The sequence below is a fragment of the Culex quinquefasciatus genome, chromosome 2, assembly GCF_015732765.1.
Source record: "Culex quinquefasciatus strain JHB chromosome 2, VPISU_Cqui_1.0_pri_paternal, whole genome shotgun sequence".
Classification (NCBI taxonomy): domain Eukaryota; kingdom Metazoa; phylum Arthropoda; class Insecta; order Diptera; family Culicidae; genus Culex; species Culex quinquefasciatus.
Genome location: NC_051862.1, coordinates 106,577,823 through 106,866,180, shown reverse-complemented (window position 1 = coordinate 106,866,180; position 288,358 = coordinate 106,577,823). Strand labels below are relative to the sequence as shown.

Sequence of the window (288,358 nt, the reverse complement as noted above, 5' to 3'; positions counted from 1 at the left end):
AAGCGTATCGAGGGCGACCAGCTGGCGGACCAACTTCAGGGGCGGCTGAAGCGTATATGAGAGGCGCATCAAGGGCGAGCCAAGGTGGTTGGGGCATATTGGGCGGATGATCTTTATATAGTGGGCGGATCGGGGGCGACTCGCTGGCGGACCAACCTACAGGGGCGGCCGAACCGTATATGAGAGGCGCATCAAGGGCGAGCCAAGGCGGTTGGGGCTTTTTGGGCGGATGAATTTTATATGGGGGGCGTATCAAGGGCGACCCGCTGGCGGACCAACTTACAGGGGTGGACGAACCGTATATGAGAAGCGCATCAAGGGCGAGCCAAGGCGAACAAGGCACCTAACCCCTTTTCAGCACATAAAAAATATTAAATAAGCCTTTACTCGCGACGACGGTGATCGGGGGTAAAACTAAACTTGCGACTTGCTTGCTGCATATATGATCGACTTATGGATATTAAAGGGTTGAGGTGCTAAGGTGGGTGGATAAAGGGATAGAACGGCGGAAATCACGTCAGCGTCACCGAACTGATGAAATATTATCTCACCCAAATCATCATCGTCTCATCTTTGGGACCATAGCGACCCGCCCAGAGCCAGCAAATTCGAGCAGTTGGGAACTTACGTGTTCTTCGTCTTCGCTAGGGTCTGCATCCAGCGCGTTTGGATCTGTCAAACATTGGCCAATCTGTTTCCCTTGACAATCTGTAGTACGTACCCAGTCAACTCAATCGGAATTCTGAAACGGAATTCAATTCGAATCATTAAAGCATTCCGTTTCAAACGCAACAACCGGTACGTACACGGAATCGGTTGTTGCGTATGAAACGGAATACGTAAACGATTCGAATTGAATTCCGTTTCAGAATTCCGATTGAGTTAACTGGGATACCTTTACCCCGTGCGTACTTTTGCCCCGTCCCAGTCACGAAATATTCTAGTAGAGCTGATTCTGTCTGCTAGAACGGTGGAACATTTCTGTTAGAATGCTGTAAGAATATCCAGATCTGTAAGAACTCTGCTAGAATCCTGCTAGAACGCCGTGACTGGGGTACTACTATAAGGGAGCGTTCTTTTATTATGTAACGCATCTGAGGGAGGGGGGGGGGGGGGGGTTCGAAGACCGTGTTACGCTCCATGCATTAAAAAAAATGTATCGAAATTTTGTTACGAGGGGGGGAGGGGAGGGTTCCAAAAATCCAAGGGATTTAGAGATTTGATTTAGTGTCTATGGTTACTTGGGTAATGTTTAACGTTAGTGAAAAGGTTCGCTTTTTATGAAAAAAAAAAATATATATATATATATATATATATATATATATATATATATATATATATATATATATATATAGCAATTCCATTTGAAAAGAGCCTAAACCGAAAAAAAGGTTCTCCGATCGGGCTCAAAATTTTTCTGGGGGTTCCTTGGCCAAAATAATTAGACCCGTATTTTTTTGTTTGGCCATTAGGGTGACCTACATCGTGCTAGGGTGGTTCGAAAAATTGCAATTTTCGTCATTTTTCGCAAAAACCACTTTTTTCGAAAAATCATATCTCCGCGCCATTTCATCCGATTTTAGCTGTCTTAGACGCAAAAGAAAGGTGATGAGTTTGGCTATTTGAGAAAAACAGTAAGAAGTTCCAAAAATCTAGCTTAACTATTGAAAAAGTCGTATGAAAACTTAAAATGGCGTTTTGACCGTGTCTGGACCAAAGAGCCTATGTCTGAAAATATTTTTATCGGATTCCTCGGAAAATTTCACATAACATAACAAAAAATTGGCGATGTCGAACCGTACGTTTCCAAGATATGATTTTTTGAAAATAAAAACTACGTTTTTTGACGCACCGCGCGCAAAAACAGGAAAATGACGAAATCGGCAAAAAAACAACTTTTTTCACTAAAACTGTGATAACTTAAAAAAATTAGCGATGACCTATACATGTCTGGGTATCAAAATTTTCGTTATTGAAAGACGCAACTTTTGGTACCCAGACATGTATAGGTCATCGCTGAAATTTTTAAGTTATCGCAGTTTTAGTGAAAAAAGTTGATTTTTTGCCAATTTCGTCATTTTCCTGTTTTTGCGCGCGGTGCGTCAAAAAACGTAGTTTTTATTTTCAAAAAATCATATCTCCGAAACGTACGGTTCACCATCGCCAATTTTTTGATATGTTATGTGAAATTTTCCGAGGAATCTGATAAAAATATTTTCAGACATAGGCTCTTTGGTCCAGACACGGTCAAAACGCCATTTTAAGTTTTCATACGACTTTTTAAATGTTAAGCTAGATTTTGGAACTTCTTACTATTTTTCTCAAATAGCCAAACTAATCACCTTTCTTTTGCGTCTAAGACAGCTAAAATCGGATGAAATGGCGCGGAGATATGATTTTTCGAAAAAAGTGATTTTTGCGAAAAATGACGAAAATTGCAATTTTTCGAACCACCCTAGCACGATGTAGGTCACCCTAATGGCCAAACAAAAAAATACGGGTCTAATTATTTTGGCCCGATTTTGAGCCCGATCGGAGAACCTTTTTTTCGGTTTAGGCTCTTTTCAAATGGAATTGTATATATATATATATATATATATATATATATATATATATATATATATATATATATATATATATATATATATATATATATATATATATATATATATATATAAAAGGTTCGCTGTAGCTTAAGGTTTTGCAAAATATGTTTTGTTTAAAAATATTTGCGCATCTGTCGAACCTGTTTGACAAATCGCTATTGCCGTTCAAGAGCCAAACGACATGCGACACCTAATATTGAGTAGCAGAACAGAGCGAAGAATGTCGATTGAAATTTCCGCCCTTTGAGGTTATGTATGCGAATTCTGATTTGTTAAATTCCAGCGTTCAAAACAACTTTTGAGCAAAAATTCGAGCTGATACTTTGTTACCTTTTGATGCTCTATCATTTTAAACAATATTATTTTTTCAAAATTATTTTTTTTCAAAATTATTTTTATTGCGTTAATTGATAGAGGGCAAAAAGTTTACACTCGTACTGCTTGAATTTTTTCTCAAAAGTTGTTCTAAGAGCTGTAAAATCAATTTTAAGTTTGCATTCCTATGTAACCGAACAGCGAAAATTTGAATCGTCATTCTTCGATTCTTTGCGCCATTTGTCGGAATTTTTGAGCTTTTAATCGCGAATGGGAGAGGGTGAAGGAAGTTAGGAGGAAGTGCGTTCAAAGTTGAATTTGGGTACATATTTGCTTTACGTTGTTTTTTTTTTGTATGTAAAGAAAGCAAAGATTAAAAAAAACCTTTTTTCTTTCAGGTATGGCATTCAGTTGGCTCAATCCTTGACAAAACTAGTCATTCATAGAGGATATCTCCCATTTGTTGTGATTAGACCAGAAAATAATGCTTCACGAAGCCTTTACACTAAATTAGGGTTTCGAAAAGCATTCGAGACTGTAAGGGGAGTTTTTAAACCAAATACTAGCAGCGTTGAAGATGATAAGGAGAATGAAGAGAAATTCAATCAATGTGACCGAGACAGAAACAAAAACTGAATTTGTTTTATACAAAAAGTCGTCTACAGCACACGTAATTTCAATAGCTAGTGTTTTTAAATGCAATCAATAAACAATTCGCTTTGTAAATGAGTTTGATTTTTTATTCAATCAGATGAACAACTGTGCATGGTCTTGTGTATATGTGTATATATATTAGGGTGTTTTGTCCAAAACCAAAAGTTCTCAGAATCATGCAAACCGAAGTTCCCCTAGTAGAGGATATCCATAGAGACTCTCATGCCAAATATCAGCCAATTTGGTTGAGAATTTGCCTGCCCTAGCGGTTCAAAGTTTACATGTAAATTACTATGGGATTTTTGTGTTTTTCGTTTAATCGTTCCTACAGGTCTGGGAACAACATGGATTCACTTGGAATAAAGGTAGGGGATGGTCCAATGAACACATTCCAGAAGGAATTAGGGTTGTCCGTTCTGTCCCCAAGGTGCGCATTGGATCGACGTCCGGTGTCTCCAAAATCAACGATTCACCCTTCAAATGTACGCATTGTCCTTAGTATGCTATGACGGCTAGGTGAAAATTACGACGCCCCATGTCAGACGATGAAAACGTGGCAGAGCATACACTCAAGTTTTGGCTCAGAAACATTCTTTAAAGTAATACAATTATAATTATTGATGTTTCTGTAACAATTTGAAATATTCTAATTAACGTAACATGATGATTTTGTAATAATAATGCAATCGATGCCGGAAGATTTTCCGACCACGTAATTCCGGGTTGGTACGAAAATCCAACGAAAAATCTATTCTATCGATACAAAGACCCACAAAACGGTGTTATACCCACTCAAAAATGTTTACTTAGCAATTCTATGGTAATATATTGACATTTAGTTGAATTAAAAGTTTGCAAAATAAAGTTTAGATAAGTTTTATATAGAATTCCAGAGTTATATAAACTTTTATGCTAAGTAGTTAGTAAACTTTATTTTCAATCCAAATTATTTTTTTAATCAGTCAAGGATGCCTATTTGGAGTTCGTAAGCTGGATTTATGGTGATTTGTCAACAAATAACTTCATTTATGTTAATTTTTTGAAAAGTGTACTTACTTTTTTTGCACCTTTTTTGATTTTTGTAATAGTATTTGTTATATAACTTTTTTTTCTTTATTAGGAGGTGGACAAAAGCCCCCTTGAGATGTGTCTAGCATATTCCAAGACACTCTCTCAAAAAGTCACAAAACCACCTCGTCTTTTCGCATCAACAAGTACACAAAACTCAAATGATACAAGACGGGTTCACTCTTAAAACTAACTCAATAAATTAACAAAAATATCACAGTGTTCTAAAATCTACGTGTGTATTGTCAGGGAAGGGACTTGAGGAAATGAAGGAAACGGATTTTGATTTTGTCGCGGGATAGGTCAAAGTCGAAATGGTCAGAGCACAAGTTAAAAATACGACACATACTAGAAACTGGTTCGTTATGTCCGCAATTAGTCAGAGCTCAGCGAACCGTCAAAAAGGAGTGGTTGCGAAGTATGAAAACAGCGGGACAATCAATGGACGACTGCAGGAGGTCAGCTACAAACACTGCCTTTGCAACATCACGTCTTAACGAGAGAAGATCAAGGTTTAGCATTTTGCAACGCTCAGCATAGCTTACTTACTTACTTTATCAGCAACAGGTCTATCGACCCAACGCTGAACTAATCGAAGATTTCCAGGATGCTCGATCTTGGGCCGCTCGTCTCCAGTCGCCCACAATGTTGGCCGCTCTTGCATCTTCGTCGACTGCACACAGCCAACGCGTACGAGGCCTTCCACGAAGCCGACGACCCCGTCCTGGTTCGCTGCTGAATATCGTTTTAGCCGCCCGCTCGTCCGACATTCTGGCTACATGTCCAGCCCACTTTAGCCTGTCGTGCTTGATGACTTTTACGATATCAGCATGTTTGTAGTCTTGGTACAGCTCGAAGTTCATGCGCCTGCTCCACCGGTCTCCTACTTGCTTGCCGCCGAAGATAGAACGCAGGATTCTCCGCTCGAAGACCCCAAGTGCTCTCTGGTCAGCCTCCTTTAGCGTCCACGACTCGTGACCGTAAAGAGCTACAGGGAGTATCAAGGTCCTGTACAGCGTGATTTTCGTAGGCGTCCTTAGGCTGCGGGACCTTAGCTGGCTACGAAGACCGTAGAAGGCCCTGTTTGCAGCACTAATCCGCCGTTTCACTTCGCAGCTCACATCGTTGTCGCACGTCACAAGTGTACCAAGATATACAAACTCATCCACCACCTCATATCTTTCTCCATCTATTTCCACCTCCGAAACACCATCACCTGCACTGCCACGCGCTCTGCCAGCAACCAGATACTTGGTCTTGGCAGTGTTGATGGTCAGTCCGATCTTCGCAGCTTCCCGCTTGAAAGGCACGAACGCCTCCTCCACTGAACGACGGTCGATACCAATGATGTCGATGTCGTCAGCGTATCCAAGCAGCATGTGCGATTTAGTGGTGAGTGTTCCGTTTCTTTGCACGCCTGCCCTTCGAGCAGCACCTTCCAACGCTATGATGAACAGTAGGTTCGAGAGAGCATCGCCCTGCTTCAATCCATCCAACGTAACGAAAGCTTCTGATGTCTCATTAGCTATTCGTACGCTTGATTTTGCTCCGTCGAGCGTTGCACGAATCAGTCTTATTAGCTTCGCCGGAAAGCCGTGTTCTAGCATAATTTTCCAACGTTCGTTTCTTTTGACTGAATCGTACGCCGCCTTGAAGTCGATGAACAAATGGTGTGTTTGCAGGTTGTACTCCCGGAACTTGTCGAGGATTTGTCGCAGAGTGAACATCTGGTCCGTCGTTGACCGACCCGCTCGAAAACCGCACTGGTATTCGCCGACAAAGGTCTCGGTCAACGGTCTCAGCTTGCTCCACAGGATTCGGGATAGTACTTTGTACGCTGAGTTGAGGATTGTGATGCCTCGATAGTTGGAACAATCGAGTCTTTGCCCTTTCTTGTAGATTGGGGTGATGAGCCCGTCTAACCAGTCGGTCGGAAGCTGTTCTTCGCACCAAATTCGCTGGACGATTTGGTGCAGAATCTCGATCATCCGCGCGCTCCCGTGCTTGAAAAGTTCGGCCGGAAGTCCGTCCTTTCCCGCAGATTTCGCGTTCTTGAGCTCCTTTACGGCTTTTTCCACGTCCTCCAACGTAGGCGGGTCCACAGCTATTCCATCATTCTCAACGTTCATCCTGTCCTCGACGACTCCCTCTCGCATCTCACCGTTCAACAGCTGTTGAAAGTGCTCTTTCCACATGGCCGCTACCGCTGTCTTATCTGTCAACAGGTTACCTTCCCTGTCGTTGCACATAACAGGGGAAGGCGTCGCTTTCTTTCTTACACCGTTGACAGTTGCATAAAACCTCTGCTTATCGTTCGCGTTGTACTGTGCTTGAGCTTCGGCAAGTACTTTCTCGTCGTACTCCCGTTCTTTTCGGCGGTGGGTTCGTTTCTCAGCTCTTCGCAGCTCGCTGTATCGCTCACAGTTTCGGCGCGTACCCTTAACCAGCATACGTTTCCTGGCCTCGTTCTTCTCGTCCGTCACTCGCTGGCACTCCGCATCGAACCACCCTTTGGGTTTGCGTCCTCTGGTCGTGCCGATCACTTCGGTAGCCGTTGTGTTACCCGTAGGCGCGTCCTCGTTGATCCGCTCGTCGAGCTTCCGACTGTACTCTGCAGCAACGTCGCTGCTCGCGAGGCGCTGGACGTTCAACCGCGCTATCCTCGCAGTCCGCGGGGTCAACACGTTCGACAGCCTAGCTCGGATCTTGCACGCTACCAGGAAGTGATCAGAGTCGATGTTCGGTCCTCTGTACGATCGGACGTCCATCACGTCCGAGAAGTGTCGACCATCCACCAAAACGTGATCGATTTGTGTGCACGATTCGCCATTCGGGTGGCGCCAGGTGTGCTTCCGAATGTTCATGCGCGCAAAGAGGTGCTACAGATAGCCATTCCTCTGGCTGCGGCGAAATTGACCAAACGGAGGCCGTTGTCATTCGTGCGAGGATGAAGGCTCTCCTTGCCGATGACAGGATGGAAGAAGGCTTCCCTTCCGACCTGCGCGTTTGCGTCTCCGATGACTATCTTCACGTCGTGTCTTGGGCACTCTCCATAGGTCTTGTCGAGACGCTCGTAGAAAGCGTCTTTATCGTCATCGGGCTTGTCGTTCGTCGGCGCGTAGATGTTGATCAGGCTGTAGTTGAAGAATTTGCCCTTTATTCTCAACACGCAGATCCGGTCATTCACCACCTTCCACTTGATGACTCGGTTCTTCTGATCCCCAATCACTACGAAACCGACTCCGTGCATCGCCTTTTCGCCGCCACTATAGTAGATGTGGTACTTGAAAGAGGTGTTGGCGATGGGGTCCACCGCCGTGAATTCTCGCTCTCCATGACCGGGCCATCGAACTTCCTGGATGGCGGCCACATGCACGTTCAGCTTGTGCAGCTCCCGGGCAAGAAGGCCAGCACGTTCAGGATCTTGGAGAGTTCGAACGTTCCAAGTACCGAGTTTCCAATCGTTGTCCTTTTTACATCGCCTGGTCTGATGCCGATTTATCCGTCCTGAATTTCTTCTTTTGTTTTTCTGAGTTGGTGTTTCGCTTCGGTATGCCGCCTAACCAGGGCTGCGAATACCTAGTCTCGGGGTGGGGCTGCCACCTTGCAGCTTCCGGGACCCAGCTGCGGTTTTCTCTCGACACCGTAACGGAGGCTTTTGTCTCGAAGCTTAACGGTACAGCCGAAGAGGGTGGAGCCCCCCTTACCCTGTCAGCATACTACCATAGTTCCCACCGGGGTTGGTTACCCGATCTCTCCAATGGTTACAGGGTATCGGAGTTACTGAACAAGAGGCTAGAGGACCACTTGGTGGGTCTATTTTATACCTACGGTACTTGTAGTACCTATGGTACGCGTTGTCCAGTCGTTCGCTGACCATAGCTCGGAGGATTTAAAGGATCAGGCCAGGTGATGTGACGTTGGGCATATTTGACCAACTTTCGCTGCACCGACTCCACGCGTTGAATGGCTCTGGTAGAAAGGAGCCCAAACCGTGGAACAGTACTCGATCGTAGAACGAACCAGCGAGCATAAAGAGCTTTGAGACAGACTAAATCTCGAAAATGCTTAGCTATCCTAAAGACGAATCCTGATGTTTTGGAAGCTTTGGAAACCATATACGTAATATGGTCAGTAAACGTCATGTTGCTATCCAGCATCACGCCTAAATCTTTCACACAGGAAGTCCGAGGTATGGTGGTGTTTGAAAGAGTATAGTCAAAGGAAATTGAAATTTGCCGAGCTTCCGTGGCCGTGAGGTTACGGGTTTCGCCTAGTAAGCGGAAGGTGATGGGTTCGATTCCTGTCTGGCTCGGCAAAGTCAGATCCCTTAAAAGAGTTAATATGCTCACTGGGAATACTGACCGGTAGGGGATGGGTTTCGACTAACGGCGTGCTGGGTTTCCAATCCAGAGGTCGTGAGTTCGATTCTCGTACCGGGATGATGAAGTTTCAAAAAAAAAAAAATTGTTGCGTTTGCGGGTGAAAGTGATTACTGAACACTTAGTTGCATTAAGAACCATGTTATCGGAGCACCAGTTTGCAAACCGGTTGAGCTGCTCTTGAAGAACCTGGCAGTCCCTAGTCTCCTCGATAAAAGTGAAAAGCTTTATGTCGTCCGCGTAAGACAGCTTGTGACATTTAAGCAGAGGATGCACGTCGGAGAAAAATCAGGGGACCCAGGTGTCTGCCTTGTGGGACGCCTGAAAAAACAGCAAATATGGCAGAAATTACGTCGCCCACTTTCACGCTCATTTCTCGTCCGGTGAGGTAGGAGCGAAGCCATTCGAGCAGAGAACCGCTGAAGCCCAGTCGCTCGAGTTTAGCAACAGCAATACGGTGGTTTAGCTTGTCGAATGCTGCCGATAGATCCGTGTAGATGGCGTCAATTTGTTTCCTTTTCTGCTTGGTTCGTAGGATGAAGGACGAATAGGTGACCAGATTGAAACTGGTAGAACGTTTCGCCATAAAGCCATGCTGTTCCTGGGCGATATAATCACAACAGTTGAACTTGATGAAGTCTAGCACAATGACTTCGAAGAGCTTGCTTACAGCACAGAGGGCAGCGATTCTGCAGTAGTTCCGGACGTCACGTTTAGGCCCCTTTTTGTGAACAGGGAACACAAACGACTTCTTCCAGAAACCCGAGCATGGGTAAATAACAAGGGAAATGCGTAATAATACCTTTCTCTGGTATCAATACCAAATTTTGGTATTCCTGGACCCTTTAAAATTTGTCTTAAGGATTATGCAAGAGCAAAATGTGCTATCATACCAATTAAAGGTATTGTTTTGATATTGCGAAATTGCAGAATTTGTCAATGGTCGAACACCACATATTGGTATTCTTTTGGTATTACAGTGTTTTACCAAATTCCTCTGAAACTATGGGAAAATTTTGACCAATTTTGACAAAATAATTAATTTTGCGCTAAAATGATCCCAAGTAACCAATCAGCATTAAATAAAGTCACTGTTTAGCATTAAAAGCGCTTTTACAGCTACAAGCAAATGCTTTGACATCACCTGGCTGAAGTTATCCTGGACGGTTATTCTAAGGCCGCCAACGGCGGCCATCTATATGGCATAACTTCTGGTTATCCTTCGGCAGATTATGAAAAATAAAAATGATTCAAGAAAGTAAACATTATTCAAACAATTGTAAGGTTCAGTGTTAAAAAAGCATAAAAATGAAAAACAAATCAAGATTAATGATGCAAAAATCAAATTTACAACAATAAAAAATCTAAAAAACCTAAACGCTCCAAAGAAGGAAAATGAATGAATGAAAGTAAAAATTTAAAACCTCCTTGGGGCAGCTATGAGGAGTTGATAAAATTATTCTAAAAATGCAGAGCATCATTTCCAAGTCCAACAAGCATGTTTTTAAATTCGGTATTCTTGCCAAGTAATTTTACAAATGTTTTCTGAACATATTTTAATAAAATTTGGAATAAATTCAAAAAAGCAAAAGCAAAGTAATCCACTTTAACGACCCCCGGGTCTTTTGTGGTCTCTGTTGCAAGTTTCTGCTCATTTCTAGGCGTCCGAAGGTTATGTGTGGTGAGTCACTCAAAACCTCTTTTACGCTAATGGACCGACGTTTTACTTCCCCATCCGATAGAAGGCGTGGTCAGGCAAATCTCGTCTCGAAAAATGCCACCGGGTCCGTCTGGGATTGAACCCAGGCCATACTGGGATTCAGAGGCTACCACGCTAACCACTAAACCACCGGACCCGCTAACCACTAAATTCAAAGAAATTCCCAAAGAACCTCGTAGGGCCAGCTATGGGGAGTTGATAAAATTATTCTAAAAATGCAGAACATCATTTCCAAGTCCAACAAGCATGTTTTTCAATTCGGCATGCTTGCCAAGTTATAATAAAATTTTGAATGGATTCAAAGAAATTCTCGAAAAACCTCGTAGGGCCGCTATGAGGAGTTGATAAAATTATTCCAAATATGCAAAACATTAATTCTAAGTCCTACAAGCATGCTTTTAAATTCGGTAATTTTAAAAATGTTTTCTGAACATATTTTAATAAAATTTGGAATAAATTCAAAGAAATTCTCAAAGAACCTCGTAGGGCCAGCTATGAGGAGATGATAAAATTATTCTAAAAATGCAGAACATCATTTCCAAGTCCAACAAGCATGTTTTTCAATTCGGCATGCTTGCCAAGTAACTTCAAATATGTTTTCAAAACAAAATATAATAAAATTTTGAATGGATTCAAAGAAATTCTCGAAAAATCTCGTAGGGCCAGCTATGAGGAGTTGATAAAATTATTCTAAATATGCAAAACATTAATTCTAAGTCCTACAAGCATGTTTTTCAATTCGGCATGCTTGACAAGATGTTTTCAGAACAAATTATAATAAAATTCTGAATGGATTCAAAGAAATTCTCAGAAAATCTCGTAGGACCAGCTATGAGGAGTTGATGAAATTATTCTGAAAATGCAGAACATTATTTCCAAGTCCTACAAGCATGTTTTTCAATTCGGCATGCTTGCCAAGTTATAATAAAATTTTGAATGGATTCAAAGAAATTCTCGAAAAACCTCGTAGGGCCGCTATGAGGAGATGATAAATTTATTTTAAATATGCAAAACATTAATTCTAAGTCCTACAAGCATGTTTTTCAATTCGGCATGCTTGCTAAGTAACTTCAAATATGTTTTCAAAACAAAATATAATAAAATTTTGAATGGATTCAAAGAAATTCTCGAAAAACCTCGTAGGGCCAGCTATGAGGAGTTGATAAAATTATTCTAAACATGCAAAACAATAATTCTAAGTCCTTCAAGCATATTTTTCAATTCGGCATGCTTGCCAAGTAATTTTAAAAATGTTTTCTGAAAATATTTTAATAAAATTTGGAATAAATTCAAAGAAATTCTCAAAGAACCTCGTAGGGCCAGCTATGGGGAGTTGATAAAATTATTCTAAAAATGCAGAACATCATTTCCAAGTCCAACAAGCACGTTTTTCAATTCGGCATGCTTGCCAAGTAACTTCAAATATGTTTTCAAAACAAAATATAATAAAATTTTGAATGGATTCAAAGAAATTCTCGAAAAATCTCGTAGGGCCAGCCATTCAAAGAAATTCTCGAAAAATCTCGTAGGGCCAGCTATGAGGAGTTGATAAAATTATTCTAAATATGCAAAACATTAATTCTAAGTCCTACAAGCATGTTTTTTAATCCGGCATGCTTGCCAAGTAATTTTAAAAATGTTTTCAAAACAAATTATAATAAAATTCTGAATGAATTCGAAGAAATTCTCAGAAAATCTCGTAGGACCAGTTATGAGGAGTTGATAAAATTATTCTGAAAATGCAGAACATTATTTCCAAGTCCTACAAAATATAATAAAATTTTGAATGGATTCGAAGAAACTCTCGAAAAATCTCGTTGGGCCAGCTATGAGGAGTTGATAAAATTATTCTAAATATGCAAAACATTAATTCTAAGTCCTACAAGCATGTTTTTTAATTCGGCATGCTTGCCAAGTAATTTTAAAAATGTTTTCAGAACAAATTATAATCAAATTCTGAATGAATTCAAAGAAATTCTCGAAAAATCTCGTAGGGCCAGCTATGAGGAGTTGATAAAATTATTCTAAATATGCAAAACATTATTTCTAAGTCCTACAAGCTTGTTTTTTTCAATTCGGCATGCTTGCCAAGTAACTTCAAATATGTTTTCAAAACAAAATATAATAAAATTTTGAATGGATTCAAAGAAATTCTCGAAAAACCTCGTAGGGCCAGCTATCTGGATGTGATAAAATTATTATTATTATTATTATTATTATTATTATTATTATTATTATTATTATTATTATTATTATTATTATTATTATTATTATTATTATTATTATTATTATTATTATTATTATTATTATTATTATTATTATTATTATTATTATTATTATTATTATTATTATTATTATTATTATTATTATTATTATTATTATTATTATTATTATTATTATTATTATTATTATTATTATTATTATTATTATTATTATTATTATTATTATTATTATTATTATTATTATTATTATTATTATTATTATTATTATTATTATTATTATTATTATTATTATTATTATTATTATTATTATTATTATTATTATTATTATTATTATTATTATTATTATTATTATTATTATTATTATTATTATTATTATTATTATTATTATTATTATTATTATTATTATTATTATTATTATTATTATTATTATTATTATTATTATTATTATTATTATTATTATTATTATTATTATTATTATTATTATTATTATTATTATTATTATTATTATTATTATTATTATTATTATTATTATTATTATTATTATTATTATTATTATTATTATTATTATTATTATTATTATTATTATTATTATTATTATTATTATTATTATTATTATTATTATTATTATTATTATTATTATTATTATTATTATTATTATTATTATTATTATTATTATTATTATTATTATTATTATTATTATTATTATTATTATTATTATTATTATTATTATTATTATTATTATTATTATTATTATTATTATTATTATTATTATTATTATTATTATTATTATTATTATTATTATTATTATTATTATTATTATTATTATTATTATTATTATTATTATTATTATTATTATTATTATTATTATTATTATTATTATTATTATTATTATTATTATTATTATTATTATTATTATTATTATTATTATTATTATTATTATTATTATTATTATTATTATTATTATTATTATTATTATTATTATTATTATTATTATTATTATTATTATTATTATTATTATTATTATTATTATTATTATTATTATTATTATTATTATTATTATTATTATTATTATTATTATTATTATTATTATTATTATTATTATTATTATTATTATTATTATTATTATTATTATTATTATTATTATTATTATTATTATTATTATTATTATTATTATTATTATTATTATTATTATTATTATTATTATTATTATTATTATTATTATTATTATTATTATTATTATTATTATTATTATTATTATTATTATTATTATTATTATTATTATTATTATTATTATTATTATTATTATTATTATTATTATTATTATTATTATTATTATTATTATTATTATTATTATTATTATTATTATTATTATTATTATTATTATTATTATTATTATTATTATTATTATTATTATTATTATTATTATTATTATTATTATTATTATTATTATTATTATTATTATTATTATTATTATTATTATTATTATTATTATTATTATTATTATTATTATTATTATTATTATTATTATTATTATTATTATTATTATTATTATTATTATTATTATTATTATTATTATTATTATTATTATTATTATTATTATTATTATTATTATTATTATTATTATTATTATTATTATTATTATTATTATTATTATTATTATTATTATTATTATTATTATTATTATTATTATTATTATTATTATTATTATTATTATTATTATTATTATTATTATTATTATTATTATTATTATTATTATTATTATTATTATTATTATTATTATTATTATTATTATTATTATTATTATTATTATTATTATTATTATTATTATTATTATTATTATTATTATTATTATTATTATTATTATTATTATTATTATTATTATTATTATTATTATTATTATTATTATTATTATTATTATTATTATTATTATTATTATTATTATTATTATTATTATTATTATTATTATTATTATTATTATTATTATTATTATTATTATTATTATTATTATTATTATTATTATTATTATTATTATTATTATTATTATTATTATTATTATTATTATTATTATTATTATTATTATTATTATTATTATTATTATTATTATTATTATTATTATTATTATTATTATTATTATTATTATTATTATTATTATTATTATTATTATTATTATTATTATTATTATTATTATTATTATTATTATTATTATTATTATTATTATTATTATTATTATTATTATTATTATTATTATTATTATTATTATTATTATTATTATTATTATTATTATTATTATTATTATTATTATTATTATTATTATTATTATTATTATTATTATTATTATTATTATTATTATTATTATTATTATTATTATTATTATTATTATTATTATTATTATTATTATTATTATTATTATTATTATTATTATTATTATTATTATTATTATTATTATTATTATTATTATTATTATTATTATTATTATTATTATTATTATTATTATTATTATTATTATTATTATTATTATTATTATTATTATTATTATTATTATTATTATTATTATTATTATTATTATTATTATTATTATTATTATTATTATTATTATTATTATTATTATTATTATTATTATTATTATTATTATTATTATTATTATTATTATTATTATTATTATTATTATTATTATTATTATTATTATTATTATTATTATTATTATTATTATTATTATTATTATTATTATTATTATTATTATTATTATTATTATTATTATTATTATTATTATTATTATTATTATTATTATTATTATTATTATTATTATTATTATTATTATTATTATTATTATTATTATTATTATTATTATTATTATTATTATTATTATTATTATTATTATTATTATTATTATTATTATTATTATTATTATTATTATTATTATTATTATTATTATTATTATTATTATTATTATTATTATTATTATTATTATTATTATTATTATTATTATTATTATTATTATTATTATTATTATTATTATTATTATTATTATTATTATTATTATTATTATTATTATTATTATTATTATTATTATTATTATTATTATTATTATTATTATTATTATTATTATTATTATTATTATTATTATTATTATTATTATTATTATTATTATTATTATTATTATTATTATTATTATTATTATTATTATTATTATTATTATTATTTATTATTATTATTATTATTATTATTATTATTATTATTATTATTATTATTATTATTATTATTATTATTATTATTATTATTATTATTATTATTATTATTATTATTATTATTATTATTATTATTATTATTATTATTATTATTATTATTATTATTATTATTATTATTATTATTATTATTATTATTATTATTATTATTATTATTATTATTATTATTATTATTATTATTATTATTATTATTATTATTATTATTATTATTATTATTATTATTATTATTATTATTATTATTATTATTATTATTATTATTATTATTATTATTATTATTATTATTATTATTATTATTATTATTATTATTATTATTATTATTATTATTATTATTATTATTATTATTATTATTATTATTATTATTATTATTATTATTATTATTATTATTATTATTATTATTATTATTATTATTATTATTATTATTATTATTATTATTATTATTATTATTATTATTATTATTATTATTATTATTATTATTATTATTATTATTATTATTATTATTATTATTATTATTATTATTATTATTATTATTATTATTATTATTATTATTATTATTATTATTATTATTATTATTATTATTATTATTATTATTATTATTATTATTATTATTATTATTATTATTATTATTATTATTATTATTATTATTATTATTATTATTATTATTATTATTATTATTATTATTATTATTATTATTATTATTATTATTATTATTATTATTATTATTATTATTATTATTATTATTATTATTATTATTATTATTATTATTATTATTATTATTATTATTATTATTATTATTATTATTATTATTATTATTATTATTATTATTATTATTATTATTATTATTATTATTATTATTATTATTATTATTATTATTATTATTATTATTATTATTATTATTATTATTATTATTATTATTATTATTATTATTATTATTATTATTATTATTATTATTATTATTATTATTATTATTATTATTATTATTATTATTATTATTATTATATATTATTATTATTATTATTATTATTATTATTATTATTATTATTATTATTATTATTATTATTATTATTATTATTATTATTATTATTATTATTATTATTATTATTATTATTATTATTATTTATTATTATTATTATTATTATTATTATTATTATTATTATTATTATTATTATTATTATTATTATTATTATTATTATTATTATTATTATTATTATTATTATTATTATTATTATTATTATTATTATTATTATTATTATTATTATTATTATTATTATTATTATTTATTATTATTATTATTATTATTATTATTATTATTATTATTATTATTATTATTATTATTATTATTATTATTATTATTATTATTATTATTATTATTATTATTATTATTATTATTATTATTATTATTATTATTATTATTATTATTATTATTATTATTATTATTATTATTATTATTATTATTATTATTATTATTATTATTATTATTATTATTATTATTATTATTATTATTATTATTATTATTATTATTATTATTATTATTATTATTATTATTATTATTATTATTATTATTATTATTATTATTATTATTATTATTATTATTATTATTATTATTATTATTATTATTATTATTATTATTATTATTATTATTATTATTATTATTATTATTATTATTATTATTATTATTATTATTATTATTATTATTATTATTATTATTATTATTATTATTATTATTATTATTATTATTATTATTATTATTATTATTATTATTATTATTATTATTATTATTATTATTATTATTATTATTATTATTATTATTATTATTATTATTATTATTATTATTATTATTATTATTATTATTATTATTATTATTATTATTATTATTATTATTATTATTATTATTATTATTATTATTATTATTATTATTATTATTATTATTATTATTATTATTATTATTATTATTATTATTATTATTATTATTATTATTATTATTATTATTATTATTATTATTATTATTATTATTATTATTATTATTATTATTATTATTATTATTATTATTATTATTATTATTATTATTATTATTATTATTATTATTATTATTATTATTATTATTATTATTATTATTATTATTATTATTATTATTATTATTATTATTATTATTATTATTATTATTATTATTATTATTATTATTATTATTATTATTATTATTATTATTATTATTATTATTATTATTATTATTATTATTATTATTATTATTATTATTATTATTATTATTATTATTATTATTATTATTATTATTATTATTATTATTATTATTATTATTATTATTATTATTATTATTATTATTATTATTATTATTATTATTATTATTATTATTATTATTATTATTATTATTATTATTATTATTATTATTATTATTATTATTATTATTATTATTATTATTATTATTATTATTATTATTATTATTATTATTATTATTATTATTATTATTATTATTATTATTATTATTATTATTATTATTATTATTATTATTATTATTATTATTATTATTATTATTATTATTATTATTATTATTATTATTATTATTATTATTATTATTATTATTATTATTATTATTATTATTATTATTATTATTATTATTATTATTATTATTATTATTATTATTATTATTATTATTATTATTATTATTATTATTATTATTATTATTATTATTATTATTATTATTATTATTATTATTATTATTATTATTATTATTATTATTATTATTATTATTATTATTATTATTATTATTATTATTATTATTATTATTATTATTATTATTATTATTATTATTATTATTATTATTATTATTATTATTATTATTATTATTATTATTATTATTATTATTATTATTATTATTATTATTATTATTATTATTATTATTATTATTATTATTATTATTATTATTATTATTATTATTATTATTATTATTATTATTATTATTATTATTATTATTATTATTATTATTATTATTATTATTATTATTATTATTATTATTATTATTATTATTATTATTATTATTATTATTATTATTATTATTATTATTATTATTATTATTATTATTATTATTATTATTATTATTATTATTATTATTATTATTATTATTATTATTATTATTATTATTATTATTATTATTATTATTATTATTATTATTATTATTATTATTATTATTATTATTATTATTATTATTATTATTATTATTATTATTATTATTATTATTATTATTATTATTATTATTATTATTATTATTATTATTATTATTATTATTATTATTATTATTATTATTATTATTATTATTATTATTATTATTATTATTATTATTATTATTATTATTATTATTATTATTATTATTATTATTATTATTATTATTATTATTATTATTATTATTATTATTATTATTATTATTATTATTATTATTATTATTATTATTATTATTATTATTATTATTATTATTATTATTATTATTATTATTATTATTATTATTATTATTATTATTATTATTATTATTATTATTATTATTATTATTATTATTATTATTATTATTATTATTATTATTATTATTATTATTATTATTATTATTATTATTATTATTATTATTATTATTATTATTATTATTATTATTATTATTATTATTATTATTATTATTATTATTATTATTATTATTATTATTATTATTATTATTATTATTATTATTATTATTATTATTATTATTATTATTATTATTATTATTATTATTATTATTATTATTATTATTATTATTATTATTATTATTATTATTATTATTATTATTATTATTATTATTATTATTATTATTATTATTATTATTATTATTATTATTATTATTATTATTATTATTATTATTATTATTATTATTATTATTATTATTATTATTATTATTATTATTATTATTATTATTATTATTATTATTATTATTATTATTATTATTATTATTATTATTATTATTATTATTATTATTATTATTATTATTATTATTATTATTATTATTATTATTATTATTATTATTATTATTATTATTATTATTATTATTATTATTATTATTATTATTATTATTATTATTATTATTATTATTATTATTATTATTATTATTATTATTATTATTATTATTATTATTATTATTATTATTATTATTATTATTATTATTATTATTATTATTATTATTATTATTATTATTATTATTATTATTATTATTATTATTATTATTATTATTATTATTATTATTATTATTATTATTATTATTATTATTATTATTATTATTATTATTATTATTATTATTATTATTATTATTATTATTATTATTATTATTATTATTATTATTATTATTATTATTATTATTATTATTATTATTATTATTATTATTATTATTATTATTATTATTATTATTATTATTATTATTATTATTATTATTATTATTATTATTATTATTATTATTATTATTATTATTATTATTATTATTATTATTATTATTATTATTATTATTATTATTATTATTATTATTATTATTATTATTATTATTATTATTATTATTATTATTATTATTATTATTATTATTATTATTATTATTATTATTATTATTATTATTATTATTATTATTATTATTATTATTATTATTATTATTATTATTATTATTATTATTATTATTATTATTATTATTATTATTATTATTATTATTATTATTATTATTATTATTATTATTATTATTATTATTATTATTATTATTATTATTATTATTATTATTATTATTATTATTATTATTATTATTATTATTATTATTATTATTATTATTATTATTATTATTATTATTATTATTATTATTATTATTATTATTATTATTATTATTATTATTATTATTATTATTATTATTATTATTATTATTATTATTATTATTATTATTATTATTATTATTATTATTATTATTATTATTATTATTATTATTATTATTATTATTATTATTATTATTATTATTATTATTATTTATTATTATTATTATTATTATTATTATTATTATTATTATTATTATTATTATTATTATTATTATTATTATTATTATTATTATTATTATTATTATTATTATTATTATTATTATTATTATTATTATTATTATTATTATTATTATTATTATTATTATTATTATTATTATTATTATTATTATTATTATTATTATTATTATTATTATTATTATTATTATTATTATTATTATTATTATTATTATTATTATTATTATTATTATTATTATTATTATTATTATTATTATTATTATTATTATTATTATTATTATTATTATTATTATTATTATTATTATTATTATTATTATTATTATTATTATTATTATTATTATTATTATTATTATTATTATTATTATTATTATTATTATTATTATTATTATTATTATTATTATTATTATTATTATTATTATTATTATTATTATTATTATTATTATTATTATTATTATTATTATTATTATTATTATTATTATTATTATTATTATTATTATTATTATTATTATTATTATTATTATTATTATTATTATTATTATTATTATTATTATTATTATTATTATTATTATTATTATTATTATTATTATTATTATTATTATTATTATTATTATTATTATTATTATTATTATTATTATTATTATTATTATTATTATTATTATTATTATTATTATTATTATTATTATTATTATTATTATTATTATTATTATTATTATTATTATTATTATTATTATTATTATTATTATTATTATTATTATTATTATTATTATTATTATTATTATTATTATTATTATTATTATTATTATTATTATTATTATTATTATTATTATTATTATTATTATTATTATTATTATTATTATTATTATTATTATTATTATTATTATTATTATTATTATTATTATTATTATTATTATTATTATTATTATTATTATTATTATTATTATTATTATTATTATTATTATTATTATTATTATTATTATTATTATTATTATTATTATTATTATTATTATTATTATTATTATTATTATTATTATTATTATTATTATTATTATTATTATTATTATTATTATTATTATTATTATTATTATTATTATTATTATTATTATTATTATTATTATTATTATTATTATTATTATTATTATTATTATTATTATTATTATTATTATTATTATTATTATTATTATTATTATTATTATTATTATTATTATTATTATTATTATTATTATTATTATTATTATTATTATTATTATTATTATTATTATTATTATTATTATTATTATTATTATTATTATTATTATTATTATTATTATTATTATTATTATTATTATTATTATTATTATTATTATTATTATTATTATTATTATTATTATTATTATTATTATTATTATTATTATTATTATTATTATTATTATTATTATTATTATTATTATTATTATTATTATTATTATTATTATTATTATTATTATTATTATTATTATTATTATTATTATTATTATTATTATTATTATTATTATTATTATTATTATTATTATTATTATTATTATTATTATTATTATTATTATTATTATTATTATTATTATTATTATTATTATTATTATTATTATTATTATTATTATTATTATTATTATTATTATTATTATTATTATTATTATTATTATTATTATTATTATTATTATTATTATTATTATTATTATTATTATTATTATTATTATTATTATTATTATTATTATTATTATTATTATTATTATTATTATTATTATTATTATTATTATTATTATTATTATTATTATTATTATTATTATTATTATTATTATTATTATTATTATTATTATTATTATTATTATTATTATTATTATTATTATTATTATTATTATTATTATTATTATTATTATTATTATTATTATTATTATTATTATTATTATTATTATTATTATTATTATTATTATTATTATTATTATTATTATTATTATTATTATTATTATTATTATTATTATTATTATTATTATTATTATTATTATTATTATTATTATTATTATTATTATTATTATTATTATTATTATTATTATTATTATTATTATTATTATTATTATTATTATTATTATTATTATTATTATTATTATTATTATTATTATTATTATTATTATTATTATTATTATTATTATTATTATTATTATTATTATTATTATTATTATTATTATTATTATTATTATTATTATTATTATTATTATTATTATTATTATTATTATTATTATTATTATTATTATTATTATTATTATTATTATTATTATTATTATTATTATTATTATTATTATTATTATTATTATTATTATTATTATTATTATTATTATTATTATTATTATTATTATTATTATTATTATTATTATTATTATTATTATTATTATTATTATTATTATTATTATTATTATTATTATTATTATTATTATTATTATTATTATTATTATTATTATTATTATTATTATTATTATTATTATTATTATTATTATTATTATTATTATTATTATTATTATTATTATTATTATTATTATTATTATTATTATTATTATTATTATTATTATTATTATTATTATTATTATTATTATTATTATTATTATTATTATTATTATTATTATTATTATTATTATTATTATTATTATTATTATTATTATTATTATTATTATTATTATTATTATTATTATTATTATTATTATTATTATTATTATTATTATTATTATTATTATTATTATTATTATTATTATTATTATTATTATTATTATTATTATTATTATTATTATTATTATTATTATTATTATTATTATTATTATTATTATTATTATTATTATTATTATTATTATTATTATTATTATTATTATTATTATTATTATTATTATTATTATTATTATTATTATTATTATTATTATTATTATTATTATTATTATTATTATTATTATTATTATTATTATTATTATTATTATTATTATTATTATTATTATTATTATTATTATTATTATTATTATTATTATTATTATTATTATTATTATTATTATTATTATTATTATTATTATTATTATTATTATTATTATTATTATTATTATTATTATTATTATTATTATTATTATTATTATTATTATTATTATTATTATTATTATTATTATTATTATTATTATTATTATTATTATTATTATTATTATTATTATTATTATTATTATTATTATTATTATTATTATTATTATTATTATTATTATTATTATTATTATTATTATTATTATTATTATTATTATTATTATTATTATTATTATTATTATTATTATTATTATTATTATTATTATTATTATTATTATTATTATTATTATTATTATTATTATTATTATTATTATTATTATTATTATTATTATTATTATTATTATTATTATTATTATTATTATTATTATTATTATTATTATTATTATTATTATTATTATTATTATTATTATTATTATTATTATTATTATTATTATTATTATTATTATTATTATTATTATTATTATTATTATTATTATTATTATTATTATTATTATTATTATTATTATTATTATTATTATTATTATTATTATTATTATTATTATTATTATTATTATTATTATTATTATTATTATTATTATTATTATTATTATTATTATTATTATTATTATTATTATTATTATTATTATTATTATTATTATTATTATTATTATTATTATTATTATTATTATTATTATTATCATTATTTTATCAACTTCCCATAGCTGGTCTTACGGGTTCTTTGAGAATTTATTCCAAATTTTATTAAAATATGTTCAGAAATCATTTTTAAAATTACTTGGCAAGCATGCCGAATTGAAAAATATGCTTGAAGGACTTAGAATTAATGTTTTATTTAGATATATATAAATATTTATTTAGTTGTGGGTCTCGTGGCGCAGGGGTAGCGGCTTCGGCTGCCGATCCCGATGATGCTATGAGACGCGGGTTCGATTCCCGCCTTATCCACTGAGCTTCTATCGGATGGTGAAGTAAAACGTCGGTCCCGGTTTCTCCTGTCTCGTCAGAGGCGCTGGAGCAGAAATCCCACGTTAGAGGAAGGCCATGCCCCGGGGGGCGTAGTGCCAATCGTTTCGTTTTTTTTTTATAAATATTTAGAATAATTTTATCAACTCCTCATAGCTGGCCCTACGAGGTTTTTCGAGAATTTCTTTGAATCCATTCAAAATTTTATTATATTTTGTTTTGAAAACATATTTGAAGTTACTTGGCAAGCATGCCGAATTGAAAAACATGCTTGTAGGACTTAGAATTAATGTTTTGCATATTTAGAATAAATTTATCAACTCCTCATAGCGGCCCTACGAGGTTTTTCGAGAATTTCTTTGAATCCATTCAAAATTTTATTATAACTTGGCAAGCATGCCGAATTGAAAAACATGCTTGTAGGACTTGGAAATAATGTTCTGCATTTTCAGAATAATTTTATCAACTCCTCATAACTGGTCCTACGACATTTTCTGAGAATTTCTTTGAATTCATTCAGAATTTTATTAGGGGAACTATACCCTTTTTCAGCCTATTTCTATTATCAGCCTATCAGCACTTTGATCACGAATTACAGCTTTCATAAAGTGTTTTTGACAGTTCCAAAGTAATAAATAGCTCAAATAAAAGTGAGCAAGCAACTATTCATTGTTGATACATCTGAACATGTTGATTTAATAGCGGAAAACGGCAAAAGTGATGAGAATTGGTCGAACGGCTTAGTGTGATTAAAATGGGTATATTTCCCCTATAATTTGTTCTAAAAACATTTTTAAAATTACTTGGCAAGCATTCCGAATTGAAAAACATGCTTGTAGGACTTAGAATTAATGTTTTGCATATTTAGAATAATTTTATCAACTCCTCATAGCTGGCCCTTCGAGATTTTTCGAGAATTTCTTTGAATTCATTCAAAATTTTATTATATTTTGTTTTGAAAACATATTTGAAGTTACTTGGCAAGCATGCCGAATTGAAAAACATGCTTGTTGGACTTGGAAATGATGTTCTGCATTTTCAGAATAATTTTATCAACTCCTCATGGCTGGCCCTACGAGATTTTTCGAGAATTTCTTTGAATCCATTCAAAATTTTATTATATTTTGTTTTGAAAACATTTTTAAAATTACTTGGCAAGCATGCCGAACTGAAAAACATGCTTGTTGGACTTGGAAATGATGTTCTGCATGTTTAGAATAATTTTATCAATTCCTCATAGCTGCCCCAAGGAGGTTTTAAATTTTTACTTTCATTCATTCATTTTCCTTCTTTGGAGCGTTTAGGTTTTTCAGATTTTTTATTGTTGTAAATTTGATTTTTGCATCATTAATCTTGATTTGTTTTTCATTTTTATGCTTTTTTAACACTGAACCTTGCAATTGTTTGAATAATGTTTACTTTCTTGAATCATTTTTATTTTTCATAATCTGCCGAAGGATAACCAGAAGTTATCCTGGATGCCACCTTAGGATAACTGGATTGGCGGCCTTAGGATAACCGTCCAGGATAACTTCACCCAGGTCACAAAAACAGCATGGAAAAAACTAAAGTGCTCGGATTTTTCTGGGGGTTCCCTGGTTGAAATAATTAGACCCGTATTTTTTTGTTTGGCCATTTGGGTGACCTACGCCGTGTGAGGGTGGTCTGAAAAATGGCCATTTTCGTAGATTTTCGCAAAAACCACTTTTTTCGAAAAATCATGCCTCCTCGCCATTTCAACCGATTTCAATTGTCTTATACGCAAATGAAAGGTGATGAGTTGACCTTTCATTGAAAAATAATAAGAAGTTTCAAAAATCTCGCCTAACATATGAGCAATTCTCGCTGAAACCGTCCCACTAGATGCACATGTTCTCAAATCGCTACGGCAATGTTTTCATTCGATTCGGCGCACCAAAAAACCATAAAAACAACCTCCGAACCAATGAAAATGTCAGCCATTAGCTGCCTGTAAATAAAAACTTGTTTAGAACAATGGATTTTTTCGAAAAAATGCCCTCATTTGAAGAAATGATATCTCCCAAAATACATTACCAAACATCAAAAAGTTATATATCGTTGGAAAGGTAATCGTGAGGGCTTTCTATAGGACTTTGATAAACATTCCAAAAATCATCTTTTTAAGGGTAATTTTAAGGATTTTTGGGAAACTTACTCTTAATTTTGAATTTTGACTGTGTTCTCAACCACTTTTCGTTACAAAACCATTTTCATTCGAAAGATTGGACGATTTTGCATAAAATTAACTTGAGAAAAGTAGCGTAACGAAATAGTTTTCGTATAGTTATTAACGGATGAAAGAAATTGGTCAAATTTCAGCTAAAATCAAAGCTCAGGCTTCAGCAACGAGCCTTAACTACAGGCAAAACAAAGCAGGATTGTATTTGAGCCGAATGTACAGTCATCTGTTACTAAGGGCTTTCCCCATGCTTGGGTCTGAAGGACCCTGACAACGCCCCAGCCGGTTGGTCTTAGAGCCACGGCCGGACTGGGGTGGGCTCAGGGCCTCTTTTCGCGCTGGCGGGGCTAGTCAAGCAAGAGCTCTTTCTTTCAAGGGTCGGCTCGAAGCTCAAGGAATCAAGGCACTATTTTAGTTAAATTAAGCACTGTATTTCTTGGACTCACGCTGTGTATGTGTGTGTGTTAGTGCGGGGCAGGTTGGCTGCTGCATCTGCTACTGCTGGTCACCTCCGATGACACTCTCGTGGCTGGCTTGCTCCGGAGGTCCGCGATCGCCTCGACCGCTTCCGGAACTTGTTTCTGGAGCATCTGACATGCTCTTTGCAGGTACGCCCACGCCACGCACGAGGGGGGGGGGGGCGCTGGTATCTCCGGCCTTGCAGGCCGACATCTTGGGTGTGGGTTAGACCGGGGACACGTGGTCACGTGCCTGGTCTTCTGGTGGTTCTTGGATGGACATTCGCCGGATAGCCTTCGGCGTCGAGTCCGTCACTTCGGCGTGCTGGTGGCGATCGTTCGCGGTCGCCGTGATCTGGTTCTTGAGCGGAAACCTTGGGTCCTTCGGGTGAGAACACAGGGGGAAGGAGGGGGGGGGGGGTTAGAGTACTACTGCGGCAGGTTTGAGGAATTCACTTTCGATTTCACTCTCGTTATACCTGATTCGCCGATATTTGCTTGCGTGTTATAATTTTCCACTAATGAATTCTGTACAAGTTCAAGGGCACTGATACTTGCTGGCTCTTTGATTTGAAGGTCTTGCTAGCGGGCTGGTCAATGTGGAAAAGATCTTCCAAGTCAATGCTGACCCTCAGTAGAGTACTCTCTCGCTTCTTTTTAGCCCCTTTATTCCCTTTTTCCTTTACAGTACTACTTCGTACTTTTCTGGTAGCAATCCCGCAATGTAGGTTTGTACAGTGTGTTAACAAACTTTGTTCCTGCGGTTTGCAATAACAGTGTGTTTTATGGTTATGATCCCTAGCTGTGCTCTGATTTTATATTGTTTGTGATATTTATTTTACTTTTATTTACTTGACAATATTTAATTTTAAGACTACACAAACTCTCTAATCTGTGATACCCTAATTTTAATGTAAAGCTTGCAAAATCCTCCTAGTTGCCCATGACTGATTAAGGGGCAAAGTAGAGCATGTAGCCGCAACGGTAACACATCTGAGGCAAATCTGGACATATAGGATGAATAGGGACAGTTATTTTAACTATGCTTTCACTCATTTGATCATATTTTTAATTTGTTTATGTAAAAGCATACATAAACAAACAAGTTTCTAAATTTTAAGCTTTTAAGTACTCTGAAAACTAATGTCTTTACTCAGACTGTAGTCTCGATTCACCACATTTCACAGCAGTAATATTTTATGTACAGAGTTAGTTTTTGTCGTGCACATAAAAGTGCAAAGTTGAAATCAATATTTTTTGATCAGGTCAAAATTTGGTGGGGCTGTTGATACCATCAAAACAAGAAAGAAACTCGATATTCCTCCAAATCGGACTACACCCTTTTATTTGACATCACCCCAAAGTTTCGCTTTTTTTGCAAACAATGTTAAAAACCTTCATTTTCAAACTGCTATGTTTCTAAAACCGCAAGCCGTACAAAGTTGAGTCAGAATTCACTAGAAAGATAATTTTATGTAGAATCAATAGGTCGTCGCCGTCGTGCTAACTTGTCGTACGTGCATATTGGGCCAAATTGAGTGCCTCATCAATTTGCCACATCAAATGCCTCATCTTTTGACCTTTACAGATACCCAAAATTCGATTTCAATCCTGAGATATTCAATGAAAACCAAAAAAGCTTCGAAATTTTTTGTCACTTTTCATATGAAAGTAGTTTTAATCTTGTCGTGCTATCTTGTCACTCCCTGTTGGCCCCAATTGGCCAAAGGGATTTCAGGTCAGAACGCGTTTGAAACAAGTATGAGCTCGTCTACCGTAAACATTTGTAATTGTAACTCGGAACTACAGCAACCAACTTCAACCAAACTTCGGGACAATGCACCAGGGGTGTGTTTGATGGGCTTGAGCTAGGTAGATGCGCATTTGGCTGAGGGCGCCTACAGTGCATACATGATTTTTAGGGCGCTGACAGTCACTAACTGATATGTGAGGCGCTTATAGTGGAAACGTATTTTTAAACTTAAAAATAAAATAAAATCATAAAGTACCTAAACATGGTTCTTGATGGTTAAACAAAGCGTAGATTAAATTAAAAATTAAAAAAAATTATTAGAAATTAAAAAAAAGTCTTGTCGCAAAAAGAACGATACACGCCTGGTAATCCGTTGCCGAAACCGCAAGGTTTAAGAGGGCTAGATTATAAGGTGTTACGTCGATTCCGCATTATCAGAAATAAAAGTTATTTTATGTTTTTGATTTTTTTTTTTCATTCAAAAATGTACGCACCTTCCCGCAAATTTATTTTAGGAAAACAAAATAAAAAGAATTTCAAAAATTCTTTAACGGTTAGTAAGGTAATTCGCTTGGCTAAACACTTGCTAGAAAGTGTCAAAGATTTCAAGAACCTATAGGTTTGAAAACATTATTTAGTAAACTTCAAATATAAGATCAAAACAGACAAACAGTGACGTTTGCCCTTAACTTACACAAACTTCACATTATTTTTGAAAATTCATAAAATTGACTCTAAACCTAGTCGTAAACCCTTTCTTTGTCCCGTCCTACTCGATAATGAAAATGCCCATCCCCCAACGTGAACAAATAAAAATGTTTTGTCTGCAGCGTGGAAAAACGCAACCCATTGCAATGAAACAATAGAATCTTTTAGTTATTTAAAAATTTTAAGGTCGCACCTATCATAAAAAGCTGGGTGCTGAAAAGACAGAATGCGTAACGTGATTTTCGAAAGCTCCCCACTAATACAACAGCACTACAGCTGTAAACATGAACAAAGTAGAAGGCTATGTTCAAGCTCAAGCGTGACATATTTTTTGCTGCCGAAGTGAATCGTTTTGAAACATTTTGGAACTGTTGATGTTGATGTTTCCGATGAAAAATTAAGTGCATCCCACTTTTTTCTTCGTATACCAAACAATGGGCGGCTAAAAGAGGCCTTTTCTGTTTTCCACGTGATGAAAAAGTGTGTCAAAAGTGGGTGGAATTTCGTGAATCAGAAGAGAACCGAATGGAAGTTCCAAGATTATGTATATTTGATGTGCAGTGATAATATTTGGCAGGTACCATTCATAGTTATTGATAATTCGTCGCCAACATTTCAAAAAGCGCCATTAACATAGGTTTTGCGTGAGACATAGCGTTTTTTTTTTAATTTTAGCAACGAATCATGCCAATCTCGATTTCAACCATCTTCTTAAGATGTTTTAACTTCGAATATCTTAATAGCTCGACGACATCGACTTTTTTTTATTCCATACAAAATAAATTATAGACCGATCACAATACTTGCCACTTCTTGGTATTATTTTGCGAACAGTAAATTGGTTCCGCATTGACAGTTCTAAATTGAGGCCGCTTTGCGGACAACTATTCTGCACCCAGATAAAAAGATAACTCTATCTAAACATAATTAAATTTGATCCATTTTGGAATTGATAATTGTCGCAGATAAGGCGTGTACATTATATTGTTTCGTAGAAATTGCTTCGAATATGAGAATTAGTGCGAAATATTCTGGAGAAGTCATTTATGACCATTTGCATTATTAGTGTTGAATTTCGAACGAGCGACGACGCACACAAAGTAAGCAACATCGGTGTGCTTTTTAAATCGACAAGCAGCGCGTGTGCGACTGTATTAGTGCGTCGCAAGCGTCGAGTGTAGACGGCGCAACGCGAAGCGTTGGTGTTGAAAAGAGGCCGATTTTTGCGTGACATACTTTATGGATGACGCCTTAGTCTGGTGTTTAGTGTAGAAGCGAGCAGTCTTGTTTCAAGTGGTGGGTGGTGGGATCTTGAAATAAAGAGAAGACTTTCGCTCGGGTCTACGACAATGGCACAGTTGGTAGAATTGTTTAGTTAAAAATAGAATACCTTCGAAATAATCTGTGCTTTATGAAAAGTGTAAATGGTGATAATCGAGACGAGAGGAATGACGAGAAGCCGGTAAGTTTTGTTTGTTGGGCAGTTGGAAGAGACGACAACACTGGATATTATATTTGAAACCCACCGTGGTATGTTTGTGCTGAATCGAGTGAGTGTAGAGCCGACGTGTCAACCGGTGTGTGCATGCCTTTGCTCAATGTCGGGCCGATGTTAGTTCGACATCGTGCCGAAATATGATTTTTGTCTGGGTTGTCTTAAGTTGGTCGAGAACTGTGGATACATTTTCAAGACTTTTTTTCCTGCTTTGTTTTCGAGAGGCAGTGGATCGATATCGTTCGGACAATAAGTACACGATACATTACTGAGTAAAAAATATGAACAAAAATTAATAAAATTTGTTGATACGTTGTACTCTAGTGAAGGACGATCACAAGGAGTAGGAAAAGGATTTCTGGAAAGTATAAAACTGAAAAATGTAAGAAAATCACAAAGTTTGATCTGCTGCAAAGCGGCTAATTCCCCAAATTTAGTTGCGATGATTTCGACACCGTCCGAACAACAGTATTTTTTTCCTTACATCATTCTTGGATTCTTTTAATCAAATGGAGCTGGCTCACAATATTAAAATTGATTTAATATGATCAATCTTTTAAACCATAAATAGGATTTGCCAAATTATGGTAAAGTGTCAATAATGAACTATAATAATAATAATAATAAAGCAGGTTTTGGGGTTTTTGCTGAATGGCACTATTTTGCTACCGCTCATGATGAAGGCCCTAGTCATGGCCTCGGAGGTACTCTAAAACGGTTAGCAACACGTAAAATAACCCAATAAATATTCCTTTCACAAAAATAGATTGATCAAGGTAGGGGAACAGCATCTAATTCCAGCGTTCCTCTTATGTTGCCATATCATATCGCTTTGGCATTCAATTACAGCTGATTAAAAGCGTTTTCAACTGAAATCGAGTGATAAATAGCTCAATAAGAAGTGAACAAGCAAGTTTCTATCAAAAGTTTTGCAAAATTTGTTGTTTAAATAGTGAAAATGAGCAAATTGGACGAAACTAGGAGCGAGGACTTAACCTGCCAAACATACCAGAATTTCCCCTTGTTGAAATGGGTAAACTCTTTGCAGCAACGGTTAGTGTTACGCAGCTCAAAGCTGAAATAATTCATTTTTATTTAGTTCACTGTTTTCATTGTTTTTAAACTAGACTTACATTTAGTTTCCCTTAGCCCGTTTGCTCGATATGCACGGCAATTTTTGATGGTGACCAAATTGACCCAGCCTACGGTGATCGTGTGAACAAAGATTGTTGATTGTCTGTTTTGACCGAATTCAAATTAAATGTACCTTGATGTTTACGCCTTATACAGTTCTTTTTGCCCTCGTTCGTACGCAACCTGTCGATTTGTACCGCTTGGACGTTCTATATATAATTTAGAAGTAGGATTAGCAAATATTTCAGGTCTAACCTAGCCGAGCGTGGAAAGGAATTTTACCCGGGAATCAGAGTGGTTCTTACTATCACGGCCTGGAACCACAAGTTCCGCTCGTACAACTCGTAATAATTAAATTTAAACTATAGGGGAAAGCTAACTAGTCGCTATGACTAAGCTTTCGTTTAACAAATGTTCGCGGTGTAAATGGACCTGCGTTTGTGCTTCAACTCCTTTCAATTCTGCTCGTCACTCTTCTTTGCGTTGACAGAAGCCAGGCGGCTCGACCGACGGAGACTTCGCTCGGCTACCCCGGTGGTGTAGATGAGACTGCTATTAGACGAGGGACTCTCGGGAGAGGTTGTACCGTCAGTGCTGTTGTTACCGTCCACATCCCCCGACCCGTAACGCCTTTCCGGTTCCGCTTGAAGATCTGCGTTACAGTTTTCCTGGACCTTCAGCACTGCCAGTTTCGATACCGGTCGTCTCAGAACGCCTGCCGCAGTTTGTACTGTTGCCTGCCGTACTCGGCCGTCGTGACCGGGTATTACGGTCAAGATCCTTCCCTTGTCCAACCGTTCCTTTGTCCTTCATTAACGACCAGCACCAGGTCGTCTACTTTGAGAGCTTCCGTCTCGCTGAACCATCGTGTCCTCTTCGAGATTGTTGGGAGGTATTCGCTAATCCACCGTCTCCAAAACTGGTCAATGAGCTGCTTGGCCATGTTCCAGTTGGTACGAGTTACCTTCTGCGGCGGTGTTAGTACCGTGGGTGGTTGTGTGACCCCACTCGAACTTAGCAGCAAAAATGATTCGGAGTCAGCGCTTCCTGGTTCGCGCTTTCCAGTGGGATTTTTGTTAGTGGTCTGGAGTTCACTACTGACTCTGCTTCGGCGAGGACGGTCAGCAATGTTTCGTCGTCTGGGTTGCGATCACTGCACAAGGAACGAAGTGCTACCTTGACAGATCTCACGAGTCTTTCCCACGAACCTCCGAAATGTGGCGCGGACGGTGGGATGAACAGCCACTTTGTGTTAGAATTGGTGAAGGTTGCGGCCAAGTTTTGTCCAATACTCTCGATTTCGTCCTTCAGCTCCCGGCTTGCTCCTTGAAAATTAGTCCCGTTGTCCGAGTGTATCTCCACAGGAGACCCGCGGCGAGCCACGAACCGTCGTACAGCCATTTTACATGATTCGGTCGAGAGCGAATGAACGACTTCGAGATGAACTGCTCGCACTGTCAGGCAGGTAAAGAGGGCGACCCACCGCTTCACAGAACTTCGTCCGACACGTGCATGGATGGGTCCAAAGTAGTCGAGCCCGACATAAGAAAATGGACGCATCCCGGCCGCAAGCCTCGAATATGGTAAAGGAGCCATTCGAGGAGTCGCCGGAACCGCTTTGTTATTCTTACAGGTCTGACAATCCTTTGCCACTTGGAGAACAACTGTGTATAGACTGGAGACGTGGAATCTTTGGCGAACCTCGTTGTGGACTGTCCTGTGATTTGCGTGTAGATACCTGCGGTGATACCAGTCGACGATCAGCTTGGTAAGGTAGTGACGCCGCGGCAGGATGATAGGGTACTTGAAGTCGAAGTGGACGTACGGAACGGCTCCAATACGGCTGTCGACTCGCATCACACCATTCTCGTCCAAGTATGGCGTCAGCTTATAGATGGGACTTGTCTTCTCGATGGTCTTCTTGGGTCGGGCTTCTCCTTGTTTTAAAGCGATAATTTCGTCCGGGTATGCTGACAGTTGAACCGTGCGCCACAAGCTGTTCTCTGCTGTCCTCAACTCTTCCCCTTTCAAGCACCCCGTTGCGCAAGGCTGGTTTTGCATTTTGCGCCTACAGTTCCCGATGAAGCGTTGAACGTATGCTGCGGTCCTTTGAAGGAGCTCCCAACGGGAGAAGCGGGTGATCTCATAGACATCTTCCGTTTGATGTTCTCGGTGAACCATACAGGGCCGAAGCTCTTCGTCCGTTTCCAGTTCTGTCGGCGCTTGCCCCGGCCATTCCGTTTCTGGTAGGTAGAGGAATTCCGGTCCGCAAAACCAGCTTGAGTTGACGTCAGTGCTGGGTCCCTTTCCCCATTTGGTTGCTTCGTCAGCCGGGTTGAGCAGTGTAGGGACGTATCTCCATTCGATGACATCGGTCTTGCTCAAAATCTCTCCTACTCTGAAAGCCACGAATTGTCGATACCGGCGATGTTCCGACTGGATCCAAGCGAGCGTTGTTTTTGAATCTGTCCAAAAGACCCGCCGACAGATAGGAAAGGAGTGGTATTCCATTACAGCTTTCGCCAGCCTTGTTCCCAGCAGAGCCCCCATCAACTCCAGACGTGGTACTGACAACGCTTTCAACGGAGCAACCTTTGCTTTAGCCATCGCCAGCGTGACGTACACTTTCCCGTTGATTACGACCCGGAAGTAGGCAGTACAGGCGTACGCTTCCTCGCTCGCATCAGTGAAGACGTGTAGCTCAACCGCGCCAATCTCTGCTGCGGAGAATCCTGGGAAGTACGCCCGGTTCAGCCTGATTTCTCCGACCTTTTGAACAGCTGTGTCCACCTAATCCACCGCGCACGTATCGTCGCGATGACTTCGTCGTCCCATTTTGCTTTGCTGCGCCAGGTGTCCTGAATGATCATCCTCCCTTGAATGGTAATGTGGGAAAGCAGACCTTGGGAGTCGAACAAGCTCATAACGCAACGTAGGATGTTCCGTTTCGTTGGAGGAATTCCGTCTAGCTGTAGCTCTGTGGCAAATGCGAGCAGGTCTTCTTCCGGCAACCACAGCAGCCCCAGAACTCGTTCTGCTTCGCTCTCCGAGTCGATGCTGATGGCCTTCGTGGAGACATGTTTCGGCTCCCCGACCCGTGTCAGAAGGGCTTCTGAATTTGAGTGCCAATTTCTTATTTCAAATCCCCCGCGGGAGTGCAGCTCCTTAACATCCAGCGCGACTCTGATGGCTTCAGCTTCAGTGTCAAAACTATCTAGATAGTCGTCAACATAGTGCTTGTTTATGACCGCTTTGGCCGCTTCGGGGAATTCCTTTTCGTGCTCTCTGGCATTCCGATTTTTTATGTACTGGGCTTGGCAGGGTGAGCAGGTGGCACCGAAGCTTCCTACGTCCATTGCGAATACCTTGACTGGTTCAGTGAAGTGTTCCCGGTAAAGGAATCGCTGGCTGTGTACATCCTCGCTCCGAATTCTGAACTGGTGAAACATTTGTCGCAAGTCACCGCAAACGGCTACTGGCCGTTCTCGAAAGCCGCACAACACTGAGGCTAGAGGCGTGAGCAGGTCAGGTCCTTTGAGGAGCATTGCATTCAGAGAGACGTTCCCGACCTTTGCTGAGGCATCCCAAATTAGTCGGATTTTTCCTGGCTTCTTTGGGTTCCGCACGGCGCCCAGGGGGAGGTGCCAGACTTTGTGAGGGTTTGCGCTTTCAATCTCCTCCGGCGTCACCTCGTGAATGTAACTACTCTCCAAGTACTCCTTAATTTGCCGCTGAACGCTTGCCTGCAGCTCGGGGTCCCTTTTCATCCTTCGTTCGAAACACTCCAGGCGGCGCATCGCCATCGGGAAGCTGTCCGGAAACCTAGTCTCGTCGTGGCGCCAGAGAAGGCCGGTCTCAAACCTATCCCCAACACGTTTTGTTGTCTCCTCCAAGATGCGGCGAGCACGCTTGTCTTCTTCGGATTCAGGGCCCTTGTCTGCTGAAACGCCGATGCTCTCGACTGTGAAGTGGCGTTTCACGAGGTCGTGCAATTCCTGGTCAGCATGCTGGTCCTCCCGACAGTTGCAGACGTGTAGCGTAAAGTTGGCCGTTCTCTGCCCGTCTGAAGATGACCCATAGATTGTCCAGCCCAGTCGTGTTTTACTGGCTAGTGGATCGCCTAGTTCGCCTTCACGCAGGTTCAGCGTGGCAATGAGTCCCGCGTTGTTGGAGCCGATCAGGATGCCGGGGGTGGCTGCCTCGTAGCTTCTGACTGGCAGACCTCGCAGATAGGTGAATTTTCGCGCGAGATCAGAGAACTGCATTGTCTGCTTTGGCAGGTCCAAGCTGGCTACCGTCCTCGTATCGTTCAGAGTAAACCGTTCTTTCTTGCCTTCTCCGGAGATCTCCAGACGAATGCGTTGGGACTTCGGTTCTTGTCTTGTCACGTTGCTGGTCCAGGATAGACAAAGAGGAGTAGGTACACCGTCGTCGATTCCCAGATGTTCCGCGATAGATTGCTCGACTAGGGTCAAGTCGGAACCGTCGTCAAGAAATGCGTATGTGTTCACAGATCTCCCGTTCCAGGTTAGAGTCACCGGAAGAATTCGGAACAATGTAGACTTCTTGGTAGCGTGGTGAGCATTGAACCCATCTCCTGCGGTCTTCGTTTCTCCGGCTTGATTTTGTCCCTCCTGTGATGACGTTTGATCCTTGGGGGCCTCACGGTGTAGCAGTTCATGATGCCGTTCCTGGCATCCGTCCACACCGCATCGCGTTCTCAGATTACACGGGCGACGCCCGTGTTTACCCAGACATGTCCTACAGAGGTGATTATCTTGAACTAGCTTCCAGCGCAAATTGAGTTCCCACTTTTGAAACTTTCCGCAGTTCTTCACCTTGTGGTTCGTTGAGTCACACGCCAAGCATCGAATCTCCCCAACCTCTTTCTTCGATGTTTCTTCCTTTTGGGGTTCGTCTCTTGTCGGCGAGTCGGTGGTTGAGTGTACGTTCATGTAGCTCCTTTCTCCGCCGCGTTCAGCCCGCCGTGTCTGCTTCGAATCAGTGATGACCGTGACCTCGGAAGCCGCCTCCGCGAGTCTCATCATGTAGGTGGCGAATGTGCTAAGGTCAATCACTGGGAACTGTTGTTTAAATAGTGCCCAGTTCAGGCGTTGTTGCGCTGGGAGCTTGTCTACCAACTCCCGTAGGAGGACAGGGTTGCAAAGATGTGCCACCTGGCCTGCAGCTATTATATGGTCGCACAAGTTCTGTACAGCCATGGCAAAGGTAATTAACGTTTCTAGTTTTTCTGCCTTCGGGGGCGGACATTCCCGCACCTTGTCCAGCAACGTCTGGATAATTAACTCTGGTCTTCCGTAGAGCATATACAGAGTCGACATCACCTGGGGTACGAGTGTGGGGTAGAGCAACCGTCCCTTCACCTGTTCCAACGCCCTTCCCTGTATCGCGTGTTGAAGACGAGCCATGTTCTCCACATTGGTATATCCACAGGCGTCGGTACTGTTAGTGAATGCTGCAAGGAAGAGTGGCCAATCCTCGGGGTTTCCGTAAAATTTGGGAAGTTCCTTCGGCATAATCTGTCTAGCGAGTAGCTGTTGTGGCGTGGGACCTGTTGGAGGGTTTGGTGCGGGGTTTCCTTGTTGAGGCCCACTCTGTGGTACCTGTCCTTGCTGTGGCGAGCGATTCTCCGACCAACCCTGTTGTGGCCAACCTTGTTGCGGTTGCGGCTGTGGCCAGCCCTGTTGTGGCTGCGGCTGCGGCCAGATCTGTGGTGGTTGCGTCTGTGGCCAACCCAGTGGTGGTTGTGGCTGCGGCCAGCCATGTAGTGGTTGTGGCTGTGGCCAACCCTGCGGTGGTTGTGGTTCCGGCCAACCCTGTGGCGGTTGTGGCTGCGGCCAACCCTGTGGCGGTTGTGGCTGCGGCCAACCCTGTGGTGGTTGCTGCTGTGGCCAACCCTGCGGTGCTTGCGATTGTGGCAATCCCTGTGGTAGTTGCGGCTGGCCTTGTTGTGATTGCAATCCACCTCGTGGAAGTTGTGGCCCACCCTGCGGAGGTTGTTGCCCGCCTTGTGGAACCTGCGATCCACCCTGCGATGTCTTAGGTCCACCTTGCTGTGGCCCACCTTGGTGCGACTGTGACCCACTTTGTGGTGGCTGCGGTGCCCTCTGGTCCTGTTGCGACCAGTCCTGGGGTGACCAGTTTTGTTGTGACCAATCTTGCAGAGGTTGATGCGACTGTCCTTGTGATGGTGCGGATGTTCTATGGATGTTACTTGCGGTGTCCGAGTAGTCTGTGTAGCCCGTTGAAAGGACGGGCGGACGGTTCAGCACTGTAAACGTACCAGCGGAGGGTTGGGAAGTCTGAGGGTTAACTAAGTTACTCAGTTTCGGTGTAGAGCTTTGTCCCAAAGATCGTTCTTCCTGGGATGTTTGATCCGATGATCCGAGCTTGATGTGTTTGATTTCATTCAGCATTTTTTGAATCCAGTCCTCCGACGTAATAGCGCCTTGTCCCGCTAATCGCTGCCCTGATCCCGTCGCCATTGCCTGACGACTCCCGCTGAGTATCCCCTCTGCTACCTCGCGGCTTAACTTGTCCAGTTCCTCTTTCTTGCGACCCAGTTCGGATTGCTGCCTGTCTACTTCGCGTAAGATAGATTCTCGTTGAGCCGCGATCCATTGCAAGTCTGCTTTTGCTTGTTCTGTAAGCAGCGACTCCGTAGATCCTGCAGTAGCTGTCGTTGTCATAGTCGGCGTCGAAGTGGGGGCGATTGTTGTGGACTCACTTGCGGGTAGTTCTGCAGTACCCATACAAGCAGCACATCTCCATTTCTCATCGAAGATTTTCTCGTCGATTCCCAGACACGAGACGTGGAAGGAACAACTGCAGCCAAGGCAATGCATCATATTTTCCATCGGACCGAATTGGTGGCAGTGCTTGCACTCTCGGAATACCCTTTGTCCAGGTATAGTTGCCATCCCGTGCTTCTTTCAACTCTCACGTAAATCTTTGAGAATGTTGAAATGGGTAAACTCTTTGCAGCAACGGTTAGTGTTACGCAGCTCAAAGCTGAAATAATTCATTTTTATTTAGTTCACTGTTTTCATTGTTTTTAAACTAGACTTACATTTAGTTTCCCTTAGCCCGTTTGCTCGATATGCACGGCAATTTTTGATGGTGACCAAATTGACCCAGCCTACGGTGATCGTGTGAACAAAGATTGTTGATTGTCTGTTTTGACCGAATTCAAATTAAATGTACCTTGATGTTTACGCCTTATACAGTTCTTTTTGCCCTCGTTCGTACGCAACCTGTCGATTTGTACCGCTTGGACGTTCTATATATAATTTAGAAGTAGGATTAGCAAATATTTCAGGTCTAACCTAGCCGAGCGTGGAAAGGAATTTTACCCGGGAATCAGAGTGGTTCTTACTATCACGGCCTGGAACCACAAGTTCCGCTCGTACAACTCGTAATAATTAAATTTAAACTATAGGGGAAAGCTAACTAGTCGCTATGACTAAGCTTTCGTTTAACAAATGTTCGCGGTGTAAATGGACCTGCGTTTGTGCTTCAACTCCTTTCAATTCTGCTCGTCACTCTTCTTTGCGTTGACAGAAGCCAGGCGGCTCGACCGACGGAGACTTCGCTCGGCTACCCCGGTGGTGTAGATGAGACTGCTATTAGACGAGGGACTCTCGGGAGAGGTTGTACCGTCAGTGCTGTTGTTACCGTCCACACCCCTATTAGCCATTTGAATAAATATTTGCGTAAAATTATGAAAATATAAATTAAATTAATCATCTCCTAGAACACCAGGTAGCAGTTATTTATCAGCCCGCCTGTGTGCTTCTAGCAGATGCGGCGAATGAAGCTGATGTAGGTAATCTCGAAAACACAAAACTTTAAAATTCGATATCTCTGGAACGAAACATATTCCTTTTTGTCGATAAGTGATTCTTATGTAAAATTGGCCGGGGAACACGATGGTGAGGTCAAATTGAAAAAATAAGCTGGGGTGTTTTGAGATACGGCCGTTTAAAGTTTTCAATTGCGCATTACAGGTAGAAAAAATAAATTAATCAAAGATTTGACCACAGAAATGGATTCTACGTCCAATTTCCTTCAAAATTGAGTCCAAGACCGACCCTCTAAGATTTGTGGTTCCTGAGTTATCGTCGTTTGAAACTTGAAGGTTTGGTCAAAAATCGCCAAAAAGTCGATTTTTTGGGGAGGTACAAAAATTGAGGGGGTGGTCCGATTTTGATGAAATTCGGGATTCTTGCATGTTTTGATAGTATTAACAGCTCTGCCAAATTTGAGCAGGATCGGAGAGGGTAATTTTCAAATTTGCACTTTTTCGTGCACAGTTGAGATGGAATGACCCATATACGTATTTTGAGACTTCAGATGACGAAGTTTGTATCGTGTTGGCTGAAGTATGAAGGTTGATAAGACGAGCGTTTCTAATTTGCATCGGAAATCGAGGTTCATGGGAGGATCGTGGCTGTTGACTGCACATTTGGAATTAGTTGTAGTAGTCCAACCTTGGCGATGGAGCTTTTCTGTGAGTTTCTAGAGATAATTAGAGGTGGAATAATAAAATAGCCGAGTTTGATGAAATCGATCACTTATGATGGACTGTAGATTGATAACATACATGCTTCAGGCCTTGAGTGAGTTGCTGGAGTGAGTTTAGATATAATAGTTGAGTTCGGTGGATGAGGCTGGTTGCAAACGGAAGGAACCGTGGATTTAAAGATTTCCAGTCGACTTGAGGCGAAAAACTTTTAGAGGCGGTGGCCTAAGAGCCTTCACGCGTTGGAACCTATGATTGTGTTTCTAAGGAGATGTTTATTGGTGATCATTACGAACGAAAATATCGCGACATTTTGAGAGTGACAGCCAGTAATGAGAGGCGCGTGCCAGCCAACATAACTTTTATTGAATTTCTGGAGAAAATTTTAGAAAAACTGGTTTTGAACGAAAATAATCAATGTGTTTATGAATTTGGGTCAGTTTGTGTTGTAAATTTTAGAAAAGGTAGCTTGAAGCAAGCTTGAAGGCTGATATGAGTCGTGTTAGAGCCTTCGATTAAGTTCTGCGGAGAAATCAGAAAGGGTGATTTTTAATCGAGGGTGATTTGATTGACATTCTAGGAAATTTAAAAATGATTTGATTTCTGATGAGAATTTTTAAAATGATCGTAGCGCACCGAATGATTGATTTGTTTTAGAGTTTCGATCAGTTTGATGTGAAGATTTGAGGAGCGGTATTTTGATAGTCTTTATTAGTTTTCAAGAAGTAACGATGTGTTTTCTATGAACATTTTTTTTTGAGAAACAATGATTATGAGCGGGAAACAGTTATGTGTTGAATCAATGTTGATAACTTAAAAGAGGAAGTTTTCGAGCATCGATGTGCTTGAGAGATTCAATCAGTTTTAAGCAAAACCTTGAGAAAGAGTGACCTGATCACTTACACGCCTTGCGTTGGAGCCTTTGATTGATTTTCTAGGGAGAATTAAAGATGATTGTGAGTAAAAGAATCCCTGAGAAGCCTTTCTGTTGAAGCCGATGATTTAATTTCTAGAGAGAATGAAAAGATGATTGGGAAAAGAATAGTTTTGTTTGAGAGTTTCAATTGGTTTGATGCATAGATTTAGGAAATTGTAGTCTGATGGCCTACACGCTTTTCGATGGAACCTTTTGATTGAGTTTCTTGGGAGAATTTAAAGATGATAATTGCGAGCATAAATGATTGATGTGTTTGAGAATTTCGCTTAGTTTGAAGCAAGGATGTGAGAAACGGTGGCCTAAGAGCCTTCACCTTTGACAGTAATCATTAAAAACGAGAATTGTCGTTAGTTTGAGAGTATCAGTCAGGGGATCAGCTTAGGGAGGATTTTAGAAAAGTTGATTTTGAGCAAAAATAATCGATGTGTTTATGAATTCGGGTCAGCATTGGAGAAAGGGGTTTACATGTGTTGAGTTGAAGCCGTTGATTGAGTTTTGAGGAGAATTCAAAGAGAGTTCGTTTTGATCGACATTCTAGAGAGAGATTGAATAAGATGATTGTGAGCAAATATTACTGTGCTTAAGAATTTGATTTCTAGTGGGAAGCCTTTGATTGATTTTCTAGGGAGAATTAAAGATGATTGTGAGTAAAAGAATCACTGAGAAGCCTTTCTGTTGAAGCCGATGATTTAATTTCTAGAGAGAATGAAAAGATGATTGGGAGCTGAAAAGAATAGTTTTGTTTGAGAGTTTCAATTGGTTTGATGCATAGATTTTGGAAATGGTAGTCTGATGGCCTACACGCTTTTCGTTGGAACCTTTGATTGAGTTTCTTGGGAGAATTTAAAGATGATAACTGCGAGCATAAATGATTGATGCGTTTGAGAATTTCGCTTAGTTTGTAGCAAGAATGTGATAAACGGTGGCCTAAGAGCCTTCACCTTTGACAGTAATCATTAAAAACGAGAATTGTCGTTAGTTTGAGAGTATCAGTCTGTGGAGCAAAAATAATCGATGTGTTTATGAATTCGGGTCAGCATTGGAGAAAGGGGTTTACATGTGTTGAGTTGAAGCTTTTGATTGAGTTTTGAGGAGAATTCAAAGAGAGTTGGTTTTGATCGACATTCTAGAGAGAGATTGAATAAGATGATTGTGAGCAAATATTACTTTGCTTAAGAATTTTATTTCTAGTGGGAATTTAAAGAATGATGATAGTAATCAATGTGTTTGAGATTTTTTATCAGTTTGATGCAAAGATTTGAGGAGTGGCATTTTGATAGTCTTGCGAATGCGAAAATTTGGGGAGTGATAGTCTTGATTTGTTTTCTATGAGGATTTTCATAGATTTCGCTGTGTTTCAAAATTTAACATCTGTGGATTGCGAGCATCGTTGATTAGTTTGATGCGAAGATTTGAAAAAGGACCTGATGACCTATACGCCTTGCGTTGAAGCTTTTGATTGATGGTATAGAGAGATTTTACAGATGATTGAGACTAAAGAAATCACTGTGTTTAAGAATTTAATTCCTTGTGAGTATTAGAAGATGAATATTGCGAGCCTTTGATTGGATTTCTGGAGAGAATGTTAGAAAATTTGGGTTTCAGCGATAACAATAGAAGTATTTATGAATTTAGGTCAGTTACATGAGTTGTATTACAGTCATTGATTGTGTCCTGAGGAGAATTCAAAAAATGAGTTGGTTTTGATCGATGTTGTCTTGATTGACATTCTAGGAAGTGTTTAAATATGATGATTGTGAGCAAAATTGCTGTGCTTATGAATTTGATTTCCCGTGTGAATTTAAAGAATGCTGATAGCGAGGCAAACAATCGATGTGTTCGAGATCTTGATTTGTTTTCTAGGAGGATTTTTTTTAGGATAATCACAGAATAATGATTGTCAGTGGGAAATCGCTGTGCTTTGGAATTTCATCTCTGTGGACAATTTCAAGATGATGATGTGTTTGATAGTTTTAATTAGTTTAATGCAAAGGTTTGAAATAGTGACATATACGCCTTGCGTTTGAGCCTTTGATTGATAGTCTAGGGAGAATGTTAAGATGATTGTAAGTAGAGAAATCACTGTGTTTGAGAATTTATTTCCTAGTATTAGAAGATGAGGATTGCGGGCAGGAATAATAGAAAGATCCAAGAAACGGAGGCTTTATGTGGTAGCCTTTGATTTGATTTCTAGGAAGAATTAAAATATGATGATGTGAAAATTTGTGAAGTTTGAGAAAATCAGTCAGTTTTAATGAAGGTTGTATCTGTTCTTTTTTTTCTCTCTATTTAACAGAGTACAGGAAAAGGAAAATGTCGCAGATAAGGCGTGTACATTATATTGTTTCGTAGAAATAGCTTCGAATATGAGAATTAGTGCGAAATATTTTGGAGAAGTCATTTATGACCATTTGCATTTTTAGTGTTGAATTTCGAACGAGCGACGACGCACACGAAGTAAGCAACATCGGTGTGCTTTTTAAATCGACAAGCAGCGCGTGTGCGACTGTATTAGTGCGTCGCAAGCGTCGAGTGTAGACGGCGCAACGCGAAGCGTTGGTGTTGAAAAGAGGCCGATTTTTGCGTGACATACTTTATGGATGACGCCTTAGTCTGGTGTTTAGTGTAGAAGCGAGCAGTCTTGTTTCAAGTGGTGGGTGGTGGGATCTTGAAATAAAGAGAAGACTTTCGCTCGGGTCTACGACAATAATAAAAACTGACTCTCGCGTATTCAATCCAGAAGTCAGAATTATATATTAACAGGGTATCCAGATCCACGGTAAGTTTCGGAGAACAAATCTAAGATAAAAGTGAATATTTTTTATCGATTTTAATGTATATTTCTATGGAAAAATCACATGAAATTGATAGAAACACGTACATTCATATTTATCAAATTTGTCATGAACATGCCTTGAATGACTTGAACGGGACCATCCATAAACCACGTGGTCACTTTAGTTTTTTTTTGTATGGACAATTGTCCACAAGGGGGAGGGGGGTTGTGGAGGTAACAGATTCCCAAAAAAGTGTCCACGTGGTTTATGGATGGTCCCAACTTGAAAATAACATATAAAAAAAATCCTTATTCAGTTATCCGAAAAACACAATTACTTAATAAGGAAAGGAGGCAGAATTCCTAAAATAAAGGAATTTCGAACTTTTTTTTTATTTCAGTGTATTGCTTTTGAACTTTATCTTTGCAATCAAATTGGAGAAAACAGATTGACTAGCTCTCAATAGAATAATCTGATGCGATTTAATATTACCTAAAGCGTCCAATTTCCCAGGGATACAAAATTCCCGGGAAACGGTAAATTTTAAATTTATCCAAAATTGTTCTTATATTGGTTCTGGTTAATATTCTTCAACAAAATTGTATAAAATGATCAAATTAAGTGCGAGGGTCAATTAATACCTTAACTGCTTGCAGAAACATTTTCAAGAAAATATATTGATATTCTAAATTTATAGACTATTTCTAAATTTACTAGTATTTTTTTTTTGCAGTGATATTTTTCCAATCACAGTCTTTTGACGGCGAGTAAAATGAATCCATGCTTCAAAACCATAACATTGCTATTGAATATGGCTCTATGAACAGTTTGAGAGAATATGATAAAGAATAATATTTAGACGACGTTGAAATGAAAATAAAAAATAATGAGGAAAATATGGATTTGTTGGCAAATCTTTTTTCTTGAACAAATCTTACTTCTTTGAGCTCATGAATAAATAGATAAGCATTGAATTCACCTTAAAAATCAGCTTTTTCACTTGAAATATCATTTTCATAAAATCACCTTCTAATACGAAGTAGTTTTTTTAATGATTCAGCTTAATAAATGATTTCGTCTAAAAGAATTTTCATAGCAATAAAAGTAGTTCAGTTCATATTAAACCTCTTACGCCCATGTTAGCTCAAGTTTTTTTCTTGATATTAAACTGTTAACACTTTTTAACAAATTTGCCAATTTTTTTTTTTTTTGAATAACCCTCTCTGAGACATCAATTGATATTTTTTTCAATTTTCATCCAATTTGGCCATGGTAAACAAAACCGTAAAAAAACATAATTTGATCTTGGCAGAACAGGATATCTAAGTTTCAAATGATATAACAACAATTTTTGTTTAAAAAACTAACCAGAATTATAATAGTTAATTTTCATTTCATAATATCGTAATTTTTGTTGCTCAACGAATAAATAAGATCCCAGTTGTGAAAGCTTCAGAAACTAATATTTTTTGAAATATTTATACTTTGATATGAAATTTTCAGGCGAACTGAATGGTTATAAGAACAATAAATTGAAATGAATAAAATAAAATTGAGTTTTTCATCACTATTTTTTTGAAAATTTTTAAAAATGTGCCAAAAAGTTAAGAAAATTATGCGCAATTATCGTTACTATTAACGGCATTGCTTTATTGAGACAAGAAATTGATATCAAAATTTTATTTAATTTCTTCAAAAAAAAAAATATGAGCATTCAAAATGTCTCAGTTAACGCTTCCTATTGTGTAACTAAGCGAAATTCGCATATCTCAGCTAGTTACGAACAAATACTGATATTTTATTATGAGAACTTGTTCCGAAAATTGTTCTTGAAGATCTAATTGATAAAGTCTAGATTATACAAAGTGGAATCAAATTAGATAATTTAGAAGAATATGTGCAATTTGCATAGATTATGTATATGTATTAGGATGTAACAAAAATTACATTTTGGCGGGCATTCAGAGGTTTGTTCCGGTGGTCATACTGAGCTCAAATCACAAATATGAGCTTGATTGGATGTAACAGGAGCTGGCGCTTTGCATTCAAATTTTAAATGGGATTTAACCCGTAAAATGTAATTTCAAAAATGTAATTTTTTAAGGCACTTTGGCCACTGAAGCGCTTATTTTCAACATCACATCACTGGCGTGTAGGCCCGATTCTTGCACATCTTTTGGTATATATAAAATTGATATTTGGAGCACCCCGGAGCTCGGTACAGACCTTCAAAGTTTGGCATTTTTTCGAAAAATCGATCCCAGCATAATCAAGTGGTGTCTGTGACGCCGCGAGATGCGACGTACAGTATGTAAAAAAAGTATTTACACCCCTTGGGCACTATGCACATTTTGTGATGAAACATGTAAAAAATTTAAAGTTTGACAGGAACCTAGTACTACGTTTTGTTCAGAAACTCATGCCAAACATTTTGCTACAAAAAGCTCATGAAAAGATGATTTCTATAAAAAGTTATATAACAAATACTATTACGAAAATAAAAAAGGTGCAAAAAAAGTTTGTACTCCTTTCGAAAAATTAACATAAATAATGTTATTTGTTGACAAATCACCATAAATCCAGTCTCCCAACTCCAAATAGGCATCCTTGACTGATTAAAAAAATAATTTGGATTGAATATAAAGTTTACTAACTACTTAGTATAAAAGTTTATATAACTCTGGAAATTCTATATAAAACTTATCTAAAGTTAATTTTGCAAACTTTTATTTCAACTAAATGTCAATATATTACCATAGAATTGCTAAATAAACATTTTGGAGTGGGTATAACACCGTTTTGGGGGTATTTGTATCGATAGAATAGATTTTTCGTTGGAATTTCGTACCAACCCGGAATTACGTCGTAGGAAAATCCGCCGGCATCCGAACCGGTCCACGATTCACAAGTCAACCTATGTGGAATCGGAAAGGGCATAAAATTTCCGATCTTTTGATACCCATACATCTAGGTTTTCTTTAAAACCTACGTTTTTAAATACCTGGGCAAAAGTAAGTTTGATCCACGAGAACAAAAATTACGAAATTCCATACATTTTTGGCAGGTTGCTCAAACGAAACCATAACAACGTTTTTGCTTAGGTATTTAAAAACGTGGGTTTTATAGAAAACCTGGATGTATGGGTATCAAAGATCGGAAATTTTATGCCCTTTCTGATGCCACATAGGTTGACTTGTGAATTGAGGACCGGTTCAGATGCCGGCGGATTTTCCGACGACGTAATTCCGGGTTGGTACGAAATTCCAACGAAAAATCTATTCTATCGATACAAATACCCCAAAACGGTGTTATACCCACTCCAAAATGTTTATTTAGCAATTCTATGGTAATTAATTGACATTTATTTGAATTAAAAGTTTGCAAAATTAAGTTTAGATAAGTTTTATATAGAATTTCAGAGTTATATAAACTTTTATACTAAGTAGTTAGTAAACTTTATATTCAATCCAAATTATTTTTTAATCAGTCAAGGATGCCTATTTGGAGTTGGGAGACTGGATTTATGGTGATTTGTCAACAAATAACATTATTTATGTTAATTTTCGAAAGGTGTACAAACTTTTTGCACCTTTTTTTTTCGTAATAGTATTTGTTATATAACTTTTATAGAAATCATCTTTTCATGAGCTTTTTAGCAAAATGTTTGGCATGAGTTTCTGAACAAAACGTAGTACTAGGTTCCTGTCAAACTTTAAATTTTTTACATGTTTCATCACAAAATGTGCATAGTGCCCAAGGGGTGTAAATACTTTTTTTACATACTGTATATCTTTTTTACGATTCAGTAGCCAAAGTGCTTAAAAAATATAATAAGCATATTGTTTCAATCAATTTTCAGTGACTTTCCAAAGAAAAATTTGATAAGATCGTTATAAAATTCTTAGATTCTTAGAAGAAGTTGCACTTGGGACTAAATATTATATTTCAATTTACCCCTCAAAATTTCGGGAAATAGACTTTCTTACAAGGTGCAAAATATCAGACCTACCTTATTTATCTAGAAGAACTCTAAATAATCACACCGTGTACATTGTACACTGTATGACTTAATTAAAATCAAAATATGTTTCATTTCCCATATCAGTTCTCGATCTATGAAGTAAACGAAATCACTTAGTAAAGTCCTCTACTAGAATATAGCGATTTGTTTTGAGTCCCTATCACTTCGAAAAAGCCTTAACCAGCAGCACATCCGTGGAACTTGAGGTTCAAAAACGGGGATATGCACGGTGCTGCCTCTAGCGGTGGAGAGCTCCAACTTTTCGACAAGTTTTTATGACAGTTTTGCATCGGTGGGTCGTCCATAGTGCATGTAATTAAAATATTTTGAATTTCATAAAGTCATAAAAAGTGGAAAATTATTTTTAATTATGATAACAGCATTTATTTCCATCGAGAACATAATGTTGACATATGTTTTACGTTTAAACGTTTTAAACTGGTCTTGAATAATAATCTTGATAACCTCCTTAACGGGTCCACTTTGCACTTAACGCAGGTTTAACTCTTATTTAATGCGGCTTTCAGGAGTTAAATGTTTTATTTCCAATTTTGTTTGAATGCTCTTGAATACCTCTTCAATAGTGTTAGAAAACTTAATTTGTTACTTGGGATAGCAGTAATTTGGCGTGCAATTAAACTTAAACAGCATTTTCAACAGAACTCTTTTTACAAAACTTGCCTCATTTGAAACAATGTTTCCGGCCAGCCAAATAATTTCATAGTCGATTACGATGATTGATTTCAATGTGCTCAATGCCTTGGACAATTTCTCACACACATACACTGCCGTTCTACGCATAATTGAGAAAAACGCGATTGAATTTTGTCTACAGAGTTCTGTGTTTCTACGCATAATTGTCCCGTGGGTTCCTATTCGCCCTATGTGTCCCTAATCACCCCAGTTAGCAAGTTTCTTTTGCTATACAACAGGTAAACAAGACATAATGCTTAGTAAAACTAATGATTCCGTGTAAGAAAATACTTGGTGGGACTATTATGCTTAGAAGTGTAACGATGGGACCAACAGACTTGGTGTTGTTTTTAATGAGTTTCCGAACAAAGTTCCAGATTTTATGTGTTTTTCTTAAAATACACATCAAACGACGTTGCAATGCCGGAATATGCAATTGTATCACTCACAACCAAATGTTAATTTTCTAGCAAGTTTTCTTATATTCCAAATTTTATCCTTTTTCGATCTTTTTTTTTTAAATAATTCTTCTAATGTTTTAAGTTAAATCTTAGTTGATAATTTTATTTAATCATACACCGGCTACATGAAATATGCATTGACCCCTCGTCCAATCAAAACTGGTATACTGAAAAATTGCCTCAAGTAAACAAAATCGCAGCACTCCATGATTTGAGTTTTCGTTTCACCTCTCGCGTTGGCCATTTGTTTTTGCGATTCTTTTACGTTTCCTGCTGCAAAATGCCGGAAAAACTGTGCATTAAAAACTGCATTTTCAGATATCATGGTTCTTCGTTTTATTCGATTGCAAACAGGTATTTAGGTAGTGCATGGCTTGAATTCTTTGACATCGAACAAAAATATGGGAAGAGGAGGAGATTTGTAGCTCTAAAATCTGTTCCTCTCAATTTTCAAATCAACGACGTCATTAACCAATCGTCCATCAGTGAATCACGAGGGAGAGCTTTAATTGTTGAGGAAGAGCATACAAATTGAATCATTAGCAAAGAAATCGCGTCACCAAAGCAACATAAACTCCTTCATTTAATGAATGAATGCTTGAATTACGCATGGTACTTTTGTGCGAGTTTTACTGAAAACTCTCATGTTTTTCCAACTTTATATTTCCGTACGATTGATCGCTGTAATCCAAGCTTCTGTCAACATACAAGTGGTATACGTGTTTTGATCTGTCAATTTGCAAGAGGTATAATAGATTCAAATTTTACAGTTGTTGATGCTGAGTAGGCTGTGACAAGCGTGGACAAATTTCCACTATACCAGTGACAGAACTGAACAATAGTCCCACTTTTTGAGTTAACAAGTTGTATGGAGTTCCACCTATGTGCCAGCAGCGAAGATCTTTTTCATCAAAAAATAAAACAGCAATTAAAAATTAATATTAATGGTACTGATTTCAAAAGTATTCTTTTTTTTTCAAAGCTTCGGGGTAAATGTTCCGAAAAACTCTACCCGTCAAAAATCATCCTCTGTTAGAGGATAAAAAGAGTAAGTCAGCCTACACAAGTCATCTGTTGGAAACATGTTAACAAAGCGATGCATAAGGTTTGCATGCCCTGTGAGGCTGTTGTTGCGAAGTGGTTGTTCAAGAATGCTACACCGTTAAATACTGTAAGCACAGAGTTAAAGGATGAATAGCACGTATTTACAATATGAAAGATGATAATGTTCTCATAAACATTGATGATCGTGCAAAAAAAATAATAAAACGCATTACGCAAATGAATGACGAATTAGATTTTGCGCACTTCCAAACAAATGAAAAATAAATCAATGCGATTGTGCTTTTAAAACGAGCTCCAACATTTTTACCAATTAGGAGTATCGATTCACCTGAAGGGTAGGCTTACTCCTTCAATCTGAGAAAGTCATTTGAAATCATTGGTCCAAATTTCATACATTTCGGTGAGCGAGTCGGCTTCTCTCGCTCTTGGGGAAACATATAGTTGCGTGCGCACAACAACCAAAAATCATTTAGTCAAATAAAAAAAACTTATGCATCGCAAGAGTGACAAAGCTAAATTTAAATAAAACAAACAACAAACCATCGCGCAGCGATCGTGCATTGACTTAGCGACTTTGCGACTGACTGCGACAGCACTACCTTGGAACACTGAAATGTTTGGTTGACTTTCCAGAAAGAGTGCATATGACTTGAAAAAAAGAAAAGGGCGCTTCTAAATTGAGCCAAGAAATTGGTGAAAATTGGTGCAAGCCCTTTTATGGTAAAAAATATCGTTTAACTTGAATATTTTTCCTTAAAAAATAAATAAATTTAAGCAAACAGCTAAGTAGATGTCATCTACTCAAATCTACCCATAAGCATACCCCTGCAATGCACATAATGGTCAACCAAACAAAACGTGTTGGTTATTGTTTACATTGCGTGCTCTAGTTTTTGTTTACTCAAGGTCAAACATTTAAACGCGTTTTTCTCGGAACGTCGAAATGGCGGGTGCGACAAGATAGCACGAGGACGTCGAGGTGTAGTCTGTTTTTCAATTAAAACTATTTTCAGTGTATTTATGTTGCGCAAATGAAAACTGTATAATTGGTTTTCATATTTAGAACAATTAAAATTATAGTTGAATGAACCCTGTGGTAATCACCACCACTACATTCCCAAGTTACATGCTAAACAGAACGACCGTTTGTGTCTCTGTTTCGTATCGTCCTTCGCTACACGCACTTAATGCGTGTTGACGATGCGCATGAGCATGTGGCTTGGAAATGCAGGATGCGACCGTAATAAAGTTTTATTACGGTTCGTCTAGCGTCGGCGTGGGATTAGGACTCCCGCTGACATTTAGGATAAGAAGTCGGTTCTCAGAAATGTTGTAGGTAGAGAACCGACTGTAGACCTGAAAAATAAAGTTAGTCTAAAACGAACCTTCAGAGAGGAAACATATCCTCGTATTTATTTAATAATATCACTGCCGGGGCCAAACCTCTACATTGGTGGCAGCGCTTAAAGAACCACGCCGGTCTTTAAGATTTTTTTTAACGTGTGCGAGACGGTACAAAATCGCAAGTTAATTTTGTGGTTCTGCGTATTATCGGAGGTTAAATTTTGTCCGGCCAGCAAAATCAAATGGTGCACTAGTGTGCGTACGCGAATCGTTATAAAGTGAATTTACTGGACACGGAAAAAATGAATCACATGTAAACTCAGTTGATGTAAACTTGAGATTCGACGTAAACGGTTGAATCACACACGACGCCATTTGGATCAGCAGTGAAATTCATCAAGCGACCGTAGGAGTCTGGATAATTTGAAGCAGAGCACCAATGGTCGGCATCATCGTAGTCAACAACCCGAGTAAACGGAAATAACTTGGGAAGGACGTAATCAACGCATCGGATACGAGCGTTGCAAGGCTGGAATCTGCTACGACAATATTAGCGGTGCAAGCGCCTGCAAGTGCAGTGCAAGATCATCGCAGCAGGACTTCCAAGGAACATCATTCATCGATCATCGCAGCAGGACGTCCAAGGAACGACGAATTAAACAGGCAGGAACCACAGCAGCAGCGACGCAGAATTCATCAATTATCAGGTTAGGATTAAAATTATTGTTTCTTCATTTTTTCAAGATGTTTTTTGATCGCAGTTATGCTTTCAATATTATTCCTGAGCTTACAGGCCAGGATAATTTGGAAATTTTTCTTTGTCAGTGCGACTCTATTTATGAAGAGTTCGGTAAAACTGATTGTGAAAAGAGTCTTTTGGCCATAATCAGGCGAAAAGTTCCAGCTTCTATCTGGAGTTCCCTGAGAAAGTGCAGTGATTACACTTCAATTAAAGAAGTTTTATTATCAAAATTTGGAGATGACACTCCTTTGAGTATACTTCTACATTCAGTCACGACGATATCTCAATATTCGTCAGAATGTTTAGATGAATATTTTTATAGAGCTCAAGAGTTATTTGATAGAATACTCTTGCGCACTGAAGTTATATTAGAGGGATCGTTTAAGGACTCCAGGGAATTAGACCCTGTAAAAAAAATTTACAATACTTTAATGGTTGAATCATTTATAAAAGGAATAAATGATCAACATTTTAAGATTTTGCTTTTGACAAATGGTGTAGAAAATTTGGAATCAATTTTCGATTTTATTAAAAAATCTAAATTAATTATTGATTTTACTGCAACAGCTCTTCCTATTGATAATTTTCAAAATAATGATAATAATTTCACATCATTTCACAGGTTAAATAATGACAATTCAAAAATTAAAATTGGACAGATTACTGTAAAACCACGTGCAATAAAATGTTATTTTTGTCGAAAATTTGGTCATCGTGAACGCAGTTGTAGGTTCAAGAAAAACATTATAAACTACAATGAAGCGTGTAAAATTGAATTTGATGAAACTCAAACAAATAAAATTGGTTTCATTCACACAAAACAAAATTGTTTTGAAACCCCTCCAGATATTTCTGTTAGAGTTTTAATAAGAAAATTGGACATGAAAAAGTCTAAATTTAAAACGAATTGTTCAAGTAGTAATTCAAAAATGGCAATATTAACCAAAGGCAATAAAAACTTAGTTAATATTGATGCATTTTCAACGTTTAGTTGATGCTCAATATATGTTCAAAACTATCTACCTTTTGGTATATAACCCTGCTTATTCAAACTGACTCGATTAGATATATTTTTTTTTTCACAGCGTGCAATTCTTAACAAGATAATTATTCGAACAAGCCTGACGAGCTTGGCGTATGCAGTCATACCTTTAAAATGAGGTCCCTGTACTTTCATATAATTGTGTCTTGATTTAAGAACGAGTTCGAGCAGCATAAGTAGAGATATTTTGTTGAGGCAAAACATTCTCTTCGTGTTTTTGCTCATGAAGAATTCCATAACAATGGATGGAGTTACTAAAATTCCAATAAGACTATGGAAACCATAGCAATTGTCCGTGTTATGAAGTGGCATTAATTGTCAATTTGAACTAGAAACAGCCATGTATGATTGTTAAGAAGTTCAATTATGTTCCCAAGTAGAAGGAACAGGGTTCCAGAAGATTGACACTAACAACTATTGTTGTGAAAGTTCAACTTTTGAAGTTATGCGTTATGAAGTGAGTTCAGTAAAAAAAATCGAATACGTAAAAACATTCAATCAATGACTTCTTGTGTTAGTGCTTTGTTTCTTCATAATAGTTTTTGTCCCGAATATAAAGAATCCCTACTGAAAATATAAAAAAGAGTAAACAGTCTCTGTAATTTTGATTTGGTTTAAGTACTTGATTGTACTCCAAACCAACATTTATGGGGGAAGGGATACCGGTGTATCACCCTGTTGTGTTTTAATTAAATTATTATGAAAGTATAAAACTGGTAATAAAAAAAAATGAAGAAATAATAATTAAATAATCAAAAACTAAGTTTCAGGACAATCATAAATAAATAAGATAAGTTTCAACAATATAAGTCCTTAAATTTAAACTCGATTCTTTGAAGTATGAAAGTAAACAGTAATTGTTCAGTTAAAGTTAACACAAAGTTTGAAAAATACATTGCTTCACAAATAATTAAATATCATTTCAAACAAAAACTTTTGCAAAAACAGAAAGGTTTTCTAGTTGAAAACAAATTTAAACTACTATACGAATGGTTGAAACAAAATAAGAAAAAAAGATTAACTAGCAAATGTTAGTAAAAAAATGTTATCACATTTTTGTTTATAGGGTGAGTGATGTGGTAATCACCACCACTACATTCCCAAGTTACATGCTAAACAGAACGACCGTTTGTGTCTCTGTTTCGTATCGTCCTTCGCTACACGCACTTAATGCGTGTTGACGATGCGCATGAGCATGTGGCTTGGAAATGCGAGATGCGACCGTAATAAAGTTTTATTACGGTTCGTCTAGCGTCGGCGTGGGATTAGGACTCCCGCCGACATTTAGGATAAGAAGTCGGTTCTCAGAAATGTTGTAGGTAGAGAACCGACTGTAGACCTGAAAAATAAAGTTAGTCTAAAACGAACCTTCAGAGAGGAAACATATCCTCGCATTTATTTAATAATATCACTGCCGGGGCCAAACCTCTACAACCCCAACGTAGTCCGATTTGGACGAAAATCGAGTTTCTTGCTTGCTTTGATGGTATCAACAGCCCCACCAAATTTTAACTTGATCAAAAATATTGATTTCAACTTTGTACTTTTATTTGCACGATTACAAATAAAGCAGACTTTCCTAAAACAAATTCTGTACATAAAATATTACTTCAGTGAAATGTGACGAATCGAGACTACAGTCTGAGTAAAGACATTAGTTTTCAGAGTACTTGAAAGCTTAAAATTTAGAAACTTGTTTGTTTATGTATGCTTTTAAAATATGATCTGAACCAGGTAGTAAGCCGGGCGTGCGGGCAAACGTGTTTTTTTCTGCTGTCGTTTTTTTCTCTAAAATCAGTTTTTAGAAAAAAGTTTTCAAAAGTATTTGAATAACTCGGATTTTTGGATTAAGCTAGTGGTTCCGGCAGTTGCGACGGTGGCTCCTATGGATTTTTAAGAAGCTCGATTTTGGAACCTGGGCAGGGCAGTGGCGTGGAAGAAGCACTGGCACGTTGAACGCCATGAAGGCCACGATGGATTACGTACCGGATTTGTCCGCACTACAAACCGGTGCTCGAGATTGCTTCAAGGGTTCGCGTTGCAAGCTGCTGCTCGTAGCCAAAGATCCGGACGGACGAATCCGCGACCAGACGCTGAACAAGGAACAAGCCCAAGGTTGGTTCCGTGGCGCACATAATTCCGACGACCATCATCATCGTGGAAGAGTTTTTCGCCCATCTGGATGTGACGGAGAATACAAAAATACGGAAACGGTTGCCATATGTCTGGACTACTTCCACGTCTTCGGACACGTCTCCAGGACCAAACTTTTCGGATTATCACGGTCAGCACCCCTCCAGATATTTCTGTTAGAGTTTTAATAAGAAAATTGGACATGAAAAAGTCTAAATTTAAAACGAATTGTTCAAGTAGTAATTCAAAAATGGCAATATTAACCAAAGGCAATAAAAACTTAGTTAATATTGATGCATTTTCAACGTTTAGTTGATGCTCAATATATGTTCAAAACTATCTACCTTTTGGTATATAACCCTGCTTATTCAAACTGACTCGATTAGATATATTTTTTTCACAGCGTGCAATTCTTAACAAGATAATTATTCGAACAAGCCTGACGAGCTTGGCGTATGCAGTCATACCTTTAAAATGAGGTCCCTGTACTTTCATATAATTGTGTCTTGATTTAAGAACGAGTTCGAGCAGCATAAGTAGAGATATTTTGTTGAGGCAAAACATTCTCTTCGTGTTTTTGCTCATGAAGAATTCCATAACAATGGATGGAGTTACTAAAATTCCAATAAGACTATGAAAACCATAGCAATTGTCCGTGTTATGAAGTGGCATTAATTGTCAATTTGAACTAGAAACAGCCATGTATGATTGTTAAGAAGTTCAATTATGTTCCCAAGTAGAAGGAACAGGGTTCCAGAAGATTGACACTAACAACTATTGTTGTGAAAGTTCAACTTTTGAAGTTATGCGTTATGAAGTGAGTTCAGTAAAAAAAATCGAATACGTAAAAACATTCAATCAATGACTTCTTGTGTTAGTGCTTTGTTTCTTCATAATAGTTTTTGTCCCGAATATAAAGAATCCCTACTGAAAATATAAAAAAGAGTAAACAGTCTCTGTAATTTTGATTTGGTTTAAGTACTTGATTGTACTCCAAACCAACATTTATGGGGGAAGGGATACCGGTGTATCACCCTGTTGTGTTTTAATTAAATTATTATGAAAGTATAAAACTGGTAATAAAAAAAAATGAAGAAATAATAATTAAATAATCAAAAACTAAGTTTCAGGACAATCATAAATAAATAAGATAAGTTTCAACAATATAAGTCCTTAAATTTAAACTCGATTCTTTGAAGTATGAAAGTAAACAGTAATTGTTCAGTTAAAGTTAACACAAAGTTTGAAAAATACATTGCTTCACAAATAATTAAATATCATTTCAAACAAAAACTTTTGCAAAAACAGAAAGGTTTTCTAGTTGAAAACAAATTTAAACTACTATACGAATGGTTGAAACAAAATAAGAAAAAAAGATTAACTAGCAAATGTTAGTAAAAAAATGTTATCACATTTTTGTTTATAGGGGTGAGTGATGTGGTAATCACCACCACTACATTCCCAAGTTACATGCTAAACAGAACGACCGTTTGTGTCTCTGTTTCGTATCGTCCTTCGCTACACGCACTTAATGCGTGTTGACGATGCGCATGAGCATGTGGCTTGGAAATGCAGGATGCGACCGTAATAAAGTTTTATTACGGTTCGTCTAGCGTCGGCGTGGGATTAGGACTCCCGCCGACATTTAGGATAAGAAGTCGGTTCTCAGAAATGTTGTAGGTAGAGAACCGACTGTAGACCTGAAAAATAAAGTTAGTCTAAAACGAACCTTCAGAGAGGAAACATATCCTCGTATTTATTTAATAATATCACTGCCGGGGCCAAACCTCTACAACCCCAACGTAGTCCGATTTGGACGAAAATCGAGTTTCTTGCTTGCTTTGATGGTATCAACAGCCCCACCAAATTTTAACTTGATCAAAAAATATTGATTTCAACTTTGTACTTTTATTTGCACGATTACAAATAAAGCAGACTTTCCTAAAACAAATTCTGTACATAAAATATTACTTCAGTGAAATGTGACGAATCGAGACTACAGTCTGAGTAAAGACATTAGTTTTCAGAGTACTTGAAAGCTTAAAATTTAGAAACTTGTTTGTTTATGTATGCTTTTAAAATATGATCTGAACCAGGTAGTAAGCCGGGCGTGCGGGCAAACGTGTTTTTTTTCTGCTGTCGTTTTTTTCTCTAAAATCAGTTTTTAGAAAAAAAGTTTTCAAAAGTATTTGAATAACTCGGATTTTTGGATTAAGCTAGTGGTTCCGGCAGTTGCGACGGTGGCTCCTATGGATTTTTAAGAAGCTCGATTTTGGAACCTGGGCAGGGCAGTGGCGTGGAAGAAGCACTGGCACGTTGAACGCCATGAAGGCCACGATGGATTACGTACCGGATTTGTCCGCACTACAAACCGGTGCTCGAGATTGCTTCAAGGGTTCGCGTTGCAAGCTGCTGCTCGTAGCCAAAGATCCGGACGGACGAATCCGCGACCAGACGCTGAACAAGGAACAAGCCCAAGGTTGGTTCCGTGGCGCACATAATTCCGACGACCATCATCATCGTGGAAGAGTTTTTCGCCCATCTGGATGTGACGGAGAATACAAAAATACGGAAACGGTTGCCATATGTCTGGACTACTTCCACGTCTTCGGACACGTCTCCAGGACCAAACTTTTCGGATTATCACGGTCAGCACTTGCAGCTGCAGGTCGTCATTTGCATTCAAGTTCTCCAACGTCGATTGAAGTGATCTCTCAAGAACACGGGCGGACGATCGTGGATTCATTCGGTTGTGGGGCTGCTGGAAGTTGGACTTGCTGCTCGGATTCAAGCACGAAGGTTGAAAGAAGATGATTTCGAAGCCGGTGAGCACGTTCCTTTTTATTTTATATCAAAAACTCAATCACAGATTCTTGCTCTCCCTTCCACCTGTCACTTTTATGTCCTTGTGAGGGGATCATCGATCCATCCGCATTGACATACTATCATTCCATTTTTCTACTTGTCTTTCTCTATATTTTTCACTGTCTTGTTTCACACTTACTACCAGTCTTTGTGAGGGGATACTGAGCTCAATTTGCTCTCCATCCGCATTGACCTTTTCTCATCTATGAATTTCCTTTTTATCAGTAGTTAGAATCAAAGCCGGGGATTGGGGAGGGAGCATCAGGGCAGTGGACGGTATGCTGTAATGGCGGAGACTGGATGTGGATAGTGGAAGACCAGAACTACATCACAAGGGGAAAATAGTGTAGTAATTGTACAATTCTCAAGGATTGTCTAATTGTATGGGCGTAGCCTTGGAGCACAGTGTGGAAATTTACGTTCTTAGATATTCTTGGTTGTACCGGGCAGCAATCAAATTGTCTAAGAATATTGAATTGACCCTTGTGGCACCCCCTACAGCGTGGTGCAGACCCGTTATGCTATGCTATGCTATGCTATGCTAATTCTCAAGGATTGTCTAATTACTACATCTTTTGACCTATGTCAGTTTCCAGCTGTCTGCCGCGCCCTTTTAGGCCCCCAACAGGGTGCGAGCCCTGTTTTTCAGCTTTGTCAGACTTTTTTCGGAGTTATTGGAGGTTACTGTCGGAAGGAGATTCTCATCCCCTGAGGCCACCGTGAGTGATTTTGCTCGTTCGCGTCCAGCCACCCCCTTTTGGCCCTTGATACGGCAGTAATTTGAAGATGCTCCCTTTGAGTCTGAGCCACTGTAATTCTAGGCAACCCTACATAGGTCATCCTTGTGGCCCTGTTGGTTATCACATCAAATCAAATCAAATCAAACAAATTAAAAATATGATCTAATGAGTGAAAGCATAGTTAAAATAACTGTCCCTATTCATCCTATATGGCCAGATTTTCCTCAGATGACTGTACATACGGCTCAAATACAATCCTGCTTTGTTTTGCCTGTAGTTAAGGCTCGTTGCTGAAGTCTGAGCTTTGATTATTTTTAGCTGAAATTTGACCAATTTCTTTCATCCGTTAATAACTATACGAAAACTATTTCATTACACTACTTTTCTCAAGTTAATTTTATGCAAAATCGTCCAATCTTTCGAATGAAAATGTAACGAAAAGTGGTTGCGAACACAGTCAAAATTCAAAATTAAGAGTAAGTTTCCCAAAAATCCTTAAAATTACCCTTGAAAAGATAATTTTTGAAATGTTTATCAAAGTCCAATAGAAAGCCCTCACGATTACCTTTCCAACGATATATAACTTTTTGATGTTTGGTAATGTATTTTGGGAGATATCATTTCTTCAAATGAGGGCATTTTTTCGAAAAAATCCATTGTTCAAAACAAGTTTTTATTTACAGGCAGCTAATGGCTGACATTTTCATTGGTTCGGAGGTTGTTTTTATGGTTTTTTGGTGCGCCGAATCGAATGAGAACATTGCCGTAACGATTTGAGAACATGTGCATCTAGTGCAGGGGTGCCCAAAGTATGGCCCGCGGGCCAAACGTGGCCCGCGAGATCATTTTTTGTGGCCCGCGCACCCATTTTGAATGATCATGAAAAATGGCCCTTTGTCCATTTGCAAAGTGATTTTATATATTTTTTTTTAATTTTGATTTATTTTTAACTATGTTATTTATGTTAATCTTTTTTATTTTTTCTTTTGTTTATATAAAACCATTGATTCATCCATATTTTAATCCCCATTATATGACACAAATATATCGTTCAAAAATCTTTCAAATTTCGCCAAAATTTTCTTCAAACATTTTTGGAAATGTTATATGAAACATACAAATTGACTGACTTAGGTAGAAAACTGTAATAAAAGTAAAAACGTTACTTAATCCACCCTTAGGTGGTTGGTGCCTTCCTCTCATTCAAAGGGTAATGCTATCCAAAATAGACACGCTCATGGGAAGGTCTTTTTAGGTCGCATGATATATTTGGAATACGTTTTCATCAAAATATCTGAGATCTGGCCTCCAAAAAGTGTTTAAATAACACTTAAGTGCTTATAACTTTTGATAGGGTTGTCAGATCTTCAATGTTTTGGACGCGTTGGAAAGGTCTTTTGATTACCTGTTCAACGACGTTTTGCATGATAGATCCGGACAACGTTTTCATCTTGATATCTGAGATCCGGCTTCCAAAAAGTGCATAAATAACGCTTAAGTGCTAATAACTTTTGATAGGGTTGTCAGATCTTCAATGTATTGGTCGCGTTGGAAAGGTCTTTTAAATACATTTCTAAAAATTTATAACATGTCGGGGTTTCTTACAAAAACCACCCTTTTTACAATTTTCCGGATTTTTGTCAAAATCGTTTTTTTAGCATAACTTTGGAAGTACTTAACTAAACTGCATAATTTTTAATAGCGACTTATGGGACCCCAAAACGGATCGAATGACGCCAAAACGGACAAAATCGGTTCACCCAATGTCGAGATAATCGAATGACAATTTTTTGATCAACATCCCACCACACACACAGACATTTGCTCAGAATTCGATTCTGAGTCGATAGGTATACATGAAGCCACCTTCAGCTTTACGGACAGCAGAACAAAGGAGAGGGAGTGTTTTCTTGGGGCTTTTCTTCACCCTCTCTGGCTTGCTTTCACTGCCCCGCTGCACTATGGGGTATTTCCATAGAAGCGAGCGGCCAAAAATATTTTTTTTGTGTTGTTTGTACTTTTTATACAGCAATTCTCCACGAAAACAGCATGATTCGAAAAAAAAGTTCTCCGATCGGGCTCAAAATTTTTCTGGGGGGTCCTTGGCCAAAATAATTAGACCCGTATTTTTTTGTTTGGCCATTAGGGTGACCAACGCCGTATTAGGGTGGTCCGAAAAATCGCAATTTTCATCGATTTTCGCAAAAACCACTTTTTTCAAAAAATCATATCTCCGCGCCATTTCATCCGATTTTAGCTGTCCTAGACGCAAAAGAAAGGTGATTAGTTTGGCTATTTGGGAAAAATAGTAAGATGTTTCGAAAATCTAGCTTAACATTTGAAAAGGTCATATGAAAACTTAAAATGCTGTTTTGAAGGTCTCGGGACCAAAGAGCCTATGTCTGAAAATATTTTTATCGGATTCCTCGGAAAATTTCACATAACATATCAAAAAATGGTGAAGTTATGTTTTCGATACTCTGAGATACGATTTTTTGAAAATAAAAACTGGGTTTTTCGACGCGCCACGCGCAAAAATTGGAAAATGACGAAAACGGGAAAAAATCGACATTTTTCACTAAAACTGCGATAACTTTAAAATTTCAGCGATGACCTATACATGTTAGGGTACTAAAATTTTCGTAATTGAAAGACGCAACTTTTGGTACCATAACATTTATAGGTCATCGCTGAAATTTTAAAGTTATCGCAATTTTAGTGAAAAATGTCGATTTTTTCCCGTTTTCGTCGTTTTCTGATTTTTGCGCGTGGCGCGTCGAAAACCCCAGTTTTTATTTTCAAAAAATCGTATCTCAGAGTATCGAAAACATAACTTCACCATTTTGATATGTTATGTGAAATTTTCCGAGGAATCCGATAAAATATTTTCAGACATAGGCTCTTTCCCGAGACCTTCAAAACAGCATTTTAAGTTTTCATATGACCTTTTAAAAGGTTAAGCTAGATTTTCGAAACTTCTTACTATTTTTCCCAAATAGCCAAACTAATCACCTTTCTTTTGCGTCTAAGACAGCTAAAATCGGATGAAATGGCGCGGAAATATGATTTTTTGAAAAAAGTGGTTTTTGCGAAAATCGACGAAAATTGCCATTTTTTGGACCACCCTAACACGGCGTAGGTCACCCTAATGGCCAAACAAAAAAATACGGGTCTAATTATTTCGGCCAAGGATCCCCCAGAAAAATTTTGAGCCCGATCGGAGAACTTTTTTTTCGAATCATGCTGTTTTCGTGGGGAATTGCTGTATAATAAAAACAAATAAAAATTTATATTTTTTCTAAAAAAAAGTTAAATTTTAGATTTTTTCATATATTTGAGCCCACATGCATTCAAGTGGTGAATTTTAATATTCTTACTTTGTCTAGGAGGTCTAATTGAGAAGTTCAGTTTTCGAGTGATTTTATAGCCTTTCCTCAGTAAGGTGAGGAAGGCAATAATATGTCTATTCCATATCAATTTAACAGTCACAATGACTCTTTTATGAACTGAGCCTCAAACTTAATTTACACCACTTCCACTTCGGGATTCGAACTCATGAAGGTTGACAGTTGAATCTGACTGATTATCATCTAATTCAGGCAGACAAAATTTGACAAAAATCAGAAGAATAAGGCTGTTGCAAATATTTTACAAAGTTTTTATCCCTTTTCCTTTTTTTTATTTTAGTGTATTTCCGATTCACAGTAAATTAATGATTACAAAACTGTACGGGTGTTTAATGCATTTTCCAACACTTTTTTCATTGAAACGTTTAAGAATTTCAATTCTGGCTTGTAATTACAATTTTTATATATTTAAAAAAAATCCCTCCCTCAACCATGTCTAGAACAAGGTCTAGAATCGAAGGACAAAAACTTTTAATTTATTACACTAGATAAAATTACGCCGTTACATATTTTTTCAGCTTTCATGTCACCATTTTCAAAACATAAAAAAATATCAGTGAGTAGTCATAAGTATATTCAACAAAATACCATTTTATCAAATACCTTAAACAGTAAAATCAACAGAACTAATGAAAACTGTAATTTTCTGTTCTGAAAATGTTCAAAAAAAAAATATCAGAAATTTTGCAGACATAAAAAAACTTATTCCTTTTCTTAATAAACTCTTTTGAACATTTGGCCCGCAAGTTCATTTGAGCTTCAAATTTGGCCCGGCATCCATAAACTTTGAGCACCCCTGATCTAGTGGGACGGTTTCAGCGAGAATTGCTCATATGAAAAGGGCGTACAGTGAGTCAAATATTTGTCCGTACCCCCCCGTACGGGAAATGTTTGTGATATAAGTACATAAAATTCGACTAAAGTGCCACACAGTGGATCCTCTCCGAACAAAGTTGTGACAAAATAAAAAAATGCCATGTATTCTACCAAATATGTCATATAAGGGTAATTTTGGGCAGCTGAATTCAAAAAACACATTTATTTTTTCATAAAATAAAATCTAAGTACATTAGGGTGGTTCATAAATATTTATTTTTCAAATATTTTTTTTTAATTGCTGAAATTGTATTTTTTTATATCAATAGTAGCTTGGAATTTTCATTTTGTGTGTGTGTGTGTGTGTGTGTGTGTGTGTGTGTGTGTGTGTGTGTGTGTGTGTAAATCTTAACAAATAGAATGTTAGGTTGGTACCATATCACAATGATCCATAACCGAAATTTTGTTAAACCAAATTTGTAGATACCACACTTTTAAATAACAGCTTTGTCATCTTCCGAAAAGTTGATCAGGGTCAGTACAGTAGTAACGTTAGAGTGGTCCAGTTAATAGGGTGTTCCAAAATTTGTGTATTTGAGGAAAAGTGTTATTTGACTTCTATGAGATTATCATCACATTTTACTTGTGCACATTTTAGTAGTATCTGTAGTTTAGGTAGAAAAAGATCAGAAGACATTTCTAGATTTTTTAAAGGTCCTATAAACATGTGAAACACAATAAATTAAAGGACCTTTAAAAAAACTCTAGATTTTTGTTTAGGCCAACGAAAATTTCATTTCAAGGTTTTATCTCGTTCCCCTTTCGAATATTCTCCAAATACCAGGGTGCAAAACAAAGATAAACCTTCAAAATTAATCAATCATTAACATTTTTTGTATTAGAGTTATTAATTAGAGTAATTTGTGATACATTTTAATTTATAAAGTTGAGAATAAAGTTTTGAATCTTAGTTTTTTAATTTCCCATCTTCCCTCTTCTCTTCATCCACGACTAAAGCCAAGGTTATGGACAAATTTTTTTGACCATGTTTCTCTATGGCTAAAAAGTTGCGGATTTTTGTCCCCTAAAACATATAAAAAAAACTCGAAAATCAAAAAATACGTATTTTGGGAAATTGAGTTTTAGTAAAAAAAAAGTTGATTAAAAAATCAGCAAGTTTTTTTTCTGTGTACCTATTTTTTTCTAAAAAGTCCTCAACAATACCTACAACTTTGCCGAAGACACCAAATTGATCAGAAAATTCACTCAAAAGTTACAGCAGTTTGAATATTTACATACCATTTTTGTATGGACAGCTGCCAAAATTGTATGGAGACTTGTATGGGTGAACCAATGACGCAAAATAGCTTATTTGGTCATAGGGAAGGCCCCCACAAAGTTTGAGCCAAATAAAAAAATACAAATAAAATCCATTTCCGGTTTTGGTGGAGAATTGCTCACATGGATGTTTGATTAAAAAAAACCATTCAAATGTACAACTCGTGCTGAAAAAATCATCTTTTTGCAACTTGTTGCATAAACTGCTATTATATTAATATTTTAGGTTGAAAACTGTTTTTTTTTTTTATAACTGTCTTTATTTATTTAGGCTCATCTACCAAAGTTTTACGGAGCCGGATATCATTTTTACATAATTACTTAAAGCTTGGGTTAGTAAAGGGGGAAAGCCGAATACTCGCGGCTGTTTTGAGGTTAATAATACATTATGTTTAAGGACGGACTTTTGCTTCTGTGCGGGCTAAGGTTCTAGTTTTCATCAGATGTTACTATTGCTAGGTTGCAGGGTGGCGATGCTTGCGAGATTGATGCAGCTACAGGCGCACTTTAATTGACTTTAGGAAACGGTACAAGTAGAGAAGATGTGGCACATCTTGACTTGCCAAAATGTCACGAACAGGTAAGTCTGATAGTTTTCCTTGGGCCCTAATGAAAACAGGTTTGATTTATACAAAAAATAATTTACTGGAATATAAAATGTAATTTAACGAATAAAAAATAAATAAATAAAACGATGAAAAACATAGGTAAATAAGGCTGGTACAAATTTTATTTTAAGTTTTTGTCCCCCTTCAAAGTTGGCTCGAAAAATCAGGGGACAAAAAAATATTTTTTCAAAAAACTCTGATATTTCAATGAAAATTTAAGTGCAATCAGTTGAAATTTATTTTGAATGCATTCCCCTGCGCTTAGAATCATTTTTAGCATGTTTCGGTTGATTTAAAAATCATTTGAACTTTTGAAAATTTTCGATGTTTATTATCGCAAAAAGATTTTTTTCGCTAAAATTTTGGTTTTCGTCAAATTTTACATTTTTTGAAAACTAATGATTGCAAAACAACCGAACTAGTGTAAAATTCATTTTAAAACACTTTTACCGTGCAAATGTTGAAAATATGGCTTGTTATTTCAATATTTGTATTTTTTTATTTTTGCCCCCTCACGAACCCGGCCCGAGCCGAGGGACAAAAACTTTGAAAAATATTTGCATCGGCCTAATTAAAAAAATAAAATTATGAAAAATATTCTCAAGCATCGTATGGGCAAATCACTAAAAATGAATAAAAAAATTTGAAAAAATTCCTTAGCTTCATTTTTTTTACCAAATATAATGCTCATGATATTATCATTAAAATAAGTTTCATCATCCATCCAAAGCCAAATCAGCTAATTATTTTACAAATCTGAGAAAGTTCTTTGTTTATACAATTAAATTAATACTAGATTAGATCAAATTAAGCAGGCTTGAAAAATATCAAATTTGTTAAAAAGTTATAGAAAAATTTATAATGATTGAGAATTCTGAGCATCTATCTGAAAAATACATTATTCAATTCAATTCAATTAGTGTTTATTAGTAAATAATCAATTTACAATTTTGTGTTTCTTATAACCTAATAGAGTTTTGGAGTTCCTTTCAACTATGGTTTACACTATAATTCATTTAGATGTAATTGGATATTCTAACAATGGATTTGGCAAGAGAAGGAAAAATTAAAAAAAAAACCTTCGAGATTTGCTAAGGAAAAGGATAGAAATAGAAAAGCTTAAAACTAGATCACAGTTTGTGTTGTCTTTTGACGTCGAAAAACTTCGCTGCACAAGACAGCTTATCCGTTGTAGATGTACTTCATCATCAGCTCACTGAGAGCTTGGAATTGTTCTGCCTTGTTTCGGCAGGCACGAAAGCGCGTGAGCATCTCACCAGCAAGGGCGAAAAACTCAGGAAGCGTGAAGAGATCATCTCCGGTAACGTCTGCTTGTCCCGGGGGAGTACCGACGCCAGAAGCGGCTACTCTAGCGTACGAACCTCCCCAACCGGGAGGGAACGCTGGTTTGGTTGATGGAACCGCTCCGCCGCCAGCTGCTGCAGCGTTCGAGCTCGAAGTCTTCGGAGGCTGGCGGGACGCTGGCGCTTTCTTCTTCTTGTCCTGCTCCTCGAGGTACTTTTTCCGCGCGGCACAGCCACGGAAATTCGCCGTGTGGTTTCCACCACAGTTCGCGCACTTGACGCGCGCTTTGTGCTGCTGGGCGTTTTCCCCCAGCTGGTCTTTCCGCGGAAGATTGCACCTTTCGGTGAAGTGGGTCTCACCGCACTTTACGCACCGGGGCGGAAGGTTACAGTTTCTTGAACCGTGTCCGAATTTTTGACAGCGGTGGCATTGCGCTGCGTCGGTCGGATTCTTCGTGTAGAATCGCCACGTCACGAAGAAGCCGTCCAGTGCTTTGATCCGCCGAAGGTCCTGTATTTTGACGGACCCACGATCGAAGTACAGGAGGTACAATGTGTACGTACCTGTGACCGTTGTCGATTTCGAGAGCACCTTAACCTCTCGAGGCTTAACCTTGATGCCCGACAGGTGTTCTTCCAGGTCGGAGATCGGGCGGTCCGGATATCCCTGAAGGACGATCTTCACTGGGACCTTCTCTGCAGGATCAAATGTGAAGAATTTGAAGTTTCGCAACTTCAACTTCTTCACCACCAGGTCGAAATTCTGTTTATTGTGCGTAATAACTTGCACTGAAGTTTTACTAATTTTCAGACAATATTGGAGTCCCTCAAGCAACTCGTCAATATCGTCTGCCAACGTTTCCAAAACGAAAATTGGAGGTGGTCGTCGTTCCTTCGGAGAGTTACACTTTTTCTGCTTTCCTTGCTTGCGCGCAAGTTCATCATCGTCATCGTCGTCGCCAGTACTGCTGCTGTCACTGGCGGTGTTGTTTTCTTCTCCACTCAGCATCTCAAATTCGTTGCTGGTGGGAACGTTGGAAGTGGTTGTTGTCGTAGTGCTGGTGGACTGCTGCTGCTGCTGCTGCTGGCCGGAAGTGCTTCCGGATGCCCGGGTCGATTGTCTCGTCCGTACTGGGGACTCACGTGGACGGTATGACACGTGTAAAAACGATGGATCGGTGACGTCACTGGGCACGCTCCCGTGCGCGATGGCGGTCGATGCGGCGTTGGTGTGTTTACCTTTCTGCACTCTGCCGGTAGATGAGCTTCGTGGGTTTTTCGAGGCCGCACTCGAACTGCCACGGCCACGGCCGGCCCTTGGCATGCTGGAGCAGCAAACTCGCGGATAATCACGGTAAATTACGGCGAAAAAATCGAAAAGTTTGAAGAGCTCCGAACACTTGACTGTTGCTGGCTGGTGTTGCCAGTCCCGATGTTTTGAAAAATACATTAAAAAAAAAACACTGATAAAATAATCGATTTTATGAAATCTGAGAAAATATACTGCCAACTTAATTCCTACAATAATTTTCTCAACCTATCTCATATTAAATTATTAAAAAATGCTTATAAATTTGAGAGGGGCGCCACATTGTTGCTTAATAATAATAATTATAATGTTTATTAAATCCATTACATGTTAACAGTAATGTCTGACTTCCCTAATGAATATAATTCTTTTGAAGGGATGTGTTTCGCCAAGGGACCCAAGGTACGGCTCTGTTCATATCAGTTAGTTGTTTTTTTGAAAATATAGATAATAATACCGTAGTGTCCTTGTACGATGTAACGAAGCACCACAGACAAACAGACGGGACACTCGAGTTCGGAACCATCGTCCTTCAATAACCGAGCCAAAACGGTTATTTCAAATGCAATTTAGCTTCGGCATCCACTAACCCGGCGCTGATGGCGCTGCTGTCGTGACAGCTCGCCCGTCTTTCCTTAGTGTGTGTAATGTGTTTCTGTTGTTGTAAAGTTGAGCGTGAGCACGTGGCAGCAAATGAAAACAACAAAATATGATAGAATTCAGGAATTCTAACGGTGATCCACAATCCAGGCTTTGCGGGACAATATTGGGGCAGTTTCGACCAGGGTCAGATGAGCGGCTGACTAGCGAGGACATACCCGTTGCCCCACTATTAACCCGGTAGGCCTGCCGCTGCCGAGGCTGCTGATGAGGCGTCCGCTACTGCGGAGGAAGCCAGATTCTGTGGTGAAGTCGGAGAAACCTTGGAGCAACCTGCTTATCCTTTATGGATTGCTGCTGCTAGTCGTCCTTTTGGCGATGTTGCGTCGATCGTGAGGGCCACTCAATCTTCATCCACAGTTGTTCTGTTTCGATGTACCTAAGAGTTTGCGGCAGCGTTTTTTGGAATCCTTGCGACTTTTTTCATCTCATTCGCCACTTTTTGCTGTTTAACGCAACTTAACTGTGCCGTGGACACGTTTCCTGCGGATGTTTCGAAACGAAACGCGAATGTTTTTGGGAGCAACGGGGAGGACCATTGGTTTGGTCTCTGTCGTTGCGGTTGTGGTGCGTCGTTGCTGATGCTGCCGCATGGTTTGGCCGTCATCTTCGGCAGTCGGTGTTAATTTTTATTTTTATTTCATCGGATACTGACGATAAGCAACAACAACATTATTTAAATCAGCTGTTGATGCTTACAATCGTTAAGGCTTGATTGTCTCACGCATACACTGACATGACACATGACAGTAATGGGTTTGTATTGGTATGTTTGGGCTGCGCTTCGGCATAAGCTCACCAGGCAGCGCTGGCGTCGCCGTGATTTGGTGGTTTGACGAAGGACGATGAATCTCAAAAATTATTTGTATGGAGAGTCACGTCTGTTTGTCTGTGGAAGCACTATTCTGAAAACGTGAGAACTGCTTTCGAGTATATTTCTAGGATTAGTTTTCAAAAAGCCGTAAGAGCCATTGGTAAACAAAGTCCTTTTTACATCGGTATTCGACCTACTTATGACAAATTAATATCAAAAACGCTCTAGTTTGTTCATCTACACGTCCTTCAAGTGCCCCAAACTAAAAATAAATAAAATTTTGTATCATTTTCAAGAAAAACGAAAATTAGTGTAAGAGGTCACGGTGGCTCTTACGGCTTTTTGAAATCGCACCCGAGATTTGTAAGAATTACAACATTGCAGAACCATCTTATGATCAACTCAGGGAAAAACTACGCATGTTGTTCTGTAGCTTTAAAACGAGTTATACAAAAGCCCATAGAAGAAGTTTATATTTTGAGTCATCTAACAACAATTGGTTACATAGCGAGTTTGATTTAGCAGCATTTATCGAGGAAACGTGAATTTAGCAAGTGGATCGTAGACGAGTACCCATACAATGCTCCATAAACCGTCTAAAATTCTAAAACACCGCAGACACCGTTTTTAATTTGGAGGGGGAGGGGGGATTTCAACTCAAGAGGAAGGGGAGGAAGGTTGAAAGTAAACCAGAAACTATAAGCCCCCATTCAGTGCACCAAGTAGACAGAGGAAGAATTTATTTAAATTCACCACTTTAATGCATGTGGGCTTAAATATATGAGGGTAATTCTCCGCCAAGTCACACAGCAGTTGCCCCGACCCCTCTTCGATTTGCGTGAAACTTTGTCCTAAGGGGTAACTTTTGTCCCTGATCACGAACCCGAGGTCCGTTTTTTTTATATCTCGTGACGGAGGGGCGGTACGACCCCTTCCATTTTTGAACATGCAAAAAAGAGATGTTTTTCAATAATTTGCAGCCTGAAACGGTGATGAGATAGATATTTGGTGTCAAAGGGACTTTTATGTAAAATTAGACGCCCGATTTGATGGCGTACTCAGAATTCCGAAAAAACGTATTTTTCATCAAAAAAAAACACTAAAAAAGTTTTAAAAATTCTCCCATTTTTCGTTACTCGACTGTAAAAATTTTTGGAACATGTCATTTTATGGGAAATTTAATGTACTTTTCGAATCTACATTGACCCAGAAGGGTCATTTTTTCATATAGAACAAAATTTTTCATTTTAAAATTTCGTGTTTTTTCAAACTTTGCAGGGTTATTTTTTAGAGTGTAACATTGTTCTACAAAGTTGTAGAGCAGACAATTACAAAAATTTTGATATATAGACATAAGGGATTTGCTTATACACATCACGAGTTATCGCGATTTTACGAAAAAAAGTTTTGAAAAAGGTACTTTTTGCGTTTCTCTTTGTTTCGTCGACCGTGTCTGTTGCGGGTGACGATGAACGGCCATGATCGACGACGACCAACTCTTTCAAAACTTTTTTTTCGTAAAATCGCGATAACTCGTGATGTGTATAAGCAAACCCCTTATGTCTATATATCAAAATTTTTGTAATTGTCTGCTCTACAACTTTGTAGAACAATGCTACGCTCTAAAAAATAACCCTGCAAAGTTTGAAAAAACACGAAATTTTAAAATGAAAATTTTTGTTCTAAATGAAAAAATGACCCCTCTGGGTCAATGTAGATTCGAAAAGTACATTAAATTTCCCATTAAAAGACATGTTCAAAAATTTTATACAGTCGAGTATCGGAAAATGGGAGAATTTTTAAAACTTTTTTAGTGTTTTTTTCGATGAAAAATACATTTTTTCGGAATTCTGAGTACGCCATCAAATCGGGCGTCTAATTTTACATAAAAGTCCCTTTGACACCAAATTTCTATCTCATCACCAGATTGGAATGACCACAACGGAACATCTGGCAACGGATCCGCGGGGGCTTCTTAGCGGACATACAAAATTTGTGAGGGTGAGGGGCGGACAATTGGATCTGATAGTTCTAATACGGCATGGGACCAATCAAACTTCATGATTTTTTAAATGCAGTTCAAGAGGATTATAATGGGAGTGGAATGGCCCCACCGGAACATCCGGCACCGGTTCCGCGAGGGCTTCTGGGTGGACAATTGGATCTGACGAAATTTTCTTCTTTTTTTCTTCTTCTTCCCTCTCTCACATATGTCTTCCAAAAATTTCGGGGGGAGGGGGGCTTCAGCCCGAAGCCCACCCCCCTGGCTACGGGCCTGTCAAGAGGATTATAATGGGAGTGGAATGACCACAATGGAAATTTAGGAATTGGGTGACTTCTCTGGCAGAATTGGATTACTTCTTTTTATTTTCAGTGTAGTTGGCGCCACCAGTCAATTTAAGCTGGCAAAGCATGCTGTCAAATTTAGGAATTTGGCTACTTCTTGCGAAGAAGGTAGCAAAATTACTAAATAAGGAAAGGGGCAAAATTCCTAGAATAAAGGAATTTCTTCTTATTTTTTTATATTTCAGTGTAGTATTTTGATGCCTCTGTGCTCTTTTGTACTATCTTCTCAGCATTAAGAGCACAGATAGCACGATGCGATGCGAAGTTTAGTTTTTTTTTGACGTCAACGATAATTTTTTTTTTCAATTAATTTTTATAAGGGCGTATATAGTGAAAGTGGATTTTTTTTCAGCGTCAACGAACAATGTTTTTTCTTAATTTTTATTTGGGCGTATTTAGTAAGAGTTGAGTTATCTGGGCGTCAACGATCAAAGTTTTTTAATGTTTTTATTAGGGCGTACTTAGTGAGTGTTGAGTTTTTCACTTGGCGTCAATGATCAAAAGTTTTTGCTAATATTTTTATGATGATATCTAGTGAGAGTGAAGTTTTTCCTTGGGTGTCTAAAAATTTTTGATAATCATATAAAATGGTGGCCCTTCGGGGCGTTAGGGATGTAAGCCATTTTTTCCATGGGGGGTGTTGAACACCCGCAACTCCCCCCTTAGATACGGCCCTGCCCTCGTCTACAACATAATTTGTTGAATCAAACCTTGTAAAGGCTGATTCTACAAAACAATTTACTGTGTGATATTATACCAATGTTCTCAATGCTTGCTTAGAGCGAACCACAGAGTAACACTGAGTTACCACTGAGTGCTTGATTTTTTGTTCAACTTTGTGGTACATCACCGGTACATCCCACGCTACCAGCAAACCTTATGGAGCCAAAAATAAAATAACTTTTCTTCGCACTGCTCACTCTGGGTTACTTTCTGCAAAAACCGTCCAACTAAAAGCGAAACTTATTTAGAGACACCGTAGAGATTTTCCCTTGACCCCTTAAACACGAGAGCATCAACGCTTCCTTTCTGTCCTGGTGCGTTATGGCAAAATTCAGTCTCCTAACGAAGCGATTTGGAGGAAAAAAAAGCAATAGGTCCACATTTACCACTTTATTTTAAATTACATCTCCATGACTTGAAATTTTATTTCTATAGCCCTTTATTAAAATAGATTTTCTGCGGAATATTTTCATATTTCCTAAGATCTTCATAAAATTGAGGTTCAAATATCTTCATTGTTTTCGTATCCAAAGAAGCCGTTTGCGGAAAGAGGGCACAGGCAGTAGGTACCATGACTGTGAGGCTGAAAAGAATATGTTATGTAAGATAAACACTCTACTGCACACGAATAAACAAAAAGATAAAGAGTATTTGTACAAAAGTTGGGTCCTAACGGAACGGAATCGACGTAACACCTTATAATGTGGCCCTCTTTAACCTTGCGGTTTCGTAAATTCACAGTAGGGTGCCCAGAAAAAATTAGAAAATTTATCCTCGAAACCCGTGAAAACCGCGCGGCGAAGACTACGTCGTTTGAAGAACTGATAGCCCTCACCCATTTAATTCATCGAGCCAGTCAAAAACGCAATCTCCTCTGCCACTACCGAGCGAAAAGCGTACTGGAAGAAGTTAAGAAAACCAGAAATTCCAACACTACCGCTATCCCTGCGGTTGCGGTTTTCCCGTAGAAACCGGGAACCTCAAAAGTTAAGATAAAGATGGTCACTTTTTGGTCACTTTCGCAACGGCAAATCCGCTAGCACCAGAACCGGAAATTGCGAAAACGGTAACAGAGGAATCTATCTGTTGTAACTGCGGTTGGGAGGAGGGACAGGCGGGACGCAGAGAGAAAGAACACGGCACCAGTAACTAACTAACCTTTTAATATACAAAACGGATTCGCTGATTAAAATGGAACTGAATTCGTATAAGTGAATCCAATTTCGCTAATTGGAACGACTGAAAGCTGTCAAAAGCGTGTTCGGAAATCAACGAACAATGGGGTTGAGATAGCCGGGTCCGGTGGTTAGTGGTTAGCGTGGTAGCCTCTCACCCCAGTATGGCCTGGGTTCAATCCCAGACGGACCCGGTGGCATTTTTCGAGACGAGATTTGCCTGACCACGCCTTCTATCGGATGGGGAAGTAAAACGTCGGTCCATTAGCGTAAAAGAGGTTTTGAGTGATTCACCACACATAACCTTCGGACGCCTATAAATGAGCAGAAACTTGCAACAGAGCCCACAAAAGACCGGGGGGTCGTTAAAGTGGATTGCTTTGCTTTTTTTTCCCTTGGAAAATCAAATTTTGGTATTTTGGTATTCCTGTGGCCATCTATTACTGGGCAACCAAGAGCACATTTTGGTCGCTGGTATTTGCACAAGTAATACCAAAATTTGGTATTTTCATACCATTTTCAGTGCAGCAGTTGAAGTTAGTGAAAAAAACGGAAATGATCCATATGCAACTGTTCTTAGTGATATTCTTCACCACATCGAATGCATTTGTCATTGATAAACGGCCTGTGCTTGAAGTTCTTGAAGCTTCTGAAAAATAACAAGATTAAAAATAAGTGTTATCAAAATGAAACTGGATTGGAATTCACCAAATTTCAATAATTGTTTATTGTTTATTCGTCAAGCTTATGTAAACTACTTACAATTTTCTTACATACTAGATATTATTTCTATTGTACAGATTTTTTCGTAGTTCCGGGTTAGACATGTCGAAATGTATGTACTGTGAATTTTCATTATAAAAGCGCATCATTTGATTTAATGGCGAATTTTTTAAATAATTTGTCGTGTATGCAGTTATTCTAAAAAGTTGTGAATGTCTAAGAGTACGGCTTGGTTCATGAATACTATTGCGTATTACTGAAAATAATGCTGCTGACTGTATGCGTTGAGAAATAATGTCGTTGATGAAAGAGAGCATGGCAAATTTACGACGTTCTTGTAATGATTGTATGTTTATGAGCATGCAGCGTGCTTCATACGATGGGAGAGGAAATGCAGTCCAGTTAAGTTTACGTAGTGCGTACAGTAAGAATTGTTTTTGGACAGATTCAATACGTGCTTGGTGTACGGCATAGTATGGATTCCAGACGATACTACAGTATTCCAACATACGTTATATAGAGTAATTTAATAGTATACGGGTCCTGGAAGTTGAATGCAAAGCGCTTTATAAAGCCTAATGTACTTTTTGCCTTGTTTATTATTGTGTTATAGTGTTCTACAAAAGTTAGTTGTGAGTCTAGGATGACACCTAGATCACGTACTACTTTGCATTTTTCTACTGGTTGGTTTCCTAATAATACTGTTATGTTTGGTGTTTCATGTTTTCTGCTGAAGGCAATGGAATTACATTTCTTTACATTCAATTGGAGTAGGCTTTTACTACACCATGTGTAGAAAAGATTAATTTCGTTTTGGAATACATGACTGTCATTGGCATTTCCTATTTCCATATACAATTTCATGTCGTCTGCATATACAAGTACGTTAATTTTTTTAAGAATGAAGGAAATGTCGTTTACATACAAGATGAAAAGAAGAGGTCCTAGATGGGATCCTTGCGGAACCCCAGAGGTGACGTGAATTGATTCCGATAGTACATTTTGGAAGCGAACAATTTGTTCGCGCTTAGTCAAATATGACTTAAGCCATTCCAAAAGATTCGGTTGAATTCCAATTTTCTGCAGCTTGAAGATTAATAATGGTATGTCGATTCTGTCAAATGCCTTACTAAAGTCTGTGTAAATTGCTTCTACGAAATTGCGATTATGCATTGCATTCAGTGTAAAATTTACAAATTCTAAAAGGTTGGTGCTAGTAGAGCGGCCTTTAAAAAAGCCGTTCTGTTTACATGTAATGCGGTTTTTTACTTGCTGAAAGATTTTTTCATTTATAATAGATTCGAAAAGTTTTGGAATGCAAGACAAAAGGGCAATTCCGCGATAATTACGTATGTCTGATTTTGAGCCTGACTTGAAAATAAGCACCAAAAAAGACTTTTTCTATGTTTGTGGGAATTTTCCAGTATTTATTGACATGTTGAAAAGATGATGCAGTGGATATGTCAATTCTTCTGCAAGGTTCTTTAGGAATGCAGGTGCTATTCCGTCGGGTCCTGGTCCTTTTGATGAGTCTAAGTCCTTCAATGCCTGGCGTACTTCCGTTTCTGACAAAGAATTGACTGTGACGTCATTTGGAAATTCCGGTATATATGAAAAGTAGTCGCGGTCGCGGTCTTCTTCGGAAAATGAGGTGAGAATTTTGAAAAAAAATTGCAAATTTCTTTTGAGTTACTGCCTACATTTTCGTCCAGTTGCATTTGTGATGGGAAGTTACTACTTTTGGATTTGGATTTTACGTAATTAAAGAAATTTTTCGGGCATGATTTGACTTCCGATTCGACTTTACTATTATATTCTTCGTTGGCAGAATTGAGTGCCGAAAAAAAATGGTCGGAAATATTCAGATAATTCAGAAGATTTGTGTCATTTGTATTGTTTCTGTATAGTTTGTAGGCTTTTTGTTTTCTATTTTTAAATTTCTTAGTTGTGGAGTGAACCACACTGGGTATTTATTGCCTGTGTTATTACGTCGTCTTCTTCTAGTAGGTACGGTTTCAGATGTTATAGTGTTAATTTCCGTATAGAATTTTCCTACTAATTCGTCGACATTTCCTTCATTATTAAATAAATTTTGCCAGTCAATTGCAAGTAGTTTACGTTTGGCTTCTACAAAGTTTGTTTTATTGTATTCCAGGACTTCTTCATATTCCCAGTCAATGGGCAAAGTGTTTTTATGGACATAAATAGAATATTCAATTGCTGTATGGAAGACTTCATTCTTCCAAAGGGGGGTTACAGATTCTTGTACATGAAAGTCTTCAATACAGTTAGTGAATAAAAGGTCTAAAAATGAATTTCTTTGGTTTTTTACATGATTGATTTGGAAAAGTCCATAAATTGCAATATTGTCAAAGAGAAAATGCAAAGTTTCATTTTCCCCAATGACTGGGAGAAGAATTGCTTCATTTTCTTGGTCAGATATAAATTCGACTTTGCTTTGATTAAAGTCGCCATAAATGTGAAGTTTTACTTCCGGTTCCATTTTGATGTTATGATTTCTACTGTTTTAAAGAATAGTTCATACGACTGTTTATTTGCATGGTCCGGCGGAAAGTATACTGATGCAAAAATGTGTACTTGGCCTGCAATAGTGGCTTTGGCCCAGACTTGTTCAAATTGAAAATGTTTTTCAGTTACAATTTCTTTTGGATTAAGTCTGGCATTTATGGCTAAGAGGACGCCGCCTCCTGACTTTTTCTGACTGAGATTTAAATTTCTATTGCCTAGGAATACAAAATAATTGTTTCCAAAAATTTCTTCAGGGTGGACGCTTTCAGTTAGTTTCAGTTCCAAGAATAATGTCGAAAGAATGTGAGAGAATGTTTAAAGAAATTTCCTTCATTTTGCCTGGGCTTTTCATGCGATTGAAATTCTGACAATAAATTAGAATTTCATTCGCCTTCTGTTGTTCCGTTGAAGAAATTTTTGGAGACATACTTAAATTATTAATAGTACTTACTGCCTCTTGCGAGGGTGTCATTTCTTCTTCCGTGTTAGAAGGCGTCAATGCTTGTAAAAATTCGACGATGTCGGCAGGTGTTGGCAATGCTGCAGGTATTGAAGTCTTCTAGTTGTTAGTAGGTTTCCGTCTATGCAGACGTCCAGGTTTTTGGTCCTTCAGATATGCGCCAAGTATAGTCTGAGATTGTCATAGACTTTAATTCCGCGGAGTCTGGCCAGCAGGAAACGGCCATCGCCGACTGCAGACTGTTCAGTTAGGCGTACTATGGGCGGCTTCATTGGGTCCAGACAGAACATACTGTCTGTTACTTCAGGAGTTTGTGATGACGTTTTTGCTGGCTGCGGCGTGGTGGCGTTTAGAGGTGGGACGATTGGCGTTTTTTCCTTCCGGTAGGGGTTGATGGTTTCCCCTTTTCGGAAGTTGATGAAGTTTGAATTCGATGTAGTAGGAGGTTGGCCAGAAAATTCGACCCTTGCCTGGTCTAGAAGTTCCTTGTCGGACAATTTGGTTGACGAATGAGTGAAAAAGTTGCTGCTACTTGCGTTGTCCTGGTCGAATTGATTGTCCTTTAAGTTAAAATGTGACGTACTTGGGTTTCGGCCTGCGTCAGAGTTGCAGTTGGTCTGGTGCTGTTGCCGACGAAGATGTTGATGTGATTGTTGTTGCTGCAGGTGTTGCTGTTGCCGGGGTTGCTGATGGTGTTGTTGTGATTGTTGTTGTTGCTGGTGCTGAATTTGTTGACGATGTTTTCGGTTGCGGCGACGTGCTTTTTCGGCTTCCTTTTCCTGAAGACGGCGAGTCCGCTGCCTGGCGTCGAAGTCGGTCCAGTCTGGCTTCCAAAATTTTTTGCTGCCGATAAGTCGCCAGCCAGATTCGATTTCCAGTACGGTTTGTTCGTTTAATTCTTCTGCCAGTGATTTTTGCCGGACTTCAATTTCATTGTCTTGCAGTTTTTTTGATGGATGAAGTGAGGGCCCTCACTTCATCGTGGACTGCTAAAATTATGTCCGAGGGGCATTTTTCTGCTGAGGCAATTGTTTTAATTATGTCATCCCGGTGGGATGACGTAATTTCCTGGATACGGCAGAATGATTCAGCGAGTTTTTTATTCTGGTCCGAGGTGGTGTCTTCAAATGCTTTTCTGACTTCGTTTAAGGGGAAGTCCATTGCCGGTGCCTGTGTTAATACTGCCGAAAGTATTCGACTTGCGATTTCTGCAGATTTCTTAATTTCTTCCTGCAGGCCTATGATTTTATTATGCAGTTCATTAAGGGCTTCTTGGTTTGTCTTGTCATTGGTCTTGATGTGAGTCAAGATCATATGACTGCCTTCTAAATGATGCTGCATTATTTTTCTAATGTCGATTTCCATATGTAGGTTATTTCGACAAAGGCTGCATACAGTATGTAAAAAAAGTATTTACACCCCTTGGGCACTATGCACATTTTGTGATGAAACATGTAAAAAATTTAAAGTTTGACAGGAACCTAGTACTACGTTTTGTTCAGAAACTCATGCCAAACATTTTGCTAAAAAAAGCTCATGAAAAGATGATTTCTATAAAAGTTATATAACAAATACTATTACGAAAATAAAAAGGTGCAAAAAGTTTGTACACCTTTCGAAAAATTAACATAAATAATGTTATTTGTTGACAAATCACCATAAATCCAGTCTCCCAACTCCAAATAGGCATCCTTGACTGATTAAAAAATAATTTGGATTGAATATAAAGTTTACTAACTACTTAGTATAAAAGTTTATATAACTCTGGAAATTCTATATAAAACTTATCTAAACTTAATTTTGCAAACTTTTAATTCAACTAAATGTCAATATATTACCATAGAATTGCTAAATAAACATTTTGGAGTGGGTATAACACCGTTTTGGGGTATTTGTATCGATAGAATAGATTTTTCGTTGGAATTTCGTACCAACCCGGAATTACGTCGTCGGAAAATCCGCCGGCATCTGAACCGGTCCTCAATTCACAAGTCAACCTATGTGGCATCAGAAAGGGCATAAAATTTCCGATCTTTTGATACCCATACATCCAGGTTTTCTATAAAACCCACGTTTTTAAATACCTAAGCAAAAACGTTGTTATGGTTTCGTTTGAGCAACCTGCCAAAAATGTATGGAATTTCGTAATTTTTGTTCTCGTGGATCAAACTTACTTTTGCCCAGGTATTTAAAAACGTAGGTTTTATAGAAAACCTAGATGTATGGGTATCAAAAGATCGGAAATTTTATGCCCTTTCCGATTCCACATAGGTTGACTTGTGAATCGTGGACCGGTTCGGATGCCGGCGGATTTTCCTACGACGTAATTCCGGGTTGGTACGAAATTCCAACGAAAAATCTATTCTATCGATACAAATACCCCAAAACGGTGTTATACCCACTCCAAAATGTTTATTTAGCAATTCTATGGTAATATATTGACATTTAGTTGAATTAAAAGTTTGCAAAATTAAGTTTAGATAAGTTTTATATAGAATTTCCAGAGTTATATAAACTTTTATACTAAGTAGTTAGTAAACTTTATATTCAATCCAAATTATTTTTTAATCAGTCAAGGATGCCTATTTGGAGTTGGGAGACTGGATTTATGGTGATTTGTCAACAAATAACATTATTTATGTTAATTTTTCGAAAGGTGTACAAACTTTTTTGCACCTTTTTTATTTTCGTAATAGTATTTGTTATATAACTTTTTATAGAAATCATCTTTTCATGAGCTTTTTTTAGCAAAATGTTTGGCATGAGTTTCTGAACAAAACGTAGTACTAGGTTCCTGTCAAACTTTAAATTTTTTACATGTTTCATCACAAAATGTGCATAGTGCCCAAGGGGTGTAAATACTTTTTTTACATACTGTATAGGAAGTACATGTAGTTGCAAGTCGTCTTCGGAGCCACGCTTGACCCCAATACAGGCTGCGTGAAATTTTCAATTACAAATGCCCGAACAGTTCCAGAGGTATTGTTGGTCGAAGGGTGAAGAGCACGTCGGCACATAGCACTGCATTTTGCTTACGTTTGTTAATAAGTGCACACGCGACGCGCGACAAAAAATAAATATGTTTACGTTTACGTTTGTGGACTGGGTCAGTGAAGGTAAATAAAAATAAGGTGTAGAGCGAATTAAAAAACGCGTCCGTCCGGTAAAAAGACTCAACTGCAACAAATCAAGTTTGAAATTACCAGTTTGCACAGTTTGGCATTGCACAGTTGGAAAAAGGGCCTAAAAAATTACCGCAACATGATTTCGCGCAAACCATTGATTGCTATACACCAAAAGCTTCGTTTTTGTACTAGGAACAATAATCCGATGAAAAAACGCACTGCACGGACCGGTAGCCGGAGTACAGGCCACCGGAAGATCCGGATTTTTGGAAAAAAAAAGTGTCAGATTTATCCAATTGTGAACTGATACGCTTTTTTCTACCATGAATAGTCATGCAAAACTTTCTTAGAATAATATTAAAGACCATAGGATCCATCGGAACCGGTTCCACCGATCTGCGGTGGCCACATCCGGAACCGCAGTAGGAAACAGCATAAACTAGTTGTGCGACGTATCAAACTTCTTGATTTTGGATGGAGAGTATTTTTAAGATGTATTTTTGCCTCCTTGACCGGTTTCCAGGTTCTCCGGTCGCCACATCCGAAGATCATATTTGGCAAATTCCTAAAACCATTCTTGCGACATATCAAACTTCATATTTTTGAAAGAGGAGTGTATAATGTCCCCATCCAAAATCAAGATGTTTGATACGTCGCATGACTGGTTAACACTGTTTTCTGATGCGGTTCCGGATGTGGCAACCGGAGATCGGTGGGACCGGTTCTGATGGGTCCTATGGTATTTAATCTTATTCTAAGATTGTTTTGCATGCCTATTTATGGCCACTTGCTTTGCTACCTACTTCGTGGGCATCGTCGCTTCAAAAAATCAATACCTGGTTCCATGAAGTTCGAAATGACTTTATTGGAATTTTCTGTTGCCTACATTCAAAATTGAGTACCATAGTAAAAATAAAGTATTCGTACCGAAGTTTCTCAAGCAAAACTGGAGAATGGATAATCTCAGTATGAATATGTTTTGTATTTTATCGTTTTAGGCCGATGCAAATATTTTTCAAAGTTTATGACGCCCCCCCCCCACCCCCCCCCCTTCAAAATTGGTCTGAAAAATCAGGGGGCAAAAAAAAATAGTCAAGAACAGAACATTGATGAAGTCTGCAAGTAGTAGACGAAATACGTATCTGTCAAGATATTAAAAATATATAGCGGAATTAAAAGGAACAACTCGTCTCTTTGTATTCATAGTAATGCATTCTGCTAAAACGCTCAACCAAACCACAAAAAATATGTTTTCAAAAAACTCCAAAATTTCCATGGAAATGGAAGTCTAATCAACTGAAAACAATCTAAAATGCATTTTTCTGCTCTGATAATCATATTTAGCATGTTTGGGCTTGTTTAAACATGTTTTGAATTTTTATGAAATTCCAATGTACAACAACGCAAAAAAAAATTCGCAAAAAATAAAATTTTCGTCAATTTATGGATATTTTGGAAACTAATGATGGCAAAACAACTGGACAGGTGTATAATGCAATTTAAAACACTTTTTTCATTATGATTTCAACATTTCTCGGATTAGTTTTCAAAAAGACTTAAGAGCCAATGGTAAAAAAGCCTTTTTGCATCGATATTCGACATTTTTACGAAAAATCGATATCAAAAATGCTTTAGATTGTTCATCTACACGTCTTTCAAGTGCCCCCAACAAAAAATAAATGAAATTTAGTTACAATTTGGAGAAAATGGAATTAAGTGTCGGAGGTCACGGTGGCTCTTACGGCTGTTTGAAAACTCAACATTTAATGTTAAAATCATGGCTCGTAATTTCAATTTTTATACTTTTTTTTATTTTTTTGCCACACTTCGACTTTGGTCAGAGTCGAGGGACATAAACTTCAAAAAATATTTGCAACGGCCTTATTTCAGAATAAATATTCTGAAAAAAAAATCTGTTATTTGATTTAACAGTTAAAAATTTCGCAATTTATGCCCGTAAGGGTGGGGGGTCTCAAATTATATGGCATGGACTCACAAAAAGAAACACACAGCAGTATATAATAAATATTTGACTTAAAATGAATTTATTACGCTTAACAAAATTTTGTTGGCTACCCTTCAGGGGGGGAGGGGAGGGGGAAAAAGAGGGGGCGGGTTGTGTTCTTAAAGTGGGGATGTATTAGCTTATCCATAATTTAATAATATAAACTCGCAATACTATATATACGCAATTCTGTTGTACTTGCAAATGTATGAAAAGACTATTTATTATAAACATTCAACTATTGAAAAACATGAAAAGTCATATAAATCGACGTATACCATTTCAATACCATACAATTACCTAAATTTGTATGAAAACACATTTAAAAAGCAAAAATATAATTTGGCCGCCTGTTTGTATGGGGATGGCCCATAGTGAGATGTTGACAACTCGCCGTCAAAGTTCATCCGGCCGAAGCTGCGCCGTCGCGAGATGAGCGTTTGAGGGCGGGAGTTGCTAGAAGAGTTTAAAAGTAAATAAAATTTGCTAGACACTGAACCCATTCTCAATACTCACCGGTGACTTCTTCGGTATTCCAGGTAGATAGTTTTGATCAGGTTCGTCGGATCTCGCTCCAACCTCTGGAAGTACACCGAGTACGACGCTCCTTTTCGTACAGACGGTCCTTCCAGAACTGGTGCAAACTGTCCTTCCGGATGTATAGGTAATGCTCATCAAACATGTCCCTGTGTAGTATGCATATGTTGGATGCAACTTTTCTGGCCAGTCTGTCTATTTAGGGTCTCTAGGTTACACGCTGTTATAGCGTGCTTGTCGGCATAATGTTATACCGAAAATCCTCCTCGGCAGAATGACAGCTACGTAGAGCGCGTCATTCAGCTTCTGTCAGTGTTCCGAGCAAGAAGCTCGATTCTAAAGAGTCGCCGTTCTGGGTGATTCTCTCGCTGGGAAGTGGATTTCCACATTGGCGATCCTGCTGGATAATATTCCCACGTAGAATTCCCCGTAACCTGGAACATACAATCCAGCGAGAGAATCGCTCAGACGGCGCTAAGAAAATTTAAGCAAAAGGGAAAGAAACAGGTAAATAAACTTTTTTTCACTATCGTGCTTGATGAGGGTGATAAACACGGAGTGTTTTAAAGAACAAACTAATGATATAAAATTCGGTATGTCTGATATTTGGCACCGTGAAAGAAGGGGTCTTTCTCGACATTTTGCGGGGTAGGTATACCGAAATATTTCGTCGGGGGGTCTAGAGCAACTTTTTTTTTGAAGATTATTTTTCAATTTTATGGGGTATTTGTTCAATAAAGTCACAGAAATTCTGTGCATTCATGTTGATATCACTCAAACTTCTTATGAATATGCTTTGGGGACTCTAACTAATCATATTTTACCCATATTTGACCTCCACAAAAAAAATCGAACCAAATTTAACAGATTTCTAGCATTCATTGAAATTACTCCAAAATCCAATCTGGAAACCCCAATACGATCGAAAATAAATCTTTTCTTTGTACAATTTGCACGAGGTGGTCACTCCAAATATATTGCATATATTTCATAAGTTGATCCGTATGTGCATCCATATTCACGTGTATACACGATTCCTCTATGAATTTTATTTCAGTGTTTTTACAGCTGTCATCGCAAACGCACGCACTGCTGATTGTATACAAACAAAAAAAAAATCCCTTGATTTTGCTGTTCTCCGGCCACATTTTTTGGATTGCAAGGCACGCCCGAGGAGTTATCGGGACGGGATACCAAGATCAGTAGAAACCGATCGAGCCGCTGAACGTGGACCCGCAGGAGACGGAAGACGACCGTGCGGTGGTGGTGTTGGACTACCAACGGAAGGGCAAGCGCCCCGTGATCAAGACTACGACACGACGGACGACACGACAGACGTACTTTTTGCTCGTTGCCTGGTTGTTCCGGAGAAGCTCAAGCCGGACGATGAGAGTGAACAAGGACTCGTACGTCGTACCTCATCCTGGAAACACTTTCGGCCGAGTACGACGCGCGCGTCAAGGCGATGGAGGTGGACGAACGGCCCACCGAGCACTACTCGGACTTTGGCGGGTTGGACAAGCAAATCCAGAAACTAATTGAGGCCGTTGTGCTGCCGATGACGCACAAGGACATATCCAAGATCCTGAACAACTGGTGCAGATGTTCATCGGATACATTGCCAAGCTCGTCCGGGACGCGTTTGCACAAGCCATGGAAAAGTCGCCGGCGATTACTTCCTGCACGCGTCTACGCTGCAGACGCATCAAGCTGTTGCATATGCATGTTTGGCCTAATTTGGTCACCTGGAGTTCAATGAGAGACGAACATTGAAGTTTCTTGGATTTTCTTTTTATTTGTGGTTTCAGCTTTATTTTTTTTGTATTGCTAAATATGATAAAAAAAACAATAATTATGAGACAACGCGTTGCGTTGCATACGGTTTTTATTTGCCGAATTTGTCATTTGTCTGACCATGTGCCGAAGCACCTTAAAGATGCGCGCGGGATCCTTCTGCTGGAGGATTTTGTAAATATCCACATTATTGGCCCTCACCTTCGCTTAAACTCCATCCTCCGCTCCGTCCTAACATTTAGACTTGGACGTTTGAGTCCCGTTACTCACGTAACCTTCTTGATCGGCCCTCTTTTCAATCGCAACTCGCGACGTCGTCCGCTGATTCGTACGAATTGCCCCAGCGAACCATCCCGAATGCCGAGTAGCCTCAACGCGTGGTCAATTTCTTACCGTCAAACTGAACCACCCCTTTCCCCTCCGGACACTCCATCAGCTTGTCCAGCTCGTTCATGTGGTTGTGCTTGTCGATTGATCCCCCGAAGGTGGCCAACATTCCCTTCGCATCAATCTTCAGCTTCACGCGACAATCTCGCAGCTTGCACTGAACACAGCCACAGCGAACTCCCGTCCGACAAGACCAACCGAAGATCGAACGGATATTCCTCAAAAACCACCTCAACCGCCTCGTCCGTTTCATCCAGCACGTCAAAGTTACGATCCTCGTGGTCACTTCCAATCCACGGTAGCGACCGTGCCGCGACCTTCCGCTTTTCCCACGCTTCTCCCCGTTATCCGCCGTCGAACTGTCCGACTCAAAACCTTCACCCCCTTCCCCATTCTCGCTGCCAATGCTGTACGAATCCGTCAAATCCTCCAGCTTCACCGGCACGGCCGTCGGCGAAAATTCCTCCCGTAATCCAGCCAACACCGCCCACACAATCCCTGCAAATCTTCGTCACCGTGTCCCAGCTGTTGATCTCAACCCCTAAACAATCCCGCACCGTTTGCAGCTCATCCGCCACGCTCCCGCCGCCGCCCGGAATCATCTCGACCAACGCCGCCCCGCCATCCGCCTTCAAGCAGAACCGGCACATTTCCTCGTCTTCATTGTCCTCCAGCCCGTTCTCGACGTAACTGTTGCAGTGCAGGTCTCGCGTCCGGAAGGCGTGCTGCGCGTCGACGCGTTCGGCACAGCCGGCGCAAATCCGCACCTTCGGATCGACTTCCGGTGAAATCTGCAAAGGCGGAACGATTAGAAATGAAGCAAAAGATCGGAGGATTACTCACCCCAAGTCCGAGGCAGTCGATGGTCTTGTCAACAATTTCTGGGTCGGAGCGCAGATCCGCACTGGGCTTCATGCACAGATTACTGGAGGATTGCGGGGAAGGTTGTTGCGAGGATCGGTTCCGCAAATGAAAAAAAATACCTCATGCTCGAAAAATATTGGAGCGGTGACAGTTTGTAAACGAAGGAAACAAACAAGTGACAGTTCTTAACTGTCATTATCCACACTGAACAAAATGTTGTGCCGAATATCGTGCAGGTGAATAATATTTATATATATTTACGATATTTACGGAATATTTACGGAAGTAAATCCAATGCGCTACGGATCAACCTTGTGCCCAACCCCGTGACAATTTGTCATGAAAATACAGCAACACTTTGCCCGGATACCAATTTGAGCATTAAACAATGGATTATTTAATAAATTTTGTTTAATAATTTTATTTAATAAACGTGATTTTTTAATGATCCCACTTTGTTTACATCTACAAAGTAGGAGGATGTTCAAGCACAGCATGACTTTTTTCTTACTGGTAAATGAACTGTTTTATAATCACTCAACAATACACTCAAAACTAAAGTTACCGGTTCAAAGGGTTGAAAGTATCCTTTTAAACGGTATTCGAGGATTACCCTTTGCAAAAGGGTACACTTTATCCTTTTAAAAGGGTGAAAACCACCCTTTGACTTCACCTCACTGGCTTTACCCTTTCAAAAGGGTAACTCCCTTTGCAGCGAGTACCACTAGCGCCACCCTGGTTTTTATACAGGTAATTAATTAAATCTGTTGTGAGTTTTTGGATTGTGCTGATCGTGCTCGTGCGTGTGGCGTGTTTTTTTTAGGTTTTTTTAGTTTACCGGAGTTGTTCCAGATTTTGGCCAATTTAGTCCATCTACCACCATTCCGTCGTAGAAGACTGTGACATCCGCACAAAGGGGGGCATCGAAAATCTCTTGCAATCAAGTTTGTTTTGGTCGGTTTTGTTTTTGTCAGGTTGGTTACAGGCGTTCTTATTGCAGAAATATTTCGGTTTCCCGGATGGCTGAATGTGCAACATCCGGCCGGATAGCAGGTGCGTCATCTAACCATTATGATTGACCACATGTCCCAGCGCGAAGGTGCGGCTGGACGCGGCCCGTTGCCGGGTGTTCGAGATCCAGCAGCTGGTGCAAAACTAATCGGAAATCTCAGCGGAAAAGGGCCGTGTAGCTAACCATGTCGTTAACATGATAATCTGAAGATTCTGGCCACTCCGGTGACCATGCGCTGCACGATCAAGTGGTCAACTAGCTTTCCGGGGCCGTTGCTCGCTAGGAACTCCGATCGAACAGCTGATCTTATCCATTGGTTCTTTTGTATTAGATTTCTGGAAGTTCCAGAATAACTGTTTGGGTGTTTGTTTTTTTTTGTAGATCAATTGCGTTGCTCAGCTCTAATGATTGAGTCCATCGACTTCAACGCAAATCCGGGAGCTGAGGGCGCTAAAATCGCCGCCTTGGAGAGACACTTACGGCAAGTTTGACATGTCCAGAACATCACGGGGTAGTTATGGTGCACGCCGACGGCCGATGGCCGGAATTAATGTTTACATTGATGCGTGTTCCAGCGTAGGCAATTGCAGCAACGCCTTCATCAACGTGATTGTGCATCTTAGCCCTCACTCCGACCAATGAGTTAAAGCACAAACTCCTGGATGAGTATTCTACCTTTGCTAACTGAACGACATAATAGATGTATCACAATTTTGAAATTTTCGATTTTTTGAAACATTGAATTTTATTGTTATTTCTAAATTTCTGATTGTTTAAATTTCTGCTTTTGATTACTTAACATTTTGAGTTTTTTTAACCCTTGGATTGTTTATACACCTCTTTTTATGCGATGCGTTACGTTTTTCTAATTTGTAAATTTCTCTGGAACGACGCAACATCTTTGCAATCTTTCAAAAGCAATTTGTAGGTTGTAAGTTCAGATCTACAAAACGCTTTTTGAAGCTTTCAAAAATATTGTTATATTGGTTTAAGAGAAATCTACGAAACAAAAAGCGTATCGCCACCGTGTAAAAAGAGGTTTCCCTGTATTATTTTTATTTCTAACCTATCGATTTCGGAAAACAACCGTGCCCCCCCAACATTTTGGACTAGTCGGCGCCCCTGGCTGCAACGTTGACTCGCTGTTGTATCGTGGACCGGAACCTGAACATCCTGAGGGAGGTCGAGAAGGACATTCCCGGACTAACGGATACGACCATGCCGCGCCGTCTCGGACCGAAGCGTGCGAATAACATCCGCAAGGAGGAAGCCGTGCGTCAGTTTGTAGGAGTGCACCCGCACCCGGAGAAGATCGGCAAGAAGAAGTCCAAAAGCACAAGATCCATCGTCTTATCACGCCGGTGATGCTGGAGCGCAAGGGATCTCGTCTGGCCATCAAGAAGCGTTGCGTTGAGTCGCGTCCGAGTATATGAAGGTGCTGGTCCTGCCCCGTCGGAGCGTATCTGCCGCCGGACCGGACCGTTGATAACTGAATAGCGCAGCTCAGTCGGTTCCAAGAAGGAGAAAAACAAGGCCATTGTCAAGGCTGCCGACAAGGTGACCGAAGCCACCAAGAAGCGCGACGAGACCAAGAAAGAAGTCCGAGACCGGTAAGAAGGCTGTTACCGGGGACAAGAAGGAAAAGAAGATCGCGAAGAAGGACGGAGTGGTCGGAGCCAAGAAGAGGAGAAACAGAAGTGGTAAAGAAGTGAGATTTGGCCTTGTGGTGTTTGTAATTTGATCACACAATAATACACAATAATTTAGAGTTAGAAAACCTACCAACTAGAATCAATGCAACAACGTTATATTTCCTGTTAAAGTATGTAATAAAACAAAAAAACTGCTTGCTTTTTAATCCCATATTCTTCTTAGGAGGAATATTAATCAAAACATATTTTTTATTGCTTCAACATGATAAATAAAACTAAGTAAAGCGTAATTTCAATATCCAATGTATAGCTTAGTTTTATTTATCGTGTTGAAGCAATAAAAATAATTCGTTTTAATTCATATTTTTCGTTCATATTTGGTTTGCGCCTGGAGGAATAAATCCATCTAGTGGCGAAAAGCGGTACTAGCCTAGTAGCGGCAATGTATGGTGGCGCCGCCAGTGGCGAATAGTGAAAACAGCCAAAAGCTGCGCGCGGCGACACGCACACAATCAAATGAACTGTCAAATTTCTAAAAAAGGAAGATGAACATCGAATGGGCATCGCGCTTTGAACATCGGATGTGCATGATCGATGTTGACCATTCGATGTTCAAAATTCGGGTACCAATGCTCATAAAATTCGCATTGGCGGTTTTGCGTGTAGTAATACTTACAAACATCCAACAGCTACAACTTGAAATGGGCCATGAAGATATGAGATTCGTCGAAATGCCTTAAATTTTTCCAGAGATTCCATTATCATGGGTAAAACTAGCATTCCTGGAGCACACATAACAATTCGAGACAAAACGACCTAGAACAAAAAAATAGTTTATTATTAATAAACGGCCCTGTAAAAGTTTGACAATTCTCAATCTGAGCAATCAGCCAACGAAATCGGGTGTCTTCTAAAACGACCGACCAGTAAACCTACTAAGTTGGCATGCGTCGATGACAACATTTCAGTTGAGCTATTAATCGACATATTAAATTGGCCTTAGTCGAGCATGCACGGAAACTGTTGAGGTGCAGTTTCAGTAACGGGTAGTTTTTAGGCTTTTGCGCACCCCTGGGTTGCATTTCCGCTAGGTTGACAGATTTGACAGATCGCTCATTCCAAAAAGTATCGCTCGCTCAATAAACATCGTTTTTCTTTTCGCTCTGTAAAACTGCGTGTTTTCCGTTTTATTTACCTCTGGCCGAAATCCCATTCCCATTACGTTATGGGCCCAGAGTGCGCGAGTGCTGGATTGTAAATTGGGAAAATCGGTTCGTCGTGATGGACTCGGAAAAGTTCGAGACGCGAGTGCCATTGTTGAACGGATTTAACTACCTTTCGTGGAAGATCCGGATGCTCACGCTGCTTGATGAGCATGAGTTGATGGAGTGTATCGAACGGGAGTTGGAGCAGGACCCCGCCCTGACTCCGGTCCGGGGGGATGACGAGGCCCGGCGCGAGGCCAAGTTGAAGGGACTGGAGAAACGCCGGCGTCCGTGCGCTTAAGGGGACCGGATCCAAGATGGACGACCTCGACGTCGTGTGCCATTTGTTACTGACGATGAGGTCGACGGCTTACGCGACGGTTGTGACGACCTTGGAAACAATGGCGGAAGAGCACCCGCATAAACGAGAACCTTAAAAATACTTTTTGTTAAATGGTTTACTCACCATTTCAGAGATCGTAACCACTATTTGAAAAATCGTAGGAAAACCTTAAAAATACCATATCGGAAATGGTACCCTACCATTTATCATAAAGTTCGACCATCTGAATTGAGGGTGGTTAGCAACGGTAACCTTAAAAATCCCCGAACAACGTTTCGTCAAATTACCATTTGTGTAATGGTAAAAATAAAGTTAATTTTCGCGAAAAAGCGACGTTTTTCTTCCGGTTTTTACTATTTCAGAAAAGGTTTTTAAATGGTATTTTAAGGTTGTTCGCACAATTTTTAACCTTGCTGCTACTATTTTAGAAATGGTTCGTAAATGGTTTTTAAGGGATTTTCTTGCTAATTTTACCGAGCGCTACTATTTTGGAAATAGTTTTCATATGGTTATTTAAGGTTTATCCTACATTTTTCCCAGTTTCACTATTTGAGAAATAGTTTTCAAAAGGTAAATTAAAGTTTACTACTTTTTGATAAATAGTTTTGAAATAGTTTTTAAAAGTTTTTCTTATATTTTTTACCTACCTATTTTTTACAGAATTGTTCACTTTTTGACGGATGGTTCACAACAATAATATTGGAACTTTTTCGGCTTTAATTCTAGTTGATTGCCGATCATACTGCCGAAGTCGTCCAAACCTGAAAAAATAAGAAAAAAAATCACAAAGTATCGAGTAGAATGTAACATTCAAATATGTGTACTTATCTGATGATTCAAATGATTTCCTTGATTAATGCCAATCGTGCGTTCGCTTCGATTTTGTTTTGTCGGTCGGCTGCCGCCAAGATCTCTTTCGATTGCCGATCGAATCCTCCAGCACCAGCTGTTCCGTTGTTTCAAGTACTCCACGGCGCTGAAATGATCAACAAGAAAAATATAAACAAAGTATCTGGTAAATCAAATGATTTGTTTGAAAATCATACCTGCGCACAAAACGTAAACAACGACCAGCCGCACGAACGTTTCACTTCAGACTGTTTTTGCCTGCGCCAGCCTGCAACGAGTGCAGGTAACGAGCATAGCGAGAGAAGAGAAACGAGAGAGCGTGCAAAGCAGAGTAATAATAATCTGCCTGGCGCGCTCTTTCGTTTTCTTCTCTCGCTACGCTCGTTACCCGCGCTCGCAAATAAGCCGTAAATCCAAAATTATCAACTGTTGAAAATTGATTCGCTCAAACAATTGAAATAATGTAACAATTATCAAAAACATGATATACTTATAATTTAATCGTCAACGAAACTCAAAGGAATTGCTGCGCATCAAAAGGAACCGATATTTTTTTTAGCCTTTTTGTTCTTGAGCCGTTTGTTTGTTTTCTCTTTTTGTTAATATAGATTCTGTCAATTAAAATTGGTAAACTCCAGATTGGCTTTCTTTGGCAGCTCAAATGTGGGTGAAATCCAGGGCCAAGTAAGCCAAATGATGTCCACCCAAGAGTGTGCCACTCAAGGTTTTGTGCGCGGTGCTGGCTCGGTGCCAGAACTTTTGAGCCCCGAACCAATTTTATTAAAAATCTGGGTAATCTCTTTTAAGTGTGCAAAATTTTTGACGTTTAGAACGTCATCCGAGTCGCCAAAGAAAAGTTGTTGTTATTGATTTTTATCGAACAGGCTTTTAATTTGCTTCGTGGCCAAGAAATGCCGGCTGGTCCAAACAGGTCCATTCACGCGCCGGACTCGAACAACCCGCAGCGGCCGGAGTCGAAGGAACAGCTAAAATTGAACGGGCCTGCGGCGTAATATTTGTAGGGTCTTTGCTAAGGTGGCACGCAACCTGTTCGACGAAAACCGCAATCTGGAATCTGCGATACGATTCTTCTCGTTGATACCGGGTATCTTTGGAAACCAGCAGGATCAGCATCTGTATCTGATTAAACCAATGTTGGTCAAATATCCGGACCCATCGTCCGATCCGGATTTGCGCTTCCAGGTCCTTTGTGATGAAGAGGAGAGCTGTCCCGGTGAGTCGTCGTTCGTCAGCACGAGGAGAAGAGCGCTGAAGTGCTTCGGATGTGGTGGGTTTGACCATAAACGAGAGGATTGTCCCGACGGACGGTCGGACGAGATGGAATCTGGTTTTCGCTGGTTACGTTAGCTTTGCCAGACTTACCAGACATCCAGCTTCTTTCCGATTTCATCTCGTCCGATCGTCCGTCGGGACAATCCGCTCGTTTATGGCCAAACCCACCACATCCGAAGCACTTCAGCGCTCTTCTCCTCGTGCTGACGAACGACGACTCACCGGGACAGCTCTCCTCTTCACTTGGAACATCTTGACCGTTCCGCTTGGCCTGTTCGTCCAGCAAGCGCTTTTTATGTACTCAAGAGTCACGTCCTTCGGCTCGATCGTTTCTACCGCCGTCACCAGCGCGTCGAACGACCTGGGAAGCTCCAGTAGCAGCTGGCAAACCACGTCCTTCTTTTCCATTTTCACGCCGGCCGCTTTAAGCTCCCGCAGCAACTTGTCAAACTGGACAAGGAACGCCGGGACATCCCCGCCTTCAGCCAAGCGGAGTTCCTGGAACCGCTTCTTCAGGAACAGCTCGAACGTGTTGCGCAGCGCGTCCCGTGTCTCCTTAGCCGTCCGCGCGCCCTTCACGTGGTCCAGCTGATCCTCGGCGATGCGGTTGACCAAGAGATTCTTGCAGCTCCGGTCCTTCGCAACCCGTTCCGCCCGCTTCTGATCCTGCAGCTCCGCAAAAGCCGCCAGGTTCAGCGGTTCGGCCACACAATCCAGCAAACCTTTTGCCTCCAGGAGGACTTCCATCCGGAACTTCCAGTTGCCGAAATTCGCTCCGTCCGAACGTACTCTGGGCCCATAACCAACCTGATGAAGTCAGAGGAGCTTTAGAAAACTGTCTTTATTGAAGAATCGTCAGACTAGGAATGAAAAGTTACGGTTGATCGCACACAGTAGCACACTGCGATTTGTTGATCGACACCACGATCATCTCCATGGAGCTGTTTGGGTGGTTGCCTCCCAACACTTTGTACCGTCGGAGTGTTCATTCTGTTGCACAAGGACGTCCAGCGTCAGTTTGGTGATTTGTCGCGACGGGTGATTATGATTACGGCAAAGGATATACGAGATGATGGTTTCACTATCGGAGAGTGCCTAGAGATGGTGCGAAAGCGGACGAAAAAGTACGTGGCCTCGTTGGTTCCGCTGGTGCCATAGATGATGACCGACCGTGTCGAATGAGACCGCCGATGATAACACCGGCGACAAAAACGTGATTGTCGAGTCGGCGTATTCCTCACATTACGTGAACCCTCAAATTCTGATCCAACCCATCTCCCTTCTCGGCGTGGTTCCGATCTTACATCAGGCTACCGGAGTAGCTCCACTGATTGCGGCTGCAACTGCCACAGCGTTTTAAATTTATTTCGATTACATTTACATAATTTCTTGTTCTTATGTAATTCATTACACAACTTAGTAACAAAGGTTTGTTTCGTCGTGGTCAATCTGACCATGGTGTATGTCCTCCTGCGCGACCAGACCCCAGCCCTTGGAGGGTATCCGTTTGGCCGCCAGCGCCGGGTTCTACTTTCGTTCGAAGCACTGGTTCTGACAACTTTCGCCAACTGGACAAATCTTCGGATTGCACTCCACGAGCAGCGCCCGGTTGATGCAGTTCGAGTTCAGTCCGCACGTGTCCGTGTTTGACAATTTGTACTCACAGATCAAGTCCTCCTGTCGAAATAAAATAGATTTAACGGAATACAGATTTAACGGATACGGAAAACCATCTTCTCGACAAACTCACCTCCTCGTCTCTGGTCGCGTTGCACCCTCTCAGCGGAGCAACGTACTTGTTGGACTTGATCTTCACGTACATCGGCGGTTTAACGCTCAAATCGTCCGGGGTCGATTCTTCATTGAACCGCTCCATCATGCCCGACCGCTTCCGGCCATCACGATGTCTGAGTCAAGGCGAGAGGTAGATTCGCCTCCGGTTGATCCAGCGTAAGTCGTGCGTGCCCAAGAAGCGCACGCACATTCCTTTTGCTCGTTTTGACGATCTCGTTGTTCACCGGCATTCGGTCGGATTCGCACTCTTCGCAGATGCAGCGACCTTCCGGCGGGAGGCACTCGAGGTGGAAGGTCGTCGAGCAGGTTTCGCAGCAGATGAGACTTCCGCCCTTGCAGCACAGGAAGCACCAGTTGACGTTGATTGAGCACTGTTCGAGTGAGTGTTTGGGGCAGATCATGATCGACGTGGTCAGTAGCTGGAATCCGGCGGGGATGCACTTGCCATCGGTGGTATGAAAGACATCGAATGCACCGGACGAGGGAGCCCCGTGTGTCGGTTGAGTTGGTACGAGGATCATCGGATCATCTGTGACGCAGGTGTAACCCGTGTGGTACGGCAAAGGAACAACCACTTTTATTTTTGCTGTTAAAAACCGCGTGCAACTTTTGCAGGAAGAAAAAAACAGGTTGGCTTTGTTTTCATTCTTTGGTTGACAGTGACAGCTACTGCGCGATGCACGCTAAATTAATTTCCAAAAAATGGGCTACTTTTCAACCAAAGTTCCAGACACGGTTCCAGCACGGTGCTGGCTCCGACCAGCTCAGTGCTGGCACCGAGCTCGAGGTTCCAGCTCCGGCAGAACCTAAGTGTCACCCCCCTAGTGTCCACCTAACTTGGTACTACTGGTGCAGCTGCACGACGAACACTTCACCGTACACAGAAAAATGTTAATTTCAACGTCACTGAAATCATGTTTTGAATGTAAACCTGCTCAATGTAAATTTGAAATTCAACTGTACCGTAAACTGGGGTCAATCGGGACACATGGGGCGAATTGGGACAGCAGTTTTAATCATGTTGGAGCACAATATTTTGATTTTTCTGGTTTGTTTCGGTTAGAACAGACTCAGGCCAACAAAATGTGTACATCCATTTCCAAATTTAAAAGCTTTAAGTGCTCTTAAAACTGCTGTCCCTATTCAGACTGTAGTCCCGATTCACCCCAGATAACGGTATTGCATCTAAACGACCATAATGTAAAATGAGATTCAACGTTGTGCATGAACCTCATTTAATTTATTTTTTGTTTTTGCAAATGACAAATTTGAAATTTCAAAAAGCATGTAAAAGATGATTCTGTTGTAAATATTACCAAATGTAAATTTCAAATGCTGTTTTTTTTGCGAATGACAAAAAAGTTTCGCTGCGTGTTCGATCAAGTATGGTTCAGTTGGACCGATCGCTCGTGAATAAAAGTGTTTTAAAATTATTGAATGGTAATCCAGATCAAATTGAGATAGGGCAAAGTTGGTGCAGTTGGCATGTCCACAAATTAGACGACTGAGGTAATCTCAGTTCTGCTCATTGATGTACCTATAAAGGTTTGTTTATGTTTTCAATTGTACATTTTAGGATCGATTGCTTGAAAACATTAATCTTGACCGGATATAATAATGGCTACTTTGCAGGAGGTTTGTCGTCGGCAATTCAAACACAACCAGCTGAGCGAGTGGCCACCAATTAACGACGTTAGTTTGCTGCGTTTCCAAATTTCTGATCACAAACTGATACTCCTCCAAATTGACCAGCGCGCAGTAACATTTTCGGAGGGTTTGTTCAAGAATTGTTGGTATGTAAACAAACCAATGTACGGAGAAGGGGTCGATCCTGGATTCCTAGTCGGTGGTTTAGTGGCCACGGGCTTAAATGTTAGCAGCATCTTCCTTGTTGAAGGTCAGCTTCTTTGGTTGGAACAGCTGGTGGTACGTTGTGGAGGACTTCATCCACCACGGTCAGTTCCAGATCGAATTCGTGATTGCCGTTGCCGATGATCTTATCCAAGGGTCATCTGACTGGCCAGCTGGACACGCTAGAGACAGTAAACCAATTGACCCCAGCAGACGTCTCCGGTCTAGACACAGGCCTGGTCTTCGACGTCTTCGTTTACGTCATTTCACGAAATTAGTCAAATTAAAGTTGCTTTTACCACGCACTACACAGTTAGCAACCAGATACTAAGGAAAAACGGACTTTGGGTAAAGAAAACCTTCGCCATATGCCTATGCCTATCTATGCCTTCGCGAATAAAACCGACTGTAAAATTCAAAACAGATTCCAAGTTCGATAAAGATAAAACTGTAGGAATGTTTACAAAAAGTGCTTTGCTTGAACTAACAAAATGTCAAAATGAGACGATGATTTACACGCTGATAAAATTATAGTGATTGAATATAAGTTTAGTCAAGTGTTGTTTTAAATAAGTGTGTTTACTTTAACGTGTATTCTAGTACCTCTCGAAAACGCCGTACACGGAAAGCAAATGCATTGTTTTAGTTTTGCATGTCGTTTCGAATGATTTTTTTTGTCTAATTTTATAATGTTTCAGTTAGGCAAAGACCTGCTGACAACTTTAATAATTTTTGCTCTAAATAATAACAAATCACTAGTGCAGGAAAAAGAGGCAAAAGTTTTTGCCTGGACATGAAAATGTGAGGAGCGTAATTTTTTAATCGTGTTAGAGCTTTGGTTTGAGAGCCGGTTTTAAATTTAAGTTCGCTTTTAGGTCCTTACGTCAACCTTACGTAAAATTTTCTAAAGTCTGTTTTTTTGCCAGCTCAAATGATTGTGGATTTCGTTCATATTTTCTGACATATTTTCACGGTTGTCAAAAATTGGACGGAAATAGGCCGAGGGATTTCCAAATGATGTGAAAATTCAAACTTCCTCATCATCAGAAATAAATTCAGATTTTTTTTAAAGGACCCAAGACAATAGCTTTCTTTTGTTTCCAAGGCCATTTAAAACAAAACTCTGGAATTGTTTGATGAAAAATAATTTTCAGTCAGATAAATATTTATTTAAATATAAAAAGTTTCATTTCGATGATCTGACCCCACTTTCTGTCACACACTTTCAAAAATCATTCTCGGAAGAGTTTTCAAAAAGCCGTAAGAGCCATCGTGACCTTCGACACTAAAATTCGGTTTTCTCCAAGTTATAACGAAAATTAATTTAGTTTGGGGCACTTGAAGGACGTGTAGATGAACAATCTTAAGCATTTTTGAAATTGGCTTTTCGTAAGTAGGTTGAATACCGATGCATTAAAGGCTTTATTTACCATTGGCTCTTACGTCTTTTTGAATACTAATCCTAGCATTCATTATTATTACCCCAAAACCTGCGAAAATTCAAAAAAGAAATAACTGTTTAATCGTGTACAGATTATCGTAGTATCGTCGCAGCGTGTACTGTTTGTTTGTTTTGTTTTGTCCGCCTACTGCGATCGTTGCGCGCGGTTTTGGAGGATTGATTTTTTTGTTTTTCGTCACGGCCTGGGTCACGGCCTGGTCCAAGAACACCGAATCATAATCGGTTTTTGGTTCTACTCAGGGTTTCGATAGCCAGGAAAAATCATCTAAGTGTATTTTGCTGCAGTTCTAGTGTAAGCTGTGTGCGATTTTCCGGTTGTTTTGTGTTTTGGCTCAACGACGAAGGCTGGGGGACGACGGCAGGTGACCAACTTTAACCAGGGCAATGTTACAGGAAAAATCTGGAACAGAAAAGGACGGAGGACAGCAGCAGCAATAGTGAAATAGTAAGTTTAATGCTTTATAGAGTGTTGTTGTTCAATTGCTATTTTTTTACTTTATTTATCTTTTTCTCTCCATCGATATGCGTTTGATCAATGTAAAGGCCAACCGCAACTACAGATGCCCGTCGGAATGTTTAGTTTTGTACGACGGCGGCAAAAGGTCGCAAAACCATACGCCGGAGGAATGTCGCTGGAATTGAAAGGCCTCGAGAATAAGTACAGCCAGAAAATCAAGCTTAGCACACACGAACAGGACCGGCTGATCGATACTAAGAAGTAAACCAGGAAGGTTATTCCAAGGTGGGATTGTCGACGATGAAGGCTGCATGTACATGTAGATTCAACTGCAGCAGCAGAAAGCCGAAAGTTACGAACAGCATTGTAGGGAATGAGTGCGGGTTCAGTTAAATTAAATTGTTTGTTTGTGTTAGTAGGCATGCAAAAGACAGTAGAAATTGAGAGGAGCAAAAAAATTGGTAGCAAATTACAGTAGAGCCCATGTTTCCGATGGTGTTGGCAAGCGAGAGCGTTTTGAGAGAGGCAAAAAGAGAGAATGAGAGAGATGCGAAAATAAGAGCGTGAGAATCGAGGTTGGAAAATAAAGCAGTCTTGTTGTACGTTTTGGCACGGAAACATGTGTTTTTATATCGGTCTGAAAACTAGTCGAAAATATTGGTCCGAAATTCTGTGTCGCGAGCCCGGATCACGACAATGGCGCGGATCGGTTTCCCGAGCCTACGCGATGTCATTTCGAGGTGTTTTGTTTGCGGCGCGATCAAAAGGGGAATTAAATGTTTGTGTTGACTGCGTTTTATTTTCGTTTTCGCGAGTGTTAAAAAAAGTGTGATGGGAAGTAAAAGAAGACCCTTGAGAAGACCTTAAATTTCACGAGTGAGGGTTTAGTGCGGTGTTGCGGCAAAGCGGCGGTGTTTGGTAAAGGTGTTGGTGTTGGTGTTGTGGCGTTTCGAACGAGCCCTGCGGCACAACAGCGGTATTTTTTTACAAGGCTGCACACCAACACAAACGCATTCGTTTCCGTTCGGTGTGTCACCGGAGATTACACGAGGTATGTTGCCAAAACAATGGATTTTCATTGAGGATTGTTTGAAGCAGAAACATCCGAAGCGATCGAACAACGAAGCACAGACAAACAGACGTGCAACTCTTTTTCAAACCATCGCCAACTAAAACCGTCATTTCAAATTCAAATCAGTCAAAAAATGGATGCCGTAGTACCGCAACAAGACACGAACGTCGTCGGTGGCGCCACCGTATCCCTTGGCCCTTTGACGTTTCAGTGCATCACCGTGTGTGTGTGCAATGTTTTCTTTATAGCCAACACGTGGGGAGAAAATCCAATGTTGCATTGTTAATTTGATTTGGTTAACTGCGGTAGATTTTCTTGAAATAATTCGATATGGTAAAAGTGTGACTTTCGGTCGATGACATCGTGACCAACAATCTGTTGTATGGTAAAGAGACTTGGAGGAGGAGACAAAGACACGACACTGGAGTTCAAGCCAGTCCAGAGTAGATTAACTGAACATTTTGAAAACAGGATATGTAAAAGAATAAATCAGTTTAACACAATTTAATTGATGGACTTCCACTCCCCTTCACCTCTAGCAGCTGCATTGGTTTTTTCGTCCGACCGACATCAGTTAAACATGCTCATAAATGCTATAAATGCTATTTCCTAGGTTGTTCCCTTGAAGACCTTGAATCTGAAGCAACCCATTCGCCTTGGCACCGTGGCTATTTTTTTTCACTGTAACATGAACTAATGATATTGCCACTCCGCTAAAACTAAATCGGAACCTCCAACCCTTTTACATGCCCACACCCGGCACAGCCAGTTGGATTAGCTTGGAAGATAACAATCACGCAACCTGCGATCAGTTTTATTCAATCTTACGCGACTTGCCCATCACACCGGTTCTCATCTTATTTCCTAAACAAAACTGCAGGTCACGGGACAGAACATGCTGCGGAATACAAGGTGGAATGTTATTATGATGGGAGTTTAGCAGGATTATTCAACTTTCCAGCCCATCTTTTGCGAATTTTCTGGGCATAGAATGAGAAAACAAAATCGACAGCAAACATAAACAAACACCTGTCAGTTTTCATTCGTACACGCTTAGAGGGAAAAATGGGTACACGCTTAATTTGGTTTATCGAAATGATGATGTTTTCGCAACAGGACTGCAGATAGCGCTAGTGTGCAGCCCAATTTCGAACTTTCTTTGGTAAACGATGGATTTTTTGATAAAATCAATGATGATTCACGTCTGTTTGTCTGTGAACGAAGTGTCTGTTTATCCCGGTCAGGTTTGGCGATCGTTGTTCTGGTTGTTGTAGGGCTGACTCTGTACAGTCCTTCTCATGTCAAATGCTCTACAGTTAGCCCGACATTGGACAGATGTTGGAACAAAATTTTGTTTTTTGTTGGATATTATTGAATTGATTGTCTTTTGTTTGCATGTCCTAGCCGTTTTTCTAGAGACAAAAGAAAAAAACGACAGTTTATGCGATGTTTTGACATTGATTAAAATTGTAAATTCGTATGTTTGGAATTTCGATACCATGAAAAGTAGAGTAGAGAGCTTGAGTACCCAGTGAGAAAAGAGTTGAGGAAGTAGAGTTTTTTTTTTTAACTCGAGTCTCCGGTGAAGGTAGAGCGTGAATGTTACAGTTTCTGAGTAGGAGTTCCCTGTGAGGGTAAAGCGGGTACAATTTTAAGGCTTGATACCGCTGTGGTTGTAGAGCGTGGATGATGGGGCATTAAGGTTTACTCCCCTGAGAGGGTAGTGGATATTTAGAGCTTGAGTCCCCTGAGTGGGTAGAGCATAAGATATGAGATGTTGACAAAAAAAGGAAAGAACTTCCCCGAGAGGAATGCTGGCAGATGTAAACGGCCACTCTGACTATGTGATCGCGTATCAGTGGGTCCCGTTGAGTGCACCAGTGTTGTTCACTAGAACAGTGAACTAGCACGTACTCGTCACTCGGGAGTTCACACGTGTAAACAGTAGAAAGAGATGATTTCAGCGTGACTGAAAGAACCTTCCTCGAGAGGAATGCTGGCAGATGTAAACGGCCACTCTGACTATGTGATCGCGTATCAGTGAGTCCCGTTGAGTGCACCAGTGTTTTTCACTAGAACAGTGAACTAGCACGTACTCGTCACTCGGGAGTTCACACGTGTATACAGTAGTAAGAGATGATTTCAGCGTGACTGAAAGAACCTTCCTCGAGAGGAATGCTGGCAGATGTAAACGGCCACTCTGACTATGTGATCGCGTATCAGTGGGTCCCGTTGAGTGCACCAGTGTTGTTCACTAGAACAGTGAACTAGCACGTACTCGTCACTCGGGAGTTCACACGTGTAAACAGTAGAAAGAGATGATTTCAGCGTGACTGAAAGAACCTTCTTCGAGAGGAATGCTGGCAGATGTAAACGGCCACTCTGACTATGTGATCGCGTATCAGTGAGTCCTGTTGAGTGCACCAGTGTTTTTCACTAGAACAGTGAACTAGCACGTACTCGTCACTCGGGAGTTCACACGTGTATACAGTAGTAAGAGATGATTTCAGCGTGACTGAAAGAACCTTCCTCGAGAGGAATGCTGGCAGATGTAAACGGCCACTCTGACTATGTGATCGCGTATCAGTGAGTCCCGTTGAGTGCACCAGTGTTTTTCACTAGAACAGTGAACTAGCACGTACTCGTCACTCGGGAGTTCACACGTGTATACAGTAGTAAGAGATGATTTCAGCGTGACTGAAAGAACCTTCCTCGAGAGGAATGCTGGCAGATGTAAACGGCCACTCTGACTATGTGATCGCGTATCAGTGAGTCCCGTTGAGTGCACCAGTGTTGTTCACTAGAACAGTGAACTAGCACGTACTCGTCACTCGGGAGTTCACACGTGTAAACAGTAGAAAGAGATGATTTCAGCAAGACTGAAAGAACCTTCCTCGAGAGGAATGCTGGCAGATGTAAACAGCCACTCTGACTATGTGATCGCGTATCAGTGAGTCCCGTTGAGTGCACCAGTGTTGTTCACTAGAACAGTGAACTAGCACGTACTCGTCACTCGGGAGTTCACACGTGTAAACAGTAGAAAGAGATGATTTCAGCGTGACTGAAAGAACCTTCCTCGAGAGGAATGCTGGCAGATGTAAACGGCCACTCTGACTATGTGATAGCGTATCAGTGAGTCCCGTTGAGTGCACCAGTGTTGTTCACTAGAACAGTGAACTAGCACGTACTCGTCACTCGGGAGTTCACACGTGTATACAGTAGTAAGAGATGATTTCAGCGTGACTGAAAGAACCTTCCTCGAGAGGAATGCTGGCAGATGTAAACGGCCACTCTGACTATGTGATCGCGTATCAGTGAGTCCCGTTGAGTGCACCAGTGTTGTTCACTAGAACTGTGAACTAGCACGTACTCGTCACTCGGGAGTTCACACGTGTGAACAATAGAAAGAGATAATTTCAGTCTGGCTAAAAATAGCTTTCAGTAGAAATAAGCTTGCAATTTTTCTTGAGAGTATAACGATTACTCTGAAAGGATGATGCTTTCCCCGAGAGGATGATACTTCCCTGAGAGGATGATATTTTCCCCAAGAGGATAATGATTTCCTGAGAAGATGATATTTTCCCGAGAGGATGTTGGTTTTCCCCGAGAGGATAATGATTTCTCTTAGAGGATGATGCTTTCCCCGAGAGGATGATACTTCCCTGAGAGGATGATATTTTCCCGAGAGGATAATGATTTCCTGAGAAGATGATATTTTCCCGAGAGAATGATATTTTCCCTGAGAAGATGATATTTTTCCCGAGAGGATGATGTTTTCCCGAGAGGATGATGCTACTCTGAGAGGATGATATTTTCCCCGAGAGGATGTTGGTTTTCCCGAGAGGATAATGATTTCTCTGAGAGGATGATGCTTTCCCGAGAGGATGATACTACCCTACGAGGATGATGTTTTCCCCGAGAGGATAATGATTTCTCTGAGAGGATGATGTTTTCCCGAGAGGATGATATTTCCCTGAGAAGATGATATTTTCCGCGAGGGGACAATGATTTCCCAGAAAAGATGATATTTTCCCCGAGATGATTATAGTTTGATTATATCAAAACTTGCGATATTATTTCTCCACCGCGGATTAGTTCAAACTTTGATGGCATAAACCTCTTGGTTGCCAACGGTTTAGCGTCTCAGTCCAACAGTTCAAAGGTGTTAGTTTGATCACCACCGATTCCAGCATTTTTATCGGAGTATATTCCAAGTTCGAATACTAACGAATTATTTAAAGGGTAAAACGTATGCTTGTTACAAGCATTTGCCAAATTAAAATCTAACTTGAACTTTTGATTTAAATGCTGAAGACAGGTATAGTGTAAATAATGTAGGAAGCTTAAATAAAGTTAAAAATATTAATTGATGTGTTAGTTGATTTTTTTATAAGCTTGAGTTGTAAAATATAATTTAAAATGTTGATTGAATAGAGTAATGTGAGGAAGTTACATAAATTCTACAACATAACTGATGACTTGATTGATTGAGCTAATGAGTTCATGTCTGGAAACATAGATAATAAGGATAAAGTAGGAAGCTTGATGTTGGAAAAGAATTTTAGAATATTGGCCTGTTATGGAGCAATTATTTGAGAAACGAAGCGCAACCTAATCCATACAAATTTGAGCTTATGATAGAATCTCTGGGAAATTCGTGCAAAGTAAATATTGTTGTGGTTTGTTGTGCTAGTGGGGGATTTTTTTAAAATGTGATGCTGTTATAAAAAAAATTGAAAATTTTTAATTCAATTTCTGAAATCATGAATCAAGTGGGAAACTTTGAAATAAACTTGGGCATATTGAATGCTTGCGAACAAGGATTATGTGGGTAAAGTAAGAAGATTAGATAAGAAGAGAAAATTGTTAGTAGTTGTTCTAGTTTTGAACTTTGACATTAAGGTAATTTCTGAAGACATAAATAATTTGAAAACGAAAAATGAAGTAGAATCTGAATATTGAATGTATTTGTTTCTAAATTAGAGTAGAATTTTTGCAATTAATCACAATCAAATGTGATTTTAAAAATATGGGCAGTGTGAACAGAGGTAAAAAAATGATAGGGTAAACAATTTTTGTTGGGATTATGACTTTTCTAATTTTATCAGTTGAAAAATTTTAGAAGTAAGATTCTAAAATATGATTTGAGATTTTGTTTGATTTGTTAAAAACAAAACTAATGTGAAAAACTTTGATCGAGTAGGGTTATTTTTGATTGGATTTTTTTAGATTTAGTTTGTAAAATATAATTTGAACATAAGATGGCAGGTCTGCAAACAAGAACAATGTAAATGTAGTGAAAATTTAAGATTAAAAGGAGAAGGTTGTTAATTTTGATCTTGTTGTAAAAGAATGTTAAAACGATATGGGAGTGTGAACAGAGGTAAGAAAAAAAAAACATTGATAGGGTAAACATTTTTTTGTTGGGATTATGACTTTTCTAATTTTATCAGTTGAAAAATTTTAGAAGTAAGATGTTAGTAAAAAAAAAGTTTTGTGATTCAATTAATAAAATATAGTTTGAGTTTTGATAAATTTTCGAAAACATGGATAATATGATAAAAGTGAGAATCTAAGATAATACGAAAAATAAGAAACAAATCAAAAATATTTATTTGGAATATAATTTAAAAAAACAGCTAAATAAATTTTTGAGCTCTTGATTAAATTTGATTTGAGCTCTTGATTAAATGGGAACGAATTTATTTTTAATCGCTTACAGCTAGCTATTATAACCGGAAACAGAAGTAATAGGGGACATTTCAATTATTATTGTGATTGAAAAACTGGGCTGTTGAATTGAGGAATTTTAAAATTGATTTTTTTTTGTAAATTTAAGTTGATACTGAATATATTCTAATCGTCTTAAACTTTGATTAATTATATCATTATTGAATTTTGTGGTAAAATTGAATAACTCAATAAAACTGGTTTATTTTTTCGTCAAAAGCCTGATGCCTAATAAACATTTTCGTTGATTTCAAAAATATAAATATTTTTTCCTTCAAAAATGGAGTTCTAAAAATATAATTAAGTAGATAATAATTATCAAGCCATGCGGGTTTGAGGTTTTCTTTTTATTTTTTCCACAGTTTGTTTCAAGGTGAATCCAGGATGGAACTAAGGTGGACTTGGAAATCTTTGACAAAATTTAACTGGAGGCAACAAATTTGAGTATCGAATTGATTAGTGAATCCAAAATATTCTACAGACTTTTTTTTATCGTTTCAGGTAACACCATGAGAAAAAGGTTGACGGATGGTGCACTGGAATCTACCATCGACAGGACAATTTTGTACAAGCGAATCATGGGGAAGAATGAATTGTAAATATTATAACGTTTTTGAAAAGATGTAGGTTTTTATGCGGACGGGCTTTTCCTACCAACAAAAAAAAAATGAATCTATTTAGTTTTTTTTTCCATGCCACATAGAATAGATGTATTAGTTGAAATTATTCACATAGAGTAGAGGAGAGGGAGAATGTAGGGAATGAGTGCGGGTTCAGTTAAATTAAATTGTTTGTTTGTGTTAGTAGGCATGCAAAAGACAGTAGAAATTGAGAGGAGCAAAAAAATTGGTAGCAAATTACAGTAGAGCCCATGTTTCCGATGGTGTTGGCAAGCGAGAGCGTTTTGAGAGAGGCAAAAAGAGAGAATGAGAGAGATGCGAAAATAAGAGCGTGAGAATCGAGGTTGGAAAATAAAGCAGTCTTGTTGTACGTTTTGGCACGGAAACATGTGTTTTTATATCGGTCTGAAAACTAGTCGAAAATATTGGTCCGAAATTCTGTGTCGCGAGCCCGGATCACGACAAGCATCTGTACCTCGGGAGGGTCGATGACCAGCAACTTTGATTTGGCTGATGACAGCATTAAAGGATTTCACTATTAAGAATTAAGTTTAGCTTTTTTTAAACCTTAGTATTAGTCACCTTTTGCTTGAAGAGGGCATCGAGCCGCTGAAACCACCGGTCGAAGTTCGCCCCGTGGTCAGGGTCGTACGAGTACTCTGAATTGTTCGTCGCCAGGTGTGCCAGATATCGGCGAAGCATCGGATTGAGCAGGAACTGGTGAGACAAGATCTGGACTTTTTCTTAATAAAGTCCAATAAGCAAATCTAGTCATTGAGTGTATCCCGCTTACTCCGATGGACATTGGAATAAGGTTGAGGGGGATGCAAGCCTGATTAAAGAAAGTCAAGAGATGCTCAACATTACTTTTGTAAAATTTTTGTAACTTTTGCAAAGAACAGAGATTAAGACAAAATTGCTGTTGAGAGTCGATTTAAATCTATTTTAAATTTTGATGTACTTTTTAAGTACTATTGTGTATTTTGAATGTTATTCTTTTTGATTTTTGAGATCAGTTTGAATTTTTCAACGATGTTGATATTAAATATTCAAATTTGATCAAAAAGAAAACCAAAAGTAATTCATCCAAAAAAACTAAAGCAATTGAAATTTACATTGGATTCTGGATTCAACGGGGTAAAACAAAATTTTCACTTGGGTGAACTTATTAAAATTTGGTAAATGCTTTTTTTTTATTTCAAATGGTTATTCAATGTTTCTATATGGTACTCGTGAATCAATATGAACCATTTGAACTTGAAAATTACCTTATGATTTAGGGTAACTATTTGAGTAAACATCCTCAAATAGTTTTTCAAAGTCATTCAGAAAAAAATCACCATTACAAACTTTTTAAAAACCCTAATTATAACGGTGACTATTTGACAAATAATCATCCAAGTCCGCCAGTTGAACCATTTGAACATTAAAATTACCTTATGATTTAGGGTAACCATTTGAAAAAACATCAGCAAATAGTTTTTTAAAGTTATCAAGAAAATTGTTGACCATTACAAACATTATGGTGACCATTTGACAAATAGTCATCAAGGTCCGCCAAATAACATTATTACAAATGGTGACCTTATCTCATAAGGTTTTTTTAAGTTCCTCACCAGAATCGATATAGTTTTCGTTTATCCGGGCAGCTGTCGATGGAGTTCGTCAAGTGTCGTCTCCTTGACGAAGAGATCAAGCGCGGAGGAAAAGGTGTGGAGTTGGTTACCCCTAAGCGGGAGCCGGCTGCCTTCGTCTGAAAGCCGTCAGTGAAAAAGTGGAAGTGCTTCACGTGTGGGCAAGTGGGCCACAAGGCGGCCGAATGCCCAGAGAAGGAGGATAATTGTGGTTTGGTTGATTGTGGTTTGGCTGAGCATTTAAGCAGAATGCATTACTATGAATACAAAGAGACGAGTTGTTCCTTTTAATTCCGCTATATATTTTAATATCTTGACAGATACGTATTTCGTCTACGATCATCAGTTCGCAGGTGTTCACAAAGGAGCTCCTAGAGTCGGGACCGATAGCTGAGGATGAAATAATGGTTTCTTTCGACGTTAAGGCACTGTTCCCAAGCATACCAGTAAACAACGCAATAGGAACTTTACCGGATTGGCTGCTATCACAATACGAGGGAGAATCATGGAGACAAAAACCCGATTTAATCCCACCTGGGGTGAGACAGAGCCTTTCTTACTAAAGAATATAACAGAAAGTCTTATGATGAAAGCAAAGTATTATAAATGATATGATTTCCAAAAGAAATAAAAACCGCAATTTTCACCAAAAGAAAATATTCAATCGTACAATATGCTTGTACGTTTGTAATCAAACAAGCGATTATGCCAAACGCGATCATAGCAAGCTTCCCATGCGCCAGTGACAATGCACACCGCGGTTTTGGTTTTTTAGCTTCGGTGAAACGCGTGTGCCGCACGGTGCAGGGAAGCTAGCCTAAGAAGCTTCTAAGAAAGTGACAGAGTCAGAGATAGCTATTTTCAACAACCGCACCACTACACACTCAATCGCGAGAACCTTAGGTAGAAAGCCATTGGCGTCGCCAGCATTGAAAACTTTGAAAACGATATAAACGATGAAAGCTTGGAAAGCTCCTATTGGAATCCAATGAACCCTGTTAGATAAACTTACGACAAATGAAGTCTACATTTAGGCGTTTTTAGGAGCGCACGGGAAACAAATTGATTGTAGCCGGATGAATGTCCTATGTCACAAAAGTTTTTGAATAAACATTGGACAGAAATGCAAAAACGGACAGGGCAAAAGAAACCGAAAAGCAACGATATCTTACATGTTGTAGAAAACATCGGTAGACAAGCTACTACAAACGAGTATAAGTCGAGCCAGCAAATATATGCGCCAGCATTCTCGCGCCAGTATTCGAAGCTCAACTTGACAACTTGTCGACTTGGCGACGAAGCGTCGAAAATCGATGCAGTGTGATTTTTTGACGATTTTTCCGATTAAAATTCACGCTGAATCGACATATTTACGAAGATGGAAATGACGTCCTGGCTTAAAGTAAAACCTATACCTTTCTTTAGTAAGAAAGGCAAAAAGTAAATCGTTCTAAAAATTGATCGGGATTGCCGATCGATGTCGAATTTGTTTCAGATGCTCACTCATGGTCTGTACTATGAATGTAGCAAGAAATTTTGAATAAAATCAGAAATGAAAAATGTTGGCGAAGGTCACCAGGTGGGCTTTTACCTTTTTTTAGGGATTTTTTTTCTTTTGGTAGGTTAATCAAACGGCTCTAACTCCAGAACCAGATTATGGATCTGGATGAAAATTTGGGAGCTTGTAGAACTCGAAAAATGCAATTTTTGAGATAAATAAAAATATGAAAATGAAAAAAATTACCATATTTTCATTTGAAAACTGTGTATTTTGTTGAAAAGTCTGGCCGCATCCGAAAACAGATGGATATTTCGAAATTTGCGTGGCAACTCGCCCAGGTTCAGCACACTAGCTTTCATCTGCACTCAGAAGAATCGAAATCGGATTTATGGGAGCTGAGAACGGCGCGACACAAAATTTGGCAAAATTTTACCACATACGAACATCACTCGACCTCCACGGAATTTATTTTCTCAAAATTCGAGGATTCGAGATAGACGAGTTCTGTCAAGGTGAATCGATAGAGCGTCGAAAATCGATGCAGTGTGATTTTTGACGATTTTTCCGATTAAAATTCACGCTGAATCGACATATTTACGAAGATGGAAATGACGTCCTGGCTTAAAGTAAAACCTATACCTTTCTTTAGTAAGAAAGGCAAAAAGTAAATCGTTCTAAAAATTGATCGGGATTGCCGATCGATGTCGAATTTGTTTCAGATGCTCACTCATGGTCTGTACTATGAATGTAGCAAGAAATTTTGAATAAAATCAGAAATGAAAAATGTTGGCGAAGGTCACCAGGTGGGCTTTTACCTTTTTTTAGGGATTTTTTTTCTTTTGGTAGGTTAATCAAACGGCTCTAACTCCAGAACCAGATTATGGATCTGGATGAAAATTTGGGAGGTTGTAGAACTCGAAAAATGCAATTTTTGAGATAAATAAAAATATGAAAATGAAAAAAATTACCATATTTTCATTTGAAAACTGTGTATTTTGTTGAAAAGTCTGGCCGCATCCGAAAACAGATGGATATTTCGAAATTTGCGTGGCAACTCGCCCAGGTTCAGCACACTAGCTTTCATCTGCACTCAGAAGAATCGAAATCGGATTTATGGGAGCTGAGAACGGCGCGACACAAAATTTGGCAAAATTTTACCACATACGAACATCACTCGACCTCCACGGAATTTATTTTCTCAAAATTCGAGGATTCGAGATAGACGAGGTCTGTCAAGGTGAATCGATAGAGCGTCGAAAATCGATGCAGTGTGATTTTTTGACGATTTTTCCGATTAAAATTCACGCTGAATCGACATATTTACGAAGATGGAAATGACGTCCTGGCTTAAAGTAAAACCTATACCTTTCTTTAGTAAGAAAGGCAAAAGTAAATCGTTCTAAAAATTGATCGGGATTGCCGATCGATGTCGAATTTGTTTCAGATGCTCACTCATGGTCTGTACTATGAATGTAGCAAGAAATTTTGAATAAAATCAGAAATGAAAAATGTTGGCGAAGGTCACCAGGTGGGCTTTTACCTTTTTTTAGGGATTTTTTTTCTTTTGGTAGGTTAATCAAACGGCTCTAACTCCAGAACCAGATTATGGATCTGGATGAAAATTTGGGAGCTTGTAGAACTCGAAAAATGCAATTTTTGAGATAAATAAAAATATGAAAATGAAAAAAATTACCATATTTTCATTTGAAAACTGTGTATTTTGTTGAAAAGTCTGGCCGCATCCGAAAACAGATGGATATTTCGAAATTTGCGTGGCAACTCGCCCAGGTTCAGCACACTAGCTTTCATCTGCACTCAGAAGAATCGAAATCGGATTTATGGGAGCTGAGAACGGCGCGACACAAAATTTGGCAAAATTTTACCACATACGAACATCACTCGACCTCCACGGAATTTATTTTCTCAAAATTCGAGGATTCGAGATAGACGAGTTCTGTCAAGGTGAATCGATAGAGCGTCGAAAATCGATGCAGTGTGATTTTTTGACGATTTTTCCGATTAAAATTCACGCTGAATCGACATATTTACGAAGATGGAAATGACGTCCTGGCTTAAAGTAAAACCTATACCTTTCTTTAGTAAGAAAGGCAAAAAGTAAATCGTTCTAAAAATTGATCGGGATTGCTGATCGATGTCGAATTTGTTTCAGATGCTCACTCATGGTCTGTACTATGAATGTAGCAAGAAATTTTGAATAAAATCAGAAATGAAAAATGTTGGCGAAGGTCACCAGGTGGGCTTTTACCTTTTTTTAGGGATTTTTTTTCTTTTGGTAGGTTAATCAAACGGCTCTAACTCCAGAACCAGATTATGGATCTGGATGAAAATTTGGGAGGTTGTAGAACTCGAAAAATGCAATTTTGAGATAAATAAAAATATGAAAATGAAAAAAATTACCATATTTTCATTTGAAAACTGTGTATTTTGTTGAAAAGTCTGGCCGCATCCGAAAACAGATGGATATTTCGAAATTTGCGTGGCAACTCGCCCAGGTTCAGCACACTAGCTTTCATCTGCACTCAGAAGAATCGAAATCGGATTTATGGGAGCTGAGAACGGCGCGACACAAAATTTGGCAAAATTTTACCACATACGAACATCACTCGACCTCCACGGAATTTATTTTCTCAAAATTCGAGGATTCGAGATAGACGAGTTCTGTCAAGGTGAATCGATAGAGCGTCGAAAATCGATGCAGTGTGATTTTTGACGATTTTTCCGATTAAAATTCACGCTGAATCGACATATTTACGAAGATGGAAATGACGTCCTGGCTTAAAGTAAAACCTATACCTTTCTTTAGTAAGAAAGGCAAAAAGTAAATCGTTCTAAAAATTGATCGGGATTGCCGATCGATGTCGAATTTGTTTCAGATGCTCACTCATGGTCTGTACTATGAATGTAGCAAGAAATTTTGAATAAAATCAGAAATGAAAAATGTTGGCGAAGGTCACCAGGTGGGCTTTTACCTTTTTTTAGGGATTTTTTTTCTTTTGGTAGGTTAATCAAACGGCTCTAACTCCAGAACCAGATTATGGATCTGGATGAAAATTTGGGAGGTTGTAGAACTCGAAAAATGCAATTTTTGAGATAAATAAAAATATGAAAATGAAAAAAATTACCATATTTTCATTTGAAAACTGTGTATTTTGTTGAAAAGTCTGGCCGCATCCGAAAACAGATGGATATTTCGAAATTTGCGTGGCAACTCGCCCAGGTTCAGCACACTAGCTTTCATCTGCACTCAGAAGAATCGAAATCGGATTTATGGGAGCTGAGAACGGCGCGACACAAAATTTGGCAAAATTTTACCACATACGAACATCACTCGACCTCCACGGAATTTATTTTCTCAAAATTCGAGGATTCGAGATAGACGAGGTCTGTCAAGGTGAATCGATAGAGCGTCGAAAATCGATGCAGTGTGATTTTTTGACGATTTTTCCGATTAAAATTCACGCTGAATCGACATATTTACGAAGATGGAAATGACGTCCTGGCTTAAAGTAAAACCTATACCTTTCTTTAGTAAGAAAGGCAAAAGTAAATCGTTCTAAAAATTGATCGGGATTGCCGATCGATGTCGAATTTGTTTCAGATGCTCACTCATGGTCTGTACTATGAATGTAGCAAGAAATTTTGAATAAAATCAGAAATGAAAAATGTTGGCGAAGGTCACCAGGTGGGCTTTTACCTTTTTTTAGGGATTTTTTTTCTTTTGGTAGGTTAATCAAACGGCTCTAACTCCAGAACCAGATTATGGATCTGGATGAAAATTTGGGAGCTTGTAGAACTCGAAAAATGCAATTTTTGAGATAAATAAAAATATGAAAATGAAAAAAATTACCATATTTTCATTTGAAAACTGTGTATTTTGTTGAAAAGTCTGGCCGCATCCGAAAACAGATGGATATTTCGAAATTTGCGTGGCAACTCGCCCAGGTTCAGCACACTAGCTTTCATCTGCACTCAGAAGAATCGAAATCGGATTTATGGGAGCTGAGAACGGCGCGACACAAAATTTGGCAAAATTTTACCACATACGAACATCACTCGACCTCCACGGAATTTATTTTCTCAAAATTCGAGGATTCGAGATAGACGAGTTCTGTCAAGGTGAATCGATAGAGCGTCGAAAATCGATGCAGTGTGTTTTTTTGACGATTTTTCCGATTAAAATTCACGCTGAATCGACATATTTACGAAGATGGAAATGACGTCCTGGCTTAAAGTAAAACCTATACCTTTCTTTAGTAAGAAAGGCAAAAAGTAAATCGTTCTAAAAATTGATCGGGATTGCCGATCGATGTCGAATTTGTTTCAGATGCTCACTCATGGTCTGTACTATGAATGTAGCAAGAAATTTTGAATAAAATCAGAAATGAAAAATGTTGGCGAAGGTCACCAGGTGGGCTTTTGCCTTTTTTTAGGGATTTTTTTTCTTTTGGTAGGTTAATCAAACGGCTCTAACTCCAGAACCAGATTATGGATCTGGATGAAAATTTGGGAGCTTGTAGAACTCGAAAAATGCAATTTTTGAGATAAATAAAAATATGAAAATGAAAAAATACCATATTTTCATTTGAAAACTGTGTATTTTGTTGAAAAGTCTGGCCGCATCCGAAAACAGATGGATATTTCGAAATTTGCGTGGCAACTCGCCCAGGTTCAGCACACTAGCTTTCATCTGCACTCAGAAGAATCGAAATCGGATTTATGGGAGCTGAGAATGGCGCGACACAAAATTTGGCAAAATTTTACCACATACGAACATCACTCGACCTCCACGGAATTTATTTTCTCAAAATTCGAGGATTCGAGATAGACGAGTTCTGTCAAGGTGAATCGATAGAGCGTCGAAAATCGATGCAGTGTGATTTTTTGACGATTTTTCCGATTAAAATTCACGCTGAATCGACATATTTACGAAGATGGAAATGACGTCCTGGCTTAAAGTAAAACCTATACCTTTCTTTAGTAAGAAAGGCAAAAAGTAAATCGTTCTAAAAATTGATCGGGATTGCTGATCGATGTCGAATTTGTTTCAGATGCTCACTCATGGTCTGTACTATGAATGTAGCAAGAAATTTTGAATAAAATCAGAAATGAAAAATGTTGGCGAAGGTCACCAGGTGGGCTTTTACCTTTTTTTAGGGATTTTTTTTCTTTTGGTAGGTTAATCAAACGGCTCTAACTCCAGAACCAGATTATGGATCTGGATGAAAATTTGGGAGCTTGTAGAACTCGAAAATGCAATTTTTGAGATAAATAAAAATATGAAAATGAAAAAAATTACCATATTTTCATTTGAAAACTGTGTATTTTGTTGAAAAGTCTGGCCGCATCCGAAAACAGATGGATATTTCGAAATTTGCGTGGCAACTCGCCCAGGTTCAGCACACTAGCTTTCATCTGCACTCAGAAGAATCGAAATCGGATTTATGGGAGCTGAGAACGGCGCGACACAAAATTTGGCAAAATTTTACCACATACGAACATCACTCGACCTCCACGGAATTTATTTTCTCAAAATTCGAGGATTCGAGATAGACGAGTTCTGTCAAGGTGAATCGATAGAGCGTCGAAAATCGATGCAGTGTGATTTTTGACGATTTTTCCGATTAAAATTCACGCTGAATCGACATATTTACGAAGATGGAAATGACGTCCTGGCTTAAAGTAAAACCTATACCTTTCTTTAGTAAGAAAGGCAAAAGTAAATCGTTCTAAAAATTGATCGGGATTGCTGATCGATGTCGAATTTGTTTCAGATGCTCACTCATGGTCTGTACTATGAATGTAGCAAGAAATTTTGAATAAAATCAGAAATGAAAAATGTTGGCGAAGGTCACCAGGTGGGCTTTTACCTTTTTTTTTAGGGATTTTTTTTCTTTTGGTAGGTTAATCAAACGGCTCTAACTCCAGAACCAGATTATGGATCTGGATGAAAATTTGGGAGGTTGTAGAACTCGAAAAATGCAATTTTTGAGATAAATAAAAAATATGAAAATGAAAAAAAAATTACCATATTTTCATTTGAAAACTGTGTATTTTGTTGAAAAGTCTGGCCGCATCCGAAAACAGATGGATATTTCGAAATTTGCGTGGCAACTCGCCCAGGTTCAGCACACTAGCTTTCATCTGCACTCAGAAGAATCGAAATCGGATTTATGGGAGCTGAGAACGGCGCGACACAAAATTTGGCAAAATTTTACCACATACGAACATCACTCGACCTCCACGGAATTTATTTTCTCAAAATTCGAGGATTCGAGATAGACGAGTTCTGTCAAGGTGAATCGATAGAGCGTCGAAAATCGATGCAGTGTGATTTTTTGACGATTTTTCCGATTAAAATTCACGCTGAATCGACATATTTACGAAGATGGAAATGACGTCCTGGCTTAAAGTAAAACCTATACCTTTCTTTAGTAAGAAAGGCAAAAACAATCCAGTATATAAAATTCGTCAAATTATGCATGGAACAGAGCTACTTCCAGTTCAGGGATTGCATCTACCAACAGAAGATGGTAGCATCGATGGGTAACCCACTGTCACCGTTCCTGAGCGTTGTTTACATGGCTGCATTGGAACACGAGCTATAGACCAAAAACCTACTACCAGAACGTTGTTGGAGATACGTGGATGATGTCTTCTGCATCATCAAAAGGGATTCACTAACAACGGTACTGGACACCATAAACAGTGCACGCAGAAGCATCAAGTTCACTTACAAAATGGAAGTCGAAGGAAAGTTACCTTTCTTAGACATCCTGATCCTAAGAGAACCAGGTTGCCCATCTTCATTTTCTTTCGAGATCTACAGGAAGCCAACAAAGACCAAAGGAACAATACCAGCCACGTCAAACCATTCTTTCCAACATAAGATGGCAGCATATCATTATTTCATACACAGGATGACAACTTTACCACTCCGCGAAGCGGGAAAACATAAGGAATTGGAATACATATTTGAAACACCAGAAATCAACGGTTACAGCAGAACAACTATCCAAGCAATCATCGACAAGAAGGAAAGAACATCACTCACAACCCTTACGCAACCAGCAGAGCCACTACGAAGAGCAGCAGTAGAATTCGACTACAGGATAACACGCCCATTACGACAAAAACTGGTTAAATTTGGCATCGATTTAGTTTTCAGCAGTAGAAACAGTCAGTTGAAATCCATCCATCACCCGGCATCTACAAGGTATCCTGCGGCCACTGTGATATGAGCTTTATTGGACAAACTAAGAGATTACTAGAAACCAGGTTGGATGAGCATATAAAGACTGGTGTCAGAATTGCCAAGGAGGAAAAACGGAAAGGACTTGTCCCCCATTTCAGGTCAGCAGTAGCCGTTCGGCATCATCAAGGAAAAACATAACATCACAACTAGCGACGCGGTCATCTTAAGACACATCACGAATCCATTGAAGCTTCCTGTCGCCGAAAGTTTGGAAATCTTCAAAGCAGGCAACACACGTTTACTCAACAAGGATTCAGGTAACGGCTCAACGTGGCTGTTTAAGCTGTTACCTATTTAGGCACCAAAGAAGAACGTGGAGGCAAAGACGCTCTACAGGCTCAATAAAAACTCTTTACCTGCTATGTATGGTACAACAGAGCTAAGCTCTGTATGGGGAAAAATAATATTGAATTGCATATATCTCAAAAACGATAAGTTTTAGAAAGGTTTAGTGTTAGTTTTATTTGAAATCATCTGACCCGGTGGTCCCAATGAAGTTTGGTTGCTTAAAAATAATAAGAACTTTACAAACATAAATATAGTCAAGTTATCAAAACATAAATTTAAACAAAACATGATTTAACGGCTAGATCTTCTTGTTCTTGATGCACGTTGTTGCGGGTTTTCAGCAGGACGAGATGAACGAGAACGATCTCGGAGTTCAGTTCGAAGTCTTTCGGCTCACAGGTTCGTGGAAGTCGAACAGATGGTAGAACTCGTTGAAAGCTGTGGCCAGCGTACGAATAAGGGAGTTTTCCGCATAAACCGTACGGACCAACGGGCGTGAGAGGAATCCAGGGGTTGGGCGTAGATTCCTTGGCTGCACTCTGGCATTTAACTGGAAAAGAAGATTAGGGGAGTCGATTTCAGAGGTAATAACTTTCGCAGCGAATACAGCCCTTGAGATTGTTCGCCGGTTTTGGAGCGTCTCTATTCCAAGCAGGTTGCACCGAGTTTCGTAGCTTGGTAACTGAGCAGGATTATTCCACGGGAGGCGTCTCAGAGCAAACCAGACGAATTTCCTTTGTACACGTTCAATGCGATCGATCCAATTCTGGTTATAGGGTGCCCAGACAACTGCTGACGTCTCAAGGCGCGATATCACAAGAGCACAGTACAATGTCCTAAGACATAACGGATCGTCAAATTCTTGAGCAGCCTTGAACAAAAAACCAAGTTTCCGGTTGGCTTTGTCAATTACGGAAGATAGTTGCAGGTGAAAATCCAATTTCCAATCCAATTTGACATGTTCTAGAAAGTTGCTGGTACCAAAAGGTTCTATATTATTCTCTCAGACGTTATACGATTTGTTTGATTTTAGTTGTGCAAAACAAGAAAAAACTATTTATTTTCTGAGATAAAAGGTATAGATTTGTTTTTGTTTTCGACAAAGTTGCTCAACTACCAAGAATGAACAACTCTCTGTCCTGTCCTGTGTTTGAAAAATAAAAAAATATTTAGAATACAGGTAATACAATGGCAAATTTCCATAGAGAGCATTTAGAGCTAAACACTCTTCACCGATTTCCTTGCTTGAGAAATAAAAAAAATATTTAGAATACAGGTAATAAAATGGCAAATATCCATAGAGAGCATTTATAGCTTCAAACTCTTCACTGCTTTTCTATGTTTGAAAAATAAAAAAATATTTCGAATACAGGTAATAAAATGGCAAATTTCCATAGAGAGCAATTAGAGCTAAAAACTCTGCACTGATTTCCTTGCTTGAGAAATAAAGAAAAAATGGTTTTTGCTATTTGATTTCAATTTCTTATTTTATTTAAAAAAAGGTGACAAAATGTAAACAAAAAATATCATAGAGATTAGTTAGAGCTTGAAACTTTCTAATGATTATCTTGCTTGAAAAATAAGGAAAATATTTGTTTTGTCAATACAAACATAAAAATAGCTGTAAAATAAGTTTATTGTTTCTAATCTTAATTACTTACCAGTACAATAAAAATAATATAATTTTATAAATTTGTATGATTTTATCTGAAATTTCTTTCAACCATCCAGAGCATCTAACATAAAAACTCTCTATGAACACTCTGCTATAGGGGAGAGTGGGGAGACTTGATCCCCGGGGAGACTTGATCCCAAGCCTGTATCTCGTCAGCATGTGGGTAAAACAATTAGCTTTGTTCTAGAAAGTTGTGCGAAATTGACTAAAACTCATTGTAGGAAACAAAGAAAAAAAATAAAAAATGTTTAGATTGAGTTACACACATTTTTCTAAGAAGTGCTGCAAAAAACTTCCAAGAGATCTTTTTTCTTTGTTTTGATAAGTATAGAAAACACTCAAAAATTATTAAAACAAAATATTTTTTATACATGAATTGTTTGATAAACATATCAACTCCAAAACCCTTACGCATTTGATGTTAAATTTATCGTCATACTATTTTTACAATCAATTGTTTAAAAAAGTGCGTTTAGGGAGACTTGATCCCTGCATTCTTACAGTCACTGGAATCAGCCTAAAAATTAAATAATTTGGGTGGGTTTTCGTACATAGTTTCCTTTAGTATAGTTGTACATAACTAACTGCAGTTTGAACCATTTTTCAAAAGTTTTGTAAACAAAAATTACCAGCTTTTGTAAACATGCTCAATTTTGGTCTAAAAATGAAAATTTTAAGTTTTTAAATATTATACATGCTAAACTTGTTATATTTTGAACACAAACGTACAGGTTTAATGTGAAATTGCTGTATCTTATAGAAAATTAAAAGTTTGGATGGATAAGAAACATTTTGCTTAAGATTTCTTCAAAATGTTGAAAGGTGGATCAAATTACCTCCAACATTTTGAAAATGCCGGTTTATTTTTTTTTTTTAAAACGCTTGGCATTATTCGAAGAGCTTATCTGATAAAATACCCTTATCAGCCAAACATAGTTGAATGTTTAAGCTTTCAATTCATGCAAAAAGATCATAGTTTTGTGAGAAATTGACAGAGTTATGTGCGATACAAAAAAGGGATCAAGAGAGTTATCTACGTGCGCATGTATTGCGTATACGTACACGAAAAAAATTGAGGTTAAATTTTGTACCCGCCAGCAAAACAAATGGGGTGCTAGTGTGCGTGAGGTCGGGCTTAGATAACTCTAGTCTCCCCACTCCAAACATGCCTCATATTACCTGTGCCTACGACGCGGTCGCTTTGTGTTTGTCGCAAGCAGTATTCTCGGATTAGTTTTCAAAAGGACGCAAGAGCCATTGGTAAACAAAGCCCTTTTTGCATCGGTACTCGACCTATTTAAACTTCATCATCCCGGTACGAGAATCGAACTCACGATCTCTGGATTGGAAACCCAGCACGCCGCTAGCCGAAACCCATCCCCTACCGGTCAGTATTCCCAGTGAGCAGATTTGCTCTTTTAAGGGATCTGACGTTGCCGAGCCAGACGGGAATCGAACCCATCACCTTCCGCTTACAAGGCGAAACCCGTAACCTCACGGCCACGGTAGCTCGGCAAATTTATTTACGAAAAACCAATTAAAAAAATGCTTGAGATTGCTCATCTACACGTCCTTCCAGTGCCCTAAACTCAAAACAAATGAAATATTATTTCAATTTGGAGAAAACGAAAATTAGTGCCGGAGGTCACGGTGGCTCTTACGGGTTTTTGAACAATTCACCCGAGTATTTATTGTAAAAATAGTTTTTATTTTTTATTTCGGTATCTATTGAAGATAGAGCTTTGGTTTTTTCGAGAGAGTTGTTTTTTTTTTTAAATTAAATATGTCTTTATTGAACATTCTTATAATAATTACATTTCTATTACATGATAAGTGGTATGGCCTAATGCTCTTCATCTTTGTTGTATTTTTCGTTTTATTATTAACTGATCACATTTATTTATTTGCTTCAAATTGTTTTACATTATTGCATTGAATTGAATACGTTTGGATAAAAAAGAAAAAAAAAATCACTAATCCTAACCTAAAACTAAAAAAATAAATCTATTGAAATATTCAAAATCACTAGAACGAGTAAACTACGAACTGTATTTTAAGATGAATGCTCCAAGAGTTCTTACTTGTTCCTGGCGAGTTTTGCACCCACGCAGAGTTGTTGTCATCTCGATGAAAATGTTCAGAAGTTCTTGTGGTGAAAACAGGTCACTACTGCCTTCACCCGTTGATGCTGGTTGGTTTTCCCTCGGTTGCTGACTGAAGCCTGGAGGTGTTGTATGCTCTGCAACTCTTTGCCGCTGATTCAACGGCAATGGCTGCAGATTTGGAACCACTCGAGTAAATCCTGCTCCTGGTGACGCCAAAGCAGGAAAATCCACGTCCGTGTATGCTGGTGGAGTTTTGCGACGATTTGGTTGGTGCCTCGTCATCGCTTGCTGCCGAATTTTTACAAACTCAGCACGTTTTGGGCAGCTTCGATTCTTGGTCGAATGGTCGCCGCCGCAATTGAAGCATTTCGCTTCGATGTTCTCGTTGATTGATCCGCAAGCTTGAGTTTTGTGCTCACCTCCGCAGGTTGCACAACGACTCTTGATGAAACAGTTCCTTCCACCATGTCCAAACTGCAAACAGTTCGAACACTGTGTCACGTCACGGTGCACTGGACGATAACGTTCCCAAGTCACGATGATGTTGAAAATTGCCCGAACTGCTTTCAGCTCAGACGGCGTTGTCGATCCTCTCTCGAGATGAACCAGGTACAGTTAATCACGATACTTGATGTCCTTGTTGTGTCTCGTCATCTTGAAGACTTCGATCACGTTCAACTTCAGAGTTTTGAGCTCTTCTTTCAGCACACTCACATCCATGTCGTACAGGCCACGGAGGACCTGTTTCATGGGGCGTTTACCTGGATCGTCATGGCTGTAGTGTTCAATCATGGTGTTGTTCAGGAAATCCCGAACGTAGTTGTAATCCTTTCTGGTAGGTAGCAGAATTTTGAGTCCATCAGCACACAAGTGAATGGAAGCTCGTAAAGCACCAGATTTGATAAACCCCGTCAGCCACTTTCGCACCGAATCCGATGACGATGTTTTCACAAAAATGGGTGGCAACTTTTCCCGACGTTCAAATTCTTCCTTCTCGCTCACGTCCACAGGGAGGGTAGCGAACTGGTTTCCAGACAATTTTTGAGCGTCCTTGCTCAAACTGCCTGGCTTTGCACATAACGCTTCGGCATTCTTTAGCTTCTTCAAATCTGCCGATCCTGCTGGTGAGGACCGCCTCTGAATTTTTTTTTTTTGAAATTAAATATGTCTTTATTGAACTTTCTTATAATAATAACATTTCATTTACATTCTAAGTGGTATGGCTACATGCTCTTCATCTTTGTTATATTTTTCGTTTTCTTATTAACTGTTCACATTCATTTATTTACTTCAAATTGTTTTACATTTTTGCATTGAATCGAATACATTTGGGTAAAAAAGAAAAAAAATCACTTTAACAACTAATCCTAACTTAAAACTAAAAAAGTAAATTCATTGAAATATTCAAAATCACTAGAACGAGTCAACTACGAACTGAATTTTAAGATGAATGCTCCAAGAGTTCTTACTTGTTCTTGGCGAGTTTTGCAACCACGCAGTGTTGTTGTCATCTCGATGAAAATGTTCAGAAGTTCTTGTGGTGAAAACAGGTCACTACTGCCTTCACCTGTTGATGCTGGTTGGTTTTCCCTCGGTTGCTGACTGAAGCCAGGAGGTGTTGTATTCTCTGCAACTTTTTGCCGCTGATTCAACGGCAATGGCTGCAGATTTGGAACCACTCGAACAGATCCCGCTCCAGGTGACGCCAAAGCAGGAAAATCCACGTCCGTGTAAGTTGGTGGTGTTTTGCGACGATTTGGTTGGTGCCTCGTCGTCGCTTGCTGCCGAATTTTCACAAACTCAGCTCGTTTTGGGCAGCTTCGATTCTTGGTCGAATGGTCGCCGCCGCAATTGAAGCATTTCGCTTCGATGTTCTCGTTGATTGTGTTGCAAGCTTGAGTTTTGTGCTCACCTCCGCAGGTTGCACAACGACTCTTGATGAAACAGTTCCTTCCACCATGTCCAAACTGCAAACAGTTCGAACATTGTGTCACGTCACGGTGCACTGGGCGATAACGTTCCCAAGTCACGATGATGTTGAAAATTGCCCGAACTGCTTTCAGCTCAGACGGCGTTGTCGATCCTCTCTCGAGATGAACCAGGTACAGTTGATCACGATACTTGATGTCCTTGTTGTGTCTCGTCATCTTAAAGACTTCGATCACGTTCAACTTAAGAGTTTTGAGCTCTTCTTTCAGCACACTCACATCCATGTCGTACAGGCCACGGAGGACCTGTTTCATGGGGCGTTTACCTGGATCGTCATGGCTGTAGTATTCAATCTTTGTGTTGTTCAGGAAATCCCGCACATAGTTGTAATCCTTTCTGGTAGGTAGCAGAATTTTGAGTCCATCAGCACACAAGCGAATGGAAGCTCGTAAAGCACCAGATTTGATAAACCCGGTCAGCCACTTTCGCACCGAATCCGATGACGATGTTTTCACAAAAATGGGTGGCAACTTTTCCCGTCGTTCAAATTCTTCCTTCTCGCTCACGTCCACAGGGAGGGTAGCGAACTGGTTTCCAGACAAATTTTGAGCGTCCTTGCTCAATCTGCCAGGCTTTGCAGGTAGCGCTTCGGCATTCTTTAGCTTCTTCAAATCTGCCGATCCTGCTGGTGAGGACCGCCTCTTTTTCTTGCCGTGAGGCATTTTTGCACTTTTTAAGCACTTTTTTGGTTTGTGAGGGACGCACGTCTGACTCGCTTCTCTGCTGATCGCAGACTCTGAGGACCGCCTCTTTTTCTTGCCCTGAGGCATTTTAGCACTTTTTAAGCACTTTTCAGGAGCTAAAATCCAGGAGTGCCTCACTGAATGATGGTCCACAAAGGAATGAGAGAGAGTTGTTCATTTTTGGTAGTTGAGCAACTTTGTCGAAAACAAAAATATTCTATACCTTGTATCTTAGAAAATGAATAGTTTTATCTTGTTTTGCACAACAAAAATCAATCAAATTGTAATGACGTCTGAGACAATAACATAGAACCATTTGGTACCAGCGACTTTCTAGAACATGTCAACTTCCTGAAACTTATCGTTTTTGAGATATATGCAATTCAATATTATTTTTCCCCATACAGAGCTGGCTCTGTTTCCTGCATACAGAGCTTAGCCGACGACACGACAAGCCACTCGCGTCCAAAAAGTGGGCACCAAATCCGCTTACCCCTCCGTTTCCTTTGGAACTGGAAACGTCAAAACGAAAAATTTGAAAAAAATATTGACTTTGGCAACCCTTCTTATTTTGACGTTCAGAAATGTCATTTCGAAATGTCAAATGTTTAAATTGATTGAAAAATCCTGGAATGCGGAATCACGCGGTTCAAACCGTTCTTCCGTGTCCTCGTCGCCGATTCACCACAAGCTGGCCAGTCTTGCGAAAGTTCGCGTCATCAGTTCCGGACCGTACGCTTTCAGTACGGCGTTCGTTCCGACAAAAGGCAGCTTGCACCGAAAAGCGAGGATCGACAAGTTCACACCAAGGAAGCCAGAGTCACGCTGAACAAGGTTCTGATGACGCACGCGACCACGCAGAAGGCAATGAATGAAGTTCTACCAGGCGGATCCCTCGTTTACAAGCTGTCCATCTACGGTGATAACGACGAGCGCATCGGCCAGTTGCATCTCCACACCGTGGTACCCCGGAAGATCATCTTCATCGGGGATACGCTCTTCCTGAACGCTGGTGGTCTCTTTTTCGAGGGAACCACTTAGCTGATGTACGACGCGTTGATCACAAAGCTTTCCGCCCTACCCGACTAAATTGAGGTGTATCGAGGCCACGAGTCGGCGCTAAACAACCTGCGCTTCGCAAGTACCGTCGAGTCGGACAACGTGGACATTACGCAGCTGCTGGGTATCGCGAAGGAGGTGGATTTGGAGAAACAGCGAGCGAGATAGTGTAGGAGAAGTGTACGAATGTTTTCTCAAGGGTTAGCGAGGCTGCTGTGCAGAAATTTATGGGTAAAAGTACCCTGTTGGAGACGAGATCATGGTTTTTGGTCACGAAACAAAGCTTCAGGGGGTTTTACTATTTTAGAAAATGTTGAAGGGGAATGTGGGGCAAGACATGTGCAATAGGGACAATAACTCGTGGGACCATATGCTCCATTATTCTTTATCAGTAATTTTCAACCCTGCAGGTGGATGACATTGAAATTAAACAAATAATCTAAATTCTCCTGTGTGCTAGGTTGTAAGCTTAACCGCGCGTGCTGGGGGGAGGGAGTGGGCACTGATATCAGCTATGAAGCTAGTGGTGCTCAGCTTAACTAATGACGAATTAAACCACCTCGACGACGGTTCCACTGCTCCCAACTCCAGCTGCGACCGCTTGTTCTTGAGTTCGCTGCGGGCGTGTTGGACATAGTCTCATGATTGGGCTCCACCTTGGAAATGTTGTCCGACAGCGTCATATTGACTTTCGCATCCCACAGCAGCATAGTCTTGACCTTTACGCCCAACACTCCCGGGCGCAGCAGGACGTGGTGGGTGTCGACGTACATGTTGCAAGGATATCCGGAATGGATCATCAGTAGTTGATGAACTTCATCGACTTGGCACGCTGACCACGCAGCTTACTGGATACGACCCGGCGAATAGCTCAACGGTGCCGAGGGCGAAACCGAATCTTTTCTGGACGACGGCGGTCAGCTCGCGAATGTGCAGGTGGCCATAATGATGATCTCGGTACGGGTCGGGGTGACGCGAACCTCCACACCGGAGTAGCCATTCGCGACCAGTTGACGAGTCAGGAACTCGTTCAGCTCAGCAAGAAACATGCCAGCTTTTGAAGTTTCGGCCCAACGGTTTATGCCAAACTGTCCAAAGTGTGGGAACGCACTTTCCACTAGCTGCTCCGGGTTCGTCCAGTGGTGGGGTCTGGTCGGCCTTCGACCGGGGAGCGGAAAAAGCGGAGTGCTAACTGCGTTGGTGCCTGTGTTTGCATGGTTGGCATAGGTTTTTGGTGCATCGGATTTTGTCCCAGTCTGACTTGGCTGTGACCGAACAGTTGCATCATTCGTAGATTTTCAGTTTTGGCCCGCACGCATGAATGCCTTGCCTCGGAGGTTCCCCCGCCGGGGGTTCCTCACAAACCCCTATTCGGCGGGAACGGGTTTGAGAGAGGGAGGCGGTCCGAACCGTCTGGAGGAGGTTAGGGCTGGTGGTGCGCTGCCGAAACCGGCATCTGACATTCAGTTGAAGTTATAGGTGGTGTGGGGCACCTAGGCAGTAACAGTTCAAGGAATGATCCTCGGTCGTCGGAACTATCGATTAGTGCACCCGTACAGATCAACATCCTCGCAGATTTTGCATCGGTCGAGTTGTCGTCGTGTCGATCATGGGGCACGGTTCAACTTAGGTGCGATTATCTTCCCTCGGCATTACAATCAAAATGTTGGCTACGACCGGCGTTTGCCGGCGTATAGACTACGGGTGAGACTTACGCTAGAACATGAGACCTACGGAAAAAAGAAATCAGTTCAGCGTGCTCCTATGCGTCAGCGAATCTCAATTCATGCCACCACCCATCTTCCTCCCAATGTTCGATTGATTCGACTCGAGCCCGGCGAAAGGCTCACGCTGCAATCCGTTTGACGCCCCCGAGAACGCGGATGCTGCTGAATCCGTCTTACCACCCGGTCTTCAAAACTACAATAAAAATCAGAAAGTTCTGAGTTGGCTCCCTTTTTCGGCAGAATTCCAGTTCCCGGCAATACCGCAGAATTTGCCAACGAACCTCTCTCTAGCACCGCCAGTTTCGGTAGCGTGCCACGGGCCTGCCTTTGTCGGGTGGTTGGTGCTGTGGTTTTTGAAACGCTGACCAGCTTTACAAAGGTTTTGTAAAGTTTCAGGCTTCCGAGGTGGAGTACTGCCGGATCGAGGCCATGCGTGTTAGCAGGGATTGGGAAACAGCAGAGGATGCGCCTGTTCAGTTGTAGCGCCATCAAGCTGGGACGGGGTACGGTCCACCTCAAGCCGATACTTGTGATGCCAACTGGTGCCATCCTGGTTTTTTGTTCCGGTTCTTCCACTCCCTGGCTCAATAGCGTCGCAGGATGACCGGGACACGCCACTGTGCGGGCCCGGAGCGGCTAGTGGATAATTCGATCCAGCAGTGGGTCATCGCGATGGCCAGAAAAGGTTCCCGAGCTTTGAAATGGTTACGGACAAAATAAAGAGATACGCAAACAAATTTGCAAAAGTAAATATTTACATGTAAGCAGTGTTGCGAATAAAGTAGAATTTGCGGAAAAACCAAGGGGTCTCTCAATTTACCGTGACTTTGACCATTCATGGTCATTTCACGGGATTCACGGCGGGACCACTTTTGATTAAGGTTTTTGCACCGAGTGTCTTGTCGTGTCGTCGGCTTAGCTCTGTTCTACCATACAGAGCAGGTAAGGAGTTTTTATTGAGCCTGTAGAGCTACCTTCGTCATCTTGGATTACACGCTTCTAGGTCACCGTGACCGATTTTGGTGGTCATATTCGGGTTCAGCGACCCCAAATTAGTTAAATTTGATCGGTCACACGCCTGTTACATGTTGTTTAAATATTGTTTGGACGCTATCTTGGATTACACCTGTTGGGGAGCCGGAGTAAAAACCTAGCCTTCGACAGCTCTGGTGGCCCCCAGCATCGACCGGATCGGATTGGGCTGGCTGTTCTGGTCCTGGTTCGTTGGGTAGTCCTCGCGTGTGGTCCTCCGAAGTGTTTCTCGGCAATTTCACAAATAAAACACGCAATTACAAATCAAACACAGAATTTTAATTTATTATTATTATTATTATTATTAATCGTTTATTTGCCAATGAGCCAACGGCTCGTAGTGACTGACTAGTTTGTTTTGTTCTACATTTTGTTTACAAGCATTAAATAAGTGCAAATAAAAACTAACAATTAACAGAGAGACAAAAAACTATAGAAATTTAAGAGAAGAAACTTTTCACAACAGTCTAAAATTGTTCTTCAAATAGTTTGTTTTTTAGTTCTTTTTTGAATTGAGAAGTTGGAAGTCCTTTGATGTCCTCGGGAAGAGCGTTGTACAGCATTGTTGCCTTGTAGAGTGCTGAGTTCTGCCCAAAAGTCGTTGTGTTGATCCGGCTAGCAGTAAGATTTCCCCTTCCTCTGGTGAAGTGCCCGTGTCTGTCCACACCTCGGCCCAGCACAGTGTTGGTATGGATGCCGCCGTGCAGGACCTTGTGTATGTGGTTACATACGACCGCCGAGTACGTGCTACCGACGGTGAGGAGCTGGTTGCGTGTGTGGATGAATGCAGTAGCTGTACGACGACGGTAGCCAAATAGGTTCTTGATCGCCTTGTTCTGTGTAGTTTGTAGTTGACTGACCGTTGAGCTGCCAGCTGCTCCCAAACTGCAATCCCATAGACCATGTGGCTGTGGAACAGTGAGAAGTACAGCATCTTCTTGGTTTGGTCTGGAACCACGGGCGAGATCTTCTTGAAGATCCCGGCAACCTGAGATAACTTGCTGTTCAGCTTCTCGATCTGGTACTCCCATTTCAGGTCACTGTCCAGCCAGACACCCAGGTACTTGAAGTAGTCGACCCGTTCAATGCTTTCATCGCCGTAGCTTAGCGTCCACCGTATCCTACTTGATTCATTGAACAACATGTATTTGGTTTTTTGAATATTTACCGTTAATTTGTGTTCATTCATCCAGCAGTGCAACTGAACTAGGTCCTCATTCATCTTGCCTTGGAGTTCTTCGGTAGTAGTGGCAGCGTACACCAACACAATATCATCGGCGTACATGAAGAGAGTTCCATTGAGCTGCAGGTCCTTCAAGTTGTTTACGTAGCAGTTGAACAGGGTGGGGCCGATGATGCTTCCTTGAACGACACCGTAATCGACGACTTGTAGCTCGCTGTCAACACCATCATCACTCACGTACTGCTGCCGGCTATCCAGAAAACTGGCGAACCATTTGAGAGATTCCCCAATTACTCCGAGCTCACTAAGACGACGTAGTAAAACCCTCTTGTCGCAGGTGTCGAAGGCTTTGCTCAAGTCCAGAAAAACAGCTGATACCTTCTCTTTACGGTCGCAGTGTGTTTGGATTTCCACAACTACATCAAACAAGGCAGTTTGAGTGTTGGATCGTGATCTAAAGCCGTATTGGTGCGGCGACAGCAGTGTGTGTTCTTCTAGATAGTCGATCAGCTGTTTGTTTACTACCTTTTGCAGAACTTTGTCAGTCACACTCGGGATATTGATCGGACGATAGTCGTTGAAGGTTTTAGCAGTGAGTGTCTTGGGGATAGCGACCACCTTGGAGATTTTCAGAGCGCTTGGGACTTGGGACTGTCGGATTGAGGAGTTCACGACGTTGACAATACTATCGACTAGTATGTCTGAACAAGCCTTAAGGACTCCGGGTTGACAACCGTCGTAGCCAGCTGACTTCGTTGCAGTCATGTCAGTGATTGTCCGCAGGACCACCGCCCGGGTCACAGGTGTGATGGTGAATTGGTGGTTTGTTTGTGCATTGAGTGGTCGCAAGGCGGAGTACGGGATGCGTTCAGCCAGGTTCCTACCAGCTGTGGCAAAATAGTTGTTTGCTTCACCAATATAGCGACGCTTGCTATCCGGACTACGTTGCTGGCTGGATAAAGGTTTCCTTGTGTGCTTGTTTTTGCCCAACACATCTTTGATCACATCCCATGTTCCAGTCACATTGTTTTGCTGCCGTGCGAAACTGCTACCGTAGTGCTGCTTCGCCTTTGATCGTTTCAAAGTGGTCACCCTGTTGGCCCAGTGCGTGTATGTGTTTCGGATGACTTCGTTGTGGATGTTCTGCCGGTGTTTCGCATACCAATAATTTTTGGTCCGAATACACTGCTTCATCTCCAGGTCGAACCACGGTTTCGAGTGTGAGCGTTTGTTGTTCCTTACTCTCACACGGCTAGTAGCAGCATCGAGTCCTGAACGTAGTTGTGACAGCAAGGAATTATAGTTGTCTTCTACCGCGAGCAGTTCGTTGGTGTGTGTTGGGTTGTGCAGCAGGAACTCTCGAAACTTGCCAGTGTCGACCTTGAGGTAGTAGGCTTCTGTTGACGGTGATAGCTCAATCGGTCGATCTACTTCGATGAACATTGCGTCGTGATCGAAAAGGTTGTACTGCAGTTGCTGGACGGAGATGAGCAGCTCGCTGTTGTTTGTCAGGACATGGTCCAGACAGGCTTCGTAACGTGTTGGTCGATTGCCGCAGAAGAAGAACCCGTTCGATAGCACGATGTTGGTGTACCTCTGAACGGCATGTGTTGTTGTCAGCAGATCCAGGTTGAAATCTCCGACTACTATGGTTGTGCGGTTACTTCGTGCAGTTAGAAAGGTGTCCAGGAGCTCCATGAAGCTGTCCATCGTGGCGTTCAGCGTATCTGGTGGGCGGTACACAGCCACCAGGACCGTTTTGTCTTGGTCTCCAACCTCGACGGCAACGATGCTGTTGTGTTCGTCGCAGTAGCTGTAGATCATTTCACAGTGTATGCTGTTGTGAATGAAAATAGCTGTTCCACCGCCACGCCGTGTCGACCTTGAAGCAAAGTGGCATTGGTAGTTGCTAAGGGACATGGACTCTTCAGTTTCGGCTTTGGACCAGGTTTCGCTGATCAACAAGGCGTCGATTCGGGAACCAGCTTCGTCGAGGAGAAACTCCAGCTCGGTAAGTTTGTCGTTTAGGCTTCTGGCGTTGAAATAGAACAGCTTAAGACTGTTGTTGTTCTTGAACTCGAGGTGGTTGATTGTGCTGATAGTTGTTGAGCTTGGTTGGAAGGGCAGTTGAAGGTTAGGATCATTTCGTGTATTCATTTAGCGAGGAAGTCGTGGTGATCTCCTTCACCTTAGCCTTTTCTGTTTTCCTAACCAACAATCTGCCATCTTTGAACCAAGCAAATTTGATGTTGTTGCTTCGCCTCAAGTCTCTTGCCAGTTTGAACAGGTACCGATTTCGTTTGGTCAACACCTCGTTGATGTAGATGTTGGCCGGCTTGTCGGTCGCCATGTTCAGGATTGCCGTCGTGAGTTCCTTCTTCTCTCTCTTCTTCTTAAGCATTTCGTCTCTTTTCTCCTTACTGCTAAGTTTGACTTGGATAGGTGGAGGAATTTGCGACTTCTGGGACTGGTATGTTGGAGCCCGGAAGATTTCCTTCACCTGAGACCTGTCCAGAGTGACGCTGATCCCTTGGCAAATCTGGGCGACTATGCCAAAGAGATCTTCTCCTTCGGTAACGGGAACGTTTGAGATCTCCAATGTCTTCCGCAGCGTCTCCTGCTTCAGCTTGTCGATTTCAATCTCGTTCAACTCCAGCTGCCTCCGCATCTCGCAGTTTTCGGAGCGAAGTTGCTGCTGTTCATCCATTAGAGTTTCCGTGGTTGTCCGCAGTTCGTCCAGCGTGTTTTGCATGCCACGGATCTCCGATACGACGTCCTTTTGCCAGCCGATGAGCTGGTCAAGTTTGGACTCGATTCGGGCGATCGTAGCTTCCATAGTGGATGTTGCAGCTCCAGCTTTTACCGTGAGGGGTGTAGACGGTTGTTGGTCAGCCATGTTTATTGTGCTTCTTCTGCTACGGTTTCTGCTTTCCTTGCAGGAGCACAAAACCAGAATTTGTCAGGAACGGTTAGGATTTCCTGATATTCTGCATCGGAAACACTTGTACACGCTTTGTGCCACACTTGTCTACACTTTCCGTCGCACTGTAATGGTTTTCCATGCCGTGAATTGATGTTTTTCTTGCACTTCGTGCACGGTTGAGTGGTTTCAGGCGCCATTACGATTTTTTACTACACAGAATACAATTAGAAAGGACTACATTCATTTAAAATAACGCTAACACACGAAAATTGCCTTATGGGCGCAGAATCGACCGTTTCGATCTGCAGGTACGAGGGTTCTAAAAACTTAAAACTAAATATCGCAGCAGGTCAGCTGCTCCCGTCGTTCGTTGAGGTAGGTCAGGTCATCAACCCGGCCCGGCGGTCATCGACCCCGCAAAAGTGCATCCTGCTGTTGGTGTTGGTCCTATCAGCGATCACGATCGTCCATCTCGCGAGAGGATCACCGTGATCACCAATACCGCGATCAGCTGCTGTAGGTCGCGTGCAGCCATGATAAGAGTGGTCACTCGCGTTGGATAGTCACAGTTGACCCGACAGTAGATGCAGGGTTGTTAATCGTGACCACTCCAACATCTCACCCACCCAAAAATGACCAGTTTCTGAAAAGATACAAAAAAAAACCTCTTCGGGGATGTGGGAATAGGGATAGGAAGTTACACACAAAAAAATATTACGGTAATGACAAAAGTAACTTATTTTTGAATTAAAAAGTTGTTAAAATTTGCTACATCAAAAGTTTTTTTCTTGTTTTGAAAATGAAAACTTTTACTGCTACAGTTTTTGAAAATCTCATTGCTCACTGATTTAAAAGTTTTTACTTTTAATTCGACTGTATAATTTCTTTCATTTTGACGTTCTCGTGTAACCGTGTACGCCTAAGTCGCAAATGTAAACAAATACTTTGGTGGGTCCGGTGGTGCTGGTGAGTCTAGGACGCAGAGCAAAGCCGACCGCGGCAGCAGCCCGGACTCGGACGCGGAAACCTTCGTGAGCCAAACAGCAGCAGCGGAACGCCTTCGAGGGAGGGTGGTGCAGGAGCGGGACGAGGTCGAGTGCTCGAAAAGGACAAGGCCAGCTTCCTGCAGGAACTGCAGCTGTTCCACGGCCGGAATGCGTAAGAAAGAAGCTTGGGTGTTTTGTGATTGATTTTGTTTGTTTTTGTAGGATGAGAGGTAGGAATGTGGATTCACACCGGTTGTATTCGGTGGTGGTGGCCCGGGATTGGTGATTGAAGGTCAATTCCCGCGAGGACTGGGGCGAGATCATCGAGGAGATGGCGCTGCCGAAGCGTTACGTGAACAACGAGATTGCGTTGAAGAAGATTAACTTCCGGTTTTTTGACAAGTACGAGAAAGTTTATTTTCACGGTGAGGAGAAGGATCCGACGAAGAGGAGGACGACGAAAAGCTACATAATCGGAGGTGGTCAGCGCAGATGTTGCACTCGGTGCCGGCGGTTTACAACACCTGTGAGTAATGAGAATGTATGCAGTGGCTAGCCAACTTCACTTACTTTCCATCTCTTTTAGCAACTTCAAGCCCACAAATACTCACGTCGCGACGGTGCAGCTTCAGCCGAATGAATCTGGACAGTGAGCCAAAAAAATCTGTGTCATTCTCGAAGTAAGATTACGTGCTCAAAATCGAACTCCGTTCCGAGGGCCTCATCAACTCCATGTTCCGGATGCGCTTCCAGGATCGGGAACTCCCCGTTCAGGCACTTTACTTTCCAGCCGGGAAACGTCGACCACCCTTCCCGAATCAATGGCCAACTCCTCCAAGACTGTCCTGATTGAGGCCGGAAACGTGACCATCGTGTTACACTGCTGTCGCGCGTCGAAGCCTCCATCCGGAACCGTCCAGCCTGGGGTATTCGGAAGTGAAAGGTGGCGTACCGTATGAAGCAGAAGCTAGTGGAGAAGCGTTAAATACAAAAAAAAAAGTGTTTTCCTAACATACTGTTTAATTATTTTTTTTAATAAATATAAAAAACCAAGCACATTTTTCTTAAATTATCCCTGTAGTGCTAAATGTTGTGGGTCTCGTGGCGCAGGGGTAGCGGCTTCGGCTGCCGATCCCGATGATGCTATGAGACGCGGGTTCGATTCCCGCCTTATCCACTGAGCTTCTATCGGATGGTGAAGTAAAACGTCGGTCCCGGTTTCTCCTGTCTCGTCAGAGGCGCTGGAGCAGAAATCCCACGTTAGAGGAAGGCCATGCCCCGGGGGGCGTAGTGCCAATAGTTTCGTTTTTTTTTTTTGCTAAATGTTGTGTATTCTTGCCATAAAAGGTTTCTTTTCCAATTAAAAGTAAAATACTTTTACCAATACATCGATTTTGTTCCATAAATGCATGGTAGTATCAAAAACTTTCCAACTTTTAAATTGAAAAGTTTGAACTTTCTACGAATATTCACCAACGCGAACTTTTAATCCAACGAACGATCCTTTTAAATTTAGAGTAATTTTTCTTTGTGTGTAGGATTGGGTGTGAAGATCTGTATCCGTTGATTCCATGGCGTCGCTGTATTCCGGAAGTGGCAGTATGCACAGTTTCTCCACCGGACGTTTGAGATAGCCGTCGGCGGTTTTCAGCGTTACTACCCTAACCACTCCGTCTTCGCCTGGGTGTACCTCGAAAATTCTTCCCATCTTCCATCGCATTGGTGGTGAGTTCTCGTCTTTGATGACCACAAGCTTACCGGCCTCGATCTGTATTGGTGGCTTCCAGCGCTTGACCCGTCCCTGTAGCTGGCACAAATTTTCCCTCCGCCATCGAGTCCAGAAATCTTGCAGCATGCGCTGCATCGTCTGGAATTTGTCGAGCCGGTTCATCGGAATTGCTGACAAATCAACATCGGGAACAGCTTGCAGCGATGACTGCACAAGAAAATGTGCCGGTGTTAATGGTTCCAGGTCGTTAGGGTCATCGGACATCGGAGTTAGCGGCCTAGAATTGAGGCAGCCTTCCACCTGGACCAGCAACGTGTTGAGATCTTCTGCGGTAACGGGCGTTTCGCCGATTGTTTTTAATAATAGCTTCTTTGTAGATCGAACCGCGGCCTCCCAGAGGCCTCCGAAGTGTGGTGCGCTGGGTGGATTAAAGTGCCATTTGATTCCTTGGTTTGAACATTCCTTGGAGACGATGTCGCGATGTTTACGGTCCTTGAGCAGCAACAGAAGTTCGGCCATTTTATTACGAGCGCCAACGAAGTTCGTTCCGTTATCGGAATAAATGTCGTCACAGATTCCCCACCTGGCTACGAATCGTCGAAGTGCCTGGATGAAACGCTCTGTGGATAGGTCTGTTACCAATTCCAAATGAACAGCCTTGGTGCTAAAAAGTGCCACGTAAACCTTAACTGCAGGTCGTCTTGGGGCTGGACGCACATAAAGTGGTCCAAAGTAGTCCACACCTGTCCGCGCGAACGGTCGCGATGTGGTAACCCGAGCAGAAGGCAATTCTCCCATGAACTGCTGAACAGTCACGGGTTTCGACCGGAAACACTCCTTGCAGTGATGGATCACCTCTCTGATCACACTTCTGCCCCCAAGTGGCCAAAAGCGTAATCGTACGACTCCCAACACCAGTTGTGGGCCAGCGTGAAGCAATTTCTCGTGGAAATGTCGGAAAAGAAGTCGTGTGAGTTGATGCCTAGCCGGAAGTACGATGGGATGTTTCGTGTCCTCGGATTCCAATGAATGACGTAAGCGTCCTCCCACTCTAATGAGCTGTTCATCGGAAATGTACGGGTTGAACCACCGCAGTGGTGAACTGTTCGCAACTGGTTTTCCCTTGGTTAGTTTGTTCCATTCATCAGCGAAAACTTGCTTCTGAACGAGCCTTATTAATGCGAACTCTGCTTCTTTCAGCTCCGCAACCGTCAACAAGTCCGATTTGAACCGCTTTTCCTTGGGCATGCGAAGTAGATCCTTCAAGCGTAGCCAATACGCCGTACGCCTGACCAGATCGGGATACGAAGAGAAGTGAACCAAACGTTGAACTCAGCCGTAGTTGCTGCAGCTACCGATGCCGCAGTGTTTCTTCGCTCTTCTTCTCCTTCTTCCGTCGTCACGATCTTCGGTTGTGGTTGGCGTTGCTCATTCGTCTTCTTTACCCAGCCTGGCTTCCAGAATGGTACCAAGTCGATGAGATCTGCTGGCATGACTCCACGTGACAGGAAATCTGCGGGATTTTCAACTCTAGGCACGTGTCCCCAGACACAGCCTTCCGTGAGAGCTTGAATCTTGGCCACCCTGTTGGCGACGAAAGTGACCCATGTTGATGGTGGTGATTGTAGCCAGTACAACACGCACATGGCGTCGACCCAGAAAAAGGTTGGAATTTTGATCTTCAGCGATTGCAGTATTTGCACGTAGAGTTCAGCAGACAAAACGCCACCGCGTAGTTCCAATCTTGGCATCGCTTGGCTCTTCAACGGTGCCACCTTGGTTTTGGATGTGAGCAAGTTTACGAATATTCTGCCCTTTGGATCTTCGCTTTTCAAATACGCACCGCTTCCAAAGGCCTTCTCAGATGCGTCAGAAAAGAAGTGCAATTCCATCTTGAACACTTCAGGGCAGATGACGCAACGAGTGATGCGAAGTTCATTGAGCAAAGCGAGCTGTGAATGAAATCTCCTCCAGACCTCACCCACCATTTCAGGTACCGCCTCATCCCAATCCAAACGTTCTCCGTTCGGGTTCAGCAACGTCCACAGAGATTGCATGAAAATCTTGGCCGTTACGATGACCGGTCCTAGCAGTCCAAGAGGGTCAAAAAGAATGGCAATTGTTGACAAAATGAAGCGTTTGGTGAGCTCAGGAACTTTGTCCAAATCGGGAATGTTGAACTGGAACTTTAGCGTGTCCGTTTTCGGCATCCATGTGAGACCAAGAGTTTTCACTCCAGGGTCCGTGTCAAGGTTGATGTCCTCCATGCTAATCGCTAGGTTTTCCTCAGCAATCCCAGCTAGCACTTCCTGTCGATTTGATGCCCATTTCCTAAGCTTGAAACCGCCTCGTAGCATCATCTCGTCTAGCTGCTTCCGAAGTTCGATTGCTGACTGGACGTCCTCAGCTCCGGTGATGACGTCATCCATGTAGGTGTCTTGGTTGACTGCCCGTGCAGCAAGCGGAAATCGAGGTCCATCATCCGTCGCTAGTTGTTTTAGCGTCCTGGTTGCGAGGAATGGAGCGGGCTTGGTGCCGTAAGTGACGGTTTTCAGCTCGTAGATGCCAACTTCCTCGTTCGGAGAAAAACGCCACAGAATGGATTGCAATGGCCGTTCCTCTGGGTGGACCATGATCTGACGGAACTGCCAGCAACACATCGTTCAGCGCGACTCCAGAAGATGTTTTGCAAGAAGCGTCGAAAACAACTCTGCATTTGGTGGTGGTACTGGCCTCCTTGACCACCGGATGGTGCGGTAGAAAACACCGGTTGACCTGGGTTGGAGTTGTTTCTTCGACCTTGGACATGTGACCCAGTTCCAGATATTCGTCCATGAAATCTGTATACTGTTTCCGCAAATTGGCGTCCCTTGCCAGTCTGCGCTCGGTTGCGTGCAACCGTCGCAACGCAATTTCCTTGGATTCGCCCAATCTGGAGATTCCACCTTCGACCTTGGGCATGGAAACGGAATACCGACCGTCGGATAACCGTTGAACCGTGTGTTGGAAGCTCTCTTCGCAGCGCCTTTCAGCGGGAGAGAACGCGTCGTCCAAACCGACGTCTTCAGCCGACCAGAACCGTGCCATCAGAGTTTCCATCTTCTCTGAGGTTGACACGTTGCACTTCACCTGCGTGAAGTTGCATGGAACCGAGAGACCACCGGATACCACCCAGCCGAACACCGACTCGTTCAGCGCTGGTAGATTGTCTCCCAAGGGAATTCTTCGACCAGTTTCAAAGAACTCGAAAAAGCATTCAATGCCAAGGACGATGTCCACCTTCTTGGACTGGAAGAATGCTGGATCTGCCAATTCAATTCCGTCCGGAATCGACCATCCATTTGTTGCGATTGTTGTTGTTGGCAGATTGACCGTAACCTTGGAGAGCACCAAGAAGTTCATGTCTCGCTCGAAGTTGGATAACCGAGACCGCACCGTTGCGTGAATCTTGTGCTTAACCCTTGTGCCAGATTGACCGATTCCTAGCACGGAAATGTCCACCTTTTCTCGCGTGACCTTCATCAGCTGCGCCAGTCGCTCTGATATGAAGTTACTCTCCGACCCCGAGTCGAGGAGTGCGCGAGCAGGGTACCGATTGCCATCGTCGTCCTCGACAATGACCACTGCTGTAGCCAACAGCACTTGGGATGCAGCTTGGGTTGCTGCGCCTGATACGGATGGGTTCGTGGCTGCCATGTTTGCCACGTGGGATGTTGTCGGACCTGGGGTTTCCTTGGAGTTGGAAGGGTTGTTGCTCCCTGCAACCGCGAGTGCCGTCACCGCGTTGTCCCTTTCCGGTTGTTGTTGAAAGCATACCAAAGTATGGTGCCGACCCTTGCAGTTCCTGCAACTGTACTTGGACGTGCAGTTTTTGGCTTGGTGACCAGTTCTGAAGCAGTTGCGACAGAGGGAATGCGTCTTGAGTAATGCGTCCCTCTCCGACACCGCCAACCGTTGGAATGCAGAACACTGGTAGAGTAAGTGGTTGTCCTTACAAGCCACGCACGAGTAGCCAGCATGTTGCACCGTACTGTAGCTAACCTTTTTTGATTTGGATTTGGTAACGTACTGTTGTTGTTGGTGTTGAACAGCCCGACTGTTCACAGTTTTCGGTGGCAAACTCTCCAGAACTCGAATGCGTCGGTTTAGGAAATCGCACAAGTCCTTCAACGTGTCCTTCGTCGTGTCGTTAGCAGATTCCTCCCTTGAATCATCTGCAAAATCACCTAGCGAATCTCTAACCAAATCTTGTGCCGTAGATACTTCCTCCCATGCGCGACGCGTAACAGGATCCAGACGCGTAACGAGTAAATTCACCAGCAGAAGATCCTTGTAGTCAACGGGTGAGACCACCTGATCGAGGGTGTTCAGAACACGCTCGAACTCGTCAACGAGGGAATGCAAATCGGTGGCAGATTCCTCGGCGAGGGTTGGAAGGGTAAACAACGATTGCACCAGTCGCTGCTTAAGTACCTTGTGGTTGTTGTAGTACCTCTGCAAACGATCCCATGCCAGCTTGTAGTTGACCGACGTGGTTGAAAGTCCACTGATGATCCTCTTGGGCTTGTCGTCAAGACAATTCTTTAGGTAGTGGAACTTTTCCACATCCGGTAGGTCTGACTTCCAGTGGATGAGTGAGAGGAACAAGTCACGAAAACTCAGCCACTCGTCGATGTTCCCCTTGAACATAGGAAGCTTGATCTGAGGCAAACGGGCGTGATCAGTCCCCCCAACAATCGTGTCGTTGTGGGTCGGTTCACAAGGAACTTCCTGTCGTTCTTTCAACTTGTCCAGTAGAAGGGATTTTACTCGGTAGTAGCCTTCAGTCAACGTTTCGCGGTCCTTTTTGTAGGTAGGGTCATCCTCAGGGTTGTAGTCTTTGTGAGATTTGATTTCCACCAAGGTAGTGCACAAAACATCCCACAGCTTGTTGAGACTTTCCAAGCGCACACTCACCTGGGAAGCGGTTGTTTCCGCCTTAAATTTATCAGCAAATTTGAAGATGTCATTAAGCGCTGCTTGTAACTCTTGGTATTTAACGGTCAACGCCTTCAGCGTCGGTCCTAATGTAAAGCGAAAAAGTGTGGTGCTGTAGTATTTCGTTTCGTCCTGGCTTCGGCAAGAACATATACTGCTGTAGCAAATTACTTACTTTTAGCAGTAACTGATCGTACCCAAAGCAGTTGGGAGTTCAATCAGAACCGGAAGCACCAGATAACTCGAGACGTCAAACCAAGATGTCCTTAGCGGTCAAGTGGGCAGCTCAAATTGAATGCGTGGGTGTGCGAAGAAGAGGTGGAAAACGGCATGTAGTATCAACGGTGCCTTGGCTTCGGCAAGCCATATACTTTGCTAGTGTATCTCACCTGGAGAAACAGCAGCAGCGACCAAAAACAACGTGAACCAGATCAGATCGTAAATCAATCAGCGAATGGGATGACCTCAGGGATGCGTGGTGTAAGCGAAGAGGATACAAACTCGATTTAAAAATGGTGTATTTCTGTCGTCTTAGCTTCGGCAATATACTATTCTTTAGCACTCACCGGTAGAAACGAACAGTTGCGCAGCCTCTTCAGTCCACGTGGCGATCCGTCTTGGCACGTGTCAGACACGTTGATGTCGTCCTTCTCGGGTGGTCTGAACGGTAGCAAACGGTTGTGGTCACCGTTAGATGTCCTCTTGGAGTCGTGCAGATCGTCGTGTAGATCTCCAGCGACCTCGGAGTCGCCGCGTTTCGGCTTGGAGTCGTGCAGATAGTCAGCGACCTCCACGTGGTCACAGCACGTGCAATCACCGGCGTCCAGCCGGTTCGGGCGTAGTAAAGAGTTGTGTGGTCGAAAAATGGTGTTAGTTTCACGGTAGCGACTCGCTTCGGCTGACATACACTGTGCTTAGAATATTTTACCTGGGCAAAGGTGTCCTTTCTGGAACAGTGTGTCAACGCAGCAGTCGGATGGCTCCGGCAGCAACGCAGCAATCGGATGGTCCAGGAAATGGCTGACCGGATGTCCCAGAAAATGGCTGACCGTGACCGGAGACGCGCTCTCGCCGCGCAGCGCGTAGCAGATGGCTCGCTCGATCCAATGGGACGCACACAGCGGTTCGCTCCAGCGGAATGTACAGCGTAGATGTGGATGGGAGGTGTGTCAGTACCGGGAATGTCTGACCGCTTCGGCGGACATATACGTAGTGGTTCCACTTACCAAACGCAACACGTTGGCGCGTAGATGTCCAAGCGCGAAGTTCGTTGTCCGGGTTGAGGGTACAATGTCCTATTGTCCCAGGGATGAATGGGCAAACCGTTGGCGCGCTTTGAATGTTCCCAGCAGCGATGGCGAACCGTGCCACGCCGCAGTCCAATGGCGACGAACCTCGTCCACAAACGGCAATGTAGCGTCCAACCGTCCTTCCTCCCGCGAACCAGGATCCATCCGATCCGGTTCGAAGGACCAGAATGTTGGGGAGCCGGAGTAAAAACCTAGCCTTCGACAGCTCTGGTGGCCCCCAGCATCGACCGGATCGGATTGGGCTGGCTGTTCTGGTCCTGGTTCGTTGGGTAGTCCTCGCGTGTGGTCCTCCGAAGTGTTTCTCGGCAATTTCACAAATAAAACACGCAATTACAAATCAAACACAGAATTTTAATTTAACCACATTTTACTACACAGAATACAATTAGAAAGGACTACATTCATTTAAAATAACGCTAACACACGAAAATTGCCTTATGGGCGCAGAATCGACCGTTTCGATCTGCAGGTACGAGGGTTCTAAAAACTTAAAACTAAATATCGCAGCAGGTCAGCTGCTCCCGTCGTTCGTTGAGGTAGGTCAGGTCATCAACCCGGCCCGGCGGTCATCGACCCCGCAAAAGTGCATCCTACTGTTGGTGTTGGTCCTATCAGCGATCACGATCGTCCATCTCGCTAGAGGATCACCGTGATCACCAATACCGCGATCAGCTGCTGTAGGTCGCGTGCAGCCATGATAAGAGTGGTCACTCGCGTTGGATAGTCACAGTTGACCCGACAGTGGTGACCCGACAGTAGATGCAGGGTTGTTAATCGTGACCACTCCAACAACACCATTACACGCTCCTAGGTCACCGTGACCGATTTCTGTGGTCATATTCGAGTTCAGGGCCCCCAAATTAGTTACAATTGATTAATCAATATAATTTCTTATTTGGATATTGTGATTCTTCCGCATAGCAACCACATTGGTCGCCATCTTGAATATCTCGCTTGCCTTAAGGAATCCGGCTAGGTGACCGCGATATTCGGACTCAGGAAGGTCGATTTAGTCTAAAACCATCAAAACCTGGCCTGCCCATGATTTGCCAATCGACACACCATTTTTGGCTTTGTGCCTTGACGATTGTGTTTACAATTGTGGTCAACAAAATAAGCAGCTAAGGGCATCTCCAGCGCTGGAGTGCAAATCAAATTTGCACCCGGCTCATGAATACCGAGCCACGTAGCCTAGTGGTAACGCTTCCGCCTCGTAAGCGGTAGATCGGGGTTCAAATCCCGGCTCGGACCAACACAACTGGTGATCTTTTCCCTTCTGGATTCGATTGCTTAGTAAAGGGAAGGTAGTGTATCGTCACAAACTGGACCTTATCACGACACCTTAGGGAGGCGACCTATGGAATGTTAACATTAACCTAAACATGTTAACATTAGTTGAGTGAAAAACTGCCACTGAATCCGCTTTGTAAATGCCGGCCCCGATACTCTTCACGGGTGTTCCCCTCAGGAACTGGGAAAGATTTACTTCATGAATACCGAGATCAAATTTGCCACCTTGAAAAAACTCCGTCATCCCCACCGCTAGCGTAGCAAATTTGCCACCGAAATAAGCCCAGCGGGGGGCAAATATGGGTTTTTATCATTTTTTGCTCTCGTTTACCTTCAAAATCAATAATTATGTGTTGATTCATGCCTAGAAATGCTAAAAGTTTATTAAACTTTTTAATCCTATTGAAAATTTCGAAAATTCAAAAATTTAAAAATTCAAAAATTCAAGAATTCAAAAATTTAAAAATTCAAAAATTTTATTTTTATTTTTTTTTATTATTTTTCTATTTTATTTATTTTTTTTTATTTTAATACTTTTTTACAAAATTTTAATTTAAAAAATATTTTTTTTATAATTTTAGGCCGTTGCAAATATTTTTCAAAATGTATGTCGCCCCCGCCCCACTTTAAAATCGGTTCGAAAAATCATGGGGCAAAAACCATATTTTTTCAAAAAGCTTCCAAATTTTAAAGGAAATATAAGTCCATCCAACTGAAAACAATTAGAAATGCATTTTCCTGCGTTTAAAATCATATTTAGCATGTATGGGCTCGGTCATAAATATTTTCAATTTTTGTGGAATTCCAATGTACAGCACCGAAAAAAAAATTTTTTCGGCCAAAAAAAAATCTCTTCAATAATTGGATATTTTGAAACTAATGATTGCAAAACAACTGGGCCGGTTTGAAATGCATTTTAAAACACTTTTTTCATTCATTCAAATATTTGCTACGGCCCTACGGCCTTAATTTTTTTAAAATCTTTTTATTTAAAAAAAAAAATAATTTTTGAAATTTTTTAATTTTTTTTTCATTTTTTTTTATTTATTTTTATTTTTTTTTAAATTTTTAGTTTTTAATTTTTTAAATTTTTTCATTTTTTTTTAATTATTTTTTTTTAATTTTTTAAATTTTTTTAATTTTTTAAACTTTCTAATTTTTTTAATTTTTTGAATTTTTTTTAATTTTTTGAATTTTTTAAATTTTTAAAATTTTTAAAATTTTTTTAATTTTTAAATTTTTTTTAATTTTTAAATTTTTTAAATTTTTAAATTTTTAAATTTTTAAATTTTTAAATTTTTAAATTTTTAAATTTTTAAATTTTTAAATTTTTAAATTTTTAAATTTTTAAATTTTTAAATTTTTAATTTTTTAAATTTTTAAATTTTTAAATTTTTAAATTTTTAAATTTTTAAATTTTTAAATTTTTAAATTTTTAAATTTTTAAATTTTTAAATTTTTAAATTTTTAAATTTTTAAATTTTTAAATTTTTAAATTTTTAAATTTTTAAATTTTTAAATTTTTAAATTTTTAAATTTTTAAATTTTTAAATTTTTAAATTTTTAAATTTTTAAATTTTTAAATTTTTAAATTTTTAAATTTTTAAATTTTTAAATTTTTAAATTTTTAAATTTTTAAATTTTTAAATTTTTAAATTTTTAAATTTTTAAATTTTTAAATTTTTAAATTTTTAAATTTTTAAATTTTTAAATTTTTAAATTTTTAAATTTTTAAATTTTTAAATTTTTAAATTTTTAATTTTTTAAATTTTTAAATTTTTAAATTTTTAAATTTTTAAATTTTTAAATTTTTAAATTTTTAAATTTTTAAATTTTTAAATTTTTAAATTTTTAAATTTTAAAATTTTTAAAATTTTAAAAATTTTAAATTTTAAATTTTTAAATTTTTAAATTTTTAAATTTTTAAATTTTTAAAATTTTTAAATTTTAAATTTTTAAATTTTTAAATTTTTAAATTTTTAAATTTTTAAATTTTTAAATTTTTAAATTTTTAAATTTTTAAATTTTTAAATTTTTAAATTTTTAAATTTTTAAATTTTTAAATTTTTAAATTTTTAAATTTTTAAATTTTTAAATTTTTAAATTTTTAAATTTTTAAATTTTTAATTTTTAAATTTTTAAATTTTTAAATTTTTAAATTTTTAAATTTTTAAATTTTTAAATTTTTAAATTTTTAAATTTTTAAATTTTTAAATTTTTAAATTTTTAAATTTTTAAATTTTTAAATTTTTAAATTTTTAAATTTTTAAATTTTTAAATTTTTAAATTTTTAAATTTTTAAATTTTTAAATTTTTAAATTTTTAAATTTTTAAATTTTTAAATTTTTAAATTTTTAAATTTTTAAATTTTTAAATTTTTAAATTTTTAAATTTTTAAATTTTTTAATTTTTTAAATTTTTTAAATTTTTTAAATTTTTTAAATTTTTTAAATTTTTTAAATTTTTTAAATTTTTTAAATTTTTTAAATTTTTTAAATTTTTTAAATTTTTTAAATTTTTTAAATTTTTTAATTTTTTAAATATTTTCCGTGCTTGATTTGATTTTTCCGTGCATAATTCCATTTGATGCGGTAGCAAAAATCAAACCATCCACATTAACGACCCCCGGGTCTTTTGTGGTCTCTATTGCAAGTTTCTGCTCGAACCTAGGAGTCCAAAGGCTTGAATGGGGAGAGCACCCAAACCTCTTTCTACTCCAAGGAACCTTCCACCCCAGTGTTTGGAACTGACGACCTTTGGATTGCGAGTCCAACCACCGCCAGCGATTCCACCGGAGTAGGCTTGGTTTGGTGTGTTGTTTGTACTTATGGCAGGGAGAGGACTCCCATACCTGGAATGACTTAACGGCCTAACAACAACCAAGGCCGGGACCGACGTTTTACTTCATCATCCGATAGAAGGTTGGAGCAGATGGGAATCGATGCGGATGCGGTAGCAAACAGGCTGAATACCGGGTAGCAAAGTGAAATCCTGTAGAACTGAGAGCAAATTTGCTACCGCGACAGGTACCGCGATGGGGTTGACGTCGGGTGCAAATTAGCTTTGCTTCGATGTTTGCACCCAGCGCTGGAGATGCACTAAGCAGCGAGTAAATCAACAGCAGTAGCAGCAAGTGGATTGGGCGGGGAAGGCGAACAAGCACCCAGTCACGATGTTCTAGCAGGATTCTGGCAGAGTTCTTACAGAGCTGGATATTCTTACAGTATTCTAGCAAAAATGTTCCACTGTTCTAGCAGGATTCTGGCAGAACCAGCTCTGCTAGAATATTTCGTGACTGGGCAGCAGAAAAGGCATCTTTATTGTTGTCGTTTGAATGTATAGCTTGGCGTATGTTTGTATGTATGGCTTGCGATTGCGGTTTTTAGGAGCTTTACACTACCGCAAACAAACAAACAAACTCACACTTTTTCGTGTTTGACAGTTTGCCAAACACTGTGCTAGCGTGAATTTTCCTAAGCTCAGTTCTCACTTTCCAACACACAAACGCACTTAACTCCATCAACCATAAATATACGGCAGCGTAGGCGTTGGCGGCGGAATCGGTCGAATCACAACAGTTTATTCAAAATGCAGTGTTGGCAGACTATTTGTTTGTTTACCTTTTTGGACTGCTCGAATCAATAAAAACAAACATTTCAACAGTTCGACCGAGAGTTCGACCGAATATTGAATGGCAACTCTGACGACATGAATGCAAATTTTTATTCGCACACAATCGCCAGCACGATGAGCGCGATCTGGCGAGATTTGGACGATGAATAAGCGGACATTTGAAGTAGAGAAATTCGAATTAACGAACCCGCTCTGTATTTGAAATGTTAACGTCGAAATATCCTTACCTGACAAATCCCTTTGACAGCAGCCAATCTACTTTTGCCAACAATGTTTCCTTCTTCGTCGTGAATATGAATTCCATAAAGAATTTCATTTTGTCGCATTAGTGGAATATTTATACAGTTCGCCACTGCCACCGCAACAAAAGGAACATATCGCTGAAAAAACGGGCTGGCTGTTTTGGTCAAATATTTTTTGTATCCTACCGCTGCTACAAGAGCTGCACTTGTAGCTGATACGTAGGATATGAATAATTGGGTTGTAGACAATGACGAATTTGCATTTCGATTGGTGTAGTTGACTAATGCGTTGAAGGACTGATTAACCCATTGCCAAAAGATTACAGCAGTATTTGATCTGAAACACAAACATAATCAATCTTTTACAACGTGGAAGTAGCTGTAAGTTATTTTTAAATAAAAACATCAGTTGCAAAGTAACCGCCGACCTTACAAGTCGCATTCTCAACGCCAGTCCGGAGTTTGTTTGCGCGTCGCCGCTTTTTTAAAACGTGCACCATAGACAAAAACAGTGTGGTTCTGGATTTTTGTCAACTCCAAAACCAACCAAGCCCAAAGCTTGTAAAAATATTTCTCGCAGAACTTCAAGTAAACCAAGAAAACTTGCGACCATTGCAATTATGTAATAGAAGAAGAATAGCCGTGTTGCAGTTCGCCGACTCAGCAACGGCCTCGTCCATCATCGACAAACCTCTGGTATATCAGGGTTGCAAAATCCCGATTTACCCGGACAACAACGCTACGGAAGTTCGTGTGCTTGACCTACCTCTAGGCATAAGCAATGATGACGTAGTCAAAGTGATGAGTAAATACGGCGAAATTTTGACCATCACCAACGACCGCTGGATTAACTTCTTCCCAGGAATTCCAAATGGAGTTCGGACCCTGCGGATGTTGCTGAAACAGCCAACGCCGAAATCAATCACTATAAACAATGCTGCTGCAGCAGTGACGATTATAGGCAAAAAATCGCTTTGCAAACTCAAAGCAAAGAACAAAAAATGTGCGGATTCGAGTAAAAAGGTGAACCAAAAAGTCAAAGTAGTTATGTCACAGACATAACCGGAATGGCGTAGACTTACGTAAAGTTTAGGTATGTGGACATGTGGGTTTTCCATATATTAATTTGAAGAATTAGCTATATATATTGGAAGGAACACCCATTCGAACGGCAAAGAGAGGAAAGAAAGAGACGAAGGAATTTTAGCGAGCCGAATGGGGGGAAAGGGAGAGGGAGCATAGGGGTTGGGGGCGAGAGCAGCCTCAGAAAGCTGTGCAATCCGTCGCCCCCGAAGACCAAAATTTGTTCCTGAAATTTAAATTCAAATTAGCTCGCTGCCTCGTCCCGGGTGGGACGAGGGCAACTCTTTCAACACTAGAATTTGATGAGACGTAAATCTTTCAGAAGCGCTCGCCGCGAATGCGACGAGCTAGTTGGATGTCCCGATTGTTTAACAACCAAGGCTTGACCCACGAGAGGCTTTTCGGCGGAAGGCAGCAGGCGCGCGCCTCATCTTGTTGATGCCTCGTCCCGGGTGGGACGAGGATGGGGATTGAAGCACCTCGAACCACAGCAACCACGAAAGATCCTAACGGTCCGGCCATCGAGAGGCAACTGGCTGACGGTGACGACGAGAAGGCGATGCGCACTTCTTTTCCAGTTCTGGTCCCTCTCTCCTGCTGCTGCTGCTCTGGTCTCTCTCCTGCTGCTGCTGCTCTGGGCTGAGCTTTCCTGCTGCTGCTGCTGCTGCTGCCGGTCCGACGTCTGAGACGTGAATGATGGAATGGGCTCTGGCGCACGTTCTTATGTATGATTTCGGCCCGCTACTTCCCTCCTTTTTCGCGACCGACACTCGGTCGCGTTGCTCAGATGATTTTCCCTCAAAATAGGTACTTGACATTCCCGTCCGTGAGTGGGAAGCGCTCATTTTGCTTGCAAAATCTCTGCATTTTGAAAACATTTTAAAACATTCAATTGTTTCAATAGTTAAACTATTTTGCCAACATTGAAAGTTTTATAGCAAATTGCTGAATAATTTTCGAATCGAATGGCACATAAATCGTGTCGATTCGATTAGAGGGAAGGAAGATATAAGCGTTTGACGGATGACGCAGTTAACCGGGGCCTTCGGCCCGGGTTTTTTGGAATGACACCCCAGTATCTTCGACAAAGACGTAAGTCTACGTCAAAAAGCAGTACACAACCGATTGAACCTGAGCCAAGCAGCAGCAGCAGTAAAAGCAACAACAGTATACCAGAACAAAATGCAATGGAAACAAGTGAAATTGACGAAGAAGACAATGATGGATTCGAGACCGTGCTTTCTAAGCACACTCGCAAAACCCGGAAGCGCTTGCAGGCATATTTGGACGCGGATGACGAATTAACAACAAAACAAAGAGAGATGGCTGCCGAAGAAACAGATGAAGAAGATGAAGGTGTCATAAAAGCAAAATATTATAAGAAAAAGTGTTGTGAGATAACTTCTAAATCCCTGGAAGAAGAGGACGAAGATATACTTGAAGAACTTGATAATTCACTCTCTAAATATTCCGCTAAATATTTTAAACATAGACAGAAATCGTTAGAAAAAAGGCATGGTAATAATTATTGAAGTGATTTTAAACTCTGTAATCTTTCCTCTTTTACTATCCACCTTGAAGAGATGAATGCACAATGGTGTAAAGTCTCTATAATAATAAAAAAATAAAAATAAAAACATGATTTAACCGAACGTGTGAATGAAAAATGGATTGCTAATTCAAATCAACGGAAAGAATTTCCTGGTTTTATTTTGGTGATATTTGACTGATTGCGAGAGAGATCAATTTTATATTCGTTACACCTTAAAGATTACTCTGTCCCTGTCTTACACACACCGTCCATGGTCCATCTTTGATGAGAGCCCGTGAAAGGCAGAGGGAATCGTTGTCCTACTTGATCTCTCCCGGCCAGCTTCCAATGTACGATTCACTTTGGAGTTAAGCCTTAAATGAGCCATTGACTACGCCAGACAGCTTCGCGTTAAATAATAAATTGTGTAGTTTCTGTTCACGCAATACAAGTTATTTAATCAGTGCTACCCAGGCCCGAGAAATTCTTACAGAGTTAGTTCTGCTAGAATCCAGCTAGAATAATTCCAACAGGCCTGTCAGAATTCAGCAAGAGTTTTCCTAGAGTGTTCTAGGCTGAGCAGGTTACAGATGAGCGTATTGTTGGGCAGCAAAATCGCGGCCTTCATTTTGGAGCGCGACAGCGATGTAGAGGTGGTCTCGTTGCCGGCCATTATCAGGACAGGCTTGGATGCCATTGGTTGTTGCTTCGGGAAGGGAAGTCGACGTTTTCCGGCTGGGAAGTGAAGCGCCTGAACGGATAGTTCCCGATCACTTCGTCCTCCTTCGAGAATGACACAGATGTTGCCAACTCGCCGTCAAAGTTCATCTGGCCGAAGCTGCGCCGTCGCGAGATTAACGTTGCTGAAAGAGTTTGAAAGTAAATTAAATTAACACTGACAACGAAGACATTCTCTTGACCAGGTTCGTCGGCTCCAACCTTTGGAAGTAATCCGAGTACGACAGCTTCAGGTCCTGCGGCTTTCGTACAGACGGTCCTTCCAGAACTAGTGCAAACTGTTCTTCCGGATGTTTAGGTAATACTCGTCATACATGTCCCGTAACGAGAAATAGACTGCGGACCCTCGGGTCATCCCACACTGTCCCGTCGTCACTTCCGGCACATAATGCTGCTAATGGTCGTAGACCGCCGGCACCGAGTGCAACATCCGCTGTAACCCCTCCAATTATGCCGCTTCTCGTCGTTTCCCTCTTCCGTCGGATCCTTCTCCTCACCGTTAAAATTACCTTTATCGTCGAGGGGGATGACACTTCGCGATTTATTCAAAACCGCACCAAATCGCGTCAAATTTCTTCATTCTTGTTCATCGCACCTTCATCGTTGTCGGTTTTTGCTCATCGCGCCAGATCGTGCTCATCGTATACAATATACGTTCTAGCAGTTACCCATAAAACTGGTAGCACTGTTGAAATTATTCAAGCAGTCCGAAAAGGTAAACAAACCAAAATTCTTGGTTGTTTCGGGACGGATTGCGGCAGCTGCTTTTGCAGATTCTTTTTTTCTCGGGCTCGGACAAGGTGTTCAACCGGAACAAGGGTTCAACCGGGACAAGGGTTCAACCGGAACTTTTTCGACTGCTATGAGCTGGAGCCTGCCAGCGTGCGTGTCCCATGTCAGCAAGGCCCAGTCGAAAGTGCCGCAGCTGAGCAAACTGCGCAGTCTGAATCTGCACATCTTGGAGGCGCACCGGCTGCCGTTTAAGCGTGCCCAACCCGTACTTTATCGTGTCGCTGAACCGCGTCCAGACCGTACCAGATCCCGTCTGGGACGAGGAGTTTGTGCTGGAGTAAGTTTTGTATTTAAGTACGGTATGCTGATCGGAAGGAACGCGGTCAAGAAATGTTGCGTGTTCTTTTCGTGACCCCCCCAAGAAAAGTTGACAGTTCGGTATGAGCGCGATTGACGGTGTGCGCGCTTGAGGTTCTTTGGAGGAAAAAATAAAAAGAATAAAAATATTCAAAACTTTAAATTAAATAGATTAAAAATGTTTATTCTAAAACTTTTAACAACAATTATAAACAAAATTAAGAAATCAATAAATAAAAGCAAATTCAGAAATTCCTAAATTCGAAAACAAGAAGAACTGAAATTAAAAAAATATGTAATTATGGAATAAGGAAATTAAAAAACTATGTAATTATGAAATAAGGAAATTAAAAAATTAGGAAATTAGGAAACAAGGGAATTAGGAAATTTGGAAATTATGATATTAGCAAATTAGTAAAATAAAGAAAATAAGAAAATTATGAAACAAGGAAATTAAGAAATTAGAAAATTAATATGTAAGGAAATTAGGATGTTAGGAAGTTAGGAAGTTAGGAAATTAGGAAATGAGGAAATTAGGAAGTTAGGAAATTAGGAAATAAGGAAATTTTTAAAATTAGGAAACTAGGAAATTAGAAACTAAGGAAATTAAATTAGGATATTAGAAAGTGAGGAAGCTAGGAAATTGGGAAATTATGATATCAGGAAACTAGGAAATTAGGAAGATAGGAAATTAGGAAGTAAGGAAGTTAGGAAATTAGGAAATTAGGAAATTAGGAAACTAGGAAGTTAGGAAGTTAAAAAATTATGAAATTAATATGTTAAGAAATTAGGAAGCTAGGAAATTAGGAAATTATGAAATAATGGAAATAGGAAATTCAGAAATTAGGAAATCGTGAAATTAGGAAAATAATATGTTAGGAAATTAAGAAGTTAGGAAATTAGGAAATTAGGAAGTTAGGAAGTTAGGAAATTTGGAAATTAGGATATCAGGAAACTATGAAATTAGGAAATTAAGAAGTTAGGGAGTTAGTAAATTAAGAAGTTAGGAAATTAGGAAATCAGGAAATTAGGAAGTTAGGAAATTAGGAAACTAGGAAATTAGGAGTTTAGGAAGTTAGGAAGTTAAGAAATCAGGAAATTTGGAAGTATGGAAATTAGGAAATAAGAAAATTCGGAAACTAGGAAATTAGGAAATTTGGAAGTAATAAAATACGGCTGGTACAAATGTTTAATTTTTTTTCTGGAATTAATAAATTTTTAAATTCTTAAATTCTTAAATTCTTAAATTCTTAAATTCTTAAATTCTTAAATTCTTAAATTCTTAAATTCTTAAATTCTTAAATTCTTAAATTCTTAAATTCTTAAATTCTTAAATTCTTAAATTCTTAAATTCTTAAATTCTTAAATTCTTAAATTCTTAAATTCTTAAATTCTTAAATTCTTAAATTCTTAAATTCTTAAATTCTTAAATTCTTAAATTCTTAAATTCTTAAATTCTTAAATTCTTAAATTCTTAAATTCTTAAATTCTTAAATTCTTAAATTCTTAAATTCTTAAATTCTTAAATTCTTAAATTCTTAAATTCTTAAATTCTTAAATTCTTAAATTCTTAAATTCTTAAATTCTTAAATTCTTAAATTCTTAAATTCTTAAATTCTTAAATTCTTAAATTCTTAAATTCTTAAATTCTTAAATTCTTAAATTCTTAAATTCTTAAATTCTTAAATTCTTAAATTCTTAAATTCTTAAATTCTTAAATTCTTAAATTCTTAAATTCTTAAATTCTTAAATTCTTAAATTCTTAAATTCTTAAATTCTTAAATTCTTAAATTCTTAAATTCTTAAATTCTTAAATTCTTAAATTCTTAAATTCTTAAATTCTTAAATTCTTAAATTCTTAAATTCTTAAATTCTTAAATTCTTAAATTCTTAAATTCTTAAATTCTTAAATTCTTAAATTCTTAAATTCTTAAATTCTTAAATTCTTAAATTCTTAAATTCTTAAATTCTTAAATTCTTAAATTCTTAAATTCTTAAATTCTTAAATTCTTAAATTCTTAAATTCTTAAATTCTTAAATTCTTAAATTCTTAAATTCTTAAATTCTTAAATTCTTAAATTCTTAAATTCTTAAATTCTTAAATTCTTAAATTCTTAAATTCTTAAATTCTTAAATTCTTAAATTCTTAAATTCTTAAATTCTTAAATTCTTAAATTCTTAAATTCTTAAATTCTTAAATTCTTAAATTCTTAAATTCTTAAATTCTTAAATTCTTAAATTCTTAAATTCTTAAATTCTTAAATTCTTAAATTCTTAAATTCTTAAATTCTTAAATTCTTAAATTCTTAAATTCTTAAATTCTTAAATTCTTAAATTCTTAAATTCTTAAATTCTTAAATTCTTAAATTCTTAAATTCTTAAATTCTTAAATTCTTAAATTCTTAAATTCTTAAATTCTTAAATTCTTAAATTCTTAAATTCTTAAATTCTTAAATTCTTAAATTCTTAAATTCTTAAATTCTTAAATTCTTAAATTCTTAAATTCTTAAATTCTTAAATTCTTAAATTCTTAAATTCTTAAATTCTTAAATTCTTAAATTCTTAAATTCTTAAATTCTTAAATTCTTAAATTCTTAAATTCTTAAATTCTTAAATTCTTAAATTCTTAAATTCTTAAATTCTTAAATTCTTAAATTCTTAAATTCTTAAATTCTTAAATTCTTAAATTCTTAAATTCTTAAATTCTTAAATTCTTAAATTCTTAAATTCTTAAATTCTTAAATTCTTAAATTCTTAAATTCTTAAATTCTTAAATTCTTAAATTCTTAAATTCTTAAATTCTTAAATTCTTAAATTCTTAAATTCTTAAATTCTTAAATTCTTAAATTCTTAAATTCTTAAATTCTTAAATTCTTAAATTCTTAAATTCTTAAATTCTTAAATTCTTAAATTCTTAAATTCTTAAATTCTTAAATTCTTAAATTCTTAAATTCTTAAATTCTTAAATTCTTAAATTCTTAAATTCTTAAATTCTTAAATTCTTAAATTCTTAAATTCTTAAATTCTTAAATTCTTAAATTCTTAAATTCTTAAATTCTTAAATTCTTAAATTCTTAAATTCTTAAATTCTTAAATTCTTAAATTCTTAAATTCTTAAATTCTTAAATTCTTAAATTCTTAAATTCTTAAATTCTTAAATTCTTAAATTCTTAAATTCTTAAATTCTTAAATTCTTAAATTCTTAAATTCTTAAATTCTTAAATTCTTAAATTCTTAAATTCTTAAATTCTTAAATTCTTAAATTCTTAAATTCTTAAATTCTTAAATTCTTAAATTCTTAAATTCTTAAATTCTTAAATTCTTAAATTCTTAAATTCTTAAATTCTTAAATTCTTAAATTCTTAAATTCTTAAATTCTTAAATTCTTAAATTCTTAAATTCTTAAATTCTTAAATTCTTAAATTCTTAAATTCTTAAATTCTTAAATTCTTAAATTCTTAAATTCTTAAATTCTTAAATTCTTAAATTCTTAAATTCTTAAATTCTTAAATTCTTAAATTCTTAAATTCTTAAATTCTTAAATTCTTAAATTCTTAAATTCTTAAATTCTTAAATTCTTAAATTCTTAAATTCTTAAATTCTTAAATTCTTAAATTCTTAAATTCTTAAATTCTTAAATTCTTAAATTCTTAAATTCTTAAATTCTTAAATTCTTAAATTCTTAAATTCTTAAATTCTTAAATTCTTAAATTCTTAAATTCTTAAATTCTTAAATTCTTAAATTCTTAAATTCTTAAATTCTTAAATTCTTAAATTCTTAAATTCTTAAATTCTTAAATTCTTAAATTCTTAACGGTGCACATCAACCAGAGCTTTTGCACCCAGATTTTTGTTACAGACATTTTAATATCTTCAAAACTACGGGTACTATCGATATACTTTTTTATTCATCCCCTAATGTACTGTCCACAAACAAATTTACATCAAAGTTTGACTATTTTTACAATCAAGTTGTTGCAGGATTGGGTCCGTAAGTTTGACAATTTTGGAATAAGAAGACAACAACTTCCTTCGTTGCTGTGTACCCTTAAATTCTTAAATTCTTAAATTCTTAAATTCTTAAATTCTTAAATTCTTAAATTCTTAAATTCTTAAATTCTTAAATTCTTAAATTCTTAAATTCTTAAATTCTTAAATTCTTAAATTCTTAAATTCTTAAATTCTTAAATTCTTAAATTCTTAAATTCTTAAATTCTTAAATTCTTAAATTCTTAAATTCTTAAATTCTTAAATTCTTAAATTCTTAAATTCTTAAATTCTTAAATTCTTAAATTCTTAAATTCTTAAATTCTTAAATTCTTAAATTCTTAAATTCTTAAATTCTTAAATTCTTAAATTCTTAAATTCTTAAATTCTTAAATTCTTAAATTCTTAAATTCTTAAATTCTTAAATTCTTAAATTCTTAAATTCTTAAATTCTTAAATTCTTAAATTCTTAAATTCTTAAATTCTTAAATTCTTAAATTCTTAAATTCTTAAATTCTTAAATTCTTAAATTCTTAAATTCTTAAATTCTTAAATTCTTAAATTCTTAAATTCTTAAATTCTTAAATTCTTAAATTCTTAAATTCTTAAATTCTTAAATTCTTAAATTCTTAAATTCTTAAATTCTTAAATTCTTAAATTCTTAAATTCTTAAATTCTTAAATTCTTAAATTCTTAAATTCTTAAATTCTTAAATTCTTAAATTCTTAAATTCTTAAATTCTTAAATTCTTAAATTCTTAAATTCTTAAATTCTTAAATTCTTAAATTCTTAAATTCTTAAATTCTTAAATTCTTAAATTCTTAAATTCTTAAATTCTTAAATTCTTAAATTCTTAAATTCTTAAATTCTTAAATTCTTAAATTCTTAAATTCTTAAATTCTTAAATTCTTAAATTCTTAAATTCTTAAATTCTTAAATTCTTAAATTCTTAAATTCTTAAATTTTTAAATTCTTAAATTCTTAAATTCTTAAATTCTTACACACAAAAAAATATTATGGTAATGACAAAAGTAACTTACTTTTGAATTAAAAAGTTGTTAAAATTTGCTACATTAAAAGTTTTTTTCTTGATTTGAAAATGAAAACTTTTACTGCTACAGTTTTTGAAAATCTCATTGCTCACTGATTTAAAAGTTTTTACTTTTAATACGACTATAAAATTTCTTTCATTTTGACGTTCTCGTGTAACCGTGTACGCCTAAGTCGCAAATGTAAACAAACACTTTGGTGGGTCCGGTGATGCTGGTGAGTCTTGGACGCAAAGCAAAGCCGACTGCGGCAGCAGCCAGGAATCGGACGCGGAAACCTTCGTGAGCCAAACAGCAGCAGCGGAACGCCTTCGAAGGAGGGTGGTGCAGGAGCGGGACGAGGTCGAGTGTTCGAAAAGGATAAGGCCAGCTTCCTGCAGGAACTGCAGCTGTTCCACGGCCGGAATGCGTAAGAAGGAAGCTCGGGTGTTTTGTGGGGTTTGTGATTGATTTTGTTTGTTTTTGTAGGATGAGAGGTAGGAATGTGGATTCGCACTGGTTGTATTGGGTGGTGGTGGCCCGGGATTGGTGGTTGAAGATCAATTCGCGTGAGGACTGGGGCGAGATCATCGAGGAGATGGCGCTGCCGAAGCGTTGCGTGAACAACGAGATTGCTTTGAAGAACTTCCGGTTTTTGGACAAGTACGCGAAAGTTTATTTTCACGATGGGCCTCCGACGAAGAGGAGGACGACGAAAAGCAACATAATCGGAGGTGGTCAGCGCAGATGTTGCACTCGGTGCCGGCGGTTTACAGCACCGGTGAGTATTGAGAATGTGTGCAGTGGCTAGCCAACTTCACTTACTTTCCATCTCTTTTAGCAACTTCCCGCCCACAAACACTCACGTCGCGACGGCGCAGCTTCAGCCGAATGAATCTGGACAGTGAGCCAAAAAAAAAACTGTGTCATTCTCGAAGCAGTTAGGATTACGTGCTCAAAATCGAACTCCGTTCCGAGGGCCTCATCAACTCCATGTTCCGGATGCGCTTCCAGGATCGGGAACTCCCCGTTCAGGCACTTAACTTTCCAGCCGGGAAACGTCGACCACCCTTCCCGAATCAATGGCCAACTCCTCCAAGACTGTCCTGATTGAGGCCGGAAACGTGACCATCGTGTTACACTGATGTCGCGCGTTTAAGCCTCCATCCGGAACCGTCCAGCCTGGGGTATTCAGAAGTGACCGGTGGCGTAACGTATGAAGCAGAAACTAGTGGAGAAGCGTTCAATACAAAAAAAAGTGTTTTTCTAACAAACTGTTTAATTTTTTTTTTTAATAAATGTAAAAAATCAAGCAAATTTTTCTGAAATTATCCCTGTAGTGCTAAATGTTGTGTATTCTTACCATAAAAGGTTTCTTTACCAATTAAAAGTAAAATACTTTTACCAATACAACGATTTTGTTCCAAAAATGCATGGTAGTATCAAAAACTTTCCAACTTTTAAATTGAAAAGTTTGAACTTTCTACGAATATTAACCAACGCGAACTTTTAATCCAACGAACGATCTTTTTAAATTTAGAGTAATTTTTCTTTGTGTGTAAATTCTTAAATTTTTAAATTCTTAAATTCTTAAATTCTTAAATTCTTAAATTCTTAAATTCTTAAATTCTTAAATTCTTAAATTCTTAAATTCTTAAATTCTTAAATTCTTAAATTCTTAAATTCTTAAATTCTTAAATTCTTAAATTCTTAAATTCTTAAATTCTTAAATATTTAAATTCTTAAATTCTTAAATTCTTAAATTCTGAAATTCTTAAATTCTGAAATTCTTAAATTCTTAAATTCTTAAATTCTTAAATTCTTAAATTCTTAAATTCTTAAATTCTTAAATTCTTAAATTCTTAAATTCTTAAATTCTTAAATTCTTAAATTCTTAAATTCTTAAATTCTTAAATTCTTAAATTCTTAAATTCTTAAATTCTTAAATTCTTAAATTCTTAAATTCTTAAATTCTTAAATTCTTAAATTCTTAAATTCTTAATTCTTAAATTCTTAAATTCTTAAATTCTTAAATTCTTAAATTCTTAAATTCTTAAATTCTTAAATTCTTAAATTCTTAAATTCTTAAATTCTTAAATTCTTAAATTCTTAAATTCTTAAATTCTTAAATTCTTAAATTCTTAAATTCTTAAATTCTTAAATTCTTAAATTCTTAAATTCTTAAATTCTTTAATTCTTTAATTCTTTAATTCTTTAATTCTTTAATTCTTTAATTCTTTAATTCTTTAATTCTTTAATTCTTTAATTCTTTAATTCTTTAATTCTTTAATTCTTTAATTCTTTAATTCTTTAATTCTTTAATTCTTTAATTCTTTAATTCTTTAATTCTTTAATTCTTTAATTCTTTAATTCTTTAATTCTTTAATTCTTTAATTCTTTAATTCTTTAATTCTTTAATTCTTTAATTCTTTAATTCTTAAATTCTTAAATTCTTAAATTCTTAAATTCTTTAATTCTTAAATTCTTAAATTCTTAAATTCTTAAATTCCTAAATTCTTAAAGTTTTAATTTTTTTAATTCTTAATTTTTTAATTTTTTTTTATTCCTAAATTTTTAAATTTTTTGAATTTCTTAATTTTTTTAAATTTCTTTATTCTTAAATTTTCATTCTAGATTTTTTAATTTTGGAAGAAATAGAGTTATTGATTGTTATAATTTCGAGGTTTTCGTAAATTTGTATTTACGAATTTCTATATTTCCGATTTTTAAAACTTTTGGAATTTCGACCTGTACATTCGTTTCGAATTTAAAAAAAAAAACGTTAAAAATTAAAATTATTATTTAATTCTGCATATTTTTAATTTTGATTTTCCAAATTTCAGATTTTTTTTGAAATTTTCTTTATTATTATCATATATTTAAAATGTTATTTGAAATTTCTGAAATGTTTGTTTTTTTTTCACATTTTTGAATTTGTTGTTTGGTTGGATTTCAAACTTTCAGATTATTATTGTATTTTCAGTAAGAACATAGATATTTGTATGATTATTGTCAAGTTTAATTTCACTCTGATTTACTTCATTCATGGTCCCGCGAGTGTGGATAAATCGGACAGTGCAGGGGACTCATAATCCAGAGGTAGCTGGTTGGTACTAGCAATAAATTGTTGGTGACACGATGGCCGACATCTATAAAGACAACTTCTTTTTTTACTCCATTTCGACCGAAAAACTAAATCTTTCCTTTTAGTTTCAATATTCTGCTTTTTGAAATTCGGCGGGAATTTTAAATATTATTATCTACAATCAAGTCTCCAATACAAAATTATTAAAACGTTTGTAATTATCAGCCGCATTCAAAAAGAAAAATAACAATTCTTTGATTTTTTCATCAAAACATATTATAAACAAGCACCGCGCGAAGAAACGTCAAACGCAATCTTTCCGTTTCTGTTACTTTTCAGCTGCGTACCGCTTAAGAAAAATCTTTTCGTGACCCTTTCCTTGACCGTTTCTTGGGCGTTTTTTTGTATGGAGTTTTGCGTTCCTTCCCATCTGCGTATCAGCCTTTAAGGTGGAATAAGTTCGTGTAGGGTGGCATAATTTGGTGTATTTGGCATAATGGACATTTGGCATAACGGGTTTTCAAAAAGGACGTTTGGCATAATTGGCCCAAGACATCAGAGACGTTTGGCATAACGGACATTTGGCATAATGGACGTTTGGCATAACTCGTTCCAAAACCATCAAGGACGTTTGGCATAATGGACGTCTGGCATAACTCGTTCAAAAACCATCAAGGACGTTTGGCATCATTGACGTTTGGCATAATTATTGCTAGCATTTTTTGTTTTCTTAAATTAGTATTTATTTTTTGTAAAGAATAATAATTTATAGCTTTTTTCCTATTTTCTAAAAAGATATTTTTTTTTGCAATGAAGATTTTATACTATTTTCCCTCACGCAAAATCCAGATAACACAGATCTGTGTAAAATTTGACACAGATTGCCCAAAACCTGGCTGTAATTTTTCACGGTGATGCAGAACTGACGAAAAGTACACACTACAAGTTATCGTATCCAATAAAGCAACAAATTACAAACTTGACCATTGTTGGCACTCTATCCGGCAAGGGCCGGGTTTTAGGCCTTTTTTCGCTTCTGAATTTGGGCAGGATGGCAGGTATATTAAAATCGAATTGTTATAAGTTCGATCTGTTTTGACTAAATTCATTCTCAGAATTTATTTTTGACTGTCGGCCGGTTGGAGCTGGTCTGCTGTTTTCTATAGAGATGCTTCCGGAAAACTACATCTTCGGTGTTCTCCACGATCCAATTGACGCCCCCTTGTTCGTTCGAAAGGTCGCGCCTTGATGCTGTAGTCTAACTTGAGGTTACAATGTCTGACGCTGAACAAAATCCGGAAGGTGGCCCGTAAGCCGCATATGGTCAAGGAGAAGAACGAGGCTTATTACGTGCTTTGCCTCAAAATCAATGTTTTTTTCTGGAAGTTCGCATGAAGATTCAAGTGTTCAGGCTAGAAAGGATCAAGGTCTACTATCACACCCGTATAATGATCCGTGTGGAAGGATTACGATGAGGACTTGGAAAATGTCTTACTTCTGGAGATACAAATTGGGACTGAATTGTAGCAGGATCCCAATGGAGCTAAAGAAAGTTGTTGCACCTGATCACGACGATGTGACTCGAAAAATCCAACCGATCAAATTTATACGGGTCGCATGCAAAAGTTTAATAAAGTCTGAGAGTAGTTAAAAGGGGAGGGGGAGGGGGAGGGTTATTCTACGCTTCATACAGAAAAGATAAGGGAAAGGGGTGCAAATTTGCCATACGTACAATGATACGATCAGACTGCTAACGCCGGAAGCATCTCCGAAAGCCGGGCTGACCAGCTTATCAAGAACGCACTGAACTAAGTGCGATTTTCTTTCGTGGGATAGCGCGAATGGGTCATTTTTAAATTAGATGTCATTTACACGAGGTAAATTTATTTAATAGTTCCATGTCGAACTCAAAACACTTATTTTGGTGAAAAGAACAATTCAATTTCAGTCAACATTGTTTTAAATTATGCTGAACATGCCAAATAAAAGATTTGTAGACAACAACACGCTTGAAATTGTGATTTTATTTAATTTTTCATCAAATACCCTTCAGAGGGTCCACTATAGGAAAGGGGTCCACTAATGGATAACGTACCCTATTTTACTGCTCAAAAACAAATAACTGATGAAACAAATAGTCAAAATTGTTCAAAAGACTTCAGATTTCATTATTTATGAAAAAGCACACAAAAAAATATTACGGTAATGACAAAAGTAACTTACTTTCGAATTAAAAAGTTGTTAAAATTTGCTACACTAAAAGTTTTTTTCTTGTTTTGAAAATGAAAACTTTTACTGCTACAGTTTTTGAAAATCTCATTGCTCACTGATTTAAAAGTTTTTCCTTTTAATTCGACTGTAAAATTTCTTTCATTTTGACGTTCTCGTGTAACCGTGTACGCCTAAGTCGCAAATGTAAACAAACACTTTGGTGGGTCCGGTGGTGCTGGTGAGTCTAGGACGAGGTCTAGGACGCAAAGCAAAGCCGACCGCGGCAGCAGCCAGGACTCGGACGCGGAAACCTTCGTGAGTCAAACAGCAGCAGCGGAACGCCTTCGAAGGAGGGTGGTGCAGGAGCGGGACGATGTTGAGTGCTCGAAAAGGACAAGGCCAGCTTCCTGCAGGAACTGCAGCTGTTTCACGGCCGGAATGCGTAAGAAGGAAGCTTGGGTGTTTTGTGGGGTTTGAGATTGATTTTGTTTGTTTTTGTAGGATGAGAGGTAGGAATGTGGATTCGCACCGGTTGTATTCGGTGGTGGTGGCCCGGGATTGGTGATTGAAGGTCAATTCCCGCGAGGACTGGGGCGAGATTATCGAGGAGATGGCGCTGCCGAAGCGTTGCGTGAACAACGAGATTGCGTTGAAGAAGATTAACTTCCGGTTTTTGGACAAGTACGAGAACGTTTATTTTCACGGTGAGGAGAAGGATCCGACGAAGAGGAGGACGACGAAAAGCTACATAATCGGAGGTGGTCAGCGCGGATGTTGCACTCGGTGCCGGCGGTTTACAACACCGGTGAGTATTGAGAATATGTGCAGTGGCTAGCCAACTTCACTTACTTTCCATCTCTTTTAGCAACTTCCCGCCCACAAACACTCACCTCGCGACGGCGCAGCTTCAGCCGAATGAACCTAGACAGTGAGCCAAAAAAAATCTGTGTCATTCCCGAAGTAGGATTACGTGCTCAAAATCGAATTCCGTTCCGAGGGCCTCATCAACTCCATGTTCCGGATGCGCTTCCAGGATCGGGAACTCCCCGTTCAGGCACTTTACTTTCCAGTCGGAAAACGTCGACCACCCTTCCCGAATCAACGGCCAACTCCTCCAAGACTATCCTGATTGAGGCCGGAAACGTGACCATCGTGTTACACTGCTGTCGCGCGTCGAAACCTACATCCGGAACCGTCCTGGGGTATTCGGAAGTGACCGGTGGCGTACCGTATGAATCGGTACAGCTTGGACTCGAATATTGGCCTACCTTGAGCTGAAGCTAGTGGAGAAGCGTTAAAAACAAAAAAAAAATTAACATACGGTTTAATTTTTTTTAAATAAATGTAAAAAAACCAAGTACATTTTTCTGAAATTATCCCTGTAGTGCTAAATGTTGTGTATTCTTGCCATAAAAGGTTTCTTTTCCAATTAAAAGTAAAATACTTTTACCAATACAACGATTTTGTTCCATAAATGCATAGTAGTATCAAAAACATTCCAACTTTTAAATTGAAAAGTTGGAACTTTCTACGAATATTCACCAACGCGAACTTTTAATCCAACGAACGATCTTTTTAAATTTAGAGTAATTTTTCTTTGTGTGAGTGCATAAAATATTGGAAATTTGTGAAAAATGTGCTTCGGCTCTACTAGGAGGTCCACTAATCGAGAAATTAAAAGTGAGAGTGTGTGCGTGCAACATGGAGTTAAACTTTTCAAAGTGCCATGGTAATCTTCACAGCAACTTCACAGAAAGTTTAACTCCATGTTGCACACACTCTCACTATTAATTTCTCGATGGTTAAAATACCCTAACACAAGTTCAACGCAGTCTTTTGTTCATGTGTGGAGTGAAGCGAATTTTGACGTGTTGAAACAAGTTTCTGAAGATCAATTCACATACATGCCAAAACCAAACTATCTGATCTGTTTTTTCTTTTAATATTAATAATTTAATTTTAATTTTTTCCCAGATACGAGATTTTCTTACAGAATTCGTTCTGTAAGAATCCTGCTAGAATGATTCTAGCAGCCCAGTCAGAATTCTGTAAGAATTTTGCTAGAATTTTCTAGTAGAAAAATACTGCTCACTGATTGGCTGACGTTTTACCGGTTCAAATCTGTTCTGTTTCGACCATTTGAACAAGATGGACGCTTTTTTTTCGCGAAAAAACACTGGCGGACACTTAGGTAATTTGAGTTCCGTGAACAATCCGGAGATCCTTTCGGAAATCAATAGATTGAAACACACCATCGTAGGAAAGCCATCACTCCCACAATTCCGGCACTTTGCAAATAGATTTAGGCATTTATGAAACTTAACCAAAAACTTAACCTACTTTTCCGCTCTTTGCAGGCATGGATCTGCAGTTTTGGCGACATTCAAACCTAGGATCTAGAGTCTGGATTCTCTACTCGGCATCATTGGCCGCAACATCGTATTCAAAGATTTCCAACCCGGACTACGCGTGTGTAAGTGTGCTTCCGAAGGATCAACAGACGCCTCCATGGTGTATTGTAAAGTGATGCGACCGGCATTGAAGCAGAAAATGACTTGTATTAATCTAAGAAATAAATTATGTTCGAAATGAAATTTTATTTTGCCTAATAAAATAAAAACAATAAAATTCTGACAAAATTCTAGCAGGATTCTAGCAGAAAATTTTGCCGTCTCATTCTAGCAAAATTCTTACAGAATTCTAGCAGAATGGCCTGTCAGAACAGTTCTAGCAGGATTCTAGCAGGGTTCTAACAAAACCGGTTGCTATCACCGGATTCTGCTAGAACCGGTTATTGCATTTGAGGTAGAATTCTCTGAGAATTCTTGCAAAAATCTGGCAAGATGATGGCAGCGTTCTAGTAAGAATAATTTTGCTCTGCTAGAATTCTGTAAGAATCCTGCGAGAACGCCGTGACTGGGTTACAGCTCTTTCCAAATTGCCTATAGTTGATCCATCGCAAAATGTCGACTTGACATTTTTTGCATCAAATTAATAAAAAATTATCAAGAATAGTTCGCAGGCACAAAATATAATTTTGGATTTGGTAGATTTTGAAGAGAAATGTGTTTTTATTTAAGTTTAGTTTATAAATTTGTCGGTGTCTTCATAATATTTGCATGTTTTTCAATAATTTCATTAATAGTTTCCTATGATTGCATTACAAATACATGCGCTGTACTTTCAAAAATAAAGTTAATAAAGTTAGCAGGATACCAGTGCATTTAAAAAGTTCATTGGTCCTGCAATTTTTTATTGAAGTTTTTGGATCAAAAAATAATTTACAAAAAAATCAATTTTCATTGAAAAATCTTATAAAATCGTTGTAAACTATTCAGAATACATTGTATCATGCTTCTCGATGTATTTTAAATCAAATACAAACTTTTTATTCTTTTTGGGAAATTTATAATGTTGGGAACACAGATCGGTTAAAGACGTACATCGGTATTTCACACAAAATCAAAATATGTGATTAGTGGTACGACCACAAAGAATTTATAATGGATTTTTGATTCAATTTTCAAAAATTAACTTCATGGCTCTTCTTTCCATAAAGCATCCTACTTGACAGCTTGTTTGAATGGGACCGTAGTTAATCCATTGTAAAATGTTGTTGTCACGTGACCGTGTTACACCCGATGGGGGAAACAAATACCAAACCATACTAGTTAGGTTAGTATGGGACCATCCATAAACCACGTAGACACTTTTTTTCAGAATCTCAGACCCCCCGCTCCCCCTGTGGACAATTGGGTGCTAAAGCCCTATGTCAATTGTTATGTACAACGGTAAAAAACACGATTAAAAACCATTTCTAATCACTTTTTTTTTATTTTAATGCAAAAAAAAGACAAGACAACATTTTTTCGATTGATAAACTATGGTCCCCTTGGAACGAGCTGTCAAGTAGGACCTTTTGTGTCAAGAAGGACCATGAAGTTATTTTTTTTAATTCAATTAAAAATCCATTTTAAATCCTTTGTGGTCGTTCAAAGGGTCATTATCTACGTCATTGTACTCAGAAAAATAAGCTTTATCGTTATGAGCAATAATATCACAAATTTAAACTTCATATTAGGACTCAATTGTCCATACAAAAAAACCCGATTTTATATCACCAGAGGTGAAATAGAGCCTTTCTTACAAAATGATGAAACTCCGAGAAATATATTGGTGCAATTAATTTTTCAGAAACATAATGATACCATCCAGTGAGAACTTTACCTAAAGCTTCGAATCTTTTTAGGCTAAACCTCAAATGCCATTTTTTTTATTTCAGAAGTACATTATTTGTCGCAAGATATTTAAATTTAATTAAGAAAAACATATTGGATTGACATTATTAGAAAAAAAAATAAAGGGTACTCAGTCTTTATTGTTAGTCTATGATTAACTTAAAAAAATATGTATCGCTATTGCACTTTGTCGATCAATTATGAGAAGCCAGAAAGAACACTTTCAAAAGCAAAAAAAGCAAAGTAATCCACTTTAACGACCCCCGGGTCTTTTGTGGTCTCTGTTGCAAGTTTCTGCTCATTTCTAGGCGTCCGAAGGTTATGTGTGGTGAGTCACTCAAAACCTCTTTTACGCAAATGAACCGACGTTTTACTTCCCCATCCGATAGAAGGCGTGGTCAGGCAAATCTCGTCTCGAAAAATGCCACCGGGTCCGTCTGGGATTGAACCCAGGCCATACTGGGATTCAGAGGTTACCACGCTAACCACTAAACCACCGGACCCGGCTCCATTTCACATTCAAGCGCAGCGTAAAACGCGCAAGCGTAAAAGCGCTGGCGTTGAAGCTTCGACTTGACGACTTTTCGAGCGAGAACGAGCTGGGACTTCGAATTTGATGTTCAGTATATGATTTTGTATAAATCCAAAAATTTAATAGGAAAAAATAGGGTAAAAATAAAACGAAAAACACTAAAATCGCTATATCTCTGGAAATACATTTTGGAAAAGCTTCAAATTTTGGGCCCAAACAGTTTATGGCGCATGTTTTCGAATGGCTTTTTGTTTGAAACTGAATTCTTTAAATTTGATAGTGTTATCTGTAAAATAGTCCAAAAAATACTCTTTGAACACATTTACTGGTCGAAAATTGTGAGTCGAAAAATAAAATGTTCGTCTCCGACCCCACGGCTACATATCTGACTTATGAAAATTGTGGGTTTTACGAGCGGTTTTCCAGTGATGGAAGACACACATTTTTAAGAGCGGATACAGACATCGCTCATGTATTTCAGAAAAAGACATCTCAAAAATCAGACTTTGAGCTCCTGGTTTCGGGCCAAAATTTAATCGAAAGAGCGCATCCTAACCTTCAATTTAGTAATATGATTTTTTCCTAGGACGAATCCTCGCCGTGCACGAATTTTTTAAGATTTCTGAAAAAAGCGTTTTTCCAAAAGCAAACCTTAAACCTTTCTTTTGTAAGAAAGGCAAAAAAACATGTGTAGTATAGACTCCCTCCCCCTTTTAGAGACCACTTGATATATGGATGATTCCTGTACGTAAATTGAAGATTATTTATGCAAATAATCATGTGTAACATAACTACCTGCACCTTTTTAATCATGTTTTTTACTTGTATTTACAAAACTATTAGTTTCTAGGCCAAGTGAGAAAAATATAGAATAACTAAAAAATTACGGACTTATCATCACAGTGTCCTGATGCAAACAATAATCGAGGTTCCTAAATTGGCTCCTAAAATGAAGCTTAGATTGCTGATATTATTGTTTACAGCGATAAAGCTTATTTTTCTGAGTACAATGACCCTTTGTACGACCACAAAGAGTTTAGAATGGATTTTTAAATCAATTTTGAAAAGTTAACCTCGCGGTCCTTTTTGACAAAAGAGTTCCTACTTGACAGCTCGTTCCAATGGGAAAATAGTTGATCCATCGAAAAAATGTTGTCTTGTCTTTTTTTTTGCTTCAAAATGAAAAAAAAAGTGATCAGAAATGTTTGTTCGTGTTTTTCACCGATGTACATTAAAATTGACATAGGGCTTTAGTACCCAATTTAACCTATTTTTTTTAGTGTACGTACATGCAATACATGCGCACGCCCAGTCAAATCAATCCGAATTCTGAAACGGAATCTAATTAGAATCGTATACAAAACCGTTTAAAACGCAACAACCGGTTCCGTGTTCGAACCGGTTGTTGCGTTTGAAACGGAATTTGTATACGATTCTAATTAGATTCCGTTTCAGAATTCGGATTGAGTTAACTGGGTGTAGGTGAGATTTGGATTGATTTGACTGGGCACTAGCACACTGCACATTAGTATATTTTAACCTCACTCAATGTTTACATTTGTTCATAGAACCTAATAAACAAATCGAGATATCAACGCGCTCGAACTCTAATTATTGACGCCCACAATAACAATAAATTGGAATTAATTGTATTTTAAAAATATAATATCTTTTTTATAAAGATGCTTGTAAAGATGTGTATAAATTAAATAAAATTTAATTAAATAATAAACTTTTGATTTAATATTTTTTTATCGTCACGAAATATCTGCACGGTGTTCTGTTTTCGCGTCTCGTTATCACTGAACGTCCCCGAAAAAGCTTAGTCGACAGCTGTCGCCCAGTTAACTCAATCCGAATTCTGAAACGGAATCTAATTGGAATCGTATACAAATTCCGTTTCAAACGCAACAACCGGTTCCGTGTTCGAACCGGTTGTTGCGTTTGAAACGGTCAACCCAGTCCTATAGCAACAAAACATGTTGAAACTACCCAGTTAACTCAATCCGAATTCTGAAACGGAATCTAATTAGAATCGTATACAAATTCCGTTTCAAACGCAACAACCGGTTCCGTGTTCGAACCGGTTGTTGCGTTTGAAACGGAAGGTTCGAAAAATTGACAAATTTAATGATTTAAATTTGAGGTCGCTGCACTATGATAAACTTTCACAATGATATTCACTTAAATTTCCTTGCGCTTGTTCGGCTGAAATCTGCTATCCGCTGAAGATTCTCCCAACAGCGGATGCCTGCTTCCGGATTCAGGTTGTTAGCCAGCTTGGTCGTTAAGTTTTAAAACAGACCAGTTCCACTCTTGCCCGGTCACCGCCGCGTCCTCGGTAGGAAAACACACTTCGGAATGCCAATGTCAACGCCCAATTTCGGAATTTGTGACGGCTGACCACAATCTGGAACGCCGAGAGTTCTTGCGTTTTGTCCTGCAAAAAAAAAGCTGAAATTAGCATACACAATACTCAAATAAACAAATAACTTACCATTTACACGCAATCCTTGACCGTCGGATAATTCCCAAGGCCGACAATGGCCAATGTTCCTAAAAATATGGTCCATTTTAGCTGGAAACTTTGACACTGAAGGGCTTTTGTTAATTTGAATATTATCCACCGGTGTCTACCGCGGTAAATGAAATACTTCATTTTGACATTTCCAGATACATTTTTGTGTAGCATGCTTTGTCACGCGGTGGGTGCGTTCAGTGCTGCCGTTGTTGCAGCATTTTGTGAACGTACCCCAGAAATGTCAGTTTGACAAATTGGCACCAGTGAACGTATCTCAGAATTATATTTTTTTGGTTTGTTTTTCAATCGACGGTGCCGGATGTCCTCGTCCTCCAGAAACTGCTCCTGATCGTCGGATTCTTCAGATTTGTCGTCCGAGAGATCCGAGTCGCTGTCTTCCACTGGAACAGGAGTTAACCCAGGCGCTGCAGGCACTGTGGCTGCCACCGGATCGGCCAATCCAAAACGGTCGAAGAACAATCAGAGCGGCGTCGGCTCTGGCGAGGCAGTAGTCTCCAAACTCGGTGCTTCAGCTGATTCGCGTGCTAACGGATCAAGCGTCGTCGGCGTCGTCGATCACGGTACCAACCTCCTATTGCCAGGAGTTGGCACGATGAACCTGCGCGAAGACGGCATCGCCGTGCTAAAGGTCCATTGAGTCGCGCCGTGCATTTTGAAAGCGTCGTTCTGCTTCTCCGCCCTAGCGCTGCTGCTTGGCGAAACGTCCTTGGTCGGCTGGAGGAGAGCAGAGATGGTCCGGACTGGCCGGCCGAACATCTTTTCCGCCGGAGACTTGCCTCCGAGATCGCCGATTGGGGTATAGCGGTACACTTGCAGAAGCGTCTGCAGTGCTTCCTCATTGGCAAACATTACCAAAAAAACAACAAAACAAACAGCTGTCAAAAATCTACCGCTTTGGTGAGCTGCTGCACCGAGCTTTTTGTGTGGTGAGCCTGGTCAATGTTTTGGTGGAATTTCAGCAGAGAAATGTTTCATTTGAAATATTCTGAAATGTGTCATGCGACACCCGCGCGTCGCATGAAGTATTTCAAGAAAATCCACCGCGGTTAACCGCATTCAAATTAACAAAAGCCCTTGAATCTACCCAGTCAAATCAACCCGAATTCTGAAACGGAATCTAATTAGAATCGTATACAAATTCCGTTTCAAACGCAACAACCGGTTCGAACACGGAACCGGTTGATGCGTTTGAAACGGAATTTGTATACGATTCTAATTAGATTCCGTTTCAGAATTCGGGTTGATTTGACTGGGTAGATTCAAGGGCTTTTGTTAATTTGAATGCGGTTAACCGCGGTGGATTTTCTTGAAATACTTCATGCGACGCGCGGGTGTCGCATGACACATTTCAGAATATTTCAAATGAAACATTTCTCTGCTGAAATTCCACCAAAACATTGACCAGGCTCACCACACAAAAAGCTCGGTGCAGCAGCTCACCAAAGCGGTAGATTTTTGACAGCTGTTTGTTTTGTTGTTTTTTTGGTAATGTTTGCCAATGAGGAAGCACTGCAGACGCTTCTGCAAGTGTACCGCTATACCCCAATCGGCGATCTCGGAGGCAAGTCTCCGGCGGAAAAGATGTTCGGCCGGCCAGTCCGGACCATCTCTGCTCTCCTCCAGCCGACCAAGGACGTTTCGCCAAGCAGCAGCGCTAGGGCGGAGAAGCAGAACGACGCTTTCAAAATGCACGGCGCGACTCAATGGACCTTTAGCACGGCGATGCCGTCTTCGCGCAGGTTCATCGTGCCAACTCCTGGCAATAGGAGGTTGGTACCGTGATCGACGACGCCGACGACGCTTGATCCGTTAGCACGCGAACCAGCTGAAGCACCGAGTTTGGAGACTACTGCCTCGCCAGAGCCGACGCCGCTCTGATTGTTCTTCGACCGTTTTGGATTGGCCGATCCGGTGGCAGCCACAGTGCCTGCAGCGCCTGGGTTAACTCCTGTTCCAGTGGAAGACAGCGACTCGGATCTCTCGGACGACAACTCTGAAGAATCCGACGATCAGGAGCAGTTTCTGGAGGACGAGGACATCCGGCACCGTCGATTGAAAAACAAACCAAAAAAATATAATTCTGAGATACGTTCACTGGTGCCAATTTGTCAAACTGACATTTCTGGGGTACGTTCACAAAATGCTGCAACAACGGCAGCACTGAACGCACCCACCGCGTGACAAAGCATGCTACACAAAATGTATCTGAAATGTCAAAATGAAGTATTTCATTTACCGCGGTAGACACCGGTGGATAATATTCAAATTAACAAAAGCCCTTCAGTGTCAAAGTTTCCAGCTAAAATGGACCATATTTTTAGGAACATTGGCCATTGTCGGCCTTGGGAATTATCCGACGGTCAAGGATTGCGTGTAAATGGTAAGTTATTTGTTTATTTGAGTATTGTGTATGCTAATTTCAGCTTTTTTTTTTTGCAGGACAAAACGCAAGAACTCCCGGCGTTCCAGATTGTGGTCAGCCGTCACAAATTCCGAAATTGGGCGTTGACATTGGCATTCCGAAGTGTGTTTTCCTACCGAGGACGCGGCGGTGACCGGGCAAGAGTGGAACTGGTCTGTTTTAAAACTTAACGACCAAGCTGGCTAACAACCTGAATCCGGAAGCAGGCATCCGCTGTTGGGAGAATTTTTCAGCGGATAGCAGATTTCAGCCGAACAAGCGCAAGGAAATTTAAGTGAATATCATTGTGAAAGTTTATCATAGTGCAGCGACCTCAAATTTAAATCATTAAATTTGTCAATTTTTCGAACCTCACCACAGTTCTGACCATGCGCGCTTACGCAAGCATAAATAATTTTACCCGTCGACTCGCGTTGCGCGACAAATAATTAAGTTTATGTACAGGTGTGGATCATGAGTCATCCTCACCTGAAAAGCCCTTTATTAAATTTCGCCAATTGTTAGGCAATCAAAAAAAAAGGTTAAGCTTTCAATTATGAATGTGCGATGTTATTACACAGGGGAAATTGAGGGTGTGGCTTAACCAAATTCATTGGCATGTTTGTTCAATGGAGAATTCGACGATAATTTTGATATTCCAATAACATAATTTAAAGTTTCACGACAACGGTTCGAACCCATGACTTCCGATTTTGAGGTGTACTCACTACACCATACGGAAAGTCATGAATTGCAGAGGTCTGCATATTGTGCGTATTCCCGAAAAAGACACGCGGCATACCACCTCGAAACGACGCGCCGCACTTTCGGCAAATGCGCGCTGTCAAATCCCATACTGTGCGTTTTGTTTTTGTTGATCTTCTTCTTCGAATTGCATGGCATTGTTGCCGGGAATGTTTTTTATTGCACCAAAAGTGCAGAAAATCGCTGGCTACAATGTCTATGGCATTTTCTGAAATGCCGCGCGGCGTGTACATTTGAAAGAAAAGGACAATAATTTAATTCATGAGGTGCATCGATGCTTCTCATCGAAACGGACCACTTTTAGTAGAACAAAATTTAGTAGAGTTTTCGGGGACTGACTATAAAAACCCCAAAATTCTTGAGGAGGGCAGTTAGTTCCAGTCAGTTCCAGCCAGTTCAAGCCCAGTCCAGTTCCAGATCCTGAAGAAGCCCCAGACCAGCCGGACCCGCCAGCAGCCACCAGTAGCAGAGGCCCCAGTCCAGCCGGACTTAGCGGTGGAGGCCGCATTCCGCCGGGACTTAGCCGCTGTGAAGAGTCCGCCGGGACTTAGCCGCTGTGAAGAGTTCGGGTCTGGCATGGCTCGGCGCAGAGGTCTGGAGGACAAGTCTGGCTTCAACGTAGAGAACTGGCTCGACGAAGATCTTAATGCAAAGTGATGTGATCGTGCGCGTAAAAGTTGAGAGTGTTACCGCAAAAAAAATGTAATCTTTAAAAAGTGTAATATACAAATAAGTGAAGTTTACTGATCTGTTTTGACTCTACAAGTAAATATCACAAAAATCCTGAAAGCCTAAACCGCTCGGGCCGTTCAATAGGAATGTACATTGTTAACATTATGTATGTTGTGAATAAAGAAAAACTTAGTTTTCTTTTTTTTTGTTTTGAAAAAAGTTTTCTTGTAGATAAGAACATTCTGGAAGCGCAAAGCTTGCGTAACCCACCGCTAGATGGCAGGTTGAAAGCTTAATTACAGTATCGAACGATATGCAGATGGCGCTGTGAAATTGCTTGTAAGCATAAAGCTCATCGATATCGAAAAGTTTAGGTGATTTGAAAAGTTTAGCAGCGTGAACAAGTGTGCATGATCTGCGTTTAGTTCATGGAAAGTGTTCATGGTACGTTTTCATACCGTAGAATATCATGCTGTTCCCGATTTCGTGGTACATTGTTCACGAATTCCGGAACGCTTTTTTCTCCGTGTAGGGACATAAATAGAATATTCATAAATAAATAGAATTCAATCTTCCAAAGGGGGGTTACAGATTCTTGTACATGAAAGTCTTCAATACAGTTAGTGAATAAAAGGTCTAAACATGAATTTCTTTGGTTTTTTACATGATTGATTTGGAAAAGTCCGATAAGTGCAGTGCTACTGGGGACGCGCAGTCCTGTTTTTTCGCGATAATTTTCGTCTCTTTTGTGTCGTTATTTGTGTGCATGGGGTGATTGGTCATAATAATTGAATAATGCCTTCATAAGTGCAGTGCTACTGGGGACGCGCAGTCCTGTTTTTTCGCGATAATTTTCGTCTCTTTTGTGTCGTTATTTGTGTGCATGGGGTGATTGGTCATAATAATTGAATAATGCCTTCATAAGTGCAGTGCTTCTGGGGACGCGCAGTCCGGTTTTTTCGCGATAATTTTCGTCTCTTTTGTGTCGTTATTTGTGTGCATGGGGTGATTGGTCATAATAATTGAATAATGCCTTCATAAGTGCAGTGCTACTGGGGACGCGCAGTCCTGTTTTTTCGCGATAATTTTCGTCTCTTTTGTGTCGTTATTTGTGTGCATGGGGTGATTGGTCATAATAATTGAATAATGCCTTCATAAGTGCAGTGCTACTGGGGACGCGCAGTCCTGTTTTTTCGCGATAATTTTCGTCTCTTTTGTGTCGTTATTTGTGTGCATGGGGTGATTGGTCATAATAATTGAATAATGCCTTCATAAGTGCAGTGCTTCTGGGGACGCGCAGTCCGGTTTTTTCGCGATAATTTTCGTCTCTTTTGTGTCGTTATTTGTGTGCATGGGGTGATTGGTCATAATAATTGAATAATGCCTTCATAAGTGCAGTGCTTCTGGGGACGCGCAGTCCGGTTTTTTCGCGATAATTTTCGTCGTAAATGATCGTAAAAATTTATTCCAACTTTCAGTTTTAGTATTAACTCATCAAACTATCGATTTTATGAAGAGTAAAGCGTCATTTATTTACTATTTTTGAAATTTGCTCGCGTTATCTAAATTGTAAAAACAGTAAAATTATACTGATAAGTCCAGCCCATAGCACTAATGCTCGGCTGGCACGCGTTCGATAAAAATAAACCATTTTAAATAAATAATTATCTATCTTTCCGCAGCCGGCTGCCTAAGATTTAAATTTTTCAACCGATAAACAAAATGCTCATGGTCACATCACTGCCACTCGTGAATCCTGACCTCATACCCATCTACTAACCCCCTCAAAACTCATGTGATACTTTGTCGGAGAAGCAGTCGATTGGGCGGTCTCTATCACTCAAGTATCGGACTAACATTCCCATCCACTTCCCCGTGACCCTACCACTGGTCGTGGCCGGCGCCGGTATTGATCAGCATGATAGGGGCCTTTGAGAAGTTGCGAAGCGAGGAAAGATAGCACCCACTCATCTTCCACGGCTCGTGGATGTAACTTCTGGAGGTCCTGGTCAATAACGGAGTAGCAACTGCGGGTGGGCACCTATGCTTATGCTTATGCTTATGATTGATTTGGAAAAGTCCATAATTTGTGTAGTAAACTCACGGCCAAAACTAAAAAATGTCGTCAAACGACCGTTCACTGCAAATTTGCAAACGAGTCTAAAGACCTGTCCCCGACTCCCCGACAAAAGCCACTCCACACGATCATTCTGAGAGCGCACTCACACCCAGTTAACTCAATCCGAATTCTGAAACGGAATCTAATTAGAATCGGATACAAATTCCGTTTCAAACGCAACAACGGAATTTGTGTACGATTCTAATTAGATTCCGTTTCAGAATTCGGATTGATTTGACTGGGCACTTGCGACTCTTTCATTTCATCTCTCCCACGCCGCGCGATTCCGACCCGACGCTCGAAAGCTTTGCAACTATCTCCGCAATCGTTCATTATCTCTATCTTTAATTTCTCTCTCTTTTATTTAGCAAAGCTTTAGACTGCTTGCAACGCAGCTCTACTTTGTTCTAGCTGTTTCATTTTTCAAATAGAACTGAAACAGACCACCCGCAACGCGGAGTTGCAGTTTTATTTTTCGAGCAGTATTTTGAAACCGAAATAGAACCAAGAGTGTGCCACTCAAGGTTTCGGGCGCGGTTCTGGCTCCGTGCCAGAACTTTGAGCTCCGAACCAATTTTATCAAAAATCTTGGTAATCGGTTTTGAGTGTGTACAAATTTTGACGTATTGAACGTCACCCAAGTCGCGACAGAAAAGTAGTGTTTGTTATTGTTTTTTTTTTTGTCGAATCAAGAAAAAATTGCCAAACATCAAAATTTAATTCAAAAGCTCGTGGCCAAGAAACGCCGCCTGGCACAAAAAAAAAATAACTGACCTGCTGCGTAAGATTTGTGAGGTCGTTGCCGAGGTGGCACGCAACCTGATCGACAACAACGGTAGCAACCCGTGGCCAGAGTTTCTGCACTTTCCGTTCCAGAGTGGGAGTGCCCCGACCGTCCAGTTTCAGGAATCGGCTCAGCGAATCTTCTCGTCGGTGCCGGGAATCTTCAGCAACCAGCAGGATCAGCATCTGCAGCCTGATAAGCAAATGTTGGTCAAATAACTGGACCATTCATCCGATCCAGAGGTGCGCTTCCAGGCGGTTTGCGCCGTCGGTGCGTTTTTTTTCTGTTGCACGACAAGGAAGATAACGTCCATCGTCAGTTTGGTGATTTGTTGCCACGGGTGATTATGGTTCCGGCCGAAAGTATCGACGAGGTGATAGTTTCACTGTTGGAGAATGCCCCGGATACGGTGCGCAAGAGGGTCGAAAAGTACTTGACGTCGTTGGTTCCGTTGGTGCTGCAGATGATAACCGACCTCGAGGACGACGAAAAGTGGTCCGTGTCATATGAGACCGCCGATGATAACACGAGTGACAACAACATGATAGGCAAGTCAGCGTAGGATCGCTTGGCGTAGGTATTGGCGGAGTGGACATTTTTCCGCACATTGCCGGAAACACTGCAAACATGTTGAATAGTCTGGACTGGAAACAACGGCACGCTGCTAGCTAGGATTGCCACAAGCAGATGGAAACCAAGGATTGGACAAAATTTAAATTTAATTTAATGGCCACCGACTTCGCGCCGGTCTTTGAGAAGAAGTTTCACGAACAATTCATCCCTCGTCTGCTCTCGATGATGTGCAAAATTCGTGAGTGCAGGCTCACGCCGGAGCGACTCTGGTCAAGGATAAGGATTGTCCCAAGTTGTCCTAAGAAAACGTGGTGCGTTACATGGGCGAGCGTTACATGGAGGCGATTCTGACCACCACTGTGGAGAAGGATTCCGTCGGATATTATGACCGGATGATCATACAAAACGGCGATTTGCGACTGCTACGTGACAAGACCTTCGAATGCGTCTAGTTGGTTGACTGGCTGTGGGTGCGGAAAAGTTTAATGTCCGATGCGTCGAATGTGATGGGCATGCTGCTGAAGACCCACACCGAGGGAGATCTGCCGGACGATGATCTCCAGACGTCGTATCTGATTTCAGCCTGGGCGCGAATCTGCAAGATCTTGGGCAAACAGTTCGAGCAGTATTTATCACTGGTGATGGGACCGGTCATGAGGACGGCCTCGACGAAACTGGAATGGGCCTGCTAGACAACGACGAGGTGCAGAACGTGGAATGGGACAACAACTGGCAGTTTGTGAATCTGGGTGAACAGCAGTAGTTATGAATCCGCACGGCCGGAATCGAGGACAAAGAAATGTCGGTTTGTTACGCCAGCGAGCTGAAGGACGGTTTTGCCAACTACGCCGAAGAGGTGGTTCGTCTAATGGTGTCCATGGTGAAGTTTTACTTCCACGACGGAGTACGTAAGGCCGTGGGCGAATCTCTGGCCTATCTGCTGTATTATGCCAAGATCAAGGGACCAACCTACCTGGAAGGAATGTGGCTTAACATCTTCCCCTTATGCTTATGTAAAGGTCATCAAAATGTGTAACTGCAACTTGGCGGGATGAATCAATTTAGTAAACGCGTCACACAATCGGCAGTGAGCGACTAGTATTGTGATGTTATGAGTGTACATTTCAATAAAACAATCCCCAAAAAACCCAACCTGTTTTATTTATATCCTGCATCGACATCCTGCAACGGTTAATTCCAGCTTGTGTCCGCCCCTCCCTTGCTATTCTAAACCAGATGCGGTTCCAGCACCTTCAGATCTTAGTGCCTGGTGGAATATTACTTGGCACAGTGCCAGTTACCATAAGTTGACTTGGAAGCGTACAGTTCGTTCATCTGCAGGTTCGCGAAGAACTCGTCGCTTTCTTCGTAGTCGTCGTAGTTCGTCAAACAGAACGTCCAGCAGCATGCCGATCTCCAGTGTCAAGCGCGAGTTCTGCACGTACAGGAAGTTAGCACAGGCATATCGACGGTGATTAGCGAACCCTGCGTGGACAGTGACGAGATCAGTAGCGTCAGACGCCGTCAGTATCAACTGCAAAAAATAAAATAGATTTGTTATTAAAGAGAACTTTTAGCCAAAAAAAGACTATTACAACAAACTTCCGATTATTCTACCTTCAGATACGTAGCTTCTTCTCGTATCCCTCTTTTTATTGCTCTCCTCTTGCCTTCACGTACCCATTCCGGACCTGCTCCATTGTCTCCTTTTTTTCTCTTCTTTCGATCGTAATTCTTCAGCAAAACTCGCTTCTCCCGGAACTTCTCTTCTCAAGAATGGCGGAACATTCCCAAAAGTGGGCACCATCGAGCCTGCGCGCCTTTGTTAAAACCACTTCCGCATGCCGTCTCTTTATTCGGCGCATCCGCCGCCATTTCCTGTCTCTGTCCATGTCCACGAGCTCGTGGGACCGCGTTCTGCTCGCCGGAAGAAAAGGGGAATGAGAAATCTTGGGGTTCCTCAGTTGCGTTCTCAATATACTTCAGTACCGCATCAACTTCCGGAACTTCCTGCGGAACCACCCGTTCAACGGTTGACCCGGACACCGTCCGTAGCCAGCACGTTTCGGGCCACCAAGAAGTGGATTCTTGGTCCTTTTTGGTGCTTACTCGCGGATCTTCTTCCGTATCGTAGATCATCTGCTCCGGGTAGATGTCAAAAATTTAACTCTCACGCCACGTGGGCCACATTCTCTTGCGATCCCTTACTACTGAAGACGTGGGTGGCTCTCGCAGACGCAAGAACTTCGTACAGCTGCGATCGCCTTCAGCAGATCATTGACGGCGGTGCAGGTCCATTCGTAGGCCGTGGCGTGGCCGAGACTGCGCGTGGTGGTGCCGATGTCTAAGGTACGCTTCCCGTGTTCGTCCCGCGTGCGCTTCCCGGTTTCGTACGGATGCTGCTGATGCTGGTCAGAACCACGTCCAGAAGGTTTACCGAAGATTAGTCGCCGGGATTACAAAAGCACTGGAAAGCGGCAGAGTGATGCCTTTTTGTTGTCATCCTCCAACGAAACCATGTACGAGTTGCTCATTTCCGAAACGATGTCAATGTTGTCATCCTTCCTCGTTGGTTTCGGCCAAGCTGTCCACCCTCGGGACAAAACAGGTTACGGAGGTGCTGCCGGTGGTAGCTGATTCAAAACAAAAATATCTCCGGGTCCTATTCCTAAAGTGCCCGGATCGGGAATCCAGGGGCACCAACTCCAGTTAGTCGATGAAGGCCCAGGTTGTTCCGAGTTCCGTGCCGACCAAAAAAATCGTTTGTGAAGAAATTTTCCTCCAAAGCCGCCACGTGAAATTGTTGAAAAATTATTTGAGAATTCCGTCATAAGAAATCCCGTTTGTTTTGTTTTGGTTTTAAATGACAGTTGAACAGCACAGTGCACGTAAAAATGGGTTGAACAGATTCAAGCTAAAACTATGTACCAAAGTTCCAGGCGAGGTTCCAGCTCGGTGCTGGCTCCGAGCTCAAGGTTTCAGACCCGGCAGCACCGAAGTGTCACCCCCCTAGAATAGAACTCAGTTAAAAAAAATCAGATATATAGAGATATCCACGTATTCTTACACACACACTATGATGCTGTGTTGATAATCATTCGCACACAATTAAAAGCATTTCCGTTTTCGAACCGGTTGTTTCGTTTGAAAAGGAATTTGTACACGATTCTAATTAGATTCCGTTTCAGAAATCGGATTGATTTGACTGGGCGAGAGTGCTTCGTCGTCTTGATCGTCGTTGCTTTTCAGCAAACTAAAACATTTTGCTAATATTGATTATCCTGGTCTTATTCTCTACAACCCAGTTAACTCAATCCGAATTTTGAAATGTGGAATTTGTGTACGATTCTAATTAGATTCCGTTTCAGAATTCGGATTGATTTGACTGGGAATTTGCAATGTTGCCCAGTTAACTCAATCCGAATTCTGAAACGGAATCTAATTAGAATCGTATACAAATTCCGTTTCAAACGCAACAACCGGTTCCGTGTTCGAACCGGTTGTTGCGTTTGAAACGGAATTTGTATACGATTCTAATTAGATTCCGTTTCAGAATTCGGATTGATTTGACTGGGTGTCAAGGAGAAAATGCAAAGTTTCATTTTCCCTAATGACTGGGAGAAGAATTGTTTAATTTTCTTGGTCAGATATAAATCAAAAATTTCTTCAGGGCGGACGCTTCTGTCCCAGTTAGTTTCAGTTCCAAGAATAATGTCGAAATAATGTGAGAGAATGTTTAAAGAAATTTCTTTCATTTTGTCTGGGCTTTTCATGCGATTGAAATTCTGACAATAAATTAGAATTTCATTCGCATTCTGTTGTTCCGTTGAAGATATTTTTGGAGACATACTTAAATTATTAATAGTACTTACTGCCTCTTGCGAGGGTGTTATTACTTCTTCCGTGTTAGAAGGCGTCAATGCTTGTAAAAATTCGACGAGGTTGGCTGGTAAACTTTGTTTGCGCTTTCACGCGAGTGCTGCAGGTGTTGAATTTTTTTGCTGGCCATGTATTTTCTGTAGCCTTCCAAGTCGGCGAGGGTCTGCTTTTTTGTGAGACCCATTGTTGCGTGGTATTTGTGGAGGGTGTCGAGTAGTTGTTCGTCTGATTTTGGGAGACCTTGGGAGTACAGATGCGAGCCGATCCAATCGCCGATCCGATTTTCGGGGATCCAGGGATTGGAAACTCGGGACGTGGAACTGCAGGTCTCTCAACTTCGATGAGAGCGACCGCATTCTTCACAATGAATTGCGGGTCCGCGGTCTCGAAGTCGTGGCGCTGCAGGAGGTGTGCTGTACGGGGAAGGACCACCGAGAATTCGGTGGGTATACTATGTATTGGAGCGGCGGCGATACACACGAGCTGGGGACAGCTTTTATCGTGCTGGGTGAAATGGCGAAGCGCGTGATTGGGTGGTGGCCAGTCAACGACAGAATGTGCCGGTTGAGAATCAAGGGCCGATTCTTCAACCTGAGCATCATCAACGTGCACAGCCCGCACATGGGAAGCGACGCCGATGACAAGGACGCTTTCTACGAGCTTCTTGACCGCGAGTACAGGAAGTGTCCAAAACACGACGTTAAGATTGTCATCGGCGACTTGAACGCTCAAGTTGGCCAGGAGGAGGAGTTTAGACCGGTTATTGGGAGGTTCAGCGCTCACCAGCAGACGAACGAGAACGGCCTACGACTCATCGATTTCGCTACCTCCCGAAACATGGCCATACGTAGTACCTTCTTCCCTATACAAGTACACCTGGAGATCACCAAACGACACGGAGACGCAAATCGACCATGTTCTCATCGATGGTCGGCACTTCTCGGACATAATCGACGTCAGAACCTACCGTGGCGCGGACATCGACTCGGACCACTACCTGGTGGTGGCCAAGCTGCGCTAACGCCTGTCTGAGGTCAACAAGATCCGGTACCGTCGCCCGCAGCGGTATAATCTGGAGCGGTTCAAGGATCCTGAGGTCGCTACCCAGTACGCGCGGGAACTCGAAGCTGCGTTGCCTGACGAGGGTGAGCTCGCCGAAGCCCCTCTGGAAGGCCTGCTGGAGCCATATGGAAGCAGCCATCAACGCAGCGGCATCGAGCGCCATCGGGTACGTGGACCGAGTTCGACGGAACGGCTGGTTCGACGAGGAATGTCAGGCGATTTGGGACGAGAAGAAAGCAGCGCGGGACAAGTGGCTGCTGCACAACACCCGTGGGAACAAGGAGTCGTACAAACAGTTGCGAAGACAGCAAACCCATCTCTTTCGGGACAAGAAGCGCCGCCTGGAAGAGTTGGAGTGCCAGGACATGGAACAGCTGTTTCGCTCCAACGAAACGCGTAAGTTCTACAAGAAACTTAGCCAATCCCGGACTGGCTTCATGCCGCGAGCCGAAATGTGCCGGGATAAGGACGGAGGCATCTTGACGGACGAGCGTGAGGTGATCGAAAGGTGGAAGCAGCACTTCGACGAGCACCTGAACGGCCCAGAGGCGGAGTACCAAGGCGACGGGAGAAACGACGTCAGCGGTATGGTGGACGGCGAGGACGAGCCAGCACCCACGATGAGGGAAGTTAAGGATGCCATCAAGAAGCTGAAGAACAACAAAGCAGCGGGTAAGGATGGTATCGGTGCTGAACTCATCAAGATGGGCCCGGACAAGCTGGCGGCCTGTCTAAACCGGCTGATAGTCAAGGTCTGGGACACAGAACAGCTACCGGAGGAGTGGAAAGAGAGAGTAATATGCCCGATCTACAAGAAGGGGGACAAGTTGGAATGTGAGAACTATCGAGCCATCACTATTCTCAACGTGGCCTACAAAGTGCTGTCTCGGATCATCTTCTGTCGTCTGTCGGAGCGAGCAAAGGATTTCGTTGGGCCGTACCAAGCCGGTTTTGTGGAGGGGAAATCGACGACGGACCGAATCTTTTTGCTACGCCAAATCCTCCAAAAATGTCGCGTGTACCAGATCCCGACGCACCACCTGTTCATCAATTTCAAAGCCGCGTACGACTCGGTCGAACGCGAAGAGCTATGGAAGATCATGTACGAGAACGGCTTTCCTGGGAAGCTGATCAGACTGGTGAAATCAACGATGGACGGGACACGGTGCAGCGTGAAGATTTCGGGGGCGATGTCCGACCCGATCGAATCGCGCAAGGGACTGCGACAAGGCGACGGTATCTCCGGCCTCTGTTTCAACATTGGGCTTAAAGGTGTAATGAGGCGGGCGGGCTTCAACATGCCGAGCTTCCGTGGCCGTGAGGTTACGGGTTTCGCCATGTAAGCGGAAGGTGATGGGTTCGATTCCTGTCTGGCTCGGCAAAGTCAGATCCCTGGGAATACTGACCGGTAGGGGATGGGTTTCGACTAGCGGCGTGCTGGGTTTCCAATCCAGAGGTCGTGAGTTCGATTCTCGTACCGGGATGATGAAGTTAAAAAAACAAAAAACAACATGCGGGGCACGATTATCAACCGATCCAGCCAATTCATCTGCTATGCCGACGACATGGACATTGTCGGCAGGACGTTCGAGGAGGTGGCCAGGAGGTACACCGAATTGAAGCGGGAAGCAGAGAAGGTTGGATTGAAGGTGAATGTGGCGAAGACGAAATATCTGCTAACAGGAGGAACCGAGTCCCTTAGGGCTGGCATAGGACCGAGCGTGACGATCGACGGCGACGAGTTCGAATCCATACGGCAGTATTAACACAGGCACCGGCAATGCACTTCCCCTTGAAGGAAGTCAGGAAAGCATTTGAAGACACCACCACGGACCAGATTCAAAAACTCGCTGAATCATTCTGCCGTATCCAGGAAATTACGTCATCCCACCGGGATGACATAATTAAAACAATTGTCTCAGCAGAAAAATGTCCCTCGGACATAATTCTAGCAGTCCACGATGAAGTGAGGGCCCTCACTTCATCCGTCAATAAACTGCAAGACAAAGAAATGGAAGTCCGGCACAAATCACTTGCAGAAGAATTAAACGAACAAACCGTACTGGAATCTCCTGAAATTGAAATCGAATCTGGCTGGCGACTTATCGCCAGCAAAAAAATCTGGAAGCCAGACTGGACTCGCCGTATTCAGGAAAAGGAAGCCGAAAAAGCACGTCGCCGCAACCGAAAACATCGTCAACAAATGCAGTACCAGCATCAACATTAATCACAACAACATCATCAGCAACGCCGGCAACAGCAACACCAGCAGCAACAACAATCACATCAACATCTTCGTCGGCAACAGCACCAGACCAACTGCAACTCTGACGCAGGCCGAAACCCAAGTACGACACTTTTTAACTTAAAGGACAATCAATTCGGCCAGGACAATGCAAGTAGCAGCAACTTTTTTACTCAACCAAACCATCAACCCCTACCAGAAAGAAAAAACGCCAGTCATCCCACCTCTGAACGCCACCACACCGCAGCCATCATCAACTTCTGAAATTACAGACAGCATGTTCTGTCGTGACCCAATAAAGCCGCCCATCGTACGCCTTACGGAACAGTCAGCATGTGGAGACGGCAAATTTATGCTTGCCATGCTCTGCGAACCAAACATTTACCAGAACCTCAGACTGTATTTGGCACATATGAAGGACCAGCCACTGACATACTGTCTCGAAGGAATGACGCCGACCAGCATGCAGGCTTATCTGTACTCCCTTACTTTTTACTTTTACTTTTACTGCTCAGACAACCCCCGGGTCATGAGCTGTCTCCAGATGCGCTGCCACTGAACTCGGTCTTGGGCTGCTACTCTCCAATTCCGACTCGGGTTTCCCACACTTCGAAGATCTATCTCCACTTGGTCTAACCACCTTGCACGTTGCGCCCCCCTCCGCCGCGTTCCAGACGGCTCCGAATTGAACACCAACTTCACCGGATTGACAGTCTGGTTCGGTTGGCGCACATCCAGCGCGTCCGGCATTCTCGCGACGTGTCCGGCCCACCTGATTCGGCCAGCCTTGGCGACTTTCCAAATGTTTGGCTTGCCGTAGAGTTGCGCCAGCTCGTGGTTCATCCACAGACAAACAGACGTGCAACTCTTTTTCAAACCATCGCCAACTAAAACCGTCATTTCAAATTCAAATCAGTCAAAAAATGGATGCCGTAGTACCGCAACAAGACACGAACGTCGTCGGTGGCGCCACCGTATCCCTTGGCCCTTTGACGTTTCAGTGCATCACCGTGTGTGTGTGCAATGTTTTCTTTATAGCCAACACGTGGGGAGAAAATCCAATGTTGCATTGTTAATTTGATTTGGTTAACTGCGGTAGATTTTCTTGAAATAATTCGATATGGTAAAAGTGTGACTTTCGGTCGATGACATCGTGACCAACAATCTGTTGTATGGTAAAGAGACTTGGAGGAGGAGACAAAGACACGACACTGGAGTTCAAGCCAGTCCAGAGTAGATTAACTGAACATTTTGAAAACAGGATATGTAAAAGAATAAATCAGTTTAACACAATTTAATTGATGGACTTCCACTCCCCTTCACCTCTAGCAGCTGCATTGGTTTTTTCGTCCGACCGACATCAGTTAAACATGCTCATAAATGCTATAAATGCTATTTCCTAGGTTGTTCCCCTTGAAGACCTTGAATCTGAAGCAACCCATTCGCCTTGGCACCGTGGCTATTTTTTTTCACTGTAACATGAACTAATGATATTGCCACTCCGCTAAAACTAAATCGGAACCTCCAACCCTTTTACATGCCCACACCCGGCACAGCCAGTTGGATTAGCTTGGAAGATAACAATCACGCAACCTGCGATCAGTTTTATTCAATCTTACGCGACTTGCCCATCACACCGGTTCTCATCTTATTTCCTAAACAAAACTGCAGGTCACGGGACAGAACATGCTGCGGAATACAAGGTGGAATGTTATTATGATGGGAGTTTAGCAGGATTATTCAACTTTCCAGCCCATCTTTTGCGAATTTTCTGGGCATAGAATGAGAAAACAAAATCGACAGCAAACATAAACAAACACCTGTCAGTTTTCATTCGTACACGCTTAGAGGGAAAAATGGGTACACGCTTAATTTGGTTTATCGAAATGATGATGTTTTCGCAACAGGACTGCAGATAGCGCTAGTGTGCAGCCCAATTTCGAACTTTCTTTGGTAAACGATGGATTTTTTGATAAAATCAATGATGATTCACGTCTGTTTGTCTGTGGCTGTATCTCGAAAACTACATCAGCGAATGTTTTTATGTTTTGCTCAGAGGTGCGTTATGGTGTAAGGAATCAATAGACACCAAAATCTCGGATGGCATATTTTCATAATAACGGTATTTTGAGCACCGTGCCGACGCGATGCCCTTCGGCGGGTTGGACGAGGAAGACATAGGAACATGGGATGTCGCTTGGGCTGGCGAATCGACAGCGGCGACTTCCTTGCCTTTAAAGGAGTCATTCCGGCTTGGTCTTCTTCTGCGAAAATTCTCGCAGCCGCCGTCCTTCTCCTTTATGGCGAGCTTTTGGTTGTCCTTCTTCCTGAACGCGAAATTTCGGAAGGACCATTCTTTTGAGACATTGATCGCGCTCGACAGACAGTTAATGCAGAGAACTTGGCCTACACAGCCGGCGGGATTACCTGAGATCCGAAAATTAGTCCTCCAACAGACACTTTTCCCACGTGTTTATTTTGTTTTGTTTTGCTCTTCCACTGCTCAAATCGAATCTCAGCAAGACCTGTCATTTTGTTGCTGTTAAACTCATTTGAGCAGTGTACATCTTACATCGCGCTCACATCGCGATGAAATCGTGCCAGATCGCGCTCATTCTTGGCAATCGTGGCAGATCGCGTTCATCGAAGGACATGGCAGTTGTTCAAAAAGCGGATGTATATCTGCTTCAACTTCAATCTAGTCCACCGGGCCACCACCACCGAATACAACCTGTGCAAATCCACATCCCGACCTCCGATCTTCGGCTACCGCATAAACAGCGACCTACAAAAACAAACAAAATCAATCACATACGCCACCAAACATCCAAGCTTCCTTCTTACCCATTTCGGTCGCTAAACAACTGCAGCCATTGCCTTATCCTTTGGAAAACAAACTTTCCCCTAATCCCCCAACCTTGTTCCGCGTCCTAACCATAACTCACTAACCACTGAAATCACCGGAACCTAAACGTTTGTTTAGATTTTGGACTTAGGCGTAAACGGTTACACGAGAGGGGGAGCGGCCGTGGCTGACTGGTTACGGTGTTCGCTTTGTAAGCGAATGGTTCTGGGTTCGATTCCCATCTGCTCCCAACGAGAAAGTTAAGAACACATACATAGAAATCGTGCCAGATCGCGCTCATTCTTGGCAATCGTGGCAGATCGCGTTCATCGAAGGACATGGCAGTTGTTCAAAAAGCGGATGTATATCTGCTTCAACTTCAATCTAGTCCACCGGGCCACCACCACCGAATACAACCTGTGCAAATCCACATCCCGACCTCCGATCTTCGGCTACCGCATAAACAGCGTCCTACAAAAACAAACAAAATCAATCACATACGCCACCAAACATCCAAGCTTCCTTCTTACCCATTTCGGTCGCTAAACAACTGCAGCCATTGCCTTATCCTTTGGAAAACAAACTTTCCCCTAATCCCCCAACCTTGTTCCGCGTCCTAACCATAACTCACTAACCACTGAAATCACCGGAACCTAAACGTTTGTTTAGATTTTGGACTTAGGCGTAAACGGTTACACGAGAGGGGGAGCGGCCGTGGCTGACTGGTTACGGTGTTCGCTTTGTAAGCGAATGGTTCTGGGTTCGATTCCCATCTGCTCCCAACGAGAAAGTTAAGAACACATACATTTGAAATGATGAATATGAACGAAAAATCAAAGTCGCTCGAGGCGGGGTTCGATCCTCCGTCCTTTGGATTGGTAAGCAAAAATGCTAACCACTAGGCCATGACGACTTGGTGAGCGTGGACTGGAATTAGGAATACTGTTACAGAGAGCGAGTTGTGGCGCTATAACCACGGCAAATAGTGTCCAGGGCATTCGTGGAAATACAATGTCCCATCCCAGAGGGTCCCGGAGTACCAAACCTTCTTAGCATGGTGCTCCCAACGAATACAACCAAATCACGGAGCGTATGGTGGTGTGTCCCCACGCTTCTTCCTCCCCTATCGATTCAGAATTGTGTTGTTGTTCGAACACTCAGTGCTCAAACTCAACCCAATTACGAGTCATCTCTGCGATACGGCTTTACGCAGTAGGCCTGGCCGCTTTAACGCTTGTGATGTTTCAATGCATTTTCGATGCAATGGCGCACTACAAATGTTAATAAATGACAAGAAGAGTGCTAGGCGTCATCTAACCTAAGGCACTCTCCAGGATCCCTTCGAAAGATTGGCTGCGCTAGGGTCTGATTAGATTAGATTAGATTAGATTAGGCGTAAACGGTTACACGAGAACGACAAAATGAAAGAAATTATACAGTCGAATGTTAAAACTTTCAAATCAGTTAGCAATGAGATTTTCGAAAACTGTAGCAGTAAAGGTTTTCATTTTCAAAACAAGAAGAATACTTTTAATGTAGCAAATTTTGAGCACCTTTTATTTCAAGAGTAAGTTACTTTTGTCATTACAGTAATATTTTTGTGTGTGTCCTGGTGTTATAGTTCCGCTTTAGAGTGTACCTTGCCAAGCTCCCTTTCCCTCTACTTTGGGTAATACCATTTAGTTGTGTAAGAACCTCGCTAGAATAAACACGCGTCGCATCGCGCTCTCTCCAACAACGTGCTTTCTTTATTGGCCACAACCTCGCGGCTACAACAGTTTTGGCGACGATGGCGGACGAAAACCTACCTCCGGGTAACGATCAAGGTGATGGCCAGGCCGGGGCCAAGCTCCGGTGCCAATTGCGATGCAATCGGCGTTCACAGTCGAGCCTTTCGACCGTCACAAAATGAAATGGTCTCGCTGGGTGGAACGCTTGGAGGGAGTATTTCTTTTGTTCGGCATCCAAGATGGCGCGAAGCGGCCGATGCTGCTGCACTACATGGGTGCGGAAACGTACGACGCCATTTCGGATAAACTTGCGCCGGTGAAGCCGCAGACGAAGACCTACCAGGAGATCGTGGAACTGCTGGAGGAACACTTCAACCCGGAGCCCCTTGAAATCCTCGAGAATTTTCGCTTCAAGTCTCGGAAGCAGTGCGACGAACGTGCGGAGGAATCAGTTTCTGATTACCTCACGGCGTTGAGGAAGTTGGCCATAACCTGCAATTTTGGCAACTACCTGGACACAGCGCTACGGAACCAGTTCGTCTTTGGGATCAAGGACCGGGGAATCCAGTCGCGGCTGCTGGAAGTGCGCGGCCTGACTCTGGCCCGAGCTCGTGATATTGCCGTGTCAATGGAGGCGTCGGCAAAGGGTGGACAGGAGATCCACGCGCGTCAGAGTCGGCCGGAGATGAATCTGGTGGAGCATCCACCGACAAAACCGGCGAAGGGAAAGGCGTACGAAAAGAGTGCGGGCAAGAAGAGCGAGGAGAAGAAAACCTGCTACCGCTGCGGAAGTGCGGAGCATTTCGCAAACGAGTGCAAGCACGCCCACACCGTCTGCAACTTCTGCAAGGTCAAGGGTCACCTGCAGAGTGTGTGCCAGAAGAAAAGTGCTGGCCAGAAGGGCCGAAGAAGTGATGCTCACCAGGTGGAGGAAAGTGCGGGCGCAGATAGAAAGTGCAGAGAAAAAGTACTAGTGGAGGAGATCTGTGGAGTTTCCGACGCTGCCGATTTCAACAACAAAGTGGACAAATTCTGGCTGGAACTGTCCGTGAACAGTGCGAAAGTGAAGTTTGAAATCGACAGCGGCTCTCCGGTTACGGTTATGAGTGTGTGGGACCAAGAAAAGTACTTTCCCACGGTGGAATTGAGTTCCCCGGACACGGGCTTCGTGAGCTACAGTGGATCGCAATCGAATTGTGCGGGATGTGTGCCGTCCGGGTGGACTACGGTGGTGAAAGCCACGAACTGCTGCTGTATGTTGCGAAGAACGAAAAGCACCCTCTGCTGGGTCGAAGTTGGATGAAAGTGCTAAAAATCGACGTGGTCGAGTTCTACGAGAACGTCCACACAGTGGTTGAAAACAGCGCCGCCGCGGTGCAGACGCTCATTGAGCGCTACGGAAGTGTCTGTGAGAAGTCGATGGGGAAGATCGAAGGCCTCACAGCGAAGTTGCAGCTGAAACCGGATGCGCGTCCGGTGTACCTGCGTGCGCGGCCGGTCCCTTTCTCGATCAAGGAGGCGGTCGAAAAGGAGATCAAGGGCCTGGTGGAAAGCGGTGTGCTGGTGAAGGTGAACCACAGTGCGTGGGCCACGCCGGTTGTCCCAGTGCTGAAGTTGAACAACCGAGTGCGACTTTGCGGGGACTACAAGATCACTGTCAACCCGAACGTGGTGGTCGATGACCATCCCCTGCCAACAGTGGAAGAGCTGTTCGCAAACGTGGCCGGCGGGGACATGTTCACGAAAATTGATCTCTCGCAAGCCTACCTGCAGCTGGAGGTCGACCCGGAGGATCAGGAGATTCTCACGCTGAGCACGCATCTGGGGCTGTTTAGGCCGACAAGGCTGATGTACGGCGTCAGCCCGGCGCCGGCGATCTGGCAACGCTTGATGGAGGAGGTGGTGAACGGGATTCCAGGTGTGACCGTCTTCCTAGACGACATCCGCATTACGGGACCGAACGATCGGGTCCACCTTGAGCGCCTCGAAGAGGTGCTGAAACGACTGAGCCAGTACAACATGCGGATCAACCTGGAGAAGTGCCAGTTCTTCGCCGACCGAATCGAGTACTGTGGCTACTTGATTGACCGCGACGGAATCCACAAGGTGCGGAAGAAGATCGATGCAGTGCAAGACATGCCCGAGCCGGAGAACAAGGATCAAGTCCGTTCGTTCGTTGGATTGGTCAATTATTACGGTCGGTTTTTCCCACACCTGAGCACGACCATCTACCCGTTGAACTGTCTGCTGCGGAACGACGTGCCGTTCCGCTGGACGAAGGAGTGCGACGAAGCGTTCAAGAAAGTGAAGGACGAGATGCAGTCAGACCGCTTCTTGGTGCACTACAGTACGGAGTTGCCACTGGTCCTGGCAACAGACGCTTCGCCGTACGGGGTCGGTGCAGTACTAAGCCACATCATGCCAGACGGTACAGAACGCCCAATCATGTACGCGTCGAAGACGCTGAACGAGACGCAGCGCAGGTACAAGCAGATCGATCGTGAGGCGTACGCGATCATCTTCGGAACACAAAAGTTCTACCAGTACCTGTACGGACGAAAGTTCTGGCTTGTCACGGACAACGAGCCAGTGAAGCAGATTTTCTCGGAGACCAAGGGTCTGCCGGCGATGTCAGCGTTACAGATGCAGCACTACGCTGCGTACCTTGCTTCGTTCCGGTACGAGATCAAGTTTCGTACGACGAGGGAGCACTACAACGCTGACGCCTTTTCTCGATTGCCGATCAGCGCACAAACACCCGAGTACGTCGTCGAGGAAGTTGACTTGCTGGAGGTCAACATGATCGAGACGCTGCCGCTGACGGTCGGAGATTTGGCGAAGTCGACTGCTGCAGATCCGACAGTGAAGGTGCTGCTGCAAGGTCTCAAGAACGGGAAAACAGCACGTGATCGTTTTGGTATCGACCAGAACGAGTTTGCGCTACAACAAGGGTGCATCATGCGCGGAATCCGGGTGTACGTCCCACCAGAGCTGCGGCAGAACGTGCTCGCGGAGCTGCACTCTACACACTTTGGGAGCACACGCTTGAAGTCGCTCGCCAGAGGATACGTGTGGTGGGAGCGGATCGACAAGGACATCGAGGAGCTGATCCGGAACTGCGCGGCCTGTCAGGTGACACGGGCCGATCCTGCGAAAGTGCCTCTACACTGCTGGGAAACGCCGAAGGGACCATTCGACAGAGTGCACGTGGATTTCGCTGGACCATTTATGGGTACGTACTTCATCGTATTTGTTGACGCGTACTCCAAGTGGCCAGAAGTGAAGATCTTGCGAGACATCTCTACGAGTACGACCATCCACGCCTGTCGTGAATTCTTTGCTGCCTACGGGATACCTGCCGTGCTCGTGAGCGACCATGGAGTGCAATTCACGTCGGCCGAGTTTCAGCACTTCCTGAAACAAAATGGAATCTTCCACAAGATGGGCGCACCGTACCATCCGGCAACCAACGGTGAGGCAGATAGATTCATCCAAACGTTCAAGGGCAAGATGAAGGCTCTCAACTGCGACAAGTCGAGAATGCACGCGGAACTGTGCAACATCCTACTCAGTTACCGCAAGACCATACATCCTGCCACCGGAAAATCGCCTTCGATGATGCTGTTCAACAGGCAGATCCGGTCTCGACTGGACCTGATGGTCCCGAACGCTGCAGTGGTGGAAGAAAAGCCCGAAGTAGCCGTTCGATCGCTTCCCGAGGGGGCGAGAGTTGCTGCTCGTGGCTTCCTGAGCAAGGACAAGTGGAAGTACGGTCACGTTGCTGAAAAGCTGGGCAAACTTCACTACAACATCAAGCTGGACGACGGTCGACTCTGGAAGCGCCACATCGACCAGCTACGAGAAGTCGGAGCGAACCTGCCGTCTGGACGTCCTGAGATACCAGCTGAGTGTTTCGAGCCAGACATCGTGCCAGTTGCTCCACGAACCAATCCAGTACAACACACGCCACAAGCTGCTGCCGCTGTACCTACACCGATTGCTGAACCGCAATCATCGCGGAGTGCTGCGGCTACTCCCAAACCGCCGGAACCACCTGCGGTACCGAAGCCGAAATCGCAAGGACCACTTGCGGTGCCGAAGCTGAAACCGACGAACGCTGCTGGTAGATCCGAGGCAAACAACCAGCAATCACCGCGACGATCGACAAGAGTCATCAAGCCGCCTCGGAGACTGGACCTGTAGAGAGAAGTACAAACCCAAGGGGGGAAGAGTTGTTATAGTTCCGCTTTAGAGTGTACCTTGCCAAGCTCCCTTTCCCTCTACTTTGGGTAATACCATTTAGTTGTGTAAGAACCTCGCTAGAATAAACACGCGTCGCATCGCGCTCTCTCCAACAACGTGCTTTCTTTATTGGCCACAACCTCGCGGCTACAACACCTGGCCAATTACTTTTGGAAAACTTTCTTTCCGAAAAACTGAATGTTGAAAAACAACAACAGCAAATATGCAAACTCTTCCAGAGATACATCTCTTCATTGAATCATTTAGCTACGTAGCATTTTGACTGGATCTTACCTGTACCACTGTAACATAGCACCAGTTATTGCCATACCTCCGGGCATTTGAAAACTCATACGTCCAAAAATATTTTGCAGGTCACCGGTATCGGGGTGAAATGCACTTTCGTAAAGTTTTCTGGCGAAATTTATTTCATTTTCTGATAGTGATGATTTTTTTCCGTTTCTAAAATCAGAGAACAGTTAGTAAGAATATCCAAGCCAACTCAATCGGAATTCTGAAACGGAATTCAATTCGAATCGTTTACGTATGCGTTTCAAATGCAACAACTGGAATACGTAAACGATTCAAATGGATTCCGTTTCAGAATTTCGATTGAGTTGAATGGAATTTAACGGAATGTTTTGCTGAGATGCAACCACCAGTTTTTGCTCGAGCCAGATCGACACAAGGCTCGAGCCAAAGGGTTTTAATGTAAACTTATTTTCTAACCGAGGGGAGCGTCACCCCGCGATAACACACTAAAACGCACAATAAGGGGTCGAAAATCATCCACGCTACTAATCGTGCAGAATTTTCACTTAAAGCCACAAGAAAATTAGGGACCATTAATAACCCACGTAGACACTTACCCTCTCCTCTCGTGGACAATTTCCATACAAAACAAATCTAGACCCTCTACTGCCCCATTTTTTTTCGACAATTTTTATTTTTCCCGTGTTTAGGAGGTCATTTTGAGCAACTTTTGTTCTATGAAAAACATTACTTCTCTTGTTTTATGTTTTTCTTGATTCATTTTTAGTATTTTAATTTGCATTTATCTTGTTTACCCAAGTAACCATCCAGCATTAAAATAAATCATATATTGGCTGGTAATCAGCATTCAACAGCACATCAGTCATAAAATAGCTATACTCAGAGCAAATCAGCTCTAAAAGAACTGCTCTAAAAGCAGCTGAGATAGTGCTAATTTATTGCTGCTACTAGCAACACTGCTAGAATTTTATATCTACAAACTGGCAACACGGGATTGAGTTGCCCAAGAGTGAATGAGAGAGCACTATAAAACAGAAACAAAAGTAATTCTTACTCTTTCATCCATTCAACAAAAACAAACCAGTGGTGAAGAAGAATAGCAAAAATCTGAGGATTTATTTTGTGCTTGGAAAACTATAAGAACTGGTTTTGTACCTGTTCTTTTACCAAATAGGTAAGTTTAATTAATGAAGTAATAAAATAAATGTACAAAATAGCTAGGATGAACAAAAAATCCTCCTTTCCAGACCGTTCCGAAGGCAAACAGATCCGCGGACAAATCCGGTGCAAAAATATGTGGAATGAAGTTTCCTTGCTCATCCTGGAGCATCCGCCTTGGTGTAACTGGTCCTCGGAGGATATGCAGACGAGCAGTGGCGAGGTTTTGGTCATGTTTTGACTAAAAAATCGAAAAGGTCGAACCGAGACTTTGTCGGAGACGATGCCGGATACCTTCAGCGTTGGACATTGCGGAAGGATTTAAAGTCTGGAATGTCCAGTTCTGTGCTTCAAGACCAGCAGTAATGGAGTGTTCGCTAGGTTGTAGGTCCAGGAGAAGTATTGGCCGTAAAAAGTTAGTGTTGGATGATTCTAAATAGGGCATTAATTATCGAATAATAAATTGATTTGAGTTGTACAAAGTCTATTTTTCTTCAACGGTGGAAGATTTTTTTCAGGAACATGAAAGAAAAATGGATTTAGACCATGTTCGTGATCGGGTGAAACATTATCTCGTGTTGTGCAATCACGTATGTGAAGCACTTCCCAAACAGGCGAGACGGAACGGGCTCAGGAACCAGCGAAATCTACTGAAAACAACATGATCAATATCCCAAACAATGTACCTCAGAACAAAAAATCACAGTCAGTCAGCTGTGTCGGCAACGTAGCATGTAAACAATCCGAAAATAGAAATGGTTCAGGGGTGCTCAAAGTTTTTGAAGAGCGGGCCAGATTTAAAGCTCAAATGAGCTTGCGGGCCAAATTTACAAAATAGGTTATTTGAAAAACTAAATATCGTTATTTTAACTTAAAAGACTACAAAAAAATCTATAAGTTGTTATTTTTTTAATTTCTGTTTTTTTTAAATATTTTCTTTAGATAAAAATAATAGAAAACACAAAACGGCAGTTTTCTATAGCAATTGGGTACTAAAGCCCTATGTCAATTTTTTGTACAACGGTAAAAAACACGATTAAAAACCATTTCTGATCACTTTTTATCATTTTAATGCAAACATTTTTTTTTTGACAAGACAACATTTTTTCGATGGATCAACTATGGTCCCATTGGAACGAGCTGTCAAGTAGGAGCTTTTCTGTCAAAAAGGACCGTGAGGTTAATTTTTCAAAATTGATTTAAAAATCCATTTTAAACTCTTTGTGGTCGTACAAAGGGTCATTGTACCCAGAAAAATAAGCTTTATCGCTGTAAACAATAATATCAGCAATCTAAGCTTCATTTTAGAACCCAATTGTAGATTTTATTGAAAATCTTTTAGAGCCAAATTTCAATACTTCAATGAAAAAAAAGTTACAAAATGAACCCGTAAAGTTGAACTGCAATCATTATTTTCAAAAAAATTAAGATTCGACAAAAAAAAACCATTTCAGAGAAAAAACATTTATTCATCGAAAATTCACTAAAAACCAAATCAATTTCAATAAACTTGTAATTGATATCGGCTGTGTGCACTTAAATTTCCATTTATTTTTTTAAGTTTTTAGAAAAATATTTGTGCTCCTGATTTTTCGATCCAATTTTCAATAATGGGGGAGGGGAGGGTTGGTCGACAAAAGCTATAAATATTTCTAAAAATATTGACGATGTTGAATAGTTTCACTCACATCACATTGGAACGTGTGAAATTGTGTGATTTTTGAACAAAATATTTGTGTCCTATAATGGGGATCAAAATATTGATAAATCACTAGTTTTTTATTAACAAAAAATTAAAATAAAAAAGATGAGCATAAAAAAGTTATAAATAAACCTTAGTTTTGAAAAAGTATAAAATCACATAACAAGTGATCAACGGGTCTTTTTACATTATCATTCAAAATGGGTCCGCGGGCCACAAAAAATCACCTCGCGGGCCACGTTTGGCCCGCGGGCCTTACTTTGGTCACCCCTAGGCAGATACGCATCGAGCTCTACAGGCTCAATAAAAACTCCTTACCTGCTCTGTATGGTAGAACAGAGCTAAGCTCTGTATGCAGCGAACAGAGCCAGCTCTGTATGGGGAAAAATGATATTGATTTGCATATATCTCAAAAACGATAAGTTTTAGAAAGTTGACATGTTCTAGAAAGTTGCTGGTACCAAAAGGTTCTATATTATTGTCTCAGTCGTCATTACAATTTGGTTGATTTTAGTTGTGCAAAACAAGAAAAAACTATTTATTTTCTAAGATACAATGTATAGAATATTTTGTTTTCGGCAAAGTTGCTCAACTACCAAAAATGAACAACTCTCTCGAAGACACCAAAGCTCTATCTTCAATAGATACCGAAATAAAAATAAAAACTATTTCTATAATAAATACTGTTTGCGACAAACACAAAGCGACCGCGTCGTAGGCACAGGTAATATGAGGCATGTTTGGTAGAGATCGTCTGAAGTGAAAACTAGTATAGCAGAGTGTTCATAGAGAGTTTTTATGTTAAATGCTCTCGTCTGGATGGTTGAAAGAAATTTCAGATAAAATTATACAAATTTATAAAATTATATTCTTTTTATTTTACTGGTAAGTAATTAAGATTAGAAACAACAAAATTATTGCACAGCTATTTTTATGTTTGTCTTGACAAAACAAATGTTTAACAAAATTACAAGTTTTGTACAACAAATTAAGATAAAAAACAATTTCAAATACGCAAGTAACCACAAACATTAAATCAAAACCCTAAATTCACTCTAACTAAGCATTTCCGATGCTACGTCACTTTATATAAGCTTTGTAGATGCTTCAAAACATTTATAGCTTGAAACATTATTGCTTACTGTATTTAATCATATAGAATAGTCAATTCGAGCTTTGAAGCATTAATTATAAAATGTTTCAAAGCTTTATAGGAAAGCTTTTTATCTCGCTATAGAGTAATTCTTTAATGTGCCACGACTCTAAATCAACATCTAGAAATGCTTCGAAACTTTGACATTTCTTTAAATGTTTCAAACCATTAAATCAACATTAGTAAAAGCAATTAAAGTTTTGCGGATGCATTGCAAAACGTAAATAACTTCAAACGAAAAGTTTATTCTGCAGCAAATACTAGTGCAAATAATCGGTGGTATGTAAATCCTTATTAATTAGCCTGCTTCCACAAGTATTGATTGGATTTCATGTTTTTACAAGGAAGAAAAACTCCGGCATCTTTGTACGAACATCTTCAGCAACAGACAAGGATTGTTGCTGCCGTGGCTTGTCAATCGAGAATTATCCCGTAACCAGGTTTGTTTCAAATGTTTCAAACCATTAAATCAACATTAGTAAAAGCAATTAAAGTTTTGCGGATGCATTGCAAAACGTAAATAACTTCAAACGAAATGTTTATTCTGCAGCAAATACTAGTGCAAATAATCGGTGGTATGTAAATCCTTATTAATTAGCCTGCTTCCACAAGTATTGATTGGATTTCATGTTTTTATAAGGAAGAAAAACTCCGGCATCTTTGTACGAACATCTTCAGCAACAGACAAGGATTGTTGCTGCCGTGGCTTGTCAATCGAGAATTATCCCGTAACCAGGTTTTCTCCCCCAGCTGAGGCATGCAGAAGTGATATTTCAGTATTTAGTCGGTGTAAGTGTTCGTTCCAGTCTTGATATTTCAATTAAAGTGATTACAGAAAAATGTTGGCAAATCATTGCACCCGTTTTTTACTTCATGTACTTGAATGACACAAGAAAGACTCCTTCGACAATTATCTTCTCTAGAAAGCATATTTTCAGACAGAGGAAATGGATGGCGCGCATGATTTCAGCTGGGACTATCAATTAAATGGCACTTGGATTCTCCAAACTGATGTAATGTATCAAAAAAGATGGAAGGGAAAAGCTTTCCAAAGAAAAACGTGAAAGAGGGAGAGAGAGAGAGGGCTTGGTACTGGGGAAAGCTTTTTGCTGTCAGTGCCGAAGTGTCGGTAAAGTAGTTTTGTTTTTGTTTTTCTGGAGCATAACTCTATATCAACATTTCCAAAGTTACTGTATATCAACTGTTAACGTCGCCACTTTTAGCTTTAATCTCACTCTACAAGAGAATATAGAGTTGTGTGACATTAAAAAGCTTACTTTATATTTTGATATAGAGTTGAATTACAGTTATTTTTTAGTGTCCCGTGGTTACTTGGGATAACTAAAATGATAACGTTTTTCAACATTGGTAAAATTGACCATCAAATTATCAACTATTACGGGAACAACATCTAATTCCTCTAATGTTGCCATTTCCAGTGGCGTACTAAGGGGGAAGCGGTGTTGGCCGCCCCGGTGTCACCCATCTTGGGGTGACACCCGAGCTGATGACACCCGAGCTGATGGGGTGACACATGACTCGGACGGAGAAAAAAATATAATTGACCTAAACTATGTTGATAAAAAAATCATCAAGTATCTAACTAATATAAACAAAACATACAAGTTAAATTTTCTGAAACATTCATTTTAAATGGGGGTGACACCCAAAAGTAACACTCATGTTTTAGAATATGTTTACATAGTATACTTATAATGATGAAGTTAAGTATTCACAGTTAGTAAAAGTGCATGTGTACATGAAGACTGAATACTTCAAAAATTTAATTTTCAGGGGTGACACCCGATCATCAAATAAAGAAATTTTGATAAAGATACTAATATGTAAGGGGTGTCACCCCTATATTATTAATGTACAAGCTTATAAAAAGAGTTAAATAGAAAATGTTTTCTCATAAAAATGTTCTTGTGACAAACCACTCTTGAGTTTGATTTTTTAAAATTTTCTCGGAGTGTGGGTTTATTTTTGTTTTCTTCGCAATGTATCAATTGAAAGCAAAAATAATAAAAAAAAACGCTTAGAATTGAAAAATTAATAAAACAGCTGTTTGCTTTCAAAACTGGAAGCTCAATTAAGTTTAAGGTTTGTTTCACCGAATTTAAGATTTTCGGAAAGTAATCTATTTTTCAGTTTTACAAATATGTATGTACAGAAATCCCTTTTGTAAAGAAACATTTTATTTACTACTCTTTTCAATTTGAATGAATATTGAAAAATACATTTAAACAACAAAATCTAAAAAATAAAAAACATCAGAGAAATTTATGTTTTGCAAAAAAATGCATATTATGATGTTTTTCGAAATTCAGTGTCAAAATGTAGAAAAAAAAATCCAAATATTTTTTTCTAAATCTAAACGATCTGACTGGAAGAAACACGTTTTTTCAATAAATAAATACTCCAGCTAAATCTATACTAGGCAATAATGAGAGATACAAAACAATCTTAACGTTACCATTGTTTTGTATTTTTGTGTTTAAATATAGTCTGAAGATGACCGAAACGTAACGAAGAGTAATTTTGTTTCATTTCTCACCGAAAAACAACAACTAATGCCAAAAAACAAAAAAAAAAACATTGTTTTCTTTTTCATTATTGAAAATTCTTAAAAAATGTATTTAATTAGATTCTTGTACCAAATTTTATCATTTCATAATTATTAATAAAAGATAAAAAGATAAGGAATAAAAATTCAAATTATATGAAATATAATTGTATCACTAGTTGTATCATCTTTTTTTTGTTATTCGGGTCGTAGAATTTAACATGAAAATAATTATTTTGATGGGAAATTTAACGACAATTTCAAATAGGTACGAAAAATCCGAATTCGTTTCCTAAATAACAGTAGTAGGATTAAGTTTTTTGCCTTCCTCACCTTACTGAGGAAAGGCTATAAAATCACTCGAAAAATTAACTTTTTAATTAGACCTCCTAGACCTACCTTCATTTGTACATATCGGCTCAGAATCACGAGCTGAGCAAATGTCTGTGTGTTTGGCTGTATGTAGACATGTGTACCAAATCAATGTCACTGGAATATCTTGTCACAGGCTCAACCGATTTTGGCCGGAATGATTTTAATCGATCCGTCTTTACGTCGCATACGTTGCTATTGAAAACTATACAAATTAGATAAGTACTTCAAAAGTTATACTCAAAAAACGGTTTCATACAAATTTCAAATCGTTCAAAAAAGGGTGGTTTTCGAAAGAAAATCTGTGATGTTATATATCAAAAGAAAGCGTTTCAAAATTCCTTTCGAATGGCACAAGAATTTTGATGATCCGGCAATCCTAACTAAAGTTATTATCGTTTAAAAAATAATTACATAACCTTTTAGTTCTATGTCGCTTTTCGTGAATGGTCACCGTGCAAGAAAAGCGTTGCCTCTTTTGCTTCATAAGAACTCTGTATTTACCTTGTGGGAAAGTCTGCAGTTAGTCTGTATCTTTCAGTTTTGGCATCCAAATACATTTTTGTAATCGTTCAAATCCAGAGTTTTTTTTTTGAAAAGGTCCTATAACCTATTGTCTTTTATATGTTTATAGGACCTAATCAAAAAAATGTCGAGAAATGCAAAGTCGGCCATTAAAAAAAATAATTTCATCTAAAATATTTGCCTGCATTGATAAATGATTAAAATTAGCCATATTAAATCTGTGTTGCAGTTCTTTATATTTAAATTTATCCTATAAGAAATGTCTGTATTTATCTTTTTCCTCTAGAACTGGCATTACTGTTCGAGAGCTTATCGAATGTCAAACGTACTGCTCTTCGCATCAATGTTGTTGTTTACGTTTTTACTGTACCGTTTATTTAATTTTGTGAAAAGTTCGTGTACGGCGGGTCTGCTTTTGGTCACTGGTGAACCGACCAGAAAGTTAGAAGAGCATTTATATTGTCAACGACGTAACAGCGGGAACCAGTGACTTATAAGGTAAGGTTTTGGCGATGATTTTGATACAGGAAACGAGAGCTTCAACCCTATTCTGATTTACTTTACAGATGCAGAATGAGGCCCTCAAGCTGGTGTCCGTGAAGGGCACTTTGCCGTGTCAATACTTAGCTTGGGAAGGCTCCCATTCCGAAAACGGTTCATGTCGAGCACTTCGAACCACTTCTTAACGGATCGTTTTGATCGGTAGTGCCGAGAACCCTCTGGACAACCGCGAAGTATTTTCAACTCTATTACCAATTTCTACGGTTAGCAAACCCTGCTAAATTGACCGTACTCTACATTGCGTAAGTTTAAAAATAGCTTTGTGGAAGACATTTTGGAATCAATTTAATATTTTCCAGATCTACCACTTCGAGCAGTCATAATTGGTTCACGCTGGGTGATGCTGAAACTCGAGTCTGTCTTGCGGGCTGTAACGCTAGTGCACTTCCAGCGTTCCATTAACCGGAAGTTGGGGAGACGACGTTCGTTTCAATGAGCAGATGCAATCGATGCTGAACGTTTGGTGGCACTTTAGCGTGGTGACTCAAAAGTTTCTTGAACCTAGAGAAGTGATTGTGTGGTATAACACTTTTGAAAGTTAAAGAATTACATATAATTCAAGTTCTTTCTGATGAAAAAATATATTTAAAAAAAAAACTGAAAACTGATTTTTACTTTTAAAACATATTTTTTTTTTGTAAAACTGTTGAACTTGCCACAAACATTGGAATGTTGTTAAAAAAAGAATTAAAATTTGCTGTTCTGGTAAAAACAATTTGGTAAAAACAACCTAATATACTATTTGTCAGTGAGGAAGGCACCAACCACCTGAAGGTGGATTAAGTAAGGTTTTTTTGTTTATAATGATTAAAATTTGTAACTCTTACTTGTTAGATAGTATTGATTTCAGATAGATAACATGATTCGAGATATTATTTGCAAAATATAGATTTAAAAATATCGCCATTTGTCAGGGTAATTTAAATTTGTTTTTTGTTTCAATGAAATTGTTTTATCGAACTTTTCTTCGACCGAGCGCCAACGGCCATGTTTTAAATTTTATTTTAAAAATTTTCAGGCAGATCCGAAATTAATAAAATTTACTTTTTGAATATAGTTAGAATCTATGTTTCAACAAAGGAATTAAAATTTTTCCATTATCTTCCCACTTATATTTTTTTGGAAAATGTGCTAATGTTTATTCAATATTTTCCGAATACTCATAAATATATTAGGTATTAAAATGTAATTGTACTTTCTCATTTTTGTTATTAAATTTCATATTTTTTATTATTTTTGTTTATAAAAGCACTTATTCATCATTTTCCTAAACAACTTCATAAGAAGAATCCTAAATTGGCAAGATTCCACAGTAATCTTAATACCAGCCCGCGATACCAGCGTGCAAGTCTCTATATAATTTTAGTAACTGTCCATACAAAAATTGTAAGTTAGAGTAAGACTCGGCAAGAGTGCCCAACAACCTTTTCAAACCGTAAAAAAACCAAAGCAATCCACTTTAACATGTTCAAGCAATCCACTTTTCAAAATAAACATAAAAAAGCATCCATGCCAAAAACGTTGGATATTTGAACAAATATCCTAAATTATGATCCTGAATTATGATAATGTATGATACAAAATGCGATTAAAAAAATATTAGGATGTTCTCATAGCACTTTCAAAAGCTTTTTTTTTTGTTTTTATTTTCAAAATAATTATATAGTAAACGTAACTATTGTAAAGTTTTTAGAAATTTACTAAAAGGCATTATTTTAAAGTTAAAGGCAATAAAGGACCAATGCATTTTTTTAAAGCAGTATGTACATTTTTGTTGATTTGAAAAGATTTGAAATTCGCTTACTTAAGATTTTGGAAATTATATATACAGCAATTCCATTTCAAAAGAGCCTAAACCGAAAAAAAAGTTCTCCGATCGGGCTCAAATTTTTTCTGGGGGTTCCTTGGCCAAAATAATTAGACCCGTATTTTTTTGTTTGGCCATTAGGGTGACCTACATCGCGCTAGGGTGGTTCGAAAAATGACAATTTTCGTCATTTTTCGCAAAAACCTCTTTTTCAAAAATCATATCTCAGCGCCATTTCATCCGATTTTAGCTGTCTTAGACGCAAAGAAAGATGATGAGTTTGGCTATTTGGGAAAAATAGTAAGTTTCAAAATCTAGCTTAACATTTAAAAACTTAAAATGGCGTTTTGACCGTGTCTGGACCAAAGAGCCTATGTCTGAAAATATTTTATCGGATTCTTGAAAATTTCACATAACATATCTAAAAATTGGCGATGTCGAACCGTACGTTTAGGAGATATGATTTTTTGAAAATAAAAACTGGGTTTTTCGACGAGCCACGCGCAAAAACGGGAAAATTACGAAATCGGCAAAAAATCAACTTTTTCCACTAAAACTGCGATAACTTTAAAATTTCAGCGATGACCTATAGATGTTATGGTACCAAAAATTTTGGTACCCAAACATCTATAGGTCATCGCTGAAATTTTAAAGTTATCGCAGTTTTAGTGGAAAAAGTTGATTTTTTGCCAATTTCGTCATTTTCCAATTTTTGCGCGTGGCGCGTCGAAAAACCCAGTTTTTATTTTCAAAAAATCATATCTCCGAAACGTACGGTTCGACATCGCCAATTTTTTGATATATTATGTGAAATTTTCCAAGGAATCCGATAAAAATATTTTCAGACATAGGCTCTTTGGTCCAGACACGGTCAAAACGCCATTTTAAGTTTTCATGCGACTTTTTTAAATGTTAAGCTAGATTTTTGAAACTTCTTACTATTTTTCCCAAATAGCCAAACTCATCATCTTTCTTTTGCGTCTAAGACAGCTGAAATCGGATGAAATGGCGCTGAGATATGATTTTTTGAAAAAGAGGTTTTTGCGAAAAATGACGAAAATTGTCATTTTTCGAACCACCCTAGCGCGATGTAGGTCACCCTAATGGGTCTAATTATTTTGGCCAAGGAACCCCCAGAAAAAATTTGAGCCCGATCGGAGAACTTTTTTTTCGGTTTAGGCTCTTTTGAAATGGAATTGCTGTATATATATATTTGTTCATTTGAAAATATATATTTGTTCATTAGAAAATTAAATAAATAGTGTATATTAAATAAGTAGTGTGTTAAAATAAAGCTTTAAATATTAAATATATATATTTGTTCATTTGAAAATCTGTTTTTTTCAACAAAGATGCGTGAAAATCTATTGAATACCATTGAATACCAATTAAAAAAACTGAGTTGACTCCGTTCTTTTTGTGAGTGTTTTCAAGTCAAGGCAATATGATATATTGACAAATATTGAAAGGTGAATCTACCTCTACCTTCAGTCTTAAGAACAAAAAAAAGATTCTATAATGTTTCAGCAACTGTTCGGGCCTGGCCGACATGGGAAGCGATGGACTGTATGGTTGTTAGTTGCGGGGGACGGAAAACAGAGATTTCGTTTTCTACTTTTATTTCTCCCACTTTCCCTTCTTCCTCCTGCTACTACTCTAAAACTGTGCTTCGTCCTTCTCGGTCGGAGGTTGTATGCGGACTGACTTGGCGCGCTCTTGGTGTGTTGCAAATGTCGTTTCTCCCTCGTCGTCGACAACGCAGATGGTCGTCACGGTGGGGTTTCTGGCTTCGTTCGTACCGAACATACTCCCCCCGTTGAGGTCCCTCAACTCTTTGGTTCGGCCCACACAACGCTTCCGGTGGATGGCTGCGGACTGGTCCGCCGGTTTTCGTCGCTCGCCGACGTCTTCGATGGCTGGTAAAACGGCGTGAAACTCTCGGAGGTTGCTCCTGCGCTTGCTGGGTTGAGCTGACTCGGGATCGCGTGACAACTTGTCCGGTGGGATTGTCGAATGCCAGCTCTTGCGCCGGCGATCGACCGTTCGCTGGAAACGTCTGAGTTGATCTCGTACTTGGAACGGTTCATCATGGCTGGGCGGTTCATGAAAGCTACCTTGGGGGTAGATCACGAGCTTCATCGCGACTGGTTGACTCTGCACTTGAGCGATCAGAAACCAGATGGTGAACCACCTCTGGCAGTTTGTGATCTGAATGCTGGGCACACGACGGCCCGTGTCTACGTTGGCGACCTTGTACGAGGTTAGGTTGGACAGATTACTTACTGACTTGTGGCGTTTTCTCGCCTGGTTGACCACGTGCACTTCTGACGATGCAGGCTCGAGGTGGGATCGGGATTGGGTTGATCGGCTACATTTCAACTCGGGTTCTTCGGCGAGACCAGGGTTGCCAGGTTGCCAGATAAATCTGGGAATGCCAGATTTTTCAAGTGTCTGCCAGAATAAAGATTCGCCCTTCTCTGTGCCAGATATTGACAGATTTTGCCAGATTTTTTACTTTAAGCCATTTTTGTACAACTTTTTGATTAAAATGAATGAATTTTATTGCAAATAAAATAAAATTGATTGTGTTTTCCTTAGAGATAATGTAACTTATCATTTTTGTGCCCATTAGGATGGCTCGACATGATCGATTTTTCAGAACAAAGTTTTTTCGGTCCCTTTTGGGTCCATGAACAACCCCCCAAAATTTGGGAGCGATTGGTGGGTCTCGTGGCGCAGGGGTAGCGGCTTCGGCTGCCGATCCCGATGATGCTATGAGACGCGGGTTCGATTCCCGCCTTATCCACTGAGCTTCTATCGGATGGTGAAGTAAAACGTCGGTTCCGGTTTCTCCTGTCTCGTCAGAGGCGCTGGAGCAGAAATCCCACGTTAGAGGAAGGCCATGCCCCGGGGGGCGTAGTGCCAATAGTTTCGTTTTTGGTTCAGCCCACACTTTGCGCAAAGCGATTCAATTTTGTATGGAATTTAGTATGGGAAAACCAACTTTTTTGTATTTAATCAGGGTGACCACTAAAATTTCATTTTCAAATTCCCGACTTTTTCCCGACTTTTTTTTCAGACTTTTCCAGAATGCTCAAATAATAGGCATTTCTTATCTAAAGAATGATTTCACACAAACAACTTTCTATAAGAACAGTCAATATTAACCACCGAAAAAAAAATCTCAATGGATTAAAAAAAAAAAAATCTAAACATAGGCAAAAAAACATTTTTTTGTAAATACAGAAACTAAACAACAAATAAAAAAACTTCAAAATTGAATTTCATTATTTATGATTCAGAGTAGAAACACAAACAATTAATCTTTGAAAAAATAATCGAAAGTTCAACAATACTTATAACTTCCATGTTATTTTTAAATTGGCAAACGTATAGTTTTGATACTTCGTTTCAACTGGAAATGACACAAAGTTAAATATAACTGAACTTAAAATAGCGTTCCAATTTTTTTTTTAAACTTCATCATTATTTTTAAACAAAGAATGCTTAAAACATGACTGCTGTTATTATTCAATCAAAGGATTTAGAAAAATGTCAAGGAATGCATAAAAAAACGTTTTTGCCAAGTTCCCATACTCACAAAAAAAAGTTCAATGGCAACATTCGGAAAAAAAAACAAATTTTAAATTATTAAATGAATTTAGTTAAACAATTAAAAATATTTACAAAAAAAAAACCATTGCCAAACTCAAGTTAGAATCTGTTTTCAAATATTCAATTATGTGACAAAATTAAATAGAATCATAATTCTAAGGCTCTATTTTTATATCAGTTTTTCATTAACTTTACCTCTTGTTTGATGAACAAAAATTAATAGCGATCATTTGATTCATAAAAAAATATTATGAAAATCTGTGTCAAAGACCCCAATATAAGGCTTTCTAGCCCCAGTGAAAAAAATATAGTTTAACCCAAAAATGACGAACTCTTCGTCACAGTGTCCTGATGCAAACAAAGACCGAGCTCGAGCTGTCACAGCCCTGCGAAATATGTTTGCTGACATATCGGGCGGTGAGTCAAAAAACCCAGCTAGAAGTCGCCTGACAAAAAACTTTTGCTAGAAAGAGATAGGAAACCTGATGCAAACAAACGTCCAGCTGTGATGTAAACATACTTTGAATGTGTTGGTAAATTTCTGACTAGAAAGCCTTATTCATTAAGATTTTGAATGCCTCAAATTTATTGAAATAGTGAAAAGAACCTTGAATTTAAAGTAAGTTACTATAGCAGAAATCAGTGAATTTAATTTGAAAATTGTACAAAATATTACAAAATAATTCAAGAGTTAAAAAATAATTTTCAAACAAGTATGCTCAAAATTCCCGACTTTTCCCGACTTTATGACAAAAAATCATAAATTCCCGACTTTTCCCGATTTTTGGCGGATTTAGGCGAATTCCCGACTTTTTCCGACTTTCCCGATTTCCCGACTTGAGTGGCCACCCTGAGTATTTTGATTTTTATAATTTTAAGGTTTCACTCAATTTTAAAACCAATACCGTAGGAGTGTAGCACTGATTGTCCTCTAAAACTTTCTCGAAGAAAGTATGGTTCTATCTCTCTTCTGAAAAAAGATATAGCGTTTTCAAAAGTCCGATTGGAAAATAAGTCAGGAAAATTATATTTCCTGACAACACTGGCAGTACATTTACCTAATATGAGTACGACACTTATTTCTAACTCGTTTCAAGTGCATCCTAGGTAAATGGTGTCTTCTGGAAAGTTGTTGTATATAAACAGGGCCTATCTTTTAAAAATATTGACGCCCATACAACCAGTAAAACCATCTGAATTCTACAAACTTTTGGATTGATTTATACCCTCCCTCCCCTTCACCACTCCGAATTGTTAGATTTCCGTCTGCCAGATTTTGCCAGATTTTATTCGATACTTTGCCAGATTTTTCAAATTTTGACCTGGTAACCCTGGGCGAGACCCAAGTCATCGGGAGGACGCTCCTCTTCGACGTGGACTACACTTTTGTCCAGATTTACGCGGCTTGGTAAGGGAAGTCTACGCTTGTCTGGTGCCTTGGCCGCTGGCTGCGGCAGCGGTTTGTACACCGGGACGGTCATCACCATCGCAAAGTCCATGTTGTAACTGCCGATCTGATGGAAGCAGTTCGGCTTGTGCTCAGATTCTGGTAGGTTCATCTTCTGGAGACCGCTGTCGCTGTGGACACGGCATTGTTCTGGCTCGCCGTGGTGAACGGAATTTTGAACCACTTTAGGTTGTAGTGGCTCAGTCTTCACGGTCGCTTTTGGTTTGAGTTCGCTGTTGTGTGGGGGAACATGGTTGGACGGGAACACTGCTGGCAGCACGTTGTCGGGTTCAGTTTCGATGGTGACGTATTTTAAGTGTCCGGTTGGATACGTCGGCTCACTGCTACTCTCATCGGGGAAGTCGGACTTAATGTCCGCACTCGGGTTCGTGGTGCCTTTCTCACTTAGTCGGGAGGCGACTGAATTCGGTTGGTCCGCGTTCTGGCTTGGCCGGGAATCGCTGCCAAGCTTGTAGGTGGATTCGATGGCGACCGGCTCCGCAGTTGCCGTCTGCTGCTCCTGGAGGGGTTTGGGAGGTGGTAATACGGTCTTGCACTGATCGACGGTCTTCACACTTGTCTGGTGCCCTAGCCGCGGCCTGCAGAAGCGGTTGGTTCTCCGGGACGGTCATCAGAGTCGTAAAGTTCGGGATAGATGCGATCCGGAGGCGGCAAATCTGGATTTGGCTGTGATTGTGGATTTGGACCACACGTTGGAGGCCACTATCGCTGCAGACATGGCGCTGGTCAGCTTCGTCGTTGGAGCATCGCACCACTTCCTGTTGCTGCGGCTCTGTATGCACGGTGGTTTCAGCTTCTAAATTGGACAAGTCACTGTAGTCACGAAAAACTTGGATGGACAGAACCACTGCTGGCTGCGCTCGGACTGACTCCGATTCGGCGGTGACGACCTTAGACTTGCAACTGGTTGCCTCGAGAGAGTCGAACCTGGTGTCCGCACTCGGGATCGCGTTGATATCCCTCGCTGTTTGGAAATCGGCTGCACTCGGCTGGTCCGAGCTCAGGATTGTTAGGGATTCGCTGGCGGACTCGATGACAATCGGCCTCGTGGGAGCCGTCTGTTGGTTCTGGATTAGTTTGTGGCTCGGTGCTGGCTTATGAACGTCTACTTGGTTGGCCTCCCAGGCCATATGCATCTGTTTCAGCCATACTTTTGCTTGCAAGTCAGGGTTGATGTTGGCTTTCTCTCTGCTTCGATCTGCATTTCTGCCACCACAGTGGCAACATTGTAGAAACTCGCATCGTTCCTCTCGAATTCAGCTTCCTGCTGAGCGAGGTCCTCTATTGGGATGAGTTCGAGGACCGTGAGGTGGTGCTGGCTGTACTCTCGGAACGCTGCACACAAGAAGTCGTACAGGGTTGTCAGCTGTGGTAGCGTGGGTTGGTACAAACCCAGAAGAAGATCCTCTACAAACACCACCTTCTGTTCCGCCAGGTGTCGCTGCTGTAACGCATATGTCAACTTCTTCTTCATTGTTTGATCCATGGCCGCTCCCCGCTAGCCCCGTCGAGGATTTGTTTTGTGCTGCTGGGTCGCAGCGCTTCGTCTGGAAAAGTTCGTCTCCTCGGATGGCCAACGACACTTCTCGTTGCGTCACTTTTTTGATCGGTGACACATACACGCGCGCAAACGCATTTGCTCGCGAGCTCGGCTCGGAACGGGTTGGATCGGGAACGCTTGAACTGGGACTACTCGCCGGCTTTGTTCATCCGCGCGAGAGCAATTCGTCGGGTGAACTGCTTGGACGAAGTTCCTTCCGGATATCCGACTCCCGATGACTTCCACGGCTGGATAGTCGCTCGGAAATGGTCGAGCTGCGATGGGGCAGCGGGGTGGGGAACTTGGACAGGAGCTCTCGATCGACAACGGAACGACTCGCCGGCTTTGTGCATCCGCGCGAGTTCAGTTCGACGGTTCAACTGCAGAAAGGAAGTTCCTAGGGTGGACACTTCCGGGAATCCGACTTCCGATGACCTCCATGACACCGGGCAGCCCGCCCCGGGTGACACCCGGCCTTAGTACGCCTCTGGCCATTTCAGCACATTGATGTTCACAGTAAAAAAAATCATGGTAATATTACATCTGCGAAGGGGTACATCTTTTATGTCAGAAAAAATGTGTAATTCTACTTCTGATAATGAGTAATTTTTTACTTGTCTGGTGCAATGTCACCTTTTCAGTGAGGTAAAATTACACCATAAAAGAGGTAATATTCAACCATCCGAAATTGCACCTTCCAAATTTACACATTTTTCATAAAAAGCGTTTTCAACTGAAATCAAGTAATAAATAGCTCAATAGGATGTGAGCAAACAAGTTTCTATCAACAGTTTTGCAAAATTAGTTGTTTAAATAGTGAAAATATTCAAATTGGATGAAGTTAGGAACGAGTGCATATCCTGTCAAACATACGAGAATTTCCCCTATATCAATCTATTACTTGGAACTCAACATGCTCATTTTGTATATAAATAAAAGAAAACAAAGAGTCGTGTTGTAAATATTTGAAACTGACAAAAAATATCAAAATTAAGTTGCAACTTATTTTGAAATCATCATTGAATATATAAAATTCATCGATTTCCTTAATGTTTACTATTTCTCTACAAAAATCTAAAAGTGTGGATCCTTACAAATATCGTTGAACAAATCTTTAAATATGGCTGTTTTAGGCCATTTGGGTCCGTAAGTTTGAAAACTTTGGAATAAGAAGACAACAACTTTTTTGGTTGCTGTGCACCCTTAAATGTCATAAATCGGGGTAACATTGATAGAACTTGATTTTTTTCAAATATTATTCTACCGGTAACTAGAGATCCTAAATAGGGAGACTGGTCGAAGTGAATTTGACGTACCCAAACAGACACGAGTTTGACGTATCCAAACGAGCTTTTGCCTTTACGCCCAGCAAAACTTATCAGTGTTGTCAAGCTCAAAACATATGTTGCCAGATCGATTTGGCAAACTTAGACCAGTCTCCCTATTTAGGGTCTCTACCGGTAACCGGTAAGAATTTTATCATGACTTATATGTTTAAAACATGTATTGCACGTATCTAGATAATATCAATTCCAGTGATTTTACGAAACGCCTGGGTGGTATGACCGCATGACGTGCGGCCTGTTAAAAAAAATAAGATCATAGCAACCGTTAAATATTCTGTTTGATGAAAATATCTGTCATTAATCATCTGTTTTCTTATTTAGTTGACTATTTCCTGCTTACAAAAAGAAATTTGCTGTCCACACGATATTTGGTTTAAAATTGATAAGTCGAGCTACGGAGAACCAGAATGTATACTGGACAGCGGTGTCACGGTTCGCTCACTCGAATCGTGGTTCAAACGATACGTCATGTGGTGTGGTTCGCTCATGATTGCGAACCAAGCACGAGCGAACCAAGATCCAAACGCCTGCCGTGGTTCGCATGAACCCTTGCTCTCTCATCGCGAATTAGAGTGAGAGGGACCATCAATGAGCGGTTCGCAAGAAGAGCTAAAAACAGAACTCAGAGAAAAACATTTCATGATTTTGACAACAGAAGGCTACGGCAGACAGCTTAAGTGACTATGGAGGGCTACAGAGCATGGCTGCAACAACTCATTGGGATGTCCTGGGTCTTCCAATAACTCCCTGGATTTATTATCGGTGGGTCCACCGCCGTAATAAGCAAGACGTCTGCGGTTTATGACTGCAGATCATACCCGCATAACTTTTTTATATTATGTTTTTATGTCCTGGGTCAACAGAGGACTCCCTGGTTCCTTGGGGACCATCCACAAACGTGGACACTTTTTTGGAAATATCAACCGCCCCACCCCCCTCATCGTAGACAATTTCCTTTCAAATTAAATCTTTTTTCATGGAACGTGGTTAATTGCCATAGCACCGCCCCCCCACCCCCCTCATCCTAAGGTGTCCACGTAGTTTAGGGATGGTCCCTTGATAACTTTATCGTTAACAAATTTGAACAATTTTGTGGGAGTGAAGAATAAAAACAAATAAGTTTTTCTATCAGTGCCTATATTCTCCGTTGGCGAACCGTTCGCTGAACGCTCTCTTTACTCCGTTCAGATTGGAGCGGCAAGCGAGCAGAGAAATGATGATCGAAATTTTGGTTCGCGAATCGTTCAGACCCACTCGATAATCGATAGGTTCGTCGATTGAGTGGTTGTGATACGCTCATAAGCGAACCGTGACACCACTGATACTGGATCAATGTGATGAGGTCGATTCTGCTTCGTACCTCTCGCGCGTGATCAGTCGGTGAATGGAGAAGAGACAAACAACGCAAACGAACCACGTGCTTACATAATGGGTTGTCTGCATTGAACGAGCCATCAGGAAGCACGAGGCAAAAGAATAAGCCTTTAACGTTTAAATGCAATTGTATCCAAATATTAAACTTCATTTCAACATTTATTTCATATATCAATACAATAAAAACTAATGCTGAATGTGAAGGTACCTCCCACGGAAAACGACTCGTGCAATCCGTTAACGCCCAGAAAACTCAGCATTGAAGCTCTTGGGCGGTGAGTAAACTCGCCTCGGAACACGATCCGACACCAATAGGAGCGTACCCCTGGTCCTCAATATTCAACCTTTCAGCGGTATATGCACTTCGGAAGGAATCGGTCAAGAAAAATTTCAAATGGGCAGCAGCGGCAGCGAAAGCAAGCCAGAGAGGGTGAAGAAAAGCCCCAAGAAAACGCTCCCTCTCCTTTGTTCTGCTGTTCGTAAAGCTGTTTCTTTACCCCTTTCCTTCCGATATGCATACAAGCCTTTCAATAGTAAGCTCGTCAAGAAACTCAAATTATGAATGTCACACATCACAACAGATAGTTCAGCTTGATACCGGTAACATCTTGAGTCCGCAACTGTCCCGCTCGACGCTTCAGAACTTTCCAGCTGTATCCTTCGGCATGCAATATGCGATTGACGGTTGTAAAGCTTATTGGCTTGCGGAACTTGAGCTGGAACCAAGGCTGGAACCGTTGTTTCGTCGTACTTTTCAATCCAGTTTTAAATCGTAGATGGGTGCTTGCCATAAATTTTGGCCAATTGAGTTTTACTAAGTTTTGAGTAGTAAAAGCCGTAAATGCAATGGAGGGTCGTTTTGGGTAAAGCGTGCCTTTGAAGCACTTCATGCCGAGCATGCGCCATGTCTAAAAAGACAATTGATTTGTGTCCAAATTTACTTTTTAATATTTAATTAAAGAATTACCACCTTGAGAGGTTTAGAATCGATGTTTATCATCTCAATTTTATTTGAAATTATGAAGATAATCAATGCTTGCTGTACCGTTTCAGTTTCAGTTCAATTAGTTTACCTGTCATGCGCAGTAATACTGGGCTGGATTCGTGGCTGGATTACAAAATGTCAATTTATGTATTTTCACATAAATTTCAGTAGAGCTTTGGAATACAGTTAAGTAAACTGTTTATTTTAATACCAGGGTGGGTGACTTTGATAGTTTCTGTGTGTCTTACAAATTAAAGCCTAAAATGATTTTATATGTCAAATCGATTATGAAGTCTAGCTCTCCCATTTTTTTATATAACAATAACATGTTTTTTTTACTTGTTTACCAATTTTTAGTAAAAAAGTAATGTAAATTTTGGGTTAATTAAATAAAAATTACAATTATTCTTAAAAACAGAATCAAATTTTACTTCTTGAAATACTCTGATTTTGCAAAATCATTTTGTACTATCAATGTGCAAAAAATACTTCAACTTATCAATGTAACCCTAAACATCAATGTCACCCCGGTTTACAGGTATACGCGCATGTGTGAGATAAACATGTGAGTTATGTTATCAATACTTTTCATTTCATTTCATTTATTTCGTTATTAGAGCATAATAGTGTGAAGCTATTTTAAGCAGAGATGTGGCCTACCTTTGAAAAGCTGATTAATTCCAAGTTGTGAACAGAGTTTGCAGGTGCCTAAAGAATCGTCTATGTCTACTGAAGGAAAGTTGCAAAATAACCTCCAAAATATCTAATAGGTGGGGGATAGTTAGAGGAATGGAGATTTTATTTAAACATTTTTTAGATATTCTTAATACTGATTTAGTGTTGGAGTCGGAGTCGGAGTCAACAATTTGTTAAAAGCTGGAGTCGGAGTCGGAGTCAGAGTCGGCTAGAGTTGGCAGGCCGGAGTTGGAGTCGAAGGGGACGTATGAAGCTGAAAGCCGGAGTCGGCTTAACTCAGAAAGTCGGAGTCGCCTAAAACATGACCCGACTCCGCAGCTCTGATTTTATGTGACTTTGCCAATGTTTTAAAAAATTACATTTTATTTACAACATTTCCTATATTTTATGTAAAAAACAGTATGCAGTAATTTTTATAGTGTCCCAGACTATGCCTCTACGCATTTTTTACAATTTGAATGATAATGATGCCATTTTATATTAGAAAGTGTGAAAAACAAGCAAAAACATGAAAAAGTTACTGTAACAAAACATGAAAAAATTAGATAGGCAAAATATAATGATAGGAGGTGGTAGAATAGGCCAAATACTACCAAAAACATACATAAACTACCCAAGTAACCATTCAGCACTAAATTAAGTCACTGTATAGCACTAACAGCGCATTTCCAGCTGCGGGTAAAAGCTAAAGAGTTTTCACATCTGCATCAAAAGCGCTTTTACAGCGCATTTGCAGCTGGATTTGGACTTTATATTTCTGTTTTAGTGCAGGGCCCCTACTGTTATTGTCCCACCCCTGCAAAATGTCAAAAATAGAGAGAGCAAAAATAAATGCTCTCTCTCTTGCTTTTCTCCTTCTAACCTAGGGACAGAGACGCATCGAGCTCTACAGGCTCAATAAAAACTCCTTACCTGCTCTGTATGGGGAAAAATGATATTGATTTGCATATATCTCAAAAACGATAAGTTTTAGAAAGTTGACATGTTCTAGAAAGTTGCTGGTACCAAAAGGTTCTATATTATTGTCTCAGTCGTCATTACAATTTGGTTGATTTTAGTTGTGCAAAACAAGAAAAAACTATTTATTTTCTAAGATACAATGTATAGAATATTTTTGTTTTCGGCAAAGTTGCTCAACTACCAAAAATGAACAACTCTCTCGAAGACACCAAAGCTCTATCTTCAATAGATACCGAAATAAAAAATAAAAACTATTTCTATAATAAATACTGTTTGCGACAAACACAAAGCGACCGCGTCGTAGGCACAGGTAATATGAGGCATGTTTGGTAGAGATCGTCTGAAGTGAAAACTAGTATAGCAGAGTGTTCATAGAGAGTTTTTATGTTAAATGCTCTCGTCTGGATGGTTGAAAGAAATTTCAGATAAAATTATACAAATTTATAAAATTATATTCTTTTTATTGTACTGGTAAGTAATTAAGATTAGAAACAACAAAATTATTTTACAGCTATTTTTATGTTTGTCTTGACAAAACAAATGTTTAACAAAATTACAAGTTTTGTACAACAAATTAAGATATAAAACAATTTCAAATACGCAAGTTAAAAAAATTAAAACTAAATCTTCTAACAATTATTTTAATTTTATAAAAAGAAAATCAGTTAACATAAGTTTAACCTTATAAAGATTTCAGGAAACTTTTCTTTTTTTATTTAATTCAACATAAAAAACTATATTTTTCAAGCAAGATAACCATAAGAAAGTTTTAAGCTCTAAATAATCTCTATGATATTTTTTTACATTTTGTCACCTTTTTTAAATAAAATAAGAAAATTAAATTAAATAGCAAAAACCATTTTTCTTTATTTCTCAAGCCAGGAAATCAGTGAAGAGTTTCAAGCTCTAAATGCTCTCTATGGAAATTTGCCATTTTATTACCTGTATTCTAAATATTTTTTATTTTTCAAACAAAGGAAAGCAGTGAAGAGTTTTAAGCTCTAAATGCTCTCTATGGAAATTTAGTAAAAACATAATCGACAATAAAATATATTATCGATTTATTTTGTCCAACTTAAATTTAATTACATTATTCAACTCAATTGATGTTAAAATCTTGTCTTGAGAAAAAAAATAGCAAAATTTCCATAAAGAGCATTTAGAACAAAAAACTCTTCACTGATTTCCTGAAAAAAAAAATAGAATAAATGTAATAAAATGGCAAATTTCCATAGAGAGCATTTAGAGCTAAAAACTCTTCACTGCTTTCCTTTGTTTGAAAAAAAAAAATATTTAGAATACATGTAATAAAATGGCAAATTTCCATAGAGAGCATATAGAGCTAGAAACTCTTCACTGCTTTCCTTTATTTGAAAAATAAAAAAATATTTAGAAAACAGGTAATAAAATGGCAAATTTCCATAGAGAGCATTTAGAGCTAAAAACTCTTCACTGCTTTCCTTTATTTGAAAAATAAAAAAATATTTAGAATACAGGTAATAAAATGGCAAATGTCCATAGAGAGCATTTAGAGATAAAAACTCTTCACTGCTTTCCTTTATTTGAAAAATCAAAAATATTTAGAATACAGGTAATAAAATGGCAAATTTCCATAGAGAGCATTTAGAGCTAAAAACTCTTCACAGCTTTCCTTTATTTGAAAAATAAAAAAATATTTAGAATACAGGTAATAAAATGACAAATTTCCATAGAGCGCATTTAGAGCTAAAAACTCTTCACTGCTTTCCTTTATTTGAAAAATAAAAAAAAATATTTAGATTACAGGTAATAAAATGGCAAATTTCCATAGAGAGCATTTAGAGCTAAAAACTCTTCACTGCTTTCCTTTGTTTGAAAAATAAAAAATATTTAGAATACAGGTAATAAAATGGCAAATTTCCATAGAGAGCATTTAGAGCTAAAAACTCTTCACAAAATAAATAGTTTTTTCTTCTTTTGCACAACTAAATCAATCAAATTGTAATGACGTCTGAGACAATAATATAGAACCTTTTGGTACCAGCAACTTTCTAGAACATGTCAACTTTCTAAACTCTTCACAGCTTTCCTTTATTTGAAAAATAAAAAAATATTTAGAATACAGGTAATAAAATGACAAATTTCCATAGAGCGCATTTAGAGCTAAAAACTCTTCACTGCTTTCCTTTATTTGAAAAATAAAAAAAAATATTTAGATTACAGGTAATAAAATGGCAAATTTCCATAGAGAGCATTTAGAGCTAAAAACTCTTCACTGCTTTCCTTTGTTTGAAAAATAAAAAATATTTAGAATACAGGTAATAAAATGGCAAATTTCCATAGAGAGCATTTAGAGCTAAAAACTCTTCACAAAATAAATAGTTTTTTCTTCTTTTGCACAACTAAATCAATCAAATTGTAATGACGTCTGAGACAATAATATAGAACCTTTTGGTACCAGCAACTTTCTAGAACATGTCAACTTTCTAAAACTTATCGTTTTTGAGATATATGCAAATCAATATTATTTTTCCCCATACAGAGCTGGCTCTGTTCGCTGCATACAGAGCTTAGCTCTGTTCTACCATTCAGAGCAGGTAAGGAGTTTTTATTGAGCCTGTAGAGCTCGATGCGTCTCTGCTTCTGTCCCTCCCATTGCAGAAGTTCTGACTGAGAGAAAAGTTACTTTTGTTGCAGAAAAGTACGGGAACGCTCTGCTGCCGATTTCGTGCAGAATTGCAGAATTCTGCAGTACGGGAATTCCCGCATAAACGAGAACCTTAAAAAAACTTTGTGTTATGGTTTTCTCACCATTTCAGAGATCGTAACCACTATTTGAAAAATGGTAGGAAAACTTTAAAAATACTATATCGGAAATGGTACCCTACCATTTTTCATAAAGTTCGACCATCTGAATTGAGGGTGGTTAGCAACGGTATCCCGCATAGAAAAAAAACGTTTGAAAATCACTTGTTAAATATTCATTCAACATTTTACCAAATTGTATAGCCACTATTTGGTAAATCATTTTTTTAATTCCTCACCGTCTCTCAAATAGTGAACTATTCCCCATATATGTTGTTAGCAATATTCACTATTTGATTTTTTCTTCTAGCGACACTTTGTCAAATGCTTTATGTAAGTTCAGTTTTGCGTATATATTTTCGGGATTTCACCATTTCTCAAATGGTATTTATATAGTTTTAAATAGTTATTTTAGTGATTTTTCATGGCGCATTACATTTTGGGAAATGATTGCAACAATTTGAAAAAAGATCAGCTTGTCCAAGATTTTTCGAAATTTTGAGCAAAAAAACACTGCAGTTTTACTTTGAGCAAAGAATTTAATTTATTTTGTCATTTTAGCAGTACAATGATCGAATTATCTTATATTAATTATCTAGCTGGTGTTTAATTCAAGGAGAGAGAGAGATTGCGGAAAAGAATAAGGCATTTCTAATTCTAAGCTCAACTAATCTCAAGGAGACATTCGCAGCAGGAAGTTGATCAAGATCCAGCACAACGGTAGCATTTTCGATGCCAGTTCCATTTCGCCATCCTGTGGACGTCGTCAATCAGGTACTCTGCTCGACTTGAAATCTCTTGCGATAGAAGAAAGCGCAGCTGTTTAGTTCCAAATGGGACCGCTGTCCCATCTTGTCGCAGTTGACGAAATTCAGTTTCAGATCAAAGCAAGCTTCAGGTGCATACCTTGAAAAAACAAAAAGTACTTATTTACAATACAATATCGAAATCCAATGGTGATATTCCACTCTACGTTGAATAAATTACATCCTTGATACAAAATCTGCAAATAAATCGAGTTTCACATTTGCAATGAGAGAATTTAGAGAACATAATTTGAAAGCGCAAATCAAACAAAATACCGTCATCTGGGGTGAATCGGGACTACAGTATGAATAGGGACAGCATTGTTTAGAGCACTTAAGGTTTTAAATTTGAAAATTAATGTACACATTTTGTTTGTCTGAGTCTGTTCTATCCGAAACCAACCAGAAAAATAAAAATATTGTGCTCTAACATGGTTAAAACTGCTGTCCCAATTCGCCCCATGTGTCCCTATTCGCCCCAGTTGACGGTACTTCTGATTTATCCGAACTATGTTTGATGGGAAAAGAAAAAGCAAATGGAAATAACAAAAAAAAACTCCTCAACATACATACCAGTACATTCTGATTAATGTTTCCTCTTAAGCCGAAGACACTCGGACAGCGTTTGTTCTATTGGCAGCTCTGTCAACCGAATATCAACTGCGGCCCCAGACTGATTTGAATTTTGCTATAGAATAATCCTTTCGTCCCAAACTGTAGGGACAATTAGGTTTCTTCTGCTACATAGAAACCTAGATTGATATCCGGATTTCAGTCAGTATATTATCGATTTATTTTGTCCAACTTAAATTTAATTACATTATTCAACTCAATTGATGTTAAAATCTTGTCTTGAGAAAAAAAATAGCAAAATTTCCATAAAGAGCATTTAGAACAAAAAACTCTTCACTGATTTCCTGAAAAAAAAAAATAGAATAAATGTAATAAAATGGCAAATTTCCATAGAGAGCATTTAGAGCTAAAAACTCTTCACTGCTTTCCTTTGTTTGAAAAAAAAAAAATATTTAGAATACATGTAATAAAATGGCAAATTTCCATAGAGAGCATATAGAGCTAGAAACTCTTCACTGCTTTCCTTTATTTGAAAAATAAAAAAATATTTAGAAAACAGGTAATAAAATGGCAAATTTCCATAGAGAGCATTTAGAGCTAAAAACTCTTCACTGCTTTCCTTTATTTGAAAAATAAAAAAATATTTAGAATACAGGTAATAAAATGGCAAATGTCCATAGAGAGCATTTAGAGATAAAAACTCTTCACTGCTTTCCTTTATTTGAAAAATAAAAAAATATTTAGAATACAGGTAATAAAATGGCAAATTTCCATAGAGAGCATTTAGAGCTAAAAACTCTTCACAGCTTTCCTTTATTTGAAAAATAAAAAAATATTTAGAATACAGGTAATAAAATGACAAATTTCCATAGAGCGCATTTAGAGCTAAAAACTCTTCACTGCTTTCCTTTATTTGAAAAATAAAAAAAAATATTTAGATTACAGGTAATAAAATGGCAAATTTCCATAGAGAGCATTTAGAGCTAAAAACTCTTCACTGCTTTCCTTTGTTTGAAAAATAAAAAATATTTAGAATACAGGTAATAAAATGGCAAATTTCCATAGAGAGCATTTAGAGCTAAAAACTCTTCACTGCTTTCCTTTGTTTGAAAAATAAAAAATATTTAGAATACAGGTAATAAAATGGCAAATTTCCATAGAGAGCATTTAGAGCTAAAAACTCTTCACTGCTTTCCTTTATTTGAAAAATAAAAAAAATATTTAGAATACAGGTAATAAAATGGCAAATTTCCATAGAGAGCATTAAAAGCTAAAAACTCTTCACTGCTTTCCTTTGTTTGAAAAATAAAAAAAATATTTAGAATACAGGTAATAAAATGGCAAATTTCCATAGAGAGCATTTAAAGCTAAAAACTCTTCACTGCTTTCCTTTGTTTGAAAAATAAAAAATATGTAGAATACAGGTAATAAAATGGCAAATTTCCATAGAGAGCATTTAGAGCTTGAAACTCTTCACTGATTTCCTGGCTTGAGAAATAAAGAAAAAATATTTTTTGCTATTTAATTTCATTTTCTTATTTTATTTAAAAAAGGTGACAAAATGTAAAAAAATATCATAGAGATTATTTAGAGCTTAAAACTTTCTTATGGTTATCTTGCTTGAAAAATATAGTTTTTTTCTGTTGAATTAAATAAAATGGCAAAGTTTCCTGAAATCTTTATAAGGTTAAACATATGTTAACTGATTTTTTTTTATAAAATTAAAATAATTGTTAGAAGATTTAGTTTTAATTTTTTTAACTTGCGTATTCGAAATTGTTTTTTATCTTAATTTGTTGTACGAAACTTGTAATTTGGTTAAACATTTGTTTTGTCAAGACAAACATAAAAATAGCTGTAAAATAATTTTATTGTTTCTAATCATAATTACTTACCAGTACAATAAAAAGAATATAATTTTATAAATTTGTATAATTTTATCTGAAATTTCTTTCAACCATCCAGACGAGAGCATTTAACATAAAAACTCTCTATGAACACTCTGCTATACTAGTTTTCACTTCAGACGATTTCTACCAAACATGCCTCATATTACCTGTGCCTACGACGCGGTCGCTTTGTGTTTGACGCAAGCCGTATTTATTATGAAAATAGTTTTTATTTTTTATTTCGGTATCTATTGAAGATAGAGCTTTGGTGTCTTCGAGAGAGTTGTTCATTTTTGGTAGTTGAGCAACTTTGTCGAAAACAAAAATATTCTATAACGTCATGATTCGAAATCCGGACACTTAGTAGCATATCATTTTTGTTATAGCTGGCAAAAAATCATGTAATAAGTTGGAAATGTAGAAATATCATCAGGATGTAGTATAAACAGTCAGTTTCAAGAAAATGCATGCAAAATATGTCTTTTCAAACAATTTTACATCAGAATTTCAAAATTAAGATGACTTGTTGTGCTTCGAATCCCGGACACTGATAAACGCTGATTCGAAATCCGGACACTTTTGCTTCGAATTCCGGACACTCGATTTTACTTATGAATCGCACAAATTTGGACTGAAATGTTAATGAATGGCATTCTTTAGATCTCAAATAAGCTGTTAACATCAAAACAATCGATAGTTTATATAAAATTTGCTAGAATTTAAGGAAATCGTAACCATAAATTTCTGCTTTGCCTTCCCGGTGCTTCGAACGCCTATGAAATATTTCAAGCGAAATGTTTCGCATTTTTTGGTAAACTTATAATTTTATTGTATTTAATTGTTTTGGCATTAACTACAGCGTTCAAACAAACTTTAAATGAACGTTGATGTTGGAGTTCATCAAATAACACAGTTTTGACATTCATAATGCGAACTTATATCCAAATAATTGATAAAACAAGATGAAGTGTCCGGGTTTCGAAGCGTCCGGGAATTCGAATCATGACGTTACCTTGTATCTTAGAAAATAAATAGTTTTTTCTTCTTTTGCACAACTAAATCAATCAAATTGTAATGACGTCTGAGACAATAATATAGAACCTTTTGGTACCAGCAACTTTCTAGAACATGTCAACTTTCTAAAACTTATCGTTTTTGAGATATATGCAAATCAATATTATTTTTCCCCATACAGAGCTGGCTCTGTTCGCTGCATACAGAGCTTAGCTCTGTTCTACCATTCAGAGCAGGTAAGGAGTTTTTATTGAGCCTGTAGAGCTCGATGCGTCTCTGCTTCTGTCCCTCCCATTGCAGAAGTTCTGACTGAGAGAAAAGTTACTTTTGTTGCAGAAAAGTACGGGAACGCTCTGCTGCCGATTTCGTGCAGAATTGCAGAATTCTGCAGTACGGGAATTCCCGCATAAACGAGAACCTTAAAAAAACTTTGTGTTATGGTTTTCTCACCATTTCAGAGATCGTAACCACTATTTGAAAAATGGTAGGAAAACTTTAAAAATACTATATCGGAAATGGTACCCTACCATTTTTCATAAAGTTCGACCATCTGAATTGAGGGTGGTTAGCAACGGTATCCCGCATAGAAAAAAACGTTTGAAAATCACTTGTTAAATATTCATTCAACATTTTACCAAATTGTATAGCCACTATTTGGTAAATCATTTTAATTCCTCACCGTCTCTCAAATAGTGAACTATTCCCCATATATGTTGTTAGCAATATTCACTATTTGATTTTTTCTTCTAGCGACACTTTGTCAAATGCTTTATGTAAGTTCAGTTTTGCGTATATATTTTCGGGATTTCACCATTTCTCAAATGGTATTTATATAGTTTTAAATAGTTATTTTAGTGATTTTTCATGGCGCATTACATTTTGGGAAATGATTGCAACAATTTGAAAAAAGATCAGCTTGTCCAAGATTTTTCGAAATTTTGAGCAAAAAAACACTGCAGTTTTACTTTGAGCAAAGAATTTAATTTATTTTGTCATTTTAGCAGTACAATGATCGAATTATCTTATATTAATTATCTAGCTGGTGTTTAATTCAAGGAGAGAGAGAGATTGCGGAAAAGAATAAGGCATTTCTAATTCTAAGCTCAACTAATCTCAAGGAGACATTCGCAGCAGGAAGTTGATCAAGATCCAGCACAACGGTAGCATTTTCGATGCCAGTTCCATTTTCGCCATCCTGTGGACGTCGTCAATCAGGTACTCTGCTCGACTTGAAATCTCTTGCGATAGAAGAAAGCGCAGCTGTTTAGTTCCAAATGGGACCGCTGTCCCATCTTGTCGCAGTTGACGAAATTCAGTTTCAGATCAAAGCAAGCTTCAGGTGCATACCTTGAAAAAACAAAAGTACTTATTTACAATACAATATCGAAATCCAATGGTGATATTCCACTCTACGTTGAATAAATTACATCCTTGATACAAAATCTGCAAATAAATCGAGTTTCACATTTGCAATGAGAGAATTTAGAGAACATAATTTGAAAGCGCAAATCAAACAAAATACCGTCATCTGGGGTGAATCGGGACTACAGTATGAATAGGGACAGCATTGTTTAGAGCACTTAAGGTTTTAAATTTGAAAATTAATGTACACATTTTGTTTGTCTGAGTCTGTTCTATCCGAAACCAACCAGAAAAATAAAAATATTGTGCTCTAACATGGTTAAAACTGCTGTCCCAATTCGCCCCATGTGTCCCTATTCGCCCCAGTTGACGGTACTTCTGATTTATCCGAACTATGTTTGATGGGAAAAGAAAAAGCAAATGGAAATAACAAAAAAAAACTCCTCAACATACATACCAGTACATTCTGATTAATGTTTCCTCTTAAGCCGAAGACACTCGGACAGCGTTTGTTCTATTGGCAGCTCTGTCAACCGAATATCAACTGCGGCCCCAGACTGATTTGAATTTTGCTATAGAATAATCCTTTCGTCCCAAACTGTAGGGACAATTAGGTTTCTTCTGCTACATAGAAACCTAGATTGATATCCGGATTTCAGTCCTGTAGAATAGAAAAAGAAATCACAAAGTATCAATTCCTAAAGGTAAATTTAACAAAACAGGAGCAACATTTAAAAGGGGGGGTACGATATGCTCTTATGGCCTTTATTCCCACTAAAACACAAGGAATGAAAGGCCGTAAGAGTATCAACCCTTTCAAATTTTGCTCAAGAGAAGGGCGAGGAGGAGGAGGAAAGATATGCTAAATATACTTATCTAATTGACCGCGACGACCTTGCCCACGACCGTCCTTGTCATTGTCGACTAGAATGCACACGATCAGGTCTACACAATCCGGGATAACCCGAGAGAATCTGTCGCTAAAAACGCGTCCTTGTTGATGGCAGCCGGGGTCGGATCGCAAATCTGAAAAGGTACTTTTCATCAAAATCTGAAACAACATGTTTGTTTGCATTAAAATTTAATAAAACTTGCGTGGTTTTCCGATTGATTTGTTATGGTTGATTCGAACGGTCAGTTCCGGGAAGTAAACAAACCTGCTGGAGTTTTACGTAGTACTCACTTCTAGCAGACACTTCTGAAAACAAACGATCCGGAAAACCACTCAATTGTGTCCTTTGTGTTTTTTTCCTCCTCCTCTGATCCCGCTGGACGGAAGGAGGGAACTTTTTTCTAGCTGCTCACGGGTGTAAACAAACGCAGCCAATACTTGCTGTGTTCATGGGAGGCAGTTCTATTTACACTCACTTTTGAAAACAGAACACACGAACGCGAAAACAGTGAAGATGCGGATAAACAATCGCGAACCGTGACGATCACGACGAAACGAACCACAACAATGCGCCGCAAGAGGAGTTTTGACGTTTCAAGTTTCAGCGTTTATCGCTGCGCGCGTTGGGCGAAAGCGAATATAAAAATACAAAAGAGGGAGAGAGAGTGAGAGAGCGTGCGCGCTTTATAGAATAGCTTTTCACAGCATACAAGTAAATCTAAATTCCGCATTTTTTATTTGAAAAAACACTCGAATTTGAAATCCAAGGTTTCGCAATTTTGAAAAGTTACAACAGATACAACAGTTGCCAGTTCTGAACGATCTTTTTGTTCAGCACAATTTTCTCGTACTTGCCGGTAAGGTTGCTACTAAACAGCACGAACTTGCTACAATTTCAAACCGTGAGTTTATCAAAACGGAACGCTATAAAAAAAATCGACTTACTCTTTCACTCTTTGAACAGGTCCAGCTTGACGTGACCCCGCGTAAACGCCGTCACCATGTCCTGCCGCGTCAGCGCGTCGTACAGTTCATTCGCCCGGCACTGGAACTGCTCATTCTGCTGCTTTCCACTTTCGGTTCCTTTGTGGAAATGTGGAATGATAAGCTTCGGAGCGAGCATTCCCAGATCCAGCGTAAACTGGCTCATGTGCATTGCCGTATGGCTGTCGGCCGCTTCCACACCGAGCCGCCCGATCCTTGATCAACTCCGGGTAGATCGAAGCGAAGCCAAACTCTTCGTACAGCAGCATCACGCCGCCAGCGATCGGCGCAATAGACGCTTCGCAGTGCTCCAGAATCTGCAGGATTCGCACCGGAAAGGACAATGTGAGATTGTAGCGCTTGATGGCCGTACCCAGAATTTGAAATACGCAGTTCTTGACGTACGACTGTTCCAGCGTACGGTAGCAGATGTCGCAGATTACGCTAAAAACGAAAGATTGTGATCATATTAAAATAATTAAACGAAACATGTTCCGACCAACACAACAAACGACTCCTCGCAAACCGGCGGATCCCACAGCTTCTTCAACGGCAGTTGAAACAGATTGCACAGCTGCACGATGCACTGGTTCCACTTGTTGTCCTAGTCCACCACCTCAACCTGATCGTTGTCCTTCCGCCTCCACCCTTCTTCATCAACCCTCCAACGCGGTCCATGACGTGAGCTTCGATGGCTTTCACGAGACCGCCGAGCAAGAACATCAGCATTTTGACCGCAGTCAGCGCCGGCAACCGGTCCGCCTGCGGCAGCTCCGATTAAACCAGCTCATCCGAAACCTTCTTCGCGCGGAACAGGGTCGTCCCCGACAGCTGGTCCGCATTGTCGATCGTGGAGTAGAACGTGTCAAACTGGTCAAAGATGCCGAACGGATCATCAGTTGAGTACGGACCGGGCCGCTTTGAGCGCATCCGGAGGCTCGCCCGAGTCCAAAATGCGCCCCAGGCAATAGTTGTTCTTGCTGATCAGCTTGCTGTTGACCCGCGGGATCACCAACTGTCCATGATGGGAGTTTCCGGTCGGCGATGTCGGAACCACTCGCGAAGAATCCGATTTTCCAACGGAACGAACACAAAATTACAAGCAAAATTTGTTATTTTTCTATCTCTCTCAGACAGCTTTTTGTTTTGGCGGTTTTGACAGATTTTTGAAAGGGGGTTTGGTTATTTATGTCGACTGATTCATTAATTCGATTAAGTCGATCTATCAATGTTGCATACAAGCTGGAAAAAAAACTTGGATGGTACCAACGATATTGAAACACATGAAACTTTTTTATGAAAATGGTTAAGAATCGGTTTTAGTTAGTACAGTCCAGACTCGATTATCCGAAGGTTTGGGAAAAATTCACTTCGGATAATCAAAACTTCGGATGATCGTACCACGAAAAAAGTCGATGCCTAATTTTTTATTGTCGAGCTTACCCAGTCACGAAATATTCTAACAGAGCTGATTCTGTCAGAATCCTGCTAGAACGGTGGAAAATTTCTGCTAGAATGCTGTAAGAATATCCAGCTCAGTGAGAACTCTGCTAGAATCCTGCTAGAATGTCGTGACTGGGTAAGTATGACCCCTAAATTACGTTAAAGTGATTTAAAACTTTTAAATCCAAGATGGCGGCCAATATGGCGGTGTTGAAATATTGAAAAAATGCATTTTATTATTTAATAGGCAATCAACTATTCAAATTTTACTAAAATGGGGTTGCAGAACTCAAATTTGATGTTTAAAACAAGAAAAAGAAAAAAACGAAAAAACAAATTTTTGTTTGTGATTCGATTATTCGAAATCCCATACAAACCTTCGGATAATCGAACTTCGGATAATCGAGGCTTCGGATAATCGAGTCTGGACTGTAATAATTAAACATAAAAATAAGGCCATGTAGTTGAAAATTTATGTCACCAGCAAATTTTTAGCCCGTTTAGGATGCTATGAAACTATGTTTTTTTAACTAAAATTATGTCTATACTTCATTTAGATTAAAAATGCATGGTATATATATATTATTTTCTGATTTTGTAGAAACAGTTTCTTCAGAAAGAATTTTGAATAAAAATAAATGTATATATAAATAGAGCATATTTGGAAAGGTCCTATGTACACAAACAACGTGTTACACGAGGTATTACACTAAAATTTTAACATGTTGTATGCTCCCTAAAAACATAAGATCTGTCAAATAATTAATTCATAATCAGGAATATGATCAAATTCTTGCAGCATTTAAAAATTAAATTAACAATTTTCCAAATACTGACTATTTGTGAAAACATAACTCCATATTTTCGAACCAACAATTTGACAAATCGTCACCATTTCCCAAAAAGTAATTTAATGTTTCTTTATGGTCACTAAATCATCCTCGTTCATCCGGCCCGCATAGAAAAAAACCGTTTGAAAATCATTTGTTAAAAATTCAATCAACATTTTACCAAATAGTGTAGCCACTATTTGGTAAATCGTTTTTTTAATTCCTCACCGTCTCTCAAATAGTGAACTATTCCCCATATATGTTGTTAGCAATATTCACTATTTGATTTTTTCTTCTAGCGAAGCTTCATCAAATGCTTTTGAAAGTTCATTTTTGCGTATATATTTTAGGGATTTCACCATTTCTCAAATGGTATTTTAATGGTTTTAAATAGTTATTTTAGCAGTTTTTCATGGTAAATTACGATTTCTGAAAAAGTTGACACAATTTGAAATGCATTCAAGTCAAATAATTCTTATTGGGATTTCAAGGAATTTCGAATTTTAATATTGCATGACCAAATAACTTCATTTTCATAAAAGCTTTTTATTATTTTGCAATATATACATTTTTAATTTTCTATGGCAAATCTCTGGCTACGTTAGATCATTTCTAGTAGAATCTGAAAAGAAAAACAAAAACACTAAGTATCTATCCTTGAAACAAGGAATTTAGGTTAACTTGTTTATGCTTTCAATGCTGTCATCAGCTGATGCAAAGTCACTTGCGGTTGGCGCCTTCGATAAACAAATGCTGTTCGTAACTTTGGGTTCGATGCTACTATCCGCTGAGAAATTTAACGCCCCGATCGGAACTTGTAAGCCTGATTTTATTCAACCATCAGACTGATCGGAGCGTTACATTTCTCAGAGGGTACTCGCCGCCTTCACCAACTTAACCCACCCCGTTATTAGGAGACGTTTGTCAGCTGTTCTTGTCGGTGAGCAACCTGCAGCACATTTCGAACTGACTGATCCTCACCACAGATCATCTGGATCGTTCTACCTCCGGCTTGCACGCCCACCTCCTGTAGCAGCTACTGGGTGTGTTCGATGTCCATGCTCCCTACTGGAATCTGTTTACACTTGGTGTCCTGGAGCTGTCAAATCTGCTATCTGTTCGCGTCATGCTTGCCCTCCAACTTTAGCGGCACTGCCTCGGCGTTTACTGGTTCGAATTCTCACTTTCGTCTGGGTGATCTGAGTTGGCAAACTATCCGGAGTTTGCTGATGCCTCAGCTCGACCTTCACCTTGGGCCAGCGTTGGGCGCTGGCTCGGGAAGACCTGAGAAAAAGGAGGAGAGCAATCAAACAAAAGCAATTCGAGAATGACATAATTTCGCATATAAAACATACCATATTACTGCAATCACCATCCTGCTGCTGCAGGCGTCAGAATGGCCCTTCCCTCCGTCCTGGTCCTGCTCCATCGTGATGACGTACACAAACCGCCGCCGCATTCACTTCCCTCTAGTCCGGGAGGATTTTCTAGAAGAGGCTAACAAGGTCCCCGTCTTCGTGTTGAATCCGCTGAAACCGCAGCAGAACGCAAATGTTACCGATGCAATCGAGATCTTACTGCGCGTCCAGAAATTGCATCATTTTTTTTAATATAATTTTCACTGCAGTGCACTAGCGAAGCACCAAAAAAATATTCACGGACGCGATGAAAGGATGCAGCGTAAAAAACGTCAAAACAAAAATAAATCAAACCAAATGGTACACGGTTAAGATAATTAGGTGAAATTGTGCACGGTTAAAAAATTAAATCTTTGTGTGATTAAGTTTTGAACTAATCCAAATCTAGCAAAACAATGTAAATGGGCCAATGCCGAATCGTAAACAAAGAGTCTATCCTTCTCGTGAGCAGGGTCGGCCTTTTATATTGACATTTGCCCATTAAAGTTGTTTTGCGCACGGAGATAGAGGAGAAAATCGTGACGTCAGAAATGAACTCAAATCACTCAAAGTTCATTTTGTGAGTGACTTCAACATTTTGGCCTAGTTTGACAGCTACATTGTCCCCATTTTTTTTGTGGAAGAGAAAAAGAGGCGAATACTTTATGAAACTCATACCTGTCAAAATTCCTAGCCTCAAAATTTTGTCGCGAGTTGCCTTTCTCCTCTACACAGAAAAAAATATTTCTGTAAATTTACATTATTTATCATGTACCAAAAGGTATCATGATAAATGATGTATATTTATCCAATCCATTGAAATTTACATGACTTTCATTGTAAATGTTCGAATTGAAAATCTTTTGAAATCGTGTAAATTTCCAATGTATCTAATGTAAATTTACACCAACCAAAATTTTTTTTTGCTCCGTTGAATCTAGAATTCAGTATAATTTTTGAATTCTAAATTCAACGGAGCAATTGCTGTATTGATCAATTTACAATCGTTAATTTCACCCAATGAACCCCTTTGGTGATGTTAACACTTTTTAATACATTTTTTATTCAACAATTACTCACTTGCGTTAAATCGTACACCCTCTAATGCTTGGCAGTTTTTGCTTGAACCTATTCGGCCAACTTCTGGTGGAGACCGTGGTCATATTCAACGTGACGTCGATTTTCGTCGCTGTGCGTGAGCTGGTGTTCGTTGAGAGCGCCCTTGGTGCCGAATATCTCGTCGCACTCTTTGCAAAAGGCCTGCACGTTGCCCAGCTTGCTGAATCTGAGGAGGAAAATGGAGATTTTTAGTAAAATTTTACAATTATTTAAACTTTATCATCCCGGTACGAGAATCAAACTCACGACCTCTGGATTGGAAATCCAGTACGCCGCTAGTCGAAACTCATCCCCTACCGGTCAGTATTTCCAGTGAGTAGATTTGCTCTTTGAAGGGATCTGACTTCGCCGAGCCAGACAGGAATCGAACCCATCACCTTCCCGCTTACTAGGCGAAACCCGTAACCTCGCGGCTACGATAGCTCGGAATTTTACTATTTACTTACATTTTCACAATAGCACGGATGCACCATCCCCTGGTTGCTCGGTAGACGCGTCGCCTCGTGTTGTTTGGCTTCTTCTCGGAGGGGAACCACTTCGGTCACATCCCTCGGGCGAGTCCGGAGTGTCTTCCACCTCAAACACGCCAAACACGTCCAGCGTCAACTTCGTCAGCACGCTCTCATTCTCCTTGGCCGAATCATCCCGATTTGGATCGCGCCGATCCGAAGATTTCCCTGAATGTAGATTCTTTGTCACATAAAATCAAATCTGCACTTACGCTAAACTTACATTTCCTCCCTTTGGGAATCTTCGCGGCCTTCAGCTGGGCCAGCTCTTGCTCGGTAAGTTCACCGGTGCGCACACCCTCTTCTGATCGGAAGTATCTGCCAGACGACTCGCTTGCATCCTGTCCACCCCGTCGAGTCCGCCTCCTCGACGGCCGCCAGTATGGCCAGCTTTGAAACCGGAACCGTAAGTCCTGGATGTCACTGTCGCTTGCGGAAATAGCACAAAATTTCAACAGCACCTTGCTGGCTTGCACCCAGCGCACCTTGATCTGCTCCAGCATGTTGTTAAAGTTGTTGCACTCTCTCTCCTGTCCACAAATCTCCACCAAAGAAAGTCACTCCGAGACAGAAGATTCCGGGGCAGACGATACGTCGTCGATTGTAGACGGGCATTTGAGGAACGGTGACGGAAACAACGCTAGATTCTGCTAGCAATAGAAGAAATAAAAAACTGAACAACATATAACATTGAATGTTCTAATAAACAACAAACTTACCTTTAAAGATGCAAAAAACCACGAACGATTTTTTTTTTCGCGATCCACAACAGAGCGCAGTTTTGCTTTGTTTTGTTTTGGTTGCTTTGACGTTTCTCCGGCCGCCACGGCCACCGCCAAGGCGGCGGCGCCGACGCTCGGCGGCAAAAGCTGACGACGAGGGGTTTTGAAGCTTGATTCATAAGAAAAGCATGTTGCCTAATTAAAGGCCGATTATTTTGAAATCAGCGATAACTCATATCAGCTCATCTCTATGAAATATTCTAATCTGACTAATTAAGAAAAACAATATAAATTGACCAACGACAAAGTGTATATCCTGCTCATGTCAGTTGATGTTTACATTACGAATGAGCAGGATAGACTACTTGTTTACACTTCGCCTTTGGCTTATAATTATGTTCTGCTCTCTAACTCTGATCGTTTCACCTGCAACCACTAAAATAATGTGTTTTGCTTTTGACCGCTGTCAGCCTTCACAACATTGCGGTAATCGGAAAATACATTGATTCTTTTTTACATTAGACAATTTTTACATTGAATTCATAATTTACATGATTTTGAAGCTTCCAAATGTGTCGACCAGGTACACATTTACATGTTATTGAGCCTTTACATTGAATTTAAATTTACATTAACGGGTTTTACATGAGATATATCAATTTACATTGAATTTAAATGTTACATAGAGCCAATTTACATGTGAAACATTGTTTCCATGCAGTGTACAATTACATATTTTTTTCTGTGTATATCGCTTTCCCGGCTCCAATGGTTTGGCGAAAATAAGTAAATAAAAAGTAAAAAGGGGGAAAAAGGGGTATCAACTGCAAGACTCTTTTATTTTAGCATGAACGACCATGTTCGACGTCCGAAGGCGCCACTCGCAGACCCGCGGCGGACCCTTGTTCCTGGACAGAGACCGAGCTTGACCACTAGCAGCAGCGAGATCGTAACTACGGTGATCGGAACTTGGACAACCGATAGAACTGCGGCTGGCACCGGATTCTTTCGTCGTCGAGGGGAGTTCGCAGGACCGTGTGCAGAAATGTCAAGAGAACGCGAGCAGGACGATAAAATGTAGAGCAAAGTGTTCAAGCCGGAGTTTGATCCGGAATGTCAGGCGTTGGTTGCTTCGGAAGGCGGTGTTCATTACAAAGGAGCGAGACAGAAGATTTTGCTGTTTTCGATTACGAGCGATCGCTTCGGTACGTGGCCAAGACCTATACCCAGGAGCTGCTACATGAAAATATCATTCAGGACTTGTGCGGCCAGCGGAACGAGTGAATGTGCAAGTTCCCCTAGCAGCATTCCTGGTCAAACTGGTGGTGAGAAAGAAAAATTAAGTAGGAAATGGCGTTCACTAACATCTCGTTATAGATTTCCCTGCGGCAAGGACCACCTGATCAAGGTCGGTAGTGCATTTCTGGTGCTGCTGCAGCTTAGGCCTTTGCCTGTGGTAATCCGGGAAGAATTGTGGTAGCTGCAAAAGGCGAAATATATGGGCTCGTTAAAGTTGCGGCACGGTAACGACCTGCTCGCAATAGATTACCTGTGGGACTGCGATGTCCACAAGAGAAGCATGGTCGACTGCTACAACAGAACAAATGCATCGTCTGAGAGGAAAGGCCGGCAAGAAACCACTGCGGCAGGCGATCATCTTCGAGAAGTTGGCTCTGTGCAGCAAGGCTGAACGATTTGCGGATCGAGAGGTAAAGCTATTTGATCTCCTGATGGTAGACCATAGCTTTAACCAACTTTCATCCACTTTAATTTACATGAACAGCATAATAACAATCGAGCGAGAACATCAAGTACATCTGGACGTACGAGATTTACCAGCTGCTGTGGAAGCAGGCCAGGCGGAACCACCAAATCCGAAAGCCGAGACGTAGGTACTCGATGGACACCTTCAGCAAATCCTGTCCAGCCAGAATCAGATCAGTGATCAATAAGCAGTACTGGGACCAACAGCTCTTCCGGTAGTGCCGTGCCAAGCTCGCCCAACGGAACGATGACGATGGAATGGGCAGGAGTTCTGCCAAGTCGTATGTATCACGAGCAGCACTAGCAGCATTAGCGCAACTGTAAGCATAACCCCTGATAGCGGCTAACGCTTATGCAAAGGTTATCAGAATGTGTAACTGCATTAAACTGGGCGGTTTGCAGTTAGATTCGGCAGACACATAGCACCTCTGGTGAGGAGGTCGTGCAGATCTATATGTTTTGGATAACTGCGCATTTGACACATTCTGTTGCTCCAGACTTCCAGTTTCGGAAATACATCATCAAACAAGTGGACGCAGGTAAAAATATATATAAATGATAATAAAAGTTCTTAAACATATGTAATTCCTAGTTTTTTTTTTTTCAAATTCCCTTAAAAACACATCAACTTATTCTTTTCGAAAAAAAGAATTAAGAGAATCTGACAAATAATAAATTTATGTTCAAGAATATGATCAAATTCTAGCACCATTCAAAATTTAAATTAACAATTTTGCAAATACTAACTATTTGTGAAAACATCACCACCATATTTTCAAACCAACAATTTGACAAATCGTTATTATTTCCCATAAAGTAATTTGATGTTTCTTTATGTTCACTAAATCATCCTCGTTCATCCGGGCGCCCGGATGAACGAGGATGATTTAGTGAACATAAAGAAACATCAAATTACTTTATGGGAAATAATAACGATTTGTCAAATTGTTGGTTTGAAAATATGGTGGTGATGTTTTCACAAATAGTTAGTATTTGCAAAATTGTTAATTTAAATTTTGAATGGTGCTAGAATTTGATCATATTCTTGAACATAAATTTATTATTTGTCAGATTCTCTTAATTCTTTTTTTTCGAAAAGAATAAGTTGATGTGTTTTTAAGGGAATTTGAAAAAAAAAAAACTAGGAATTACATATGTTTAAGAACTTTTATTATCATTTATATATATTTTTACCTGCGTCCACTTGTTTGATGATGTATTTCCGAAACTGGAAGTCTGGAGCAACAGAATGTGTCAAATGCGCAGTTATCCAAAACATATAGATCTGCACGACCTCCTCACCAGAGGTGCTATGTGTCTGCCGAATCTAACTGCAAACCGCCCAGTTTAATGCAGTTACACATTCTGATAACCTTTGCATAAGCGTTAGCCGCTATCAGGGGTTATGCTTACAGTTGCGCTAATGCTGCTAGTGCTGCTCGTGATACATACGACTTGGCAGAACTCCTGCCCATTCCATCGTCATCGTTCCGTTGGGCGAGCTTGGCACGGCACTACCGGAAGAGCTGTTGGTCCCAGTACTGCTTATTGATCACTGATCTGATTCTGGCTGGACAGGATTTGCTGAAGGTGTCCATCGAGTACCTACGTCTCGGCTTTCGGATTTGGTGGTTCCGCCTGGCCTGCTTCCACAGCAGCTGGTAAATCTCGTACGTCCAGATGTACTTGATGTTCTCGCTCGATTGTTATTATGCTGTTCATGTAAATTAAAGTGGGATGAAAGTTGGTTAAAGCTATGGTCTACCATCAGGAGATCAAATAGCTTTACCTCTCGATCCGCAAATCGTTCAGCCTTGCTGCACAGAGCCAACTTCTCGAAGATGATCGCCTGCCGCAGTGGTTTCTTGCCGGCCTTTCCTCTCAGACGATGCATTTGTTCTGTTGTAGCAGTCGACCATGCTTCTCTTGTGGACATCGCAGTCCCACAGGTAATCTATTGCGAGCAGGTCGTTACCGTGCCGCAACTTTAACGAGCCCATATATTTCGCCTTTGCAGCTACCACAATTCTTCCCGGATTACCACAGGCAAAGGCCTAAGCTGCAGCAGCACCAGAAATGCACTACCGACCTTGATCAGGTGGTCCTTGCCGCAGGGAAATCTATAACGAGATGTTAGTGAACGCCATTTCCTACTTAATTTTTCTCTCACCACCAGTTTGACCAGGAATGCTGCTAAACTTGCACATTCACTCGTTCCGCTGGCCGCACAAGTCCTGAATGATATTTTCATGTAGCAGCTCCTGGGTATAGGTCTTGGCCACGTACCGAAGCGATCGCTCGTAATCGAAAACAGCAAAATCTTCTGTCTCGCTCCTTTGTAATGAACACCGCCTTCCGAAGCAACCAACGCCTGACATTCCGGATCAAACTCCGGCTTGAACACTTTGCTCTACATTTTATCGTCCTGCTCGCGTTCTCTTGACATTTCTGCACACGGTCCTGCGAACGACGACGAAAGAATCCGGTGCCAGCCGCAGTTCTATCGGTTGTCCAAGTTCCGATCACCGTAGTTACGATCTCGCTGCTGCTAGTGGTCAAGCGGGAATGCTCGGTCTCTGTCCAGGAACAAGGGTCCGCCGCGGGTCTGCGAGTGGCGCCTTCGGACGTCGAACATGGTCGTTCATGCTAAAATAAAAGAGTCTTGCAGTTGATACCCCTTTTTTTTTACTTTTTATTTACTTATTTTCGCCAAACCATTGGAGCCGGGAAAGCGATATACACAGAAAAAATATGTAATTGTACACTGCATGGAAACAATGTTTCACATGTAAATTGGCTCTATGTAACATTTAAATTCAATGTAAATTGATATATCTCATGTAAAACCCGTTAATGTAAATTTAAATTCAATGTAAAGGCTCAATAACATGTAAATGTGTACCTGGTCGACACATTTGGAAGCTTCAAAATCATGTAAATTATGAATTCAATGTAAAAATGTCTAATGTAAAAGAATCAATGTATTTTCCGATTACCGCAATGTTGTGAAGGCTGACAGCGGTCAAAAGCAAAACACATTATTTTAGTGGTTGCAGGTGAAACGATCAGAGTTAGAGAGCAGAACATAATTATAAGCCAAAGGCGAAGTGTAAACAAGTAGTCTATCCTGCTCATTCGTAATGTAAACATCAACTGACATGAGCAGGATATAATGTTTGTTTACACTTTGTCGTTGGTCAATTTATATTGTTTTTCTTAATTAGTCAGATTAGAATATTTCATAGAGATGAGCTGATATGAGTTATCGCTGATTTCAAAATAATCGGCCTTTAATTAGGCAACATGCTTTTCTTATGAATCAAGCTTCAAAACCCCTCGTCGTCAGCTTTTGCCGCCGAGCGTCGGCGCCGCCGCCTTGGCGGTGGCCGTGGCGGCCGGAGAAACGTCAAAGCAACCAAAACAAAACAAAGCAAAACTGCGCTCTGTTGTGGATCGCGAAAAAAAATCGTTCGTGGTTTTTTGCATCTTTAAAGGTAAGTTTGTTGTTTATTAGAACATTCAATGTTATATGTTGTTCAGTTTTTTATTTCTTCTATTGCTAGCAGAATCTAGCGTTGTTTCCGTCACCGTTCCTCAAATGCCCGTCTACAATCGACGACGTATCGTCTGCCCCGGAATCTTCTGTCTCGGAGTGACTTTCTTTGGTGGAGATTTGTGGACAGAGAGAGAGTGCAACAACTTTAACAACATGCTGGAGCAGATCAAGGTGCGCTGGGTGCAAGCCAGCAAGGTGCTGTTGAAATTTTGTGCTATTTCCGCAAGCGACAGTGACATCCAGGACTTACGGTTCCGGTTTCAAAGCTGGCCATACTGGCGGCCGTCGAGGAGGCGGACTCGACGGGGTGGACAGGATGCAAGCGAGTCGTCTGGCAGATACTTCCGATCAGAAGAGGGTGTGCGCACCGGTGAACTTACCGAGCAAGAGCTGGCCCAGCTGAAGGCCGCGAAGATTCCCAAAGGGAGGAAATGTAAGTTTAGCGTAAGTGCAGATTTGATTTTATGTGACAAAGAATCTACATTCAGGGAAATCTTCGGATCGGCGCGATCCAAATCGGGATGATTCGGCCAAGGAGAATGAGAGCGTGCTGACGAAGTTGACGCTGGACGTGTTTGGCGTGTTTGAGGTGGAAGACACTCCGGACTCGCCCGAGGGATGTGACCCCTCCGAGAAGAAGCCAAACAACACGAGGCGACGCGTCTACCGAGCAACCAGGGGATGGTGCATCCGTGCTATTGTGAAAATGTAAGTAAATAGTAAAATTCCGAGCTATCGTAGCCGCGAGGTTACGGGTTTCGCCTAGTAAGCGGGAAGGTGATGGGTTCGATTCCTGTCTGGCTCGGCGAAGTCAGATCCCTTCAAAGAGCAAATCTACTCACTGGAAATACTGACCGGTAGGGGATGAGTTTCGACTAGCGGCGTACTGGATTTCCAATCCAGAGGTCGTGAGTTTGATTCTCGTACCGGGATGATAAAGTTTAAATAATTGTAAAATTTTACTAAAAATCTCCATTTTCCTCCTCAGATTCAGCAAGCTGGGCAACGTGCAGGCCTTTGCAAAGAGTGCGACGAGATATTCGGCACCAAGGGCGCTCTCAACGAACACCAGCTCACGCACAGCGACGAAAATCGACGTCACGTTGAATATGACCACGGTCTCCACCAGAAGTTGGCCGAATAGGTTCAAGCAAAAACTGCCAAGCATTAGAGGGTGTACGATTTAACGCAAGTGAGTAATTGTTGAATAAAAAATGTATTAAAAAGTGTTAACATCACCAAAGGGGTTCATTGGGTGAAATTAACGATTGTAAATTGATCAATACAGCAATTGCTCCGTTGAATTTAGAATTCAAAAATTATACTGAATTCTAGATTCAACGGAGCAAAAAAAGGTTGGTGTAAATTTACATTAGATACATTGGAAATTTACACGATTTCAAAAGATTTTCAATTCGAACATTTACAATGAAAGTCATGTAAATTTCCAATGGATTGGATGTAAATATACATCATTTATCATGATACCTTTTGGTACATGATAAATAATGTAAATTTACAGAAATATTTTTTTCTGTGTAGAGGAGAAAGGCAACTCGCGACAAAATTTTGAGGCTAGGAATTTTGACAGGTATGAGTTTTTTGAAATTAAATATGTCTTTATTGAACTTTCTTATAATAATTACATTTCATTTACATTCTAAGTGGTATGGCTACATGCTCTTCATCTTTGTTATATTTTTCGTTTTCTTATTAACTGTTCACATTCATTTATTTACTTCAAATTGTTTTTCATTTTTGCATTGAATCGAATACATTTGGGTAAAAAAGAAAAAAACTCACTTTAACAACTAATCCTAACTTAAAACTAAGAAAGCAAATTCATTGAAATATTCAAAGTCATTAGAACGAGTAAACTACAAACTGTATTTTAAGATAAATCCTCCAAGCGTTCTTACTTGTTCCGCACGAGTTTTGCAACCACGCAGTGTTGTTGTCATCTCGATGAAAATGTTCATAAGTTCTTGTGGTGAAAACAGGTCACTACTGCCTTCATCTGTTGATGCTGGTTGGTTTTCCTCGGTTGCTGACTGAAGCCAGGAGGTGTTGTATTCTCTGCAACTTTTGGCCGCTGATTCAACGGCAATGGCTGCAGATTTGGAACCACTCGAACAGATTCCGCTCCAGGTGACGCCAAAGCAGGAAAATCCACGTCCGTGAAAGTTGGTGGTGTTTTGCGACGATTTGGTTGGTGCCTCGTCGTCGCTTGCTGCCGAATTTTCACAAACTCAGCACGTTTTGGGCAGCTTCGATTCTTGGTCGAATGGTCGCCGCCGCAATTGAAGCATTTGGCTTCTATGTTCTCGTTGATTGTTTCGCAAGCTTGAGTTTTGTGCTCACCTCCGCAGGTTGCACAACGACTCTTGATGAAACAGTTCCTTCCACCATGCCCAAACTGCAAACAGTTCGAACATTGTGTCACGTCACGGTGCACTGGACGATAACGTTCCCAAGTCACGATGATGTTGAAAATTGCCCGAACTGCTTTCAGCTCAGACGGCGTTGTCGATCCTTTCTCGAGATGAACCAGGTACAGTTGATCACGATACTTGATGTCCTTGTTGTGTCTCGTCATCTTGAAGACTTCGATCACGTTCAACTTAAGAGTTTTGAGCTCTTCTTTCAGCACACTCACATCCATGTCGTACAGACCTCGGAGGACCTGTTTCATGGGGCGTTTACCTGGATCGTCATGGCTGTAGTATTCAATCTTTGTGTTGTTCAGGAAATCCCGAACGTAGTTGTAATCCTTTCTGGTAGGCAGCAGAATTTTGAGTCCATCAGCACACAAGCGAATGGATGCTCGTAAAGCACCAGATTTGATAAACCCGGTCAGCCACTTTCGCACCGAATCCGATGACGATGTTTTCACAAAATGGGTGGCAACTTTTCCCGTCGTTCAAATACTTCCTTCTCGCTCACGTCTACAGGGAGGGTAGCGAACTGGTTTCCAGACGAATCTTGAGCGTCCTTGCTCAAACTGCCTGGCTTTGCAGGTAGCGCTTCGGCATTCTTTAGCTTTTTCAAATCTGCCGATCCTGCTGGTGAGGACCGCCTCTTTTTCTTGCCGTGAGGCATTTTTTGCACTTTTTAGCACTTTTTTGGTTTGTGAGGGACGCACGTCTGACTCGCTTCTCTGCTGATCGCAGACTGCGACAGGTATGAGTTTCATAAAGTATTCGCCTCTTTTTCTCTTCCACAAAAAAAAATGGGGACAATGTGGCTGTCAAACTAGGCCAAAATGTTGAAGTCACTCACAAAATGAACTTTGAGTGATTTGAGTTCATTTCTGACGTCACGATTTTCTCCTCTATCTCCGTGCGCAAAACAACTTTAATGGGCAAATGTCAATATAAAAGGCCGACCCTGCTCACGAGAAGGATAGACTCTTTGTTTACGATTCGGCATTGGCCCATTTACATTGTTTTGCTAGATTTGGATTAGTTCAAAACTTAATCACACAAAGATTTAATTTTTAACCGTGCACAATTTCACCTAATTATCTTAACCGTGTACCATTTGGTTTGATTTATTTTTGTTTTGACGTTTTTACGCTGCATCCTTTCATCGCGTCCGTGAATATTTTTGGTGCTTCGCTAGTGCACTGCAGTGAAAATTATATTAAAAAAATGATGCAATTTCTGGACGCGCAGTAAGATCTCGATTGCATCGGTAACATTTGCGTTCTGCTGCGGTTTCAGCGGATTCAACACGAAGACGGGGACCTTGTTAGCCTCTTCTAGAAAATCCTCCCGGACTAGAGGGAAGTGAATGCGGCGGCGGTTTGTGTACGTCATCACGATGGAGCAGGACCAGGACGGAGGGAAGGGCCATTCTGACGCCTGCAGCAGCAGGATGGTGATTGCAGTAATATGGTATGTTTTATATGCGAAATTATGTCATTCTCGAATTGCTTTTGTTTGATTGCTCTCCTCCTTTTTCTCAGGTCTTCCCGAGCCAGCGCCCAACGCTGGCCCAAGGTGAAGGTCGAGCTGAGGCATCAGCAAACTCCGGATAGTTTGCCAACTCAGATCACCCAGACGAAAGTGAGAATTCGAACCAGTAAACGCCGAGGCAGTGCCGCTAAAGTTGGAGGGCAAGCATGACGCGAACAGATAGCAGATTTGACAGCTCCAGGACACCAAGTGTAAACAGATTCCAGTAGGGAGCATGGACATCGAACACACCCAGTAGCTGCTACAGGAGGTGGGCGTGCAAGCCGGAGGTAGAACGATCCAGATGATCTGTGGTGAGGATCAGTCAGTTCGAAATGTGCTGCAGGTTGCTCACCGACAAGAACAGCTGACAAACGTCTCCTAATAACGGGGTGGGTTAAGTTGGTGAAGGCGGCGAGTACCCTCTGAGAAATGTAACGCTCCGATCAGTCTGATGGTTGAATAAAATCAGGCTTACAAGTTCCGATCGGGGCGTTAAATTTCTCAGCGGATAGTAGCATCGAACCCAAAGTTACGAACAGCATTTGTTTATCGAAGGCGCCAACCGCAAGTGACTTTGCATCAGCTGATGACAGCATTGAAAGCATAAACAAGTTAACCTAAATTCCTTGTTTCAAGGATAGATACTTAGTGTTTTTGTTTTTCTTTTCAGATTCTACTAGAAATGATCTAACGTAGCCAGAGATTTGCCATAGAAAATTAAAAATGTATATATTGCAAAATAATAAAAAAGCTTTTATGAAAATGAAGTTATTTGGTCATGCAATATTAAAATTCGAAATTCCCTTGAAATCCCAATAAGAATTATTTGACTTGAATGCATTTCAAATTGTGTCAACTTTTTCAGAAATCGTAATTTACCATGAAAAACTGCTAAAATAACTATTTAAAACCATTAAAATACCATTTGAGAAATGGTGAAATCCCTAAAATATATACGCAAAAATGAACTTTCAAAAAGCATTTGATGAAGCTTCGCTAGAAGAAAAATCAAATAGTGAATATTGCTAACAACATATATGGGGAATAGTTCACTATTTGAGAGACGGTGAGGAATTAAAAAAACGATTTACCAAATAGTGGCTACACTATTTGGTAAAATGTTGATTGAATTTTTAACAAATGATTTTCAAACGGTTTTTTTCTATGCGGGCGGGAATTTACTACTTTTTGAGAAATAATTTTGAAATAGTTTTTATAAGTTTTTCTTACCTACCCGCATAAACGAGAACCTTAAAAAAACTTTTTGTTAAATGGTTTACTCACCATTTCAGAGATCATAACCACTGTTTAGAATTGGAGTTAAGTTTTGCATTGCGCCTTTTACCCTAATAAGCTATATTATAGCAAAATGAATTGTGAGAGGAAAGTCGAGAGAAAAGAGCCGTACGGGAGAGCCTGGCGGCGCAAGCTAGGTTGATGTGCAATCGAAAAGTAAATAAACATTAAGTCTTCAGCCAACACCCAACTGGCTCGGTTCACCTGAACCCCCGCGTGATTTGTACTCCGCCCGATCTTCGCGAATAAACGTTCTGTGCGCGTAACAAGCCGTGTTCTTTTTCGATCCGTGACTTGAAGAACTGAGGCCATTGACCTCCCCAAGTGTGCTCTGGACGAGCAGTGAAACCCCCCAAATACAGTCCACTAATTTTGAAGGGCTCGATCCGGAACATTGGTCCTTCGAACCGGATCGAAGTGGCCGGCCCGAAGTGAAAGGACTTTTTGTGCGCGCGCGTGTGAAGTGGCCTGTTCGCTGAACAGTGGCCATCGCGATCGGACTGTGCGAGTCCGCGGCAGTTGGCGCCATCGCGCAGTTTGTTGCGGCTTTGTGCTGCACTTTTTTTGCTGCTCTGCGAGGTGGTGCTGACGGGAAGAAGCAGCTGAAGCGTTCCTGGTCTGCGGCGTTGCTGGGAGCTGTACATCGGCGGCTGGCGGACGGAAGCTACTGCTGCTGTGAATGAGAGTGATCGTGTGTGTGTGTGCTGGACGCTGCCCATCTACCGGAGGTTCCAGGAGGGCCAAGCAGCGTTCCAGAGGAAGTATTGGGTTTGCATGTGGTGCATGAGGTGTGTGTGCGTTTGTGAGGTGTGTGCCATTTTGGGTTGAGTGATTGAGGATTGTCTTGAGCGTATTTGAATAAAGAAGTTGGATTTATTTTACGCAAGAGCGTTTATTTTTGGGATTGTGGTTTGGGTTATTTTCTGCGCAAGCCCTGAATTGGTCTGTTCTCTGTCGGTCTGTCCGCTGCTGGTACTCCACCTTGGCTGTCTCTCCCCACTGTCAATCGGGTCGCGTAGAACGTGGAGTCGATCGTTTCGGTGTTCGCGGTTGCAGTGTTCCAGATTTTTGGCGGTCAACGGTGAGTGAAGGCGGTGAAGGATGGACGAGTTGAAGGATTTGCTGAAGCAGGAGCGGCAGCTGATCCTGACCATCAATGGTGTAGGAGAATTCGTGGAGGCGTACAAGAAGGCTGAGCATGAGAACCAGATCTCGATTCGGCTGGACACCCTGGAGGAGGCAATGAGGAAGTTCTTCAAGGTGCGCCGCAAGATCGAAGCCATGATCGATGACGAGGATGAGGATCAAGTTGTTGGAGAGTCGAAGGAGGCTCGGAAGAAGCGGTTGGCTGATCTGGTGGTTCAGCGTGAGATGGAGTATAACAAGGCTCTTCGTGACGTCGAAGAGAGGTACTTCGTTGTGAAGGCGAAGCTGGTCGCGCTGCGCCCGGTCAAGGTTGAGCCCACTCCTGCCGCTGACCTAAACGAATCCTGCTTCGATCGGTCGACCTCTCGCATTAAGTTGCCGGACATCAAGCTGCCCAACTTCAGCGGCGAGCTTAAGGATTGGATCCCGTTTCGCGACACCTACAAGAGCCTCATCCACTCCAACATGCAGCTGCCGGACATCGACAAATTCACATACTTGAGGTCCGCTCTGCAAGGTGAGGCACAGCTGGAGATCCTGTCGGTCGATTTTTCTGCAGAAGGCTACGACGTTGCTTGGAAGGCACTGGAGAAGAAGTACGACAACCACAAGCTCATCGTGAAGGCGTACCTGGACGCGCTCTTCGACATCGAGCCGCTGCGGAAGGAGAGCTGTGACGGTCTGTCTCACTTGATCAGCGAGTTCGAGACGAACCTCCAGATGCTGAAGAAGCTCGGTGAAGGAACGGAAGCCTGGTCAACGATCCTGGTCCACATGCTCTGCGCGCGTTTGGACCATACCACGCTGCGACTGTGGGAATCGCACCACAACTCGAAGGCTGTGCCGAAGTACGACGTGTTGATCGAGTTTCTGCGTGGTCAGTGTACGGTGCTGCAATCGATCAAGGCCAACCGGCCCAGCGAAGGAGACGGTCGACAGAATCGCTTAAGAGTCTCGACCACTCACACGTCCTCGCAGTCACAACGGCGCTGCCTGTTTTGTGAAGAGGCATTTCACATGCCGTTCAGTTGCAGCAAGCTGAGGAACATGTCGGTGTCCCAGCGAGTGGAGGAAGTGAATCGACGGCGGCTGTGCAGAAACTGCTTGACTGCTGGTCACTACGCTGACGGATGTTCTCGTGGTTCCTGTTCCCGCTGCGGCGGTAGACATCACACGTTGCTGCATTACGACACGCCGGCCCCTGCTGGTGCTCGTCAAGAAAGATCCTCCGTTCCTAATACGCAAAGCCAATCCCACGAAGCTAGACAACAACTACAACAACCCACGAGACAGCAAGACCAGACACAGAACATTTCCACCCAACCAACCACAAGTTTCTACTCCTTGATCCAATCCACTTCTCGAAACACTCACCCACCACCACCCACAGACTTTCGTAATACCACCACCTTCAAAGCGGCATCCCTTCCCGCACAAAATGCACCCACACTTTCCCGCCGAGTCCTCATGTCCACGGCTGTAGTTCGTGTTGAAGATCAGTTCGGAAACGTCTCGCTCGCTCGAACACTGTTGGATTCGTGTTCCGAGTTCTGCTACATGTCTAGCACTTTTTCGAAGAAGCTGAAGTTCCGGACGACACCAGATGTACTGAGGGTACAGGGCATCGGAAACGGCTCAGCGTTGTCGCTGGAGGCCGTACGCGCGAAGGTCCAGCCACGGCTGGCTACGATCTCGATGTTCTCGAAAGAAATGAAGTTCCACGTGCTGGAAAAGATCGCCAATGATCTGCCCGCCACACCGGTTGACGTCAGCCAGATGATGCTCCCCTGTGACATTATTCTCGCTGATCCGCACTTTGGGAAGCCTGGTCCCATTGACATGATCATCGGTGCTGAGTTCTTTTTCGAATTGCTGGCGACTGGTCGTCGTAAGATCGTCGAGGACGGTCCGACGCTGCAGGAGACTGTGCTTGGGTGGATAGTCTCGGGGAAAGTTCCAGTGTCGTCACCCAGCGTCCCATGCACGGCAACCTACTTCAGCTCAGCAGTTGATCTGAAGGAATGCTGCGAACTGGAGTCGAGTCACGTCAACAGCGCCCACTCTGTGGAGGAGTCCACCCGCAAAGAACTTTTCAAGAAGACGGAAAGAGCAGACACGCTGAACGCCCGGCACGCGAAGAAAGTCCGGCAGTTCACCGATTCAGCTGGTGTCACGGGGAAGAAGTGGGTCTCCAACTGCCCAGAGCTGCTGAAGCAGCTCCCGAAGCACCTGAAGGACGAGCGCAGCACGCTCAACACGCTGCACAGCGTCGTACACGCTGGTGCCTTTTGTCAACAGCTGTGGAGAGTCAAGAGCGATCGGGATCAACCGTCGGACAAATCGTTGCAGCAGCTGTGGAGAGTTAGAATGAGTTTGACGGCATTCGCGAGGAGTAAGGCGCCGCGCTGGATTGGTTTCAGCAACGATTGCGTCGAGAACAAGATCTACGGGTCAGAGCGAGCGTACGGTGCGAGTCTCTACCTCCGCTGCACTGCGGTTGACGGTTCCGTCACGTTTCGACAGCTCATGGTCGAGGCCAAGGTGGCTCCGCTCGAGAACCCAAAGCGCAAGAAGCAGAAGGTCAACATTCCACGGTTGGAGATGTCACCTGGCAAATGGTCAAGGCGTCGGAGAAGGTTACGCGCCCCAACACACAACTGGTGGACGGCGTCATGCGAGTCTGTGTTCGTCTGTCGAACATCTCGCACTGCAAACGGACGCTTCGATCGTGTGAGCTCGAAGATCTGCTCGCTTTCCATCCGGAAAAGTCAAGAATTTGGTCAAACCTTAAATTAAGCACTCGCTGGAGTGCGCCCCGACGCTGCTGCGTTAACCTTTCTTGAAGTTTAAGTTGGTATTTGTAGTCTGTATGTGTGCATGTTTGTTGATGAAGAAAGCTCGCTGGACGCTGTCCAGTTTCGCTATTCGGTAGACACCTGTCTGTCCGAGTTCAGCGCACAAGGCGCTCACCTGGTTATGGGATTGCATGTCAAGTTATGTAGCTAATCACACCCTATCATCGGTAGCACACCCACCCACGCTACCACATCTCACTGGAGGAAGCCTAGGTTCCTGCCAGTCGGTCTCGGCTGCTCGTTCGACAGTGGGCTTGGCCAGCTCACGCGCCGATCGGCATCCCGACCACGAAGTTTGAAGTACGAAGCCACCATGAAGTCGAAGTCCGTTCCTAACCAGCGAAGAAGAACAACGCCCCCAGGAATTCACCCATGATCTGCGGATCGAGCACCAGAATTCACCTGGTGGGGTAAGTTGTTCCAGTTTACGCACGCTACATACACCTACTACATCAAGTTTTGTTCGAGGCACACCACCAACTCAACCACCTACACCGACGTCCGAAAGTCCACCCGCACGACGCGCATCCACGTCCGCATCAACACCGGAGAACCGCACACCGGCGACTAGCACACCGAAGAGCAGCGAACGACACACCCCCAGCGTAACATCTTTATGGCCTGCGGGCCCAGCATCAACATTACCTGGCTGGGTAAGTTGTTCCGGTTTTTCAAAATTCTCCACTGTATACTACAATGTATCTCTTCCCGAGGAAACCTGCAACAAAAATAACGTCAACAAGATGACATCACCAAGAAGAAGAAGAAGGCATCAACCGATGCAACTGCACTCCGTGTGCACTCTGTGGTCGACCATTGGTCCCACCCGAAGCAGAGCATGTTCCGCTGGAGCATCACCCCCCACCCACACCGAAGAAGCGCAGCGCGAGGCTGCCCAGAAGCACAGCACGATTCGCGATCGTGGCACACGGCCACCGGTCTGACGAACGCTGACGACGATCGAAGTCGAGGCTGCAACGGCAGCAAAACACCACCACGTCCGCTACTCGGCGGCGACCCGCACGCGAAGGCTGCACCAAGGCAGTACCGAAGGCAGCAGATGAGTTCCTGGGAGGAGAGTTGCAGTTCAGCTGCATTAGAGAATGCACAATCCAGCTACGTCGTCCACGATTTTCACCCTCACGATGGCAGCAGTTTGTTTACAACAGAAGTTGAAGATCGAATGAATTATTGAAGTGTTGTGAAGTTAGCCCTAAGAGAATTCAATTTGAAGCTAGTATTAGTGATAAGATTTAGGTAGTAAGTTTTTTCAAATGGTTGAAACCACTAGTTTCAAGGCGGGCGGCATGTTTAGAATTGGAGTTAAGTTTTGCATTGCGCCTTTTACCCTAATAAGCTATATTATAGCAAAATGAATTGTGAGAGGAAAGTCGAGAGAAAAGAGCCGTACGGGAGAGCCTGGCGGCGCAAGCTAGGTTGATGTGCAATCGAAAAGTAAATAAACATTAAGTCTTCAGCCAACACCCAACTGGCTCGGTTCACCTGAACCCCCGCGTGATTTGTACTCCGCCCGATCTTCGCGAATAAACGTTCTGTGCGCGTAACAAGCCGTGTTCTTTTTCGATCCGTGACTTGAAGAACTGAGGCCATTGACCTCCCCAAGTGTGCTCTGGACGAGCAGTGAAACCCCCCAAATACAGTCCACTAATTTTGAAGGGCTCGATCCGGAACAACCACTATTTGAAAAATGGTAGGAAAACCTTTAAAATACCATATCGGAAATGGTACCTTACCATTTTTCATAAAGTTCGACCATCTGAGATGAGGGTGGTTAGCAACGGTAACCTTAAAAATCTCCGAACAACGTTTCGTCAGATTACCATTTGTGTAATGGTAAAAATAAAGTTAATTTTCGCGTGGAAGCGACCTTTTTCCTCCGGTTTTTACTGTTTCAGAAATGGGTTTTAAATGGTATTTTAAGGTTTTTCTTACAATTTTTAACCTTGCTGCTACTGTTTTACAAATGGTTCGTAAGTGGTTTTTTAGGGTTTTTCTTGCTATTTTTACCGAGCGCTACTATTTTAGAAATAGTTTTCACATGGTTATTTAAGGTTATTTCTATAATTTTCTCCCAGTTCCACTATTTGAGAAATTGTTTTCAAATGGTTTTTAATAGTTTTTCTAGCATTTTTTACCTACCTATTTTATACAGAATTGTTCACTTTTTGACGGATGGTTCACAACAATAATATTGAAACTTTTTTGGCTTTAATTCTAGTTGATTGCCGATTCTGTTCGGTTGATCATACTGCCAAAGTCGTCCAAACCTGAAAAAATAAGAAGAAAAAAATCACAAAGTATCGAGTAGAATGTAACATTCAAATATGTGTACTTATCTGATGATTCAAATGATTTCCTTGATTAATGCCAATCGTGCCTTCGCTTCGAATTTGTTTTGTCGGTCGGCTGCCGCCGAATCCTCCAGCACCAGCTGTTCCGTTGTTTCAAGTTCTCCACGGCGCTGAAATGATCAACAAGAAAAATGTAAACAAAGTATCTGGTAAATCAAATGATTTGTTTGAAAATTATACCTGCGCACAAAACGTAGACAACAACCAGCCGCACAAACGTTTCACTTCAGACTGTTTTTGCCTGCGCCAGCCTGCAACGAGTGCAGGTAACGAGCATAGCGAGAGAAGAGAAACGAGAGAGCGCTCAAAGCAGAGTAATAATACTCTGCCTGGCGCGCTCTTTCGTTTCTCTTCTCTCGCTACGCTCGTTACCTGCTCTCGCAAATATGCCGTAAATCCAAAATTATCAACTGTTGAAAAATGATTCGCTCATACAATTGAAATAAAGTAACAATTATCACAAACATGATATGCTTAAAATTGAATCGCCAACGAAACTCAAAGGAATTGTAGCGCATCAAAAGGAACCGACATTTTCGCGCCTCTTTGTTCTTGAGCTCCTCAGTTTGTTTTCTCTTTTTGTTGGTTTAGATTCTGTCAACTAAAATTAATAAACTTCGGATTTCTTTCTTTGGCAGCTCAAATGTGGGTAAAATCCAGGACCAAGTAAGCCAAATGATGTCCACATAACTTGGTACTACTGGTGCAGCTGCACGACGAACACTTCACCGTAAAGTGAATGCCTTTACCATATGGTTCACAAACTCTCCGCCAAAGTTGTCATTCTTCGCTTTTATCAGCCCCACCATCGTTGAGTAGATCGTACACTTTTCCGGCAACTTAGTCAGACAAAATCTTGTTCCGGAAGTTGCCCAAATCCGACTCCAGCACAAACCCAACCCCTTATGAAGCTATAGACAAAAAAGTTTAATTCTTTAATTTGAAAACAAAACTTAGTCAAATTTGGTAAACGCTTTTTGCAAATTCTAACTATTTTTCAAATGGGTATTTAATGTTTCTATTTGGTAATCGTGAATCAATATGAACCATTTGAACTTAAAAATCACCTTATGATTTAGGGTAATCATTTAAGTAAACATCCTCAAATAGTTTTTTACAGTCATCAAGAAAATAGTTGACCATTACAAACATTCAAATAACTCTATTACTAATGGTAACCATTTGACAAATAGTTATCAAGGTCCGCCAAATAACATTATTACAAATGGTGACCATAACTCAGAAGGTTGTTTTAAGGTCCTCACCAGAATTCATATAGTTTTCGTTTATCCGGGAATTTACTACTTTTTGAGAAATAATTTTGAAATAGTTTTTATAAGTTTTTCTTACCTAACCTATTTTTTACTGAATTGTTCACTTTTTGACGGATGGTTCACAACAATAATATTAGGACTTTTTCGGCTTGATTGCCGATTCTGTTCAGTTGATCATACTGCCAAAGTCGTCCAAACCTGAAAAAATAAGAAAAAAAATCACAAAGTATCGAGTATAATGTAACATTAAAATATGTGTACTTATCTGTTGATTCAAATGATTTCCTTGATTAATGCCATTCGTGCGTTCGCTTCGATTTTGTTTTGTCGGTCGGCTACCGCCAAGATCTCTGTTGATTGCCGATCGAATCCTCCAGCACCAGCTGTTCCGTTGTTTCAAGTTCTCCACGGCGCTGAAATGATCAACAAGAAAAATGTAAACAAAGTATCTGGTAAATCAAATGATTTGTTTGAAAATTATACCTGCGCACAAAACGTAGACAACAACCAGCCGCACAAACGTTTCACTTCAGACTGTTTTTGCCTGCGCCAGCCTGCAACGAGTGCAGGTAACGAGCATAGCGAGAGGAGAAACGAGAGAGCGCGCAAAGCAGAGTAATAATACTCTGCCTGGCGCGCTCTTTCGTTTCTCTTCTCTCGCTACGCTCGTTACCTGCTCTCGCAAATATGCCGTAAATCCAAAATTATCAACTGTTGAAAAATGATTCGCTCATACAATTGAAATAAAGTAACAATTATCACAAACATGATATGCTTAAAATTGAATCGTCAACGAAACTCAAAGGAATTGTAGCGCATCAAAAAGAACCGACATTTTCGAGCCTTTTTGTTCTTGAGCTCCTCAGTTTGTTTTCTCTTTTTGTTGGTTTAAATTCTGTCAATTAAAATTGGTAAACTTCGAATTGGCTTTCTTTGGCAGCTCAAATGTGGGTAAAATCCAGGACCAAGTAAGCCAAATGATGTCCACATAACTTGGTACTACTGGTGCAGCTGCACGACGAACACTTCACCGTATAGTGAATGCCTTTACCATATGGTTCACAAAATCTCCGCCAAAGTTGTAATTCTTCGCTTTTATCAGCCCCACCATCGTTGAGTAGATCGTACACTTTTCCGGCAACTTAGTCAGACAAAATCTTGTTCCGGAAGTTGCCCAAATCCGACTCCAGCACAAACCCAACCCCTTATGAAGCTACAGACAAAAAAGTTTGATTCTTTCATTTGAAAACAAAACTTAGTCAAATTTGGTAAACGCTTTTTGCAAATTCTAACTATTTTTCAAATGGGTATTTAATGTTTCTATATGGTAATCGTGAATCAATATGAACCATTTGAACTTAAAAATCACCTTATGATTTAGGGTAACCATTTGAGTAAACATCCTCAAATAGTTTTTTAAAGTCATCAAGAAAATTGTTTACCATTACAAACATTAAAATAACTCTTTTACTTATGGTGGCCATTTGACAAATAGTTATCAAGGTCCGCCAAATAACATTATTACAAATGGTGACCATAACTCAGAAGGTTGTTTTAAGGTCCTCACTAGAATTCATATAGTTTTCGTTTATCCGGGTTCCCATGTTAAATCTACCAAAACTATTTGGGGAATGGAATTATTGGTTGGATATAGTGTACATATATAGTTACAATTTAATGAATAGTAGAGACCATTTGATAAATAGTTTAGTAACTATTTGGCATAAAGTAGTAATATAGTTTTGACTATGCGGGTAGTACACTTCCGAAACGAATGTGACTGTGAGACTGAAGCCCATGATGTCATGCTCCTCGGTTCGGTCACTTCCTTCTTGTTTTCTTCCTTCTTCTCCTCGGTGGCAGGACCACCGGACGGCATCTCACGGCCGCAAGCGATCAGTTCCTCGACAGACTTGACCTTTAGCTCGTTAACCACCTTGTTGACGCGGGTCGAGACGGCCTCGATACCGACTGAGCTCTGGATCTTCTCGGTGTAGGCGTTTCCGGCGAGGCAAAAGGTATGCAGCCTCGTTACGTAATGTGTTTAAAGTACAAACAAAGAACCCATTCCGATCCAATCTTTGTGATGTTCTGCTTTGACTGGCCCACTACGAATTTGGCTCTAGACCATGCTGTTCTTTTCGCAAGATCAAAAGCAACCTGCAAGATGTCTAAAAATGTCTTGAAAAATAAAGATGGGTCTTTCCATCTAAAGCGGAACAGCACTTGTAAATTACCATCTCCGATTCTGCTCAAATTTGGCAGAGCTGTTGAGACTATCAAAACATGCAAAAATCCCGAATTTCATCCAAATCGGATCACCCCCTCCATTTTTGTACCCTCCCAAAAAATCGGCTTTTTGGCGATTTTTGAGCGAAACCCTATCTTCAAACGACGATAACTCAGGAACCACAAATCTTAGAGGGTCGGTCTTAGACTCAATTTTGAAGGAAATTGGACGTAGAATCCATTTCCGTGATCAAAATTTACATTAAAATATGTTTTCTACCTGTATTGCCTGTATTACCTGTGGGCTAATTTGCTAATGATTATTTGGGATGAAATCTTATTTCAATAAATAACCAGGTAGAATTTATTGATCAGCGCGCCCGAGTGCTTCTAGCAGATGCGGCGTATACAGCTAATTTAGGTAATCTCAAATACATAAAACTTTAAAATCCGATATCTCTGGAACGAAACATATTCCTTTCTGTCGATAAGTGATTCTTACGTAAAATTGGTCGGAGAACACGATGGTGAGGTCAAATCAAAAAAAAATAAATAAGGCTGTTTTGAGATACGGCCATTTAAAGTTTTCAATTGCGCAATTCAGGTAGAAAAAAATATTTTAATGTAAATTTTGATCACGGAAACGTCCAATTTCCTTCAAAATTGAGTCTAAGACCGACCTTCTAAGATTTGTGGTTCCTGAGTTATCGTCGTTCGTCGATTTTTTGGAAGGGTACAAAAATGGAGGGGGTGGTCCGATTTGGATGAAATTCGGGATTTTTGCATGTTTTGATAGTCTCAACAGCTCTGCCAAATTTGAGCAGAATCGGAGATGGTAATTTTCAAATTTGCATTTTTTTCTTGCACACTTCAGGTGGAATGACCCATATCTGGTGTCAATATTGCGCGTATTCCCGAAAAAGCCAGGCGGCAAACCAGCCTCGGAAAGACGCGCCGCACTTTCGGCAAATGCGCGCTGTCAAATCCAATACTGCGCGTTTTGTTTTTGGTCATCGTCTTCTTCGAATCGCCTGGCATTGTTGCCAGGTATGTTTTTTTATTGCACCAAAAGTGCAGAAAATCGCTGGCAACAATGTCTGGGGCACATTCTGGAATGCTGCGCGGCGTGTACCTTTAAGAGAAACGGACAATATTACCCGAAATAACCTCCACCGGTAGGACTGAAGGATGTTCCACTGCGGTAAACAGGCCCGGCAGGAAGTGCAGATGAACACGGTCATCGTTATGTCTTTAAGGAAGCTGCGATTTTTCCAAGAGACATACTTTCGATGAAAATTAGATTCACATTTGGGAATGGACCACCTTTTGCAGCATCTAGCTAATTCCTTTCAGAAAATGTCTTTAAAACAAATTTGAAACAAAAGAATGACCGGCATCGGCACATTTTTTAGCAAGAAAAAATCAACACAAATTTGACAGACGGGTGCGTGAGGAAGACGCAACACAAATCAATGATTTCGACAAATTAGGTTGGGCGCTGTCAAATGTTAGTTGACAAGCGGAAATTGGTTCCGTAATATATTAAATGCGAAAATTAAATATATAAAGCCTACTTTCGCGCTCCTCGGGTCAAGCCGTACACCGAAACAGGAACTCGTGGCAGGTCCATGAAACGGTTCCGGCGGCTGATCTCTCCAGGCAAGAAATGGCTTTACAAACAGCAGAACAAATGAGAGGGAACAATTTCTTGGGACTTTTCTTCACCCCCTATGGCTTGCTTTCGCTGCCACTGCTGCCCATTTGATTTTTTTCATTACCGGTCCCTTCCGAAGTGCGTACACCGCTTAAACACTGAAAATTGTGAAAAAGGGGACTATAGCGCTCGGTCGACGCGGATGTGTCATCCCCCTCGTTTCAAACAAAAATAACATCAACACTCGTATTTACCCGATATTTAAAATCAATTGTCTAGCCTGCATCAGTTCCTCTTCCGGCGTTAAACAGGTTCTTGGATCCGTTACCCACAAAAAGTATTTAAAACGTCCGGAAAACGTTTTCAAATCCCATGGTTGGTTCTCAACGTCGGCATCAATAACCATCGTCCTAAAATAATAACAATAAAAAAAATGTAAAATCATCATAGCTGTACTGAATCCTGTAATGTAGTGTTTGTACCCTTAGGGATACCGAAAGGGAGAACATGAAAAAAATTCAAGGTAATCCACTTTAACGACCCCGGGTCTTTTGTGGTTTATGTTGCATGTTTCATTGGTCATTTCTAGGCGTCCGAAGGTGATGTGTGATGAGTCACCCAAAACCTCTTTTACGCAAACGCGAAATGGCATTTAAAAAAAGAGTCCTGATATTGCTTATTGCAAAATAAAATCACATTTCAGAGTCAGCTCGAAGAAACTGAGGAGTAGAGATCCTAAATAGGGAGACTGGACGAAGTGAATTTGACGTACCCAAACAGACGCGAGTTTGACGTATCCAAACGAGCATTTGCCTTTACGCCCAGCAAAACTTATCAGTGTTGCCAAGCTCAAAACATACGTTGCCAGATCGATTTAGCAAGCTTAGACCAGTCTCCCTATTTAGGGTCTCTACTGAGGTGTGGTTTTGGCCAAGGTTACTGTACGAAAGGTTGGTCTGAAAACTACGGATTGTCAAGGAAACAGATTGGTCGATGTAAAATAAATCGGCTCTGGCAACGTATGTTTGGCGCTTGCAACACTGTGGCAGTGCGTGGCCAAATGGTTACGCTGTCCGCTTTGTAAGCGGATGATTCTGGGTTCGATTCCCATCTGCTCTAACCTTCCACCGGATGAGGAAGTAAAATGTCGGCCCGGCCTTGGTTGTTGAGCCGTTAAGTCATTCCAGGTGTAGGAGTCGTCTCCATGCCATAAGTACAAACAACACACCAAACCTAGCCTACTCCGGTGGAATCGCTAGCGGCGGTTGGACTCGCAATCCAAAGGTCGTCAGTTCAAACACGCGGGTGGAAGGTTCCTTGGAGTAGAAAGAGGTTTGGGTGCTCTCCCCATTCAAGCCTTCGGACTCCTAGGTTCGAGCAGAAACTTGCAATAGAGACCACAAAAGACCCGGGGGTCGTTAATGTGGATGGTTTGATTGATTGAACATTGTTTGTTTTGATGGGCGTAAATTGGTGTCCAGCGCGTTTGGATCTGTCAAACATTGACCAATCTGTTTCCCTTGACAATCTGTACTGAATACGTGTTGGTTAAGTATTAGCACAGAGACCCAGTTAACTCAATCGGAATTCGGAAACGGACAATTTCATAGCAAATTTTCTGAGCTTTTCAAAAAAAAATATTTTTAGGGGTGGTCACTCATGGTCACTATTTTTAAAAATCGAAAAACTGCAAATATTCCGTTAAAATCAAACTTTATATATTGAAAACGGAGCCCTTTATCAAAAAAATCAAAAAATCTAAAGTACTTTTCGATTGCAAATTCAATTTTACACAAGGGTGTCTCACCACATCGGATGCCACCCGAATGTCAACCAAATGTAGTCAAATGTCATCCCAATGCATTGCACCTCATTCAAAGCCACGGTTCGATACCCTCGTACTGGAGGTTCCCAAATAGGTTCCCATTCGTTCGTACTAGAACACTAGTCACACGTAATACACGATACGATCGCTGACTGACCTATTACGTCCATGTTAACAACACGGTCTCGCTCACACCTCACCTCACCTCTCTGTTCGGGCGTTCGCGTACACTCTCTCGTGCGCTCCCGCCGAACAGCCGTACCTCTCTCCGATTCCTTTTCCCGTCGTGTCCGTACCCTCTACAGTCAGGTAGTCTCAGTGTACGTACGCTCATACGAGAGCACCGGTCTGGGATAGGCGCGCGCTCTTGGTGGTAGATACATCTCCGACACATCTCCGAGTGCGCACCGCTCCGTAGAACCACGTATGACGTCCATGTTAACAACACGGTCACGCTCACACCACACCTCACCTCTCTGTTCGGACGTTCGTACACTTTCGTGCGCTCCCGCCGAACAGCCGAACCCGTATCCGATTCCTCTCTCCGTCTCCGTCACTATCTCCTCTCGCCCACCTTCGTCGGGTCCTCTCTGCGGGCCTGCGCTCATACGGGGGCACCGGTCTACGGTGGGCTCGCGCTCTCGGTGGTAGATACGTGTATGTATCTTCGAGTGCGCACCTCCCGTAAAACCGCGTATGACGATCCCGGTTCAATGATGGAGTTTTCATATACGCTCATGAAGGGCCTCCATTACCAAACTTGACTCCCCATAGGTACGAGAAAGCAGAGCGTTCCCCAAAAGACGACTTAAAATGTGTATGCAATAAAAATGATCTCCAACCGCCTGCATCACAAGTCGGGGCAAATCGGGACATCATGTCCGCGGACGTATGCATCGGTGTTGAACGAAAGTCCCCGTACCCCCAGCCCCGAGTTCATCCCCGCTACTGCAAGGGCCGACTCTCGCATTTCCCGACCCTGGACCTTGTCCGTGTAAAATTGCACCAAGAACGGTATGCGTATATGGTGGGCCCGACTCATCAACCGAATATTTTTTTAACCTGTTTTTTGAATTTCATTCATTCTTCTTCTTTTTATTTTTTTTTCCTTCTTCTTCTTTTTTTGACCTAAGCTCATCGGCGTACACCGGTCAGTGTATATGGGGCGTACGCTGGTACGCTGGTCATGCGCACTCGACGATGCATACTGCCACCATCACTGTCCCCATTACTTAGACGGTACATACTAAGAGGTGGATGGTCTGCGCACTTGACGCTGCATGCGTTGCCCACTTGTACCGTTCCCAGACTTAGTCAAATTTCCTACTTGAGGCAAACTTTTTTCTCTATGTAGGCGAACTTCGCCTACCATTAAATTAACTTTGCCTAAAGGTGGATGCCGATACCAGAGATCATCCGCGTACACCAGTAAGCATATACGGGGCGTACGCTGGTCATGATCACTTGAAGCTGCATGCGTTGTCTACTTGTACTGCGGACACATGTTCAATCCAAGCCAACTTTGCTTCTTAAGCCAACTTGGCTTAGCATCCCATAAGCGAGTTTGGCTTAGCGACGTGCAAGCCAATTTGGCTTAACCACTTTACCACCGAAATGGTCACCGACTCAGTCAATGTACCGCGACCCATCCTCCACCGCGTCCGTATACAGTGTACGGTACACGTATATGAAGCGCACGCAGGTTTGCACACGGGACATATGTATGACGCTCTCGCAAGTCCGTCCGCGTGCCCGACTCTACTGGCACCATCCCATTCCCCGGAGAAATTTTTTTTTCAGTTTAGTGTGATCAGTGACGTTCGGCCTGCCTGAGCCGTTCGGAGACTGAGCCGATCAGAGAGAGAAGGAGAGTAGAAGCGAGAGTGTTCGGGAGCGAATGGTGAGAAAGTTACAAACAGTAGGAATTCATCAGGGCAGTATCGCGTCGTCTGCTATTTGTGCTCGCGAATGGAGTGGTTGATTTTGAACAATCAGGACCCTTGCGTGCAAGCCAATTTGGCTTAACCACTTTACCACCGAAATGGTCACCGACTCAGTCAATGTACCGCGACCCATCCACCGCCGCGTCCGTACACAGTGTACGGTACACGTATATGAAGCGCACGCAGGTTTGCACACGGGACATATGTATGACGTTCTCGCAAGTCCGTCCGCGTGCCCGACTCTACTGGCACCATCCCATTCCCCGGACTTAGCAAAATTCACATGCCCAAGCCAAGCCAACTTTGCTTCTTAAGCCAACTTGGCTTAGCATCCCATAAGCGAATTTGGCTTAGCGACGTGCAAGCCAATTTGGCTTAACCACTTTACCACCGAAATGGTCACCGACTCAGTCAATGTACCGCGACCCATCCTCCGCCGCGTCCGTACACAGTGTACGGTACACGTATATGAAGCGCACGCAGGTTTGCACACGGGACATATGTATGACGCTCTCGCAAGTCCGTCCGCGTGCCCGACTCTACTGGCACCATCCCATTCCCCGGACTTAGCAAAATTCACATGCCCAAGCCAAGCCAACTTTGCTTCTTAAGCCAACTTGTCTTAGCATCTATAACAACTGGTGTTCACTCCCAGTCCATACTCGAAGTGAACTAACCTTGTACGAGATGTGCTTCCGGTGTCAGGGCGTACAAAACCGATGGGACTCTCCCTTAAAATACCCAGGTTCGGCGTGACGCTCGAAATTACTCAAAAACCAAGAAAACACTGCGAATGACTAAGGGAAACTATATTTATTCTTCGCGTAAGATCGACAGTTTTATTCCGGGGATCCCTTCCCACTTCCACTAGCTCACACGTCCCGTCCCACTTCCTTATAACTACTCCTACCTCACACGTCCTCTTCCTCTCTTCGCACTTCCGGTGCACTCGTTCGGGGCCCCGTTCTCGCCGCTCTGCCGTCGTCGCTGCTCCTTCCTGCTGTCGTCGACGCTCCTCCGGCGCTCTGCCAAGGGGGTGGCTTCTACGTCAGTCGGATGGACCCTCCGACGCTTCGGCTGCAGCCTTCAAGGACCCTCGCCTGCCGTCCGCGCCCTTCCTGTGCTTGGTGACGTGCAACAGGCTTCGACGGTGTCCGGGGACTCCGTCGGAACAGTCCGGGGTTAGGGTTCGCGGTTGAAACGGTAACGGCCTGGCGGTCGAACAATGTCCAGCGAGACGCTGACGGTTCGTACGGATGGTTCACCGGGCCGGATGTCGCACGGCCGGGGTGAAACCAAACGGTGTTCACGCAGTGAACAAAGGAACACAAAGGAACAAAGAGGGGTCCTGGATGTCCAAATCTCCTACGGGCAACTCCTGCTCTCTCGTCACGGCCACGGATGTAGCTCTTCCGGGCACTTCCCAATCCTCCAAGGATTAACTTCTCCAACACTGGTCTTCGCGGGTAACGGTTGCACTTGCCGACAACCTTCCACTTCTCAATATCCGGACTTAATGACCGAGCAACGGTCGGGTCAAAATCCCGAACCCCTGACCTCTTACGCGCCAACCCATCTCCTCCTCATCCTGTCATCCTCAAGGATTACGCACATTCACCACCCCCAATGGCCGCCCATGCGATGATAAGCAGCAGCGCTCCTGGTGGTGACTAGCGGTAACGACGCACGGTGTGGGACTTCCAGCTTCGGGTTTCTTGCTTGCTGGGCGTCGTCCTGGTAACTTCCCATCGACAAACACAACGTCTTCTTGGCACAATAATTTACATTTAAATAATTTAACACAAAATTCGCGACGAGTCACATCAATTATTGTACACAACACTCACACTGGTTACACATCCCATAAGCGAATTTGGCTTAGCGACGTGCAAGCCAATTTGGCTTAACCACTTTACCACCGAAATGGTCACCGACTCAGTCAATGTACCGCGACCCATCCTCCGCCGCGTCCGTACACAGGGTACGGTACACGTATATGAAGCGCACGCATGTTTGCGCGCTCATCATAGCTCACTCGTTACGCTGCCCCGACTCAGACAACTGTGGGTACGTACTCATCTCACCTCAGCTCAGTGGTGCCTTCGCAGGCAAGAACACTTCCCCATTTCCGGGACTTAGACGAATTTTGAAACTTTTTCCATTTCATGGGTTGCATACATTTAGGGGCAACATTTTTCAAAGAGTATAACCCGGGTGTTTGTAAGAACCAGTACATAGGCTACTACAAACACCCGGGTATAACACCCCCCCTGACTATTCAACCACCACCTTGGAGGCTGAATAGTCAGAGTGTCATCAAGGATAGTAAAGCACACTCTAAGAGTACGGACATTATATAATATGTATTACTTATGAACCTAATCAACCTAGCTTGCCCTAGTTAGGTATGGGCTGTTTGTAACGTATCATACGAGCTTTTTCCTGAACCTTAGACGCAGTAAGCATCCACACTACACTACTCTTCTTAACGTGAAACACCTTCCCGTGGTCATCTCGTATCAGGTAGATGTGCTTATCGGACGTGCTGTTAGGCAGCGCGATCTGGCCCGAAAAGTTTGAAAACAGATGCTTAGCTTCATACACCTCCTGACCGGGTTCATGGTCTTCATGGTCCTCCGTGTCAGACTCACTATCGGAAACGATCAAGTCTTCCCAGTTCCGGTCCCCGAGGGCATGTACACTAAACTCGAAAGATTGTTCAGCCTGCAAGAGGCCAAGCTTGCCCAAGACCTCAGATGCCCTCCCCTCAGCACTACTTAGTGCGGCTTTTATTTCAGCATCCGTCGGCAGTGTCGGTAGCACGGACACGTTGGTCGGACCCGTGTGACCAGGGAATCGAAACTTAATACGGTTACGGTGCTGAATTTGATGCAGCATGTGAGCTCGCCGCAGCTTTTCGCCGATTTTCTTGAAAGTGAGGTTCGTCTGGGTATGGTTCATTGTCGTCATCGATCGAAGATTCCGGAATGTCGCCTCGACGTCCTGACTGCCGAAACACCTCACTAAGAATTCCTCGGGTCGGCCACGATCGCGGCAGTCTCTTGCTGCCAGCACAAGGCTGTGAGTATTTATCTCAAGACAAGCGTACGTGTTTGCTGTCACACATTGGAAGCTGCTTGTTCTATTCTTCAATGTCCAGTTCCTCCACGCCCGCATGAAAAACAACGCCTCCCTGTGGAAATAAACGGTGTTTAATTTAAACCCAACAATTGTGCCATAGATTAACTGTACCAGAGCATTGAGATGGCTTCAATCGGCGCCAACGATACATCAGTATATGCTCGGTATATAGCGCTCATGTAGCGGAGCAGCACTACCGTGCCCTCGCTACCAGGCACTTGTTCCTCCAACAGGTTGATAACGGCTTCCTCCATTACTTTTTCCGTAGGTCGAAAGCTCATGAGGTCGGTCGGGTGAAGATCACCGTACGTGAGACCGTGTTTGTCCTTCGAAACCTTATCCAACAGGGCATCGAGGTGGGTAACGCTAGCCACCGATATACCAATCATTAACGCTCGTTTGCGATTGAACAACTTGCGCGCTAGTTTGTTCACTGTGTGCGTTATATCTTGGTACAGATAGGTGCGCTGAACAAGTTTCCAAAGAAATCTAACACCTAGCTCATCACACGGTACATCTGCCAATTGCATGATGCTGAGCATTGCCTTCAGGAGAGTTGGGTCCCCATCTGAAGCTATACCAAAAACGGTGATGCCATGCTTCTTCAGCAAGTCGATGGTGTGAAGCCAACGCTTGAGTACATCTGCATACGTAAAGCTGTTGTCCGTACCCATGTAGAACAGCACGTACGGGGCCGCATTTGGATCTAGAGGTACTGCTAGTTGAACGTATGCAGTGCTTGCCAGTCGGCAATTTTTCAACTTGTCAGCCATATCCTGCGCATTGCTGGCGTCAAAGTAGTTTCGTTTGGGAAGTCCCGTGTGGTCAAGCGGAGCTACTAGTCCAGTCAAAGTGTTTGTTCGCTCGTCGTACTGGGCACGCGGGGTAACCCTCGTCCCATCCTCCGCAAGCATCACCGTCAGCGGATAGCCGTTCTCGGTCAGGTAACGCTTCAGACCCGCCGCGTCGATCACCCCTGAAAAAATAGGAAGTTAATGAAGGTTTAAGATTAAACCAAACATTCTTACCATCTTTAATGTCCGTTGTATGTTTGTCCATGTGCCTTAGAAGGGTAGCTAGGCTTATGCCGGGAACATTCCCAACCATGAACTCATGATACTTCTTCCCAGCCATTATGTATCGATACAACGACATGTCCTTTTCTTCATCGGTGTAGTGTAACTTGCATGCACTCTTAAATGCGATGGTCTCATAGAGCTTAATCAGGTTATAAGCCTTGGAAGTTGCCACAGGACATTCGGCTGCACTGTCCCGTGGTTCTAGTTTCCCAACGTTTTGTTGTCACTCCTCAGAAAACGCCCACCCCGCAAGTGATGATGGTGACGGCTGCTACCTTCGCCGGCGTATTGATACTGATTGATCAAGTCTGCCACCGACTTTCTGCTCGGTTGACATACACCGCTACCAGCAGCTCCATCACCGCCAGCGCTAACAGGAGCTGCACCATCGTTACCGCTTTCCGCAGGTCCACCATCGCCACTGCTAACAACAGTTTCACCATCGACAATAGCAGCTGCACTACTGCCACCATCATTTGCAGCTTCCTCATTGCTACCGCTTCTCGAAGCTCCACCACTGCCATCGCCAACAGCTGCTTCGTCAACGCTATCGTTTCTCGAAGCTACACTACTGCCACCGCCAACATCAGCTTCCTCAACGCTTCCACTGCCACCACCAACAGCGCGATCCCCGTGAGCGCCATCTCCATCGCTATCCGTGTCCTCTTGTAGCAAATATGAAGATTAGTCCAAAAATCTGTAGTGATTAGTTTGTATTTGGAAAAAATGTTTGTAAACTCCGCGCAGCGTGCAAATGCCGCAGAAAATTACCCCCCGTTCGTGAACCAAATTCGCCACAACACGCATCGGGCAACACCGAACGCACACCACCGTGCAAAAGCACTTCCGCTGCCAGCTGTCTTTTATTTGGTGCTTGCCTCGATAGGAGACGGTCGTGCACTTCGACCTCCGCGTTTTCGGGTTCGAGAAAAACCGCGTGCGAGGACTGGTTCGCGGTCGCGCGTTAGCACTTCGTAGACACCGCAGGGAGCGGGCATTGGGTTAGATTAACCCGTGAATTGCGGATTGTTCATCTGCGGCTGGCATCGGCCCAAAATCAACAAACGGCCACTTCCGCAGTTCTGGTCAAAACTCGTCTCAGAGTGAGCGCAGCCTGCTCATCACAGGGAAGGCCGCCCGCGAAAAGACACGACCTACGAAAGCCTACACTGAAGGAAGGACGGCGCCTGCCACAGGAAGGGAAGGAACATCTGCTGAAACCGGTAAAACCAAAATCTTGACCCCACTCTCTAAGCATCGCTAAAACCGCAATTCTCCTTAGATCCGGCCGCGACGGCTCGACCGTCAAAAGTACTGCAACCGGTTCAGGCACGCGGAACTTCGCACAAGCGACCCCGGAAGGACGCGAGAAAAGACATTTCACCCGAAGAAAGGTAAACGGGAGCTTCTGGGGAGTAAACTCGCTTGTTTAACGATTTTCCTTTCCCAGATCGCACATTGCACATCGTCACCTGCGAAAGCGATCAAAAGGAAGAGTCACGCACGCTCGCACACGGGCAAATCCAGGCCACACGCTCACACACAAGCAAATCCAGTACAAAAGGCCCCGGAAAAGGGTGAGTGTGCGCATAAAGCCGCAAGTCGACAGGTCACTGACGTGGTCTTTTTTAGGGCCTTTTCTTTCGTGTGTCTAGCTCATCCGGCTGTGGGAAACGGACGGGATTCCGGTCAGCATCGGCAAGATCGTCCGACGTGGACGTGACCGATAGGCATCGGCTGTGGCAGTTGAGGACGGCCAGGCCAATCGGCCGCGAACAGGAGAGGTCGTCACAACGGCGACGGCGGAGAAGGACACGCCGGCGGCATCACTCGGCGGACACTCGCTGGAGCGGGTTCGCGACGAACGGGTCGAGACGAACCGGCTTTGAAGAAGGCGGAACGGGGGCGAATAGCAGCGCGCGTGAGTCTAGCATGTAAGGATGCATCCTTGAAGAAAGCCTGAGGGCGAAGAGAAAGCGCACGTAGCGCCACACTTGCGCATGTATCGCTAGATGTTAAGCACAACACCCACACCTACACATGAATCCTGTATCGCCTTTGTGAAAACATGATTATTTGATTTGAATTGTTGGGTTATTTTGTTTATTTAGTCTGGTGCAGCAAAGATCTCACTTTCGTTGTTCGCATTTGATGTTTATCGCTTTGTGTTTGAGATTATTGGTAACACTCTTCTGAACTTAGACTTGCCAGTTCTTCTTCTCTTCTACGGACCACTCCCCGTAAATGTGTACGAACATGCTGGTAATAATTATTCGTAACCCAATTGCCACCAGAACGCTTGCACATGGGACGTGTTTTCTTGCATACTGCGCACGTAACACGTACTGTCGCTTGGTCCCCGGTGTCTACAAGTCTACGAAGTAGTCGGGGTCGACTCCACATTCCTCGTGCTGACGGTAGTAGTTGGCCAACTTCTCTAGAAGCATTTTCTTCGAATCGTCAGCAATAGGATTTACTTGGTCTGTACCAATTTCTTGGCACCGTCTCGCGTATCTGGCGTATCTCGTACTTTTGGATCAATTTGCCTACATTGTTGATCGAAACCTCTTCAGCGGCATGCAAACTGAATGTTGCCAGGTCGTTCTGTTGCCGGCCAAACACATCGTACTTTGACCTTGCGAGCCCTCGGCTTCGGCATCATCGAAAATTTCGACACCACTCTTTCTGATATCATCTTCGATGAGTTTCGGCCATTCCACACTTGCCTCAGCGATGACTTGCGATGCTGACAGGTCGAACATATCCAGCAAGGCCATGACTCGATGCGGCACGAGACCGATCACCTTCTGGACACGTTTCCAGAACCGCTCCTTTATCTGCCCCCTTTCTTCGGCATTCATCCTTGCTGCTATTGTGATAGTCAGTACAACGGCACTATTTTAGTCTGCAAGGAAAGGAGAAAGACGTTTGGTTAGCAAAGGCAGGCAATAAAATGGCAAGTTTAAATGCATTACAATGCATCCGAACACATCGGATGCATCTTTTATGAGCCACCCCCTGATTTTACATAAAAAATTGAGGTAAATTTTTTTTTGGTATAAATTTCCAATTTTCCAAAAATCACATTTTTTTCAAAAAATCATAACTCGGCCGCAGATTTTTTGACCATACTTCTCTATAGCCCAAAAGTTGCGGGGTTTTGTCCCCTAAAACATATAAAAAAAATCTCGAAAATCTAAAATTACGTATATTGGGAAATTGGGGTTTTGTGGACAAATGTTAATCTAGAAATGGCATTTTTTTTCAGTGTACCTATTTTCTCAATACACTCAAACCCCGGTGGTTTGACACCAACTGTTGTCAAACGAACGGGGTCACTTTTTAGCTTGACACCCCTTTTACACGGAGTTCACACACACTATCAAACGTTTGTTTTGATAGTGTGCGTGAGTGCCGTGTAAAAAGTGGCAGTTCGTCACTTTTTAGTTTGACTTTGACCAACCAACGGGGTACAAACTAAAAAAGTGTCGAAAAAGTGACCAACTACCGGGAGTTGAGTGTAGTCCTCAACAATACCTACAATTTTGCCGAAGACACCAAATTGATCAGAAAATTCACTCAAAAGTTTCAGCTGTTAAAAGATTTACGTACCATTTTTGTATGGACAGCTGCCAACATTGTATGGAGACTTGTATGGGTGAACCAATTACACAAAATGGTTTCTTTGGTCATAGGGAAGGCCCCACCAAAGTTTGAGCCAAATAAAAAAATACAAAAAATAAAAATGTTCGAAAACGGCCCATTTCGTAGATTTGCTCCCATATCAGGTAATCCTAGTCAGCCGAAAAAATAAGTTAAGAAAGTTTTTCTTTTTTTAAGAAAGGAAAAATCAGCTTATGCCAGCAGTTATCACAACCAAGAAGGTCATTTTAAAGTGAGGCCAATATTGACATTGTTTCGAAAATTTTATATCATTATGCCAATGACCGCCAATATGGGTCATTCCACCTGAAGTGTGCAAGAAAAAAATGCAAATTTGAAAATTACCATCTCCGATTCTGCTCAAATTTGGCAGAGCTGTTGAGGCTATCAAAACATGTAAAAATGCCGAATTTCATCCAAATCGGACAACCTCCTCCATTTTTGTACCCTCCCAAAAAATCGACTTTTTGGCGATTTTTGAGCGAAACCCCTATCTTCAAACGACGACAACTCAGGAACAACAAATCTTAGAGGGTCGGTCTTAGACTCAATTTTGAAGGAACTTGGACGTAGAATCCATTTCCGTGATCAAAATTTAGATTAAAATATGTTTTCTACCTGTATTGCGCAATTGAAAACTTTAAATGGTCATATCTCAAAACAGCCCTATTTATTTTAATGATTTGACCTCACCATCGTGTTCCCCGGCCAATTTTACATAAGAATCACTTATCGACAGAAAGGAATATGTTTCGTTCCAAAGATATCGAATTTTAAAGTTTTAAGAATTTGGTGCGCTGATCAATAACTGCTACCTGGTTATTTATTGAAATAAGATTTCATCACCCAAATAATCATTAGCAAATTAGGCAAAATTGAATGTACACCACTGTAGGAAACTGCTGCATAATCTTAAATTAAAAAAACGTTACTTAATCCACCTTTAGGTGGTTGGTGCCTTCCTCACATTCATAAAATGAATACACTACACAGCGTATAAATAACACTTATTTTTATCAAAATATCTGAGATCAGGCCTAAAAAAAAAGTATTACAAAAACTAAAGTACTTATAACTTTTGATAGGGTTGTCAGATCTTCAATATTTTGGGCTCGTTGGAAAGGCCTTTTGATTACCTATCCAACGATGGGTCGCATAATAGATCTGGACAACCTTTTCATCAAAATAGTTGAGATCCGGCCTCAAAAAATTGTATAAATAACACTTAAGTGCTCATAACTTTTGATGGGGTTGTCAGATCTTCAATCTTTTGGACGCGTTGGAAAGGTCTTTCAAATACCTTTCTAACAATATATAACATGACGGGTTTCTTACAAAAACCACCCTTTTTACAATCTTCCGAAGTTATGCTAAAACCGTTTTTTTAGCATAATTTTTGAAGTACTTTTCTAAACATCATAATATTAACTAGGGTCTTGTGGGACCCCAAGACGGGCCGAATGAGACCAAAACAGTCTAAATCGGTTCAGCCAGTCCGGAGATAAAACGAAGTTGACTTTATAGCTGTCGGCCACCATTGCTAGTACGATTCTATGACAATTTCCGGAATTCCATTTCCCGGAATGGACGTTTTCCGGAATGGACATTATCCGGAATGGACGTTTTCCGGAATGGACGATATCCGGAATGGACATTATCCGGAATGGACGTTATCCGGAATGAAATTTCCCGGAATGGACGTTTCCCGGAATGGACAATTCTCGGAAAAAATGAGTTTTTCATATTACCTGATTTGACAATGAATGTAATCTTGCCTACTCGATTACTTGTGGTTAAGAATTATTTAGTTTGTACCCCGTTGGTTTGACCTAGTCACATTGAAGGAACTCGATAGTTTGACAACAATATGAATGATATTTACATGAATAATAAGAAAGAAAGTAAAATGTTCGGACACGAACAATATAAGCAAGCGTTGACCATTGAACCAATACTTTTTACACCCAAAACTGGGCAGCAATGTCCGAGAAAACAATGGCCTCGAGTCGAGAGAATAGTGGTTCCATTCACGGACACAGAGAACACAGCTTGAGATGGGCGATAGAATTATTCTCTCGAGGTTCATTTTGCAAAAAAAGTTCACCCGTCAAACAAAAAACCAAAAGTGTCGACTACGGGAATCGAACCAGAGACCTTTGACCCAACGACTTAACTGCCTCGGCCACCACAGCTTGGTGACTAAGGTGTGGTCAGATGTCGATGTATGACACTTGTTGGAGATTTATTATTTCAATAGGGAGATGGTGTCGCTATTTTTAGACCATGTTTTCCACTTTTGCTCATCGAAACCGACTACTTTATCGACCTAATTTTGCTGGGCGAGATAGGACGCCGTCTATTTTTAGACGATGACTCAGCACTTTTACACTCTTGCGCTTAAAACCAGGTGGCAGCACGATGTAACGCCACGTCCCTATTAACGAATGAACACTTCTTTCGATTTTGGCACTGATCCCTCAATAAATTTTGAGGGAACGATTCTCACGACTCTGAATTTTGGGTGTATTTATTTATTTATTCGTCAAACAAACGTAGACTACATTGACCGACCGAGCCACGTAGCCTGGTGGTAACGCTTCCGCCTCGTAAGCTTTACATCGGGGTTCAAATCCCGGCTCGGACCAACACAACTGGTGATCTTTTCCCTTCTGGATTCGATTGATTAGTAAAGGGAAGGTAGTGTATCGTCACAAACTGGACCTTATCACGACACCTTAGGGAGGCGACCTATGAAATGTTAACATTAACCTAAACATGTTAGCATTAGTTGAGTGAAAAACTGCCACTGAATACGCTTTGTAAATGCCGGCCCCGGTACTCTTCATGGGTGTTCCCCTCAGGAACTGGAAAAGACTTATTTAATTACTAATTACAGGTGAACATTATTTAAGTTATAAACTATCTTCTTTGGTTATAAAACTGTTTTTTCATAGCGGATTTAGTCATAGTAAAATCGATTGTGTCACTGTATTTGTTATATGTTTCCATCATTCTGTTGATAGGACCGTGCTTAGCATAGTCTGTTCTGTGGAACCGTAATGCTTTATTAACCACCACGAGATGTAACAATGTAGAACGATAGATATTAGACAAACACTAGATGTTTTTAACATTCTTTCAATGTAATGTTTTATAAGAATTTTCCTTCTTTTGTTAATCAGTTGACTTTTGTGACTAAATTCTATCAAATTTTACCATAATGCAGAATGATTTTTTCAAAGAAGGGAAAACCTCTATAAAATAAAAAGCTTTCATAAGATCAAAGTATAATTTGTTTTTTGTAGAGGTTTTCCCTTCTTTAAAAATACACGATTTTTCATCAAAGTAATGGAATTTTACATAAGAATTTTCTTTTTCTGTGAATTCTACTAAATTTTACCTAGTTTTTTGTTACAGAACCCTGCATTATAAAGCAGCATGTTCAAAGAAGGGAAAACCTCTAAAAAATAAAAAGCTTTTCAAAAAATCATTGTATACACATTTTCTTGGGGTTTTCCCTTCTATAAAAATACACGATCTTTCATCAATGTGATTGGATTCCACGTAAGAGATTTTCCTTCTTGTGTTAATCGGTTGACTGCCAAATAAAGCAGAATGTTTGAAGAAGGGAAAACCTCAAGATAATTAGGTTTTACGCCGACTCGATTTGGAGGTTAGAAAGGAGTGCACTGTTTACATGGACTTAGCACAGTTCGATGCGGTCGTCGATTTTGTTCGGGGAAATTCGTCGACAATCGACGAAGACCATGTAAACAGTGCACACGAGCTGTCAAATGACGTCACGGTGTAAAACCTAATAGAAAGCTTTTCAGACAATCAAGGTATAACGTGTACTTTCTTGAAGTTTTCCCTTCATTAAAAATAAACATTCTGCTTTATAATAAAATTTGGTAGAATTTAGTCACAAAAGTCAACTGATATACACAAGAAGGGAAATCTCTTACACGAAATCCCATCACAATGATGAAAGACTGTTAATTTTTAAAGAAGGGAAAACCTTAGGGAAATACACATTATACTTTGATTTTCTGAAAGCTTTTTATTTTCTAGAGGTTTTCCCTTCTTTGAAAATAAACATCCTTCTTTATAGTGCAGAGTTCTGTAACGAAAAGCTAGGTAAAATTTAGTAGAATTAACAAAAAAAGAAATGGGAAATATACCCATTTTAATCACTCTAAGCCGTTCGACCAATTCTCATCACTTTTGCCGTTTTCCGCTAATAAATCAAAATGTTCAGATGTATCAACAATGGAGAGTTGCTTGCTCACTTTTATTTGAGCTATTTATTACTACTTAAACACTTTATGTAAGCTGTAATTAATGATCAAAGTACTGATAGGCCAATAATAGAAATAGGATGAAAAATGGTATAGTTCCCTTACTTTGATGAAAGATCTGTATTTTTTGAAAGAAGGGAAAACCTCAAGAAAATACACATTATACTTTGATCTTATGAAAGCTTTTATTTTCTATAGGTGTTCCCTTCTTTGAAAATAATCGTTCTGCTTTATGGTAAAATTTGGTAGAATTTAGTCACAAAAGTCAACTGATTAACAAAAGAAGGGAAAATTATTATATAACAACACGTTGAAAGAATGTTAAAAACATCTATTGTTTGTCTAATATCTATCGATCAACATTGTTACATCTCGTGGTGGTTAATAAAGTATTGGTTCAATAGTCAACTTGCTTGTTTCTATTGTTTGTGTCCGAACATTTTACTTTCTTTCTTATTATTCATGTATTTATCATTCATATTGTTGTCAAAATATCGAGTTCCTTCAATGTGACTAGGTCAAACCAACGGAGTACAAACTAAATAATTCTTAACCACAAGTAATCGAGTTGGCAAGATTCCATTAATTGTCAAATCAGGTAATATAAAAAACTCATTTTTCCGGGAAATGTCCATTCCGGGAAACGTCCATTCCGGGAAATTTCATTCCGGATAACGTCCATTCCGGATAATGTCCATTCCAGATATCGTCCATTCCGGAAAACGTCCATTCCGGATAATGTCCATTCCGGAAAACGTCCATTCCGGGAAATGGAATTCCGGAAATTGTCATAGAATCGTTTCTCTTCGGCAACATACCCGCGTGGCGAACAAGTGTCTTCCTTTTTATCTACAAGGACTTCGCCGCCCTGGACTCCTAAGTGTACGAGAGTATGGCACGGAGCGACGGCGCCGAATACCCATATTTACACAAAGAAATTTTAGAGCGCCCGCCGCGGGATTCGAACCAGCAACCTCTGGATTGTGAGTCCAGTGCGCTGTCCGATTGATCCACACGGGCGGGTGCATATTTTTGGGTGCACGGACTCACATCCAGACACACGCACAGACATTTGTTCAGAATTTGATTCTGAGTCGATAGGTATACGTGAAGGTGGGTCTAGGAGGTCGAATAAAGAAGTTCATTTTTCGAGTGATTTTATAGCCTTTCCTCATTGAGGTGAGGAAGGCAAAAAGTATACGGTGAATTTGTATGCTAGCCCACTGGACAGAGCAAGAACGACACGCAATACAGGGCAGAATGGAATTCCCGCAGAGATAGCAGAAAATTGATACATTATCGTGTTAAAAATTATGAATTACAATGAATAAACTCTCTTGAAGCATGAATAAGTCCTCCAGTCTCATTCACAGTTTCTTTATAAACAAAACTGAAACTCCCAGAATCGTGCGGCTAAACCCTACGGTTGACTGGAGCAGGATATGGACTAATATCTCAACAAGAAACATTAGTTCGGCAGTTCGGAGTGACCTGTACCTGTTGGTCAATGGAAAAACAGAACATCGCCAGCTTATGCATACCATTGGACGAGCGGATGGAGCATCTTGTCTCCATTGCGGGGCACTAGCTGAAACACTTGAACACAAATTCAGTACATGTCCACGAGTTGCAGCCGCGTGGGTTCATCTGAAGCGGGTGGCAGCGCCAATTCTCCAGCGAATGCGTGCACTAACCATCAATGACGCCCTGAAGCCAGAGCTTCACAACATCGGACCATCAAGGAGGAGAAAATTCCTTCATTTGATCAATGGCTACATCCATTTCATTGATACAGTCAATGGAAGAATCGATGTGAACGCTCTTGATTTTCATTTAAACTGCGAAGTTTGAACAATTATGTAGGTAATTCTTTTAAGCTGCAAAATAAACCAAATTTTACAAAAAAAAAAATGAGTTTAAGACCGACCCTCTAAGATGTGTGGTTGTCCACGCTCCATACAAAAAAGGTTTTTTTTTGTATGGACAATTGTCCACGAGGGGGGGGGGGGTTGTGGTTTTCCAAAAAAGTGTCTACGTGGTTTGTGGATGGTCCCTTATGCCAAACGTCCATTATGCCAAACGTCCATTATGCCAAACGGCGTTATGCCAAACGGCATTATGTCAAATAACTTTATGCCAACCCGAGCAGGGGTAAATAACACGGGAATACCAAATTTTGGTATTACTTGATCAAATGACAGGGACCAAAATGTGCCCTTGGTTGCCCAGTAATAGATGGTAAAATACCATGAAATCATACCAAAACCTTGTATGTGGAAGGGCACAACAATACCAAACCATGTTATTCCAAGGGTAAAATAAAACCACAAAATAAAACCACAAAATAAAACCATTTCAATACCAAATTGAGTACTTCTGGATTTTTTAACATTGCTTAAATACCAAAACTTGGTATTGCCATAGTTTTATTTTGAAGGTATTCTTGGACCCTTGGAAAATCAGACTTTGGTATTCCTGTGGTATTCCACATACATGATTTTGATATGATTTCATGGTATTTTACCATCAATTACTGGGCATCCAAGGGCACATTTTGGTCGCTTGTATTTGCCCAAGCAATACCAAAATTTTGTATTTGCATGCCAGTTTTTAGTGCAGCAGTTGCAGTTAGTGAAAAAACGGAAATGATTCATATGCAACAGCCAAATCTACTCATCTGATGATTCCATGTTGTTCTTCAAAAATTCAAAAATTCAAAAATTCAAAAATTTAAAAATTCAAAAATTTAAAAATTCAAAAATTCAAAAATTCAAAAATTTAAAAATTCTAAAATTCTAAAATTCTAAAATTCTAAAATTCTAAAATTCTAAAATTCTAAAATTCTAAAATTCTAAAATTCTAAAATTCTAAAATTCTAAAATTCTAAAATTTAAAATTCTAAAATTTAAAATTCTAAAATTTAAAATTTAAAATTCTAAAATTCTAAAATTTAAAATTCTAAAATTCTAAAATTTAAAATTCTAAAATTCTAAAATTCTAAAATTTAAAATTCTAAAATTTTAAATTTAAAATTTAAAATTTTAAATTTAAAATTTAAAATTTAAAATTTAAAATTTAAAATTCTAAAATTCTAAAATTCTAAAATTCTAAAATTCTAAAATTCTAAAATTTAAAATTCTAAAATTCTAAAATTCTAAAATTCTAAAATTCTAAAATCTAAAATTTAAAATTTAAAATTTAAAATTTAAAATTCTAAAATTCTAAAATTTAAAATTCTAAAATTCTAAAATTTAAAATTCTAAAATTCTAAAATTTAAAATTTAAAATTCTAAAATTTAAAATTTAAAATTTAAAATTTAAAATTCTAAAATTTAAAATTTAAAATTTAAAATTTAAAATTTAAAATTTAAAATTTAAAATTTAAAATTCTAAAATTTAAAATTCTAAAATTCTAAAATTCTAAAATTTAAAATTTAAAATTTAAAATTTAAAATTCTAAAATTTAAAATTCTAAAATTTAAAATTTAAAATTTAAAATTCTAAAATTCTAAAATTTAAAATTCTAAAATTCTAAAATTTAAAATTTAAAATTTAAAATTCTAAAATTCTAAAATTTAAAATTTAAAATTTAAAATTTAAAATTTAAAATTCTAAAATTCTAAAATTCTAAAATTTAAAATTTAAAATTTAAAATTCTAAAATTCTAAAATTTAAAATTTAAAATTTAAAATTTAAAATTTAAAATTTAAAATTCTAAAATTCTAAAATTTAAAATTCTAAAATTCTAAAATTCTAAAATTTAAAATTCTAAAATTTAAAATTTAAAATTTAAAATTTAAAATTTAAAATTTAAAATTTAAAATTTAAAATTTAAAATTTAAAATTCTAAAATTCTAAAATTTAAAATTTAAAATTCTAAAATTTAAAATTTAAAATTTAAAATTCTAAAATTTAAAATTCTAAAATTCTAAAATTTAAAATTCTAAAATTTAAAATTCTAAAATTTAAAATTCTAAAATTCTAAAATTCTAAAATTTAAAATTTAAAATTTAAAATTTAAAATTTAAAATTCTAAAATTCTAAAATTTAAAATTCTAAAATTTAAAATTCTAAAATTTAAAATTCTAAAATTCTAAAATTTAAAATTCTAAAATTCTAAAATTTAAAATTCTAAAATTCTAAAATTTAAAATTCTAAAATTTAAAATTTAAAATTCTAAAATTTAAAATTCTAAAATTTAAAATTTAAAATTTAAAATTTAAAATTCTAAAATTCTAAAATTCTAAAATTTAAAATTCTAAAATTCTAAAATTTAAAATTCTAAAATTTAAAATTCTAAAATTCTAAAATTTAAAATTTAAAATTCTAAAATTCTAAAATTTAAAATTTAAAATTTAAAATTCTAAAATTCTAAAATTCTAAAATTTAAAATTCTAAAATTCTAAAATTTAAAATTCTAAAATTTAAAATTCTAAAATTCTAAAATTCTAAAATTTAAAATTTAAAATTTAAAATTTAAAATTTAAAATTTAAAATTTAAAATTTAAAATTTAAAATTCTAAAATTTAAAATTTAAAATTCTAAAATTTAAAATTTAAAATTTAAAATTCTAAAATTTAAAATTTAAAATTTAAAATTCTAAAATTTAAAATTTAAAATTTAAAATTCTAAAATTTAAAATTCTAAAATTTAAAATTCTAAAATTTAAAATTTAAAATTCTAAAATTTAAAATTTAAAATTTAAAATTTAAAATTCTAAAATTCTAAAATTCTAAAATTTAAAATTCTAAAATTCTAAAATTTAAAATTCTAAAATTTAAAATTCTAAAATTTAAAATTCTAAAATTCTAAAATTTAAAATTCTAAAATTCTAAAATTCTAAAATTTAAAATTTAAAATTCTAAAATTCTAAAATTTAAAATTTAAAATTCTAAAATTTAAAATTTAAAATTCTAAAATTCTAAAATTTAAAATTTAAATTTAAAATTTAAAATTTAAAATTCTAAAATTTAAAATTTAAAATTTAAAATTCTAAAATTCTAAAATTTAAAATTCTAAAATTTAAAATTTAAAATTTAAAATTCTAAAATTCTAAAATTTAAAATTCTAAAATTTAAAATTCTAAAATTTAAAATTTAAAATTTAAAATTCTAAAATTCTAAAATTCTAAAATTCTAAAATTTAAAATTCTAAAATTTAAAATTTAAAATTTAAAATTCTAAAATTCTAAAATTTAAAATTTAAAATTTAAAATTTAAAATTCTAAAATTCTAAAATTTAAAATTTAAAATTTAAAATTCTAAAATTCTAAAATTTAAAATTTAAAATTCTAAAATTTAAAATTCTAAAATTTAAAATTCTAAAATTTAAAATTCTAAAATTTAAAATTCTAAAATTCTAAAATTCTAAAATTCTAAAATTCTAAAATTCTAAAATTCTAAAATTCTAAAATTCTAAAATTTAAAATTCTAAAATTTAAAATTTAAAATTTAAAATTTAAAATTCTAAAATTCTAAAATTCTAAAATTTAAAATTCTAAAATTCTAAAATTTAAAATTTAAAATTCTAAAATTTAAAATTCTAAAATTTAAAATTCTAAAATTTAAAATTTAAAATTCTAAAATTCTAAAATTCTAAAATTCTAAAATTCTAAAATTCTAAAATTCTAAAATTCTAAAATTCTAAAATTCTAAAATTCTAAAATTCTAAAATTCTAAAATTCTAAAATTCTAAAATTCTAAAATTCTAAAATTCTGCACGATAAACATCCGCCTGCGTCGGACACTCAAATTTACCAGATTATTTTCCAAGTGGGCACCAGCTGTGTTGGTCCGAGCCGGGATTTGAACCCCGATCTACCGCTTACGAGGCGGAAGCATTACCACTGGGCTACGTGGATCGGTAATGTTAGATACATATTATGTATCATAATATGTATCAATAAACATGTACCATCGAGCGCCGACAGATTTTTTTAAAATATTAATGAACTTTATAAGTTATCAAATAAAACAAAGAAAATTTTCATCATCATTTCATCAAGACCATCGAAGATATTATTTTGTATATGTTTGTAATTGACTGTTGAAATAAAACAGTATAACCTATTTGAATATAAGAATTTGATCAAAGCCAATTCTAGGATAGGTAGAATAGTAATAGTTTATTGTCTAATTTTTACAAAAATAATATTTGTAATTTGTTTGTTGTGATTCTACTAATTTTAAACTTAAATATGATTCCAACCTGTTGTAAGATCGTTCAGATCGTTATTTTAAAACATATAACTCTGCAAAAAATTCCAAACGTTCTTTGAAACAAGCTGGACTATACACTGTGCAAAACTTCCACAACGTATCGAGCTGTCAAAGCTGCAACATGGAGTTAAACCGTTAAACTTTCTGTGCAGTTGCTGTAAAATTTACCATGGCACTTCGGAAAGTTTAACTCGAGGGGTGAGACACATCTTATATTTTTTTTTTCTTAGCTAATTAGCAACGATTTTTGCCTATTACACGGGAAGGAGTTCCATCTAAAATTTAACAATTCAAATTAGCTGGCTTTAAATTGGTGAAACAGTGATTTTTTTGGTTGAATTAGCTAAAATAACAGGTAAATTTACTAACTTGGGATTGGTGAAACAGCTAACCCTGATTGCTGATTTGCTATCCAAAATTGACAGCCCAAATATAAATGACAGGAATGATTTTACCAAAAATAATGGTGTTTCAGCACAATTCTGCGTACTTTTACCAAACAAACTAGCTGGAACCGACAGCATGGATATTTTTTGACAGATCATCAGTTCGAGACCAAAACAAAGCAAGAGAACGTCTCGTAGCGTGTTTGATCCTGATTGAGCCGCTCAGTTCGCGGAGTTTTGTAATGATTCTGCGTTTGAAAGTTGAAATTGCAAGTGCAAAAGGTGGTAGAATGCGTTAGTGATTGAATTAAAAGCCAGAAAGACTTTCTACGGGCTGACACTGTCGGCTTTTATTTTCACCAGGTTTGATGTCCGAGGTATAAAACCTTGTTAGAACCTATTAATTAGCTTTTGCTTGTTAGTTGCGGTAAATGCCCAAATATAGCTGTTAACGCACATCGTAGCGGATGTGGTCCTGTGTGTCGGGGGTGAAACTTAGTGATCCGGTAAGCAAAAACGCGCGATAACTTGGGACGACTTTATTGCACAAAAGGGTACTAAATCAGGGTTAGAACAACGGTTTATTCTTTAGTACTTAACTTGCCCCTGAGGAGGGGTGACTGTCCCGGTCGACCATCTGGTCAGAAATAATTGGTCTAGATTCTTGGGGTTCTGAGCAAGCTATGCTCCTAGACCGGGAAGACTCAACAAAACATTATGGCACATGTACTAAAACAACTACAAACATACAACAGAAAAGTACATGAATTTCAACTGTGATTGTGTCAGTGTTTATGCTTCTAAATCAACAGTGTCGTCCAAATGTTTTTCTATAAAATCGTCAATTTGTGCGTTAACATACCGCCCACCTTGAAAGACGACGGTAGGCTTTCAAAAAGTGTCCTACAGCCCTAACTACTAACCCTAATATCACAGATCAAATCACTTGGTTCTTTTAGTGTTCATGGACTAGATTCTTCTTTTTCTTCTTCTTGGAAAGTCAGGTGTAGTTGGCTGCTACTGGCAGGACTTCGCAGACTGGAACTGCGACCGTTGACGATGTCTTCTTGGAGTTGGTGACCAACAGATGGCCAAATCGAGCGTCGACAGCAACCTGTTTCAAGGGAGACCGCTAAGTTACTGTTCAAACTGTTGATTTCAAGGGTACTTAACTTTGAGCGGTGGTGGGGGGCTGTTCTGGCCCGTCCGACCACAAACGCGCCACCCCTGGTGCTTTGCTGCTGTGACCACGATTGCCGTTAGCGTTGGCAAGAGCGAACCGTTCGCTCACTGACTGGATGCCGCTTGCCATGCGTTGGTGCGGCTCGTTGTTGGATACGCCGTCGCCCAGCTCGCATCGCTGGCGCGGCTTCTTCGACTGACGATTGTGCTGCTCCGAGCACGACTGCTACTGGTACTGGTGGTGGACGTGTTGCCACCGATCGACTGGTTGACTTCTCCTTCTCGTACTGCTTCTTGGCCAGAGTTGATCTGCTTCCTCTACCGATAGACTGGTTACCGAACGGAGTGTCCGGTTCAACTAGATGTCCACGCAACGTGCGGACCGTAGACCGAATGTGGGACCTGGTGTCCCGTTTGCCATGACGTCGTTGTTGCTCGTACGGCACTCCACCGTCCGTGGAGTGTAGTCCCCCTTGCGCGGGCAGAATCGAAAACTTCCTCACCGCGAGCCCAGAGAGGAAGGTGGCCGATCACGGCCTGGCAACCGATGCTGCTGCGCACGCAGCATGGTTCGACGGAAGTGTCCACTCCTGCGGAGCAAACCGGATGGTAACGTCATGGGACCGAACGCTGGTGGTCGATCACGAATGTGGGAGAGATCAATCTGGTTTCCAAAACGACTGTGTAAGCTTGGTGGGGGTTCGTGACTTCCAAATGCGTTCGAAGAATGTTCTGATGCTGAAGAACGGGGCCGGTAACCTTGTTCGGGTGGTCAGAGGCTCATCAGAACGACTTCACACGACAGGTTGTTGCTCCAGCTGAGCAACCGCTAAGCAGTTCCCTGTGAACGCCCAGGAAGAAACCGTCCTGCAAGTCATGCAGGAATGGCAGGATTTCCACCGGCTGGTGGCCCAAACAGGATTTCCACAGATGTGGACCAAACGGAAATTTAAGCATAAGCATAAGCATAGGTGCCCACCCGCAGTTGCTACTCCGTTATTGACCAGGACCTCCAGAAGTTACATCCACGAGCCGTGGAAGATAAGTGGGTGCTATCTTTCCTCGCTTCGCAACTTCTCAAAGGCCCCTATCATGCTGATCAATACCGGCGCCGGCCACGACCAGTGGTAGGGTCACGGGGAAGTGGATGGGAATGTTAGTCCGATACTTGAGTGATAGAGACCGCCCAATCGACTGCTTCTCCGACAAAGTATCACATGAGTTTTGAGGGGTTAGTAGATGGGTATGAGGTCAGGATTCACGAGTGGCAGTGATGTGACCATGAGCATTTTGTTTATCGGTTGAAATTTTAAATCTTAGGCAGCCGGCTGCGGAAAGATAAATAATTGATTATTTAAAAAGTTTGTTTTAATCGAACGCGTGCCAACCGAGCGGTAGTGCTATGGGCTGGACTTATCAGTATATTTTTACTGTTGGTACAATTAAGATAACGCGAGCAAATGTCAAAAATAGTAGATGAGTTAATACTAAAGCTGCCAGTTGGAATAAATTATTACGATCAACGAATATAAACGAAAAGAAAACAGGACACCACGTAACCGATTGTAATGAAATTAAAACAATAACTTAAACGAACTTAACCGGCGACGTGCCTTCCTATCAACGATGATAAAAGAAGGACTTATAAATTTAAAATATAAAAAGACTCCAAAAATACGTTGCATAGTAACCGCGAAGTCCCGCTACTCACAATCGAATCCGAAAGATAGCTATCTAGAATTTTAAATATAGTATTAATTCGACCGCGATCCTCCAGAAATTCTTCGTCGGCGTGCCTTCCGATCAACGGTGATGTAAGAAGGGCTTTAATCTAATCTAATCTAATCTAATCTAATCTAACCCTAGCGCAGCCAGTCTTTCGAGGGCATCCTGGAAAATGCCTTAGGTTGATTAACGCCTAGCATCCTCTTGTCATTATTAACAATTGCAGTGCCCCAATGCAATAAATTGCTTTGAAACATCACAAACGTTAAAGCGGCCAGGCCAACTGCGTAAAGTTTACCGCAAAGATGATTCGTTGAATTGGATTGAGTTTGAGCACGAATGTTCAAACAACAACACATTTCTGAATCTACAGGGGAGGAAGAAACGTGGGGATCCCCCGCTCACGTTCCTGTTTGTTTAGGCAATTCGTTGGGAGCCACCATGCTAAGAAGTTTTGGTGCTCCGGGACCCTCTAGGGATGGGACACTGTATTTCCACAAATGCCCTGGACACTACTTGCCGTGGTTATAGCGCCACAACTCGCTTCCTGTGAATAGAAAAATATATGGGTAATTTATAACAAATAAAAACATGAGTAATATTGGCAACCCCTTTAACCCCACTCTGAATTTTTATGTTCTCTGTTTTTTTTAATGAATGAAGTATATCTTAGCTTACCTTTTGATGTAGTCGAACACCTGCAAAAGCAGGAACGGACTTACCTAGCACCACAAACCTTGTTTCACCAACACCGACTCACCAAAGTCGATTGACACTAGAGTACCGTTGAGACGTTGAGAGAGAAGCAAATACATGTAGATCTCGATGTAGATCCTCGTGAATGACTAAACGACCATCTTCCTGTCGTTGTATGCGTATGCGTGTGCTGCTATCAGTAGTGGCAACCAGCTATCGTTGAAGCACGCGTTAGCAGGATTACAGATGGAGTGATCTTCGCGATGATGGCAGCCGATTTTCCCAAAATTTTAACTCCGGAAATCATGCGCACGAAACCCGTTTATTTTCACCATTACTGATTTTTCCTTTTTACAAGCCAGAAAGATGGCTCAAACTGCACAAATACTGGCACAAATCTCATGCAACGCAGCCGCCACAAATCACAATCTCGTTTTTTCCTGGATTAATTTGCCTATCACGAAACCAGTTCCACTGGCAAACCTTGAGCAGAGCAAGTCGTGCACTCAATCTTTTTTTCTTCAAAACTATGCCCTCATATAACTCATAACTATTTAAATTTTGAACTGGTATGATCTTCTTGTTTCACTATTTCCAATAACATCAACACAGTCAAATGATTTTAATCTTCATAGAAAATCCAATTAAACTGGTCACACTGCCAATCTGAGCGAGATGCTCGCGATTACTATCTCTCGCACAAAAGCTGACAAACACACCGCGCCTTCACCAGTCCGTCACGCTGCCGACCACTCAAAAACTGACAGCATATATTCCTTCCCTTTCTGTCCGCATTTTGGAGCGTAAGCTCACGCTCGCTCAAGTCACTCACACAAACACCCACGCACACGAGAAAAAGAGACATAAAGAGTACTCGCTCCCACCAACACCATGGAAAATTATGATGCTGTTTCTGTCATTGCTGTCTATTTCTCTTCCTTTCCGAAAAGAAACCATCTTTCAGCCTCAAAATCCAAACTTTTTTTGCGAGAAAAAGCCACTAATTTAACTCGGAAAGTCGAAAACTTCATCGTTTCAGCAATGAAGGCGATCTAAGCCGTCAAAAAACACATTTTCCGCGTCGATACGATCAATATTCACTCAAATATTTCTATTTTAAATCACGAGCTATAAAACCGAACTGAACCGGGCAAGCAGTGCTACCAATCTCTCAACGGTGATGTAAGAAGGGCTTTATTCATTAAAATGATTTTATACCATAAGCCTTAAAACATATTCGTCGGCGTGCCTTCAGATCATCGATGATATAGAAAGGACTTATTCCAGCAATACGACTTGCTTGTCTCGAAAAAAAAAGAATTCGGATCGTTTCTATCGAAAACTATGTAAAGAGAACAAAAATAAACTCATTGGCCAACGAACGCGCGAACTAAAAATAAAGAAAAAAAAAGAAGAAGAAGACCAATCACCCCATGCACACAAACAGCGACACAAAAGAGATGAAAACAACACGAATCAGAAGAAATCCAATCACCCCATGCACTCGAACAGCGACACAAAAGAGACGGAAAATAACCCGAAAAAAAAACAGGACTGCGCGTCCACACAGGCACCGCACTACTGATGCCATTATTTAATTATAATGACCAATCCCATGCACTCGAACAGCGACATAAAAGAGACGGAAAATAACACGAAAAAACAGGACTGCGCGTCCACACAGGCACCACACTACTGATGCCATTATTTAATTATAATGACCAATCCCATGCACTCGAACAGCGACATAAAAGAGACGGAAAATAACACGAAAAAACAGGACTGCGCGTCCACACAGGCACAGCACTACTGATGCCATTATTTAATTATAATGACCAATCACCCCATGCACTCGAACAACGACACAAAAGAGACGGAAAATAACACGAAAAAACAGGACTGCGCGTCCACACAGGCACCGCACTACTGATGCCATTATTTAATTATAATGACCAATCACCCCATGCACTCGAACAGCGACACAAAAGAGACGGAAAATAACACGAAAAAACAGGACTGCGCGTCCACACAGGCACCGTACTACTGATGCCATTATTTAATTATAATGACCAATCACCCCATGCACTCGAACAGCGACACAAAAGAGACGGAAAATAACACGAAAAAACAGAACTGCGCGTCCACACAGGCACCGCACTACTGATGCCATTATTTAATTATAATGACCAATCACCCCATGCACTCGAACAGCGACACAAAAGAGACGGAAAATAACACGAAAAAACAGAACTGCGCGTCCACACAGGCACCGCACTACTGATGCCATTATTTAATTATAATGACCAATCCCATGCACTCGAACAGCGACATAAAAGAGACGGAAAATAACACGAAAAACAGGACTGCGCGTCCACACAGGCACTGCACTACTGATGCCATTATTTAATTATAATGACCAATCACCCCATGCACTCGAACAGCGACACAAAAGAGACGGAAAATAACACGAAAAACAGGACTGCGCGTCCACACAGGCACCGCACTACTGATGCCATTATTTAATTATAATGACCAATCACCCCATGCACTCGAACATCGACACAAAAGAGACGGAAAATAACACGAAAAAACAGGACTGCGCGTCCACACAGGCACCGCACTACTGATGCCATTATTTAATTATAATGACCAATCACCCCATGCACTCGAACAGCGACACAAAAGAGACGGAAAATAACACGAAAAAACAGAACTGCGCGTCCACACATGCACCGCACTACTGATGCCATTATTTAATTATAATGACCAATCCCATGCACTCGAACAGCGACATAAAAGAGACGGAAAATAACACGAAAAAACAGGACTGCGCGTCCACACAGGCACCGCACTACTGATGCCATTATTTAATTATAATGACCAATCCCATGCACTCGAACAGCGACATAAAAGAGACGGAAAATAACACGAAAAAACAGGACTGCGCGTCCACACAGGCACCGCACTACTGATGCCATTATTTAATTATAATGACCAATCACCCCATGCACTCGAACAGCGACATAAAAGAGACGGAAAATAACACGAAAAACAGGACTGCGCGTCCACACAGGCACCGCACTACTGATGCCATTATTTAATTATAATGACCAATCACCCCATGCACTCGAACAGCGACACAAAAGAGACGGAAAATAACACGAAAAAACAGGACTGCGCGTCCACACAGGCACCGCACTACTGATGCCATTATTTAATTATAATGACCAATCACCCCATGCACTCGAACAGCGACATAAAAGAGACGGAAAATAACACGAAAAAACAGGACTGCGCGTCCACACAGGCACCGCACTACTGATGCCATTATTTAATTATAATGACCAATCCCATGCACTCGAACAGCGACATAAAAGAGACGGAAAATAACACGAAAAAACAGGACTGCGCGTCCACACAGGCACCGCACTACTGATGCCATTATTTAATTATAATGACCAATCACCCCATGCACTCGAACAGCGACATAAAAGAGACGGAAAATAACACGAAAAAACAGGACTGCGCGTCCACACAGGCACCGCACTACTGATGCCATTATTTAATTATAATGACCAATCACCCCATGCACTCGAACATCGACACAAAAGAGACGGAAAATAACACGAAAAAACAGGACTGCGCGTCCACACAGGCACCGCACTACTGATGCCATTATTTAATTATAATGACCAATCACCCCATGCACTCGAACAGCGACACAAAAGAGACGGAAAATAACACGAAAAACAGGACTGCGCGTCCACACAGGCACCGCACTACTGATGCCATTATTTAATTATAATGACCAATCACCCCATGCACTCGAACAGCGACATAAAAGAGACGGAAAATAACACGAAAAACAGGACTGCGCGTCCACACAGGCACCGCACTACTGATGCCATTATTTAATTATAATGACCAATCACCCCATGCACTCGAACAGCGACACAAAAGAGACGGAAAATAACACGAAAAACAGGACTGCGCGTCCACACAGGCACCGCACTACTGATGCCATTATTTAATTATAATGACCAATCACCCCATGCACTCGAACAGCGACATAAAAGAGACGGAAAATAACACGAAAAACAGGACTGCGCGTCCACACAGGCACCGCACTACTGATGCCATTATTTAATTATAATGACCAATCCCATGCACTCGAACAGCGACATAAAAGAGACGGAAAATAACACGAAAAACAGGACTGCGCGTCCACACAGGCACCGCACTACTGATGCCATTATTTAATTATAATGACCAATCACCCCATGCACTCGAACAGCGACATAAAAGAGACGGAAAATAACACGAAAAAACAGGACTGCGCGTCCACACAGGCACCGCACTACTGATGCCATTATTTAATTATAATGACCAATCACCCCATGCACTCGAACATCGACACAAAAGAGACGGAAAATAACACGAAAAAACAGGACTGCGCGTCCACACAGGCACCGCACTACTGATGCCATTATTTAATTATAATGACCAATCACCCCATGCACTCGAACAGCGACACAAAAGAGACGGAAAATAACACGAAAAAACAGGACTGCGCGTCCACACAGGCACCGCACTACTGATGCCATTATTTAATTATAATGACCAATCACCCCATGCACTCGAACATCGACACAAAAGAGACGGAAAATAACACGAAAAAACAGGACTGCGCGTCCACACAGGCACCGCACTACTGATGCCATTATTTAATTATAATGACCAATCACCCCATGCACTCGAACAGCGACACAAAAGAGACGGAAAATAACACGAAAAAACAGGACTGCGCGTCCACACAGGCACCGCACTACTGATGCCATTATTTAATTATAATGACCAATCACCCCATGCACTCGAACATCGACACAAAAGAGACGGAAAATAACACGAAAAAACAGGACTGCGCGTCCACACAGGCACCGCACTACTGATCGATGTGGACCAAACGGAAATTTCATCGTAAAGTGGACCAAACGGGATTCCACCGGATGGTGGACCAAAACGGACAGGAATTCCACTGAACGACGAACCAAAACGACAGCATTACCACCACGAAGGAGGTCCAAACGGAATCATGCCCAAGGTGGACAAGTCAACTGAATCACGAATTCATCTCCTTCCCCGGAGGAGATTCTAAACAGGAAGCTTACGACAGGTACAAGGAGGCCGACGTCGTTTGTCAGCCGTACGGGAGGCCCACTGGCCTGCGGCGTACTCGATACTGGTTGTGTCCGATGCTCAACACCGAACCAAATCTCTGGTGACGCTCGTCGCGTCCAACAACACGATGACAGGTAGCTTCGTCAGTCCGTCCGACTGTTGAAGTTCGTTGGCACTTCTGCACAGGCAGCGCAGATCAAAAACAACGTTCCACGAGTCCGTCCGACTCGCGAGACAGGAAATCACCTCCAGCAGTCCGTCCGACTGCGAGGTCTCAGATGGCAGTCCATGTGACCGCCCGTAAACGACGAAATCATCGATGGCGAAAGAGTTCGCCTACAATCGTTGGTTCCAGCCACGCCAAACCTAAGTAGAAAGCGCTAAGCGACTGGTCGAGTTCAAAACAAAAGGTCTACATAACTTAGGATGGCGGTGGGGCAGCAGCTAAGACCCGTCCTGTCTTGCGGCGCTGCCCCTAAGGCCAAGTGCTGGAACCTCGAAAACTTGGTCTCGAACGCTGTGCTGACCGGGACGGTAGGTCAGCCGTGATGACTGCAGATGACGATGGTACAGGTGCAACTCGAAGAACGGACGATGCACTCCGATGCTGAGCTGACGAGAAATCCAGCAACACCGAACCTGAGAGTTGAAGTGCACTAAGCAACTGGTCAACTGAATAATTGAAAAGAATACTTAACTCGGGTTGGTGGTGGGGGGCTGTTCTGGCCCGTCCGACCACGAACGCGCCGCCCCTGAGGTTTTAAGCTGGATCCTCCTGTCAGCATTTGACGCGCTGACTTGACCGGCTGGCTGGTGTCGATCGCCGATCCGGAACTGCAACGATTTGCAGCAACTCGCCGTTGCTCTTGCTGCACGTATCAGCGCCCTCGCGACGCCTCTGGTATGCATACTGCACCGCAACACGGCACCAATCCTCAGCTGCATCCAAACCGCACTCGTTCGCAACAAATGCGCACAGAAAAAAGCGCCCTTACGACGCCACTGGCACTTTCTGCTGCTCGCAGAACACAAACTGCAGCTGGGTGTGCGTGTGATTGTGTGTGCACTGCTGGCACACCGATGCTGATCACACACGGACTTCTTTATGCCCAGCTTCCTTCTGGCCGTTTCCACGGACACTGCACTTCTTACGGTCCTCTTCAAACTCGGCTACGGACAGAATATTCTTCGGCGACCGCGCGATGCACCAAGTGCACCGTTCTTCAACCTGGTCGCTCCACAAATTACGGATGGTGCGGATCGCACTTCAAAACACTGTTTCTCGTGGCTTTCTTCAGCCGAGCACCACACACGGACCGAAACGTTTCCACACGACGTATCGAACTGCACGGTTGCAGTTTCGCGGAAAACTGGCACTTTTTCTCCTTCGCGAACCAACCGAACGAGTGCAGTGACGACCGAACTGCATTTTCTCCAACTTCCAATGTTTACTTTTGCCGATCTCACTTCTCACTTCTTGCCCACTTTTTCCCGTCTCACTGCTCTCCGAAAGCAAGGTTGACGAGATCGAACAAAAGTCTGTGGAACTAGGGTAGTTTGTCGAATTGTGGCAGGAAAGGAATCGCACTACAAACTTCTGCGCACATTTTCTCCCGGAAATTGTTCATAAGTGCGGAAACTCGTGTGCCGAACAACAATGGTTGGCAAGTAAATCACAAGACGCCATTTTCTTCTCCACAACATGGCGTTTTCTCCATTACGAATTTTCCACGACATTTTTCTTCTCACGATCAATCGGTTCTTGCAGACTTTTCGAAACACTTTCTGCAGATTCGTTTTCCGAAAAGTCACACCTTCTTCGCACAATCTTCGAAAGTTGTAGCGCACTGACAGTTCTACTGACGTTTCAGTTTTTACGACGGTTTTGTTTTGCTCGTGAATGGAACGGAATTGTTTTACGTGGGTGCGCTGGAAGTGGGGACGCGAAGTCGTGATTATGCAGGTTAATTTTTTTTTGTGTGCTGGTAATCGAATAATAGCATCATTGGTGCGCTGGAAGTGGGGACGCGAAGTCGTGATTATGCAGGTTAATTTTTTTGTGTGTGCTGGTAATCGAATAACAGCATCATTGGTGCGCTGGAAGTGGGGACGCGAAGTCGTGATTATGCAGGTTAATTTTTTTGGTGTGCTGGTAATCGAATAATAGCATCATTGGTGCGCTGGAAGTGGGGACGCGAAGTCGTGATTATGCAGGTTAATTTTTTTTTTGTGTGCTGGTAATCGAATAATAGCATCATTGGTGCGCTGGAAGTGGGGACGCGAAGTCGTGATTATGCAGGTTATTTTTTTGGTGTGCTTTTGTGTCTTTATTCGTTTGGGGTGAGTGATTGTGGTAATCGAATAATAGCATCATTGGTGCGCTGGAAGTGGGGACGCGAAGTCGTGATAATGCAGGTTATTTTTTTTTGTGTGCTGGTAATCGAATAATAGCATCATTGGTGCGCTGGAAGTGGGGACGCGAAGTCGTGATTATGCAGGTTAATTTTTTTTGTGTGTGCTGGTAATCGAATAACAGCATCATTGGTGCGCTGGAAGTGGGGACGCGAAGTCGTGATTATGCAGGTTAATTTTTTTTGTGTGCTGGTAATCGAATAATAGCATCATTGGTGCGCTGGAAGTGGGGACGCGAAGTCGTGATTATGCAGGGTAATTTTTTTTTGTGTGCTGGTAATCGAATAATAGCATCATTGGTGCGCTGGAAGTGGGGACGCGAAGTCGTGATTATGCAGGTTATTTTTTTTTGTGTGCTGGTAATCGAATAATAGCATCATTGGTGCGCTGGAAGTGGGGATGCGAAGTCGTGATTATGCAGGTTAATTTTTTTTGGTGTGCTGGTAATCGAATAATAGCATCATTGGTGCGCTGGAAGTGGGGACGCGAAGTCGTGATTATGCAGGTTAATTTTTTGTGTGTGCTGATAATCGAATAATAGCATCATTGGTGCGCTGGAAGTGGGGACGCGAAGTCGTGATTATGCAGGCTAATTTTTTTTGTGTGCTGGTAATCGAATAATAGCATCATTGGTGCGCTGGAAGTGGGGACGCGAAGTCGTGATTATGCAGGTTAATTTTTTTGTGTGTGCTGGTAATCGAATAACAGCATCATTGGTGCGCTGGAAGTGGGGACGCGAAGTCGTGATTATGCAGGTTAATTTTTTTGGTGTGCTGGTAATCGAATAATAGCATCATTGGTGCGCTGGAAGTGGGGACGCGAAGTCGTGATTATGCAGGTTAATTTTTTTGGTGTGCTGGTAATCGAATAATAGCATCATTGGTGCGCTGGAAGTGGGGACGCGAAGTCGTGATTATGCAGGTTAATTTTTTGGTGTGCTTTTGTGTCTTTATTCGTTTGGGGTGAGTGATTGTGGTAATCGAATAATAGCATCATTGGTGCGCTGGAAGTGGGGACGCGAAGTCGTGATAATGCAGGTTATTTTTTTTTGTGTGCTGGTAATCGAATAATAGCATCATTGGTGCGCTGGAAGTGGGGACGCGAAGTCGTGATTATGCAGGTTAATTTTTTTGTGTGTGCTGGTAATCGAATAACAGCATCATTGGTGCGCTGGAAGTGGGGACGCGAAGTCGTGATTATGCAGGTTAATTTTTTTGTGTGCTGGTAATCGAATAATAGCATCATTGGTGCGCTGGAAGTGGGGACGCGAAGTCGTGATTATGCAGGTTAATTTTTTTTTGTGTGCTGGTAATCGAATAATAGCATCATTGGTGCGCTGGAAGTGGGGACGCGAAGTCGTGATTATGCAGGTTATTTTTTTTTTTTGTGTGCTGGTAATCGAATAATAGCATCATTGGTGCGCTGGAAGTGGAGATGCGAAGTCGTGATTATGCAGGTTAATTTTTTTGGTGTGCTGGTAATCGAATAATAGCATCATTGGTGCGCTGGAAGTGGGGACGCGAAGTCGTGATTATGCAGGTTAATTTTTTGTGTGTGCTGGTAATCGAATAATAGCATCATTGGTGCGCTGGAAGTGGGGACGCGAAGTCGTGATTATGCAGGCTAATTTTTTGTGTGTGCTGGTAATCGAATAATAGCATCATTGGTGCGCTGGAAGTGGGGATGCGAAGTCGTGATTATGCAGGTTAATTTTTTTGGTGTGCTGGTAATCGAATAATAGCATCATTGGTGCGCTGGAAGTGGGGACGCGAAGTCGTGATTATGCAGGTTAATTTTTTTGGTGTGCTGGTAATCGAATAATAGCATTATTGGTGCGCTGGAAGTGGGGACGCGAAGTCGTGATTATGCAGGTTAATTTTTTTGGTGTGCTTTTGTGTCTTTATTCGTTTGGGGTGAGTGATTGTGGTAATCGAATAATAGCATGCCTTACTGAATTATTTGTGTCTTGAGCGTAATTTTCGTTGAGTGATTGGTGTTTTTTGTGATCTTAATTAATTGTTTTGTGATTTTCAAAGCCCTTCCTATATCATCGTTGATCGGAAGGCACGGCGTCGGGTAAATTGCATATAATTTTTTTCGATTAAGGTTTTATTTTTTATGGTGAAAAAGCCATTTCTATATAATGATCGAAAGACGCACTGACATTTTGGAATAATTAATAGTGGAGTGAAATAATTGTGAGTGAGTGATTTTGTGTGTTAATCAGAAAGACCTTCCCATAGCATCGTTGCTCGGAAGGCTCGCCGACGGGTCTGTTATGAAAGTCCTCCCCATAGCATCGTAGCTCGGGAGGCATCGAAAAGCCAATACCTTATCCTACTAACCCAAAAAAATATTAATCACGTGATGCTTGAAGGAGATGCTGTGGATTCAACGGTCTCAAGCGGTATCAACAAGTATATAGCGAAAAACTGTGTGCTTGATGAGTCTGCAACTTCAACTATCGGACTAACATTCCTCCCTTTCGTTGAACTGCAGGCTTCTTGGGAGGGCGCCGGTATTGACTAATAAAGCAAGGATCTTCAGAGGTTAAACAGTGAACGGATGGTTGGCTCCCACTAATCATTTTTGATTCATTGTTCAACTTCAGCTGATCTGTCAATAACGGAGTAGCAGCTCATTGGCAGTCAACCATGCTCATGAATGGAACGGAATTGTTTTACGTATTTCGCCGGTTTTGTTCGGTTCGCGGTCAAGTTCACGGGATTTTCGTCGCGTAGTGGCCATATCACGATGGCGGAATTGAACTACTGGACACAATGGAGTTTCGTCGGTCAGGAATGGCGGAACTCCTGA

At 39.0% G+C, this 288,358-nt stretch overlaps 7 protein-coding genes, 5 long non-coding RNA genes and 2 pseudogenes across 19 annotated transcripts in view; 6 read left to right on the top strand and 8 right to left on the bottom strand.

Annotated features, from left to right (window-relative positions):
* The window catches only part of LOC119768052, a 170,588-nt gene extending 166,938 nt beyond the window's left edge, over positions 1 to 3,650 (top strand). For all 7 annotated transcript variants that reach the window (XM_038258391.1, XM_038258390.1, XM_038258394.1 and 4 more), the window contains one exon: positions 3,320 to 3,650. In XM_038258391.1, coding sequence (XP_038114319.1) covers positions 3,320 to 3,557 — 238 coding nt within the window. In that variant the 3' untranslated portion in view covers positions 3,558 to 3,650. The remainder of the gene's footprint in view (positions 1 to 3,319) is intronic.
* Positions 3,651 to 5,212: 1,562 nt separating this feature from the next.
* On the bottom strand, positions 5,213 to 7,507 carry LOC119766175. The gene has a single exon (XM_038250606.1). It carries the CDS (start codon positions 7,505 to 7,507, stop codon positions 5,213 to 5,215), a length of 2,295 nt encoding a protein of 764 aa, XP_038106534.1.
* LOC119766174 (craniofacial development protein 2-like) lies at positions 7,504 to 8,523 on the bottom strand. Its single transcript, XM_038250605.1, has 2 exons — positions 8,475 to 8,523; positions 7,504 to 8,066 (listed from the first exon to the last, which is right to left on the bottom strand). The coding sequence occupies exons 1-2, from the start codon at positions 8,521 to 8,523 to the stop codon at positions 7,504 to 7,506; spliced, it is 612 nt and encodes a 203-aa protein (XP_038106533.1).
* Positions 8,524 to 74,081: 65,558 nt separating this feature from the next.
* On the bottom strand, positions 74,082 to 274,353 carry LOC119767372 (sideroflexin-2). Of its 2 annotated transcripts, none has more exons than XM_038255842.1 (6): positions 274,332 to 274,353; positions 252,050 to 252,205; positions 191,560 to 191,727; positions 145,870 to 146,221; positions 90,646 to 90,785; positions 74,082 to 74,289 (listed from the first exon to the last, which is right to left on the bottom strand). In XM_038255842.1, exons 2-6 carry the CDS (start codon positions 252,199 to 252,201, stop codon positions 74,136 to 74,138), a joined length of 966 nt encoding a protein of 321 aa, XP_038111770.1. In that variant the 5' UTR covers positions 252,202 to 252,205; positions 274,332 to 274,353; the 3' UTR covers positions 74,082 to 74,135. The 2 variants fall into 2 exon arrangements, with proteins under 2 accessions (XP_038111770.1, XP_038111771.1); XM_038255843.1 differs by lacking the exon at positions 274,332 to 274,353 and adding an exon at positions 273,952 to 274,103.
* On the bottom strand, positions 84,773 to 87,544 carry LOC119767374. Its single transcript, XM_038255844.1, has 2 exons — positions 87,285 to 87,544; positions 84,773 to 87,232 (listed from the first exon to the last, which is right to left on the bottom strand). The coding sequence occupies exons 1-2, from the start codon at positions 87,354 to 87,356 to the stop codon at positions 86,819 to 86,821; spliced, it is 486 nt and encodes a 161-aa protein (XP_038111772.1). The 5' UTR covers positions 87,357 to 87,544; the 3' UTR covers positions 84,773 to 86,818.
* Positions 94,468 to 95,546, bottom strand: LOC6043854 (histone-lysine N-methyltransferase NSD2). The gene is made up of 2 exons (XM_038255850.1): positions 95,410 to 95,546; positions 94,468 to 95,336 (listed from the first exon to the last, which is right to left on the bottom strand). Exons 1-2 carry the CDS (start codon positions 95,536 to 95,538, stop codon positions 95,187 to 95,189), a joined length of 279 nt encoding a protein of 92 aa, XP_038111778.1. The 5' UTR covers positions 95,539 to 95,546; the 3' UTR covers positions 94,468 to 95,186.
* Positions 96,508 to 107,031, top strand: LOC119767380. The gene is made up of 3 exons (XR_005277477.1): positions 96,508 to 99,211; positions 99,310 to 100,274; positions 106,388 to 107,031. It is a non-coding gene; the product is annotated as an uncharacterized LOC119767380 (long non-coding RNA).
* LOC119767371 lies at positions 124,021 to 131,021 on the bottom strand (annotated as a pseudogene).
* On the top strand, positions 175,430 to 176,353 carry LOC119767373 (annotated as a pseudogene).
* Positions 192,340 to 193,174, top strand: LOC119767384. Its single transcript, XR_005277481.1, has 2 exons — positions 192,340 to 192,712; positions 192,786 to 193,174. It is a non-coding gene; the product is annotated as an uncharacterized LOC119767384 (long non-coding RNA).
* LOC119767381 lies at positions 195,643 to 196,407 on the top strand. Its single transcript, XR_005277478.1, has 3 exons — positions 195,643 to 195,830; positions 195,896 to 196,126; positions 196,192 to 196,407. It is a non-coding gene; the product is annotated as an uncharacterized LOC119767381 (long non-coding RNA).
* LOC119767383 lies at positions 199,202 to 200,095 on the top strand. Its single transcript, XR_005277480.1, has 3 exons — positions 199,202 to 199,512; positions 199,581 to 199,817; positions 199,875 to 200,095. It is a non-coding gene; the product is annotated as an uncharacterized LOC119767383 (long non-coding RNA).
* Positions 228,323 to 229,259, bottom strand: LOC119767386. Its single transcript, XR_005277483.1, has 3 exons — positions 229,192 to 229,259; positions 228,906 to 229,136; positions 228,323 to 228,625 (listed from the first exon to the last, which is right to left on the bottom strand). It is a non-coding gene; the product is annotated as an uncharacterized LOC119767386 (long non-coding RNA).
* Positions 256,912 to 260,443, bottom strand: LOC6035168. Its single transcript, XM_038250603.1, has 3 exons — positions 259,733 to 260,443; positions 258,816 to 259,680; positions 256,912 to 258,756 (listed from the first exon to the last, which is right to left on the bottom strand). Exons 1-3 carry the CDS (start codon positions 259,857 to 259,859, stop codon positions 257,961 to 257,963), a joined length of 1,788 nt encoding a protein of 595 aa, XP_038106531.1. The 5' UTR covers positions 259,860 to 260,443; the 3' UTR covers positions 256,912 to 257,960.
* Positions 274,354 to 288,358: the final 14,005 nt, after the last annotated feature.

Bases quoted from the DNA above. Each gene is read 5' to 3' on its own strand.
- LOC119766175 (XM_038250606.1), bottom strand. From the start codon at position 7,507: ATGAACATTCGGAAGCACACCTGGCGCCACCCGAATGGCGAATCGTGC.
- LOC119766174 (XM_038250605.1), bottom strand. From the start codon at position 8,523: ATGGTCAGCGAACGACTGGACAACGCGTACCATAGGTACTACAAGTAC. The intron at 8,067-8,474 runs GTAGGTATAAAA...GAACTCTCCAAG, and splicing joins CCATAGGTACTACAAGTACC to ATCCTGAACGTGCTGGCCTT.
- LOC119767374 (XM_038255844.1), bottom strand. From the start codon at position 87,356: ATGAAGCCCAGTGCGGATCTGCGCTCCGACCCAGAAATTGTTGACAAG. The intron at 87,233-87,284 runs GTGAGTAATCCT...CCGCCTTTGCAG, and splicing joins TCGACTGCCTCGGACTTGGG to ATTTCACCGGAAGTCGATCC.
- LOC6043854 (XM_038255850.1), bottom strand. From the start codon at position 95,538: ATGATGGAGCGGTTCAATGAAGAATCGACCCCGGACGATTTGAGCGTT. The intron at 95,337-95,409 runs GTGAGTTTGTCG...TTATTTCGACAG, and splicing joins ACGCGACCAGAGACGAGGAG to GAGGACTTGATCTGTGAGTA.
- LOC119767372 (XM_038255842.1), bottom strand. From the start codon at position 252,201: ATGGTTATTGATGCCGACGTTGAGAACCAACCATGGGATTTGAAAACG. The intron at 191,728-252,049 runs GTAAATACGAGT...CTCTGATTTTAG, and splicing joins CAATTGATTTTAAATATCGG to AAACGGAAAAAAATCATCAC. The intron at 90,786-145,869 runs GTAAGGATATTT...TTTTTGTTCTAG, and splicing joins CTGTCAAAGGGATTTGTCAG to GTCGTTTTGTCTCGAATTGT.
- LOC6035168 (XM_038250603.1), bottom strand. From the start codon at position 259,859: ATGTCGTTGTATCGATACATAATGGCTGGGAAGAAGTATCATGAGTTC. The intron at 259,681-259,732 runs GTAAGAATGTTT...CTATTTTTTCAG, and splicing joins TACAACGGACATTAAAGATG to GGGTGATCGACGCGGCGGGT. The intron at 258,757-258,815 runs GTACAGTTAATC...TTATTTCCACAG, and splicing joins GAAGCCATCTCAATGCTCTG to GGAGGCGTTGTTTTTCATGC.